General features: G+C 36.5%; 16 protein-coding genes across 128 annotated transcripts in view; 6 read left to right on the forward strand and 10 right to left on the reverse strand.

Annotated features, from left to right (window-relative positions):
* Nucleotides 1–3,276: 3,276 nt before the first annotated feature.
* LOC118261941 (ionotropic receptor 21a-like) lies at nt 3,277–8,156 on the forward strand. Its single transcript, XM_050701283.1, has 9 exons — nt 3,277–4,194; nt 4,270–4,397; nt 4,534–4,627; nt 4,718–4,880; nt 5,274–5,498; nt 5,573–5,681; nt 5,950–6,134; nt 6,528–6,632; nt 7,861–8,156. The coding sequence occupies exons 1-9, from the start codon at nt 3,494–3,496 to the stop codon at nt 7,969–7,971; spliced, it is 1,821 nt and encodes a 606-aa protein (XP_050557240.1). The 5' UTR covers nt 3,277–3,493; the 3' UTR covers nt 7,972–8,156.
* An 848-nt stretch (nt 8,157–9,004) lies between these two features.
* LOC118282329 (carboxypeptidase E) lies at nt 9,005–19,324 on the forward strand. The gene is made up of 8 exons (XM_035603363.2): nt 9,005–9,379; nt 9,463–9,659; nt 9,777–9,932; nt 10,049–10,215; nt 10,545–10,699; nt 13,232–13,492; nt 16,222–16,364; nt 18,179–19,324. Exons 1-8 carry the CDS (start codon nt 9,160–9,162, stop codon nt 18,323–18,325), a joined length of 1,446 nt encoding a protein of 481 aa, XP_035459256.1. The 5' UTR covers nt 9,005–9,159; the 3' UTR covers nt 18,326–19,324.
* Nucleotides 19,325–19,631: 307 nt separating this feature from the next.
* On the reverse strand, nt 19,632–42,513 carry LOC118282319 (uncharacterized). The gene is made up of 12 exons (XM_035603343.2): nt 42,279–42,513; nt 25,128–25,249; nt 24,511–24,619; nt 24,051–24,163; nt 23,435–23,547; nt 23,267–23,345; nt 23,057–23,187; nt 22,748–22,861; nt 21,649–21,794; nt 21,345–21,451; nt 20,945–21,036; nt 19,632–20,723 (listed from the first exon to the last, which is right to left on the reverse strand). The coding sequence occupies exons 1-11, from the start codon at nt 42,333–42,335 to the stop codon at nt 20,949–20,951; spliced, it is 1,179 nt and encodes a 392-aa protein (XP_035459236.1). The 5' UTR covers nt 42,336–42,513; the 3' UTR covers nt 19,632–20,723; nt 20,945–20,948.
* An 8,139-nt stretch (nt 42,514–50,652) lies between these two features.
* LOC118261729 (synapsin) lies at nt 50,653–114,445 on the forward strand. Its single transcript, XM_050701516.1, has 14 exons — nt 50,653–50,665; nt 51,145–51,271; nt 52,222–52,358; nt 52,545–52,763; nt 53,146–53,306; nt 54,305–54,390; nt 55,445–55,571; nt 55,775–55,879; nt 109,582–109,674; nt 109,871–109,983; nt 110,204–110,300; nt 110,979–111,146; nt 111,444–111,678; nt 111,863–114,445. The coding sequence occupies exons 1-14, from the start codon at nt 50,653–50,655 to the stop codon at nt 112,072–112,074; spliced, it is 1,893 nt and encodes a 630-aa protein (XP_050557473.1). The 3' UTR covers nt 112,075–114,445.
* Nucleotides 56,028–96,617, reverse strand: LOC118280679 (tissue inhibitor of metalloproteinase). 4 transcript variants are annotated; one of them, XM_035600992.2, is made up of 7 exons: nt 96,384–96,617; nt 59,602–59,728; nt 59,314–59,396; nt 59,022–59,130; nt 58,030–58,151; nt 57,160–57,278; nt 56,028–56,518 (listed from the first exon to the last, which is right to left on the reverse strand). In XM_035600992.2, exons 2-7 carry the CDS (start codon nt 59,711–59,713, stop codon nt 56,461–56,463), a joined length of 603 nt encoding a protein of 200 aa, XP_035456885.1. In that variant the 5' UTR covers nt 59,714–59,728; nt 96,384–96,617; the 3' UTR covers nt 56,028–56,460. The 4 variants fall into 4 exon arrangements, with proteins under 4 accessions (XP_035456885.1, XP_035456867.1, XP_035456875.2 ...); XM_035600974.2 differs by lacking the exon at nt 96,384–96,617 and adding an exon at nt 70,507–70,818; XM_035600982.2 differs by lacking the exon at nt 96,384–96,617 and adding an exon at nt 64,460–64,504.
* A 1,333-nt stretch (nt 114,446–115,778) lies between the features above and the next one.
* LOC118282443 (piercer of microtubule wall 1 protein) lies at nt 115,779–121,876 on the reverse strand. The gene is made up of 3 exons (XM_035603521.2): nt 121,525–121,876; nt 118,014–118,100; nt 115,779–116,234 (listed from the first exon to the last, which is right to left on the reverse strand). The coding sequence occupies exons 1-3, from the start codon at nt 121,727–121,729 to the stop codon at nt 116,110–116,112; spliced, it is 417 nt and encodes a 138-aa protein (XP_035459414.2). The 5' UTR covers nt 121,730–121,876; the 3' UTR covers nt 115,779–116,109.
* A 4,835-nt stretch (nt 121,877–126,711) lies between these two features.
* On the reverse strand, nt 126,712–128,178 carry LOC126911926 (uncharacterized). Its single transcript, XM_050701183.1, has one exon. The coding sequence runs from the start codon at nt 127,699–127,701 to the stop codon at nt 126,853–126,855; it is 849 nt and encodes a 282-aa protein (XP_050557140.1). The 5' UTR covers nt 127,702–128,178; the 3' UTR covers nt 126,712–126,852.
* A 641-nt stretch (nt 128,179–128,819) lies between these two features.
* LOC118281653 (uncharacterized) lies at nt 128,820–143,012 on the forward strand. Of its 2 annotated transcripts, XM_035602299.2 has the most exons (14): nt 128,820–129,257; nt 130,148–130,233; nt 130,684–130,769; nt 131,222–131,374; nt 133,686–133,825; nt 135,854–135,979; nt 136,389–136,480; nt 136,648–136,741; nt 137,232–137,388; nt 137,513–137,684; nt 138,769–138,985; nt 139,136–139,228; nt 139,304–139,451; nt 139,556–143,012. In XM_035602299.2, the coding sequence occupies exons 1-14, from the start codon at nt 129,069–129,071 to the stop codon at nt 142,306–142,308; spliced, it is 4,506 nt and encodes a 1,501-aa protein (XP_035458192.2). In that variant the 5' UTR covers nt 128,820–129,068; the 3' UTR covers nt 142,309–143,012. The 2 variants fall into 2 exon arrangements, with proteins under 2 accessions (XP_035458192.2, XP_035458200.1); XM_035602307.2 differs by lacking the exons at nt 128,820–129,257; nt 130,148–130,233; nt 130,684–130,769; nt 131,222–131,374 and adding an exon at nt 131,404–132,584.
* Nucleotides 143,004–148,776, reverse strand: LOC118281669 (glycine dehydrogenase (decarboxylating), mitochondrial). Its single transcript, XM_035602318.2, has 18 exons — nt 148,466–148,776; nt 148,293–148,371; nt 147,971–148,106; nt 147,648–147,812; nt 147,190–147,418; nt 146,768–146,991; nt 146,147–146,322; nt 145,817–146,046; nt 145,521–145,697; nt 145,135–145,319; nt 144,858–145,059; nt 144,619–144,768; nt 144,427–144,539; nt 144,112–144,259; nt 143,775–143,982; nt 143,525–143,697; nt 143,358–143,438; nt 143,004–143,216 (listed from the first exon to the last, which is right to left on the reverse strand). The coding sequence occupies exons 1-18, from the start codon at nt 148,682–148,684 to the stop codon at nt 143,106–143,108; spliced, it is 3,006 nt and encodes a 1,001-aa protein (XP_035458211.2). The 5' UTR covers nt 148,685–148,776; the 3' UTR covers nt 143,004–143,105.
* Nucleotides 148,777–151,269: 2,493 nt separating this feature from the next.
* LOC118281773 (fas-associated death domain protein) lies at nt 151,270–152,877 on the forward strand. Its single transcript, XM_035602495.2, has 2 exons — nt 151,270–151,865; nt 151,975–152,877. The coding sequence occupies exons 1-2, from the start codon at nt 151,553–151,555 to the stop codon at nt 152,325–152,327; spliced, it is 666 nt and encodes a 221-aa protein (XP_035458388.1). The 5' UTR covers nt 151,270–151,552; the 3' UTR covers nt 152,328–152,877.
* LOC118281765 (phosphoribosylformylglycinamidine synthase) lies at nt 152,627–162,236 on the reverse strand. 2 transcript variants are annotated; one of them, XM_050701191.1, is made up of 24 exons: nt 161,928–162,236; nt 160,870–161,291; nt 160,473–160,786; nt 160,251–160,387; nt 160,049–160,161; nt 159,709–159,962; nt 159,503–159,634; nt 159,294–159,422; nt 159,058–159,186; nt 158,875–158,949; nt 158,594–158,785; nt 158,342–158,515; nt 157,667–157,815; nt 157,173–157,376; nt 156,440–156,635; nt 156,039–156,168; nt 155,824–155,939; nt 155,431–155,699; nt 155,098–155,230; nt 154,763–154,864; nt 154,258–154,404; nt 153,846–154,062; nt 153,416–153,651; nt 152,627–153,289 (listed from the first exon to the last, which is right to left on the reverse strand). In XM_050701191.1, the coding sequence occupies exons 2-24, from the start codon at nt 161,145–161,147 to the stop codon at nt 153,099–153,101; spliced, it is 4,017 nt and encodes a 1,338-aa protein (XP_050557148.1). In that variant the 5' UTR covers nt 161,148–161,291; nt 161,928–162,236; the 3' UTR covers nt 152,627–153,098. The 2 variants fall into 2 exon arrangements, with proteins under 2 accessions (XP_050557148.1, XP_050557147.1); XM_050701190.1 differs by lacking the exon at nt 161,928–162,236 and adding an exon at nt 161,717–161,870.
* Nucleotides 162,237–163,325: 1,089 nt separating this feature from the next.
* On the forward strand, nt 163,326–171,156 carry LOC126911927 (peptidyl-prolyl cis-trans isomerase G). Of its 9 annotated transcripts, none has more exons than XM_050701193.1 (16): nt 163,326–163,478; nt 163,566–163,727; nt 164,179–164,268; nt 165,880–166,002; nt 166,964–167,134; nt 167,222–167,352; nt 167,442–167,548; nt 167,725–167,887; nt 167,995–168,086; nt 168,159–168,279; nt 168,384–168,428; nt 168,522–168,647; nt 168,865–168,942; nt 169,149–169,283; nt 169,370–169,491; nt 169,610–171,156. In XM_050701193.1, the coding sequence occupies exons 2-16, from the start codon at nt 163,713–163,715 to the stop codon at nt 170,977–170,979; spliced, it is 2,889 nt and encodes a 962-aa protein (XP_050557150.1). In that variant the 5' UTR covers nt 163,326–163,478; nt 163,566–163,712; the 3' UTR covers nt 170,980–171,156. The 9 variants fall into 9 exon arrangements, with proteins under 9 accessions (XP_050557150.1, XP_050557153.1, XP_050557155.1 ...); XM_050701200.1 differs by lacking the exons at nt 163,326–163,478; nt 163,566–163,727 and adding exons at nt 166,227–166,319; nt 166,537–166,700 and having other exon boundaries at nt 164,253–164,268; XM_050701196.1 differs by lacking the exon at nt 168,384–168,428 and having other exon boundaries at nt 163,327–163,478.
* A 178-nt stretch (nt 171,157–171,334) lies between these two features.
* Nucleotides 171,335–175,575, reverse strand: LOC126911928 (keratin-associated protein 19-2-like). The gene is made up of 3 exons (XM_050701202.1): nt 175,417–175,575; nt 172,134–172,284; nt 171,335–171,929 (listed from the first exon to the last, which is right to left on the reverse strand). Exons 2-3 carry the CDS (start codon nt 172,282–172,284, stop codon nt 171,490–171,492), a joined length of 591 nt encoding a protein of 196 aa, XP_050557159.1. The 5' UTR covers nt 175,417–175,575; the 3' UTR covers nt 171,335–171,489.
* A 3,418-nt stretch (nt 175,576–178,993) lies between these two features.
* LOC118262110 (collagen alpha-2(IV) chain) lies at nt 178,994–214,467 on the reverse strand. 50 transcript variants are annotated; one of them, XM_050701233.1, is made up of 26 exons: nt 214,253–214,467; nt 198,153–198,342; nt 194,264–194,480; nt 193,876–194,066; nt 193,753–193,782; nt 193,501–193,614; nt 192,796–193,377; nt 192,435–192,473; nt 192,206–192,244; nt 191,563–191,679; nt 190,593–191,174; nt 190,155–190,445; nt 189,863–189,946; nt 188,794–189,102; nt 188,071–188,601; nt 187,765–188,034; nt 186,658–186,990; nt 186,239–186,355; nt 185,380–185,640; nt 184,241–184,879; nt 183,359–183,448; nt 183,152–183,178; nt 182,621–182,962; nt 181,964–182,395; nt 180,588–181,103; nt 178,994–180,016 (listed from the first exon to the last, which is right to left on the reverse strand). In XM_050701233.1, the coding sequence occupies exons 1-26, from the start codon at nt 214,280–214,282 to the stop codon at nt 179,367–179,369; spliced, it is 7,023 nt and encodes a 2,340-aa protein (XP_050557190.1). In that variant the 5' UTR covers nt 214,283–214,467; the 3' UTR covers nt 178,994–179,366. The 50 variants fall into 50 exon arrangements, with proteins under 50 accessions (XP_050557190.1, XP_050557169.1, XP_050557185.1 ...); XM_050701212.1 differs by lacking the exon at nt 183,359–183,448 and adding exons at nt 183,449–183,475; nt 183,998–184,060 and having other exon boundaries at nt 182,621–183,259; nt 184,196–184,879; XM_050701228.1 differs by having other exon boundaries at nt 182,621–182,935; nt 183,359–183,412; nt 184,106–184,879.
* A 25,022-nt stretch (nt 214,468–239,489) lies between these two features.
* Nucleotides 239,490–276,274, reverse strand: LOC118280638 (uncharacterized). Of its 50 annotated transcripts, XM_050701610.1 has the most exons (50): nt 275,969–276,269; nt 274,476–274,568; nt 273,356–273,546; nt 272,419–272,733; nt 271,821–272,031; nt 271,534–271,713; nt 270,843–270,971; nt 270,458–270,757; nt 270,129–270,299; nt 268,982–269,110; nt 268,597–268,896; nt 268,268–268,438; nt 267,294–267,422; nt 266,909–267,208; nt 266,580–266,750; nt 265,985–266,113; nt 265,600–265,899; nt 264,801–264,971; nt 264,507–264,635; nt 264,122–264,421; nt 263,749–263,919; nt 260,978–261,109; nt 260,616–260,771; nt 260,094–260,225; nt 259,728–259,883; nt 259,206–259,337; nt 258,840–258,995; nt 258,318–258,449; nt 257,952–258,107; nt 257,430–257,561; nt 257,064–257,219; nt 256,542–256,673; nt 256,176–256,331; nt 255,654–255,785; nt 255,288–255,443; nt 254,766–254,897; nt 252,621–252,782; nt 252,099–252,230; nt 251,731–251,892; nt 251,209–251,340; nt 250,841–251,002; nt 250,319–250,450; nt 249,953–250,108; nt 247,327–247,467; nt 244,349–244,479; nt 243,691–244,236; nt 242,898–243,086; nt 240,487–240,743; nt 240,228–240,404; nt 239,490–240,130 (listed from the first exon to the last, which is right to left on the reverse strand). In XM_050701610.1, exons 1-50 carry the CDS (start codon nt 276,048–276,050, stop codon nt 239,617–239,619), a joined length of 9,213 nt encoding a protein of 3,070 aa, XP_050557567.1. In that variant the 5' UTR covers nt 276,051–276,269; the 3' UTR covers nt 239,490–239,616. The 50 variants fall into 50 exon arrangements, with proteins under 50 accessions (XP_050557567.1, XP_050557588.1, XP_050557584.1 ...); XM_050701631.1 differs by lacking the exons at nt 252,099–252,230; nt 252,621–252,782 and having other exon boundaries at nt 275,969–276,272; XM_050701627.1 differs by lacking the exons at nt 251,731–251,892; nt 252,099–252,230 and having other exon boundaries at nt 275,969–276,272.
* A 7,436-nt stretch (nt 276,275–283,710) lies between these two features.
* LOC118262084 (carboxypeptidase N subunit 2) overlaps nt 283,711–288,358 on the reverse strand; it is a 13,230-nt gene continuing 8,582 nt past the window's right edge. The window contains exons 4-8 of one of the 2 annotated variants that reach the window (XM_035573200.2): nt 287,090–287,233; nt 286,058–286,514; nt 285,516–285,775; nt 285,155–285,280; nt 283,711–284,103 (exon numbers count right to left, since the gene is read on the reverse strand). In XM_035573200.2, the coding sequence (XP_035429093.1) occupies nt 283,851–284,103; nt 285,155–285,280; nt 285,516–285,775; nt 286,058–286,514; nt 287,090–287,233 (1,240 nt within the window). In that variant the 3' untranslated portion in view covers nt 283,711–283,850. The remainder of the gene's footprint in view (nt 284,104–285,154; nt 285,281–285,515; nt 285,776–286,057; nt 286,515–287,089; nt 287,234–288,358) is intronic. The other variant, XM_035573201.2, reaches the window with a different exon arrangement.

The following is a 288,358-nucleotide window of genomic DNA, read 5'->3' on the forward strand; positions in this document are numbered from 1 at the left end:
GGTAAATTAACAAGAACTTTTTAACAAAAAAATACTATTTAAAATGGTGTTACATTTTCAGTATCGATTATTTTCTTCTGAGTTTTTTATATCTTTTTTTTTCTGTAGTATGGCAGTTTACATAACTTTTTTTTGTTACCTTAATTAACAATACATAATATGATATACGTAATTATAAAATAAAAAATCATAAAATATAAGAAATTATCATGCCATGAATTTCATGCTACGCGCTACGAAGCGTAGCAACGTCGTAGCATTTTTAAAATTTATTATTTTTGCGTAATAATCAAGTACGGATGGATCTATTTCGTAATTGCTACAAAAATATAATTAGAAGCATGATTATAATGTTAAAGTTTCTTATTAATTCTAGCTAGAAAATACAATGGTTTGAACATACGTACTTGTTTGCGGTGCGGGTGTGATTCATATTATTTGACGCCGAGTCGGTGCGTGTGAAGTAGTCAGTTTTTTCGGGAGTTCCTTAATTAGCCGACGGCGGCAAGGAAGCTCCCGACCACACACACTTTGTACACCGACTAAACAATCTTCATACTTCCCTAGTAAAAGAAGAATTACCTTGAAATAGAAATCAATAGCGAGCTATGTACATATTTTTATTTGTTTGTTTGATCGGGAAACAAAACTGCATGCATGGTATTTATTGAATTTTTAATGATTGTGAACTCGGTTTCTTGATATTAGCTATGTTGTGCCTACGAGTACACTTAGGTACAAGTATCCAATAATTTTTACATTGGACACGAAATTGTACCGTGTACCATAGGGAACTAAATTGAAAATAATGACGACATTCAAACATTTTTCTTCTACGTGATCAAGTATCAAGAAGTATAGTATGTTCTAAATAAAGGTGGCGCTAACCGCGTGTGTCTTGTCGCACAACAATAACAAAATATCCATTAGCTTTAGTGGTTTCTGTTCAGTGCAGCCGACTCATAACACAACCATCTACATATTTTATTTTGTTTAATGTGCATACCATTTATTAGCCCGCGTTATAGCTCAACAAATGTTGACACTGTATTATTAAAAGCTTCAGGTACTTATTTCGTAATGAAACCTCTTTGTTATGGACACGATTACCATAAATTTTCCTGGAAATTCTTTATGGTAGTAAATTATCTATACATATAATAAAATCGTAGAAAAGTGCTGTCTGTACATTGAAAATAAAAATAAAAAAAATAGCAGGGGTTATTGTTATGTCGATGTCGAACCCAAAAATGTAATTAACTTTTTTTTTGTCTGTTTGTCTGTTTGTCTGTTTGTCTGTTTGTCTGTTCGTCTGTGCGCGCTAATCTCAGAACGGCTGATCCGAGTTGGATGCGGTTTTCACGAATATATTGTGGGATGCTTAAATTTACATTTAGTGTTTGTTTCATGTCAATCGGTTCATAAATAAAAAAGTTATGTCAAATTAAAGAATCACGTCGAACATTCTATGCTTATACCATTAATCTCCGCAACTATTTGACGGATTTGGTTGAAATTTGGTACAGATATAGTTTAGAACCTTAGAAAGGACATAGATATATTTTTATTTCAAAAATCAAAAAATAAATCAAAAAATAAAAATAAGAAATAAATTATTTATAAATAATTCTATGTCGATCGTTACACGACTTTGGTTCATGTTATTGTTTTAATTCATCGAAAAAAAGTAAATAAATAGTAAAAAGGTATGAAAAAAATAATATCAATATAATAAAACATTTAGTACAAAGAAAATGCTCTAACGGAGTATAGATAATTCTATGTCGATCGTTACACGACTTCGGTTCATGTTATTGTTTTAATTCATCGAAAAAAGTAAATAAATAGTAAAAAGGTATGAAAAAAATAATATCAATATAATTAAACTTTTAGTACAAAGAAAATGCCCGAACGGAGTATAAATAAATAATCCAAGTTGTCTTTATCCTCGATAGATGGCGTTGGGATCGAAATAGATCGCGCTATGGTTTCGTTACATTCATTTGGTTGGGTATCGGCCGAGCGCTTCGGTACTATCGTAGAAAAAGTGTATTATCAGTCGTATGATTATTTGTCTGTAGTGGTCCTGCTGTTTCGTATATTCTAAATTGGTTTCGTTGTATTTGTCAATTAATAAGTTTATTTGTTGGGTTTTCCTGGTTTTTTGGTTAAACTATTTAACGTAGGTTTAGTTTGATATCGATTATTAGTAGTTACTGTAGTTAGTTTTTTTAATAAAATTGTAAGTCTAATTTATAAATTAATTAGATTAGATTTAAGTCGTTTCTTTTAAATTATTTAGTTTAAGCTTGGTTATTATAGCATAGAGGATAGGTTGTAATATAGTTTCTTTTTTAATTGTTATAAATTCGTAATTCGTAGCTTTCTTTAGTTTTAAGTTAGTTTAAGTCCGTTTTTAAACTATTTTTTCAATGCCCTAAGTGAGTATACATCTATTAAATTCAAACGCAGAGCTCATTATGTTTGTTTTTGAAGAGTTCCCTGGAATATCTTCCACATCTCATTTTTGAAGAGATCCCGCGAGATCGGGAACTATGTGGTTAAAACCAAAAATTTGCCGGAAGTCACTATTCCACGCGAACGAAGTCGCGGGCAAAAGCTAGTGGCAAATAAAACTGATGACTGTAAATAGTAGAGGTAAAACAAAACGCTCTTTTAGAATATTCAAGTGATCGATTTCAAAGATAAACAAGTTGTTTTTATGTACTTACAACAATTACGTAAACAGCGATGTGGGTTCTGCATTACAGATTTTCTTTGTAAATGTATTTATTACTAGCTGACCCGGCAAACGCTGTTTTGCCTTATACATTATTCCATCAGAAAATTAAAACAAAAAATTTAAGGGTGAACAACCCTGATTAGTTAGTGGTCCGGAAAATAGATAGTAGCTGATTCTCAGACCTGCTGATTACACATATACCTAAAATTTGTTAAAAATCGGTAAACCCTATTCGTAGGAGAACGGTAACTAACTTAGTGTCATGAAAATGTTTTATATTAGTTTTTACTATCCCAGTCCTAAGTATGATTTCGGAACATTAACCTGGTTGAATTCTGAGATCAAGTATAATATAAAAATACTTAATATTGTTGTACCTACAATGTAAATATTATTATAACCAAGTAAAACTAGTTAGTACTAGTTCTAAACACAGTTTATTATAATGGTTGAGAATTTTCCCAGGGTAGTTGGTACCTAACACATTGTGTTTTAGAAAAATAAATTACCTGTAGTATCTAATTCTGAAAAAGAAGGTGTAGGTAACTATACGAAATTAAATGGCGAAAATTCCTATTAAGAATAAACAATTCATACATTTCATATTCTGTTTTGCGAAGTATCGGAATCGATATCGAGTCTCTATCAAATATTCAAGGAATCCTAAAATATTAAACTAAGCTGGCAGGTTAGGTACACTGCGATTAACAATCAATTTTAGCTTCATTCTAACTTGGTTTGTTATCAAAGATGTTACTCCCAAATATTACCTTTCCCTTAGAACTTCTTCTAAACACAATCATCACTCAATATATGGAATCAGCATACTGCGTCACCGTACTCTCAGATAAACCTCTGTCATTACCTTTCACAAATAGTTTCATATATTTGGTACCCGATGAAGACAACTTAGTGGAACAGATATTTAACGTATCTGAAATGGGATGTTCCGATTACATAGTTTGTATGAGAGACCCTCAGAACTTTATGACTGCCTTTGAACGCGTCGTCCATATTGGAAACGTAAGAAGGAGTGACAGAAAAGTTATTATTCTACCTTATAATGAGGAATACAATGAAAACAGTGATGAAAATCCACCGTCGTTGATATTTTCCATGAAAGGAAGCGAATATCTTGCAAATATGTTAATGGTTGTCAACCATAACAGCAACAACTCAGACTGCAAAGCATTCGATTTGGTCACCCACCAGTTTGTAGGTCCTGATGATATGAGTAATCTCCCTATATACTTGGACCGTTGGGATTCTTGTACACAACAGTTTGAGAATGATGCGAACTTGTTTCCTCATGATATGACCAATTTATATGGGAAGACTGTGAAAGTGGCTTGCTTCACATACAAACCGTATGTGCTGTTAGACATTGATACTGCTATCGAACCTTTGGGCAGAGATGGCGTGGAAATAAGAATCGTCGATGAATTTTGCAGGTGAGATATCATGATACACATTTTACCTTTTGCTGGTCAGGGTTTAACTGCTGATTCTTGTTGTTATAAATACAGGTGGCTAAATTGCACTGTCGAATTAGTCAGAGAAGATGTGGATCAGTGGGGAGAGATATATAAAAACGAATCCGGTGGCGTTGGAGTTATTGGAAGCGTTGTAGAAGATCGTGCACATTTAGGAATTAGTGAGTATCAACCCAATGATTTAAAAGAGCTTGCATTCACAGGACAGAGTAGACACTAGATTCAGTAGAAAGTTTGTGCGGTATGCGATGATGTTGTATACAAAAGAATTCAATTAATTTTAATAAATTATTTCAGCTGCTCTTTATTCTTGGTATGAAGAATATCGAGTAATGGATTTTTCGGTAGCGGGAGTAAGGACTGCTATTACTTGTATAGCTCCAGCTCCTAGGTAAGGCCTTTATATTACTTAATCATCTTCAATCTTATCAACAATTTTATGTTGGGTAAGGTGTTCTACTAATTCGTGTATGATTTGCAGATTATTATCAAGTTGGGAAATGCCACTAATGCCATTTACTTGGTACATGTGGCTCGCTGTAGTTTTTACTTATTTCTATGCGTCAACAGGAATTTTGACGGCACAAGGATGTGATTCATCATCTTATCCATTTTTAAATGCTTTTGGTATGATGATTGGACAAGTAAGTTTTGAAATATTTCTATCTAATTGAAGAAACTATACCTAGTTTTTGAAAGTCATCTACATGCCGAGGAGCTAGCTTCAATCTGCCACCGAAGGGTGGGCAGTAGCAGTGGTGTTGCGGTCAAAAAGTGCAATCTAATAAGTATTAGAGGGAAGGGTCTCTCTATGGTGAAACCATTTTCAGCAGTGAATATCTTCTAGCTGATGATGTGGGTCAGGTATCTATTAAGACACGGGTAGGTAGCTGGTACATGCGTCTTTTCATAAGCAAATATATTTTACTTTGGTAACTATTTACCTACATTGTTTTTAGCTCATAGAGTCGTTAAAGATTCAAGTTACGACTTACAAAAAACATTTATAGATATAGGAAGGTTGCGAGTTCTTTCAGTCTCAATATGAAGGTAAACCTTCGTGGAAGATAAGAAGCGTCACTGGCTGGTTGTTGATAGCGGGGCTGATTCTGAGCAGTGCGTACGGGGCTGGTCTGGCGTCTACATTCACAGTTCCTAGATATGAGCCGTCTATTGATACGGTACAAGACATTGTCGACAGGAAAATGGAATGGGGAGCCACTCATGATGCCTGGATATTTTCTTTGACCCTGTCATCTGAGGTTGGTAATTAGGTAATCTAAAAAATAAATTGAAACAAAAATTGAACAAATAATAGTTTATTATTTATTTTCAGCCGTTAGTAAAAGAGTTAGTGAAACAGTTTCGAATTTATTCATTTGATGAATTGAAACGTAAAAGTTTTACACGAAGCATGGCGTATAGCATAGAAAAGTTACCGGCAGGTAAGTAGGTACCTATACTTAGAAGATACAAATCACACAAATATTCGTCATATCTATCCATATCTACTACATACTTGTTTATATAACTAAAACGTTCGTGTGTTACTATAAATTAATTATTATGTTCAGCTTACCCACGTAACTGTTTGACGAGGAACTCGACTGGTTTCAAGCCATGCTAGAGGCTCATATACATGCAGCATTCCGCGACACACGACGCGGCGACTGTCACGTTGTTACTATCTATATTAGGCACATTATATTTCAGGCAACTTCGCTATAGGCGAATACGTAACACAGGAAGCTATACTGGATATGATGTTGATGCTGGAAGACTTTTACTTCGAACAGTGCGTCGTGATGATGAGGAAGAGTTCTCCGTACACCGAGAAAGTGAGCCAGCTTGTCGGCCGATTACATCAGTCCGGACTTTTGCTAGCCTGGGAAACTCAGGTGAGATGAGATTGTGATTCAAAGAAATAGTTATTCATTGACTACCGAATCTATATCTCAAGTACCGTATAGGTAAATGTAATTTAGAATAGTTAAGGATCAACTCCTTTTAAATCAAATTGTTTATTTGATTTTGCATATATCTACTTGTGTATAAAAGTTGCTAAATAAATAAAGAATTAAAAAAAGAAATTATTCGTCTGCGAAAAGTAAATGTAGCAGTAAAACACAATATTGGGTACTCGGAAGTGGACCGATAAAATCTATTCAACATAAAACTGGCTAGTTGACTTTAAAAAGCTAATCTTTAGGAATACAATTACGATTCAATGTCTGTTAAGGAGTTACTAAGGAGTGGTTTAATTCCTTTTATTATAAGTACTTCTGTCGCAGGTCGCTCTGAAACATTTGAATTACAAAGTTCAGGTTGAGGTGAGATTGTCAAGGAGCAAAAATGATGTGGGCACCACGAAGGCTTTAAATCTTGGAAATGTTATGGTATGTCTACGCCTATACAATTGCTAGGTAGGGGAAAGTGGGGTAAACGCGAACGCGGGGTAAACCCGAACCCAATAGTTTTAATATGTTAGAAAGATATAGCCGTATATCACTCGCCGGTAACTCAAAGATCACGCCACCACCAGCGCCAGTCAACGAAACGGGAGACGCGGACGCACGTACTTTTCAAGGTATGTCAGTTTTATTATTTTCAATGTTTTCGATGTAAATTTTTGATAAACTGAACTTAGTGTAGCTTTATTTCTATTGAGAATAGTTATTTAACTTTTACATAGTGGGAAACTTACATACTAAACCATTCAAATGACAGTGACGCATTTGGTATAAGTTTTAGAACCTAATATATTTTTTCCATTTTATTTTTTTCGGCCGGGTGGGGTAAAGGCGAACGCTGCATGTCGGGTAATCTCGAACGTTCGGCATTACTCCTCTCTCCTTTTTTTGTTAGTTCCCTGTTCATATTTTTTTTCCAACTAGCCACTGGCAAATAGGGTATAGTGTTTTCCAGTCTATGTTGATTTCTTTGTGGCACTAAATTATGTTGTCGGGTGATTTTGATAATGCTAAACATCAAATAAATTGTTTCAGATGCCCCGTAATTATAAAAGAAAAACTGAAACTAAATACAGTTTAGAGGATCTCAAAAAGGCTATAGTCGATGTTCAAACCAAGAAACTCAGCATTTGCAGAGCAGTAAATACGTATAATGTTCAAAAACTACAATTTGCCTTAGTAATGTTAGTACGTGATTACCCCACTTGGTGTTCGGCTTTACCCGGCATCAGTTGGGTAAAACCGAACACTAAGGGTTTTGTTTTTCGGTCATTTTGTTATATTTTATTTAAAAAAATAATGATGTTGATTAGTAATACGTTAGCTAGATAAGTGAAGTTTATAATTTAATAATTAAAGAAACTCTGTGATTTGATTCCACTGTTTTATTTATATTTTCCCTTAAGTGTTCGTGTTTCCCCTCTTTCCCCTATGTACCTATTTGTTCTAGGTACAATTCCATTTTGGGTTAAAAACTACCTACTGTATATTGTTAGAAAATTTGCTCGACCTGAGAACCTTCGAAATAATCTTTAGTTAAGATTAATGAAATGTCGGTAGATAAATGTTGAAGGCAAATCTTCCGCTAAAGATACCCATATGCCATGTACTTGCATTAAAGATTTGAAAGGTTAAAAGCATTTTTTGTTTTCAGGGAATCTTTATTGTCTACGCAATTGGACTTGTGGTTTCAATCGCGACGTTTTTGGGAGAATTATATGTTCACTATCACAAACAAAAGAAAGAGCGCTTACATGTTGATTAAATTAATTAGATACTTAGAATTCGTTTTTTTTTTCAAATTTTTGTGAAGTAGAAATGTGCCTGTGAACATTTGGTAGGTATTGCTTAAAGAATAAAATAAATAAAAAAATCACGTTATTTTTATTTATTAACTACCTACTCACACTGACGCTTGAATACTAAATTTTAATACCTATTTTTAAATCATCTAACATGTAACAAGTTTAAAATGTCTGAATTTTGCTTAATTAATATTATAGTCATTATTTTAATCAGTATCTTAATGGATTTAATAGCGTGATTTTAACATTGAGTTTTAACTCAAATCTATCTCTGTTATTTCCTATGGAATTTATTAAATTGAAAGTCGTTGGACAGTACAAAGATAAAATACGAATTAAATAGGACCTTTTTTAAGTTAGGTATTATGGAAAATGACTGTCTGGTCATTCATCTGAAAAATCAAGAGATGCCATAAAAATTTATTTTTCTTAATTTTTTTTTTCGATACTTAAGCTTTCATTAATATTTTTTGATAAAATTGAACAGTATTTTTTATTTGCGTGATTGCAAACTTTTCAGAAATTAATGAAAACTTTTTATTGTTAAACTGATAAAAATAAATGCGAATATAACAAAAACTCCAGTTACTACTACTCTAGGTAACTACAGGGTTTTTATACTTATTTTGTCAGAAGATAGACTGTATAATCGATCTCAAACTACAAATATATTTCTTAAAATATTTTATTAAATTATCTATTTAATTTATTTCCTTCACCGCCTTTTCTTTGGCCTGGAAGACTATGTAGCAGTAATGTAAAAGCAAAGAATTTATATACGTTTTTTATATAAAATTATTGTGTAATAGTTTGTTCTCAAAAGCCTTTGTTCCAACTGACAGTAATAATGACCATAGACCATAGTTGCTAGTCGAATCGAAACGGTTCAAGTCTATATTCGATTGAACAGTGCTATACTATTTTGTTTAGTCGATTTCAATTCCCCTCCCTACAGAGGGCGATCAACGAGCATGTGCGTCATCAACGATGTGTGGGTGCTGGCGCTGGCGGGAAAATCGATCGATACAGCGATACTTGTTTTAGTTAGTTGTTGCGGCAGGTGGACGTGCAGTCGTGTGTCAATAATACATTTACGAAAATAATGTTAAGATAATATCAAGTGAATAAATTTTATTACAAAAGGAAATATGGCTGCATATTTGTTCGTGTGCCTCGCTTTCATAATATGTACATCAGCGGAGTTTGTGTGGAGACACCATAATAATGAGCAACTACCCATGGTGCTTGAAGAAGTTCATGCAAAATGTCCCAATATAACGAGAGTTTATGCTTTGTCTGAACCATCAGTTTGTGGTGTTCCTTTGTATGTGATAGAATTCGCTGACACTCCTGGATTCCATCAACCATGTAAGTAAAAAAATAAAAATTAAATAAACTTCCTGCTCGGACGTCAAATATTTTGCGATATACCTTCATTTGTTTGTTTTTAGATAAACCTGAGGTGAAATATGTTGGTAATATCCATGGAAACGAGGTATTGGGTCGTGAACTGCTTTTAGGACTCGCTCATTACCTCTGCGATCAGTACAATAGCCACGATCGCCGAATCCGTGCTCTTATACATTCCACACGGATCCACTTGTTACCATCCATGAATCCAGATGGCTGGCAATTATCCACCGCTACTGTAAGTCACCAAAAATATTAATATTAATACAATAAATTTTATACAACAATGTTTAAAAAATAATTAACAGTTTTTTTATCTTTAAAAAAATTATTAACAATGTCGTATTATTTACAGGGAACATTAGATTACCTCATTGGCCGCACCAATAATCATTCAGTGGATTTAAATAGAAACTTCCCAGATCTGGATGCCATTACATTTGAGTTTGAACGCCAAGGCATCAATCATAATAACCATCTGTTGAAGGACTTGACCCGCCTTGCTGCACCGGTAAGACTTTTATTTATATTTTCACTGTAACATATGCTTAGCAAATTGAGAAGGGCATATTTATAATTTTGGCAATGTTATTTAGAGTACTGAGTCATATTTTGTTTTCATTTTAGTTGGAACCGGAAACTCGGGCTGTTATGCGCTGGATCATGTCCATACCGTTTGTATTGAGCGCTGCAATGCATGGAGGTGACCTTGTAGCCAACTATCCCTATGATGAGAGCCGGAGTGGAGCTCCTGTTTCTGAATATTCGCCTAGCCCTGATGATGATACATTTAGGTAAAAAAGTATATAAAACTTTCCACATATGTGCTTTCCATTTTACTTATACAAATTATAGGGCAACACATTTATGATTACATACTTAGGTGCTACTCCTATTGAATTTTTTTTCGTAATATACAGTGGAAAATAATATACACTGTTTAACAACAAAATGAAATAAATAAACTAAACTTTTTTAAAATCATGACTTATCTTGAAACACATTACTAGTTAATAAAACGTCAAAAAGAAAATGAATTTTAAGGAGGAAGTAAACTTTCTTTTAATTAAAACTACATTATTTACAACTAGGAAATACCATTAAAGGTGATGTTATATTGTAGGGAGTTAGCTATAACATATGCGTCGGCCCACGCGGATATGGCTTCAGCTACACGTCGCGGCTGTCACACGACCAGCTCTGATGATTCCGCTACTTACAACTTCGGGAAACAAGGAGGTGTCACTAATGGAGCTGCTTGGTACAGTCTGAAAGGAGGTCAGTACTTAGTAGTTTATTGTTACTGTTAGCTAAAAAAACGTTAAATTTTACCTAGGTAAGCTATGCCTCGTCCTGCCATCTCTGGCCTGTGAAATCATTTAATCCTGCACTGATCTGTCGAAAGGGAAATGGATAGTACTTATTATTTTGATGGTTTAGAACTTTTCATCTGTTTCCTATTTAACTTATAAACTTTTTCGTCATTAGAGGTTTTATGAAGCTTTTTAAATACCACATTCCTGTCACTGATTGTGTATTTAATTCCATCTAATTACTAAAATAACGAGCAGTAGACTACTTATATACTTAGGTAAGCTTATCTACCCAATAAATCGCGCATCATTCTTGTATAAATATAAATAGAAGAACATAACTTGCCTATATTCGATTCTATCACACATAATAATAGATTAACGTCGCGTTTTCGATGGCCTTCATAAAACTGGAATTGATATACCTGGCTTAGTCTAGTTTAGGAAGCAAATGTCGTTCACTGACTGGACACTTCACCTATGTAAAAACAGATCCGTGTAACAATATTCCCAATATTATATTTTTTATAACTTTATAAATAAGAAGTATGTAAGTGTAACTAGTTCGAATGTAGGCTGTACTGTAGTTGTCCCAGCGTTATAATGAACGCGTAGTTTAAAATAAAAAGTATTTAAGATCTGGGGGCACGGCAGTGCCCCCGCCAAGTCGAGCAAAAAAAAAGCGGCACGGCCGTACCATCCTTTTCTCGAAGCAATTCGGGCCTTTTTCGACCCCCTATAATTCGGTTGTGGATAAAGCAAGAAACCTGAATCTTCAGTAACTAATCCGGCATTGTATAAACACGGAATATTTAAAATTTCAGTCAATTTGAACCAGTAGTTTAAGAATGACAACTTGTTAAAGTTTCTAAATTTTGTCACTCACTGACTCACCGATCATCAAAAGTCCAAGGCACTTCTAGCAGACTTAGAAGCTTCATATTTGGAATACATATAGAGTTTAGTGTCTTAATCATGGGAAAACTTAAATATTTTGTAATTTCGGTCCAGTTTTCCAAATACACCAACTGCATCAATAACTTTGTAATCCCATATAAATATATGGGCAAAGTTATTTATGCAGTTGGTGGTTGGTGGTGGTTATAAATTTAATAGGTGTAGATAGGTACCTACCATATGAGGCAAGGGAGGGGGTATAGGGTGGGTAAGGGTGTGTTTAGCCCATGAAACTGAACAACATTATTACTTGTAAAAGAGGAAGACTACATATAAAAATAAGAAAATATCATAAGACCTTTAACAAAATTCGTTAGAAGTAGATGGTATCAAAAAGAAAGGCTCTACAAAAGAAGTGAGATCCCATCAAAAACATCCTGTAAAAAATCCAAGTCTCGCAGCTCAGTCTTTCTACCGTCAAAAGTTGTGAGATCCATGTAATACCAAGTCGGTTAATCTATTTAGTGTCTACTTGAAGGACCTTCTGTCTTAAGTTATTACATAAGTTATTATCATGCCAATATTAAAAATATTTAACGTTTTAAACAAATAGATCGACTTGGACATCGCATGAAAACAAAATGAATATTACAATATTATATTAGATTCTTTAGTCTCTCGCGCCTCACGCGATTGAAACTCTCGTTCCTGTTGGTCGCTGGCCCGTCGTGCTGTGTAGTGTGATACATACTAATAATCAAATCAAGCGATGTCCAAGTCGATCTATTTGTTTAAAACGTTAAATATTTTTAATATTGGCATGATAATAACTTATGTAATAACTTAAGACAGAAGGTCCTTCAAGTAGACACTAAATAGATTAACCGACTTGGTATTACATGGATCTCACAACTTTTGACGGTAGAAAGACTGAGCTGCGAGACTTGGATTTTTTACAGGATGTTTTTGATGGGATTGGTTTCACAAGTTGCTCGTATAATTTCATATAACTGATGTAAGTAAGTGGTCGTCGCCTCTTTCCCTTTTCAAAAGTAACGTCTCATACGTAGGAAGTCGTAGAAGCAGGAAGCTTAAGCAATTGATCACTTGACTTTATACTGTAGGTACTTACAACCATTAACATTTAACTGAAGTTGACCATGAAACTCGGTTGGCTTAGCAATGCTAATTTTACCTGCATTGTTTAATGTTTTTTAATCATAACAATTGTATCGAGCACGCGACCGTAGACAATGTTTATAAGTATAAAGAGCGATTAGGAATGCATGTCACTAAGCTAAAGTTGGTTATCTAACAATAGATCCAAAGAAAGAGCGATTTGCTTGTTTTTAAATTACCTATTGTGTTGAGCAGTTCTAACACGTCTGTTTCGATGTCTAGAGATATTCTTTCTGTGCTGTCTACTACATTAAGGTATTTCGGCCTGTTTCGTATGAAGAAATATTGTATCTGTCTTTCTATAATCGTGATCAATTTCAAAATATATACCTAGAAAAATATGGTCACCCAACTCGAACAGAGTTTGAACTTTGAAGCAGTGTCCACTGCAAGTCCCGTAATAAAATGAGTGTATTTACAGGTATGCAAGATTTCAACTATCTCGCTACAAACGCGTTTGAAATCACCCTGGAACTTGGCTGCGACAAATATCCCCCTGCGAGTGCTCTGGCCAAGGAGTGGGAGAGGAACCGTGAAGCTTTGCTGGCGTACTTGTGGAAGGCACACGCTGGTATTAAAGGAATAGTGTCTGACGACTCTGGATTCATACAGAACGCCATCATATCTGTAGTCAACATCACTGGACCAATCCCAAGACCTATCCGCCATGACGTCACCACAGGTAAGATTTTGTTCCATTTATTTTACTGTGATGTAATGTTCCATTGCATCAACGTATTAACTTATTTTTTAAACAATCTGGTTATTATCTTGTGTTGTGTATCAGTCATAATTATATTGTGGTTATATTGTAAGTAGTATTTGTGAACTTTGATAATTATATTCTTAATACATATTACGGTACTCTAAGCCTCATTGTAAAACCTAGATGTTTGACTATCGCATAGTAAGAATTGTTGTTACAAATAGAACAATGAAACGTTTTCCTACGCCTAGAATGTAAACGAACTCTTTGTCCAGTGCAATGAAATTTATACATGTTTGCATTCACTTCGGTAAATTAATACTGATTGGTGTAATTAAGTGTTTCCTCGTGGGCTGACGTCGTGGCGTCTTCAATTAATTGATTGTGAGAATTTGTCCATTTGCTGCATTTGATTTATTTACGTATATACCGTTTATATTTTCTCCTTAGGTAAATACATTAGGTATGCGTTGTTGTTAGTTAACATTAGTGAAGGTAGTAATCACATATCAATACCCGAAGCCTGAATAAAAACTAAATAAATAAAATTTGTTATTGAATAAAATTATTGTTTTATATAAATAAAAATATAATAAAGTCGTTCATCACATGATTAGGTACTCTACAAGCTACGCCATTTAAATATAAATGGCTCGTTACTTTATCAGGATATTTGCATTGTGTGAATCGTCGCAACAATAATGACTAATAACTAATAAAAACCCACAAAAAGTTATGTTGTTACATTTCACTCGGCCGGACAGTTTAAAGGACAGTCCTTTTGATTATTATCGAAACATTTAGGTTATCACACAGTAGGCATTTACGCAAACCGTTGCTATTTTTATCCAAGTATGTACTTGGATATAGTTTGATTCTCATTAATTATTATATTTAAGTACTTTTTGCCACTGCCCTTTTTCAATATATTCAATATTCAGTATTGAATTATACGTACGTATAACGTAATTTGTTCCACGTTCTTCGTTAGATACGATGTTTGATTTTGTGTCGTGTGTCGTACCTACTTGTATTCAATTTGCACTTATGTAAAGATTTTTATGTATTTTAATGTGTCAAAGTCAAAGCATTTATTTCAATTAATCCTAAATTAGGCACTTTTGAAACGTGAAGTTGAATTGTCTGTTAGTCTGTGTCTAAAATGCTTTTTTACAAACTCTCTGATACATTATTTGATCTTGTGATCATTCTCGTACCTAGTTTTTCTAGGAAGTATTGACATAATATAAGAGAAGATAGATGTTATTGCATGATGTGATCAGCGATCATCCATTGATAGACCATGGTGATACTGACTAGGTAGTTAGTTACATTTTGTAGACTAGTTAGTCTTAAAAGAAGTCTAGTCTTTATATCCGCAATATGACTAACATTCCACATTTTATTTGTTTATTCACATGAGTTTAGAACTAAAGAACATTGTATGTAACACCAATCTACAGTGCATGGATTACAAATAACATCACATTAGTTTTATTTCGTAACTCTGTGAAAATGGGTTGACGATCCGATTGAATACAAAAGAGCGTCATTACTCTTCTTGAATAGGAATGCGCGTAAAGTTGGCACATTATTTTAGAAATATTTAAATGGACTTTTGGAGGTCGAAATTACCTATTTTAATGAGGCTATTATCGGTTTCATTTTGAGGATGAACGTCATAATACAAAAGAGCCTTCTATAATATAACAGAAGAGTCTTCTGTATTATCCTTCTAAGTACTAGTTAGTCGCAGTATCTAACTAATTGTTCTTTGTCCATTGATGTGGTTACGACCTAATAGTGTTACTTTATTAATCTTATTAAAACTACTCTAGTATAAAATTCCATTCTGTCCGTTTTAGCCATGAGTTTATAAATCCCTCAGTAGTTCATCGTAGTAATCTACTCGTTTAAATCTGATCTTTGTTATATTCTTGTTTTTGCTTCCGCGTTACCACGCGTAAAGGACAAACTGAATTGACAGTCGTACATTTTGGTATTTACACGCTTATTACAGAGAGCTTGTACATAAAGTTACTTTAGATAGGTAACTGATTATCAGAAAATAGAATGTCTCGTGGTATTTTATGAAGGTAAAACAATTAAGAGATTTGCAATCTTGTTCCCAAGTCATTGCTTGGCAACAGGAATACGTATGTGTGTACTGTATTAATTGAAAGACGTGTTAAATAACAGCAGACTCTTTAAATTGTACAATTGTGCATGTAATCAACATGCATTGTGTGGAGACTTCAATCGAGGGAGTTTCATTGTCAGTAGGTACTATAGGTAGCAATGTTTGGGTTCTTCTGCACTGTTACATATTTCAGTTTACAGCATTGTGCTAAAGATGAATTTTGTTATTAAACATACATATTCAATTACTGATGCATCGTAAAACCAAGTTGCGTTTTCGACCGTTTTAAACATATTTGACTAGCTCTTTTGGGAACCCTTGAATGACATGTCAAATGAAAAATCAATTCTTATGAAAATGAGAAATTAATTAAACTGGCTGTCGCTCAACGTGTAGCGAGTTCGATTTCCGCACGGAGCAACTCTTTGTATGATCCATAAATTGTTGTTTCGGGTCTGGGTGTGATGTGTATGTGAACTTGTATGTCTGTAAACGCACCCACGACACAGGAGAAAAAATATTAGAGTAAGAGTAATATTATAAAAAGCAACATATTTAATTGTAGGTGCCTACGGCGACTACTACCGCCTGCTGACTCCTGGCCACTACGAGGTGACGGCGAGTCACCCCGGCTACTTCCCCGTGTCGCGCGTCGCCACCGTGCCGCGCCACCAGAGCACCGCACATATCCTCAACTTTAAACTGGAGGTGAGATTATTATTACTAGTATTACTTACACAATATAAGGTACTAAAGATTAAGCCTCGTTTATGAAGGAACTTACGTCGTTACATGAAATGGTTATTTTCTTATCATATTTTGCCAGTTTTGTCAATACTTTTGCTAGAATGACATTTAGATAACGCTTGGATATCTCGTAGCAAAAGTTTTCACGTCCTTTGTATGGACTTAGTTTATTAATTTGAAACATGTCATGTGAGGTAGTGAAATTAGGTTCAGCACCAACTATAATGCCATCGTAAATTGGGGTTGGAAACAGTCAACCCCGAATGTAATTGTTTGCGACATGTGTGCCCACAATGTGTGCTATATGACGTCACACACCTGCGTCAGATGAAAGCTTCCAACTACGGCTTGACGTAAGCCCATCGTCCTACGCACGACTCAAAATAAATGAATGTCAGATTAATGTGACCTGTCGTAAAACTGTCGCGATGTAAGGTTGTACGTGGTAACAAGAGTTTGAAGGACAGGAAAAGATCACCAATTATTGCTAACATAATATCGCCCTTATGCGATCGAAATAAGCCTCTGAATATAGCTCTATGAACGTGTAATGGATTGCATAAACTGCATATTGAGGACTTTAGGACCATTATCCCAAATCAAGATATAAGGAAGACTGTTATGTTGTGATAGATGCTCGTACACATGCTCCACGTTTGTTATCAAACAGAAATTCACTGCACATTGACGCTATCGATTACAATTCGCAGTATATTTGCGCCCATAGCAATATTAGATAGTGTATACTTACTTATATTGATAAAACGGTCATTCGGAGTCGATAACACTATCACTTAATGTGCCATCCGTTGACCTTAAAACCTTTACCAATACGTGATATTATACCTAGTTAGAAAGGGGTGATTATACATAGTATGGTAGTACGCAGTTTTAATAGTATTTCTTCCGACAGCTGTTCATTCAAGTCTACCTTTATTTACATAGTCATTTATGTATGTATTTAGGGTAACAGTGCAGGTCCAACCTCAAGTAGGTTGTTGCTATTGTAATTTGGTAGGCGTTTATTTGAAATCGTCGATTTCTTTATATTCAAGTTGTTTTCAACCTACGATACTTTTAACACTCATCTTTATAAGCGCTAAAATAAAAATAAATTTCGGTCAAACTACGCCTGGCATAGCGTAGTTTGTTTTTTATACTAAAGAAGAATTTATCCATGTTTTTAATAGAAGGTCGAAAGGTATCAAATTCCTAATCCACGGATTTTCGTAGTCACATAAAACGCAAAAATTCCTTAGTAAATCTCATTAGGTAACGTAATTAGGGAATTAATCCACTTTGATTAAACTTGAAAGTTTTATTAGATTTGTTTTTCGTGGACTCCACAAAAGGTTTACTCAAGGAGGTCTATGCATAGTAATATCAAGGTGATTTATAAGTGATAGCGACACCCAAGGCTTTACCACAGTTACTCTGGAATGTATTAAGCGTTCGTATAGATTATAGGTAAACTTGATACTCACTATAGATAGGTAGGAAGCTGATCTTTCCTATCTGTAGTGAAATAATTGATTAGTTTGTTTATAAAACCTGGATAATTCCTGGTATCTGCACGTACGACGCATTGTCTTATCTTATTACTTAAAAGCTTTCTAAGATGTGACATTTAGCTAGACAACAGTTAGTCAAAGTGGACGTTTCAGTCATTTTGCACCTTGTATTAAAACATGTTCTAGGCTATTCATAGACCAAACGCCTATTTTATTTTTAGAATCATGATTCTAAATTTTAATAAATCAATGTCTGTTTTTCAGCCCACCACAAGCTGGTTCGATGACGATACCACTTTCGGCATGTACCCACATGGACTGCGCGATGGCCAGCCCAGGATATACAAACGATCTCTGTACGAACAAGTGGCCAAATCCATTCTGGAGAAGAAAGAACCAGAGAAACAATAATTATCCCACCGCAATATAAAACATGGCGAAAGGCAATTATGTAAAAATATTTATATCTATGTATGTATATAGCTTGTTTAGATTGAAAGGGTAGAAACACAGATATAGGAAATGTTTAAAGTACTTTTTGTTATACGCTCGATAATGTTTGTGCCTAGCATAATTTTAAACTACTCTTCAGTGAATATGTAATTTCGTGCCATAGACAGCTGGATCTGATTCTGTTGGGGTGCTCCCTGTGAAACTTAAATTAAGAAGGAACTTTTGAAAAGACGAAATAAGATTTTCACTATTTCAGAGATTTACGTCACACAATGCAATAAAAAGTGGCAAACAATGCAATAAGACGATGCAGAATTGGCATTTTATGTGAATTAAATCTATCTTCATGCACATTCCAAAGCATGCTGGTTGCAGGTACCCTTACAAATAATTAATTTTAGTAAAAATAATAATTTCATGTGTATTAGGACTTAGGACTACTACCAATGGATGTTTAGTTACTGTGAGTGATTTTTATTATAACATAAGAGTAAATAACATAATCAATTATTTGTGTACCTATATTTTTTGTTTTTGAATTTATATCTAGCGTCTTATTCTGTCTAAGATGGTACAGTTTGTTAGTTACCAATAAAACTTATATTTTTAGATCTGTGTAAACTTAATGTTTCGTAGTTATTGTTGTGCACATGACCAGGAACTTTCTAGTCCAATTTTATAGTCCTTTTCAAGTGTACGTAACTTAAGAACGTTTTTTGAAAATATAAAAATTACCAAATTGTGAAATAATTACTATGACGTTTATATGTTTGATAGTTTCCATTGTTTCTATAGTTTATATTGACAAATTTTGACAATTTGTATAAATTATGTACATCTTCATGTTCTATAGTTGATATTTTAATATTATATGATATAAAAAATATGCATAATCTTTAAATGAAATCACGAGAGTATATTAGACACAACAATAAAGTATGATCAGTGTGCAATGTCTGGCTTTTCTTTTATTTATTGGCTTCACTCGTAATACATACCACATTTGCACTACCACTTGATATTTAAATAGGTTAAGAGAGAAGATATATCTACGTTTATTTTTATTAGAGCGTTCATTTTAATAGCTTATCTCGATGGTACACAGACTGCTGTATCCTAGACGATAGTTCGGAAATAAATATCATGTACAATTATAAATAATAGTACCTAAGAGTGCACTCCTTAGATTTATGAATGTCGAAGAGTTGGGAAGTAAAAATTCTATGATATTATTAAATGCAACAGTTACAAGTAAAAGACAAACCAGTGTTAAAAGAATTTATTGGTTTCACACCCAAATACACACTTATTATAGCGTAAGTTCGGAACTTATAGTATATTCACACAGACACATTCCTTTTTTAATACTTCTTATTACTCAAAAATTCGTACTCGCAAAATACATGTCCATTTTCAAGTGCTAACTCATAGCCACATAATGGACGCACTCTCGCTTAAAACTAATAATTCACTTCATTAATATCCTAATTACGTTTAAGCAATTTACACTATTATTTAAATATTATTTCACAGTGATGATGTGGTATTTGTTTTTATTACTATCTAGGTACAACTAAGGTTTCAATAGAAATAACCGATTATTCTAAAACGAGTCAATTAAGTGCTATTTTAACCTCTATCTATCAAAAGGTTGAATTGTTTTACTTACTTTCATATAAGTATTTTTATGTATGTTCATAGCAAAAATATGAAACTTTCTAGATATTTTTAAGAGACAGTTCATCAATATTTTTTACATTATTTTACTGTCTACAACATTGCGGAATTTAAGTCAGTGCGTCATAAAATCACAATTATTAAATGCCTAACAATACTTTTACAAATAAATGTACAAACACAACCTTAAAAATAGATTAAATTTTACTTAGTTAGGACCTAATTTTCGTTATTTTATTCTATAATATCATTAATATGAATTTAAATAATTGACACATGAATTTGGACGGATTCGTTGTATCGATTCAGGTATTCAATTTGTTACAATTAACAATAATATCATAAAATATTGCCTATAATCTTACAAACCATATAAGGTACATGCATATAAAATGGCACAAGTTAAATTCATCTGAACGATTGAACGTATTTCTTTTATAAAGGTAACATCGCTTGTCTAGTAAATTGTTTATTATTTGAGATTCAAAGCACCATTACTATTACATTGTTATTGTAATTAAGTAGATAGGTATGTAGTTTAATTTAAGTTAGAATAATATATACTTAGATATCCAAAAAGATAATCGGTCAGTTTTGGTAAATCGACTAAGATGATATCTAAATAATGTACCAACGTTCGTAGGTTTCGTTAATGCCTCCGCTTGCATTTATTCATTATCTGCAATAACACAAAAAATATATTAGTTCATCATTATTATTAGGCAGTTTTTAAAGAAATTGTCAGTACCTGACTAGATAAAACTGATACACTTAAAATGACAGAATTAAAAGGATATTTCAACTTTTGATCTAAGACTTACTACAGTGTACTGTACTGATTCTTATAAGTTCGATACAGTTGTATTAAGTACAATAGTTGAATGACATTATATTATTTACCTGATTAATGTCTATTTCGGTGCATGCCGGAATGTCGACTGCCCGGCCTTGATTGCACTATCGCGTAGTGGTCACTGTTGTCCGATACGGACCTGAGAAATAGATCGGAAATTAATACCTATTTATACACTTTACTAAAATTTATTCAGATATCAGTTATGAATGTCTGATTGAGGTAACTTGCTGACTTTTAACCACGATTTCATACGCGCTTTCTTTTCGAGTTAGTAGTCTTATCCAGTGTGATTTTAAGTAAGGTCTTCCTCTATTCAATAGGTAGGTATTCCACAAGTACGATGGATTTGGTGATTTTCAATGGAATACAATACAATATCATCTACAGTTTCCTACATCTATGTATATTTTATTATTAACGTGACATATTATTGGCGTAACATACCTTGCTGAGTGAATAGTTGAGGACGGGTATCGGCTTCCATATTGACTGCCGTGCCAACTGCGGTACGGGTCGTAATCCTCCACCACTGATGGGTCCTTTTCAATCACCTGGAAATTATAAATACGTAATGTTATGTTTATTATAATTATGAGGACACATTATTTTAATTGTGAATATAATTATCGTAGTAGTTTGCCAATTTGATATTAGACGCATTGTACAATTTCTTCTATTGGTCGAAACATCGGAGAAACAACCACAATATTTGTCTTGGGTCTATTATCTGATAGAAGTGAATACTAACATCGGTTCTCGCGCATGAGCACGTCATGGCGGTGCAGAGGAAGCAGTTGACGAGCAGCATCACGATGAACATGACGCCGAGCGCGATGGCCAGGTACAGCAGCCAGAGAGGACGCACGCTGCCGTCCGAACACGCTAGTGCTGCCACTGGAAAATAAGTAAATGATTCCATTAGTTTTAATATAATATTCAAATCATACTTGGTCTCTATTCCATGTCCGTGTGAGGCCAAGTAGAAAATCTACACTAATATATCCTAAAGCTGAAGAGTTTGTTTGTTTGTTTGAACGCGCTAATCTCCGAAACTACTGATCCGATTTGAATAATTGTTGTTGTCCATTTATCGAGGAAGGCTATAAGCTATAAAATCACGCTACGATCAAAGGAGCCGAGCAGAGCGGGTGAAAACGCGCGGAAGTAGTTAAAAATAAAATTTGCGTAAGTTATTTAAAAACAAATAACTTACCACATCAATTTCTCTTTTCAAGGTGCATCAATGGTCATGTTTTTAAAGTAAGCGATTGTTGTCTAACGATTTGGTGGTTATCTAAGCGTGGGTGCACAAGGTCAACAAAATTTTGTTACCTTTATTTTCCTGCTGAGTTGCATAATATTACGTGACATTGACTTACTTACGGGCGGTACCTACTGTTGTGGCTACTGATAAGACACCAAATGTATATCCAGAACTAAGACAGGTACAAGATTGACCAAATATGGTTGTAATAGTTTAGTTCTGACGCGCTTTACTTCTGAAGGCACTTTTGGTGTTTTTTTACAACGATTTATTCCTGTGTCGTGGGTGCGTTTGCAAAATATACAAGTTTATATGTCACCTAGACCTGAAATAACAATTTGTGGATCACACAAAGAGTTGCTCCGTGCGGAAATCGAACCCGCTTTACGTTGCACGGCAGCCGGTTGCCTAGCCACCGCACCAACCTTGCAGTCATTTATTGTTATTATCAGGATAAAGCTTTTGTAAAAGAGAAAATCGGAAAATTTTCGAGGAAAATAGATCTAACATTCATCTTAGCGAAGATAGGATAGATGACGGATCATTAGTTACAATTTCTTCAATGTTGGACTTCTTTATTTACCTCCATTGTCGTTGGGGTCCAGCACGAAAATGCCAGCGGACGCGGTGACTGTGCTCTCCTCATCGCCTTTCTCGTAACGTGCCTCCGTACTGCAGTCGATTACAGAACACGTGCCTGGAATTACACAGATTTAAAATTAACACAATTATAGAGCCTTAGTCTGCTATTACAATTGTGTCAGAAATTGAGAATGGTCGATCATTGAGCAGTAGGGACGAAAATAAAACAATTATTATTCTATTATTAATAAAAAAACAGTATTCATACGTTAGATAGGTATTCTCTGCAAAAGGAATATATATTATTTACCTTTGCAAATAGCGATATCGCATTGAAAGTTGACTTGTGAGGAGTCCGGAAACCGGAACATGGACGCTATCGCGAGCTCGGCCGCACCCGTTTCGGACTTTACTACAAGGGACTGTTGCTTCATAGGACATCTGTAAACATAGCCCATTTTAATGACATTGTATTACAAAATATACGCTCCAAAATACACTACTTATTGTTTACACTTACCCTCTATTGTCTAGAAGATCAGCTGTATAGTTCCGCATGTTGAAAGCAAAACAATTCTTCAAACGTATTCCGTGTGCTCCTACAATAGTAAATATTACGTATTACGTTAATGTTGCAATACATTGTTAATGAAAATAAGAATTTACGAAATAATGATAGCGATCTAACCATCAGGCTTGCTGATTTCGGCTCGGAGCGTGTACGGAAGACCAAATCCCGCATTCAATACTTTTCGACCTTGCGAGTCCAACATTCGCAGCGATACGAGCGAAGTTTCGTTTCTGTAACATATAAAAGTCTTACATTACTCATTTGCACGTGTTACGAATGCTCAAAACTTTGACTCTTGTATTAACAATCAATATTTTTACAGTCGTATTGAAAAAGAAGTGGGTTAATAAGAAGCCATGCACAGTAAGACTTAATGAGTAATAAAAAAGTTTAATGCATTGATTGCATGTTGAATCATCTTAAAGTCATCAAGTTAAAGTGTTTGTAGTACAAAATAAAATAGTACTAGGTTTAAAAACAGCAGTGTAGTAGTAATAAACTAATTTTGATTCATAATTTGGTAAAACATACAATCACCTCATATGCTCTAAAATCATATGCATGCATTTTCTAAAAATAGTTACAAATCTACTAGATTTCGGACTTTAAAACCCATATTTTATTCAAATAAAGTTAAGATTTAGACAGAGCGACTTCTATCCGTGCTTGCCAAAATGTAGGTCAGAATAGTGATTTGTTAAAACGGATTTAAGTATAAAATATGTTCAAGTACCGAGCATTTCTGAATCCTGCCTTGCCGCAAGTGATTACGTAGAATTTGTCATCGGCCAGCTCTAAGGTTCGGTGCACACGAACTGCTAGCGGCAACGAGCGTTCATCTGTGCGCTGAAATGAGCATGTGTTATGTTAAGTACATTATACAGGGTGGAACGGGCTTTTCAACTGCTTGAATTAGTCATGCTATGATAAGAATGTCTGGCTTATGAGCTTCGTTTGCATGTACCTAAGTACCTATGTGTGCTAGTGAACGTAAATCGTTTTTTTACAGGTTGATTGTTAATATTTTTTTTAATTGTAGTTACTGCTTCGCATACTTTTCTTGACACTCACTGAAATCTTAGACCTTTAGGAAGATTTTGGAAGCGTACAATGTGGCTCAATGGAAAATTCCAATAAAAAAGTATTTTTGCACACAATGCAATAGGTAAATTGATCAAAGTCATATAACTCACGTTATTCCAAAACACGCCACAGTAATCGGGCGCTCCTTGAGGTGCCATCAGATTGATATCGAAACTCAGAGACTCGGTGCCATTTCCTAAAGCCATGCACGCTGGAGTCCTGGAAAGAGATATTGGATTTTATTACACAGAGAATAAAGGTGATACTTCTATAAACGCATTTCTCTTTACCGGTCTTTGGCACTGAGATCGATCGGGAAGTGTAAAGAGATTAGCCTACAAATCTAAATAAATGTTATTTACACTTATGGAACACCATAAATAGTTCATGTTGAAGCAATAAATATCATAATGATGTAGATGACATAGATTAATGAATCTCAATATCGAAGTCCAATTTTTCCTCGTCCTAGCTTAGGTACTACTGAACTAGGTATTTATGTAGTGAATCGTTCTGTTATACAGAGAATATTTGTAATGACCAACGGTGGTTTAACACATTGAACGCCGTGGTGGTCACCGGTGACTGACGTTAGCGGAGGATTTGTCTTCAACAGTTTTCTATTGGCAGTCAAAGACTTAAGTATTCTATGGTTAGTACTAGGTGCCTGGGCAAAACTGGAAAGATTTAACGATAGCTCTTAGTTACAGTTTGCGCATATGCTCACCTGAATTCTCTGGCATGTGTAACACCATTAAACGGCTGGTTGAACTGGATGTGGATCGCCATAACACCAGTCTTGCATGTCGCTGTAACCACTGGGGAGAACTCCCCCGTGCTCTCTGTAGTCTGTGGTCAAAGAAATTTCATTGTTAATTATGAAAGTAAAACAACATACTCATTTCTATGAATGGCATTTTAATGAAAGAAAAAGTAAAACACTAATGGTGAATATTTTTACCGACTTAGACGATTCACGATTACACCACACATGATTTATGGATTCATGAATGAAAATTACGCGCTTTCTTTAGTGATTTGTAAGGCAATGAGTGCATTTAATTTATCACTCACAACTTGTTCCATGTACCCATAAGGAGGTATATACAAGGACTTCCTGCAGCCATCGTTACCGTCAGAGTTGCCTTGTATGGTGCTGCACGCGATCGATCGGCATGTAGGTCCCACATTGTTTCTGTGATTTATACGTTCACAATGACTACCTACATGCTCCCAAGGATCGCCTGTATAGCTTGACTTATTGGTAGAAAAAAGCAATATGTACTACAGCTTCACCGTTAGACAATCATCTGTCTCTGTGTCGGTTGTAATTACACCAGGAAATTATTTTCACGATGTTATATGACGCTCATTTGCCAACTTAGTTTGCTCCCGGCAATCGATACTATGAATTCTAAAGATGCAGGCGTAGAAATGTAGCTCGAATTTTGACCTCAAATACGCTTACAGCGCGGCAACATTAGTCGACAAATAAACCAACAAACCGTTACGACACGGGCACCACAATGTAAAATCTCCGACAACAAATCACTGCTCTTTGTATCGTGGACGGTTCGCGGCCTTACTGGCTGTAGGGCTGCCGAGTCTGCCGAGCACCGCGACCAGACCGCCTGATCTTACGATACGGGAATGCCTTTCTGCTGTTGTCTTTTGTTCCACGTTGATAACCAACAACTATTCTAAACTTCTCGTCTAATCTCTAACAATTTTATGTCTCCTCACATATTTCTTTCATCATTCGAAGGAATTGAATTGTTGCCGACAGTGTGGCGAGCTATTTATCCATTGTAAATTATGTGATTTCTGATAGAAAATATTTCACAGAGCATTGATTATTATAGATGATCCGATTCCACTTCAATGTGATAAAACTATATATCGCTCATATTTTTCCACTTCAAATGTTTACTGGCTTTTTATTCCATCAGACAAGATTTATGGTTCAGATCGTACGTGCATTTTTATTATCGTTCTCATATTTCTGCACACGTATGAAGTGATATGAAAATAGCACAGGCGTGAAAAATATTAAGTTGTTATCCTGAGACGTTTAATGTCCTACTAAATGCGATAAAATAGTGATATATATCGTACTGTTAGTAGGCGTATGCTTATTGGAGTTATTATAATGAGATATTGTCAAGAGTATTATTATTAAACCCTCTTTGTTAAAGTTGCTGTGCTGGAAATAGCGTGTAGAGCCCGCAGGGAGATGTATAACAAAACATTATTTGCATACGCGAGATAATGATCAATCTTAAAGAATGGAGGAAGTTACAAGGAAAGTCGCTTGACGACTCGGCCACATAAACCGACAGGCCATAAAGGGTCGCGCCCTTAGGGCGACGGGCGCGCACGATCGTATCCACACGACCCGGCTTGATAGCTTCCTAGAATCTATGTTAGTGGAGATTTCTAGGTTTAGAATCGAAATAAATTATGTGTTATTTAACAATCATCTTGTGCTGCACAAACCTTGAAGGAAATATTGTCAGTTTTTACACTTGTCATGTTATAAATTATAGTGTGGTAGGTATGAAGCCATTACTGCGTGTGTCGTAGCGTGACCGAACAGTTTGATTTCCTTCTTGTTTGCTAAATACCGCAACATTAGATAATTCCTTCCATGTATGTGTCAGATGCTATCTGCAGATCTGCAGAGCCAAGAAAAGTTTTTCCTTCCAAACTCATTTTGCTTATTTTCCTGGAACTAGAAACTTTACGTTTCTAGTTTCCACGAACGGATGCTAGTTTTCCTATGCAGTTTCCGAGATTCTATTTATCATTCACAGGAAATACAAGGACTTTTAAGACCTAAGGGCTTCTAAGATTTAAGAGGATGATTGCATTGATTGCCGTGGTCTGTAGACCTCACGATACTCCTCGATGACTCTATATTATTTGTTATTATAGGACATAAACTTAGCCATGGGTCGTAAGATTAGCAAAAAACAAACCAGTGTAGGCATCAGTCAAGGTCAAAAACTGGTTGATAATGTAGATTGACAAGTTTGACGTTCCCAATACATCGGACGTAATAGCGAAATACCGTGAAATTGCGTCGTATAAGTAAGTAGTACTTGTGTTTTTTGTATTTTGTGTTCGACACGGTTAGGACAAGAGTGAGACAAATTTATTTAAGATACACTTGCTAAGAACACGATTGACTTAAACAAAGTTGTTTATATCCAATGACATTGAAATTATGTAGCCGGCTAGGTAACTAATATTTTTGATCATCGTCTAACGAGTTTCCTTTAAAAGTAGTTTTATGGTCTGTTGTGTTTCGTAAGTATTTTACGTATGAAAATAGCAAGTCTTTACGTAAAATATTTTCAGATACAATGATAATACATTTTCATAAGGCCAGTGCACTTTTTTAATACGTACCTGCGATACTTATTAAACGAATTTATCGTCTATAAGATACGTAGTGGGCACCGTTACCGAGTTATTGTATAAACCCTAAAATTAAAGCTTTAAATGTGAGTTAAAGACAATATAAACAAACAAGAACACGTAATTACAAACATTAGACGAAGTGCATTACGTTGAGCGCCTACATAACTGCAGCTAGAAATCTCTTGATTTCCTGTTCTAGTCCGCAGAACGTGGTCGGATTTATTTTGCATTTATATTATTACGTCTTCATGGACCGTGGTAAGTGTGTATGCAGATTTAATTGGAAATAAGACGGGCGAGTGCAGCGCAAGATGCCAATGGTACTTGTAAAATATTGTCGACAATATTGTCAATGTGGACGTTGGCTCGAGGTCAACGAACGACTGACCGCCGGGACTCGGGTCACTTCGCAACATCGGTTTCTTAAAAACCGTGGAACAATACGCACCGCCTAATATTAGCTAGAAATTCTCCCTGATGCAATCTTTTGTTCGCGTTATGAATTCCATTGACCGGTCGAACGGGTGTTCCGTCCGTACATGGAGTTTGCGACGAATGGGTTTACGTCATATACTTTTTCGAATTTTTGTTTTGACTTGCAGTGTTAGTAAACCAGCTAGGTATTTGTAACACCAAGACTGTATTTTGATTAAAATACATTGGGACTTAAAGTCACGAAGTAGTAAAACGAAACACATTATACAATTTAGTCAAATGTATGTTACTTTTACTTTATACCTCAAAGTAGTAAAGGACGATGGAATAGAGTTGACCACAAATAGCCAAAATCAATTACTTACCTCCATGAAAATAGGTGTGTCAGTCATCACATTAAAAAATCACGTTCCATAATGCAATTAATGTTATTCACGATGCTATAGGCACGTGATAAATGAGTTAGCCGCAAGCAGATTCAATTACTAAGCCAATATAGGTACATAGGCTACATATAACTAGGCACGCTTCTCATGCAGCCCATCATTAGGCCTATAAACTGGGAGATAGTCTAGGAATTCAAGATTTTAGACACGAAAGCATTTTAGAAATTCCGAATTATACTATAAAAGTTGAATTCCCTTATACGTGTTTATGAAGGAAGTTAAACCTAGCCATACTGAGTATTTATTAGATAGCTTACTGTGGCAGTCTACCGAAGATGGCTTTATTATAATAAGTAGCCAGTGCAACGGGTTTTCGAGCTATTCGGAAGATTTAAGAGAAGGGAATCAGGTATAAGCTGCATGGACGTTGGCTGAGATCAATGCGAAGATGACATTTCCAAGAACTCAAGAACGCAGACAGAAAGATTGACAATAATGAATCAACTGTAGATATTGTTTCGGAGGCTACAAAGGTAAAAAATATTCGCTCCACAAAAATAGTTATCATCTCTGCACATTTACCTAATTTAATATACTAGGCATATGCCAGAAATTATGAAAATTCTACGCATATTACTGAAAATAATGTTATCAAAAAGTTTAGCCAATGTTCAACGAGGCAACAAAAGGTTATGCGATAGAAGAAATGTACAAAATAAAGGGCAAATAATAATTTTATCTCAACGAAATTAGTATCAAAAGCTACAAAGCTTTGTATAGGGTCGTTATTCTACATTCTATACACAATAGCCGAAAGTCTGAAGGCTACTATCTTATACTTGTGATCAATGTTAAACAATTGCTACCCACATGATATTCTGTAGAACCTATAGCAGGATTGGAGAACCATTATATTTATTATCAATGTGCCATTTTATTATAACTTTCGTGACACATACTAAATTAATTATTATGTTATCGGCTTACTCACGTAACTGTTTGACGAGGAATGCTGATAAATGATAAATGATATCCGTCTCGACATTGGAGCCCATGAGCCTAGAGGCTCTAAGCATCCTAGAGCATGCTTGAAACTAGTCGAGTTTCTCATCAAACTTAATAATTAATATGCCATTTTTCTAAAAAATTGTTTTTATCAGTTATAGCTTTAGCCTCAGCTAGACTTTTCGATTTCTATGTCTAACTACACCCGCAACACCAACGATTTCACATGTAAATACATAATCCACCATTGTAACCAAAATATTGTGTTGTGCCAAATGTTTGTCATCTCTGCTCTGTTCTATAGTGTCTACTTCCAGTAATCTATCATCGTATATATTTATATATACTTATATATATCGTATTAATAAGCCTTTCGTCATCTGGTCATTAGGTCACTATTTTATGTTCCATTTGAGACTTTCACATGAATATCTGACCTCTAGTTCGATAGTATTGTAGCTGTAGGTAGTGATTTAGTTGGATCAGATATCGAAATATTTGTTCAATGTTTCGTAATTTTTATTGTTCAATCGTTTTGTTACTGCAGTTGTTCAAAGATATAAGATTGTGTTATTTTTGGATCTTTATAAGGAAACATTTGGAAATTAATTGGAATTCAAACATTGGAAATTCCAAACTTCATCTTTTAAGTATACATTTACCTTCTTACTGTTTTTTAATAACTCGTTTTGTATACCTTTAGGTACTAGAATACTTATAGATAGACTTAAGACTAAAACATCATTTGAAGGCTAGTTGCATAGATGTTAAACTGGAATCGCTTATTGTCTTGTTGGCACTGGATTGACAAGTATGTAGCTATAAGCATATTTCTGTAAAACATCCAATTATTTAGCAAATTATTTCTTCAAGTATTCCGGACCTTTTGTTTATTTCATCAGATATTTGCAGTGTTTACGTTAAACTACCTACTATTGATTCTATGTTTTCTCAGAATTGATAAGTTTATTAGTTTTACCTTACAAAACAGTACATTGTAATTTTTATTTAAACTAAGTTAAGTTAAGTACCATAGGACCTAAAATTGTTGGCACTAAGCGCATTAGTAAGCCAAGCGAGAGTTCTATGATCCGAGCTTGTAATTTGATGAACGTTAGGCGGCACGCGCACTGAGAATTAGATTCCCGAGGGATGCCGGCATGTTTCCAAATTGCATTTTGATGAATGTTAGTGGAGCCAAGTATTTCACTAGGTTTAGCACAACACTATGCGTCCCAGTCAGGCAAGACATACCTCATGAAATATTCCTTACTGAGGCCATTTACTCGATTTAATTTCAATTCTCTTCCAACCCTGATTTATCGAAGTAGCTCATAAAGAGCCTTTATTACACTACAAGACCGAAATGGAAGTAATTTGTTATGCGCAAATGAACGAGCTTCAAATATATGGGCCGGAAATAATGTGAGGTAATTAGTAGCTATTGGTATATTATATCTAATGACATAAGAATAGGTTTGTGCATAGAATAAGTCGTTAGAAAGAGACCGTTTATGTATCACCGTTTCTTTGCTTAGGTCACTACACTCGTTCAAAATTATAATTGCAATGACTTTGGAAAATATTGTGCTTAATTACATCGGAATTGTAATACTAATGGTGCGGAATTAAGCACAAAAGTCAAGCGTGTATAGAGTACTTCAATGTAGATGAGTCGTAAAATATTGATACAGAACCGTTTGTTTGAAATTGGTGGGTTCCGTTGAACGGTGTTATGTTATTGCATGACTGGACCATTTGTTCTAATACCGACTAAAGTCCCACTACATTTGCGTCGAGTGTCCGTCCCGTACTACTGAAGTACACCGCTACAATAATTGAACGTATCGGTAATGGAAATGAATTAGTTACGAGTTGTAAACGAAGAAGTGTTCTCCATTTTAAGGTAATGTAATTATGTACAGAATTATATACATCTTCGGACTGTAATTGGAAAGTACTGTTCTTGGCTAGTCATTAGGTACCGTCGTGTTTTGGATTAAAGCAACAACCTGTTAAGTACCTAACTAAGCCATTAATGTATTTTGAATTTTTTATTAGGTTTAGGTACTCTCATACGTTCGTAGTTGTACCTATCCTTGTACTATCTTACAAACATGTATTATGTATGATCTCAAGCAAATAAAGATATTTGTTAATGTGATAATTACGCATTGCATCGTTTGACATTGCAGTGTTTAACATAAACATTAACAGTTTTTAAAACCTCTTTATAAGGTCAAGAGTTTTGGCACAAGTGAACTTTAAATGAAAAAGTAGCGCATATAATTGGCACGTAAGTTATATAATAGGTATTGGTGTTTAAGTTCTCATTCCCATATGTATAGTATTTGATGCAACAGTGGGCCGACCGCGACCGGTTTCGTCGTCCCCAATATATCTGCCGGACTACGTCACCGCAGCCTCGCTGCACAGTGGGCGTGCCATACCGCTTAGGTAATTCACACACTATTTTTACATATTATGTCTGTGGTTTTTATTCAAGTTCTGCCCAAGTAATGTTTGAAGTGCAGTGTGGATGATAAGTTAATGTGCAAATGAGTTAATCCTGTTTGACTTTGCTTTACCATTAGCCTGTACTTACAGGTATCTTTTTATTTAATCAGGTGGAATACACCTGAGCATTTTTATGTTGAAAGCTGGAATAAGTCCCTTATTTAGTAGACACAAATGTTCCGTTCCCTAACGTTTAACTAGAAGGAAAATTGTCTTGGAACGTTTTGTGGATATCTTTCTGTGTCCATAAGTCTCACTTAAGTGTTGTTTATTTTTGAGACGCCATTTTGGATTTCTGTATGGCACGCAATTTACCTATATGTGTTCGGTCGTGACACTGGTGAACGTTGACGGATTAAGCACAAGCTGACCGCCAGATAAATAGCAATTTCTATCCCATTCTAGTTAAGCCTTATTTATACTTAGGACTATTCTACATTTGAGTACGGCTTTATTTCTACGTATTAGTCACTGTTGCTAAATGATTGCTAAATATGAATGCATAATTAATTTCTTAATACTACTAGAAGATTAAACTGTCAATTTAGTTATTATGAAATCCCAAAACAGATGTGATAAATCAATACTTAATTGAGTTTTGCATTCATTACTGTAAAACAAGCTGAAACAAATTATTACGAAGATTTAGTTGTTTTGTTAGTGACAAGTTAAGTTAATCACAGTCATCTTCCACTCACTCACTTACATTAAACCATAAGTCATCCGTATTAACGAAATGTGTCGGTAATGTGGTTTCTAATTCTAGATAATTACCAAAACTTACGGTTGGCCCATAAAACAATCATTAGCAGAATGGGGTCCTAAAACTAAAAGTAGGCAGTACTCGAACAATTTGCGACTTCCCACGGAAAGCGTATTGTCTGTCTACTTGGAGTGTAGGAAGTGGTCAATGATGATTGCTGTTGTGACAGGTAGCTACCGATCGGCGTAAATAATGACAAGTCATTTGTCAAGCGTCCGTCGCGCGAGTACTCCACGCCTTTACCACAAACACCGACTTATCGAAACATTACGGACTTTGCAAACCCCGTAATATTATCAAGTGATTGTTTCAGGATCTTTCAACATACGCATACGACCATGATTGATGGTAACGACTAGCTACGATTAATGATGTTGCCGCTTTATAGGTCAGCGTATAAAATATATGTTCTGTGCCGGCCAATGAGGCTTTGTTAATGGCTGAGTAATACAATTTTATCGAACAAGACTTAATACTTTATAAGATTAGATAGGTGATATTAATGACTATATTCAACGTTTTTGATTTCATCACAGAATATTTAGATAAAATCTATTACTAAACGATGTTTTGACTGTAAAGTAGAACTAACTAAGCAATAAAGTCAACATCGCGTCTAATTTTCGTTCGTTTGTTTTTTGTTTATTTTTTAGCTTGGCCTTCGTGGTAAATGTTATTGAAGAAGATATTAAATCCAACAATTCGCGCGACTCCTTCAGTGCGTTGTCCCTAAATTAGACAGGGCTTTTGTAACTCATTACTTTTCACAGATTTCTGATGAAAACAATGTGTCACAGACACGCTTGCAAATCATACCCATATGTTCGTTTGTCCGACAAAACAAGTTGGACGAGGCGTGACGTAAGATGCCAATCGTGACCAATCTCGTGGATATCTTGTGTTATTTACACGTTAACTAACATTGTGTTGTCATGTTTCCTGACAAACACTGATAACAATACAATACAAAACCCCAAGGTTTTGTTTCAAAAAACATATTTCTAAGTCTAACGCTCAGATATTACAGCGTAAGTTTTTCAAGCAAAATGAATAATAAAATACGCATAATAGCTTTCCTGGAAATTGCGAAACATGAATTTGATAGATAGAAAGGATGATGTTACGCTTTAATTTACCGAAGGCGGTGTGGCTGGGGCAATGGATACTTCCGCGAGCGTTGTTATCGAGCCTCGATCAGCCCACGGGGCAATCAGAGCGTTGCCTGCACTGCGCATGCGTGGCGAATGTCTTAGCACCCAATATATTCACCGAAAATAGTCTACAAGATTTAAAAATCTGATAAGTGCCGTAGAATAAGTAAGCTCGTGGGAAACCGGCTTGTTATTGTGTCAGCACTATGGTAGATATGAACATAAATATATTCACGTAACAGTTAAATGCTCTGTTAATCTTGAGCATTATATAATGTATTGTTACCCGGTTAATCTAAGAATTAATTATTAAGCGAAGCATAAATTAAACAAGGTAATGGGCAAAGGAAGATGCGGCCTCGGTTCGTGTCGTAGAGGCCGCGAGCTGACGCCTTCTGCTGAATCACTTAGCACGCAAACTGACGTACATAACTCATCTATTCGAAATAAATCTTTGATTTTGTTGAATGTTGATTATTATAATGGCTAATGAATTTATTGTACGTGTGTATATTGAAGCAATATTGAAATCAACAAATATGAATGATAATATAATTAATCTTGTACCAGTGATAACTGGTAGCAACATTTTACGTGACATTTACAAGTATCCTACAATACTATTTATACCTTTTCCTTTATACTGACCTTGAAAAGTACGTAAAACTGTCAGTTCCAGCTGTCTGATATAATGTATGATAATATTAATCGTTGCCATAGGAATGCAAAATGAAAATCGTTACGGGAACGCAAAAACTTCAGTCTGACAGCGGCCGAAACTAAGGATTGTGGAGAGTAAATGGCAGTCGTTTCTTGTTAAATACTGGTATTTAGTTGGGTCTCGTTAAGTTACTATATTTTAAAACTATTTAGGAAAAGGCAAGGAAAAGTATTTAATCATTAGTTCTACATATTTTCTAGAATACTTCTCAATGAATGCAGTCATGCAACGTTACCATTCCAAAGCATATGCAATGCCTTGTGTAATAATTGTAATAAGTAGTATTTGTAACAGTGATCGTGTATGCTCTACTTGCTTCTATTTATTAGTACCTGCGTTGTTATTTTAAAAATGTAATTGCATTGTCAACGAATGAGTTGATTCCTATTTTCAGATAAAAATGAACTATATTATATCCTGGTCAAAATGGTAAGTACCACCCCGCATGAACAAAAAAAGGTTTTGTTTAATTTTGAAATGATTGATGAATATAGGGTCTGGGTTTTGTAGATAACATAAATATGTTTAAGCAAGGGACAAGGCTAGTCTTTATTGGTCTATATCTATAAAATATGAAGTAGGTCGTCTGCCTAATGTCCATATGAACGTAAGCGTGTAGAACATAAATATACATGAGGGAAGTATCGACACACAAATTCCTTGAACTGTTTCCTTCATGGATCAAAGTCAAGTTTAGTTTACAAAACAAAGCATCACATTCAAGCCAATATTTCTTTACTGTTCAGACTTTAATTTCCTTAACATCTACAACGTAGTAATGTATTAACGCACAGACAATGGAACAGCTGATATAACAATACGAACTTTTAGTATGTAGAAAAAAACATGCTGTATAGGCCAGCTCATAAAACTACCCAAAACTGTAATTTTATTTAGTTAAATTATCAACTTTACAGTGTAGTAATAAAGATGAAAATTCACTGAAGGCATAAGTTAACTTGATGTGCTGTTGTATACATAAAACCAGTAAGGTATGTGTAAAAATGCGTGGTTAATTGTCAAATCGCCTTGAGTGCCACATAGATATGCGATGCGCGTTGCACCAGTATGGCGATCGTGTACCATTTGTTCGCGCCAACGTGATGTCATGTCGCTGTGTATAACTGGTGTAAACATAGATCTGTTGTTTATTGGTTACACAAACGATCTAATGTATGTTTTATTACTTTAAACTTGACATTGGTGTTTTTTATCAAAATAAATGACTGTTTTTTAAAAGTATGTTGTTGATTCACTATTCAAAACTGTCTTCAAACAAAACTATGTAGGTATTGATAGAATAATCATATGCATCAATTAACAATGTTGAAAAATATTTTGATTAAAAACGATGTGGTAAAAGATTACAGTTGAATCTATCCTGCAATTGAACTGGACATGAAGGTACCTAATGAAGTAATGATTCATTAACGGAACATTACTAAACATTAATTAATATTATTTAACTTGCTACTCGGTGGAACCTGCGAGTGGTGCAAGGACCTTGTATGAAATAACGATCTGATTTGTTCTTTGTACGATAAAGATGACTTTGTAGATAAATTAGTGTATGAAAACTAAAATAATAAAGTAAAACAATTATAAAATACTTCGCATTCGTTCCAGATGTTCTACAATCTACTTTGTTGTACATCTTTGTAGTATCTTTTTGCCGAACAATAACGTACAATTGAGCACTTTACTAATGTATCGTTGAAAATATTTGCTCTAATGACAATAATGTTGTTCACAGTTAGTCGGAACAATAGTTATTCACATTTTGTTGTAGTATAAACTGACCGAGCGTGAACTCTTACGAATAATTTCATGAATCGCTTGTTTATGTTACCCAAAGAAGAACGTAGCTGAAAGTTTTGCTTTGCAGACCTAACAGCAATTCAATATCATTATCGGCAGAGTGAATACCATTACTTCTAAGCAAAAGACACCTTTTAACAAGGGGTTTGCCATATTTGCATTGGGGTTTGTAGTTAGCTGCTTAAAGTTTAGAGCATGTCGCTGTATCTCGCCGGGTGGTTGCAGTTTTGAGGACATTGATTACACATGAAATGCTTTTATTATTACATATAAAGATATTAACACATGCAGTTTATAATAGTACTACAATATAGCCAAACGCATTTAGTAAGAGAAAAATAAAAAGAAAAATGTCCAAATGAACATTTGGCATTTATTGAGCTTTTAAAGAGTTTATAACAGTTTTTCCTCATCCCAACTCAGACTATTCTGTAAATTGCTGTGTTATTAATGTTATCATCATTATTTGGTTGTCTAAAATATATTAGAAATCCTATGAACTACTTCACGTTATTTTATTTGAGAAAACCGCAAACTGGAATGTGGGTAAGTAATGGCAGCTGATCTAAACAGTCCCATTACTTTGATTCGTGCTATTGTGATTGACATAGAAAAAATGGTGACGACGTAGAAACTATACTTAGAATTTATAAGAAGAAAGTCATTCCATCTATCGAAATGGTATTTTGTATGTTGGAAATAAGTATGCCTATTTTATAACTAGGAGCTCCCGCAGCTCCTAGTTATAAAATGCTTAGCGGATTATCTACGCTCCGGTTCGAAAAGCAGGAGAAGGAGAGGTGGTTTTAGTCAGTAAGAGCCTGACACTCCCTCTCGTCTCGCTCAAGGCTAGCATTCATTGGATAATAGCCCCCTCAAAAAAAAAACAGCCTAATGTATTAAGTTATCCTAGCTAGCTAATAAATTCGTCTGTAGGTCAGTCTACTACTTGACCTCGAAGAAGTGTTGTGTGGTCCTCGGATGGGCAAAAAGTCTACTTACGTTTTTATATCTAATTAGGAAAAATAATATAACTGGTGATAATAGGGCACTACTTTTGTTACCATACTAACCTATTGTAGCTAACAAGTGTAATGTTGTGTATTTAAACAACGGAATTTTATTCATTCCTTTAATTTAGCAGTACATGGTTAGTGAATGTTTGTTAAAATAAACATGTTTTTGTAAAAACTATAATGATTCAGTAGATATAAGAATTAATTTATGTAAGTATGTATTGTACATGTTACGTTTGCCGTATGAGTCAATATAAGTGAATTGAGTCACCGTTCGTTTTCCTTGAATGAATGAACAATCGTAGTTTTGGTATGCAGCGCCTACAACCAGTGTTGGTACCTCTAGGCGTTTAACTTAAGCTTTGTGTATCAATGCTCTATGAGGTACACTCTTCTTTTTATGGAGGAGAGAAACCTTCGAAAGGTGCCTAGCTTTTTAGGTACACATCTGGCGACTCAAAAATCAATTGAAAGACTGAAAATGAAAGACAATATGCTATCCTGATATTAGTATAATTTTTGGCACGTTAGAGAAACTGTAGATTTGAGTGTTTTTGTGTTAGACATTATGTTTGTAAACATGATATAATGTTCTAAATAAGTCCCCTCGAAAGGAGAAATATTTAAATTTATACAAAAAAATAAAAGCAAATTACAAGCATGTTCCAGTTAAATGGCACAGGAAAGGGCAGTAATTTGTGTTGTTTAAAAGTCAAAAGTTTTAAGGCGGGCTGCGAGAGCGAGGCGTGTGGGATGCGTAGGCCGTGTTGACCTTGCGCCCGCACCGCCAGACGCCTGGCATTGGCGTGCCAAGCAGAACCTAATATGGCCTAAATTGGTGGCAGGGTTTCTTCAATACACTCAATCTATACTATAATATAATATTATAAAGCTGAAGAGTTTGTTTGTTTGTTTGAACGCGCTAATCTCCGAAACTACTGGTCCGATTTGAATAATTCTTTTTGTGTTGGATAGTCCATTTATCGAGGAAGGCTATAGGCTATAAAACATCACGCTATGACCAATAGGAGCCGAGCAGAGCGGGTGAAACCGCGCGGAAGTAGCTAGTTACTTATAACATGTTTGCTTATGGACGAATGCATGTCTTAAGAAGTAGTTAGGTCCATATATTAAACTTAATTCACGTCAATTTAATCGGTATCAGCTCAAATGGTTTTTAGCTCCAATTATGCGTAAATCAAGGTTACATATAAGTTTAACAAATGTCGTTTACTGTAGAACAAGTTCTAAGCTTATTAACTTTTTGCTGTATTTATTAAGAAGGTAAACGTTTTTGCAAGTATTCTTAAACTAGATTAGGCTTGACGTGATACTGATGGGGCTTAGTAGGGCTGATCCAGAGCTGTGGACAACGTAACAGGTTACCGGGGCTCTGGCTCGAAGTAGAGGAAGGAACGGAGTGGTTTTTAGTCAGTAAGAGTCTGACACTCCCTCTTGCCTCGCCCAAGGTAGAAGAAGTCATTGGATGATATTCCCCCCTCAAAAAACAAAAGGCGTGACGTGATCTTCTACAGTAAAATATTAAGCCAAATACAGACAAAAAGATTTAAGATACATTATATTCGCTATCGTTTACAAACTACTAAGTAAAACATAGTTTAAAGTTACCAAAGGTATTGTGCTCAGCTAACTATAAGTTTAACTAGGTTATGAACAGTTGCTAATGCAAAACTCGTACTCTACTGTTGTGTAATGGTGTCCAGTGTACTACAAGTATGTACTATTATGATCTATTATTAAGAAAACCGATTGTTTGAGGTTGAAAACTGAGAGGACTTTGGAGAATGGGTAATTTGATACAATGGCCCAATATAGCTACTTAATATCGAATATAATTTGCTGGTTCTATTTCAAAAAGGATTGTTAGTATTCAATCCCTCGTTAAATTCGTTTAAGATCATGTTTCCGAGTCCGATCCGATTTCGATCTATTTATAGCGTAAAGAGGGTTTGAAATCAAAATGTACGGTGATGTCAACTTAATAGAGCTTTCAATAGGGATTACAAATAAATAAGATATTTGATCTTATGAATATTGTAGAACTATAGTTTATCAAACTTCGTTATCATCAGCTGGAATACGTCCACACCTGAATAAATAGCTCGTAAGAGGGGGTTTGCCATAATCTAACATTTATCAAAATTTATGAAATTATTCAGTTTTTCTATCAGGATGTGCTATGCTACATTGCTTATGTGGTGGCTATGGCCTCCCTATAATCGATACATTGCATACTCGAGCTGCGCATCTTCCTCGCACAGCTACATAGCTTAGTATAAGTGGCAACGGTCACATAGTTTCACAGCTAAGCTATTACATCTCCGTAGCATTGCTATATAGCACATCTCTGGTGAAAAAGCACGCTTCGGATGACGATTTCAATTTCATCATTAGGTAATTATCGATTTTGTTCAACAAAATACATAATTCATAATTAAGGTAGTTATTAAATATAATATGCATATAAACTTTACAGGAAACACGGATGTGTTAACATTTTCTGTTAATGTAGGACTTCATTTCCGTTAATTTCGCGCGGGAAGCTGATTACTTAGTAACTTTATGCAAAGCTGCGTATTTCGGTGACATTCGAATTGAATACATTATTCATTAATTTTCTAATTTGCGTATGTGAAACGTGAACAAGCTATTTAGGTGAACAAACCAACAATTATTCATTGAATGAATGACTTTTCATTTGGTAGCTGTCATTGGGAATTAAACTGTTTAAGTATCTTATAATTAAGTGACTATAATATCAACATGTTTTTCATTTCTGTTTTCTTTATTTTAATGTAAAATTTTCAGTCTTAGGTACTTCAGCAGTAGAACTTTTTTATACAACTGCCAAAAGTCATTGTGTTTTCGTAGAATTTTCTTGGTAATAGACATCTTTTTCCTTATTTTCGAAGCATTTAGTCACCTATACCATTCCTATTATAGTTTTTGACCGAATGTCATTGATTCGTCATTACATCGACCGCATTGTTTTAAGTACAAAGGTATTTCATCTGTACAGGTCCTTTTCGTTTTTAAACTGTACCCATTCAATTATCAGATTTGATTCTCAATTCTGAATAGAATAAAGTATTAGGTCATATATCTATGTCATAATTGTCCTATGTATTATTATTATCGCAAAATTACTGAATAAGAATGAGATTACTACGTATGATGACTAAAAAAATGATTGCATGTTAACGTTTTGTTTTGCTAACTTAATATCTAAACCGGATTAGTCTCTGGACTTTAGGCTAATATTATAAAGGTATATTTTTATGTAATAAGCCGGTAAACGAGCAGACGGATCACCTGATGGTATGCAATCACCGCCGCCCATGGACACTTGAAACACCCGGGGCGTTACAAGTGCGTTGCCGGCTTTTTGGGGGTTAGGATTTAAGGGTTGTTAGGGAATCGGGAATCGGGGATTAAGAATTTGTATACTCAGTCACGAACAAAAACAACGCAAGCCTTGTTTCACGTTGGTTTTCTGTGAGGCCGTGGTATCACTCCGTCGAGACGGCCCTCTCGTGCCGAAACATGGCTCTCCCACACTAATATATAGCAAAGAATGTGTCATGCTAATATTTGTATAAAACATATTCGTTAAACAATATTTAACCAAGAATTAATTAGGTTTTATTAATAAATATTCATTGAAATATAGTGAAGGACATTATAGTACTTAACTGACGACAATGATAATAAAAATAGTTTTAAAGCAGAGGCGTATACTGGGCAGGTATTTATACAGCCGGCAGCTGATCAACCTTCCTCCAACTCATTTACATAGCACACTCATCGTACGTACATATCCAGTGAGTACATACATTGTGCCCCATATTTGCTCGTGGCATTTGATTAAACACGTAGAGCCATGGTGTGAAGCTCTTTGATACGAGATGTGGGACACGATGAGTTACGTTCACGTACATAACAACTATTACAACAGTTACCTACGTAATGTAACGACACAACTAATTTATACCACACAAACGAATCTCTTTGATTTCTTGTTACACTGAATCATCTAACACTACTTCCAATTAAGTTACAGAGAACTAGGTAACTGAATAAATTACGTACGTTTATGCAATCGAACTTATGATTCTATGAGAGGCTCTTTAATGCTGTTACAAAATTAAAGATAAACAAAGTTGGTTTGTAGTAAAACTCTAGCTATTAATTTTGTCAAGGCTGTGCTAATGGGCCGGCATTTAAAGTACTTTCGTTAGTCGGTCAACGACAATTAGGTAACATTTATGTACAGTTCTAGTTTTGCGCCAATGATATAACGTGAGATAACGCGAGCTTTACCGACCAGGACTTTGCATTAGTACGGCAAACTTGATAACAACGATTTAAGTGCAACACGCGATTCATAAACCATTACTTCGAGTGACTTTGAAGTCATCGTAGAGGTCCGTTAATCATATTTTTTCTTGTTCTATTGTGTTGTGATGACGACATTTAGTTATTAGCGCGGAATAAGAGCCCATGGTCTTGTAAAGTTGCAGTACAAAGAGCTATGGGTCCATAATGGTGCATACAGTATTGATAATAATGTGCATGATGTATGATAATGCGTTGCGTTAAAGTTGTATGGGGCACTTTGTTACCTGTGCGTGCGCGGTCGCCAGGAAGGCGCCGGCGAGGAGGCTGAGCACTGGCCACATTGTTTCACTTGTCAGTCGATGGTTGTCAGTGAGATAGTTGTCAGTTTGACAGGAGGTGCGCGAGATGTCAGCGCGACATGGCGGACCGGTCTGCGCGCCGCACGGAGCAACACTGCGCCGCCACTGCCATACCAAGTTTACTTTCTGTGAGCGGCAGCGTTCACACCGACCACGACGATCGCAGTCGTCTCTCTACCATTATGTCTTTAACTGTAAATACTCAGAATTACAGGGTCTCTGGGAAAGAGAGAGTATTGAAAACTAGCGAATAATCGGTTTTTGATTGACTGTGTATATTCACATAAGAAATATGTCCTACATTTTGAAACTCAAAAAATAAACATAGTACCTACTTATGACTATAGTCTATAAAATTATTTGTTGACATCCGTACCTCAGTTCGACCGATTTTTTAAATTGAATTTGGGTTTTAGGTTAAGGCAGGCAGTACAAAATCAGTTACATAAAAATACTTAATAGATTTCATTCAACCAAAAAATAGTTTAACTCGTAGTAGTAGGGTGACTCCAGTGTGAACGCACAGCTGCTACGCAACGTTGCGTCGCGCGTCGGCGGCCGGCAGCGGCAGGCGTTACGACACACGCCCACACCTGCACCACACCATACGTAACACACACACACCACAAGCCCACAGGTATACCACACCGATCCCGCCGATAATACTCCAACCAACCTTTTATTTCTCCTTTTCGCATACGAACTCGAAGACAGAAAAAGCTGGGTTGGAGTTGAACTGAACCGCGTTTTATGTGTCCCATAAAAACTTAAACTGGCACGTTTCTGAGTGCTAAAAGAAAGAAATGTGGCATTGTTTTCGAGAATTATTTGTATACCGATATTATTGCTACGAAGTTAGGCGGCGTAGCGCACACATTAGAATTCAACGCGCTCGCCGCAGACGCTGCCATTTATTTATTTTTTATTTTTTGTTTTTCACAAATCTGTCGATGTTTTGTTATTTTAAAATGGTTTATTAACCATTATGGTTTATGCCACCTGTATTTTAATTAAATTATTTGAATTTATGTATTATTAATAACTCGGTACACAGAAATCTTGAGCTCATCAAAATTGCGTAAATTTTGAAAGAATATACCAACAAAAATTTTTTTTTTAGAATATTATTGTTTTTTATTTTAAATTTATTTATATATTTTCAAATGCCTGAGTATTAAAGGTAGACAAATATTTGAAAGTATTCTATTTGTAGTATTTGTAGATATATAGCCACTTCAAATATTTTTTTGACATTTTTCTTTTATCATAGGTACCTATATAATTACAAAAATAGAACCAATACTAAGCGCCTAATACTTTTCGCCCAAATAAATTTTACTTCAGTTTTATAGCTACATTAAGAACCGAAATATAGACAAGAAGTTAGGTGATAAAATTACGTTTTATGAACCTACGCAAGCTTTAGGGCTCCAAGTAAAGATCACGTTGGTACATAGGTAAAATCCATCCCCATATTACAAAGCAACGATGTTGAAATAGCTACAATAAAGATTTTATCACTTATATACATTTAAGGTCATCAATAAACTTCAATTAAACTAAAAATATAATTGTTGTAAATTAGGTGTGTGATCGCAGACAGGATATAAACAACAACAAAGGTTTAAACATTACGGTCAAGGTTGTAGCGCCATCTATTGGCAAGTGGGTGTACCTGCAGAAGGTTGTTGTTCACTGACCGCGAGCGGTGTAGATGTCACCACTGTGGCGGGGGCACGTTGCCGCCCAAAATCAATATCAGGGGAGTGTGGCGTGCGCCGTCCCGCCGATTTTCGCCAGTGTTTCAGGAGGCACCCCTACAGCCCACATTTCATACAGTTATACGCGCAACCAGTGCTTCATAAGCGGATTCCACGTACCATCGGAATTATTCCTATAATCTTGTAAGTAATCATTCAAAAACCATTTATGTCTATTAAAATATTTCATAATAAATTTAGATGCGTTACGAGACACAAATTCATTCATTAATCCACAGATATGTAGCGACTAGGCTGAAAGTATTACGACACAGTCAACTTAAAGTCGGTATATAGGACGGGTTGTGACCTCGAAGGGCGGAACTGTTGCCTTTACGAATTAAAACTGTAATTAACGATTTATTTATAAAAAAGGAAAAAGATTTATAGTTCCTATTACCGTTCTCCGGAACTTTTAACTACTTTTAATGTAGTAATTTACTTACAATAAAACTAAAGGATGTTTATATCGTGTAAAGTTTTATGATTATAAAGTAAATGCATCATTTTTTAATAGAAGTGTGGTTGATTGTTCAGTTTTATTACATTTGATAGTTGATCGTGAAATTACTGAAATAATTGGAAAACTATTTAGAGCGATACAAATTTATAAATCTATGTAGGTATTTATAATGTAGTTATTATAGATTGAGATTAAGATTAACAGATATGACTATGGTATAACTAGCTAACGAGCTTCTGTAAAATACATAGTGTCACACATTCACGGGGACATTTTTAGGGAGAATAAAATCGATGCTCGACAATACTTGAACACAGTCGAGACGGGAATTGCTGAATGAGCATTTCAATTTCCTGTGAGGCTCGTAACGAGATAGAAATCATTTTCGAATGTCTTTTACATTGTTCTCGAAAACAAGGAAGGTTTATTATTGCTTGCAATTTTGTCACAACTTCTATTTAAAGAAATAAAAATGTACGTACGAATGTAAATATTTTGTGAACCTACTCAGTACTATTTATTCCACGTAAACGTACAAATATAAAATTCATCTACATAAGCGAGTTAGTATTCATATAATATGCTTATAACCGATGGACCCGCGAATGCCCGGGGGTATTAACTATAGAGTGAGGGAAAGTTATTTTACGTAACCTCCAGGGAGGAAAGAAAAGCAATTTTTATGCATTACTTTTATATTCTGTTAGGAGACAATTCTGATGAGACCTTTTTATGCAGTAATTTATGAAAGGTAGGTAATACGAAGCCTACTGAATTCAGAAAGGTATGGTGGTCGTTCGACAGCGTTTAGTGGGCAATTACTCGGTGTTCCGAACTAGCTGTTACGTTTTATTAGTTTGAACATATCCCACAGGCCACATGAGACGCATTCTACATAGTTAATGACCATATTACGAGCATGGTTAACTATCGAACTTTATTACTTTATTGCCATATAAAATACTTTTGTACGTGTTTCCAATTATACTCCTATTGTAGCTGTTATGTACAGATTTGTACCGACACAGATTCTCGCAACTCCTGCCGTATAACGACTAGCAAAGAGTGGTACACGCGAAACTTACATTACTTACAACGCTGCTGTACAGTGATGTCAGCATGAAATATCGCTACCGAAGATCGTAACTCGGGTTGTTCACGAAGCTCATGTTTTTGGACTGTAAATGTAGTTGTAGAGGTAGGTAGTAGTAGGTATTGTTTGCGTGCCAACTTAATGCTGAATCACGTAGCCGGCTGTTTGTGAATGTGCCAGCATTAGGCACTCGGCTCCTAGGATCGATCCTTGCATAACACTACGACGTCACAGGATTGGCTGTCTGCCAGCTGGTGCCAGCCTCTGTTTATATACGCGATTATTATTTATTCGGCGGTGGACACTGGACACGTCCATATTTCATACTTATTTTTTGTTTATTTTAGCATCTTCACTTTAGTATTTTATAAAAATTGTTCACGAGATTATGCAAATTACCATATTAATCATAATAAATCAGGGAGTAATTTAGTAAGCAACGGCCTCTAAATATTTTTGGATACCTTTCCAGGCGTACCTTTTTAACATTTCTGACCCTTTCATGCTGGAGTGCCTTAATTTAAAAATCATTATTAATGGTCGCGTGAACTTTGTGAATGTTTAAGCTGATGGTTTTGTTTTTATTTCCTTCGAAAATATTATTTATATTACAAAAAGATGAGGAAGTAATTTTTCCTTTATGAATATTTAGATACTCATTGCTCTATTATAAAACATCGTTATATTAAGTAAATGTTTATTTAAAAGCTCTTTTAAAAACTAAAAGACTCCAAATAAAAATACCTTAGAAGGAGCCCATCCTAACATTGCATTCCATGAAACAGTTGGAAAGGGTTATAACGCGTCCCCTGAGGTCACGGCTGATGTACCGCCTCCAAAATCATTGGCCCAAACATTAGCAGCTGCAAACCCAACATTCTGAACCCTTGGGGACCCCTTACCCATTTTACCATTCATATTGTATAAGATAAGGAACATAGCTATTTAAGTCCGACTTCCGAATATTAGAGAAGTATGCGATAAAAAATTACGTTTTTCTTCTTTACCAGTACTAACTTAAGGTAAAAATTCATTTTGTTTAACGAAGGACGTATAAATTACGTTCGAGTATCGAAATTCATGGTTTATTAATCTAGAAATATCATTAGCTTTAACGGAAACCAATTTGCCGTACACATTAGCATAAATAAAACGATCGAAAAAGGTCTTTATTTTTGAAGTTACCAAAATAAATTTTCCGTATTGAAACCGTGGGGAAAGTAGAAACGTCCGAATCCGAATATAGGTAAGTGAATGGCCCAATAATAGGTTACAGGGTGGGTTTGGTTGCGTAACGGGCGACACGACGCGACGGTTCGAGGGATGAACGTTGGCTCCCGGCCAGAGAGCCACGGACGTGACTCGAACTGCCACAAAACTTAACAAACGAGAGTACCGCCACTGTGCCAAAAACTAGTGAAACGTTTACCCAAACCACCCAATTCATTAACCGTTCAACAAGCACCCTTTAATTAAAAACTACGAAATTGAGACTGGCTTTGGGCGACATTAAGCTGTTGCTAACATACTTACAGATTTGCATTTAAATTATATGAGAACGTAATACTAGCATTTTATTAGATTCATAGTTTTCTTTACTTAATAGGCTACCTTTAGGTTATAAGGTCGGGGTATTAAAGGATGGTTATTATGGTTTTGTTAGCGAAATTCTCATATATAATATGTTTAATATACCTGGATAGTGAACACGTCTACTTTTCGGGGTAAAGAAGGCGTGATGTAACGTTGAAATAATAATCACTTTAATCCATCTACTGCTATGCTTTAATAAATCACACAGTTTTAGTTGAAAAGGTCAAAGTATCGCAATATTTCGTGAGGCCAACACGCATGCCGCAAAGGGATGTTTTAATCCCCCACTGAATATACACAAAAACATTAACTACATAAACTTAGAGATAACGGTTGATGGTTGACATTTCGGCCAAACCAACCCAAGAGTAAATTATTCCAAGTGTAACTTTATTCGAGTTCATGACTAAAATACAAAAAGAAAATGCTAATACTAAGTATCCTCATAATACTCAGATATTTTACTTTTGGTATCTTAGTCTCCCTTATTATATTTTGAGTGTAGTGGTAGCCTAATGACATAAAATTAAAGTTTCTTTCATATGATCACTAAATGACGCCATTATGATTGTGTACTTCCAATCACTTTTACCAAATATCGACGAGTTAATGGTGTGACATACAGAAACTATTGACGTTTACTATTCTATTTGTTAGAAAATCTGTAGAAAGAGAAAACTATCTGCAGAAACTTACCCTTTTGCCAGTACTTACAAAAACGAAATATATTTTCTACGTTTCTTCTTCAAGTTGTGTCCTAAATAGTTAATAGCGTAGTCCATTGCAGTTGAGATTCCCAAACCAACTTGAAATGAAACTCTACACTAGAGCATTTTCCACTTCTTACTTTAGAAGTAGTGATGTAGAAGTTTGATTCGTCTCGGAGACGACTAAATGGGATAAAGAAAACAGAAACAAATAAGAAAATTCACAGATAAATGTGTACTTTATCACGTAAACAAAGAGAGTCACTTGATGACAAATCTGTTTTATTTAACGCTAGACATCCTAAATGTATATTTATGATCAACCTTATCGTACTGAGCTGGCGCCTGGTTGGCTGGTTTGTTTCAAATAGTTCTTTATAGTACCCATTTATCCTTTATATCTATGTGACAAATGTTATCAGAGAAGATGATTAAAAGCTGTTATGAAATCTAGATATCTGTTGAACCAAAATTATGTAATTTATAATATAAAAATAAGTCGGGTTTTCCTTCCTGTAACTCCAGAACGCACGAACCGATTTCCATTTTTGTATTCGTTGAAAGGTTTTGGGCTTCGTAAGCAAAGAAAATTTAGGAAAAAAGTTAAGAGAAAGGCAGGAAAACAGGGAAAATTATTGGTGGCGAAACGGAGTTCGCGGGGTTTGCTAATCTCTTCTAAAATCTGAACACGAATAGATCTTCATTAATCCAGTTAGTGCTAAGAATCCTTCATCAAATCCGATAAGGTCAGTCATGTATGCAATGTTAACACTTCACTGCCTAGCAAATATCTTCTCTACGTACGCTCCTCTCGCCAAAATTAACTAATTTCAGCAGAAGTACCTAATGGTCTTAGTACAATTGAAATGGTATTGTAAAACAGTCAAATTGAAATTGTTCCGAATATTTTGTTCGCAGGTAGATCCTCCCCCACCTCACGAGCTGTTCACCTAGCCCCGTTTATTCCATTAACATTGTTGACATCTGCGACACTTGCCGGTAGAAATCCCGAGGTAAGTTTATGTACATATTTATCTTGTATTTTACCTACGCAGAACGAAATCTTTGCTATATAAAAGAATACTCCAAGTAAATATCTATTGTAGGTAAGAAGTAATTTCACCTTTTTGCGAATGCCTTTAGGTTGTATTTTCTACTCACTCGGTACAGGAAATCAGCTTTACGCTTCGGTTTACATTTGCCCAAGCTTGTTCCTACCGCTATTCCGGATCCATGAAAATCGTGTTTTCGTAGATCAAGTATTCTGGGTTTATAGTAAATCTGTTTCGGGTATTTACGTGGAAGCTTTTATAGAATTGTTCGTTTTGAAGATGAATAGTAGAAAGGTCAATGAACTTTGATATACCTAATAAAAATACCTATATAAACAAAGGTTTGGTTCCAAAAGCTATTAAATGTGCCAGTGCCTAGTTATGAATTAAAATATGAGCACTAATCTAATTCACCTGAATCATAAAAAAGAAACGAGCGGTCATTTCATTGAGCATAAGAACTTGCGAACTCCGCCGCTGCATGCAAGGGTCGTGTATAAAAAGGGGTAGAGTAGCGCCTACTTAAGTCTCACTCGCCCCCTTTGTACCTCTTGTGTGTTTTTGTCATGCTACAGAGTTAAAGCTCTCGGAGCATTTACATGACACTTAGCTTCTTTTGAAACAAAAAAGAAAGTGCTTGAGAATGTTGAATCAGTTTAGAAGATATTTCTGCTGTTTCTCCTGTAATTTATGATATACAAGCCTACAAACTACCTCAATGTATCGTAATTTGTTTATAGCTTTCGTTAGACCTACTAAATTAAAGATTATGTTTTTCGGTTTACTCACGTAACTATTTGACGAGGAACTCGACTAGTTTCAAGTCATCCTAGAGGCCCATATTTTTGAGCAGCATTCTGCGACACACAACGCGGCTAAAATCGCCGTAGTACGCCGCAGTTAGTAGCTGGGATGAATAAAATATTATTATGAAACTTTTAACTTATGTTCTAGATCAGATGATTGCTATCGCTTCCACTCTAGAAACAGTAAAAAGCAATTATTGTGCTATCTCACAAAAAAGAACAGAATTCTTATTTCAACGGAAAAATTGAGGGAAAAATCTCTGTGCACATTTTAATACAATTTCGCACGACAAAGTTTATGCTAATTGTAGCTATTATGTGAAGCGGACACTAACAGTCTCTGCAGTTTAGTAATAAACTAGTGTAATGTGTTTTATTGCATTCACAAATATAAGCTGTATAGTCAGTCTGCTAGGATATTAGAATTCCTTTACTGAAACGCACTGCAATGCGTAGAGAACTTTAAGTAAGAAGTGTTACTGTGTTATTATGTTTATAGTAAAGTTGTAAATAAGTAAAGCCTAGGATACACTAGAGGACAAATGTCCTGCGACACGCGTCGCGAGACGTTGGGTGACGTTGCTGAACTTTGGTCGACATCGCGACATTGCTACGGACATTAATCGCGCGTTTTTCGCCATATATTTGGCCGATACATGTCGTGGGACATTTGGCCCCTATTGTATCCATGGCTTAAAATGATCAAAAGATAATATACACATAAGTCAAGACTATTTATGAACAAAAGGTGACAATTATGTTTGATTTGGATAAGGTTCCTAAACCATATCAAAGCTTCTGCCAGGCCTTGGCTTATGAGAAAAAATGTTACTGGATTGTATAGTTTTTCTCTATTTGCACATACAAGCGTATACAATATATTTCTTCCAGGCTTATTTCGTTGCCTTTATTAGCCCGTGGAACGAGCACATGTTGAGTTTTTTCTCGTTAACCGAATATCATTGTCACAGTATTCCATACGTAATATGATATGATGAAATTACGAAACGTACGTGGTTACCATTACGTAACAATAGGTTATATTTTTCGTCAATGCCTACTGGGTATCAGTATCTAATACATTTTAAATAATTCTAATAAAAAATCTACTAATATCATGATGAACACGTTTTTATGGCAAGTTTTACAATTAGGAACCTTCTTCCTTAGTTATCCAGTTTATTATAATGGTTAAGTAATTGTTACCTAAAGGGCACGTAAGGTTTATTACGAGGATAATTGATAATAATAACGAGTTAGTAGTTGTGCTAAAGTGGACCCAATGTACGTTGTTTCATAATTGTATTTTGATAAAAGGGGGCGGCAAAATAGAGCGTTCGGGGTGCCCTGGGATCTGTGGCCCGCAGGCCGCGACCACATCAACCCTGTCTTTCTCAAGCTTCCGAAACTCCTTCACCACCAATGTCAATTACCTGAAACGAAGGTAAGTCCCTAGTTCGCATGTTAACTGTCTCGTTACTAAACTACTTGTTTTGGCGTATCTGTATACTATAATGTGTAATGCATGACTTGAAGCCTTCTACAGTCTTTCCATGTATCTTGTGATGATTGTTTTATGTATTACCTCTACCTGTCTTCAACGGATGTCAGATTTAAAGGAATTTCTTTAGTAAAAATGTGTTAGTTTAGATACTATATAGAATTTGAAACTTGATGATTTATTATTGTCTTAATCTTTTCTAATCTTTTATTTAGAACATAAATAATAGTTCAGTTAATTTGTTGTTATTTACAAGTTGGATTTATAAATCTTGTTTTTATATGAAAATTCAGTTTATAATTTAAGGATAAAGCAAAATTTATGACACCGTAAAAAGCCCGAACCGCTTCACCGCGCTGCTTCCACCCCTGTCGGCACAAGCCCCCCTCGTTCCCCGCGCCCCCCCCACCCCCCGGCTCCTGACCCTCGCTCCACTTTACATACCGTGTAGCACCACTCATCAGCCTCGACTGTGATTGTATGTGACCATTTCACTGCTGCTACTTGTTGTCGTTATTATCTTACAACAAATAACAGTTCTGACTACCTGCATTCGGTGCATGGCGCTTTCCTCCGATGTCATTGTCGTGATTCGATGTTGCTGCTAAACAAGTCATTGTTACAGCTGGGATATCGTTATTTCTTTAAACTGTTATGTTCTCTCCGACAGACTAAGATTACCAAATAATATAGACTAAGCTTCTCAGTTGTCAGCACTGTAGGAGATCATCCTGATTTAGTGAGCTTAATGGCAATGATGGCAGTGTTCACGTTGATTGGCAAGTTGTTAAGGTTAGGTGACCATGAGTGGCTACATTGTGTGTGTCGATTTTGTCCCTCCTCTGCGTGTCCCTGTAACTTGGCGCGGCGTGGCGGTGGCGTGCGGCGTGTAGTTCAGTGGAGGCGTTGCGCAGATTCAGCTCGGGGGACCTGCAATCCGAGTGCGATGAAGGCGAGGTGGACCCCTACACCGGCCGGCCGGCCACCACCAGCCAGCCGAAACCGCAGACTCAAAGGCCGACCTCCCAGGGTAAGCTCTTAACTTACACATCTACAAATAATACCATTTGTGACAAAGTAATTTATTCATAACGTACAATAATGTAGTATCGTTAAGGAAGACTACAACTAATTAACGAAAATCCTTTCACTGTAGATACATTTATTTGAGATAAAAAATATACTTGTATACTGAGAACTGTTTATTTTAACATAGCCACCGGGGGCAGCATTGGCAGCGCGTCGGGTCCTCCCCCGGCGCCGTCCGCCACCGCGGCGGCTGCGGCGAACAGTGGAGGGGATCTCTCGCTCAACCTGCGGGGAGGATCGCGCGGGACATCCGCACCTTCCTCCCCGGCCAAGTCCCGCGAGTCTCTTCTCCAGCGAGTACAATCTCTCACTGGCGCCGCAAGAGATCAAGGCGCCAATTTATTAGGTAACGTATGTTTACAGCCTTTCCCGAGAGACCCACTTTTACAGTCGACTGCCCCTAAATTTGGGCTTTATCTTCACAAGATATGGCTTGGGAAATGGGGAACAGAATTATAAATGTGTGTCATTTTTTATATGTATAAAATAATATAGGTCTGTATATCTACTGATTAAATCAGCCTGTTGCAAATTTAAACACTCGAATTGTAATCATTGCTGCTCTTTTTTTTAATCGTTTTTAGGAAGAACTCTATCTGTGATGTAACCACTAAATTACGCTTCTTCCTTTCTATTCTGGCGCTTTTGTCAATATCATTACTGATTATCATATTAATCTTCGAGTGTGTACAAAAACGAGTTGTGCAGCTCAATAAATGGTTTCTTAGGGAGCGTAACGTCTGTGGCGTCTGTCGGCCGCGGGTACAACCGGGACCGATGCGTGACGCTGCTGGTGGTGGATGACCAGAACACCGACTGGTCTAAGTACTTCAGGGGTCGCCGTCTACCTGGCGAGTGGGACATCCGCGTCGAACAAGCTGAATTTAGGGTGAGTACCATTTCTATCAGTGGATTAAACTAGAGTTTATTATGACTTCCATAAAATTCCATAAATGTTATTTTTTTTAAACGTTGCCCCACATTATTTCTCCTGTGTCGTGGGTGCGTTTACAAACATACAATTTCACATGCACATGACACCCAGACCCGAAAAAACAATCTGTGGATCACACAAAGAGTTGTTCCGTGCGGGAATCGAACCCGCGACACGTTGCACGGCAGACAGTTGCCCAGCCACCGCGCCAACCGGGCAGTCAAATATTTATGAGCATGTTTGCAGTTACATTTAAAATTCGAGACTATAACACTCTAAAAATCGTGATAGTAACTGGCCATACATAACGTGCTGATCAATTATGTAGCCTCTTCACAAAATAGGTGTTGTAGAACAAACTTTTGCAATATTCAGGCACACTGCCCAGCGCCCGTGTCAACGTCACGTGTGTTACCCTCAACTTATTAATTATTACCAACATTTAACCTTCCCCTACAGCGGCCCTGAAATCTTTTTATAACATCTTTATGAGATGCTCATGATATGGGACCTTGTTTTAACAGATCCTGTTGCAAAATAATGGCGCGTTGTTGTTGAAAATAGGTACTTACTTAATATTATGACCTCATTATGACGTCTATGAATAGGTTTACTTTGCCTAAATAATTTGCTTGATTTTATAACAACTTTGTAAAACACGTTTTTGCGAAAATTGTACCCAGTCATGAGTCATTATATCTAATACTTCATTCTTTTTTCTTCAATAGTAAGCGTTAACTTATGTTAAAGCAATTTAAAACATCCAATTTCATTAAAAAAATCTTCCTTTATTTAAAAAGGTCTCACTACGTAATTCAGTAATTCCTAAAGGGCAAAGAGTATCAAAGTTGGGAGCTTAAGTTAGAAGGGATAATCAAATCGACCCGTTTGCGTTCCTTTATTAGGAGCTGCGAGGAATTTGTTATATAACTTTAATCATTTATTCGGTACAGGAATTGACTGTGACAGCCAATTCCGACGGAGCCAACGTATCTATGGCGGTTTACCGCAGCGGAACCAAAGTAACCAGATGCTTCAAGTAAGTAATTCAGTCATTAACGTATTTAACTAATATTCCTCGCTACATTTTCTCCAAGAACAGTACCCTTAGTATGAGTTTGAGAGTACGTTCGGCGCTCTGATTGGTTGGTTTAGTCAAGCCGGCCAATCAGAGCGCCGAACGCGCTCTCGTTTCTATTACTTTAAACGTACAGCAAACTCATATTAAGGGTACAGAACGAGTCTGTCTCGCCGCCAACTTACTTAATTAAGAAACACTCATTTAAAATTCCAACACAAATAAGTATTACTCAGGGAATTTGTAAGAGAAACGGTAATATAATTAAAGTTCTAATGGAGATTTAATAATGAGATTTATAATCTCGCGTAACAATCTAATTACTTAGTCAGTAAGTTGAACGATGAGATAATCTAAATGGAAAACAAACATATGAACACGTTCTATTTATAGATGAACCGTTTTGATGACTCAAGCGGGGTATGAAATGATAAATGTATATATGGAAGTTTGTAACAACTTTTGTTTGCGTTGTCTTTTCTGATTGAAGTGTGGGCGCTGTACAATTTACATAATAATAGAGAGCCAATAACTAAGTTTGTTCAAACTTGTGTAAACTACTTCCTCTCATGGTCGGTGCTTAGAAAAATATTTGTATACTGCCGTCACAGGATGACTACCATCGGCAAAGTTTATTTGAATGTATTCGGTAATTCAAAGTCAAAAAATTCGAAGAATTATTAATATTGAAATAGCTGGTCTGTCAAGAATTATTTCCTTTCATTACGGACTGTTTTCTTTTAATTCTGTGTAAATGAAATATTTTTTTGACATTTATATCTTCTTTGTACCTTTTAACATTTAACCTTTTGAGACTTAATTGAATTTTTTTAGTTGTACCGACTTGATTAAGTTATTGTTAATTACTTTATCTGCCGCACTGAGAGACATTTAATAATTACTTAAACTATTCCTTAGTAACGATTTTGTATCAAAAACCATCGCTGAGGATTGTGTTAAGTAACCATTAAATGACTATGAGTACAGCGGTATATCTATTTTACACTTGTACTAGGCCTGAGTTCGTGCTGGTGAGGCAGAATGTTCGAGATGCTGGGGCCGACCACCGAGCCTTGCTCCTCGGTCTCAAGTTCGGCGGCGTACCTTCCATCAACAGCCTAAACTCAATCTACCACTTCCAGGTACTTTAATAACTTTCAGCTTTGTACACTACACTTACTTACTTTATTTAGATTTAGACTTTATTTTTATACAAACAAAGTTCATAATAAAAGAGTCTATAGAAGTAATTCGGCAGATTAGAGTAGAGTATACACTGGTATGTACCAGAATTTTTAAGCAAAATTAAATTAGGTGGGTAATAATCCACGTTCTGTTTGTTTAGGACCGTCCCTGGGTATTCGGTCATCTCCTGCAGTTACAGCGGCGTCTCGGCAGAGAGAACTTCCCGCTCATCGAGCAGACCTACTACCACAACCACACCGATATGGTAAGTACCTGACTATACTATGTATCGTTGTATTTGTTTACTGTGTCTGTAGCAAACATGACGTAGGAGCACCAGGTCACAGCGGTGCAACTTTGCCATTAAAATTTTACAAGGCGCAGTATAAGTTGGGTAATTCAAAGACAACAGAAACTTTAAATTTCTTTATTTTAACCTATTTATCACTATAATTAGTTAATTTACAATCATTAACTTAAAAATAAATAATACAAAAATAACGTTACAACTATATTTGTCTCGAAAGACAAACAACAATTTAGAAGCGTCCAAAAGAAAAATCACAAATTAACAATTTTCGAAGACTTGCAACCAATAAATTCGTCACATTGCCAATAAAGCTAATTTAACTTCATAGTTCATACACACAACATTCAACTAAATAACTTAACGTCGAAAAATGAATCTAATGTTATTAAAAATAATGTTTGGTTTAGTATTAACAGCTGCTCTGTTGCGTACGATTAGTAATGGGTGTGAATGATTTTGTAATTTTTCACGAGGACGACGTAGTGAGTTGTTCAAAAGGTACATTTTAGAGTGAACTTGTGCATCGTAGTGGTGAATCAAGTCATAGTGCCATTGTGGCGCGTCGCTTGGAGGCACCTCGTGAGAGCGGGAGCCCTGCAACATAAACACACACGTGTTGAGTGACAATTAGCAGCACACGTAGCACCACCGATACTGACTGTACTGCAGGCGAACATCAAACGCGCGCCTGTTTACGACTGTAACGCGTTCCCCATATTACAAACGCACATTGACAACGTAGGTGTTTATTTGATTTTAATACTGTTTGAAATGTGAAACCTTCTGCTTTATATTAAGGAGTTCTTGAGTATGTATAAAATAGCTCTGAATGGGATCATAAAATTGTTCATTGTGTGAGTAATCCGGCTTGGCACACGGAGTGCGAATTAGTAGTATGCGTCAAGGTTGCTTATGAAATTTATTGTTTACGATTCGTTTAATGCAGTAATTAGAGAGTTTTAGGTACCATGGGTTATAATTTTGTTATTGTTTCCTTGTCTAACTTAGGTACCTACTGTTACTTACAGGAAAATCTGCCACACTTTTCTATATTTACAATTATTATTGCCACAATGACTACATTAGCGTTCGTAGAAGAATAAAATAGCTGAATTGTGGCATAAAACAGTACCTATTCCAAGCTCATTACTTTTCTAACCTCAGTTTTATTGACACATAAATCAGAAATATACAATAACGTCATAAATAGCTACATAAAAAGTGAATATATTTACCTAGTCCAGCGACACAGGCGCTCGCGGTCGTGTAGACAGATGCCGTGTCGCTCGTAGCACTCGTTGTAGCCTGTCGTGCAGGCGTTCGGCGACTTGGACCGCCGTCGATTCATGTGGACCTGTCATGATTACCATATTAATTACCTTCTAGTAACAAACCTATGTACTATACTACATAATTCCGTCGGCTATGAAAGAAGAAAGGTTTGCTACGCTACATCGTAGCTTTTCGTAGCGTAAATATCTAACTTACAAATAAATCAAATTTCGTATTTTTGCCCGGATCAACCGCTATCTGATCGGTCTAATCCTTAATAAAGGATATTGAATTTTGTAAATCGGTTTTACATAAGTAATCTTTGCTAGTCGGCATTTACAAGCAGTACGCATAGTTTGGTCGGCGTACCCGTTGAATATCAATAAGCTGTGACTTGGAAGCTGTAATGTATGCTTCACTCGGAAAAATATTCGTCTTACATGAGTGATACGATTCGGAAAACGAGAGAAGAAAATAAGGAAATTGGTTCGTATATCGAGAAGCGAATAGTTCTACATACATTTACTTTGGTTGCTGCTATTTATGTATATATGGTAACCGACTGCAAACTACTTGTTTACCGTTGCCACTAGTTTTAAATTTCAAATAACTTTTATACTACGGTTTACAAGCTAAGCCAACTGAAATTGTAAGGTATCTTATACCAAACTTATTGCATGTTTCGCGTTATCTTTGGAATTAAATGCATACTTTGTATGTATTCCTCGCTTGGTGTAGGAAAGTTTCAAACTTATGCAGCTGTTTGGTTGCAACTTACAAAATTCGATGTTTCACAATCTACCAGGTACGAGTACGATAAGTCGATAACTTACTTTGCAAGTACAACCCTGCTTGTAGAGTAGACGGAATCCTTTTCTTTGGCGTGGAGTGACATCACGCCATTTGCTGACGAAACCACATAAATGCACGTGAGCTTCCAAGTGTACTACTCGACCTGGAACATGGAAAGAGAGAATTATAATACATTTGTCACTTTGTTGAGGTGCACTAATAACCCGTCAAAGTCGTTACATCATAAATCTTCCACGTAGACGACTCGTAACAAAATAATAAATGAGTTTTCTTTATTCTACGTAGAAAGAACATCGTAACTCAAAGTTTACACGAACGTCCCTATTTTACATTTCTTTTATGGCAAATCCTTTTATGCCTTCCTATTCCACCCACCACGTCCATTCGGAATCAGAACAATTTTTCAATGAATAAATTATTCGGACAAATTGGACGACTGCAAAGATAGATGCCTGGCTCAATGACAGAAAGAAATTAAAACTTTTGGAATGAATTCAAATAAAAAAATCCTTTGAATTTTGTTGTTTAACGTCATATCCCCAGTACATGTTAACATACTTGTCGACGCAATTGCTTAGTTGCAGGACATGATGTTTATATCTCAGCCATACTAAGCAATGTTTATTGTGTTACAAAGTCAAATTCTAATGAGCCAAGCAAGTCTTAGGCATCGAACCTAATGTTTGCGTTGATGTGGTTGGGTCTAAGCGATTAATGTCAGCTTAAAATTCCTCAAAGCAGTTGGTCATAACATGCACTTGGAATTATATTTGTTCGACTTGTATTAGGATATTGTGTGCCGTGCGCAATAAATTATCTGAATGTTTCCTGGTTGGCGAGCTTGGCTCCGTCCCGAGCACTGTCAACATTTTACGTTGGAGCAATATCGATCCTGCGGGGCTTACTACAGGTAAGCCGGCAGCGGGAACGGTGTTTATCCCTTAAATTGACTCGAACATTCGTAATATTCGCGGCGACATCCTATTACATGTGTAGTAGAGAGGATATTCACCTGTAATAACATAGGTCTCCCTCGGCTGCAGACTCACGCCACACAAAGAGTCCTGAGACGGTGTTAATAGGCGGCCGGATTGTAGAGCCACCTTCGCTTTTGGCGTCGCCTGCAATACAATTACATTATCTTTAGCTTGCCAAGTAAATAGAACAAGTTTTCTAAACTTTCATTTAGAACAAACACGTTAGTCCAGAATGAAGCTATTGTATTCAAATAAGTATTGTAATTCAGACGTGTGTAAAAGTACTTATGTCGTTATTACGTCCAATGTAAATATTTCAGTACTTACTTTGTAAGTGTTTCGAATCTTCAATTTGTATGCGTCGTAAAAATCTTTGCCGCGAAATGTCTTTTGTACTCGACCAACGATCACTGAAAAAATCGATGAACCCAATTAATTCAGAAGCAAACGTTACAAAGGTTACCTAATATCTAACCGAAATTGTGTATAAATTTAGTCAAAATTAATTAAGTTTTCCAATATTCGCCAAGTCTTTGAAATATGTTATTTGATCGTACGTAGATTAATTATTCACAGAATAGCGATTTAGGGTAGTATTTAATTAATGTAACTTACCGAAATCGCTGTTACAAAAGTGTGTCTGTGGGTGTGCGGGCGGGCACGTGCAGGCGTCGGCGAGCCGACAGCACGCCACCACCAGCGCCAGCGCCAACCACCTCGTCAGCATGCTATATCTGATGCTCTGCAACAAAACAACACTGTTGTAGGCGGATTCATCATTACTGCAAAACAATCTTCGCATTCTAAGAATTTCATTGTTTTGTAGCACTCATTGATCAAATAAATTAAATGATAAATGCTATCAGATCGACAGTAACAACACAATACGACAGTTCCTGATTCCTACCGCTGATGTATATGTTGTTCTGCCATAATAACTAACGATCCGTTTCGAATTCCACAAAGTTTGGCGCGCGTACATTCGTACATGCATGTTGAGCAACCATCGCACCACACTCGTAAAACAACATGTAAAGAACTCTCGCGAACTTTAATGCGGATAATTTAATTTTTATTTGGTAAGTTGCCCGCAATGTTATTATACAATTTACGGATTTCCTTTCTTCTCAAAAATTTATATGTACATTATAAGATCTTTTATTTTTGTCCCGGATTATCGTGGCGCGCAACGTTTATTAATGAAACACATGCAACTGCGCGATGCACATTGGTTCGGAATTTAAAAAGTCGCAACAAATAACCTTAAATTGCAAATACCCATCATAATAAATGCTCATTCAATGTGTTCTAGATACATAGCTGAAATGCTTTTACCAATTACGTCTGTTCCACTTATATTACCTCAGAACTACTTCAGTACATTATCTACAATGAAACCTGAGCCTACTAATTTATTACAGCAAAGGTTCGAAGTCCAAGCAATAGAATTGCAATAAAGCATCTTGTGACATGTCATTACATTCTATTGATCGATATTCCAATAAATTAAATAGAAAGCTGTTTATGAAGGCATCCAATCTAATCTTATAAGTGATATAAGACTTCACACTTTAAATTAATTACGTTTGCTAAGGAACCCATCAATTTGTATCGCGGGCGAGGCGAGAGCATGTTACGGATAATTTATTAGCTTAACCACCTCTGGGCTACTGCGCGATGATGTTCGAGTACTGTGACCTACATCGCGACCGAGTCTTGTTTTTGTTCCATTCATACTTTGTTGTTCTATAACACGGCGATAAACTTTTATTACCGCACCTCTATTTTTTGCATTGACGAGAATAAACCTCTGAGCCGCCATGTCATAACCTCGTGTTCATTGTTACTTTGTACGGGGATTGTTAAAGCTTATCCGACGCTGAGTGACTAGAGCGACGTGTCTACAGCCACGGATATTGTTACACGAGAACTTCTTTTATAATTGTTGACGTTAATCCGTTTTGGTCACATTAACTCACGCCCTGTGATTCTTTTGTAAGAGGATTACACTAGTTTTACATTTAAACTCGATGGTTCCTCATGAGGCGTATCATATTCTTATTTAAAAAATCTAATGAATATTGGAGAACGATTTCTAAATAATATTTTTAAAGTTTCCGCAGGATGGCAATGTCGGGTGTTAATATTTTCTGTCATGAGAGATATGCAAAACTGGTTTGGTCAAATTAAACTTTTACTTTTATTTGTACCGTGCTCTAAAAATGATTCAAGCTGCCGCATACAAAGTATCTTGTCTACCAAAACAGACATATTCTTGCTTAGTTGTTATTTATTTGAGATTATTATGAATATGCCTTATAGTTAATGTGTTATTAGGCTTAGTCGGGAACAATAAGCCCTCTGTTACAAGCGTCGCGTGGGAGTTTAACTCGTCGTCTTAGTACGGAAGTGCGCCAGAGTTGATTGCCTTTTCATCACGCGATCTAACCTTTACTTCCACCTCAACGAAAAAATAATTACAAGCTTTTCGGCTATAAAACAATAAAATTAAAACACAAATTAAACTATAGCCATCAATTAACTATAAATGGTCAATAAAAATGACTGATTTAATTTATAGGAGACAGAAGATTGGTTTAAACGCTACAAGCAATAAAAAAGCTTGGAACCATGTGATTATGTTGTAAATTTATAGCTCTGAGCTAACAATCTGTGGTGATTATTTTAATGCAAATCAAACTTTCTTATTTGTTCTTTGAATTACTTGGAATACGATTAGATTTCTACTGAAAATAAGATCCATCCCATACTAACAATGAGGATAAAAAAGCGCCAATAATTTAAATGGAATAAGTTAAATTAATTGAAATATTCTTAGAAATGATTAATGTAATTTAAATCACCTTAGTTGATATTCAATTAATCATTAGCGATTCTACGACAGGTACTATAATATAATACTTGTTCAGAATATTAACGACTGGATTTTCTCAATATATGTATTTTCCTGCGCAGACTGTACCTGTCAATCAATGCGCTCATTAAAATCAGATGCACGGTCACTTAATCCCGAATTTATTAGGCATTTACGATCTAATATGAATTTAATGGAATGTAACTGATTAATTTAAGATTCATTTAAATTTGTTTCATGTGTTAAATCGTCTAGTGTAATCTACTCACATAGATGCGAGATGCACGTCACATGAGTCACTGCGCTCCGGTCGGCAGAAGCCTTACGATTGCGTTTTTATTCAGTGCTCATACCTTTTGTACCCTTACGATGAGTGCAGTATAATCCCGCTCTGTATACAGATTTCGGATACAAATCACAATGCGGAAATTTTATGGGTGCATTCCCATAGTCGCACCCGTGGTTCCGAGTGCGCACGCCGCTGCAACAATACCTCGTTTGTCAGGGTTCGTCGGGAAACCTGAGGTGAATGTTGACATTATGTGTTTATACTTGTTTACCGGCATCTAACATAAAGCGCTGAGCACGTTTGTAAAGCAGAAATAAAATTATATTGGTTCCCATCGTAATAGCTTCGATTGTATTACCGAACAATTGAACACCCTGTTCAATCATTTTTTTGCTTCGCTGACAGAACAATATAAACCACTTTAATATGTCGGACATTGTTTATAAATCATTATCAATTTATTTGATTATGTATTATAAAAACCATTTCCTACAAGATGAAAATGTTTCCGAGAATGCATATCTTGCGGCAACGTTTAAATACAGGTATTTATCACATATCGCAGCTGTTTATTGCATAGTAAAATGTCTGTTTTCTAATGTTGCTACGCGTATAATGTTTATGTCCATTGCTTTGTTAAGGCTTGGGTAACAAACGATTGACCCTATCCATTCTTTGCATGGATATAAACACTCGAACAATGGCCCACCTCGTAATATTCGTCGTGTTGCCAAAAGATTTTCAAAGATGCCTTATAATGTGCGACCTACATAAATATTGTTAGGTTGCATTGCTCATATATCATAATTCAGAACAACTATCAACACGTTTTTGTGGCGTTTTTTACTCGACTACCAGTAACTGGCATAAAAACTTGACTGACAGGTGTTTTTATCGATAGGTAGCTAATGTTACGGTAACTACAGCTATCTGTTGAAATAAATTGGAACACGTCCCTTCACGGAACCGGAGAGTGACTAAGTGGATAGCGCATGGATACAATACATTCCATTGTTTCCCTACAAACAGAAAAGATAAATCATCGTAACTTATATCGGTTGGGGAAAGAGTTTGTCTGTTATCAGTATTTCTTCGTATCCAGGTTTTTCCAAATAGTGACAAGTTTGAGTCTCTTTTATACTTTACGGTAGGGAAACTTACTCCCTAATAGCTTGGGACAAATTTAAATAATGTGACAGACGAAATGTCGGTACACTTATACCCTTCGCTTACCTAACGAAGAAAAACAGCAGGTACATAGACATTATACTCAGGTACTTATATGTATGTATAATTTGTTTCTATAGAAAATTGTTGGTTAGCATCAACACATTTAAAATTCAACGGGAAAACTACAGTACGTGTATTATGTCTTTAATATTCATATGAAACAAGTACCTATGTACTGAAAGTTATTCAACAGGTACCTATTATAATATTATATTCACATATTTACCTGTTATATTGTTTATTAAGGTGTATGAGTGAGTTACTAACATTCTGCGGTTTTTGGTCAAGGCGTGATCTGAATTGCGGTTTGCCCAAGTTAAATAGAGTATTAAATTAGTTACTTTTTGTATATTGAACTTGGTACGTGGAATTCTTATTGGTTGGAAGTTTTGCGTGTAATATACAAGCCTGAATATAGTTAATTATTACTCCAATATTACTTGGAAGTTTCAGTAAACTTGAATACGAAATTTTATTAATAATACTTGTAAGTATAATGTATTTTTACCACAATAGAGTAGGTAATTTTCTGTTTAAAATACACTTATTACTGGAATAGAACTCTGAACTCAATCACTTATTAGTGGTCAGGAAAATAAAAAAAAATATAATTCTAGTTAATTATACTGTTACATAGAATTCCCAATTCGAAAAACCCAAACTGAAACGTGCGACACATGAAGCACTAACTTTGCAATAATAAATTAATACTGCAGATTGCTTCCAACTGGCCGATCTGGGAATCTTTGGGAGAGACCCATATTCAGAACCAGACGTTGTTCTGGTTGACATACAAATGACGATGATTTAATTGCTAACTGACGAATGAAATATTTTTGTTTACTTTTAAATAAATTTAATATAAAATGGCAGACAGAGGCAAAAATGTATCTTACATCAACGTAAAGATTGTACACTTTTCGTATTTAATAGTCGAAAGCAAACCGAAATGAAACAGACAGAACATTTAGAAATCTCTTCAAAATTTTGTAATCCTGTCATAACATTTCAAAACACAGAAATGAAAAACAAATACACTAAAACATCATCTTAGAAGCAATCCAAACACAATTACTTACTGTGATCGATTCTCCATATGAAACTGACATGAAATTAAACAAACCTGCAAATGCTATTACGTTGGGAACAAACTACACTAGTTACGTAACGCGACGTCACTCAGTTTTGTTATCATCCTTAAAGTCTAAGCATGTCACAAGAACGCACAAACTACATAAATCCGTCGGTCAATTCTTAGTAGACTCGTGACACTTCAATTACACCAGTAAACATGTCAATCAATCTTCACCGGTTGATCTATTCATCTCTGCGCGCGATTTAATGTTCAAATGACGAGTTTTTCTATAATAACACATTTATATAATGTAACGGACTAATGAGGTCGACAGATATTTTAAAATGGAAATACCTGAAAGGTACCTACTCAATTGAATACGCCTATATGAATATGCCTTTATTCAATTGGTTTAATATAGTGTCAGTTTTGGATCATATTCTTCAGGATAAATTGTTTATATATTGGGTCTTATCAAACGGTTTGGTTCGGGAAAATTTGCTTGAAATTCCCAATTCTTATAAGGACAGTGTTTATCGTATACTGATAAAAAAATATCCTGTGGTATTTCTGTTTACAAAATGTACATATTTAGCACAGACCCGTTATAAGTTGAAAAACAATTAATTATATATGAAATTCACCTTCTCTACTTGCGCATATAACATTAAATCAAGTGGCCAAGCTATTAGTCATCATGGTCAACGCTTATCGTAAGTAGGTTTATCGGATGAATATAATTAGGATAAGAAATCTCAACGTAATAATTAGTTTGAACATACTTTATACAGCCGGCGTACTTGACAGCAAAATTGATGGAAAAAGCTTGCTCGACGTTTCTATGTCCGCCCATTAGTTACACTGGTGGAATGAAGGCTTTTTCTCTTCAACTTGTATGTCACTGTCGGCTACGGTATTGACAGCTTCATGAGTTTTCTTCCTACGAGTAAGTTCTGCCCATTGTAGGCAAAAACTATCCTAATTATAATTCTTGTTTGTAGTGTTCTGCGCCCATTCTCGCTGTATAAACGTTTACTTCACTAAGCTTCAAGATAATATTATATGTACTATGTGAGGGTAATATGTTCCAAACGAGCATAAAGCTAGCTCATCGCACTTTATTACTATACAATATAAATTGAGTCTATATTGCTTCAAAGTTCACAAAATGAATTTTGTCTGCACATGCAAGCGATGAAAATCTAGTTATACTATTTCAATGCAACGGTAAAACAACAATAGCACAGATGTAATGGCACTACAGAGATTATCATAACATGGTAATACAATCAAACCATGAACACACCACAATGCTGTTCTTTATCATTTTAATGATAAACCACGGATGAGATACGTGATCCTAACCGTTATTAAATAGACACGATAGATCATGTCCGTTGATATCTTAAAGGTTAGAAAAGAAAAAGGGTTTGGAACAGATCTGCCTTTGATAAAGTAGCAAAGAAAATTGGAATGCGTAAAATGTTGCTCGTCATATGGAACCGTACGATCTCCTATATGTATAATCTGAAATCAATGTACGTTTTAGTCTTGTTTCAATAAATTCTTTCGTAGTTATTGTTGGTGTATTGTTAAAGATCTCGAATATAAGAATGTTAAAGTTATCGCAAATCACGGTGACTATATTAGTAAATGATTCACCATGCACAGGATTATCATATGTATGTATTATGAAGTGAATGATGCTATCAGAAATACATGTTGCAACCGAGTATTTTTAGCATTGCGAGTATGTTTTTGTTTTGTTATACCAACATAGTTTAACAAAGAACTTAATGGAAATTTAAAACACTTTAGATATTAAAGCAACATTGCGACGTTACACTAAAAACTAAGATAAAAGAATCGAATTTTAAGTCAGTGGCAAATTCCTAAAAAAAATCGGCTATAAAAACCTCGCAACACAATAGAGCTTTTAAACATTAAAATGAAGTGAACACATAAAACTACACCTGACTCGAATCCATGAAACCATAGAGTGATGTAAGCCATAATTTACAATCTATTTTACTAAACCCAAGGTAAATATTTTCGTATAAAATTCTATGAACGTTTTTTCCAACCTTGAAAATCAATTTACAGACGATAGTGTTACAATGAAATGTAGGTAAACACGATTTCTCGTGTAAAGTGCCGGCCGGCACAGACAGCTCTTGCCGCGTGCAATATGCATATTCATTTCCACAAATGACCGACGATAAAAGATTCTTTTAAAAAGTTCATAAAATGAGGTGTTAAATGCCAAGTGTTGAACAAGGAGGCAAATATTTTTTCGCCCGATTGACGTTAATACGCATCTGGACGCGTTAACGAAAGATATTCGTATGGGTTACTCAGAAATATTTACATAATTTGTTTTAAAAAACGTGTTGAAAGTATTTTGTATTGTGATTATCGTGAGTTTATCCTTCCATAAGACCTTACGTTGAAGTTGTTGGGCATTCTAATTCAAAGATACTTATCTAAGCTGCGGCTTTAACCCCTTCGGTCGCTTTAACCGAAGTTTGGTGAAACAGAAATTGTTGAGACAAAACTTAAACCCGCATCTGGCCAAAGTTGTATCATTACGCAATTATATTGTTATTCTGAATGTCTCTCGGCATTGTGATCGTAATCGTGACTACTGAGTATATTTGATCCTTTCTTTGATTCTGTCTGCGATAAACAGAATTCATAGCACTATTAATAAAGCTTATAGCGTGCAGGTCACATATCGCACCGGTGGAAAACAGGACTAGTAGTTATTTAAAATAATAATTTTATAACTTCCGACTAACTCAAACTATTCTAAATTCTGTTTAATATGACCATCAAAGCTTAGATAATAAAGGTACATCAGAAACTCTAATTAACTGCGACCCCAGGTGTCCAGGTGTCCCTTTGCACAGCTATAAATAATGTATTAATGGAAAGCGTCATTAATTGCGAGTGTCCGTTTGTTTTACAGCTACACTTTGATATCGCCCAGAGTACTAATGAAACTAATCTGTATTATAATAATTGTAGCGAGTTATTCTAAGACATTTCATTACCCAAGTAAAATATTTGACTCTACTTGATATTGAAAGTGAATACATATATGCAATAGACACGACACTGTCATATAAAGGATAAAGGAATGTGAATCCATTCAGTCCTTCAATTTCATTGTGAACATTAAACTCGATTTAACACGTCTGAATAAAGTGTAAGAATAAGACATTCGAAGAGTAAAAGGGAGCCGAAAACGTTCGGTAACATATAGGCTATAAAACCGGACGACCGTCAGGAAAGGAGATAATAAAGTCATGAGACGGTTAATTCGTACGGTTTGCTGCGAATTCAAAGCTTTCACATTATTTGGTACGAAACTGACTTAATTATACGCCTGCATTGTGCATGCGCCGCCTACGGAACGGAATATTTACAACGTCAAAGAATTGTATAGCACATTATGATTAGGTATACAATATGCATAGATATGTGATCTGGGTTAAATAACACAGAGCCGGCATTGTCTGCATTATGAGACATTCACATCGATAGGACACAGGCACAAGCATGTTTGACATCGTTTGACACAAATCACCGTGACCGCGTTGCGCTCTGCACTTTTGTGTTTTTATTTGTTGGCCTTTTGACGGCGCCGCCTTTCAAAAGGGCATCACATAAAGGAAAATGTGAGTAATCACAATCGTGTCCTTTGATAGAGCCTGGAGTTGTTCACCTCAATTTTACACGGCACGTCGTCGAGGGCCACAAATGTGAAAACAGTTTTAGTCCGTGTCATAAAAGATGTATTCTCATCAAAATGTTGAAAGCGATCCTGTGCCAGCCCACACGAGCCCACATAAACTGGAATTACTTGACGAACAACTTCCCTTATTTATTCTTATACAAATGAAAGTATTGAGATGATCTGTCGGTGGTATTTGGTTGTTACTATGTAACGACGGAGCCATGAAGTCCGTATTCTTTCTCGAAGTTTGTGTATTGACATCAGCACAGTTAAACGTAAAAGTCAATACGTAACCAAACAGTCTTTTTTCTTTTATTAATGCTTTGTTTTATTGTGGCTAACATTTCTACATCGGTGTTGTTTCACGGCCATTTCTATTGTAGGCCGGGCAGATTACCAAGTGTCAGTGACACTTTAAACTGCACACTTGTAACAATTTAAATGTAAGATACAAAGCTAAAAATAAAGAACGTAGATATATTTTAAATAGATTGTACTATATTTGTTCACTGAATTATATATATTTATTAACTAGACTAGACATTGAAATAGACACGTTTACTCTCACATACCCGACAAACTGACCTCCGGTGCCATAGCACTTTACAAATTCGAAATCAGAAATTCTGTATTTATACTCCGCATAATCTGTAAATTAACTTCAGTGCTAATTCAGTAGCTACAATAGCAAACTACAAGGTTTGTTTGCCAATAAATTTACTTTACGAGAAAATGTTCAGTGGCATTATATTACCTTGTTAGTGACTAATTTCTTGATAGCTTACACACACATATATGAAAGTTAATTATTTATTAAATCAACACATCAACAACATGAGCGCAACGTAATTAATTACATTAATGGTTGGCTGTTTCACTATTAATACAATAAATACATTATGAATCGGGTAATTGCTACTACATAAAATTGACTAAAGATTGAAAAGTTTGCAATAAAATGCAGTACATATGAGGATTTATTTCGAAAGCGAGACTGTTAAGAGACCATAATTTTCCTAAAAAGGAGGATATTATCACTTAGGTACTCATTATCACCACATCTATAGACTAAAGGAAACATTTTGCTTCATGTACCTTCTGTTAACATGGCTTAAAGGTTCACTTAAATGAACCGTTCCTACGTAAGTGGCCAGTAATTGGTACGTAGGCGTATTTGGATGCTAAATTGTTACCTTTTATTCTTTTTTTGAATCAGATACCTTTTTATTTTAGGTAAATGGCTAAATGCATGCATCATTACGGTTTCCATTTATATCGAAAATAAAACTCTTTATCAACAAAGAAATTTAAAATAGACTTTACCTACACAGTACATAAAATGTCTGTATACATAAACAATTCGAAATGCGAATGTTTATACGTAATACACGTAAGTACAGACGTAATCTGCTCGAAATAATATTTTTGTTCTAATAAAAGAAACTGGCTAATTGTGTTCATAGATATATTTAGATGAATTTATAATAGAATGAGGAATCTTTCATTGATCTTTCTGGTCGGAAATGATGTCTCATTAGTTGAGGTTCTGGAATTGATCAAAGGTTGGACAAACGGTGATGGAAATTACATATGATGAAAATATGACTTAGGTATTGCAATAGACTTGTCATTTATTATGTGGGATTTAATGATAATTAATTATCCTTCAAGTCACAGCCATGTAGGAAAGCTTGATTGTTTATTAAGGTAGTCGAAGGGTCAGTAAGAGCGTATAAGTAAGTATTAAGTTGTCGAAGGATGGCGAGCATTGCGGCGCCTCTCAGACCGTTTACGTAACGAACAGTTGCGGCTTAATCAACGCTGCAGTTGAAATAAACATATTTTTCAGAACAACGAGCTAAATGAGTAAGAACAAATATTTCATCGTATCGAATTGTACATAACGTTAAAGGGAATTAGCTCTTATTTTAAAGCCCATACGTTTTTATACAGTTGCAATTATAGTTATTGGGTATAGTAGCAATAAAGTGCAATTGGCTCGCTCGGTAGTTTCTGACCTAATTTGTTATTAACACGATGCACGATACACCAACGGTCAGACCGTGTCGTGATTATTTATTAATTGAATTTCACTGTACGTACATCAGATTTCGATCGTAAATACAAATGACACGTGTAAACAAGTCCTAATAATGTATTTTATATACTTTCGAGGATATCGACGTAAACAGTATGAAGTTTGAATGCTAAATAGGTTTTGAATGTTAAAACATTGTAATTTCACAAAGTTCCACAGTGAGGCAATGTCACGTATAAGGGATATGAGTGTTTTTGGTGTGTGGCCAACTCACGTATAGCGGTGATGTGGACTTTCTGCAGCCGTCGATGTTGCCGGCGCCAGCTGCGCACACGCATGCACCCACTTCACACATTAATACTCTCGTATTGCCGGAAACACTAATACTTATAAATTCTGCAAGTTTATCAAACTGTGACGGCTGTGCTTTGATGAATTAGAGACATTAAATGCCTCGTTTGTCACTATTATTCCGTTCTATTGATGTTCGCTATTACGTCACTTCACCGTTTTTAAATAAATAAAAACATCCTACGTGATTCTACAATGTTTTAGTTTCCTCAAGCCGACCTCACTCCGTTACAGTTTACTCTCGTTTGAAGACGATTCATTTAACCGCATCATTTAAATACAACATTCACTATTTGTGTATCGGCATTTAAACCGCATACATTAACCAATACAGGCAATTACTGCGAAATGTGAGCAAACAACCTGTTGTTATAATAACAAAATTAGTTTCCGCGTGACTCAGTTCGGCGGCTCGTCTATTCTCTACGAGGCGGTGAATCGCTGACCCCGCGACGGTCTAACAACGTATTACAACAGAACTGGCGAACTTGACCGCCCACATACACAAACATCTCATACTCGAACACTTAGCCCTAGATACAGAACACTGCACGTACTCGTGCCTCGTACTACCAGAGCGCAGCATCTGGTACTGCTATCAATACAATCTACGACACCATATGTCCACCGTAGTTGCGTTTAACATTTCTATCAATGAAAATCAATCATTGTCACTCTTTTCACCGCAGCACACTTGATTTGGAGTTAGTTCGCTACCCAGCGACGCACCTTACGAGCTTTCACAACCATTATCCAACAAAGTACATCAATATCGATAGCGGTTCTCGATAACACCCTATCGGTTCGTCGATCGAACCATTACATCGATTTATGATACGAGATCTCGAGTTGGCGACACGTAATAAATCTTTTCGCCAATTTTCTCGGATCACAATACCGTCGCGTTACAACGGTGTGAGTAATTTTTTCTTTTGTTCCGATACTGTTATCTCGTAATCGATACGAGCGAGATGTATCAGATATCCACGCTACTTTGATCGCAATCTATCAATCTGGCCACACAGCTGCTTAAGGGGCGTATTCAATTTTATTTATTTTTTAATTGGATTTCATCAGAACTTGTTTGCGGTTTCGTTTCTAGGTTAAGGTAGTTAGTATGAATAAAAAGGATCTAATTTAAAATATAACTAATTGGTCGCTGAGTAGTTACCTACATAGTGAAGAGGTTACAAACATTCTAAAAATATTTATGACAATGTAGTGAGTCATTATAATAATGTGATGTTTGCATTATGTTAGAGGTTGTCGGTGGGTCGATGTGGTGAGTACGTACTCTTATAATAAACGCTATTTGCTAGCGAAAGCAGCGGCGCGGGCGCACCGTTAATCTCATGCTGCACTAAAGCTCCAAGGTTAACTTTCGCGGGCAGCCGGCAGCCGGCCGCCGGTACCTCGCACCACCACGGCCGTGGAGTGGATGCAGGACGTGTATTAAACCTCTATGCAAGAAAACAAGTTCAATGAATAACTTTTACCTGCGTACCTAGCACTAACCTACTCCATAATGATATAAATATTGAGAAAAGTCGTAAATGTATACTATTATATGTATCATATTTCAGGATCCTCAACGTACGTGAAATCTTCGTTTCGAAATATTATGTGAATTTTATTTCTCATATATAAACTAATATAATGAAACTTTCCAAACCCCGATAGTTGATGTTCTGCAACTATGTAGGCACGTCAGGGAAATTTGTTGTGAATAGGGTTGTAATAAAATTTCCATATGAGTAGCTAGTCTAGTTTTATTGTTATTGCGTAGTACAGAATGTAAATATAGGGATAATATAATAATTCGATCCTATTGCAAACTGTACCTATGTATGTAGGAATTAATTAATTCAATGTTACAGCAGCTGTAGATCAACAAGATAATAACCATTAGTAGAGTTTAAACCAATGGTGTAAGACATTACAATACTATAAATCTAAGTCTATAGTAATGTTTAATGCTGAATCATCGACTGCACCCAACACATAGGTTCACAACAATAGAGAAACATATGTATGTAGGCTTTGATTTTGCTGTTTTCCTTCCCTCTTGACTTCTACAGTTTTAAAGTTAAAATGCGTCCTAGCACTAGCACCTTGTAGGATAGTTAAAGTTTATTACGCAAAAAAATGTTACTCCGCTGACAAGCTGAAAGTATGTCCCCAATCACATTAGCATAATACCGCCCCGGGCAGCATATCGATACCGACATGCTAATTTAACATTATGCGGGAATTCGCCGAATATTCTTCACAAATGTTCATGTTTCATTGCCAACCTATTATAGGTCGAAGAGAATAACTTGCAAAGTCATTCTCCAGAGAGCCTCCTTTCATAGGTATATTTATTTACATGACTGCAAACTGATTTCAGGATTCCTTAGGTTACAAGTAGTAGTTCTAGAGTTTATATTGTCATTGAAAGGACATTAAGGAAAATATTCAATATTTGTATACTATGTTTCATAAGCTTATGTCTATTTACCAGTCTCTCAACAGTAAATACTACGCTATCAATGTTACCAAATTTCGTCAACATCAATTACAAACAATATAATAATTTCGCAGAAATTACTTTTATCACAACGATAAGAGTTATAAAGCTGCGTCACTCCGCAAACTGAATGGACCATGATTCACGCAAAATTATTTTTAGCCCATCGCTGTATTCGTGTTATTTACTACGAACTACGATGATTCTCACGCTCACTGATATTTTTAATTGAACGCACTACTATGACAATTTCATTGATAAACATAAACCGCTGTAAATATACTTAATTAAGGAACGAACTTTGTTGATGGTTCATAAAACCGATGATGAATGAACAAAAAGGCTCCACACTGGCTTTACGATGTTGTTCAGTATAATTATATCGTAAATGTGAAGCATAATTTAAGACAACATTTCGATCATATTTTTTGCTAGGTCCACAATCATACGCGCAGACGCATCGATCAATATCGATGTGAGACCTATAAATCAGCATCAGTCAGCTCAACAAGTGGACAACCTCGGTTAATTCCACGCCTCGGATGACTCATGTGCTGCATTAATACAGTGATCTGCCTAAAGGCTGTATGCATAAATTCAGTAATTGCAGCCGCGTAGACAATGCAGGAACAAGTGAGGCAGGACCCCATGAATAATACATCGAGGTGGTACAAAAAGCGAACGATACTAAATGACGAAGGTATGCGGCGATACGCCACCATTTTATTTTTATTTAATCGAAATATTTCAGCGAGCTTCGGTTCCCAGACGATATGAAATAAGTAAAAATATATTTTCTTTGTTCGCAGTCACCTGTTTATGGTAATGTTATCTATTTATGCAGACTGTGCTTCGACGAATTATTATTAGTCGCGAAATTCCCATACAGGAAAAATTTCATGAATTATTTAAAAGGCTGATTGGTATTCAAAAAATGACAATTTAATTGAAACCTATATTTTACATTTGTACGTTTCGAATTCTAATTTTCCTGGACACAAAATGTCTGAAACAATTACTATATTTTAATAAATATAATATAATTACGTGCGTGTAATCATGCACGTTCTTTTAGGTAAATAACTAAGTAAATAATAATATAATTAAATGTAGAAAATGGTAAATAACTACTTCATTAACAAAATTAATTATTTTACAATTATTGATATTATTATTAACAGCCCCTTTAGGTACTATATATTTGGTTCTGTGACGCAAAACAAATATTAATAACATTTCTAAGCAAAATGTAATGAGAATTATCATAGTAATTTAAACAAAACCGCATGAAATATATTTTGCTGCCAACAGAAAAGAGGCTGACTTTGAAGTACGAATGCAATAAAATATCAAAGTGACCTTAAACCTTCATTTGTCTACAAGAATAACTTTAGCCATACATGAAAAACAAAGTTAAAAGTTAGGTGCGCTATTAAGTACCTACGTATGGTATTAATTAATAGGTGCAACATTAATATACGCCATTTTTTTTTCCTGGTACCAGTAGGCGGAGACTTTTAGTTCAACCAGTACTCGAACTCAGGGTGGTCGGCTCTTTACCATTACTTTATTTTCTTTTGGTTTACTGTGAGCAATAAAACATTAATGCATCTGATAGCCAAAATAGTACAGAACCAAACATATCAACGTTTTTTACTTGTTCAACCAAATAATACGTTGTATGTTCACACACTAGGTAAAAATAAACTAAAAATCTTTTTTGTGATATGATATCTACAGATTTTTTTAATACGTATTGAAAATAGAACGAATGTTTCGTAAAGGAATTTAAGTTTACCCAGTCAAAAATAAAAGCAAAAGTTTGCTATATAATTAAGATTAAATAAAACTTTTGAATGATCACGACAACGATTGATTTCGTAGTAATCATTTGTTATTTTGGTAAGAATAGAATAGATAAGTCAGTTTTCAGAATTGAATCCATTTATAGTTTATATAAACAAACAATGGACTTTTGTTTATATCATTACGAAGTTGGAATTTATTGTGTTAATTTGTTTGGACAAGCACAACTTTGAGCTAACCTCACCGACCTTAGGTACTAGCCGCGATGCGGGTGAAGTTTTAAACTTACTTGTTTCTCAGAGTTTATACCAAATAAAGTCCTATAATATATTTCAAATAAAATAACGTGAATATTATATTTTATCACCAAGCTGTCAATTATGTTAGTGTCTATTTCGCGTACGTCTACAATAAATAAATAAACAACATAGACATAGATCACAAATTGTAATCATAATTCATTCACCCATTTAGATATCATCAATAATTCTAAGCTCGATAATTATAGTTTTAATCATGCTTCAATGAAGTCATGAATCATTCCATTAGATTTCATCCATCGATAGAAATAATGATATAGGATTTAATGGACACATGGTATATTATTTACCTATATTGTATATACAGCGTGTAACAAAATACCCATATACATCAAGAAGCACTGAAGAATACAGGTTGAATAGAATCTCTACACAAAGTTTCAGCTTAAAATACGGTTAAAAAAATTTGGCACCAAATACTTGGTGTCGCATGGTTCTTGATTTTAAATCATACAAACGTATCACAACACTAGGTACAGGGGTCACTCGCTAATTACGAAACATTTCTTCTGTAAATCTGATCGCCTAGTACCTGTTACTACCTAATTGATGTTCGGTTTATGGAATTTAATGTTTTGGAAAAATTCATAACTTCTTTCCATGAAAACATGAGTTTAAAAAACCCTTCCCGTATTGTTTGTTATGTTATCTAGAAGCCGTGCACTTGATATGTATACTCCCTTTTTGTTACACCGTGTATATAGGTACCGTGAAGTTAATAACGTGTTGTAAGGATAAGCAACGCTGTATATATTTATATCGGTCAGATCGGTGATCAATCACGCAGAGATATAATAGCTCTGGTGTCTGTTACCTTTGCCCTTACACTAAAAATAGATCAAAAAGTTAATCGTTACATGACTTTCAACTTTGTTACTATCGCTTAAGAAATAATTTTAATCGACTGCCACATTTTATCTGATTTCTAGAATACAGAGCCTTTTTATTTTAAAAGTGTTAAGTTGTGGCTTATCGTGTCGGGGTTTTGCTTTTAAGATTAAAGTAAGACGGGATAAGTCGCGACAGTTTTGCTAGAGGAAAATCCCGAAAGAATTGACGGGATTTTAATTAATGTTTGTTTAGTGGTAATTGGAAAGTAAGTACTTGTTGGAAGAATATTCGTATCCTGTTAAACTTGGATACTAAACTATTAAACTTACCTACTGAAATCATGAACTTGCAACATTGAAAAACCCAATGAATAATAAAGTGTTGAAGACCCCAATTGTATTAAGTTACCAATCATGTCGTGTCCACAATCACGAATAATTGCTTTAAATTAATTAATGCCCTCGTAATTTAATTCTCGTATTTTTTAACTGACAGACCTACTAAAAATATTGTACTGAAAATTTTCCCAGTTAGGTATTTGCTGAATATTAGAATAGGTAAAGTTACCTAATATAGTAAAACCTTATTCGTGACAAATGTTATGTAACAAGTTATTAGTTTTAAATCCACATGTACATAACTCACATAATACAAACAATGTCTGTAACTGTTGCACAGTTTGGACCACACATACATATGTTGCGTCGTTTGTCTTCGCCCGTAAATCAAACATTTAACAAACCGGCCGCTGTCAAACCAATAACATGTTAAGCTCAGTGCAGGGACAAGTGTTACAAATTATTACGCGTTTGTAGGTTACTGCCAAGGAGAGCATTATCATAATATATTATATTTATAGTTGAAATAAATAATGTTTCTTATAAATGTTGAACATAAATACTTGTATTACTGGTCTGTATGTTATTTATTTCACTATAGACGGATAACTTTTCCACGAGTTGTTTATTTAATATGTATGTACATATATTCGCAGACGATCAATGTGTGGATTCAAGATGGACTCGTTAGTTTGTCTGTATTCTTTAAAAATACAGATATGTTTTTAAGTTGTTTCAAGATAATACTACGGAAAAAATACAAAACAACCCTACAGATAATACCACCAAAATAATATGAACGTTAAACTGATTCGTGCATATTAAAGTACAATGCCAGACTCAATGATTCTACATTATCGAGTTTTAATTTACATTTTCATATTGTCGCGACGCGCCATGAAATACCAATAAGTACATGTAGTAGGTACAAGGCAAAAAAGATGACTTTACAAGTATTCAATTTATTGATCAAAATGAGAAAGGCGTGTCTGATTGACACCGTGCGGATCGTTAACGACCGCAGCGCCGCATACAAAAAGATGTCGTCGAACGAGAAACATCGAAAATTATCATGAGCCGACAAATTGAGTTAGAGGTGACAAAGTGTGCCTGCGTAGACACGGCTCTCCGTCGTAACGCTGCTAGCGAACACTAATTGCACTTCACAGTTTACAAGCAGTGTTTTAAATGATATTATGTTCTCTGAAAACTAGGGCAAGAAAATCGAACGGACACGTCAACGAAGTCTAAATATTGTAACAAAATGTCTACGCTACTCAGATTCCCAAAGTGTCTTGCAAAAAATAAAATATGACCCCATAAAGGTTTGATCCAGAGCATGATCGCATGACATTTATTCTGAGCATAATGGATATTGATACTTTTAGGGCCGTTCTTGTGACAGTCTGATAAAACTTTATGATCATCTACGCTAATTGTCATGGCACTTTATAAATCTTGGACCCTCGTAAATGCCAACATGTTATTAACCACTGTTTTTTTTTTTTGGTTCTTACGATAATGTACTCTAGTGACCATTGCGCTTATCCGTATCGCATTAAATTAATGCACCTGTATTTAAAGCGCGCATGTACATTACATACAATGTAATTATACACCATTAAAAGTAATTTTTGTTTTATTTGTAAAATAATATACATTTACGTGCTTACATTTTTCTTCAAACACTCAGATGTTTTAGTCATTTCCGCCTAACCCACACGAATTTTTACCGCTCTCATTCATTCACATGAATAGATTTATATTGATTTCAGTGTTTAGGAATTGGTTGCATAATTTTTATTATTAGAACCAAACTGTTTCCAAATGTGCTGACATAAACTGAGATTTACGAGCGCTCACGTCTTTAAATTGAAGTTTAGGTTATGAAGGAATGCTAAAAAACAATAGGAAAAATACATTCGCGCATAAAAGCAAGGTGGGCTTCGGATATAAAAACAGTGTTCGACCTTCGTCATTTATTTATGCTTGTGGCTGTTGCGAAGGAAAGTGAATGCTTTCGGCCAGGGATTGACGCGACCTCACCTGTTCTCAAAAAGTCAATTTCAAGACTTATTACCCTTTGTTCCCGGGACCCACCGTGAGGCACTTACTTCGCCTTTTATTGCTATTCCGTCTTAATGTGACGACTGCAAATGCGGTGGCAATTCGAACTCGTTTTGTTAGTGTTTTAAATTCTTAACAGCAGATAAAATTTAATGTGTTTTTATTATGACTGAAAGTAGCACTTAGCTATTAAAATGAGCTTCTGCGCAAGAGTTGGTAAATAATTATGGAGTTTCCCGGCTGCATTTCTTTTGTTTTTGTAAACACACTCAACACAGTTTCACCAATTTGCGACGGTTTAGGTACACATTAGAATGTTACAACACGCGCTTCGTTTAGTTGCGTGCTAAACAAACGAAGCGCGACTTTCGACACGGGTGCAGTTAGCGGCCCTTCATATGGAGATGTCAGGCGCCCGCGCCGTCGTCACCGCCGCCCGCCGCCCGCCGCCTAACACTAACGACATACTTCACACGATTTCCACTACATTCTTTACTGAACAAGACGCCAATACTCTCCACTTACACGGAATAATCGAAAGTACACACACGGAACAGCACTCACAACATAAACTCATTACCTGTGTGTTTACCGCAGAAACCTCTAACTCAGACGATAAATCAAAATGCTTTAAGGCTTTGTGGTGGAATCTAAAAACAGATAACATGGATCGTAAAATTGCTTACAATTACCAGTACTATAAATAAAGTGTATCCACGACGTAAACAATGAGTCAGTCTAGTCTAGACTAACGGTATCACTAGTAAAATCGATTCTGAACTTTCTCTTAGACCAAAACAGGGTATGGTATGGGGAGAGAATGTCCACCTAGCCTGATATGGTACGTGTGTAATGTAACACTAATTGCTAATGTGATCAACTGGAAATGTTAGTTGATTGACAACATGCGATATATGGAAGAGGAAAATTAATATGAGCTAGTCAATTTAGTCATTCGACGTGCTTAAAAAATAGTAGCATTACGTAATCATATACCAAACACTAGTTAGTTATCAACTTGGAAATTCATAGGATCCACGTAAATTATTAACTAAGTCAAATAGTCGGAGTGCCTAACGCAATTCGTGTCGGAGCAACATAATGTTGGATTTTCAGAATCGAAGCTGAATAGTAACTGCTCGTAATTATATTCCAGGAATAACTACTCTCCCGGTTCCTAACGTTGTACAACATGCGCTGTATATCGAGTGCTGTAATTTGCATAGACTGTTCGTCTAGGTCACTCAATAGACTCGGCCTCGACCTATTTAGTCTCATGACACCTAATTTAGTTATTGAGAACATTCAAACAATCATTGAGGTAACCGGGATCGAAGCACATTATCTAAATTTTATTAACACCTTCAATGAATGAATTGCCGTGATTCATGGGACACAATCCCTTGAAATAAGTAGGTACTGAGTAAAACTACTTAGCAGTAGCAATTCTAAATCACGCTACATTATATTAAATCAGACGGAGTCGATTTATGTGTAGATTATGAATTAATTACAACGCTTTTAACTAAATAGAATATTATAATATAAACAAGTCGTATGAACGAAATGAATTAGCATATCAAATGCCACGATCAATATCACTTTTGATTCCAACGATACTGCTGTGACTATTAGTGTGTTACAATGACGTATATTTTCCTGCAGCTGGACCGAAATTCAATATCGAAATAATAAATCACAAAGACTTTGCAAGGAGAGAGCAAAGTCGTAGAATTTACGAGGGAAATATACTACGAGCAATATAAAAAATTGAGCACTCTATATTCACTAGATCCCGCAGCCGTTAAGACTTGACAACGTAAAAATAAGTAAGAAAGTTTTGAAAGCTGAAGACTTCTTGACAGCCGAGCACGTCTCAATGTCTCGCAAAAAAGTTTTATCTTTCTGTCGCCCTCAAAAAATCAAGGTTATTTTGTAAGTAATTCACGAATATTATATTTTATAAGATTCAGAACGTTAATTTATTTTAATGGATGCCGCTTCATCGTCTTAATTAGAGATAAAACTAATTTTCTTGAAACTTCGTGGCTAACGGTGACATTGTTTATTGTTTTTGCTTTCATTAATTCTGTCATATATTTTATTTTCTCTTGTTTTAACTTTCCTCAAAATCTGCACCATGTGAATCACAGTGACATTACTAACGTTACCATACGTTACATGTAGGTAACCAAACAATTTGCAAGACAAGTTTTGTTCATACGATATTAGCTGTTCCTAGAAAACTAAAGTAACTGATTGCAATGTGAATCACGCGAAATTCTAACAATGGGTATCTGTGAACTAAATAAATAGAATCGCATGCCTTCATACGAAGGGAAATGTCAACAGTGCAAGAGTAAACAGACGGCAAAGATCTAGAAACTAGGTTTCACATACGTGTTATTGTGATAACAATAACAGCTACAATTTCTCAGTGAGACTATGGTTAAAATTTTCAATAATCGTTTAAAATGGTCCAGGGAGTGTTAAAGGAATACAGAACACTTTGACTCCGATACAGTTCTTGGGCTATCACTCAACGTAATGGATGATATCACTTAAAGATGGATAAATAGTATTAACTTGTATAGTAATGGATTAAATGTCCTCTATGTATACAGTCATGAACTTTACCAATAAACAACTAATTAAGGTATCGGTATAATGGAGGGTATTGATGTTTATATCTTTCAGTAATTAATAATATATACCAAAAATAAGGGATAGCCGCCAATCGTTGATGGATAAAATCCTTTCATCAATGTTAATTAGCATAATTAGAGATCAAATTTAATTAACATCAGCTTTTCATCTGGTGAGTGATGGCTGTTTTTATCACTCGACGTACAAATTCCCGTCCAGTTTATTCCACAATCCATTTATCTTACTTATAATAAAAACAAACAGCGCCTGTCCGTTCCAATTTTTGTTTTATTAATCTTCTGTTTTTGTGAATAATAATTGGTGCTGGCATTAAAAGTTGTACATCGAAGGACGACGTCTCTACATCTTGAAGACTGCTTGTTATTTATGTATGGACATACGGACGATGAGAGATGCAAGGAACATTATTGTGACAGCTCTTTGACTGGTCGTATCAGATACCATGTCGTGTCTGTGAGGAATTGTGCCAACATGTCTGAAAATAACTTTGTTGTACGATATTTGCATAAAACACTATTTGATGTTTTATATCTATTCATCACCGTTGTATATGTAGCGGTCTGCTTACCGAGCATTTAAAGCTTGAAAGGTAAAACGACCGAATATCCTTTATTGACAAAAGGTTCATTTATCACATAAATAGTTCTGGCAATGAGTCGATTGACCGGCTATAGTATAGCCGCTATACGATAGAGCTCATAGGAATCGTGTGCATCATTACTGAACATAATAAAGTCGTTTGTTATTTGTCGATTAGCGATTTGATAAAGCGTTTCAATTTATAGCATCATTGAGTCCAGCGTCCTCGAACGCTGGCCAATTACCCCAGTTTCTGTTGATCCTTATATAGTAACGTTTCGTAGACTTAATGGAAACTGCATCCATATCAATATATCTTGCGTGAATATATGTTTTCTGCATTATTTATATTGTACAAATCGTTTTATTTTTCTTGTTTAAACGAATGCTCGCAAAAAGTTAATTCGTACTTTATTTTCATTTACAGTAGAATTAATCCAATTATCCGAACTCCGACTATCCGAATCGCCGATTATCCAAATCACAAAAAATGTCAAAAAAAGTCTAAGTGCGCTATTATTCTCCCCCCCCTCGCGACGCCAGTGTTTGTCAAGTCTTGACTTGACTTGTCTTAACTTGCCGTTGTGCCTACGCTGACTTCCCCGCAATTTAATTCAATAAAAAAATAGTGCAATATCAAAACGTAGCTTTTATTCTCTTCAATGGCAATTTTTTTGAAAAAATCCGATTATCCGAATATTTGATTATCCGAATGGGTCCCGGTCCCCATTAATTCGGATAATTGGAGTTCTACTGTATGTGGATCTTGTACTTACACCATTTTAAAGGCATGATTATGAAGCTAATTAGGTGTCTCATGGATGTTTACGAAACTGATGAGCGATAGCATCATTGTATCATTATGAATATATTAACACAGATTAGCGTGTCATGCGTTCGTTATCATGTTAATCTTATGCACCGGTGACTCGGTGACACAATCATAGACTGCATGCCTCTGTTATCGCGAGTCACTATAGTGTCTGGCCAAGGTCGACTTCCTGAGAACAAAACGTTGTAAACATAAAGTTTTAACGGTTTTAAATGTTCTATGAAGAAATAAATCGTATTATTGATACTCACGATAATGTTCTTTTGTAAGGTACAGTGCTCACTATCACAATGTTTTGAAAGAGAGACATAGAAGTGAAGTAAGGTCTTTTCTAAAATCGAAAGAAGCAAAGTTTACACGATATCCATTGTAGTGTGTATTGTGGTTCTAGTTATTGATTAATATCTGTTTAATTTAATATCAACTACAATTATTACGCTTATTTAAAACCATGCGGTTTACTATGTAAAGGATAATTGCAGGATCATTGTTAACTTGTACTTCTTTTCCTCTTGAAAAAGAATGGAATTCGATATAAAAAATACAGGCTTTCACAGTTTTACCTGTTAAACTTTCCGAAGGGAATTTTTAATTGAAAGTTAGAGGGAGCGAGCAATTACTGTCGGCAGGCTGGCTAGCGGCTGTGTTGCCGGTATCGCCGACGGTGGCCCACATTGTAATCACGGTGATTAGCTCCGAACACCACCATTACTGCCTACCTTTCAGTTTGAACCAGAAACCGCCCAACAATAGGATACTTTATCGCTTGGCACATACTCTTTATTTCGTTTTCGCTCAATCGATTACGTTGGTTAAAAATCTAATGTAACTGGCTCGGGACCTGCCTCGAGGCTTGCTCGATTACCTTATCGTTTCGGCACCACTTTACAAAGAAATGTTAAATTACCCCATAAACCTCCCAAAGTTTATAGCATTTTGCATTTCAAGTTATATAACGAACATTTCACTTATACATTCTGATTATAGGTATTTGCGTTTACCAAAGAAATAATTGGAAATAGTTTCTCACTTCTTGCTCGAACTACCAATTGAATAAGTCATAAAACTTTGCCGTCAAATGTACATTTTCAATCGTTTTGTGTCGGCGCTTGGGTGGGACCGCCGCGCGATGGCGATGTGGCCACAACGTGTTCTTTATCTTCGTACCCACCGAGTAGTGCCGTGGGTGTTTGAAAAATGCCATAATATATCTTCTATTGGATAATAAAATCAGAATTTTATTTTACAACACAAACATTTCAATATTGTATTGGCAGGTGTCTTCACACAACTGCCGCGCAACAATGACGTATTAGGATGAGTTTAAAATACAATATTGATGTTCTATCAATTTTCAACTGACAAATATACGTAAATATACCAAAAATAGCTTTCGAAGAAACAACTAACCAGTGAGTAACCACGTCGAACGTCACCAATGTTATTGCAACTATTTATATTACAATTTCATAAAATTATCTTATTTTTGCAATTTATAAATAAACAAAATGACGCTAATGCGTAAAAAGACGTCAGTACAAGGATATTATGAAAAGAAGACTTTGTTTAATGCGATCGGTATGTTGGTGACGTGCATAAAATAATAATGATCTGTGTTCCACTTGTTCTACAAACGGGCCATAATAACCACGTGTATTGGTCGGAATAAATGGGCCAAGAATTTTGCATCGACGATGCGCATAAGCTATCTGACTCGCGGTCTAATTATAGCGCTCTCGATGTTGTCGCGTTACCTGACGCCTGATGCAAAATATACTCGACATTTATAACAACAAACATGAATAAACTAACACCATATTTACATACGTTTTAATTAGTAACCAATTAATTTATTGTGTGGGAAACCCTGGTGTACCTTCGTCTCCATTTTCTAATAAACAACGTCTGACATGTATTTATAATATATTATCCATTCACGAGCATGTCACATTAGAACGGTGATATTTTTAGTCTCTGCCCTTTGCTACAGTCATTAAGGCCTGATGATCATATTATGTGTTCTACACATACATAGCCCGGAGGATCAATTTATGTTTGGTATAAATGTCGAAAGTCATGTTGTGAATCCCAAAAAGGACGTAGGAGTTTATGTAGGTAGATACCTACATAATTATGTTTACATTGAAATGTGATATGTTTAGTATTAGGATGAATGAGAATTCCTTCACGTTGCGTGAATAATGTAGCGAACCCTCGAACGAACGTCAATCGATCTCGTGTACTCATTTTTGCTCCGAACACATATCGCATAACAAACGTATCATATTCCAACAACATTTCGTACCTACAAAATATATTTTGGGGAAAAATTATGAGTTCACATTTTTGGACAGCCAACATTTTCGGTGACAACCTGAGCCAGCAAGTGATGAAGAGCTCATTAAAACGAAATGCGCGTTTAAAAATATTTAGCACAATGTTCGCATAAACACATATTAGGTATAAAGTTTGTAAAATAATGTCGGAGGACAAATGCGTCGACAAATATATCTGTAGAAATTGCTACGCTCAGCGTAGGTCTCTACGCCACGACATGCTACGCAATGCTACGCGATGCTACACAACGCTACGCACGACTACGCGTTGTAACTAGACGCGATTAAATATTTCGTCACCCTTCGGTTAGTCATTGAAGTCTGTCTTGTTCAGGCTTCAAGCTTAAAATCCAATTACTTACAGTGCTACATTTATTTATTATTGCTCTACATTATCGGTCAATCTTTAGAATAAACTTCATATTAGAATTAATTCATACCTACGTCCTACGTATACTATGCGTCATTATGACGGAAGGCAATTTATTATATTAAATCATTTTTACATTATCTTCAACCATGTGATTGTCAAGATAATGATCACGGTTCACTGAATAACAATGGACACTTGAACAAGCAGTTACAAGAAAAACACTCAACGCCTAGATAATAATTATCTTCAGTAAAACTTCCCTGTATCGTGCAAAATTTAAATAATAAAATTATGCATATCTATCTGGTTATTGATACATTTAATGATATATTAATATAATATCTAGAACAGCCAGTCAGGCGCTAGGGTTTAATGAAATACGTATAAAGTTTAACTACCAGTGTAGCGTACATTCTCCAGACGACACGATACTTTCACAATGTCCCATGGTGTAAAAAGATTTCATTACTGCAGTTTATACAGTCGTAAAATGCGGGATATGATCGTCTTATGGATGGGAAGGCCCGAGCGTTTCCCGGTCTAAGGCGAGATAGTAAAGCTACGCGGCGCTAACTCTGGCCGTAATCCAACGGTTTATATTAATGGTTGATTAATAGCGTGCGTGTCGGAACGATACATCATGTCGGCTGTCTGTTCCTGCCGAACTACCGAAGCTCCCTGAACATGTTTCGTAATACGTTACGATTCCAATTGTGATTCAATCTCAACTTAGAGCAATGACCACCGGATGACGACATCTATAAAATTCTACAAGACCACGATGCGAATGCTTACTCCGTACCGAGCGGTATGCGAAGCGGCAGAGTAAATATTTTGTTCGCGTACAAAGAATTCTGCATACCAGGCATGTAATTCGAGTGAGCTGGATGTTTGCTCCCCTTATCTTTTCTTTAGTTAGGCAGGAATTAGGCGAAAACAAACTACTAAGCAGCATCGCAGATAAACAGTGTTAGTAAAACAGTACTCAACCTTGACCGACTACACTGCCTGGATCATAATAATTCGCAGACTGTAAATTTTCAGGATGTTTACTTTAAAAATATTATGAGTTCGCAAAAAACTATATTTAGTGCTCATAGTTATGGCATCCATTCATTTTTGTTTTGAGTGAATATAAACAAGTAAAAATATGCAGAGAAATATAATTTCGATAAGGTTGAATGGTCGACGTGTTTGATTAAATTAATAAACGTATAACATATGTACACGGTGATCCGTCATATAATGGCTACTTGTAAATAAAAAGAAGTCATCAAAGCCTTTACTGTAAAGTGCGAAGAACTATACACTCAATGTAAATGTAAATAATGGTTAATGACCAGTTGGCCTTGGCGATTACATGTAACGAATGCTTCTTGCTGTACAAAAGCCATAAAACAGCATAAAACATTGCCACTCTTGGGTTTATCGTCAATCTCCTTGTAGAGGTGACGTCACGACGCATCTCTGAAAGAACTCGCATCCTGCCTCCGGACTACATCTACAGTCGTCGTCTGTTTAACGTCTAGACGCACGTTGTAAGTTCTCAGTAGAATTACAAAAATGCGAACATCAAACAGAGCACACCCGCCCAGTTTTAAACACATTCCATTCACATGCATCTTTAATTATGAATATTTTTTTATTTTATAATATTTTGTTTATTTAATTACGCAACGTCACGCCTTTTATTTCCGAAGGAGTAGGCAGAGGTGCACATTACGGCACGTAATACCGCTATACAACGTACACCCACTTTTCACCATTTGTGTGATAAGTCCAATTGTATAGGGTGTGAGTCTATTGCCATGTACTGGGTACAGTTTCAGCCTCCGTGCCACGTGAGAAATCTTCGAAAAACCGAAAACAGTCCAGTAAGACTTTGAATCGAACCTAAGACTCCTTGTCCGGGAGTCGCACTTGCGACCACCCGACCAACAAGGCAGTCATAAAACTTCTCACTTTAAAGCGTCGAAGTACTCGCCACGTTGAATGGCAACGCTGCAATTTATATTACATCTTATTATTTATTTATCTTATCTTTAGATACCAGTTCATAATGTTATAATCGCTCAAATGTAAATAAGTAGGTACCTACCGAAGCGGTTCAAGAGACGCTTGAGAAAACGATGAGGAAAATTTACTCACATAAATATTATTCAATGTTTAACAAATCCTTGAAGGATAAGCATGAACAATCGTTCAAAAGTATTTATGTGACTCATGCGTTATACGCAAATATCGGCTTAAATTCAATTCATTCAGTTAATGAACCGTAGTAATCGTGGTCATCTGTGAAAGATGTCTGGCATTATTAATACTCATACGGCTACTGTTTATTTATGTGGCTGTAATCACATTATCGGCTGCTATGACGGCTTTTCCGAAATCGTCATCGGTCACGTTTATTTCGGGAGCCGCAAATACAGCCGAAGTTGGTTTCCACGTAGCGTACACACGCTGCATTCACGCGTGACCGATGCACCACGCAATCAAAACTATAATTGCTGCACACGGTTCCAACTACACACATAAAACCATTAAATACTTGATTGAGCATCTCCATGATATTAGTCAGACTACATAGAATTGTTAGTAGTTACGTAATCGTAATCATTTAAATAATTTCCGGAAGAGGCATAGAATATTTTATGACATATGATTTCATTTTCTCCAGACATGATTTCAAGTAATTAAATGCAGGCACTTTACGTGCAGGAGAGACTATTAAATTTACGGAATTTATATCCAAGACGTTCATTATAACGAATAGATATTATTAATCCATTTCCAATAATAAAACTTCGAACAAGTTTAATAATAATCCTATCGATGATACATATATTAAATTTATGTTTTTTATGGGTCAAATAACAATAACATCCAAAATTATTATCATAAAGCTAAGCTGTCAAACCGTACCCAAACAAAACGCCTTTAGTTAATGAAGTATTTATCGGTCATACATTATTCATAACAATACTCAAACTAAAAAGATGCCGAAAAAAAAACAAAAGTAAACATAACATGTTGACTCAAGGACTCAACATTCTTTTTTCAATCAAATATGGCGCGAAACTTATTTTTTAATTTTATTTCTGTATGGGCCACAGATTACACTTTACACGAAGTAATTACACGTATTTGAGGTTTTAAAATGAAATTTAAATTCAGAATCGTGTTCGTGACTTTATCAGTGATGTCGCAAGCACGCTAAGGTTTACTTCAGCGGAGTACCGGACCTTACATAAGGGTGACTGAGCTGAACGGGGTCACGTAATAATGTCACAATTTTAATATTATCATTCAAGTTATGATTAAAACCTTTTAATTTTAAGAACAAGGATCTTTTGTAGAAATTAATTACATAATTGAATCAACAAAACGATGTATCCAAAAAATAATTGAAAAAGAGTAACCTATGGATTTTCTTACTCGTTCTTCTCCATAGGAATCTACACCTTGGAACGAACAAATAGCTTCACTAGAGGACTGACCGACAGACAGACATTTTGTTTTTTTTAATATTGTAATATTTGCTTTAACGTTCAAAAGTGCCTTCTCGGTCTATTTGATATAAATAATTTTGACTTTGACTTTAAAATAATTATTTTGTTTCTACTCTACACTAACCCAAAACTAAAACGAACTACAATAAGATTAACTATGTAATTGCCTAAACGAGCTAATCCTTCGCAGAATAACAGACAAGATTCTATGTGATATAGAAGTAATTATGTGGGAAGATATGATGTACGTCGTCATGTATGCAAATGAAATAAGTAAACACTACCTATTTCTCTATTCAACGTATTGCGACGTTAGTCGTACTTGTTCGTATGCAGGTATCAAACACTCATGTCATATCAAATAATCTTGATGAGTACACTTATGTTCAAACGAAGAGTGAGGTAAGGATACCTATATTGCGAAATAATTTACATTATATTTTCGTCAGGTAGTTAAAACAGTTTTGTTATTTGAGTTTGGCTTGTAATGCGCTCTGTTCATACTCAAATACTCGAAGTGTTTGCAGATCGATTATTTGCTGCTAAAAGTTTCGAGGTCTCGTGTCTAGTTTGTATAATTTTTTGCAGTGGTCTATGGCGCCTAATAAGATATTCTTTAAAAAATCATTAGAATTTTAGTCACACTTAAATGTATCGAAAAATGGTTCTTCAATTTTGACTTTTAATTGACCGACAATATGATTCATAATTGTAATCTTTTGGTATTTCCCATTACCTAGTTATAATAGATTCTGTTATCGTCGTTGTTGGTTCGTAAAAGTAATATTCTTTATAATAACTTTTGTTTGGGAGCACCGAGTTTCATTGCTTTGAATTTGTTATGATTACGACACCCAAAACAAGCTGACGTTTTATTACAATACATTTTTTTAGCATAATTCCCTTGACGGTTTCATTTCAGTCTTTTTTCCTTTACAAGTTATCACCGTGTCCTTTTTGTTATTACGGTACGAAGATAACGAATATGTTTATGTATATCTGCTATTGTTTATTTTAAATTCTCTGTCGTCATCAGTTTGTAGAATGAAGTTAATATTGTTACATCGTTGTATTTCTCACGTAAATAAGACGTTTGTATTTACTTTAACTTGGGTAATACGTAAGTATCGAAACGAAAAAATCTAAAATCTCCTTCAACAATTACGCTTGTGCAACGACACCCTGAAATGCTTGTACACTGAAATGAGACCACCAGATGTCTATCTATCAGCTTCAAGAGATCAATTTCAAAATGTATTCGTGCAGTTTTGATCTAAGCTTGCGATTATAAAATCAATAGCACAAACACTAGAGAAAAGCATTTCTGTTTTATTACCGTATCCATTAGTTTTGTTGTAAATAACGGATAATATTGGGTCAGGTCGATAAAAGCAGATGTATATTATGAGTATGCACGTAGTCGTGCAACACGGATCGTGCACCTAACTCCGGCGCCGCTGTCGCCTAAATACCGCGCGTTTCCGATTGCGAAGCGAAACTAATTCAGTTTCACACTCCTTGTCAACACGGCTGGTGAAGATAGTTTTCATGAATAGTTTCTTGTCGACACGCACTTCCATATGTAATTTAGTTATAACCACTAAATACCCCCTATTCTGTATTTACTTTTGGGCCTTTAATTTTGGTTTCGGTTGTCTTAGTTTTAACATTTCAGCAAAGAAAATAAAATGTTTTTTCTAGGTTAAAATATTTAGAATGAAAAGTAAAATCTTTGATGTCATATAATTCCTAAAGCTTTTTACATTGGAATTAAACTAATACTATCTCACGCAACTCAACAGCATAAAGATTATAATCTATCTCGTCGACTTATTTGTCTATAATTCCTCATATCCTGCAGTTAAAGGTTTTTAATCTGTCCAGTGAGTAGACCACCCTGTAAATATGACTAGTATCGTTACTATCAGATGATCTGAATATAAGGGAAGTGTCAGAGACGGTCTGGAGTGAGCTTAAGCTAGGCATCTTGTATTACCGTTACCGCGACGAGGCGCCAACCACCGGCCGCGGCGGGCCTACACTTCGTACGGCCATATCACAATATTATAAATTGAATACTTATCACCATTCGAACAGCATACATGCTGCTTACCTCTGTTTATGATCAATACAATGTAACACGTCGCGCACTACCGGACTTTTAAGAAGCTGTTACAACTGAACTGAATTTCTTACTTTATAAAGCAAATCTGACAAAACGAAAGATCAAAGTGAAACTTCGAAGTATTGACAAACCAAATCTTACTGAGAGACTTATTGACTTTAGCCGGGCTTAAGGTTAATAAAGGAAGAAGAAATCGAGAAATATGAAGTGTCTAGCGTGCATTTACTGGCGCCTCACGTCCAGGACTTCATATAAATCGTCGGCTTACGTGGGCGGAGACAATTGTCGGTACCAACTGATAAACGCTAGAGATGACCCGCGCCCTCAAGGGAAACGCTATCGTGAGAAAGTGGCTCACATAACAGAAATCCGAAAGCTATAAAAATATTCATCTAACTACGAAAATGACACGCGATACGTGAGTCGTGCAGTTATACGAACATCGGTGAAATGTGACGGCATTTACTCGCATTCGCAATTATAATTTGCTGAAATGGCGCATGTCCCAGTTAGCATCACGTAATAGACTAATGGACACTCTTTAGTCGGTGTCTGCAAATTTTAAATTATGACGCAATCGCTTAATTTTTTAATCATTTTGCGTGATTGAAATGGATAACCGATGTTTTAGATATTATGATTATATTTTTACAAACTTTTCTTCATTTAAATCGGGATTAGCTCTGTCTGCGTGCAAACCTTCAATCATTTTCACATTCGCTTTGGCTTTCATTGAGTCGCAATCTTTCACATTACGTAACTCTTCCTGGGTTTCTTCTGTCATTAATCATATGCCGTCCTTACTAAGGCACTTGTGTTGTATATTGTTGTGGGTTGTAAGGTGCATGCATATTATTAGGTGTTTGTGTAGCTGGTATACTGTTGAGAAGCTAGCTCATAACCGCTTTTGTCACCTGCACTCAATAGATGGGCTCATTGTTTTCATTCCAACGCAGTGTAACGCGAGCTTACAGCTCACTTGCGGTCGCCGCGACCTACGCGTGCGCTCGCCGCACACTGTTCACATTCCCTATAGGTCTATACTAGCCAATGATTCCTAAAACAGGTCTAGTAAAATATTGACATTACAAACATTATCGTTTGACCTTTATAGTTTTAAGCACCAATTCTTATAGTGGGTTTATGTTCGTGAACTCGATCAGTAAGAGAAACGGCTGGCGGCGTTTTAAATTAAGATAACAATTTTATTAGCTTCTAATTCAATTCGTGGCGTATGTTTCTTATCTTTCCACTTAAGAGACTTAGTAGCTTTCACGTTAGTTGCAACATTGCATAGACAAGAATCGGGTGGTTCTCAATCACGAGTCGTGTTTGAACTTGGCCCGTGTGCTCCGCGACACTGGGTCAACGAGGCAGGGATATTGCGGCGCACACCCATACCTACCTACATGTTCGAGCCGACGCCAGCGGCAGCGTGACAATTAATATAGTGCACCGTGCAATAAACGCAGGCGCAACGGCGGCGTGGGTACAGCACGTAGGTACACATTATACGCATTTGACCTTGTCATATTGTCCATTACAAGATTATTTATAGACAGGAATTCATATAACTGCTACTTTTGATTAAAATTATTAAGTGCAATTGAAGAAAAACAATTTAGTTTACATTTGCTACTCAAGAGTCGCTACCGCTACGATTGGAGTTGATCGCGTTAACTACTTGAATCACTTAACCATGATCTTTGAGCCCATCTAATAAGATACCTTTTAGATTGTAAGTTAGTTGGTATATAAGTGCAAATCTATTTAATTCGCGTGAACGAAATTTAATATTAAATACGTATAGATAGAATTAGTCATGTCCATAAAAAGACTAAAATAAAAATGATAAATAGAATAATAATAGCGCTGTGAATAATTATTGTTTAATTAATTAACAATATGTCACTATGATTTAATCCCAATTAATCATATCTTGTGCGACCATGAATAATGTTAAACAAATGGCCAGTGAATTACTGGTTTCTTGACTAATTATGCGCAAAGCCATCCTTAAATAAATAACGCTATGAGAATAAAATATGATAGGTGCCATCATAGTACTAGTCGTAGAGAGTTTGTTGTATTACGTTACATCCTGAAGCGGGGCTCATGATTAACATCTTCCGCGAGCAGGGTCAATGCGCAGGGGTTACGGCCTGACGGGCCCTGTGACTAGACCTTCTGGAAATTTCTAATAAAACATGATTTGTGGCAATGGATTATAAACGCCGCTCCGTTGCGGTTACTCATAAAATGCGATATGAATTTATCGAAACTTACGTAACAGGGCAATAAGTATTATATTGTTTGCAGAGGCGTAGAAATATATGACCGGTCCTTACTTCAGAATAAGGGTCACGATAGGAGTCACAACACAAACAAAACAGTGAACACGTTGCTACACAACAAAACAAAGTGCGATGATCTGTACGCCTAGTCAACCAATTCACTCGAAATGGCCATCTATATATATAAAACTCTTCCGTTACTGAGTGACTGACTGACTGACAGACAACGCACAGTCGAAACTACTGGTCGTAGACAGCTGAAATTTGGAATGTAGGTTTCTTGGGATATGTAGGGGAGCACTAAGAAAGGATTTTTGGAAATTCAACTCCCAAGGGGGGAAAAGGGGTAAAAACGTTTCTATGAAAAATCTTATTGAAACTTGGCATGAACACGTACATAGGCAAGTAAATATGTTTGACATTATAAGTTTTTTCAAACTACCCTCCAATCGTGATTTAGGGGTGCGATTGGGTGACTGATTTATTAACGTACAGCCGAAACCGCTCGGTATAGGAGTCTGAGATTTTGAACAGAGGTTCCTTTAGTAACATAAGTGAGCACTAAGAAGGGATTTTTGAAATGTCAACCCCCAAGGGGGGGAAACGGGATAAACTGAGCCGGGGCTGCGGGAAAGTTCTAACGAGATACCGTGGCCCCGGAACGCAAAGGGCAACGAGGTAGGTTTTAGTCAGTAAAAGTCTGACACTCCCTTCCGTTCCACCCAGAGCGGGAGAGGTCATTTGATGATTTCCCATCCTTAAAAAAAAAGACTTTGTATGACAACTTTCAGTCGTCTCTTTAACATACATAATAACATACATAATTATGTACATACATGCATAACATTAATAACATCACGCCTTTAAATCCCTATTTTGTGTTAACACTACCCATACAAACAGCTAAAAGGAAACAAGTGAAGAGACGAAATTTGTCCGCATCCATTTTCACCTAAATTCTTAACGTTAATGAGATTTACTTTTTATTATCAGGTCAACCTAATAGCCTCACATGTACGTTTAACTTCGTAAGAATTTTCTTTCAACTCCTAACCGTTGAGGAGTTGTACCTTCCATCATCAGCTCATTCACATGGGATGATGACTATCAGACGCAAATACTTAAACAGATCTATGAAATTGTCAATAACGTAATTGCCTGTAAATTTGAAGTTTGCCCTTGATTTCACTGGAATACCATCATCATTCATCATTAAAAAACGCTATATATAACCGAATTACACGTGGGCGAAGCCGCGGGCGGAAAGCTAGTTATGCAATAAAATCATTTGAATTAATCAATAGAGCAGAGTGGGTCCTGCCACTACAATCGACTAACGACACACTTCCTTCAGTTCTGCGAGTACTACATCGCCCTGAGATCTGCACCCGACCCGCTTGTTGTTGCAATTGAGCGCTAAACTTAACAGCGATATAAATAGAACTCGGGTTTCTCACGACACGTTATAAATTATGCTAATATTGGAATCAATGTCAATATTACGTTTTTGGTGTTTACTGTACGCTCCATATGGGTCTTAACGACGTTCGTTCAGAAGACCACTGGCGCTGTTTAAAACGCCAATCTATAACAATAAGGTTAATGGCGATCTCATACACTTCCTTTTGATTACATCATGTTACAAAAATGAGATAAGACAACATTCTTGTGAATGAATTTTTGATAAGCCGCGATATTATACGAATACCTACGGTACGTCATAATATTTTTGCAAAACGGGATTTTTGGTATCATATTTTTTGTGGCGTAGATCGTTTATACATATTGTTATTAACAACATATGTTTCGGATGATGTTTTATTAACAATAATAAGACTATTATAATTATGATGTAGGTAAATATTAAGGCGAGTATTGATAATGTAGTGTGGCATTCAGATGTGTGCATAATAGTATGTAACACATATTCTAAGAATAGGTATCACCTGTTTGTATAAAGTAGTGTTTCTAAACATGTGTGTAGAGCTGTTAACCTGTGCTCTGTAGGTACTGGGTAGTCGAGGATCGAGGACGCTAACCAAACGCTAACGATGTTTACAAAATTGATCACGTACTTACTAACACTCAGAAACTCTGCGAACGCCTAGCAACGTTGATAAAGTTACTTTTTAATTAGATTGATTTATTATTGTTATGGGAGTTACCGCTCTATGTGACGTCGCATTTTTCTAAATATGTAAACAAACCTTGAAATATTTGACAGCGCACAGCTGATATAAATTATGTATCTCGTGATATTAACTTCTGTTTTATACTTTGACTCGTAAATGTAATTTATATTTTAACAATAATCGTGATTTTAGACTTGTAATATTGTGGCCAGGTACAGAGAGATACTAGCAGTATAATCTGAACTGCGATCCCCAAGCTGTCTGTCAATCCAAGGGATTATTGATTATGGCAAACTTTAAAGAAAGAGGTTCTAATTCAGCGTTGGGCATACTCAAGTTGATGATGATAATAATAATTTTATGACAGCTTGCAGACTTCAAATGGTGCCAACTGCCAACTCTCAAATGCACATACAAACTATTGTGTAATTAGGAATGGAATGTTTGTTGTGCCGCATATTTTAAAAGTAAACATAACTTTCAAATGTGCAACGACTTTATGAAATACGAAACATTGGCCAACTAATTAAAATAATTTGTGTGAACGTAATATAGTCTGTAGATCGATAGGGCAGAGTGCAATTTTCGTTACTAATTTAAGTACCTACAGAATGTTCAGTATTTTGCTAAGTACTTACACTTAAAAACGCCGAAAAGAGGACAAATTTTGCTGGGATATTATTTGTATCGGATTATTTATAAATCTGATTAAAAGTATGATATATGACAATAATAATGATAGAACTTCTATACAGATCTCGGTGTTGTTAACAATTTGTGAACACACGTAGTAACGAGCCACATACATATTTGATGTCACTCAATCTAAAGTTCATAATTGCATCATTACACATGCAACAATTATCTGCAGATATAATTAGAGCTTAAAGAGCATTTGATTTAAACAACACCATTATAAATGTTACTGCTATAATGAAACGTAAAATCAGCAAGACACGTTTGACCTAGTATTCTTGCATCTTGCACCTTGAGACGTACGTAGGCTGCAATACAATACAGCACATATTTCCTTGAAGAAAGCAAAAACAATTCAGCAATAGTAAATATGTAAACAAATGCACCTGCACTGTTGAGTTTTCTATTCAGCTGATCAGGTCAACTCATCCAATGAGGAAGCACATACACTGCGAAAGATGCACTGGTTCCTGTCAAATTGATCTCCAAACAAATCGAGAATGTCAATAAATATGTATGTGTCGTGTATGCTCTCGCGCACCGGCTTGGGATCGCAGGCGACACGCGCTCCCCGTAACGGACAATCAGTAACTGAACGTTTCGTTGAGTCGGACCAGTTATTATGCGCCCACTGATGCCATCAATAACTTCACAAACACGTGGGTCCGGCTACGTCGGGCACACGACGTGATATCACACATGCACGGTAACACGGCTCGGTTATCGGTGCATCGCCTGTAAAAAGCTCATGATTCATCAGAATTAGGTTTCGCTCGTGACATCACCATGCTATGCGAGTAATGTAAACAATATGAGCTCGAGTGCCGGCAGTCGATCTGGCTCAGCAGGTTCGTGTACCAGCACACCATGTATCATGTACATACATTATATGCGTTATAATAATATAGTGTACTCGTAAATATTTGTCTCTGTCAAGCTATATATGTGAAAATTTATTAAGATATAAATAGAGTGTTGTGATAATGGTGGTGTGATATAACACATCAACAGTAAATTTTAAATGACTTGTTTAAATTTAAAATGTAGACGATATTTTTCAAGTACAGAAAAATATATGCTTCGTTGGTTTAGCAACCACAATAGGTGACTAAGCATGAGATCAGACAAAAGTTATTGCTTTTTTAACCCGACTTTTGTATTATGGAAACTAGATTATGCGTTGTGTAAAAGTGAGATCACTATACTTCCAAAACAATGATCAACAATCGTATATCAGTATTTTTATTTTTCACGTGATTTTATTTGACGATAAATCTAAAGATCTGTATATCTTTGCCCATAAATACACCATCCAATATATTTTTTCTTACCAAGAACATTTTATAAAAATTTCTCCCGTCCCACAAATCTAATTTGTAATAGAGAGCGCCATGTACCCAGCTCTACATAAACAAACTAAATTATTGTACTAATAACTTTGGGCGGAGTAGGAAGGAAACTTAATTAAAAAGTTGTTTATAGAAAGTTGTTCTATTACTCTGCCCATATTTTCCTTATGTAGTCACTAACCCTCCCTTATACGCCGGTCTACTTGAAAAGCAAACGATAAGGCATTCTAACAAGCACCTAATATACACGTAATCAATTCAAAAATTAAGTTATTCTTTACTTCAAAACAAGGCCAGTGCTATAAATTTTGTATGGGCGTAATAATTATATCATTATTGAAATTATATAATTGTAGTACAAGGAATCAATAAATAAATTAAGACAGCCATTATTTTAACAGCTGTGTTAATGCGTTTACCCATAAAAGGAGGCCCAGGTAGCTTTAGTACGGGTTGAGTCAGCTCTAATAAAGATTTATTCTTGTGTCCCTTCTTGACAACACTTAATAAAATAATGTAACTGACGATTAAGGGCCTTATCACACGAGCGTGCGAGACGTAGGCGTTTTTGAAAGCTTTGGCTGACTACACACTTAGACACAGGTTATTTCCTTTCCCTTTAATTAATTTAAATGATAATAAATTTTGTGTATTATTGAATAGTGTTATGGCTAAAGTGTCGGGAAACATATTGTATTTACTAACTTTATGGGTACGATGTATTATAAAAGTTAACCACAATTAGTATGAAAAAAAAAGGTAGACGAAGTGTTGTTGATCTACCCAAAAATTTTAAGAGGAAAATAAACTCTGAAATTAAAATCCGGAATAAAAGCATAATCAAGTAACTAAGTAACACTGTTTTAGCTTACAAGCATGCAAAAATGTATGCGAACAAACAAATCCGTCTTTGCTAGAAACGCAAGTTTACCTAGATTTCTAAACTAATGTCAGACAATAAGTAAATAATATACAAAATGACTGGACTTTACCTATATAGAGGTAACACTAAGGTGCAATGTAACAGCACACACGATTTCACTATTCTTAGTTTCGTAAGCAAAACGCGCGGTATCCGCAAATCCGCATAACATCGTCCGTGTGGCACCGCTCTTACAAACGGTTACTTCTGCTCCGAAATTGAGAAAAACATTGACAATATCATGTGTTTCTGCTTCCTCTAGATACAAAAGACAAACATTTGAAGATGAAAGAGTAAGGGAACGTAGCAATTGTTTATTTTCCCGTGAAAAATGTCTGTAGGAAGTTCGTAATTGTGATAGAACACGGAGCCGGCGTGATCTTCGAACACAATGCTTCGACACACAGACAAACTCTGTTTACAATTCCCCAACGTAGAAATAGAAATAGAAATAGAAATCATTTATTTGCATAAAATGTAGGTACAGATATGATGTTATTTAGGTATGTATAGTCCCGATACATTTTGCCTTACGGCGTGCAAAATTATTAACTTATGAATACATTGCCAAGTTGCTACAAATCCAGTTAACATTTTTATAATTATATTAAATTACGTATGATACAACTCAACCTAACGTAATCATCACTATGATAGACAAAAAACAAAGTATATGTATTTAAAGGCACAAAAAACACCAAAAAAAAAAAAAAAAAAAAACCAATATAAATTACCATAGCATAATAATTTAGAGTTAGGCACACACATACAATTCGACATAGAGTTACATTATTTACAATCAGCATTTAATAATTATTATTATAATAGAAAAAAAAATATATATAGGTATTACTGGCACAAAACATTTAAGAGAAAAACTAATATCAATTACCATAATATAATAATTCAGTGTAAGGCACACACATACAAATCGACATAGAATTACAATTTACAATCAATCACCTATTGCATCTAATAATAATAATGTTTATTATATCAAATATATATACAGGTAATACTGGCACAAAAACACAAGTATTTAAAACTAATATTAATTATCATAGCATAATAATTCATAGTTAGGCACAATCCAAGTAACACAGAAATAATTTTAACATCAGAAATTAACAGAAACTTTCATCATCAAAAAACTCTTTAAGCGAGTAGTAATTCTTATCTAATAACCACTTTGTCAGCTGTTTTTTAAAAACTGTAAAAGGTAATTCTTTTAAATGTTTAGATAATCTGTTATATATGAGAGGACCCATAGAAAAAATACTATTTTTTAGTAAAGATGTTTTATAATCACCTGTATGTAGTTGACTTTTATATTGTGATCTCATTGGTCCTTTGCGCATTCTTACATCCTCCATTTTTGTAAACAATTGACTGTTCATCTTAACGAATAGGGCAACTTCAAGTATGTACAAAGAAGTTAATGTTAAAATGCCTAGTGATTTAAAAATAGGTTTACAACTTTCCATCGGTTTCAGTCCTGTCATTGATCGAAGACAACGTTTTTGGGCCCTAAATATTCTTTCTCTTTCACTACAGTTACCCCAAAAAATGACACCGAACCTCAGTAATGAAGCAACTAAACCGTGATATGCTGTCACTAACGTGTTCATATTTAACTTTTTTGAGAGGTTATGGAGAATATATGCGGTTTTGCTCAATTTTTGGCATAAAATTTCAGCATGACCTTTCCATGTCAATTTATCATCAATATATACTCCCAAAAATTTTGTAACTAAGGTGGTATCTACTGTTTCGTTCTTATATTTAGTTATAATATTATTAGGCATTAGTCGTTGATAAAAATGCATTACTTTTGTTTTTTGTAGATTCAAAATAAGATTATTTTTGTTAAGCCAATCTATTATTTCTTCAAGTGTATTATTTATATCTTTTTCGTATTGAGTTTTATTTTTACATTCAATTATAGCTGTGCTGTCGTCAGCGAATAAAGTCATTGGATGATGTACTTGACGAGGTAGGTCGTTGATATAGAGCAGAAACAACAATGGTCCAAGCACGCTTCCTTGCGGAACTCCAAATTTAGTTATTCTGCAGTCGGAGAGATATTTAATTTCGCGTTTAGTTTTAGGACATATTCTCGATATTTCTGTAAATTGTTTACGATCCGTAAGATAAGACTTTATTAGATTTAAGATATTGCCTCGTACACCGTAGTGACTTAGTTTATTTAATAAGATGTCATGTCTAACATAATCGAATGCCTTCGTCATGTCTGTGAATACTGCGCATACAGGATTCTTTTTATCCACATTATCCATGATCACCTTTAAGAGATCAAATATTGCCATGTTAATATTTTTGTTTTTTCGAAAGCCCTTCTGCTCTTCGCACAAAATATTATTTTTTGTTACAAATGTATAAATAGACTCATAAATAACCTTCTCGAAAATCTTAGAAAACACCGAAATTAAAGCCACTGGTCTATAATTCGTCATGTCTTCCTTATTGTTTTTCTTATGTAATGGTTTTATTATTGTCGTTTTCAATTTATCGGGGTATATGCCAGAACTTATACATGTATTTATGATATGTGTCAATGGTTTAGCTATGACTTCAGATACAAATTTAATCACCGAGGTGGAAACTTCATCGAATCCAAAGCTATTTTTATTTTTTAAGTGTTTTATAATTCGTAGGATATCTTGGGGTATTGCTGGAGACATAAATAAAGAGTTTCCGACTTGAGGACTACCACCATTATTTCCGGAATATTTACTATTGTTATTTTGTATCTGGTCAACGAAAAAATCATTAAAACAATCAGCAACTTGCTTAGGATCCGTAACTAATTTATCTATTTTATTTATTTGTAATATTGGTTCTTTCAGTCGACTGTTGTTATTAATTATCTGCCAGGACGTCTTAACTTTGTTTTGGGAACAGTTAATTAGGTGATTATTTTGCGCTTTTTGCGTGAGATTGATAATTTTTTCAGAATCCGTGAATAATTTTTAAATGTATTTTTACTTTCAAATGATGGTGCTATTCTATACTGCCAAAGTAGTTTTCTTTTTTTCCGGCAGCAAATTCTAATTCCCCGCGAAATCCACTTAACTTTTTTATTGGATTTAATATTGATTAATCGATGTGGAATGCATAAGTCATAGAATAAGCGAAACAGTTCAATAAACCTATCGTATGCCTCGTTAGGGTTATCCGTTTCGAATACTTCTGAAAAAGACAGACATTCAAGGTGCTTTTTAAATAAAGTTAAATTTTCAATGGACAAGTCCCGCCTCTGAATGCGCCAAGAATTCAGCATGCATGTCTTTTTTACTTGAATTTTTAGAATTTGAGCCGTGTGGTCTGACAATGCAAAGTCTATTACTTTACTCTCACATTTTTGTTTGGAATTGTGAGCAAAATTATTTCGTATTAGTGTCCGTCCCCTTTGTACGTACCTATGTCTTTTAGTAGATTAGGTAAGGTCAGTCTTTGGATAATAATTATATTTTATCATAGGTCAAGTAACTATATCACATTGATAAACACGATGTATATCAGAAAACATTACACGATCATTAATTAGTATCATAATTGTTGTTCAATAGCATGAAAATTAAATACACAAACATTAACCACAAAGATATGTAGTACCAATTACAAATTACAAGTAACAATTAAATATTTCAGAAACTGAGTCACCAATATAGCCATGTGAACACATCTGCCAACACTTAGTAATATGATTTATTCGAGTATGAAGAGCCGAGTAAATAAACTTCTCTGCGTTCTATAGACCTTTCACAGCAATTAAAATTCAAATCAGGTGGTAAGATGTTAGATAAGGTCAGGTTAAATCAGAATCATTGGCATCGTGTCTCAGTCGCCGCCACATGAAAGGGCCGACCACACTGACTTGAATATGAGTATCTAATTTTCTAAACCTGATCAATTCTTACGCTTTCAAAGAATTTACGCAGTCGTATGGATAAAGTGATTCCTGTATCGAATAAGCGATACTTCATGTTTGAGTTATTTTGGGTACCTAATGTGATTAGGGATTTTCTTCAAGAGCATCCATCTTGAGTCACAGTACTTCATATACTTGATTCGTATTCATATTGCGAACTCTTTCGCAATGATTGAAAGTGGACTATTCTAGATGAATCTTTCCAAGATGCGTGAGAAATTTCTAGAAAATTATACTCTTATACATACATATATTACATAAAAAGTAGTAGGTATCCCTGCGGTAAAAATTGATACTGATGAGGTCCCTAGAGAAACGTAATAGGTATTTTTAGAGCATGTTTATCAATTTTCTTTTTCTATTTTACGTATAAACCAATAAGCGACTTAACATATTCCGCTTAAAATTGACAATAGCCGCATACTGGGACATTGTAGTCAGTCTTCACTAAAACATGAAACATTAGTAGATCTCGTACCTTTACTATGAAGTGCAGCACATACCTTTAGATAACGTAATTCTTACTATAAATTAACGAAGACCTACTGAACGCCCTACTCTACTACTTCACTCAACTATGTAGAGCACTGCACATCAAGCTACCCCAACCTGTTCAATATCTGTAGTCGGTTTTCAATTCTACTACCAAGTTATAAGGTTGAAAATCTATTAATGTTATGCTGGCAGCCGTACATAGTTAATTACGTGCAATTTATCAAAGGGCTCAATAACTCTCGATGCGTGTAGTACGCGTTGTTTGTAGTCGCGAGCTATCTCTTATCAATTTGGGTCGAGACAAGTTGTTGCAATGTTTCCTCCTTCGTGAGTACCTTTATGGATCCTTGTGTTAATGCCAACAAAAGGATCCGAAGAAAGTGGGTCAGTTTTGAAGCTCTTGTCTTTAAAGAACAGATTTGAGAGTGTCTATGTGTTTCGGTACTTAAGTAGGTCACACGATCGTTAAAGTAGGAAGATCCTGCCCGAGTGGACCACAAAATTGTGATTCGGTTAGGTAACGTCTTAAAAATGTGTTTCTTACCTTTTAGTTAGGAGTTGTTTTATACCTTTTTTGGCGTTAAACTCTACTGGAATTTATAACTTTTATCTCTTGGGAAATAGTGTAAGCTATAAGCAACTACTTACTAAAATTTGTTTGTAAATCATAATTCAGAAATATATGTTAATCCTATATATGTATGTAGATTCTAGATACTACCAGAAAATCTCATTTAAGATCTGGTTGATTACTTGATGAGCTGTCGACGTAAATGCCTTACAATTTACATTGACATCACTTCGGTCTCATTAGGGAAGCATTGAGGATTGACAAATTGACTAAACCAAATCTTGATACAGCACTCACGAGCGTGAGTACTTTACCTAAATTTTCCTGGAATAATTTGGTACAACACTACTATAGATCGAATTTAAGACGGTTGCCCTACATAATAATTCTCCAATTTACTGAAGTGTTTGTTTTACTGCTGGCTCGGATATTATTCAACGTAATAATTTCAGTAGCGTTATATACGTAGGTACGTACAAAATATGCCGCCATTTTGAACCAACAACACAATTAAGTAAAGTTCGCGTTTATTGTTTGCGTTTTATTTCACCAACGTTACGGCACTTTTATGGCATCTATGACGCATCGTGGCAGGTGACGGGAGCCTATTAATCTCGGATATAAGTTGATTACCATCACCATTGGTACTTCAATCGTTCCATTCAGTTCGTTTCCGTTCCAATAGCTTTCACGTCAATACCAGAAAATGTTATGACTTGTCGATATTTAACGACTCCTGGCATGACAATTTTAGATCTTTGCTGCCAAAATACGGGGTTTCCAGGATATAGCTAAATATTCATTTCAAAGTCCCATGGTATGACTAAGTACTTCTTATTTCTAAGTATTTCTGGACTTGACATTCGCAAACAAACCAACCATTGTGATTACAGGGATTAATTCCACGAGAAGTCGTAACTGTTCACGGAATATTGGTTGGTTTATACATTTTGAGCATGTAGAGTTTGAATAACTTCGCAAATGTTCTATACCTACTATTATTTTTTTCAATGACAATTTTAATTAAAAATTGCATTTATAATTATTTCCTTTTTCTTACATCAGGTTCAATGCAAATCGATTCCTCAGTACATAGCTAAGCCTTATGAACCGTTATCGTTTTCCATTTAATAAAAATGCGTAATGCATAAATAATGCACGCACTAGCCAGGCCAGGAAAATGACACTTATTTTAATTGAACTATGTGCTATTAATTTATCTTTATTGCTGTTATAATTTCCTGTTGAATTAATACTAAGAGCGATTTCCATTCATTACCTTTGAGAATACAAACTTGTCGACTTATGAATGGGTGTTTGGGCACATACTATTGTATATCTACATATCACACGGAACGTATTAAATAAACATTGCAATTGTCAAATACTTTATGTTCAATTTTAACACTACTGTTTACAACATGGACATTATATTTGGACTTTAGTAGCCGAGTACGCGTGGTTTTATTAGCTGTAATGTTATTTAAACATAATTACATATCTTGAGCAATACTTCCTAGTCTATTGCCGTCACAAACGAGGCTTGGGTCATAAAGTTATACTGTTGTTTAATACATTCACACATTACTGAAAGTTGATAGACTGAATGTATGATTACGATGATGACTTTAGCAACATTGAAGCAGTTTCTTGCTGACTGGTTCCTGGTAAATGTGACATTTCTCCATTTAAATTGTAGTTTTACTTGTACAATAAAACTTGGTTTCTAGCCTGGTGGCCATTAACCCCCACAGGTATTTACCATCAATATGAATTGATGGTGAAGGACGTTATTGCATTCTAATTGATCTGCTTACCTTACTTGATCGTAAAACCAATGATCAAAACACATTCATGATCTCACTTTATGCAGTGCACGAATATGCTTTTTAACACCATATAGTTTGCATTAACATTGTGTCATGGAAGCCTAGAAAGCTTAGAACGCCCGTTTCTCATGCATGAGGGTGCAGGTTCGAAACCTACCAGCGGCAAGTACCAATGTGACTTTTTCCGAGTTATATGTACTTTCTAAGATTACTTGTGCTATCTGGACTTATAACTTCTAATTATAAGTTTGAAGTCACCAACCCGCAGTGAGCAAGTGTGGTGATTATTGTTCAAACCTTCTCCGTGTGAGAAGAGGCCTTTGGTCAGCAGTGGCCACTTACAGACTATTGATGATGATATAACATTGTAGGAATCATTTTAACACTTCCCTAAAAACATGATTTTATATTACTTTTATATTAGTTTTTCAATTGTCATCAGTCAGTATTGATTGATTAGTTAAATAGTGGTAACAATATTGACTACAACTGGTTTACCTAAATAATTTAACCAGTCAAAAAACGATAAGTAATCAAATACATATAATAGAAGCTGTTTAGGTATACAAAAACCTACTAATATACTTACTAAAAACGTTATTAAGCTTTCAGATCCTGATTCGTTCAATCGGTTGTTATAAAAAGCACGCGAATAAAGTAGGAGTCTGGCGCCGTACATTTTTTGTTTAATTACCACCTATTACATAGTATGTCAGTACATTAGAGAATGTAAGCTGCACTGAAGTGATAATGATCGCAGACGTAACAGTCGATGAACACATCTCTCACCTTGAGTGAGGTCAACAGAGCCAATAGAGATCAAAATCATGTAATTATTGCGTATTTCTGTAATGTATGAACCAGTCTGTATGCTAAATGATACATTATTTACCTTATGATCCGATAATTGTATTTACTCGCTGGGAAAGCCCAAGAAAGAAACAATTATTACATTACATTAATAATATTATTGTTAGGTAATTTATTGATATTAATTAACAAGTAGATAATGTGTCGAATGAAATATTTGTTAATTGTGATTAAGAAAACATTACGTTCATTTAATGATAAAGTTATAATCAATTGATATACCTACCTACAAAACTAAGTAAAGTGATAAAACAATTTAGATTGTCTCACACCAAGCTGTCTGATTGATCCCGATGATATCATTACCAGATTTACTACAGAAATACAGGTACAGATGACAGAGGTGGCCATTCAATTTCGTTGATGTAGCACCGATCACATAGTACTGATTTATGATCGCATTCATACAAGGCGGTAAGATAATATCAAACTTCAAAGGCGGCAATTACAGTGATAAATGACAATTATTATTGTCTTGTCCTTTGCGAACAATAAATACACCTTCGAGAAGCGTGCGATATTATTTCTCGGGTGTTTATGATCATTAAGAACTATTGTCAGCAGTCAGCACCTATACACCGATATTTGAATTGAATGCTCCCGCAATCGCCACGCCGCTATCAGCTAGATTGATCAACAGATAGTTCAGATAAAATGATGCCGCTTAAATGAACGTCATTCAACGGTAGCGCCAAGGAATTCAATTACTAGGATTCATAACACGGTCTACTGGAGTGGAAGATTTCTACTCAGATCGTCAAAGAGCAATATAATAGACGCATATTTACGTTATCACAAAACAAACACGACTTCAGCAATTACTCATCTGAAACAACAATTGATTTCTTCGCCATATTTGCGTTTTACCGCAATACTCGTGAAACAACGGATAGAACAATAGTTCATACGAAATAATGATAATAATACCTCTTTTAACTAGGAAAATTGCTCATAGACCTAATGACAGAATGGTAAACCATTCTAAAGCATTCATCAGCTACACTCATAAAACAAACACGTTCCCTTCATAAGTCCATACCTAATAATTAGTCATTTGGAACAACGCATGTTGCTTTAACCAAATATGGTGAAAGCCACAATACCCTGACTAAGGGTACGCAAATAAAACGAACGGATACGATCAAAATGCTAAATCCCTAAACTATGCGTGAATGTCACTATACTGGCGGAGACGGACCAAAAATAGTAGTGTATAAGAGAATTCTTTATGAAGAACGCGTGCGTCATCGATACAGAGAAGGAAGTGCGTGTTGTTGGAACAGCGAACAGTCAAACACTTGATGGTGAGCCGCCCACGGCGACGCCTCGGCCGCGCTCGCCATCCGCCCGCTGCACTAACTGTGATTGACACCACATTAATACTATCCCGAGACGAAATGCAGACCTTTCTTAACAGTTTAAAATAAGGATAAACACACCACATGAAACAATTACCGTCTACATAATAATTTACAAATACCTCAACGTTATATAATACAGCGCCAGCAATGATTGACGTAATAAAATAGATCTATTTACATATATGTTTCAAGAACTACGAAAAATGGACGACTTTATCAACTAATCGATAACAAATATTTGCCATCCACTTTTAATGAGTGGTGCGCGTCATTGTTTTCTTTCAATTAGTGGTGAACTATTGGACCAATCAAGTCGACACAAGCAAAAAGTGAAATGTAAATAAAAAATAATTACATCATGATTGTTCTTCCTTCAAGCGCAGAATTATTGGGTCCTATGTTCTACTTTCATACCACCAACAAGAATGCTAAATACATACAGCAAACGTTTCTCTACTGCCATTTCGGTGAATTATAGTTTGTGACCATTAATAATATTTCAAGAACGCAATGATGCTTCTTTTCTGAAATAGAAACAAGGTTCATACTCGTTCATGCTTATACCTTTTAAGTACCTCCGATGCAGTCAAATTCGTAATTTTCCATAACCCTATATGTATGTGGTTTGTCAATACTAAGTAACAAATACTATTTCCAGTTAAGTAAGTAACCACAAGCTGGAAGTCGGTCTCCAGTTATTACCACTATTGCCGAACCAATGTATTTGTGTATTGAATTACTTGTTCTCGTAATTACCAATGTTGTGAATGACTAAAATAATACATGAAATAATTGCTTATATTAAAATTGGAGACCAAGTTGGTGGTATGGTGAAACACTGTCAACTTATTTTAATTTACAGAATGTAGAATGTAGAAACATTTCATTCAAATAATGAATGCTTTCTGTACCTATGTAGTATGAGTTTACTTTAAATCGAACGAAAACGAAACGATGAACGCGATCCGCACTATGATTGGTTGGTTCATTTGCGTCGACCAATCAGCGTTCTCGTTTCGTTTTCGTTAAACGTAAAGCAAATTCGTACTAAGAGTACCTACTGTTATTTCCTTATTCGTACTAACGCTTGGAAATTGTTTGTTCGAAAATTGATCGGCGGGTCACTCCTGGGAGGCATCGTTATGTTGTCATTATGTCGGACACAAATCGTTTTGTATTTAGGTACCTAGTCTGTATCGATTGTACTGTTTTGGCCTGTGTTTTATGGTCTCTTGTACCTATGTTCATTATTTTATTTCTCAACAAACTTTTTTAATAACTGAAAGATAATCAGAAATAATCCAGACTTTCACTAAGCTTGTTGTATAAATCCGCGTATGCCTAAATTGAATCTAACCGTCAAATCATATTGGCAAGAAAAAGCCAAAATATTGTTTCGATAAAATAAACATCGCCTCAGGAAATGTAATAATAGTGTTTCGATGAAAAGGAAATTATTTTTCCTACACGACCGTCTTGGGATCCCAGATATATTTTTTCTATTTCGTTTTGTTTGACCGGCTTATTCTATAAAAGAGCTTTCACTGTAATAACTGCTGTGGATTAACAGACACGATATGATCTAACTGGTGACAATACATTGATGTTCATTCCGTGCTTCCAAGCTATTAAGATTATTATCGGTTCCATAAAATTAACTGAAGGTTATGAAACGCTAACAACACACGTTGCACTATGATTTGCTCATAACAAACCTATAATTACATTCATGGCTTACAATACGCCCTTATAAATAGAGCTTTGTTTTAGCAAACGTTCCGCGCGGAAATTTCCCAAAAACAGTTTTCGAGATTCGGGAAAATCGCCAAATAGTTGTTGCTTACCTACAAACTGTGTTAACGTCAGTAATGAAATTAGTTGTGCTACAAACAAATCAAATGATAGTTTACTGCATACGATAATCATGGCATAAATCAAATTAACGATGCCTGAACGATATGCGTAGTTAAGTAATCAGCAAGCAAGTACGGAATTGAAATAAATAATACTTCGTAACTTATTGATTGTCTGGATATTTCTGAGATTTGTATCGTGCCCCTTAATGGTACGACTGCATGAGAAAATGTACTTAGGTTAAATTGATGCGTGAATACTTACTGAATCAAAGAAATTATGTTCTGTAGTTTAATATTTTAGAACATTGAGGTCTTAGTCGTCATAAGAACATTCACGATAATGGTATAAGAGTATAACGGATGTATGTGATTGTCGCAGGTCACGGCGCCCAAGTTCCCGGTGGTGATCAAGATAGGGCACGCGCACAGCGGCGTCGCCAAAGTGAAAGTGGACACGGTGGCTGACTTCCAGGTAACGATGCACATCACTCTCCCAGCTAAATAATGCTATAATGAATTACCATGCGTCTCACGAACTTCGTCCCACTTTACTGAGAAAACAACAAGGTAAAATATTTAAGGGATGAGTAACATAGTTTAAGAGTAACATTACTATGATTCATTGTAGTAGGAATATAAAGCTATTGTTACTAATGCTGTTTTTCTAGGATATCGCCGGAGTGGTGGCCATGCTCGGCACCTACTGCACCGTGGAGCCCTACATCGATGCGAAGTACGACATCCACATACAAAAAATCGGCACTAACTACAAAGCATTCATGTGAGTATCGTTACACTATATATATCTGCAGTAGTCTGGCGCCTGCGAGAAAGATCAAAGTAGTCTGCAATCCTGATTACAAACAAAATGGTGCAGGCGTTCTCAATGTTCGCGAACGGATGTTCGATATTGCGTCGATTTAAGAATGGTATTACGTGTGAAGTGTGATATCACATTTGGTGTTACGGCCGTCTATAAATAATTCATAAATATTTTCCAGGCGCAAATCTATATCGGGAAATTGGAAAACCAATCAGGGATCAGCGATGCTCGAAGCTATCGGCATGAACGACAGATATAAGATGTGGATCGACGAGGTTTGTATCTAACTTATCTATGTTTTGATTGCAACTTACTGACGGACAGCTGAATTGGATTATTGGATCTGAAAATAATAAGTACGTGGAACAGGTGCCATTTAATTTCCTCTTACAAACATAATTCATACATATACCTGTACACAATTAATTAAACATTCATAATAAAAATCGTGTGCCTACGTTAGTTACGACTTTCAATATCCATTAATTCACACGCGGAAATGTTCGTATCATGTTCTACTATTTATGAAATACTTTAATTGATTGTTACTTACCATAAATCCCTAGCTATCAGACACCGCATAATATTAGCATAGTATTAGGTACAAACTATTTATTGTATTTTATCCAGACGTCAGTAAATATAATCCATGGCAATAGGCGAAGATATTTTTTGTATTGAACTGATAAAAAATATTATTTATTGCAAATATTTACCGCTTAATGTTATCACGTACAAATTACTTTGTGGCCTAGAAATTCCGGCTCAACACAAATCTAGTAAATGACTACTGTAATGATAAAAGTGGATGATAATAGTATAATACCTCCCCCTTGGTTGGACCCTCATATCCTAGATTAACGGCATGCGTTCAGTATCCAAAACAACAGGAAGCAGGAAGCTTGGGGACCTACTTTCAACGGCAGTCTTGTTATAATCATGATTTATTGTAGGTGAGCGAGATATTCGGCGGTTTGGAAGTGTGCGCTTTGGAGCTGGTGGTAGGAAAAGACGGTCGCGAGCATATTATCGAGCTCAATGACTCCGCCACCTCCTTCATGGGCGACTCGCAGGAAGAAGATCGCCGCCATCTTGCCGAATTAGTGCTGCAGCGTATGCAGGTATGAGATTAAATTATTATGAAATTATGATGAAAAGAAATGAGATTTTTATAATATAAGTTTTGAAGATGTCTCTCAAAATTACCCCTCTTAGGGACATTTTTATGACATAGTCATTAAAAATAGAAAGTAAGGAGTCAGTTTTTATGTAGATAACACTATTAAAGTGCAGTAATCATTGATTTTCTATGCACAAGTCCTATAAAGATTTAATATGTATGTATATTACCTATATGCTCATTTGTTATATGAGTATGTTATTTCAATTTACTTTATCTTTATGTTGTTGATTTCCAGGCTGTATGCCGACCCGGTATAACGAAGACAACGTCGCGAAGCTCAGTGTCGGGCAGCTCTGCAGCAGGATCTCCGACAGAAGAGCGGGCTCCACCAGTCGGGGCCCCTGGGCCCCCGAGCGTGCCACCACCAGCGCCCCTAGCGTCTGCCGCCAGCATTGACCGCCCGTTGCCACCAATACCCGCGGAACCGTCGCAGCCGCCACCACCGCCTCTCACTCGGCGCGACTCACAGGGTAAAAAATGTACTAATACCACATCATCATTTACTATTTACCGTGTTTCTATTCCTAGTTTTGTTCACACGTAGTATTTGAGATGCACTAGATGTTATGAAACGTCAGATGTTTTTGTTACCATTGAGAAACTTTGATGTAAAGACATGATGTGATTGCAGTAAGTAACATTTTCCGTTCACAGCGTCCCAAGCTTCGACCGTGTCTTCAGCATCGGCTGCGCCCAGCACCACCAGCAGCACAGCTCCCACCGCGGCCCCACCGAGCGCGGGCTCCACCCCGGCCCGCGGGGGATTTGCCCGGCAGGGCTCTCTCAGTGCAGCGCTCACGGAAGACGCTGAAGATACTATGAAAAATCTACGCAAAACATTCGCTGGAATATTTGGGGACATGTAGGGTGACCAATCAAATCGGACAATAGACGATGTACTGGAAACATAAACCAATGTTTACTGAATAAAATCCTGATCTCTGAAAATTCCAATCGATACAAACAAGTGGTGCATCCTAATGAATTAAAATTCACTACACGTCTGTTGCCCGCAGCAGTAACGCTAAGGAATAATCATGACATACGATCTATTCAACCGGTCCACAACTAACTATGGACTTGTATTCTGAAGGTGTAACCCAAATTTAAGAATGTGTTTATGCCAATTTTAATTATATTGAAAATGCCAGTCAACTGCATCTATTCGAAAGGCTTTTCTTTCAAATAGTGCTGAATTCATCCTTATAAGAAACAGAATATTAAGCATAGATTAATGTATGATAACGATAGAATTTTATAATAAGTTTATTATAAATATGAAAATACGAATCAACTGAGCTGCATTGTGATCGAACCCGTTCGGTATTCGCGAGGCGCGTTGCCTCGCGTGTTGTAGTGTTTCTCTCTGTCTCCGACTCCCTTCTACACTCGCTGCACCTTCGTACGAGACCAGTACAATATCGGCATTTTATAAACACTATTCTCTTTTACTACATAGTTGTTATGGAAGACAAATAATTCAAAGCAATATTAGGATGGAACGACGACTAAAGACGACTTGTAACGGTTCTTTGGGAAGCTATCGATACCATAAATCGAAAGAAAGTTTCAAGTAATTCGATTGAACGTTTAAAAAAATACGTATGTAGTAAAAATCTGGAAATTCCGCGTTTTGTAAACGTTGCGATGGAAAAAAGAGATTTTATCCTGTCGTCCTGTGTTAGATCTAATTGTTGGCAATTGGGATATGAGCAATGCTATTGAAGACAATATTGTTAAACGCAAGAATTGATCCACATTTTATATATTATATTATACCTTATTACTAGTTGTATTTCATAGTCTTAAGAATATATTGTTATACCTATGTACGTCTTCGTATGTGTGAATCACGCTTCGTTTATCACGTAGCTATCTCGAATCAATATTGTTTATGCTACTTCTTCATGAATTATTGTATTTAGCATGTGGTGTGGAGACTTGTATCCATTATGACTACATAATTGTTATGTAACTATCATGGTTTTGTGGGACGACGATGATGGTGTCAACGAAGTGTGATGATTCGTCATATCAGAGTGACTCGGTGTGCATCTCGGCTTGTGCATTGTGCTATCATAACTATTCAAAGTTTAAAACTTTAAACTATTATAAAGTAATGTTATACTATTCTTTAGCTAATGCGAATCAAGTAGACAATTTCAATGTGTAGTTAATATTTCATTTACTTAATCACACTTTCGTAGAACATTCATGAATTATATATTAGTAAGTTTTAAGCGTTTTTATATAACAAACAGATAATATTATAACCAAGCCCACTTGTTATCGTAGATTTTACAACGAAAATAGTTATATACGTATACAAATGTAAGTTACTCATTACGTTAAGGCAACGGTCAGGAGCAAGCGTTAAGTTTGAGCAAAACAATAGGTACCTGCGTTTAGTTCGTTGAGATTATTAATTGATAACTTTTTTATATGGAACTGTCCTTCGTTGTTGGCGCCCTGGTACTGTCGTACTACAGTACTCAGGTTACCTTTAGGTAAATATACTATAATTTACTCTAGGTATGCACCGGTAGTTAGATTTTGACACGAATCCTTAGTATCGATAGCCACGATGTAGGTACGTGTAACTAATTACGTGTCTATAATGCGCAATTATGTAATTATTACGATTATTTCGTACGTATGAATTAAATTATAAATTCAATTATATTTAGTGAATGTTATGAATTTTCTTTTAGTACCTAATAGTTTATTTGTAGGAATAATTTGTTTAATTTTTATATTGGTTAAAGACTTCGACGTTTGTTAACTGTTAAGAGTATAATATAACACTCAAATTAATATAAATGCTGTTGTTGTTGTTGCTAACAAGTTATACATTATGTACTCAATATGGAAGTGGAGGATAATCGTTAAAGTAGTCACATTGCGGGAGCATTCGACCTGTGTCACGGCACGGGATACCTAAATAACGATTTATCGTGATTTATCTTCTAGATAACGGGCATGGCATGTCACAGTAAAAGTGGATGAACTATCTACTTAATTTTAGTACAACCAAAGGGTACGAAGTGCAGTACCATTTTTAAGACCCTTACAACAACTTAATGTTAGGAAATTTCTATGAAAATTTGCAATAAATTGATGTTAATTAAGTGACATCCATGCCCTAGTTCGGATGGAATATGTTAATGGAATTTGAATGCATGTTAATCTATATAATATGAATAATAATAAATACCTCTTTTGGTAAGTCAATACCGATACTGGTTATTTTATTTCCAACTGTCCCTTGTGTTACCGAATAGCCTCGAGAAGCAGGAGCAGGAACGGGGTGGTTTTTGGTCAGTAGTCTGACACTCCCTCTCGCCTCGCCCAGGGCGGAAGAAGTCATTGGATGATTTTATAATATCCGTACCTAGCAGGTTATCGGGCCCCTGACCCGAGAAACAAGAGCAGGAATCACAAAAAATTCAAGGCCATTTGAAAGAGACTATTTTTAACTACACATAAACGTTTGTCCTCTTGTAGCAAGCAAAAAGTAGGTGAAACTCAAATCACAGGTAACTGGTTACACTTATAATAAAATAAAAGAAAATTACATAACAATTAAACGATTTATTAAATATTTAAGCGTGGATTAATTTAAAAATTATTAATATCTTGAATAATATCTAAAACACTGAATAAAAACCACATCTACGTGTGAAAAATGCGTGATTAGTTAATTAAAATACAACTACTATATTTCTTTACATAATATGATGTTTCTTAAACCTCTCAGGAATTTTGATTCGAGAAGAAACCACATAGAGCAAAAACAATACGATTATCATAAACGTTTTCAATAAAATAATTACAACATTATTATGTTACGTAAATTACGAACTATAGATAAATTTATTTTAACAAAATCATTAAACTATTAGCTTTCTATATTCGAGAAGGTTTCGAAGATGTAATAAAAAATGCTCTACCTTCTATTACGATTTTTGATCAAAGCTAACATTAGTTCTTCAACATTTTAACTCGTCATTTTAACGATAAAATTACCATAAAATATTTTAAGTGAAGAGTTTAAAACATCATCAAAATTCTATCAAAACTATATGGCTGGAACGAAAAGATAAATAATCTACAAAAACCAATAAATATTAAAATGTGTTGAGCGCGAAACTCTTTGGTTAACATACACATTATAATTATATGATAGTGTGTGCGAGCTCATAAGTGATACCTAAGTAAGTGTCTTCATATTTATTTTGCAAGTTTCATAATGTATGAAGAACACAAAATAACAATAATTAACTTTGTCACTTGTATAGAGATTAGGGACGTTACCTATTCAAAAACGAGGTTAAAACAAACTGTCACAGTGCGTGTATGTTTACAACATCGTAATGACCATTCATGTATTAATGGAGATGGTTATTGGCCCTGAAAGAACATACATAATGTGAGGATAACATTTAACGATCGCCGACGAAATGGTCCTGGTTCTCAAAATGGTACTCGATCTTAGGTCCAGTTTGGAATTAAAATCCAGGTCCTCTTACCCTAATCCGTCCCGGTAAGTATCTACTAATATGTCAGTATATGATGTACTTGAAAACGCGTATGTGCACGTATGTATGTGTGACCTAACTACAGATTGCCTCATATTATAAACGTCATACCTCTGCCCTCTTTCTCGGTGTTACAAATCTGATACTATCAGGCCCAAATGCATAAACGATAACTTCCACATGATTTTCAGTTAACAATCTTTAAAAAAACGCCATCTATCCGCAGAGACTATAAACAAAAAATGGTTACAAAATCATTTGGCAGTATTTGATGTAGTTTTGAATACAATGTCATTGTGGAAAAATACTATGAATTTGGTAATTTCTAGCCTTATGAATTAGTTAATGATATTGACAGTATTTCTACGGGTAGCCAATTTGGTCCATGCCGGTGTTCAAGCTGTAGTTTCGATACATTCCCGCTGCCGACAGTCTGTTCGTGAACGTCTGTCCCGCGGGGAAGAACACAGATGGCACTGAATAGTATCCTGTAAGAAAATAAAAATATTACATAAGAATTTTCACATTATACAGCTACAATTTTTAACTAGGGTATAAATACGCGATAGATACGACTGGGTAGTCCGCGTATTTATACCCTAGTCCATACCAATCACAGGTGCCAAATATTGTATGCATAATCAAAGTTTATCCCATATCATACAGTAGCGGATAACACAATAAATTAAGAAAAAAATTGTTTGTCGGTATATGACATATAGCAGAATACACATTGTGTCTTGCGTAGATTTGCGTTCCGACATACAATGGGTTAAGTAAATATTATTTTAGGTAGATTGTGCATAATATATAGTATATATTATTATATGTATAGATCATGCACAATCTACATATTAATATAATAATAGAGTATATATTATATACTCTTCAAAAATACGCTATGTGAAACAAACTACAACAACTCGTGGCTATTTCTTGTAGGCTGAAAATCGTCAAGCCCTATCCTCCTACCAGTGTTCGGCATGCAAGAGGCGGTGATGGTAATCAGCGATCATCATAGCGAATTTAACCAAAAACATAAACACAACCACACAAAACCAGGAACAACAACTGTGGAATCTACAATAGAACAAAACAGATCCATTGACGAAATTATATTCTGCTAAACATTTTACTTAATCCTATGAAACAAAAAAAAATAATTAAAGAAACTTAAACGAATGCAAGCTTGCCTAACAGTAATACTATAAATAGGTTTAACTTTAAAAAAAATCGAATTAGATATAAATGCTAATATTTCTCAAGATGTGCATACAATGCATGCAAAAGTGTTAAAAGCCTAATAATTTGATCAGGTACATTGTCACCAATTTTTAAACATTTGAGCGATCGGCCGCCGTGTTCAAAGAATAATTCCGAAACATTCCAGATCTTTGCAATCCCTCAGAGAATGATTGCCTTAGAGGGAAATAGTCAGAGGTAACTGAATGCCAACCTAAAAAAAATAGAAAAAAAGAAAAACAAGATAAAAAGAGAAAGATAAAATCCTTTAAAAAATATCCAAATATTCCATTTGTTTACCACCTATGATCGCTGTAAATACATGTATTAAAAAAAATGCTACCTCGGAATAGTTGTAGCTTAAAGTACTTGTAGCTCTTATTTTCATAAAACATAGCTAAGAGTCACTATGATGTATAAAGCTTTGGATTAAAATGAGCAGCACTCAAATCCGTTAAGTCATTCAGGCTGGAGCTCTATGGCGCCACAGATCGAAAAAGAAATAGGTTAAAATTATAACACTTCGGAGGTAAGAAGGACGTACATAATGCATTATTTTCCCCAATCTATCAACGTAACGAATAGACTAACCTTTTATACCTTCGTCGGACATCAGTTCAATTTATTACGTAGAAACTTATAGAAAGTCAAAGCATTTATTTCAATTAATCCCAAATTAGGCACTTTTGAAACGTCAAATTGAATTATCCGCCAGTCTGTCTGTCAGTGAAGCTAGGTGCTCGTTCCAAAGTGTAGCTTCGAATGAAGAAGAACGAGCAAGAAACTTCGTACCTACATATTTTTATCAACTAGATACATATTTTTCAAATATTTTAACGTTTATCTTGATTCCAATCAAAGTAACACACGAAATACATTTAATCTATTCATAAATACTCAGTGGTTAAATTTTATTATGTATATACTTTTTAATGAAATTGAACCGATTAACAAAATGGTGTTTCTGATATTTCTTTAATTTTTTTAAAGATAATCAAATAAGCTTAAGCTACAAGTTTGTTTACCTGGGGGATACCATCCGTATTCATTGGAACTGGTTCTATAAAATGGATGTTGCTTACTCACTTGACACCCATAGCCGTTAAACCAATCTGTAACAAATAACCGAACAATAATTAAGTAAATTATCACAGAAAATAACTACCGATAAAAGAATAAGTACTAACTAAACCCGCGCTGTTTCTCCTGATGGGTACATGTGTAACTATGTAAGTACCTGGATTTATTTTTTATAACCTGATTGTTAGGACTAGCATGTTCTTATTCATTAATATTATTTGATAGCTATCCCAAAAATCCTTTGGTTACCACTGCCTACCCTTTCGGAGATAAAAAACCGTGACGTTGCATCGTTAGATCAATATTTTTTTTCTTTCCTAGGCAGTTTTCCAAATAACGAGAGGTTAATGGTGCCCCTAATTATGCAACACAAATCATTTCTAAATCATTCGGTAAGACTTTCATATAAGTATTTCTGTAAAATACAAAATGCAGCATACAATATCAGAACAAAGTCTTGAAAACGAAGGAACTATTGAAAGTGTTCACTCATGTATAAAATACGGGATTCAAGAAGCATTTCGCTTCTATTATGTAAGTTAGCACGTGCTAGGGTTTACAATCTCCGGATAGATGTGAAGATATATATTTTCATTGTAGCAAAATGAGAGTTGAAAGTAGAGAATGTTAATAAATTATTCCACGGCTGTAATCCCGGATAAGAAGTACTGCTGAAGCTACATTCGTTTATTCATTATTGATTAGGAAGGTACCCGCATTGTTTTTAACGAGTTTCGCCTAAAGGATCAATGACACTATTACTAAGTCTTTTTTCATCGCAAATAACAAGATACTTAAAATAATTTTATTGCGAAATCTTAAGGTATTATGAGTGGTACTTCTCTCGCCTTAGGCGAGGTGCGGGGGAGTGTTAGACTCTTGCTGACTAAAAACAATCCCATTGCTACTCCTGCTTTTTAAGCCGGAGCCCCTGTAAACCCGCTAGGTAGTCCGCAGCTCCGGATCAAGAAGTACTTTTACGTATAAGTAAACATTTACTTTTACATTCATATAGTACCGTATTTACAAATTCGATGTAGTTACAGATAAATCATGACCTAGATTAGTGCATAGAATACCTAGATTTTCCCTAAACAAAACGCGAGTGATGCAATAGAAACAAAAAAGGTTGTTTATCCGCCAATAGCAGAAACAGAACTGTACAAAATTCGTATATACGAGTACCTATTATAATTTACTAGCTACTTCCGCGCGGTGTCACCCGCTCTGCTTGGTTTCTATTGGTCATAGCGTGATGTTTTATAGCCTATAGCCTTCCTCGATAAATGCACTCCAACACAAAAATAATTTCAAATCGGACCAGTAGTTCCGGAGATTAACGCGTTTAAACAAACAAACAAACAAACAAACTCTTCAGCTTTATAATATTAGTATAGATTGTTCCTAACGCGAACCTTATTTTTTTAACTTTTATATCCAATAAATATTATTTTTGCAGTTTACAAACTCAACGATTCTACTTTTGCCAACGGTCTAGTCCCTAGTCCTTATGTTTAGTGTTACCACTTCACCAATTACCGATAATTGTTTTAAATAAGAAGTTGTTCAACAAAATATACATAAAATATATTTGTATGTAAATGTAGGGTCTGCGTTTGAATGAGTAGTGCGTAACGCTTGCGACAGAGTGACGACAAAACGTCCGCATCATCACGTATCATACGCCGGCGCCTCACTGTCGGGACCGTCCTTGTGAAAACAATTGTTCTTCTGTAGTAGCGAATGGCAAATATCACGATGATTGTGCAATTGTTCACAATATTAATATATTACTGTTCAATAATATACTTAAATAACTCTGCACCTATGTCATTTACCTGAAAAGACTCAAAACACTAAGGACCTAATTATACTTATACGTTTGATTATGTTCTTAGAATTATGTAAATTCAAAATTCCAGTTAAACAAGTTAGTTAGAGTTGCAATCAGGTAGAAAAATTTAGTTTCCCCGATGAAGCTAATTAATATTAAAGTTCTATTTCACGGTGTTACATCAATAATAAATAAAATCGAAATAAAATCAGGCTCTAAGTCGCCGCGTCTGCGCACGCTGCTCATAATGAAGAGTCCCTCTGTGATTCGAAACTAGTAGAGCTTTTCTTCATTAATTTACGTGAGTAAACCGTAATTTTTAGTTAATTTACTATGTCTCACGATTGTTATTACAAAAATATACATCTACATTGTAATTTTCTCAAACTTCGCTAAGTCTATTTAGTCCATACGACCGGATGGCGTTATGGGCATAGTTAGTTCTCTCATACATAACTTGGTTATATGAACCATATACCATATTCCGTCCGGCCCCTCACTTGGTACGACAAGCATTTATGTTGTTATTGTACACTAAGTGCGCGTTTGTCCCTGGCCTAGTCCAGAAATCCGGACCCAAGGTTAGTTAGAGGCCAACTGACTAAAGATTTTTCTGACGAACAATTTGCTCGTTCAAAAAAAGACGTCGTAGTTACATAAGTTCAATAAACATGGCTTATCATTAAGTTTAGTCTCAATGTTGTGAATTTTTATATTTTGTTGCATGGGATTGTTTTGTAGAAAAAATTAAATATTTAGTTATTTTGTTTATGTTTTGGATCTCTATCTACCAAACTTTATGTTACTGGTAGTTGATAAAGCGACATGAAAGATGTCTTTAAAATAGGTTTATGCTTTTCTATTGGATGATAATATAATAAATAATTATAATTCTTTCAGAAATTCACAAGACCAACATTTACACGAGTCTTAAATAAACTTGACATTTTTCTATTTTCATCATGCTCATTTGAATATTTAGATGAAAAGTTTTTCCCTTATTATTTATATTTATACCTATCAGTGGCCACGAAACTGAAATTACTTGGTAAACTTGGATCGAGTGCTGAATGAAATTTTATTTGATAAACCCTGTTTTCGAAAACTTTTTGATGAATTTAATTATAAGTAATTCAAAGAAATAGGACGCTTCACCGCGCCGCCGTCCAAATTATTTTTCGATAGGTCATATTTTGACAAGTTCTAGGAAAAAAATATTGAAAATAGAAGTTTAATATGTTCACAGATGGAAAATAAACTATGAAAGTCAATATAGAAGTCATCTCCGAATTCCCAATTAACGGCTACCATCTAGACTCAGATGGATAAGCATTCATAACGAGCAGCAATCAACTGGAAAATCGCATAATTGGTCAAATCAAAATTTCCCACTCATCTTAGCTACCTTTAATATGTTATCCCAGTTGATTATTTAGGATCGTAAATATTAGAAGAACCAATTAAAGAAAATAATAGAAATTTTTAAATAGGCTATAATCTCAAAGGATGGTGGGCCTACAATTCCTACAAACAAATTTCGACGTACAAATGTAAGCTACATACATATAATAATCTGGACCTGGATAATTATAATAATAAATTACATAGGCTGATAAACTTACGAGGATGTTCAAATCTTTTTGGGAGATTGCAGGTGGTAAACAGGTCAGAAGTCTTTACATTTCGCTTAGCGATTTCTTCCTTGGCGGATTGTTTGTCAGTGCACGTTGCAGAACAGAATCCGGGCTGAGAGCCTGGTTGAGCAGGAACAGGAAGGCTTGGATCTTGCGGCTGGTCTGGCTGGCCTCCCTGCTGTCCTTCAGCCATTTTCCCCTCAAACTTTCCAAGTGTAAAGAACTCGTCTCAATATCACTCAATCTCAAAGCAAGTATCGTATTTAATTTCGCAAGAATCGGACGATTGATCCACAAACAATGGCGTTGTCGTGACAACTTGACTGATTTGTTTACCCTGGCAACGTTATTACATTGTTATTCGAAAAGTATCGAATATTGAGAATTGAGAAAAATGTTTTTGCCATTAAAATATTTACCAATGGTTTAGGGTGTTTTTCTACCAGAGATATGCTATGCTATGTTGCTATGGATACGTTTTGCTTCCACCAAACTTATTCATTGGTACACATAGTTTAGCACTAGTTTATAAGATGCGTGCTATGGATGGCTTCTCTGCTATCGTTACATCGCATACTCGAGCTGCGCATCTTCCTCGCACAGCTACTTTGCGGCCGCGCATCTTCACACCACATATTATTCGCACAGCTTTTTAGTATCTGTCACATACTTAGTGGAAACAATCACATAATTTCACAGCTTAGCTATTACATCTTCGTAGCATAGCCACATAGCACATTTCTGGTGGAAAAGCACCCTTAAGCTAATATTTGGGTTAATTTTAAAATAATACTAGTTAGTTAGTAGTAAAAGAAGTATTTTGCGTGGTTATGATGATTGCACAATGCTTATGGTAATATTAAAATTCAAGGATCGCCGTGCAATAATTAAGTTGGGCTTCAAAAAACAAGTAGCCTTATCAGTACTCCATACTTAAAATATAAAGATCATCGTATACAAGAAGGAATAGTTTATTATTTTTTTTTAGCAGTAAACTGCATTTCACTGATAGCAAAGAGCTTTTATAATAAAAAGGATTAACTTCGTAAGTTTTCCTTAGAGTTTAGAGAGTAGAGAGAGATGCAAAACCACATTAAAGAAGTAATTGTTTCTTTACCTGACTATTTGCTTTATTGAAATTTTAGGAGCTAGGTAGGAGAGCCTAGTGTCCTAATAGTTAGGGTTTCTTCTTAGATAGTTGTTAATAAAACTCCGGCGAGAGATGAGTCAAGAATGTTCGATTTATTCCAGAACAACGCTTTTTATACTAATATTTACATATGTACAACAATATGTATATTTTGACCAATGGCGACGCGCCGGGGATCGCGAGACGCGCGGGGCGCGCAGCGCGCCTTTTGCACACGGCACTCTCGCTGGCGTGCCTATAAATATTGTGTCGACCGCGTCCCGCGCCCTTTTGCCGCGCGCCGTCGTCGAGTGAAGATCGAAGATGAAGAACACACGTCGCGCGTCGGGTGCAGGTGCGCCGCCTCCGTCCTCGGGCTCCGCTGCCGCTTCGTGCTTGCATGCGCGCCGCCTCCGTCGCCGGGCTCCGCTGGCGCTTCATGCTTGCGTGCGCGCCGCTTCCTTCGAAGCGACCACGCACGGCACGGTGTTGTGATAACAGTGCTAGTGCCGCTGCGATGTTTTGTAAAACTGTCTTTTTCAAGACAATGCTTTTCCCCGTTTCTTGCTAACAGAGAGTCAAACGTCGCTTGGTAATTGGTATTGCTTGAGGTATGTGGTAACTGGTTAAGGTATGTGGTTGGTAACTGAGGTAAGTATATGATTGGTAATTGGTAAGGTAAGTATATAAGGTTTGGTATTAAGGTATGTAAGGTTTGGTATTAAGGTATATGAGGTTTGGTATTAAGGTATATAAGGTTTGTAAGGTAATGGGTATGAAGTAGGTATGTAGCCGTGCGGTGCGGCTACAGTACTCCCCCCCGAGCGAAGCGTACTGGGGTCTTGACGACTCTGCCTGTCCGCGTTCTTCTTACGTCGCTGGTAGGTAGACAGGGTTGATCTTGAGTAGCAACTGGGGGTGTCGCACAGTGGTCTGAGTGATCGTAGTTCGTGATGTAGGCTGGCTTCAGACGCTCGATTGACACGTTAGTAGTACCTTTAGGTGTACTGAGTGTGAAGTACTTCTCAGTTCTTCTCGTGACTAGGTATGGACCTTTGTACGGACGTTGCAGTGGTTTACGTACTGCGTCTTCACGTACAAATACGTGGCTGCAAGTTTGTAGATCTTGATGCACGAAGATGTTCTGCCGATTAGCGTGCGACTGATAAGTGGGCGTTAGACTTGTGATAACTCGATGTAGGTCTGTCACATAGTCGTTATCCATCTTCGTGTTAGGCGACGGTGAGATGAAATCGCCGGGTAGCCTTAGAGCTTGTCCGTAGGTGAGCTGCGCGGCACTAGTGTTAGTGTCAGTGCGCGTGGCGGCTCGTAGTCCCAGTAGCACAGTAGGTAACTCGACTAGCCACTTATTGTTGTCAGCGAGTCGAGTCATGAGCGCAGCTTTGAGCGTACGATGCCAGCGTTCCACGATCCCGTTACTCTGCGGGTGGTAGGCAGTAGTCCGGGTTCGTTCCACTCCCAGTAGCTGAGCGAGATTTTTAAACAGACCGCTCTCGAACTGTCGTCCTTGGTCGGTAGTGACTTTGATAGGACAACCAAAGCGTACAATCCAGGTCTCGTACAGTTTCCTTGCGACGACTTCGGCTGATATCTCACGCAGGGGAACGGCTTCTGCCCAGCGTGTGCAGCGATCGATCATCGTAAGTAGGTATCGATGGCCGCTCGAAGAAGTAGGCAAAGGTCCGACGATGTCGATGTGTACGTGTTCGAATCGCTCGCTGGGCGGGAATGGTGTGACGTCGCTGTGCGTATGTCGATGTATCTTTGATTGTTGACAGTCGACACACGACTTTGCCCATTCACCAATGTCGATGTTCATAGACGGCCAGAAGTATCGTTGTTGCATTAGTTTGCGTGTAGTACGGATACCAGGATGACTTGTATTGTGCACGGCGTTGAATGCGATGCGACGAAAGTCAACTGGTAGGTATGGACGAATATGAGGCGTCGATACTTCGCAGTAAATAAGTTTGTTTGAAGTAGGTATAGCGATTTTCTTCAGTTGAATATTTGTTGGTTTTGATAAGTTGAGAATATTGCTGTCCTTTTCTTGCGCTTGAGACAGTAGATCGTAGTCTATCGGCGATGGCAAGTCGATCGTTTCGACGCGAGACAGTGCGTCGGCGACCACGTTGCTCGCGCCGCTCACGTGACGTAGGTCGGTCGTGAACTCGCTTATGAACAACAGCTGACGCGTGCGTCGTTGCGTGTCGTTGTCCGACCGTGGCTTGCGTATAGCGTAGGTAAGCGGCTTGTGATTAGGGTTCCCAACTATACTGTTAAAAACAGTATTATACTGTTTTTCACTAAATTATACTTTTTACTGTTGAACAATAATAAAGTATACAAAATACTGTTTTCAAAATGCTTAACACTACACAGTGTTAAATGTTAGACGCTCACACATATTTAAAAAAAAAAAAAAATACTGTTAATTTTTCTAAAATACTGTTTACTTTCCTTCTCAGACCTAAATATACTTTATTTCTTGTAAAAAAGTTGGCAACCCTACTTGTGATCGGTGTAAACAATGAGTTCTCTTCCTTCGAACATTTTTCTAAAATGTTTGATTGCCATGTAGATCGATAATAATTCTCGGTCGAACGTACTATAACGTTGTTGTGTTTCTGAGAATTTCTTCGAGAAGTAGCCGAGAGGTACCCATTTGTTGTTTACAAGTTGTTGTAGGACAGCTCCCGCGCAGGTGTTTGATGCGTCACACATTAGCGATATTGGTTGAGTGGGTGACGGTGATGGGTGAGCGAGTAAGGCCGCGTTTTGTATGCTAGCTTTACACAACTCGAATGCTTGAAGTGCTTCGTTATTCCACTCGATTTTTGTCTTGTCGCGTTTCTTGGAATTATGTAGGAACGCGTTCAGCGGCGCTTGTATGCGGGCCGCGTTAGGTACGCTATCGCGGTAAAAGTTTACCATGCCGAGGAATCGACGTAGATCGGCGATTGTTTCGGGCTTGGGGTAGCTAGTGATGGCGTTGACCTTTTCGAGTGGCGGTTCGATTCCTTCGCTCGACACTTGGTATCCCAGGAACTTTACTTTTTCTTTACCGAAGACGCATTTTGACGGGTTTACGGTAATACCGTAGTCGTTAAATCGCCGTAGTACCTCATGTAGATCTTCGATGTGTCGTGCGTTGTTCTCGGACGCGATGATGACGTCATCGATAAACGGGAATGCGTAGTCTAATCCGTTGAGTACTTGATGTATGAACCGCTGGAATGTTTGTCCCGCGTTTTTTAGGCCTGGACACATTCGGGGAAATTCGAACAAGCCAAACGGAGTTGTAATGGCTGTTTTCTCGATGTCCGGTTCGTACACGGGTAGTTGTTGGTACGCACGATTAAGATCGAGAGTGGTGAATATTTTCTTGCCGTGTAGTAGGTACGTGAAATCTTTGAGGCGAGGTACTGGGTAGCGGTCGGGTTTAGTTACGTCGTTGAGTCTTCGGTAATCGCCGCATACTCGTATGTCGCCGTTCTTCTTCGGGACGACGTGTAGTGGGCTGGACCAGGGACTTTTGCTTGGACGGCATAATCCCTGCTGCATCATTATTTCGAATTCCCGTTTCACGGCCAGGTATCGGTGTGGGGGTAGTGGCCGGGTTTTACAATGTACGGGTGGGCCGGTGGTTTCGATGTGATGTTCCACACGGTGCTTTGGGATATCCTTCATGCACGACGGTCTAAGGATGTCGGGGTATTTACTGAGTATTTCGTGATACGGTTCCTCGACGTCTATGCTTCTTACAGTAGGCTCGGCGGAATATGAGATCGGCGCTTTGACGGAGAGGTTAGTGACCTTGTCGACAAGACATCGACCGGCTATGTCGACGAGTAGTTGATGGTGGCGTAGGAAGTCGGCGCCGATGATTGGCTTGCTGACTTCTGCGACGATGAATTTCCAGCTGTAAGGTCTCCGTAGGTTTAGGTCCAACTGAAGTGTCTTTTCGCCGTAGGTAGGGATGACTGTGTTGTTCGCGGCGTATAAACAAAAGTCAGTTGGAGATATCTTCACGCCTTTTCTTTTGGGGATGACAGAGACGTTAGCTCCGGTATCAATTAAAAATGACAGACGTGAGTTTCTGTCTGTTATAAATAGGCGGTATGACGTAGTAGTTGCGCCGGTTCCCGCCGCATCCAACGCAGCTTTTAGTTTTCCGGACGGGCGTTTTCTTGGAAATTACATGGGCGCGTGCATCGCTGCGCCTCTTTCCCGAACCTACGATGGTAGTAACACACTCCATGTGATTGTTCCGTGCGGCGTGGAGTGTTACTACGCTGTCGGGGGTGGGGGCGATGTCGGCTTGACGATCGCGATCTGTTCTGAGACCGCCTCGGCGATCTCTGGTTGCAGCGATGGTTTGATTGGGCTGCCTTGAGTTCTGCGATTTCCCTCGTTAGCATGTCGATTTTGTCTTCAAGACATGCAGGTGTGCGGGGGAATGTGGGGTTCTCGGTGACTGCAGCGACCGTGCCGTGAGGTTGTGTTTGTTCTAGAATTTTGTCCGCCATCATCGCTAGTTCGTGGATGTCGGAATGTTTCGCGATGTTATCGCTGACAGCGAGGACTGCGCGCACGGACTGGGGGAGGTGGTTGGTCCACATGATACGAAGCGCAGCGTCTGAGATGTTTTCAGCTGCGAGGTTCTTCATGCGGCGAAGTAACTGTGAAGGTTTTAAGTCGCCTAATTCCATCTCCGAGAGCAGCCTCTGTACTTGACGTTGCTCTGATTCCTCGTAGACCTGGAGTAACCTATTCTTCAGGGCTTCGTAGCGGTCTCTGTCGGGCGGGTGAAGAATTATATCGGAGATTTCGTCGAGGTCTTGTCGTTCCAGATGGCCGACGACAAGCTCGAACATAGCTTGGTCACCCTTCTTCTGTGGCGACATGATGGCTTCAAACTGGGCGAACCACAGCCGTATCCTGTCGCGCCATATGGGTGGGATGCGCAGCGACGTCGACACGCTCGAGAGTTCCGGCGCTTTCTCGTTGGACATTACGACGAGCTTGATTCTTGATTTTATTAGGAGGCGATTCTTGAAGATCCGTCGACCGGCAGTATCACGTCGGGGTCACCACTTTAGGAGCTAGGTAGGAGAGCCTAGTGTCCTAATAGTTAGGGTTTCTTCTTAGATAGTTGTTAATAAAACTCCGGCGAGAGATGAGTCAAGAATGTTCGATTTATTCCAGAACAACGCTTTTTATACTAATATTTACATATGTACAACAATATGTATATTTTGACCAATGGCGACGCGCCGGGGATCGCGAGACGCGCGGGGCGCGCAGCGCGCCTTTTGCACACGGCACTCTCGCTGGCGTGCCTATAAATATTGTGTCGACCGCGTCCCGCGCCCTTTTGCCGCGCGCCGTCGTCGAGTGAAGATCGAAGATGAAGAACACACGTCGCGCGTCGGGTGCAGGTGCGCCGCCTCCGTCCTCGGGCTCCGCTGCCGCTTCGTGCTTGCATGCGCACCGCCTCCGTCGCCGGGCTCCGCTGGCGCTTCATGCTTGCGTGCGCGCCGCCTCCTTCGAAGCGACCACGCACGGCACGGTGTTGTGATAACAATGCTAGTGCCGCTGCGATGTTTCGTAAAACTGTCTTTTTCAAGACAATGCTTTTCCCCGTTTCTTGCTAACAGAGAGTCAAACGTCGCTTGGTAATTGGTATTGCTTGAGGTATGTGGTAACTGGTTAAGGTATATGGTTGGTAACTGAGGTAAGTATATGAATGGTAATTGGTAAGGTAAGTATATAAGGTTTGGTATTAAGGTATATAAGGTTTGGTATTAAGGTATATAAGGTTTGGTATTAAGGTATATAAGGTTTGTAAGGTAATGGGTATGAAGTAGGTATGTAGCCGTGCGGTGCGGCTACAAAATAAACTATGTACCTATGTATATAAAATTTGCCAACTTCTCCCACATAATATTCAGTGATCCTGCATGTATTATTGTAGAAAATACCAATGTTTGAACACAAATACCAATGCCCGCAGACCTTAAGCTCATTGGGCATGCATTCAAATGAATATATTAGTCGTTATCAACACTATCAGGAGCCAACCGACACAAACGAGTGGGTGACTATCGTACCTCCTCCCCCTACTGTGTCACTCACTACGCGACTGTTAATAACTGCTCACATTTTAAACTTAATTATTAAACAATCCAGTGGCATAAAGCACGATACAGTGTAACGTAACCAAAAAGTCTAATAACATCAAAGATTAATATTCTTTTCTAAAGTCATATAGACAAGTCTAATCAATCAAAACATCAACAACTGTGGAATCAAAATAAATAAATAACAAAATATCACAACAATATAGTATGTCAATCAATAAGTAAAAACAAATCACACAATGCAAACGATAAGCGTTCAGCAACCAATTAATTTGAAAGTCGTGAGGTTCGAGTTGGATTTTTCTGACTTAGTGAATGAAAACCCGAGCCCTGTGAGGAGGAAATCTAAGAAAATTAAGGTTCCGAAGATCAACAACAAGAAGCAATCTGCCATCCCGCCCCCGCCACTGTTAAAGATTACTTCTCAGGTACGCAATTGCTATTCAAAGGTAATGGAAAAATAATATATCGAAAGCTTCGAAGGGACGAGGAAATTGTATAAGATTTATTTGCTTATGTACGGTACCTACATTGTTTGGCAAAAATAATTTGTGATTCATGTTCGCTCTCCGATACATTATATTAATTTATGCGCAGTAGACATATCAAATTGTTTTGTACGCTGCTCATCTCCTTAGTTCCAAGAAGCTTCATTTTTCTATTATTTTTTTTTTTCATCTATTTTCCTCTATTATTCATTATCTTGGTTTCCTTCCTTCTTTTTCCAATACTATAACTCGTCCATTTATTAGTCATGTAAACATTTACATAAATTAAATAGAATATTTTCAATAACAGATTCAATACCTCGTTTAATATACAGCGTATCTTCCTGTGTTTTGAATTAATCCTTTAAGCCGATTGCCGATTGTATTAAGACTCTGCAAATAGGTCATACGTGGAATAAATCTAAACCACTTTCATTCAGAGCTCTTTTATGAAAATAATTTTCTTATGGAAGCCGATGGTAGGTACCTATTGTTAAAAATCTGTTACATATATACGCACTGGATTTAACCATTATACTCTATTGTTACTAGGTTTTTCTCCTGTTGTGGGTGCATTTAGAATCAGACAAGTTCACATACACATGACATCCAGACCCAAAACAACAATTTATGGATCATACTTAATAATATTGCCCCATGCGGGAATCGAACCCGATACACGTTTCGTGGAAAGCAAAAATTACTGATTCTCTTTTTTATTCCGTTTATTAACTTCTTGTTCATACCTATTTGAGTAAATTTATCTAAATATAAACAAATCATTTTATGTAGCTCTCTAATTTAATCACATTGTATTTTTACAAACACAGAAACGAGCTGTTAAGGATTTAGTAGAGGATTTACTCGACGAATTGTATTCAAAACAAAGAGACTGGAGTGGAATCGACTGTAGTCAGTAAGTACTAAGTATTAAGGTATTTTTTTCTATACAAATATAAATGAGATGTCCATTTGCAAAATTGTCTGTTGATTAAAAAATCAACCTGTGTTTGACTGCGCAAATTCTCTGCTAATTTCGTTGGTTACCGGTGACCCTTATGGCATTTACTATGTTAAACATACAATTGAATTAAAGACCTCTTTGTAACAGCGAGATTTTCAATTATCTCCAAGCTTTGGTGTGAATATCAAATTAATATTTGCGATATAGTTTTCGCAATTTAGCTGATAAGTAAGTACAGATGATACCATTTTTTGGGCACAAAAGGTGGCATCGAAATAAATCAGTTATGCCTTTTCAACACAATGTTTAGCGATGAAGACTGATGTCAATAAGACTATTAGAAATTAATACAGTTTACAATCCAACAAATTATCTACTATTATTATTTATCTCCATACTTAGGTCCACATCAGCATCGTTTACTTCTTGCCAATCGAATTGTGGAGAGAAAACTGAAGCGATTGAACGAAGCTATTTGGAAGCTTTGGGTAAGTCCTTTTCTTATTAAAAGCACATAATATAGTGGTCATACTCATATGGCAAGCTTACAAGTTAAAAAAAACATTTAAGTAAGATTTTGGCGAATCCAATATTGCCAATTTGTTACTAAACATCTAATTCTATATTTCTAAGTACCTTCCTAACCTTTGGCTCTCATTTCGCAAATAATGCCTTCAGGGTTTGACCTTTTGAATTACTTACTAAAGTGCCTGTTTACCTAAAGATAAATAAAAGCATTTTTGTATTTTCTCAATGAATCTATATGCTTTACTAGAATCTATTATACCATTTAGATAAAACATAATGCATTATTAGCTCCCATTATATTTTATTTCAAAGATACGGTACTCACATTGTCATACATTTTACTTCTTAAAAGTCTACAGTAAAGATTATTACCACGTATATTTGTTACTACTTAATTAGAACATTGTTATAGATACCAAAGAACTTTGGGAGCAAAAAGTCGAATGGGAAGAAAGACTTCAAGCAACAGGAGAGAGACTTGCAAAGTACGTCCGAATTAGAGACCGCCTGCGAAGGCAACAGAACAGAATATGCGCGGCTTTCACCGTTCTTTTACGACACATTAGTAAGTTTACCCATTAACTTAAAAACTTGTACTAAAATCTTCTCGACATTAACACAAGTTTCATAGTCTTGTTGCCCATCCACCTTAATGCTAAACTTTCCAACAAACTGTCAAACAATCCCAGTCATTTCAAAACAAAGCTAGAAATACTTAGCACAGATTGTAATCATTGGTTTAAGTGATCAAGTTGCAGTGCTTCCAACAAACTTCTTAGACAGTTTTGTCTGTAAACTTTGTTATTCGCAACGTTCACTGATCGATACATTTATTATATCGTCGTGTCAATAACTTAACGACCAAAGTGATAAACGACGAGCAAAACAACATTTTCTCAAAATTAATCACAGTTTAATGTCCGTGAAGGGCTTCCATAACTCGCAGAATCAAATTTCTATATTACTGCTAATGGATCGCGCATCTTCGTTAACCAATTTTACTATAATAACCTTGTACATTGGTACTACATTAAAAGCTCTTCATACAAGTACATCAGGTAAACAATGAATTGTTCCCTGAATTACATTTCCAATGAAACATTCATAGATAGTCGATATCACAACAGTTTCATTCATGGGAGCTTAAAATAGGTTTACGCATATCAAAGCGAAGTTTGCTTAGTATGGGGTGCTTTTCCCGTCTATCTGTTTCCGAAACTGACGTACACAGCGGCGCTCAATCGATACGTAACGCACACAGGCACAAGTCCGGGGTTCCAGTGCGCATGCTTACAACCTCGTACCACGGAACCCTGTCACAAAACAACTCGACAAGAGTCTATTTTCCGTCGGAGCGTGCAGGCATTTGATTCCCGGTGTAAACTGAGGTCCTGATGTCCTATCCAGTATTGTGGTACGCGGTTGGAAGCCCCGCCGCTTCGTATCACGACTTTCCCAGTAAACATCACATCAGCTGGTCGACTACGCAGTCTCAAATGCTCTCGAGATATGGCTCATAATTTTTCGCATTTTCATTACAAATCATTGATACCTTACTGTGAAGTTTGTGGTAAAGTTAGTTGTTAGCGCTAGGATGTCGTGTACGTATCCGCCTGCAGTGCCACTGCATAGACTTAAGCCGTCAGGTCGTTAACTTAGTGCTTAGTGGTTATAAAGATATGCGTTTATTGTCAAATGCGTGCCACTTACAAGACAGATGAGTGCACTCCTAAACTCCCTGAGGAGCTTGGCAGGTGCATCGAAGGCCAGCTCAGGTATGTTGTTTCATTTATTGCAAAATGTTCGCAGTGCTCAAGAAATTACTCAAGAAACCTTTGAAGTACCGCGTTTGTGATCTTTGTTGTGCCTATCATAGACGATTCGTTTTAATGCTAAATACCTACTCGAACGACTTCTGTATCGATTCATAATTTTATTACTTTAATATATTAATCACAAGCCTAATAGGCGCTCCTTCTTTATGCTCTGTACTAAATTGCTTTATTATGTAAATGAGTAGGCTCGAATCCGTCATTAGATGCTATTATGAAATTGTCGATTCCTAACTGATTGTTCTGAGTGTACGTTTCTGTGAAAACAATTGTGCGTACCAGGACTTAATTAATGTTATGTTATGCAAGTACGTTCACAAAACTGTCCATTATAATGAGTTACGTATTAGGGGCTATTAACCAAATATTTTTATTATATTAAGTTCTCGTTATAGCGAGCATTACGTATAAGTTCTTATGACGTCATTTCAAAACATAAATAACATAGGTTATATTGCGTTCGAATGCTACCAATAGGTATAACCTATATGAGTTTTTAGGTTATGAAAACTTATGCCTTGAATCTAAAGTGCTATAATGCTGATTATGCCTTGAGTATATGAAGTAACGTATTTGCGGATAGTAGAACATATTTTTGATATTACATAAATAAAATCTTATCAATATATGTAACTTTATTTAAATTTAGGATTAATATTTGGGCGATAATTGCCTATTGCTATTTGTTTTTCTAAATGTTCTGTTATGTGTGTTGAAATCCATATCATTAGTTCCAAAATACAATTTTATTAAGTTTATTAATAAAGCTAAGCCAAGTAGGCTCGTAGCAGGGATCGTATAAAGATCATATTCTTTATTCGTATGTCTCATAAAAGCAGGAAGCGTCGTAAGAAGTATGTAGGCAACTATTTTAGTACTTCCATGTTCGATTGGTAGGCATTTGCGCTTTGTGGTAGACATTCAATTTTGAATAGTAAACCGTGTCCGTCCGTGAGACTCCTATATTTTTTTGTATTTACGTAAACCTTGTCTAAAATGCTAGGTTTTGAAAGAGGGAATAATTTGATAATGTTTGCTACATAGCAGGCGAAAGTGGTGCTCGTTTCGGAGTGACGCCGGGCGGAGGCGAAGGCCCGGGCGAGGGCGGCTACGCAGAGTGGCTGCATGCGATGCGCCTGGTCGCGCGCCTCCCCGCCGGCGTACCTCAACATTTCCGCAGAAAGGTACCACTATACTTACCTTAACTTAATCTATACTATCTATACTAATATTATAAAGCTGAAGACTTTGTTTGTTTGTTTAAACGCGCTAATCTCCGGAACTACTGGTCCGATTTGAATAATTCTTTTTGTGGCTTTAAAACATCACGCTATGACCAATAGGAGCCAAGCAGAGCGGGTGAAACCGCGCGGAAGTAGCTAGTTCATAAATAAACCCACATCTTCCTTTTATTGCTCTTATCCTTATTACTCGAGTGTTGGCACAATACCTCCTCTTTTCTCCTATTCTCCTAAATCAAATGTCAAGCAATTTTTTTCATGTCATTCTATTGTTTATACCTATCTTTTCGTCGGCCGTCCGCTCCTTTTCCATCTATCGATCTTTAAATTCAGCACTGTATTTGATGACGCGCACGTCACTCCTTCTCATAATATACCATGAGACACAACCAGTTACAAATCTTTCAAAATCAATCCTCATTTGGTTAACACTTCTTCCAAATGATTTCCTCACCGTATCATTCCCGTCGATTAAGCTATTTAATAAAAGTAGGAATAGGTAACTAGTATCTAGTAGCGTTTGATATGTAGTGGTAATAAAATAAAAATAGCTTAGGTCACCGTCCATCGATTCCACTGACCCACCGAAAATAATATTTGAAATAACAGAGGCTTGTTCTCTTTGTGAAAAACTCGAGTATGTACCGTACTTAGATAACTATTCATAGAAATATTGGTAGCTCTGAAGTGAAAATATAAAGCAATAAAGCTTTTCCTATATGTAGAAACGATGTATGTAAAATAGTTTCTACGTATTTCGTAAATAAACTTACTTGTGTGAAACTAAGTTATCATAATAAACTGAATATAGAGCTATACTGAACACATTACAGTTTATTTACTTTTAGTTTAACGAAGATATTCTCTGAACCTTCCTAAAGATCACTCGAGCGAACCTTTTGTAAATAAGTTACTATTGACGTCATTGCTATTTACATCTCTCCTGTAAGATCATGTATTGTTTGTTGACTTTCAGTTATACTTGATAGAAGCACCTTTGTAGTTTCGGCTTACACAATCTCACATACAAAATTGATCTAAAATTTGAGTTAATTTTTGACATTTCGAAAAAAAATGCGTTGTATTTCGTTGTGTGAGCAAGTTTACCGGAACCCAATTACCCAACAACCCTTTAAATTCTTAACCTCAAAAGGCCGGCAACGGACTTGTTACGCCTCTGGTGTTTCGGGTGTCCGTGGGCGGCGGCGATTGCTTACCGTCAGGTGATCCATCCGCTCGTTTACCGGTTTATAGCAAAAAAAAAACTATTGAATATTGTGAGTTTGAAAGCACCTTAATGAGGTAAGATTTCCTCATGTTTTTGTCAAACTCAATAGGTATGAGTTACCTACTTTGTAGAGGGTGGATTGACTTGGGCTTTATTGTGACTTCGAGTCCATTGTTTACCATTTCTCATCGCGGAATAGATGTGGCCGAACAAAGAGAATACTGCGGTCATTTCCACATCACGATGTAATCGGTACTAGATACATAAAATGTAATTTATCTTAAATTGTGTGCAATGGCGTAGATACATATTTACTTGTATTATTTCTTGCTTTTCTGTTTAACAAGTGATTTGATGTGAACTTGGAATTAATAATTTATGACCATTATTGTTAAGTAGTAAGTACGGAAAATAATGCCACAAATCAAACAAATGTATAAAGTAGTGTAAATCAAAAACAAATTAAATTATTTTTTCCATTTCAATTACTTCTTCGACTTTTGTAAAAAATGTTAGTATTAGTAGAATTTCGAATTAGATTTTAAGCGTGGCCTTTTTTGTTAACCCATTTAAAAAATGAGGAGAATCACAATTTAGGTGGTTATTTCTTTATGTATGTATTGTACATTGATTACTTCGGGGTTCCTAACTTTCCGTCGGGTTCCAGACCAATATTAGGTAACTTTATGTCAGTTCCGTACATATTTTTTAATTCAGGAGTATTTTTGTTTTTGTGGTCTCAGTTATGGCTGACGTTGGCGGAGCGTCATTTGACGGCGAGGGGTATAGACTGGCCGTCTGCGGAGCGCGGCTGCTTCCGCGGCACTGCACAGCCCGATGACACCGAGCTTGGCGCGCAAATACTCAAAGTAAGCAATCACTAACCAAACCATTCAATAAATCTCATGCGTATAATTGTACCTTATAGACGAAAATCTTAAATAAGTGTATTTTTTTACGTAATTCATAAACATTACAAACCCAATGTTAATAATCTAAGAATCTTTAAGAGTAGTTTATTTATTTAGGTAATCTTATTCATGTAAATAAAGGCATAGGTACATTTTGTCTTATTATCAAATAAATTGGATGTCTGTCTAGTCTAAGTCTAGTCTAGTCTGTGAAAAAAATAAGAATGCAGACGATCTATGGAGGTTGTCGGAGGGCAAGTAACTCGTTAGAATTTAATACAGTAGGTACTTAGTAACAAGATATTCTTGGTCAGATTAAAAGAGATTGTTGATTTATTTTTCTCAGTGAAACATGATATTTTACTAGGATTTACATCGCACTGGATGCTCTCTATTCTGCGGCGCAGAGGGTCGAGAGAATCAGGCGATGCTACGAAGAGTGCTATTGGCGTATGCGAGGTAATTCTTTCAATGATACAATAATTTTAATTGTGTTTTGGAGAAGACATTTGCAAACAAAGTGATTAGGTACCATTTTATACATTATTTACTAAGAAACGGATAGCAGAATACTAGACCTTAACATTTAAAAGATTCAGTAATTTAATAGATATACGTATTTCTAGGTGGAATAAGGATGTCGGATACTGCCAAGGTTTCAATATGTTAGCTGCCATCATACTAGAAGTCATGGACAAATCAGAATCGGACTCGCTAAAGGTAAATACATTTTAAACTACACATATTTAATGTTTCTTCTTACTATCTTGAAATCTCTAGTCTCCAGAACTTATGTATCATTGTGTAGATTGCCCAACTCTCCGTGATACTTAGTTTTATTATATCATGCTACAGAACATAAAGACGGAGTAAGTAACACCGCAGCAAAAAGCTAATATAATAAAATTTTGTTTACGACCAACTAGAGGGGTTAACTAACAAAATAGACATCAAAGTAACTAACTAACTTCAAGAAACTCCGAAACTATTACGACTTTGTACAAAGGTTACCAAAAGCTGTTTTAACTTAACATTTACTTATTTAGGAAAATTTAAGATTTAGGATCCGCCGCTAGGCGTTCCGTGCACTCCTCAAACCACCACAGATGGGGCCCAGTAGATTTAAGCAACTGCTTCTCTCAAAAAAGACGCTTTTCTGCTGCAGTTGACGTTCTATTCTAATTGATGTTCATTTTATTTTATTTTGTAGGTAATGATATACTTAGTGGAAGCTGTGCTACCTGAGGGGTACTTCGCAGACGACCTTCGAGGCTTGTCCGCAGACATGGCGGCGTTCAGGGATCTCCTTCGACTGCGCCTGCCTCGGTTAGCGCAACACATGGACCATTTGCAGAGGATATCTGATGGTAAGTTGTGTATCTAATAAGTAATGGAAGTATTATACGAGTAGTCAGGTCTTCACTGGTCATCAGTTCATCGTAAGACTAATAGATAAGTTGTTATCAATGGAATTGCTCTCTCTTCTTCTAGGTGGTGGTGTTGAACCGCCTCTACCTGATGTGTTTACCATGCAATGGTTCCTTACATTGTACGCCACCTGGCTGCCCAGGGAGTTTCTCTTGAGGATATGGGATTTGGTACTGTTGGATGGCAATGAAGTGCTGCTTCTAACCGCGCTGGCTATATGGGATATGCTCCAAGAGTAAGTTTGGTGTCATAATTTTCGTTATTTAGAAGAAATTCAACCTTACTATTTTGTAATAAATTTGAAAATCCAGCACAGATTTTTTTACAGTTTAGAAAAGTTTGATGTGCAAAGTTAAGCTATTTTCGATGTAGAAAAGGGACATACCATATAAATGAAATGACTCGTTTCAAAGGAAATGCTTCATTTTGTTCAATCATTCTTTAACTTGGCCGATTTTATTGTCGAATGAAACCAATATGCGCTCTTTATTATTGAAATAAATTGCTAGCATAAAAGTTTACAGTTAATGTTATAGGCTAACGCGTAATTTTATCCTTAAAATACCCATTAGATTTATATACAGCGTCCATGTATACATGTCATAAAAAGCAGACTTAAATGTTTTTCTTTCCTAGTTTTTGTTGAAGAAATAAATGTATTAATTACGAGGAAAATTCAGTTATTCGAATAAATGACATCATTCTACTGGGATTCCCATACGGATATGCGTTCTATACAATTGAAATGTGTCCTTTAACACAGGATTCCTTTGTGTGTACTTTTTATTAAACTCACTTTTGTTTGTAGGACATAATCAAATAAAACATCAATATTTTTTTTATTATTTAATCAATAGGGAGAGAAGATGTGGATAAAATTAAATGATTTTAGCCAATTTTAATATGCAATAATTAAATGAGTGATACTGATATAAAGCGCATAATCGCTGAGACACCCCCGCTTTCCTCTTATCTCTGTTATCGTATCCGAGTTATGACTGATAAGCGATAATAGCACTTAATGCCTATATGGCTTATTCCTGTTTAGGTTACAAGCTAGATATTGAGATACAGATACTCGAAAATTCGATACTATCACTGTAGTCGAGTGCCAAATAATGCAACTGACAACCTATGGATCTTGTCAAGTCTTCTACAATATTGTAGTATTCATTTAATTTATTTCCTTATTTTAAAGTTATAACAACAGTATACATATTTCATGCTTTCTACGTTATAATTTCAACAGAATTATTGACAAAAATTTTCAAAGAAACTGTTTGAAATATGAAACAGCAAAAAAGTTTATTATATTTCAGCCGTATTCTGTCAGCCCGGTCTGCGGATGAGTTCTACAGCTGCATGGGTGGTGGCGCCGGCGCCGTATGGGAGGCTGGTGACTCTTTGGTGGCGAGGGTCGTGGCTTTCGGTTCTGCACCGGAGCTGCCCCGGCTCCGCAGCCTGCATAGATACCGTGTGGCCCCACCAGCTCCGCCCACTTCAGCTCCCATATACCATCCACCGTTACATTCTGCAGTACGTTCAACTTTAATTTATTATTACCAAACTTTCATACTACCACTATACACAACTGGATGAGATCATTTAACAAGGCAAACATCGTGAAAATTTGAGCTTTCATTAATATAAGCATTAGACGTATAACTTGTGAATTTAACATTTTAGATGCAGTCAATGACAAAACGTGGTCTACGCCTGTTTTATTCAGAAGATGAAGGAGACTCCAGTGATGATGGAAACAAAATGGCTTTGGCCACGGTAAGAATTCTAGACACGAAACTTTTTTAAGTGAATTTAACTGTTCAATGGATGATAGACATTTTATTTTCACAGTTCGTACCTCGACGTGAAGACCGGTTAGCAGCAGGAGACAGACTGTCTTTGGATATTGGTGCATTGAAACGTCAGTACGCTCGCCTAAGAGAACGACAAAGACAAGCACATGTTATACTAGCCGCAGCTTGTGCCCGACATGCTGCAGGTAAAGCATTACAACATAAATACTTTGAATGATACTTATACTGATACAAGATAGCTAAAATACTTTATATATTATTATTAAATGATTATTTTTTTTCTTTTCAGTGGGTGTACCTACCTCCCCAACGTCACTCACAGTTAATAACCTTCTTCTGGGCAAAAGTGCATTAGTCAGCTCTAGAGGAAGAAGACTTGGTCCGCCTCCAGGAGCGATACCACCATCGCGGCAAACATCGACACATGACAAATCAGAGCAACGTTCACGACAATCGAGTGACACTATCAGTTGGAATGAAGAAAAAAGCCGTAAGACCCTTAGCAGACGAAATTCTGTTAAATGGAAAGATATAAAGAAAGATAAAGTGAAACAAAAAGAAAGGAAAGCTTCCATTGACTTAGATGAAGCTGGTGATGGAATTATTGTTTCTGAAATTGAAGCTAATCGAATGATAGCTAATGTAAGATCTCGTAGCTCGAGTGAAACATCTTCTTATTCGTCACACAGTGCTTCAAGTACAGACACAAGTTTGTGTGACGAAAATGAAAGAGGTAGTGATTCCGAACCAGATATCCCGGATGATGAAAAAGATAAGAATAACTTGAATACTAAGTATAAAAATATTTCTTCTCCACCAACTGCTAAACCAAGCAAAAGTAGTCATTCTCTAACTAAAAAAGAACCTGTTGTATTACGTACTCCTGATAGGGAAACAACAATGCTATTGGATGATAAACCTATTAAAAATATATCGGAATATTTAGATTCTGCAGCAGGTGAACCTTTGCGCACTTACATTGATGGATTTGAAAGCAAGTTAAACGACAGTTTGAAAATTACAAATGATGTCCCTGTTTTCAATCCAACCAGTATATCTCCGTGTTCTCCACGTATGACTTCTGAAAGAAATGAAGTTTTACAAAGACTTAATAGAACAAAATATGAAGAAAATTCCACAAGTAGAGAAATCACAAGGCCTACAAGTTTTACAAAGTCACCAAATGTCTTTACTGAACTCAGTCCTATTGATTTATCACCGTGTAATTGTGGCGTCGGCCCCAAATCTCCTTACGAATATGATTTCGAAAAAAACTTCAAGCGACCACCGTTAACCGAGCCTGTATCCAGACCACCCGATATCATCGATAGTTTCACGATGTATCCAAATTTTGTGCCTGACATAGATTTATCTGATAAGAATGTATCTGACTTTGAAAGTCCGCCAGGAAGTCCCGGCAGTGAAAGCATCATAGTGAGTGAAGATGAACCGCCAATACCTTTAAAAATTGATAAATACTTTGAACATAGTCCAGAATTTTTTGGTGCGCGAGTTACAGATCCTAATAGTTCAGACATTCCGAATCGGCGTTCTACTAAAAGGTTATCACGCCTACCAAAGAAGCCAGACTCATTAACGTTACAAAGTAACCACAATGATAAACTTATTAAAGAAGAAGCTGAGAGAGCATCATCACTACCACAAAGTCATAGTTTTGCAAAGAAAATTAGCGAAGAGTATAAAGAACCAGACTTTATTGCTGCTCAGAAACGAGAAACTCCTGAAACAAGCAAAGAAGAAAGAGATATATTTTCCCCTAAAGATTACATTTTACAAACAGGACGAAAAAATAGTGAAAGAGCCTTACAAATAATTCAAGAAAACTCCAAAATCCTAAGTCGAATCTTAACAAAGCAAAACATGGCCGAAGTAAAGAGTCCTACGAAGTACCAAGTCACAAAAAGTGATGAAAATGTTCTCGAAAAACAACGAAATAGTTATTCTAAGACAGTTCCAGAAAAAACTGTTGAAAGTCAGCTCATTGAATCACCTTTACTAAAAGAATCTACCTCTGATTCGCTAATAGGTTATAGAAAAAGAAGTGTCAATGTAGGATCAACTGAAAATAACGATTTTGTGCGAATTCGACCTATTTCCATTGATGACCCCTTTTCTTTAGAAATTCGAAATTCGACAACAAGAGAAGAGGAATTTTCAATAAAACACACAAAAAGTCCAAGTAGTGAATGTTTAGGTAATAAGACCGATTTATATGGATGGGAAAATAAAGGGTTTCTAGCAAAATGTGATCATAAAAGTTTTTTAGAGAAAACTGAAAATTTTGATTTCGATTATCAAAGGAAAGCCAGTGATTTGTCAAGTTACGGTGACTTATCAAATAAAGACCTCAAGCCTGCAACTACATCTGACTGGACTCGTCATTCTTTTTCGGGTGAGTCCAAGGCGTCAGTAACTTTACCGTCTTCGGAACCAAAAGATACGTCAACATACGAGAAGCGTTTTACTTCCGATGACTATAACTATCCATTTTCAAGCAAATATAATGACTTTGTGTTGTCTAAAGCTAGTGATATTTGTAGCAAAACGGTTAACCAAGGACCGAAAGTTTGCGAAAATGTATCTAAGACTGATAACAGCCAAGTTAGTGACTTTGCTCATGTTGTGACCTCTTCTATTAGTTTCACGTATGAACCATCAGCAGAGGACGACTCGCCGACTGGAGCCAAGAGCAACTCTAGTGATACTTTATGTCAAATCACGTCGCTAGATCAAGTATCCACTCCGATATCACCTAAGATATTCCCAAACAGAGAAACTCCCACTATTCCTAAAGACTATACAGAAAAGAGTGATAGAACAAAAGTGGAGTCAGACGATACTTGCAGTGCTATCACGTCGCTCATTGAAACAGACACGTTGTCCTCTTTGTCTTACCCACGCAGTCCTTCAACAGGCTCCTACCACCCCTTCCCCACACGTCCTGTGCTTCGCATGCCCAAAGAGTTAGGAGTGAGACTGGGCATGTACCCTAAAGATGTGATCAATTCTCCACCAAAGTAAGAGTAATAAATCAAGTTATGTATTAAAGACACTATTTCTAAGGTTGTTTTGTCTTGAATTAACCAAGATCAATTTTAATATGTACGTGAAAATATTTTTATTGATATTTTCTGCTTTATTGATAATATACCTAGATTACTTGAACACAGATTTTTAGAACTTTATTATTTTAAACTAGTTTTTCGGTTTTAAATCATGTTATGTTATTACAACATTTTTGAATATGAATCTTACCTGCTGCTAGTTTTCGTATTTAAGTATTTGTTTTGTGTTATATTGTAGCTTGAGGGCTGGAAATGTTTTCTCTATTAATATTACAGTTTAGAAATATTATACGTACATTTGAAATGCAAAATGTTTCACTAAATATATTTAAAGGCACGAGGAAGTTTATAAATTAAAATTGTTATGAAATGTGAAACCTTTGGTATTTCAGATAGTAATTTGAGCTAGTAACAAAACAAACACGTTGCCTTGAATCCAACTTAAATGTTATGCGTAATAATAATAATCATTCGCAATATTAAATATATGTACAATAATAAGGTAGATAGATTACTGTTTGAAGTCAATATTATTTACGGCAATTACTTATTTGTACTGCTATAGAATAATGTGCAAAAAGAAGAAGATTATGTTGTTAGAGACAATATTTTATTCTACGACAGTATTGAGAAAATATACATAATGCGACAGATGGTCAATTTGTTTATTATTCATTGTTACATTCCTATATTATACATTAATAATACAAAGTATTCGAGATGTTTATTCTGTCATCTCAAGCCCGTTTTATCTTAGAAATCATCAAGGACCGGTGGACAGGTGCAGACGAGATGTTTATCTCCATACATGTCATCAATGCGACCGACTGTTGGCCAGATTTTCGTCTCTCCTTTAACAAAAGGCTGAAACAAAAATTATATCACACATTTCATTAAATATATCTTTGCTTAGAATACATTCAAATTCTTATAATCTATCAAAACTGAAAACCTAATCTATTTTATTCTTATCTTTCTTAACTTAAATAACTGAATTCCACTCACCGCTGGGAAAGCAGCTTGTTCCCGACTGTACGGCCGGTTCCAATCCTCTGTGATAACTTCAGCCTGTGTATGTGGTGCCATCTGAAATATACCACATCGTTATCATTTATCAACATGTTTTTAAGACTATTCTACCAAATCTTGATACATTGCTTTGTTATTTTTACCTTCAGTGGGTTAAGTCTCTTGTCCATAGTTCCATCTTCAATATCCTTGATTTCCTTTCTGATAGCGATAAGAGCTTCACAGAAGCGATCCATCTCTTGAAGATCTTCTGACTCCGTGGGTTCTATCATTAAAGTACCGGCTACTGGCCATGACATCGTGGGAGCATGGAAACCTTAAAAAAAGAAAAACAATATGAAATTTCTGAATTTTTAGTCATATTACTATTTTTATATCTGAAAGTAAACTTACCGAAGTCCATTAGTCGTTTGGCAATATCTCCAGGTTCTATATTAGCAGTCTTCTTTAAATCTCTCACATCTATAATAAATTCATGGGCAACTAAACCTCTCTCGCCTCTGTACAAAGTTTTGTAATGACCCTCCAGTCTCTTAGCCATGTAGTTTGCGTTGAGAATCGCTACTTGAGTTGCACGTCTCAATCCTTTGGGGCCCATCATCTAGAAGAATGGATTATAGTGATTAGATGAAAGTGTCCAAATAGTCACATCAGTTGACATGAATAATAGAGAATCTGTTGTAGTAATAAGACACAATTTCTAACTAAAGCTATTGTCCCTTGTACTCACTTTGATGTATGCCCAAGAGATAGGCAATATAGCTGATGATCCAAAAGGTGCAGCACTGACTGAACCGAAACTATGTGCTGCGTCACCCAAATCGGCTAATGGGTCGACTACTGGATGTGACGGTAAGAAAGGTGCTAGGTGAGCTTTCCTGGAGGAAATATAATATTATTAAAAGCATTATAATAGTTCAGGTAGTTAAGATAAAAATGAAGTAGCAATAAGACTGTCTGTAGTGTTAGTAGGGTTCAAAATTAAACAACTTTTGAAATTAAGTATAGTTAGATAGATGGGTGAGGGACAACAAAATATTCTTACACTCCAATAGGTCCCATTCCAGGTCCACCTCCTCCATGAGGAATGCAGAAGGTTTTGTGTAAATTCAAATGTGAGACATCGCTGCCGTAGTCTCCAGGTCGACAAAGTCCCACCTGAAAGTTTTATTACATTTATTACTTACTTATATGTTACAATTAATTTAAATCTCATCAATTGTAATTTCTAACGTACCTGTGCGTTCATATTAGCACCATCCAAGTACACTTGTCCACCATGTTTGTGCACTAACTCACACACGTCTGCAGCTTGCTCCTCGAATACACCGAAGGTACTCGGGTACGTCAACATCAAACAAGATATGTTTTTGCTGTGTTCTTCTACCTGAAATACATAATCTCCGTCATAGCTAACTATATAGCCACCAAAAATATAGATGTTGGCAGTACCCTTCCCACATCAAGAACCCTTACCATATCTTTAAGATGTGCCATGTCTATATCACCAGAAGGTGTCACGCGTATAGCACAGACGCGCATACCAGCCATATGTGCAGATGCAGGATTAGTACCGTGTGCGCTCACCGGGATCAGACAAATGTTACGCTTTGTATCACCACGGAACTCATGGTATCGCTTTATTGTACGTAACCCAGCATATTCACCTTGGGCACCACTGTGAAATTGAAAAGGAAATATTGTGAGACCTCGTAAACTTCTATCAAAAGTTTATTCAGTTTACAAAACTTACCTGTTAGGTTGGAAAGAGACACGATCGTAACCAGTAATCGCACACAAATCATTTGCCAGCTCTTCAAACAACTGATGGTATCCCTGACACTGATCCAGTGGAGCAAACGGATGGATATCAGTAAAGTGCTTGAAGGAACATGGCATCATTTCTGTCGTAGAGTTCAACTTCATAGTACAGGATCCCTGCAATAAAGGTCCATATTAAGTTATATGACAAGAAAAGGAATAATTAACAATCATGTGCAAATAATGATAAAGACCCCCCGGTCATTTCACGTTCTACAACAATGCTTTGATAAACTTTTGCGATAACTTAAATGAAAAGTCAGCTGATAAAGATGCTTGAACTTGACCTGAAAACAGCAAAACATATTGAAATCTTACCAAAGGTATCATTGAATGTACAAGTGACACATCTTTGTTCTCCAGCCGCTTCATGTAACGCACTATTCTGGTTTCGGAGTGATGCATGTTGAATACAGGATGCGTGAGGTATGGAGATGTTCTTCTGAAGGGACCTTGCTGTATGCTGCGAGCTCTTACATCGTCACTTTTTGTAACCTGGAAATTAACAACAATTTCCTTCATAATTTGTTTTGCTAATTTTAATTTTAACGTCACTTAAAATTATGTCATTATGCTGAGAAAATAACACTGGTTCATTTATAAAATGTAAGTACCTCTTCAACAGGCTTGCAATCGAAGATCCATAATAAGTCATTAACATCCTCCATGGTAGTCGTCTCATCGAGAGCTACTCCCACTGCACCATCATCGAAGTATCTCAAGTTGATCTTCTTTTCCTGCGCCCGAGCTTTGATTGCAGCAGCGTCGTGATCCGAGAGAGGTACAACATGAAGAGTATCGAAATATACATCGTTTGATTGTTTGTGACCACGTTGTCTGATTCCTGTAATAATAAAATATCAGTAAGCTTAGTACCAGAAATCGTAACCTAAGTACCGTCATAAAGTTACTGAATGTATCGTATGTATGTATTTGGTGCTTACCATGATCGAGCACGAGTGTAGCGTTGTGAACCCTAGTCGCAATGTCCCTCAAACCTTGAGGGCCATGGTAGACTGCATACATGGCGGACATATTAGCCAAGAGCGCTTGTGCTGTACAAATGTTTGAAGTAGCTTTATCTCTTCGTATGTGTTGTTCTCTTGTCTGAAGTGCTAACCTGTACAGGAAAACATTATTGGTCTTAAAATCGAAGTATTCTCCAGTGTAGTATACATTACTATATGAAAGGTTGTGTAATAGACTTCGTGGTGTAGTTGTGGGTTGTGTATAGTATTCGATTTTATTTGTCATGGGTAAAAGTGTAAATATAATTTTTACAGAAATTATTTTCGGGAAATTGTTATTTTAAAACGTTAAAAGAACTTTCGGCAATTTTCAAAAATCGGAAAAAAACCGTAACCGTAAAACAGTAACTCATATCGATAAATAATATCGTCAAAGTTCAGTAAAAATTAACACATAAAGCACTTTTATATCAACAATTGAACCAATACATCGTAAACTACACCTTAACACAAAGAAGTATAAACAAAAAATCGGAAAACATGATATAAATATAAAACATACTACACTGCAAGTTGTAACTTGGAATATTCACATACCTGTAAGCGTCCCTTCCGGTTGCATCTCTAGTAACACCGACCATACGACCAGGCATTAGACGCACTAACTGATGTTCAGCTGCGAAGAAACCAGCGTGGGGTCCTCCATATCCTAGAGGTACACCCAAACGTTGGGAAGTACCAACAGCGAGGGCTGCTCCACATTCTGCAGGTGGACGCAGTAGAGCGAGTGCTAATAAATCTGTAGCAACTACCACTAACGTCTGTGAACAAAAATGTAATCATATAGAATATATTCCACTAAAACTAAAAAATCTTGGATCGTAAAATAGATTAACTATATAGCTTTTCTTTTGCCTTAGGCCTATCTGAGACTCTGATCAGAAGATTGGACTCAGTAGCAGTAGTGACTAAATCAATAGGACATTATTTCACAATTGAATAAAAAGATGAATACGTACGCCATGTTCATGTGCAGCAGATGCCAGTCCAGAGTAATCGTACACCAAGCCCCTGGTGTCAGGACATTGCAATAGAACTGCTGATATATCCCTCTGTGCGAAATCCACTTGTCTAACATCTGGCACCACATTTACTTCTAACCCCAAAGCATCTAAACGCGTTAGGACAACAGCTAAAGTTTGAGGGTGCAGTCTTTCTGATACTACAAATTTCATTCGTTTGTTGAGTCTGTAGAAGAAAATAATAATTACTTAAATGCAGCATTTACATAATAGATGATACAAATCATGTCACACGAGAAAATCTTAGTAAGGCAATATTTAAAAAATATAAATCATTTTACATCACCTAGTATAGAAACAGTATAACTTTGTAATCTGTGTTATTAAAAACCTTGGCCTCTCAGACCAATAAACTTTATCAACAAATGGGTAGGTACTTGATTGTGTCTACATACCTATGGCACAACGATAGCGCTTCAGCAGCAGCTGTTCCTTCGTCCAGCAATGATGCGTTAGCTACATCCAAACCAGTGAGGTCACTAACCATAGTCTGGTAATTTAGGAGACTTTCCAATCTCCCCTGCGCTATTTCTGGTTGATATGGCGTGTATTGGGTCGTCCTGGAAGAATAATATAGGTACAAATAAATAATTTAGATTATTAATTAAGTTGTTCATTTGCTCATTTTCTAATTACACAAACAACTTAATGATTTCATGACCATTTATGATGAAACAGATAAGTAAGTTTGAACTTTTGAAGTTAGAATGATAATCACCATCCTGGGTTTTCGAATAAGTTGCGCATGATACTATGCGGGACACAGCAGTTGTGGTATCCCATACCAATATAGGATCTCCATATTTGATTCTTCTCCGATATTTTTCGTACTGTTTCAATGAGATCATGTTCACCTGAAATTAACGTAATTAGGTAAATTGACATTACATTTACGCATATGTATATAAGAAAGCCCCGCGTATTTTTTTTATATAATTTAGTAACAATAACTTTGATATTTTTTCAGAATGATCAGACGTAACTGTACTAAATCTAATTAAAACTTCCCTTAGATTGTTAAACTACAGGTTTTTACTTACTCATAGGATCACTGATGTTCATAAGACCTTGTAGTTGAATTTTCTTAGGCACCGCATCATCGGTTAATTGATCTAAGCTCTATAAAACAATAAACAACACAGATATAACTTGACAGATATTTAACAAAGAAAAGTATCATAAAAAAACCATATCCACGTAGATTTTATCTTACCTTATAACCGAGCAAATCTAACATAGTCACTACATCTTGATCTCGAGGTCCGATATGTCTGCTTGGAAAGTCTACACGTTCAGGGAACAAATTGTCCGATTTTGAACTCTGAGTTATACAACGTACACCATTCTTCCACAACTTCCCCCCCTGAAAGTCTTTTTGGAGACAGTCAAAAGCATTTCTAGGAACTAAACCACGTTTAATAAATCTATACATTTTTAATTGTTAGCAATGTGCAACAACTAAAATGTTTTAACCATTTTATTGTCCGACTTACGAAAGCGACAGTGATGTACTGATAGAAGGGTCAAAGCGTCTCCCAAGTACAAGAGATAACGAGAAATAAATAATAATTATAATGATTATTTGTAGTAAGTACACAGTAGTAGCAATTATCGCTATTAATACTATTGACTTTAAGTAATGACGACATACAAAAACAGTTTCAGAAAATAATATTTTCCACTTGATCAAAACAATTCAGTTATTCACAGTAGCTATTTATTAATAAAGTATACGATAACATGAATGTCTCGTGCAATCTAAATGCGTATTAAACAGTCTTAATACCATCAACAATTAATAATGTTATAAAAAAATATACCAACCTATACATATTAGTGACTGTCTTAAGCTTTCGTATGCCCGTATATAAGACAACAATAGAAAACACATTGTGTCTCGCGTGGATCCACGTTCCAAACATACGAAGGGTTAAAGCAAATTGTAAATAGCCTAAACAACTTCGAATTCGATTTCACTTTTGGTACATAAATTAGCCAGTTTATCTTTGGATAAACTAGTGATTCCAAGAATACAGGTAAAAAAATAACTTGCCTTTGTTGCCTATGACTTTAACAGTACACACAACTGTGCCTGTCTGTGAACGTACTTACCCTAAAAATATAACGTTCTATGATGTATGTTCCATAATGTCCCTGTTGTTACGTACACCTTTTTTTAAATTCAGAAAGTACCTAAGTAAGTTTGCTTTATGTTGAACGAAAACGAAACGAGAGCGCGTTCGGAGTGCTGATTGGTTGGTTTATTCAAGCTGGCCAATCAGAGCGCCGAACGCGCTTTCGTTTCGATAGCAAACTTGTACTAAGGGTACTGATCTTGTTGGTTGTTTATACTCAGGGCTTTTTTAATTTCTTTCTTAGCTGCATTTCCCATAATGCTTATCCGTGTGACTGTTATAAATTCGTATCAGGAAGTCAGATAATAAAGTGATTGGTTAACCTTACTATGTGTTGTTATGGTGAACGAATTAGGTAAGTACATGGGTCTATAACTATATCTACATCACATAAATAATATCGCGCCTTATACCTCATTCCTCAAGTGATAGGTAAAGAATTAGTACATCGACATTGTTATAGTTTGCACCAATTACATTTACAATTAGTTCTAAGAGGGGATGAGTTAATGAGAATAGTTACTGTACTCTCTAGAAATCCAAACTCCGTGTCATTATTGAACAATTTTAGAAAAACCAAAAAATCCTTAATGTGTATATAGTAACCCTTGCTTCGCTACAAAAAGTCGTTGTGAGCGAGCGGGGCCTTAGAGGGACTCTGCGAACAGAGATTACATCTACTTATCTATACTTATAATAAATCTATAGAGAGGTCAATTCTGTACATGAAATATATTTCCAAAATAACTATCAGCGGGTGATTAGTGATAGATACTGACGCCAAAAATGCAATAAGATTTTTTTTGTTAAACGACAGCAAATGTCTGTCTTGTATGGTTGACTCACAATAACACGTATAACTCCCGATAGCTTAGCAGTTCGGAGCTTTCTGATTATATTTTGTCTACTCTTACGTTTATCTGTCTGTCTGTCTAAAAAACTTCCACGCGAAGACCGACATACGCGACACGAAGTCGCGGGCGGAAGCTAGTAAATGAATAAAAACCTAGCATGTAGGTAAATACTACATTCTCGCGAGTCGCGAATTGCGGACGGCGAGCAACGGGCTGACGCAGCCTAACCAGAACCGAGCGTACGGCATGTCAGACCACATTGTGGTGTTTAGTTAGTAAGAGTCTGACGCGCCCTGACGGGAGAGAGAATCATCAATTGATTTTTACCCTCACTGAATTCTAATAACGGACTGCCTACAATGTTACTGGGGCTCCAACGCGAAAAGCAGGAGTAGGAACGAGGTTGGTTTTAGTCGGTGAGAGTCTGACACTCCCTCTCGCCTCGCCGAAAGTGGGAGAAGAAATTTGATGAGGTATCCCTTTTTAAAAATCGTTTTTTCAGTGTTTATCTCATGTCAGTAAATCTTAGTTTACAGTAACAAATACGTTGGTAGCCATTGAGTTAAAACTATCTATTAATAGTAGAAGTTTTATCCTCTTTTATTGGTAGCTCCATAATTAAAATTAGATCTACCTACATAATTATTTTGTTAGGTTCTACCTATATCAAGTTACGTACGGCAGGTAGGTACAATGTTTCCAAGAATGAAAGTTGCAAGCTTGTGTTTACATTGCATAGGGAGTTCCGAGTTATTTTGGAGTTATAGCAAAAAAGGGAATCCCCTTCCGTAAATTACAGTACGTTTCTTTTCACGTAAGTATAAAAAGTAAAAACACCTCAACAAAATTCCAAAGAATTTCATTGATAACAAAATGTTACAATGTAATAATACTTTAAAACTATTCTATCACAAAAGTTAAAAACAGAAAAAACTTTTTACGATTATTATTCACATTTATTTTTATTCTTTAACGTGACTGTTTAAATTAGTCATTCGTAAATTGGAAAAACAATGTCATTGTGACAATGTTTCCTGTGTGTGATTTGTGTGAATCAGTCAAATTGAGTTGACGTTTGTCTCGACTATAGATTATTTTACAAAAGTTTTTGATAAAGTAAAATTAAATAACAAGAGTTTACAAAGTGCCAACTCCAACTTGTTGCCAAGTTCATTTTATTCTGCAACAAGAACGTAATATTTGCTTACAAAGAAAAGTATATTACTGTACTGAGTGATCTTAGTTTCAAGGTGTTAAATTAATCATCAATTTATTAAGTTCCTAGCAGTGCGTTGTGAAAAAGTATAAAAAATGACACTATCAGAATATGCTCAATTAAAACAATACATAATCTTCTCAGTGGGAACAAATGAAAGACACAGTGAAATAATAAGTTCAATGAAAGAATTTTTTAGGGATTCTATTAATTCTGTGAGGAAGTTTGAACAAATTAACAACATAAATCAGCTATTGAAAATTTTAGAAATACGAGACGTATTGTCTGAAGATAATGTAGAATGTCTGAAGAATATTGCAATGAAACTTCCAAACTCTAACGATGTGCTAAAGAAAATAGCAGACTATGAAAAAGAACATGTTCCCAGGGAATATGTAAACTATTATGGTGAGTGTCCCTTATGGACACTTATTCACTTATATAATGACTAACACTATTTTCCTTATTTACACAGTACATCTCACAAATATTTCTAATAAGTATTTATTATTTACAGTTGCGAAACCACAAGATCTCAAGAAAAAAGAATCTGAAGACAGCTATATTAGTACCAGTCCATTATCAAATATGAGTGAAAGAAAGAAACAGAGAATTTTTGATACAATTACTCAAGAAATTGGTAGTTTCTGGCGTGATCTTGCCAGGAATTTGCAAATACGAGAATGGGTGATTGACGAAATTGATTTTCAAAACCAAACTCTTCATGTGAAGGCTACAAAACTACTGAAAGAATATGATTCTAAAGCTGATCCACAAAGATGGTTTTTCATTCTATGTGAGGCATTAGAAAAAAGCCGTAGAAAGGATCTAGTGAGATCTATTCAGAATATCATGGCAATGAATATTTGACAAACAATTTAATTGTTTCTGTCTCTCTTTATGGCATAAATGTAAGTTAAATAATAATAAAATAGAAAAGTCAATGTTAAGGGTCTTGGATATTTGAATTATTAGTCATATAAGATCCCCATGAATGACCTACTACAACATCTTTACATTGCTTGTACACTTAACTTGTTTCATTCCCATATAACTATGTATACAGTTTATGCCATTTAGCTACTAGCACAGTTGAGAACTATATAAAGTGACAAATACATAATTATCAAATAATAAGTTATCATCATTTTGTGAAATAAAAGATTATATTTTGAAAATAAGTTTATTCAGTGTAACAAAGCACTTTATGAACTCCTAACAAAAACATTGTATAGGTAGGTACATAATAATGAAATAGCATATTGAATATAAAAATATTTGTACTTAAAAATAAGGTTTAGAAATTTGATTTCAACCATAATTTTAAATATTTAGTAAAATTGTATAAAAATAGTACTTTAACATCCATAGCAACATATATACTTAGTTGATTAATACATGGAATGTAATTTGGAAGACATTTATTGGGTTTTATTTCAGCAAATATATTGCAATATAAACACTTACATAACTAGTTTCTCTTAACAAACTTAACAATATTCGAGGAAAATAGGAATGCTATAAAAATACTCTTAATAAAGAAGATGTATGACAAAATCAATTGTATCAACACTGCAGCAGCAGCTGCATAATATTTATTTAATCACACTATAAATAAGCAAGATGAGGTTTGTATAAGTTCTATTGGTGTGATGCCCATGAATAGGCGTTTTGGAAGAGTCGCGCCCAGGGCGAGGCTTGGCTCGTCGAGTCAGCGGCCCCGGCCGGCGCCGCGGCCGACACGCTGCACTGCCAGCGCAGCACGCAGCGCTCGGGGTGCGGCATCATGGCCACGTGGCGCCCGTCGCGGGACCTCACTCCAGCAATACCCACTGTCAACCAAAAATATTTAAGTAAAAAAATTCAAAATTCCTTGAAAAAAAAAATGGTATCTTAATATTGCTGTACGTAGATGCGGTAACACGCTTTGGGCAGCAAAATAAATAAACAATAATAACCTGGGCTGCCATTAGGATTCATGGGGTATACTTCAGTAGGCTCGCCGTCGTCATCTACGTATTGCATGGCGATTTGTCCGTTGTCCTGTAGCTTGTCTAGCAGTCGTGGTTCGGAAACGGTGAACCGACCCTCGCCGTGAGCCACCCACACTCCTAGCACACTGCCGCCCATTCCACGGAACCAGACGTCAGACTTATCTTCAGTAATCTTGACTGCACTCCAGCGACATTCGAATCTGGAATAAAAGAACAATGCTTAACAATTTGAAACCTATTGAGGAATAGCAAATTAATAAATAGGTCGTAAAAGTTGACAGCCTTAACCCTGAACCAGAGTATTGGAACATCTGTTAGTAAGGGACTATTTAAAGTTATTTCTGCATAAAAATACAAATATGATAGGTAATACAGCTAAATTAATGTACCATACCTTTCTGAAGTGTTGTGGTCAAGGAAGACTTGTGTTTTGCTAGCACTCTTTTCTGTGGACTCTGGGTCTACCCAACCAAGTAGTCCCATTAGCTGGCATCCATTGCACACTCCCAATGAGAATGTGTCGTTTCTGTTCTTGAAGTGAGAGAACTGAGAGCTCAGGGATTCTGAGAACAGAATACCTGCTGCCCATCCCTTTGCAGATCCCAGTGTGTCTGTAAAACAAGCAGAAACAATTTTCCCAATCTACACTTCTTCAACAAAGTTCTAAATCATTGTGAGGAAGAAAAATCACCAGTAAGTACTCTTTTTAAAACATTATCAGGTCTCAAGATTATTAGGTCTACTTTTGATATTTACAAAATATTGTATACAATAAAATTAATGTGCAATGAGTAGGTAAATGTTACCTGCATAACTGAAACCACCAGGGAACACCAAGCCTTGGAATGCGTCCAAAGTGATCTTCTTGTTCTGAAGGTCGCTCATTGTGACGTCGAAAACATCGAAGTTCGCCATCATTAGGGAAGCTATCATCTCCCTGTCACCGTTTGTTCCTAAAATACATTACAAGAAAATTAAATATTTGTTGTTTCATCATCTTCGTCATTATAATCAGCCACAAGACGTGCATTGCTGCCCATAAGACTACACCAATAACTTCTAAGAATTCCAATAAATAAGACCATTTTACTTCTTTTTCTTTTTTTATATGTCATGTTTCCAACAAAATATTTGTTTCGATGTTAAAATACCTACTGAAGAATTTGTTCAAGAATCCCGATTAAAATATGTTTTCTACGTTCGTTTTGGTTTTTAACACCTTAGACGCCATGTCGAACAACGTTGACGACACTAGTGGAGGAATAGCCTTTAACAATTTTTTGTTGGCAATGAAGGTGTTAAGTACTGTACCTTCCTCACGCAGCACAGCTACTTTAACAGATTTCGTCTTCACAACAGCTGCAGAAGGATCGAATGTAACGTTGTATGTCACACCCTTCCTCTTCTCAAGGCCTGTAAAACAAAACACATTTTTCTTAATATTATTTTCTGTATCGCGGTAAAGACACTAGCTCACAAACACAACAAAAAACAACATTCGTGGAACACGCTGATTTGAATTGAAGTTACCTTCAATCCTTGCTGCAATCCAACCAAGCCCAATAAGGGTGTCGTGCGCCATCATGAATTCAAAATTAAAATTAAACCCGCAAATAATTTAAATAGTTCTACTGTGAAATTATTACCTTGCCATTCCTGACGGACGCACTCAGTGTTCGCTTGCAAACATTCCAGTTGATAACTAGTTTCTTCCCACATCCTGTACACATCTATCAACTTTGTTGCGAGGACCGTTTTACCGTTCACCTTGATAGAGACCTGGAAACAAGGAACATCTTATAATACTTATTTTGATATATCAAAAAACGAAGCATTATATTATCCAATACGAGGACAATAAGTATATAATTAAACATTACAAACGGCCGTCAAGTTTGTTTACTCAGTAATGGCTCATTTGTTTGAATAAACATTGCCCAAAGCCTACTATGCACTACTTAAAGTTTTTTATAAATTACCTCAGAATTCATTCCGTATTTTCCAGTAGTACCGACTTGTTTAGCGAACACATAACTCTTCTTATATTCGTTAAGTACATAGGCTACGTTTGCACTTCTAACTTCCAAAATGATTCCTAGCTCTTCATTGAAGAGTGCTTCAATTTCCGATACATTGGCCGGCACTTGGATATCCAAGTTCATGCCGCGAATGCCACCAATGCCCATTTCTATAGCTGTGGTAATAAAACCTCCTTCGCTGACATCGTGACCAGACAACAGCTTGCCCTCTGCAAAAAGAAAATTTAAATCATTCTATATCTGAAATTGGAAAGTGGCATTATAGTTCAAGCCATTCATTTAGTTCACGCCTTATTTTTTTAACATATAAAGATTGTTTTGTAGTAACCTTACCTTTCAATAAGCGCTGTGTTACTTTGAACATAGATTTGAGCACAGTAGGCTCATCAAGGTCCGGTGGGTTGTCACCAAGTTGCTTGTAACATTGCGCCAGCGCTGATCCACCGAGTCTACAAATATATTTTTATATTTTATTAGTAAAATCAACAAAACGATTTACATATTAAGATACAAATTAGATTGGCTTTATGTGCTTGGTGTTAACAAACCTGTATTTTCCAGGGTTGACTGGCACATAGATAAGTGCTGAACCTTCTTCCAACAGAGCAGGCTCGATCTTCACAGTGATATCTGGGCACGGCGCATACGTTGACACTACCAGGGTACCGGGCGATTTCACTGTAAAATACACGTAGTGGTTCATTTCATATTACGCCGAACACAACATAAGTGGCTAAGTAGGTATGTGAGGTCACAAATTTACAAATAAAGCCATTGAGGTTTGGTACGATTACCGCTTATGGCAATAAATTTTGTTTGAGAATCGTAGCGAAAATGAGTGTATAAAATAGTTACCTACACCGTTGCTACTCCTTCATGAATAGTAGACGTATTGTGGGACACATGAGTAGAATGTTGTCTATTGGAAAAATTACAAAGTGTTACTCACCTTTCTCTCCAGCAACTTGTGCGCACATAGAGAGGGAATCCTTTCCTCCGTCGACCGCGACCCCGACACTGGCCATGGCGTCGCAGACGGCGCGACACGCCCGCACGAGGGCGCCACCCTCCGCGCCCGTCTTACCCGCCCACATCCAGTTACCCGAACACTTCACATCTTCCAACTCACTTATACCCGCAAACACCTATAACGTTATTCATATTACTTTTGTTGCCCCTATACAGGGTGTAAGCGGAACGCTCCCAAACGTCGCAAACAGGTGATGGTAAAAAACGTGTATTATTTAAAAAAATAAAGAATTCAATGTTTATTTTAAGTAATAATAGTTGTAATCTAATGCTGAATGTTAATATAGCATGAATAATACAAACACAAAAACGATTAAAATTATAAAAACATAAACAATTTGTGGCGTTTTTCGGGAGCGTTCCGCTTACACCCTGTATGTTATTCCAGACAACAACCTATCTGTATAGAAAATTACATTCAAATGTATTCGGTAGTTTTAGCGTGAAAGCGCAATAAACATAATTATGTATAATACATCCCCACAAACTTTCACATTTATAATATTAGTGGAATAGGATAAATCCCTTTAAAAATAATACTATGTATTCTATTTGTAGTTTTTTCTTCCTTTACAAGTAACTGTACTTGAGTTATATTATGTAGAGTAACACCTTAACATGCTATAATCTACAGCAATAAAAGTTAAACTTACCAAGTTAGTAAGAGCTTCACCAAGCGACATGCGAGCTCCAGCGGCAGGATCCAAGAGTCCCTTGATATTCTGAGTACCAATGGAAGTGGCCGACCCAACGAGGTCGTAGTAAGACAAGGCGATAATCGCACAGTCGGCCAAGGGAGTATGTAATGGACCAACGCATTGCTGTTGAGCTATCAGTCCGGTGACGCAACGATCGACCTGGCAATGAAACATCAATTTATAATCAATAGGAAAGGTCACCGACCTTATGATTATTTTAGTTAGGGATATTTTCGCTAAATAAAACTTTCTGTGAAGATTTCTCTCTTGGCATTCTTATTATGTAGATACAAAAGACTAATTATATGTGTCATTTTGTTTGGCTATTTATTGAATGCAGATTCACAAAGATACAACCCATTAAAAGAAGAGTTCAGACAAGATTGTGATTTTTTATGGAAATAGTGGAGAAACAATATTATGATTGGAAAGATATTTCAATAACTCACCTTATTGGTCAAGTATCTCTTACTAGCAACATTAACTAGTCTCAGCACCCGGTTCAGGGCATCATGGACAGTTACATTTTCTGGCAAAGTCAGGGGCAGCTTTGTTCTCTTCTCAGTCACCAGATCGAAGGTCTTTCTTGGCATGTTACCTGGTTAGATAAACATTAGACATCATTTATTAATTACTACCTTGTTGATGAAGTGTGTAGTTGAAAGAACGATTGCCAAGCAAACGCTAACAAAGAAAAAAGAAGTGACGTCATAACAAATTCCATATCCATACAACAGAGTATTTAAAGTAATTTAAAAAAATAAACATTTATCGGTGACCGTTCGTGCGTAAAAATTGTTAATTATGTATTTACTCCTTTGACGTAAATATGCTTAATTTGACGCTCTTATCGGTATTGATACCGGTCAGTAAACGCGATCTATATGTTGTATGTTGCTATACTATAATAGAGAGATTTAAATATAATAATGATGTATGACGCAAAAGTGAAACACACGCAAACATTAAATGACTTAACGCGTCTTATTTAGCAGAACAATCTATGAAAAAACAAATAGAGCTTATGATGACATACCTACATACTTCAAGTGGATGATAAACATGTTCTTAGATCCAATTTATTATTATAAAATTATACTTAAATAGATTCTATTATAACATACCTAACACAGCTTCTAAGTGCAGATCATATGGCATCTTTGACTTGATGTCAGGCTTCAGCCTTTCATTTCTGTCCAAGTATTTATCTGTGTATGAATCCTCTACAAGGCTCATATAACCGTCTCCCGTGACTTCTCCCACAAAGGATACCGGACATCTTTCACGGCGACAGATATCTAGAAAAGAAACATTATGAGATTTAATGATTATTTAAGTCAAAAAGCAAAATTTGTTACTAAGCAACCCATATTTACCTTCAAGAATCTCTCTGTTTTCTTTAGAACAAAGCAAAGCGTCATTTTCTTGGTACTCAGCGCCCCATAGCTCAAGTGTAGTTATAGTAGGATCTCCCAACTGGAACTCTTTAGTGTAAACCACTGCACCTTCTGGTTCTACCAATTCTTTGAGCACATTACCATTACCACCGGCTCCTTGGTCATGAATGGCTGTAAAGCACATAAAATTAGTGAGTATTATAAATCTATAAGGTTCGTAATTGTGTAAATTTGTATTTAAATCAGTTTGTAATACTAACACTCAACAGGGTTTATTTCAGCCTCTAAGCATCCACGGACTACTCTATTGAGACGGTTTCCCATTTCGGCATCACCTGCAAAAAAGATTCCAGTCAGAATATATTGGAAAAGCTAGAAATACCATTGTTATTGTATGAATTCTTTTAGGAAAGAGGTTAAGGCTTAATTAAATAGTTTCTCACCTCTCTGCACTGCTCCGAAGTCGAGAGCGTGATCACGTGAGTCTCCACCCTGGACAGCGACAGAGGATGCAGCGCCACCGCCGACGCCGATGCGGTAAACTGGGCCGCCGACCTTTACCAACATCATACCTGCAAGGTAATCATCATAAATAAATGTTGCACTGCATCCTCAGAAGAAAACAACTGTTCTAAGGGACATAATATTATGAATGGGAGAGTTAGAAAAAGTATCAAACCTTTTCCTGGTTTATTCTTCTTGATCATATTGTGTGGCATGTATCCAATACCACCGCTGAACATAATTGGCTTCACAAATTCTTCTCTCACATTGTCTCCATTTTTCAAACCATATGATTGTACAAATCCTGCAATGTAAATAATAATATACTATGTAAGCACATCAAACTTAGAAGGACCTATATTATTCACATGATTTAATTCTTACCTGAAATCAATGGCTCTCCAAACTTGTTACCATAGTCAGATGCACCATTACTAGCATCAATGATTATCTGTAGGGGACTTGCAAAGTTGTTAGGGTACTCCCAACCTTTCTCTTCCCAAGGTAGGTCATAGCCTGCAAAAAAAGAAACAGTAGTAAGTTCTTTATAAAAATTATTAAGCTAAATTAACTATTATCTGTACACTTACCAGGTACATGTAGGTTGCCTACACTGTATCCCGCAGTGCCAGCCACAGTATGACCTCCCCGTCCCACGCCCTGTACATCCCTGATGCGTCCACCAGTGCCAGTAGTGGCTCCACTAAACGGTGCCACAGCTGTTGGCATGTTATGAGTCTCAGCCGTAAATATAATATCCGACTCTGTCACCTCCTTCATCACTTGGGATGGATTTCTCACATTTGTTGGCCTTAGTTTTGAGTGTTTGAAACCTTTGATGGCACTGTAATAATTTTACACAATAAGTAATATTTTAAGATAAACAAGCTTAATAGAAAATAGGAAAATAATAATGAAATCAAAACAAACCTGCTATTGTCTCCAAATTTAATAACATTGTTGTTGTTTGATGTTTTCTGAGTTGAAGCCACCATGTCTATAAGAGACTCATTTATTTCATGACCATCTAATAATAACTTCCCCTGTAAAAAATTTGATTAAATTTGATGAAATGCTATTCTACATTTCATTTAGAATCAATAATGTGATACGGAACTTCAATAAAATTTACCTTGAAAAACCAATGACGAGAATGTTCACTATTACTCTGAGCAAGGTCAAATAACTCAACGCTTGTTGGATCACGCTTCAACTTGTTAACAAACATGTCCATATAGAAGTCCATGTCCCAAGAATCAAATGCCAAACCTATAGCAAAAAAGAACCTTATTTATAAAGCAATTTGTCATACATTTAGTAATTAAAAACATGACAAGCACTTTGTGACACTCACCTAACTTCTGATTGACTTTTTCCATAGCTGATCTTCCTTCTTTCTGGAGTGGTACCACAAACCAAGGTTCTAAATCTTTTGGTAAACCTTCATTGAAGCTAGTTCTTGGGAGATTGTCTTTTGTGTAAATGCATTGTGTCATTCTATCATGCAGGGGAGCTGCCAATGCCTCATGTAATTTCTCAGACACAGATTTAGCCTTTCCAAAAGAAATCAAGTATCTAGTTGAAACCTCCAGGCGAATGACATCACGCAAACCAACACTTTCACATATTTGTACAGAGTTACTTGAATCAGCTGTTGAGAAATTAAACCTGGAAAATTACATTTACTTTACACTAAGAAATTCTATATTTTGAAGCTTTTTCCTCTGTGTAATACAATTTGAAAGACTTACCTTGGTCCAATCTCGATGACAATTTGATTGCCCTGAAGATTTTTGTATACCGTTTCATTTCTCAAAGCCTGAGGCTGTAGTGGTGAGCTGAGCAGCCACTTCAACACTTTAATCTGATTAATGTTGAGATAGTCACAGCCTTCACGCAGTTCCACATGGTAACAGAGTTCTGTGGACAACTGTGTTATGTCCGCATCAACTTGTTGTAACTTCTCAAGGATCTCCTTAGTTTTATGAGCACTAAAGGCTTCTGATGAAAAGAACCTTAATATACACATGTTGAATTCAATTTACAGTACACACAGAACAATATCCAAATTAAGAATGATTGTAGAATGAAGTTCACAGACGTTGCCACTTGTTGGTGGTAAATATCTTACATCAATGTCAGAGTTCAATTGTTATCAATTATTCAATGTTATCTGTAACAAATAAAGACAAACAACTTTAGCTTATGCAATTCCACTATTGAGCGTTCCATTATAATGAACGGAATAGTTTTGGGGGTCAATACCAGTGTTTATTTACCTATTTATTTCAAATAAAATAAAATAAAATAGTGTAAATAAATTAACCTTTTATGTGAAAACAGCACAGGACCTAGTTATGTTTATTTTTTAAATTACCATGTACATAATTATCTTAATACCTATTATTAAAGTGAGGTATTTAATGAAAATCTTATAAGAATAATGCAGTAAATGATTGATCATGTGAACGATTGATGCATTTACATTTTGTGGACCTTATAAGAAATTATTGGTTAAGAACTTTTGAAGAATAAAAATTAATATAATTTGATAACTAATAAATGCAAAAAGAGTTCACAAATTAGATAATTAGATACCTTAATATCACAATTTACATTTCAGTATGCGTATAAAACACCCGGCTTACTGCACGTGCTTCAAAGTGTACTTAAAAACAAGTTATAAAGAACCAATTCAACCAATTACGAATAAGAAGCAAGCATTCACTCATTCGCATTCAGTGAAGCGATTTTATTGACTCGAAGTTTGGCTTGGAAAATGTTCTCAAGAAATAATTTACTGTCTTACCTAGTCATTAAAGTGTTCTTTTAAACATAAATATTCTATTGTCATTTAATTTACATGTTCATTGAATATTCTTTCATGTTCTAAGTAATTACGATACGATTAACTTTCATGTTCTTGTCCTCATTTTGGTCAAATTAACTTTATCATAATAATATTATTTACTACCATTCAACAAGATTATAGTAACATTTTAAGACCTTGCAGTTGCAGTGATTGTATTGTAGTATTGTACAAAAAAACAAAATCCCAAAAGTAAAAAAATAAATGCCTCCAAAACAAAAGTCAAAAACATGTGGGCGAGAGTACATACATACAAGAGTAGTAGGGCTGCCATACGGGCGGAATTTTACGGACATGTTCGAAATTTTAGAGTTTTTTCAGGAATGTGGGAGGAATCTTTAGCTGTCTGAATTTTTTATTACTGTATCATGTAAACGTAGATAGACCAGACTCTAACAGAGAACAATTCGGGAATTTTTCGGACATTAATACGAAATGACCAAAATGTTCGGAATTTTCTCCAGGATTTAAAAGTCCAAAATTTTCTTTGGCATAAGTCAGGAAGGTATGATAATATTTTAATGTTGAATGAAACTCTAGGGGAGAGTAAGAGCTTGATTAATATAAACACGCACGTAGGCAAAATTGTAACAGTTTTCCAATATTTTCGAGCCTCGAAAATCTAAAATATAGCTTCGATAGCTATATTTTATAAGAGCTTCGATTCGAGTAACATTAGGTACATTTTCGAAGAACTTTGAAACTCCTTATACTTACCAAACAATATTCTTCAGAAAATAATGTTTTTCTAAATTACGAACCATTTTCTACTCGAAACATTATGAATATAAAAAATAAAGTTATTGATCTCAAAGCGATCTTCTTTTATAGCGACTCTGTTTAACTATTTCGACTGGAATCGGTATGAATGATATTAATTTCGATCGCAAAAAGGTGAGATATCGCAAGATTGATGAAATTGGTTAAGATTTTTGCTTCATAATAGAAGAGAATACTGGTTGTTTCTTTCATTTATTTGATAGTTACGCACCCGCGTTAACGTGGTGGAAGTTAAACATACTTAAAATTCATTTAAAAAAAACTTCTGTCGCCTAGTTAATTCGTCCATTTAACTTTAGTCAAAATTAATTTGTTTCAATTTCCTAAAGATAAAAAGATTCGCATTCTCTCGATCTTGTGCGCCAATCTCCGAGAAACGCATTACCTAAAATTGCATTGTAAAGCAAATCGACTCATTTGCTCTTTTGTCCCTCCAATTAATTAAAATCAACTAACTATTTGTGACATACAGACGCACAGCGAAGTCTTAAATAATGGTTTTATTAACTTTGACTCTAACAATGAGATATTCTACATAATATTCTGAGATCGTGCTCAATGCAGATGCAGCACAATGGTTCTATTTTGGAGATTTCTAATTTCCATAGAGTTTTAAGTTTGCGTACTCTGCTTTCTCTATTCCATTCCAGTCTACTACTGTGTACTATAGATAGTCTATGCTTTATTCCTTAATTTTAATTCAATATGGCGGTTAGTCACATTTTCGTGTTCCGAAATTTATTTTAATTTTCTGATATTTGTGTGGTTTTGTTAGTAAAGACTTTCTGTTATTTTCAGAAAACAATGTTTTGGAACTGCCGGCAGTTATAGTTTGGTGTTTAAAGAGAATTGAGAGTGGGGACGACTTCGGCGTCCTCACGCCTGTGGTATCTTGGCCGTAGGCTCCATCGTGTGAAATATTGATTTTATTCTTTAGATTCGAAAATGATGATGTATACGGTAAGAATCCAGAATATTTTGTTATTTATTAATATGTGTTATTTAAATCGAGTACGTGTTTATATTGTGATTGCTTGTGATCTATATTTGTTAAAATTGCTTCTAATTATCTTACAAGTCGATGGCAAAACAAGCAATTCTCAAATTAACCTAGAATGAATTAGCGGACATGATCGATATTGTTGAAACAATACCCATTCATTGTAAACCTCTACGCAGGAAACATTGTTTGGATTAGTAATTTATAATAAAATTTATATTCTCTATGAAGTTTATGTTTTGAGGTTGTGGTATTTACCAACCTATTTGCAAGTTTTGGAAAAACTTTAGATATGGTATTTTTTTTTATTAAGTAATGTATTGATTAGATTCATAGTCCATTTTATAAACAGGCACTGTGATTTATGTTATCTGGCCTTGGATGTTAACATATTTAGTTTCAATTTATTAGGGGACTAGTACGGAGCAGGACACCCGCTTCAGTGACAAGGAGAAGAAGTTGATGAAGCAAATGAAGTTTGGCGATTGTTTAACTCAGCAGGTAATTGTAATGCATGTTATTTTCTTTAATCTGTTAGAGCACTGTCAATTAAAAAGATGATCATTACAATACAAGGATTAACTATATTGCTCTCTCATGTGAACTTTAATATAATAGTTCTCATAACAAATGTAAACTATACCTACTTAAGTGGATCAAGTACAAGGAACAATACTAATGATTAATGTTCAGTAATAATGCTTAAATGTTTCCTACACATTTCCAATAATTGCAATTGTTAGTTGAAATTTTACTAATATTGTGAATGTGTAAGTTTACGTGTTTGTGTGTATGATTGTTACTCAATCAAGTCAAAACGCTGTGGGGTTTGGGATGAAATTTAATGAAACAGGGATAGGTTATGATTGAAAATAAGGCATAGGCTCCATTTTTATCCAATGGGACCATAAGCGAAGCTTTTGGCAGTACAGTAGAACTCCAATTATCCGAATTAATGGGGACTGGGACCCATTCGGATAATCAAATATTCGGATAATCGGATTTTTTAAAAAACTTGCCATTGAAGAGAATAAAAGCTACGTTTTGATATTGCACTATTTTTTTATTGAATTAAATTGAGGGGGGAAGTCAGTGTAGGCACAACGGCAAGTTAAGACAAGTCAACTCAAGACTTGACGCGCAAACACTGGCTTCGCGGGGAGAGAATAATAGCGCACTTAGACTTTTTTTGGACAATTTTTGTGATTCGGATAATCGGCGATTCGGATAGTCGGAGTTCGGATAATTGGAGTTCTACTGTACCTTGTAAGAAGTAATTTTATTAATGTTTGTTGTTAATTTATTGTATTACATTGACACTGAATATTTGTTTAAAGGAGGATGCCAGAGTTTCTATGAAATCTGGTCCCACTTTAAATAGCTATGTGAGTTATGTCATGGAATAAGTAATTTTGAGCTGAAGAAAAGTTACTGTGGCGCCAAGTTTCAAATCTTAGTCTGTTCAGAGTTATTCTTCATTAAACATGGTAGTTTTATGAGTAGCCAAGTAATGTTATTTTTGCATTATAACTGCATTTGTGCTATTAAGTGTCAATTCTAGGAAACTTAGGAATCGAAAAACACTTCAATAATTCTTATTACAAGCCGAATGGTAATTATAAGCAGATACCAAAAAAAAAAGTGTCCAAGTGATATCTGGGGTCAAGGAAATCTTTTTTTTCATAATACGTTACTTTGTTACTTTATGACAAAAAGTTTCCTAGTATCCACACTATGTGTATAAGGCATAAATGTAATTATAATGCAAAAATACCATTACTCAGCTACTGATAAAACTATGAAAACTGCCATGTTTAAAGAAGAATAACTCTGAATGGACTAAGATTTGGAACTTGGCACCATAGTAACTTTTATTCAGCTCAAAATTACCTATCCAATGATGTAACACACATACTATTGGAAGTGGGACCAGGATTTGCATCCTCCTTTTTAGTATTAAATAGATATCACTTGACCATCAGTGCTACTTTTCAAACATCTGAATTTCTCAATATTATTTACTTGATCTATAACTATCAAACAAAAAATCATTAAAACTTAAGACTCAAATTGTGATTTGTAGACATGCATTATAATTAATATTATCTATAGGTGGACATGTCCAAGGTGAAGCTGGATGTGCTGAAGCCATGGATCACACAGAAGATCACGGAAATCTTGAAGATGGAAGATGATGTAGTAATTGACTATGTCAACAACCAGCTTGAGGAGAAGGTGAGTCTCTATCCTTCTCGCCTTTTATGTGTATTTCTATTAATAAGCAAATGTAATCATTGCAGTTTCTTTACAGTTGGATTTAAGATTATATTATTTAGATTTAAAATAGTTTTTAGGATTTTGTTTATAATCTAAGACTGTTGAAAAGAAACTGCAATTGAAGGATGATGTCAAATGTATATTGATTGCGTATGGATATTTTTATGGTCCACACCGGTTAGTGCGCCGTCGAAGCCGCCTCAGCCCGCTGCCGCCAGCACCCCGCCGCCGGCCGCCGGCTCCGCTCTTTCGGAGGCCCTTAGCATTCTCAATCGGTATTTACGGGGAAATTAAATACTATAACCATGCTAACTGTAAAGCATCAAACGCAGTGGAGTTCCCTAGTTTGCGACTTTTAAATAAATGGTCAATGTACTGAAGACAAATTTGTTAAAGCCGTTAAGAGAAATTCGATTTGACTCGAGGTATGGAAGTCCCGTTTCTAGGCCTTGCGTTCAGCATAATGTGGTTGTGTTCGCAAAACCCTTACAGGTATGAAGACAGAAGAAAGAAGACCGCGCTGCATCTCCTTCCGGCGGCGCCGCGTACGCAGAGCTTCGTAGCAGTCCGCGTGCGACGCTGCGTCTTCTCGCTGTCGGCGCTTCGCTGTCGCTGAGCCGGTTCCAGCACTAATGAAATGAAACTTAATATCACATGTACATACCACACGCTTCCTTACCCGAGTCATTTCTGTGCTGGAAATTGTTTTGCTTTTATATATAGAATATGCGGCGCTCTTGACGGCTTTTCAATTATTTTTATTTTCCTTAAACCTGTTTATTTTGTAAAAGTGATAACAATTAGTGGAACAAAAATAGTTAAACAAGCGGGCTAAATGATAGGGTGTAAAATATCAAAATTGATGACGATTAATAATATATGAACTTTTCTTTCCCGATCCTGTTTCCTCGACTCCTAGTTCCCTTGTCCCAAGAAAATGCAGATCAACCTTACTGGGTTCTTGAATGGAAAGAACGCGCGGCTCTTCATGGGTGAGCTGTGGGAACTGCTGCTGAGCGCCCAAGCCAGCGAAAATGGTATACCAGAGTCTTTCACACAACAGAAGAAAGAAGAAATTAAGAAAAGAATGGTAAATATCAACCAATTTCATTTACGTGAATTCATTGTACAATAAAAAAAAATGTTTACTAATAATTTGAAAATTTTGTAACTACAGGAAGAACAACAGAAGGATAAAGATAAAGACAAGGACCGGCGCAGGTCGCGAACACGGTCGCGGTCTCGTCGCAGATCCCGGGAGCGGCGGCGCTCGCGGTCCAGATCACGAGACCGTTCTTCTGATAGGAAGTGAGTATTGTTTGTTAAATATTGCTTGTCAAGAACACTCGTAAAACGTCTTCTTCAAATATTTGCTAATTTTATAATGTTTTATTTAGACATCGCAATGGTGGCAGCCCGCGACGGTCGAGGCGCCGCAGTCGCGACAGGAGTAGCCAGTCCAAGTCTTCACATGTAGAAGACATCAAAGCAGCTGAACCGAAAGGTAATATACATTACATTATTGAATATTTTTAATGCACATTATTTCGAATTACTTAATCAAATAAGAAACAAACTACAGGCTACAAAGGCAACTTTATAACTAAATTTGATATCTGTCAAGTAAACTTATTTCAAACTTTAGTGATTAAAGATAATAATGATGTGGTTTGTTATCAGAAAATGGAAAATCTCCAGAGAAGAAAGAAGAGCCGGAGGTAAAGGAGGAGATCAACCACAACACTTCGGTTGACTCAGCCAAGGAAGAAGTGAAGGAAACTGTTGCTAAGGAAGATAAAAATGAAGATGAAGGCAATAAGTCTCGATCAGTGTCACCTGCCAAGTAAGTAATAATATTGACTGATATTATCTCTTAGGTTTTATAGATATGATATTTGTATTTATGGTGTGCTGCTCTTAATGCTTATTTTAACGATTAAACGTTTGCAGGTCTACTGGGGAGAAACCATCAGAAGAAAAACCTGCTGACAAGTCTGCCAGGCGATCATCTAGCGAAAGACGATCCACATCTGTATCATCACGTTAGTATAATGAAAGCTTTAAGTTGATCTTGAATATTTTTTATTACTTTATCCACTTATCCATCAATAAAGATAAAACGATTGTTGTAGGGGGCAGTGCTAAGAAGAGGTCTTCACACAAGAAACGGCAATATCGGTCCAACCGCGATTCATCGACTAGCGTCAGTCCTAGACGCAGTTCCCGCAGAGAAAGGTAAATTTTTGAATCATTGTATACTTCGTCCGTAATGTTTTTCGGGGAAACCCGTTTAGTATATTCATTGAGAGCATTTACTCATTAGCTCTTAACGCGGCTAGGTCGCGAGCCCGAGAGAGTTCGGCTCGTCCGGCGAGTCCGAAACCGTGAGTATAGCCGCACTCAATGTTATTTAGGAAAAAATATAAGATACATGCTTTGAGTAGATATTCACTAATGTGTTATTACTGATGCTATAGGAGTAAGTCTCGTCGCCGCAGCAGTCGCCGCCGGTCATTGGAGCGCCGCGACAGGGAGCGCGAGCGGGAGCGGGAGAGGGAGCGCGAGAGGGAACGTCGCCGCCGCGAGAGAGAGCGCCGGGAAAGGTACGCACCACATTCATTTATTTACAGCATATCAATATGTGTTTGTTATTGTTCCATAACTTTAAACACGATAAAATACGTTTAGTCTAAAAGTTACATGGTAGTCTTCCTGTGGTCTACAAGGATCAGTTTCTCTTGTCACTGGAATGCTTTCTAGAAATGTGGGAGTTAATGTAAATTTATTGTATTTGTGTCTAAGTTTTACTTCTTTTTTAAGGTCACGTGAACGTCGTCGTTCACTGGAAAGACGCAGGCGATCGCGTTCTCGTTCACGTAGGCGCGCAACTAGAGAGAGGTAACAATTATCCACTTAATAACAATTCATTAATTGAACACTAGATCCAGATACTTTAATGCTTAATAATAATAACATCTGTAATATTGGTGTTTTTTTAAATATTGAATGTATTCCAATGAATTGGGGACCTTGTTTGATTTTTTTTATTTGTAGTAGTCTTATGATAATCAATTGAATATATTTTTTTGTGAATATTCAATAAGGTCTCGTGATCGTCGGCGATCCCGATCTCGAAGGCGGTCTGCGTCTCGTTCACGGCGTCGTTCTGGCCGTCGCTCTCGTGATCGACGCTCGAGGGACAGGAGATCCAGAGACAGGCGTTCGAGAGATAGGTCCAGGTAACAACAAAATCCAGTATTATTCTATTTACTATTCTTAAAATTGCAACTGTATAAGAATGAGTCTAATAATGTTATTATTGTAGGGATAGGAGATCCAAGGACCGCACCAAGGACAGGAGGTCGAGAGACAGGAAGTCGCGAGATCGCAGATCCAGCGACCTAATCAAAGAAAGATTAGAAAAGTCTGTTTCCATCCCTCGTAAAGGTTGGTATCAAAGTACTTTTTAAATAAATTGGTTTCTTAATCTATTATAATTAGTTAAGTACTTTGTAGTGATAAGATGAATTATAAAATTTAAAATTCTTTTTTCTTTTTTTTGTAGAAAACTTGGACAAACTACATAAAAAGTCCTCTGAGCGAAAATCATTGCCTCGGGAGCAGTCTAAAGAGCGAGTTGCATCTAGTACGAGTAGGGAATCTTCTGTTGCTAACGAAAAACCTATTCCACAAAACGATGACCAAGTCAAACCAGCTCATTCATCTGATGACGAAGACAGAGAAGATATTATTGCTATTCCACCATTGCGTGAATTTTCGAAGAGCTTATCTCGTACACCCTCTCCATTCTTAAGAAAACACGAAATTGAACACAAGAAGTCTGACAGATCTGGAGACGAAGCATCAGCAAAGGAACAAAATGAAGAGGAGTCTAAACCTAGAGAAGTGAAGAAAGCAAAACGCAAGACACAACAATCTGAATCAGAAAGTGAGAGCAGTGAAGAAGTTTTAAAATCCAAGGCAAAGTCAAAAGTTAAACGCAAGGATAAAGCTGCTTCAAAGAAAACGAAGAAACCCAAGAAAGAAAGCTCGTCAAGTGAAAGTGATTCAGAAGATAGTTCTTCTAGCGATTCTGAAGATGATAGGAAGAAGAAGAGCAAAAAGAGTGCTAAAAAGAAATTAGCAAAGAAATCACGCAAGAAAAGAGCACGTTCATCTAGTTCAGAATCGAGTTCGGAAGAAGAAGTGAAACATAAGAGCTCGAAATCTAAGCAAAAGAACATTCCAGAAGAATCTGATGTCGATAAAAAGTCGAAAAAGCGTAACAAAGACAATACCATTGAACATTCAAGGTCAGAAAAGGGAGAAGGCAAGCAAAGCAAGTCAAAGAAAATAGAGAACACTGATGATTCTCGCGATGACAGCTCTGACAGTGATGAAAAGTCCAGCAAGAAAAAGCCCGTTAAGCGAGATACGAGTTCTGAAAAAGAAACTAGACGGTCGAAGAAGTTAGATACGACTAAGGAACGTGCAGCTTCACCAGATGGTGTTAAAAGTAGAAAGACAGAAGAAAAAGTTACTAAATCCAAGCATTCGGAGGAAGTTAAATCTAAGTCACGCGAAGATACTGAAAAGAAAGCCAAAAAACGTGAGAAAGAGGAATCGTCGTCAGACAGCGATCAGGTGTCTAAAAAGAAGGCTAGGAAGAAGGTGTCTGAATCGGATTCGGAATCTGATAGTGATGAGCCTAAGAAGTCAAAGAAGGCCAAGAAACATAAGAAACACTCTAAGAAGCATAAGAAACACAAAAAGCATAAGAAGGCTTCAAAAAAGAAGGATGACTCTTCTGACAGTGATGAAGCCGAGGAAGAGGAGGAGGAGGGTAAAGTTAATAACGAAGATTTAGAAAAGAAACTTCGTGAAAGAGCATTGAAATCAATGAAAAAGCAAACTAGTGTTTCAGGGTCTGACTAGCCCTTATTTCTTCATCCACCGCCCTTACAAAGCTGACTTTAAACGAGTTTCAGTGGCTTAGAATAAATGTCTTTATTTTACTGTACGTTACAATTTTAAAAATGAAATACCTAGCATGTATGGTTTTAAGATAACGTGTATGTCACATTGTTAGAAATAAAGATTTCAATTGTGTAACCTTGTTTTACTTCGCAACATTGTCAACACGAAACTTATTTTATTGCAACCGTGGGTTGTATTTTGTTCCAAATATTTCGAAACATGAATTTCATAATTCATCATACTTTTGGTTTTAACAAAACATACAAAACAGTGTAAAATCGTTGAACTCATAAGTCTAAAAGAAACTTCAATGCATGTTAAAGTACACAATTTATTAGGGGATGTTGATTTTAGGTACACTTCGTAATGAGACTGATGATTTGCTTAACATAACTTTGGATGTACTTTGGTAACTTATACTGAGAATAAATAGTTGCTTGTCTTATACATAAGTACTTAAGGTGCTATTTATTTTCTCGAATAACCCCTATACCCGGTCACTAAACTAGGGGTGATTCCACTGTTGTAGATGTTGCCATAACCGGGTCGTCGGTAGTACCCATAGCCCAAGTGATTAGCTCCTTGGTAGGACGGGTTGTTGTAGCCGTAGTATGAGTTCAATCCACCGTTGCCGGAATAACCACCGTAGCCGCCATATCCTGCGCCGTATCCTCCCTTATAGCCGCCGTAGCCGGCAGCCCCATAACCGCCGTAACCTGAGTTCCCATAGTAATTGCCTCCATAGCCGCCACCATATCTTGGGTACTCTGAGTCATAACCATTGTATCCATAAGGACTATCGTATCCGCCGAATCCACCATAATTGTATCTACTGTCAACAGTACCATATCCCGTGACTCCTTGAGCACTAGGATAGCGACCCCAATCTGCATAACGGTCTCCTGCGTCTGAAACAAAGGTAAGACGATTTATAGGTTGGTTGCTAATTTTTAAACATCTGTAACTACTCAATAATAATTTTCATCTAAATCTGTAAAATAAAATCAACACTAACATTTTGAAGAGACTATTCTTCATAATTGGGAATAGCAGGCACTAACTAGGTACCTACCATTATTTTTAACTTAAATGACGTGTAATTGTATACTTACAACCACTGCTAGCAGCTGTTTTCAGATCATCGTTAAGACCTTGTGAGTCCGAAGCTGACTTTACTGAACCTGATACATCGTTGGCAGGTGCTGCACACGTATGCTCAAATAACACCAGCCCAGCTAACAGGAGAATCACCGGTGGTATCATCTGAAGTAAGAAAACGAAAACAGGTAAGTACTTAGGTAAGTATCTAACATAATCTATACCTATACCTAATCTATACCTAATTTAAACATACTATGATATTAGAGTGAGTGTATTGCCAAATGAGCCGTTCGCAATTCGAGTCTCTGGTAGTTTACTTAATATTGTATTTATGTCTGGTACTTAATACAGGCTACACGCCTGTATTAATCGTGGTACCTACCTATGTTCGATCAAATACAAAGTAAGTATCAACTTTAAACAAATGAACCGTTTCGGTCCTATACTTTGTAACAATACTATGCTAAGTTTCGGTTTATCCGTTTACTTAATTTTTTTTTTCAAAGGTTCTTGTCAGTTTAAGAAGCGCGATGAATTTTGGAATTAGCTTGTCATTTGTTTTACGAACCCGGAACCTCGTGTTCGAGCAGCGTGTCACTCAACTTCCTGTCGCTACAGTCACACAGTAATACATTTAATGTGATATTTTTTAAGGAACTCGCCTAAAATCTCTGTTATTAAGTTACCTATATGAAACCTTCAAAACTGCGATAATTAGACACCTTTAACGTAGAACCTATTATCTAATGTCGGTAATAGTTCCGTTTTTCCTTAGTTCCGTTGTTTTTTAATTAGCTGCATGTGAAGTTATTATTTATATGCAAACACCTTTGACCCTCGAAACAATAATGACCACGTTGTTAGACCTATAGGTAACTACTTAGATGTTATTCCCACACAACGTTTAAAAGGTAGGTTCAAGATATTCAGATAACCTACTCAGTTATTCATTGACAAGGTTCAAGTTCGGTTACGAAGTATTACGTACCTACAACAGCACTAAATGATTTAAGTAGATGTTATTTCTATGATTGTCCTGTCTAACCGTTTTATACAAATAAATAAGAATAACAGCCGTAGCGCAATGGCCGGCTAATGAATCGTCGGTTATTCGAACTAAAACAGCTAATACGACACTAGATAATGGCCAAGAAATTAAGGCGGTGAAGAAATTAAGGCGGTGTCGCCTTAATTTATCATCCATCGACATCTTACACTAGGTTGGTACAAATTAGACATATTTCTTCTTATAGGTACTATAAATCTCACTATAACCTATTACTATAAAAACAATTCAAATTGTAACACTTCCTTGACGATAGGGATGATGACGGGGTATGAAAATTAAAAATCTATTTAGTCTGTCAGTTAGGTAATAAAAATATTAGACACGTATTTTTTTATTTATCATGTAAGAAAAAAATATTAAATATCAAAGTTTAGGAGTGTCTAATATGTTAAACTAATCTACAAGACGGGCATTAAAATAAAAATTAGTCATCTATCCTATTCTAGATTAGAATAGGTATTACTCTTCCTAAAGTTAAAATAGCGACAAAAAATCCGTAACAATGCGGTTACATTAAAATTTGCAATCGATAATGATTGAATTCATATTATGTTATAGGTATGACTAGATATCTAATTCCTAAGATATAAATTGCATAATGAATCGAAGTAAAAGTGAACTGATCAACAACAAAAAAAAGACTACACTGCAAACTTTCACTGGATTGAAAATGAAATTGTAATCAGCAGAGATAGGTGCTTAGATTTCTACTCTTCATAAATTGATAGACAAATCCTTTCGATAAATCTGATGTAACCTATAATTAACTGCCATTCATAAATTCTTCGGATCTTTACCTGTCGCGTTGGCCAGAGCCGAGAGCTCATAAGCCCGAGGCGACACTAGGATTTTCGCCTATCATGGGTGCGTTTACAAACATAAAAACACACATATACATGAAACTTAGACCCGGGACAACAATTTGTAGATCACACTGAGAGTTGTTCCGTGCGGGAATTTAACCCGCACACGGCACGGCAGCCACCGCACCACACCAACTGAGCAGTCTAGAATTTAGAAAATTCCAAATCCTTAGCACTTTGTCATAAATAGGTTGTGCGGCAATAGGCTGGACCTTTATTACGTGGGAATCATAAAACACTTATCTGACAGAAAAGTACTTATATACTGGTTACCCATTCCAGGAATAAAAAGCGTGATGTTTGCAATAAACTACTAACTACTGCCGCGCGGTTTCATACGCTCTGCTCGGCGCCTATTGATTGTAGCGTGATTTTATATAATCCTTCCTCAATAAATGGACTACCCAACACAAAAAGATATCCAAATCGGTACAGTCGTTTAGGCCTAAAGAAGAGACAGAGACGTGAGTTACTTTCGTATTTATATTTTTCACCCACTGCTCGGCTCCTATTGGTCGTAGCGTGGTGTTTTATAGCCTAGAGTCTTCCTCGATAAATGCCTCTTTACTACTAGACTACTACCAACACACAAAAATAATTATTCAAATCGGACCAGTAGTTCCGAAGATTCTAGATGAACTACGTCTGATGTCGTTAACTTTTGCTTTTAAATATGTTAATCGTAAAGCATGTGCTATGGTACTACTAATGGTATTAGTAGAAGGTACCTAGAGCGACTACAAGCCCAAACATAGTAAAGTTATTAACTATTCTATTACACAGTCTACATTTATGATTAGTTACATACCACTAAATAACCACTTCACCGAATTGAATTTAGACTTGGAACAATAGTAATTGTAAAAATGTAACAAATTTTGGAGATTAAAGAAAATAACGTTACTTCTCGGTAGGTTTTGAGTTTGTACTCGATAAAAATTTAAGGGTACAAAATTTCCTAACTACAATTTCATACTGAACATTATTTAGGTTTTAAATAATCAATGGGTCAAGCAAGACACAAGAAAGAGGGTAGGGACTCAAGACATAGGCGTTGTGTTAAATATTAATATCGTTTACTATACGTTAAAAAAATTAGCTATACAACATCACGCTATGACCAATAGGATCCACCAGAGTTGCTAATAGTTTTAGATATTTGATTTGTAAAGAAGTACCAACTAGGAACTTTTCAGTTAGTAATTAAATTGGTTATTATTTAATTTAGATATACTAAAGAAATAATTTACTAACAAATCGTCTTTGTTGTTCACCGAAATAGTAGCTCTAGTTGCACTTACAGTACCCACTTAATACTAGACCCACGGTTATATTTAAAAATAATAAAAAAAGTCTACTTACCGTTAAAATATTTTTCAAAAACAAACAGTACCAATTAGAATTTCACGAGCAGTGTATAGTAAATCACGACACAGGTACTCCTCGTAAGTAGAGATGCGCTCTGCGTACGTGTTCGTACGTAGGGTTGCCAACTTTTTTACAAGAAATAAAGTATATTTAGGTCTTCAGTATTTTAGAAAAATTAACACATACTTTTTAGTGTCGCACAACTTATCAATTTAGAATCATTTTTAACAATACTACACAACAAAATCACGTAATCACTTTAATTAAACTTGAATATTTGACATTGACAGATTCGTTCTGAAACTCCATTATTGAGATTTGCGCTGCACTGAGCGCCCCCTGACTAAATTAAAAAAAATATGTGTGAGCGTCTAACATTTTTAACACTGTGTAGTGTTAAGCATTTTGAAAACAGTATTTTGTATACTTTATTATTGTTCAACAGTAAAAAGTATAATTTAGTGAAAAACAGTATAATACTGTTTTTAACAGTATAGTTGGGAACCGTATTCGTTCCAACCTTTATAAACCGTGGGAGTTTTTGTCTTGTAATTGATAATGGTCACCGGGGAGGTAATGAGTCCGTTTGTAGGCAGCTCGTCCTTCTGTCAAGACTCAACACTATGACGCATACGCACGTATACGTAATACAATCATTATCACTATACATAATGGTAGCTCTATTCTCCCAAGAGGTGTGTTATGGTCCCAAAGTGCATACACTACAATATACGGAAGCAACGACTAACCCTGAAGGCATTCGCATCATATTTTTAAATGGACAATGGTGCTTTATTAATATTTACATTGTCAAGTTTGTGGATATTTTTTTTTGTCTTTCTGTTTGGAATTAACAGTATTTCTTTTTGGATTTTCAGGAAATAATTAAACGGTATTTAGTAATTTGTTAGTATGGTAATATCGGTCTACCGCAAACTCTGGGCAGTAGTGTCTCATTGAATAGCAATGGCTTGGTTGACCACAGTATGAATTAGACCCTCATTTTACTACCTAAGTTAACCATTCTAAATGGGAGCTGTAAAATATGAAAGAGATTTTCTGAATGACTTGAAATTATACCCAAAATAGGATCAATGTATTCCACAAGAGTGGTTATACTATATTGATTATTTTTGTGTATATGTAAGGCATTGCACCATTATCGATAAAAAAATGAATCCAGTGCCCACAACCTCAGCGTACATGAATGTATTTATAATCTCATTCAATACATACTGAATAATGGATAAATCCGTTACAAAAAGAGCCACTAAATGTTATTCTAACTTGCAACTTGAATGAATGACCAAATGCCATACTATAGACACATTCATTCAGTTTTTTCATAACGTTAAAGTACATTTCGGGAGTACTTGATTAAATAACTATTTTCAATAGGTACTCTATTCATAAAACTTGATGAGCTGCTTAAACATAATATCTTGAATGTTCTGCTATAATTTTTATTCTTGTCTACACGAAAATGAACCTGAAATCTCAGGTCTTGACGGGCAGTCTTAAGTCAACACCAAGATTCATTTCATGTAAAAGTAACAATAACAGTTATAGATATAGTTGAAATGGTGAAATGTGTAGGTAGGAATGAGATGTAGCACTCTCACGCTTGACTGGTTTGGTTGGAGGTCGTCAGCCAAGGTTACACTCATCCCTGTCCCCTCCGTTGATCACACAACTTTTTTTACCACTTGTCATGATCTAAGTACAATTGTCATGTGTCTATTGTTTACACCTCCCTGGTTACACAGCCAGAACACGAAACTCTACCTTAATGCCAACGGCACAAAGTCGATTTGTTAATGTACAAGTGTATTTACTTTAGACGCCGTGAAACATTAAAATGTTCAATGTTGAAATTACAAAGTCGGGCGTACCCGCACTTCCCTAATAGGATTACCCAATGATTTACTTAAATACCATTGTGCTTAAAGCGGAAAAACCGTTTTCTTGTGCGACATTAAGTTTAAGTCTTCTATGGCGAAACGGTAGATTAGTCATACGTCTTTAGTTCTTAGTCAGATTAGGTACCTAAGTATATAAATAGAGGAGACTAGAATCTAGTAGGTGAATGATTTAATGAGTAGATCGGACACTATAATTATTGTTGTTATAAGTTGTGTGTCAACACTAGAATTTTAATAACACAGTTGATACAGTGGTCGCGCGACCAGATGCGGTACGAGGCGTTGCAGTTTAGTTTTTGGTATGGGCCTTCGCGGATTTGTGTGATTCTCATACCCGGGTTTGCAAAGCACCATTTAACAAACAAAAAAGTTAAATAAAAATATTGACTCAGTAATTTATATGTCTTTATAAGACAGCGGTAGACACTTTCATATTACAAAAATATTATTTTATTTGGGGTTATTTTGCGTTACGTTGTTGTCAAATCCACATATCTACTTCTCGGACGTCCCGTGGGAGACATTATTAAAGAATATTGAGCTGTTTTAATAATCTAGTATGCTACCTTTAAGACGAAGACTTTTACCTATAAGACAACAATAGAAAACAAATCGTGTCTCGCGTGGATCTGCGTACCGGCACACGAAGGGTTAATAGATATTCATTTAGGTACTTTTATATTACTAAGTAATAAATTCACATTAACAAATTAATATTTGACACCGGTTATAAAAGTTAGGTCACTACTAAAAGGCTATTGTACGGACATCGGTATGTTCGTAGGTACAGTGTAACAATTTGTTTTTAGAAGTATGTAGTTATACTGGACTTTAATGTCGGTTAAAAGTCTAATGACTATTATTTCAGTAATACTTCCGTCTAATATGCTTGTGTAACTCAAAAATGTTAATATTAAACTACCTACAAAAGCCATTATAATCTTGTTGTGAATTCCTCAAAATTGTTGTTTTTTGTACAATTTGTGTGACAATTATGGCAGCTATGTGAATATAAAGTCGAAAACAGTATGACCGACGATTTATGGTGGTCTTTGACAAGGCCATGACTCACATAATATTGTAATGACAATGCCTTAAAAAATAAGATAATTTTATGTCAACAAAACGTCTTCCAAGGGAAGTTTTAAGTAACCAAAATATCAAAAACTTAGTGGTAAAAATTAGGAAGGTACTTCAGGTAGGTCGGTCAGTTTAGTACTCAATTTTGCATCAGTTGATAACTATGACAGAATAGCAAGTGAAATGAGAATCTTCCATTGAAATATAATTATGTTTTAATTTACCAAGTTGTCCATATTAGTGATTTATGATTATCCGTGTTGTATGGGAGCCCTGTGAGCTGTGGGATAATGTTTAGAGCCTCGCAGTGACCCGTGACGATGCATTGGAGTCACGGCTGTTGTGGTATACAATGCAAGATACGTTGGTTACTACTTATCATACGTATTTGCACATGCGATAAGCGAGTTTTGCATCCAACTAAATGGTTTTATTCGGCAATATATTCTAAAGCTATTATAATCCATCGACATTGTTCATTGAACTGTAATGTACGAGTATAACAAATCTGAGAACGGGGATTTTATTAAATAATGTTTTTGGGATTTTGAAAACAAAACAACATGTACTTAATTATTTGAAAATATAATTTATTATTTCTTGACAAAATTAAATGATGACGCTTTCTTATTACGAAATTCAGATAACAATATAAATGGCAACATCGAACTGAATATTTTTATTTGTAAATATTACATACAGAAGCGTATCATGAAATAATAAAAAAAACATTGAATACTTATATATTTATAGTACAATTTTCTTTAACCTATGAATGACGTATTTATTTGCGGGTAATAAATATTGTGCTTTACGTCATTTTATACAATTTTGAGATCGTCCAAGAATTTAAAAAATCGGACAGTCTCAAAATTATCTTTTATCGTATACCAAAAAGAGGTTATGAAGATTCTTGGTATACATAATTATACATATACCTATTTAGTTCTTAGACACCCTAGTTCTGCCGGTTCTAGTTCTTCTTCTAGGAGTCTTTGTTTCAATTTTCTCTTTCTTTTCATTTTTGTCGTTCGTTTCGGCGAGAACCCTCGGATTAGCGGCGATAGTGTGCATACTCTTCTCTAATGGTTTGATTTGATTTTTTAGGAGGTCATCTAATTCAGTTAGAGATTTAATTTCTTTGAGATCTTTAAGATCCTTGAGATCCTTGAAACCAGTGCTGCGTCCTCCATTAAGTCTGCCTAAGTATCGATAGATATCACTGCTAGCTTGACATTGATTGCAGCTGTATTGAACAGGGACAGCGTTAGGGAAATTCTGCTGAGCGCTATTCATGTTGGAAGCGTTTCCTGGGCAGTATGGTACGAATACTACGGGGACGAATCCAATGATGCCGTATGGTGGGTACTGCGGCTGGTTCTGATAGTGGGGCGGAGCCGTTGCTTGAGGTCCTTGTGCTTGTACGTTCGTTTCATTCTGTCCTGGTTTAAGTAAATAGCACGGGCAAGACGCTGGACTAGGGACGATAGGCAGCGGGTACGGAATGACGTAGATAGGGAATGGTGGCATTTGATGTGATGGTACAGTGGCAGGTGGTTGTACTCCGGTGCCAGACGGTGCCGTTTCAGAATCTGGAAAACATACAATACATTAGCCATTTATTCTTTAAGGTAGCTCTAGTCATTCTTTTTCCCTGTCCCTACTGTTTGGCATCGTACATCCAAAATTAAACATGATATTATTCTCATCATTAACTTTGTCGGTTTTATTGTTAAAATAATAAAGCACTAATAAGTTATAAACCGTCGAAGTTTTAGTTTTTTTGATAATTTTAGCGCAACTATGGGTGCAAATTAATAACAAAACAACCACAAAATCTCCAAAACTAAAAAGATCGATTAGATTAGTAATGAGTTTAATTACTTTATTTGTAGTGAATTGAAGCGCGGCCGTTTTACTATCGCGGTCATATTATTATATTCTGTTGTTGTCGAAAAAGATCTTACTGTTATTTAATGAGTATGTCTCACTTGAACACTTGTAGGGCGGAACAGCATTCATATTTGCCACATCGATAAGCAAGTTCGAACCGACTACTAGACCACTCTTAAGTACTTATGATATTTGTTATGAATCACGAATTAAACCCCTAATCTTTGGAGTTTATGTATCTAATATTGTCATTGAATAACTCAAATGTACCTGGGTATTGTCCTGGTTGACCTGGGTATCCCGGCTGTCCTGGTTGTCCTGGCTGTCCGGGGTAGCCTGGTTGTCCTGGCTGTCCTGGGTATCCCGGCTGTCCTGGTTGTCCTGGTTGTCCTGGCTGACCTGGGTATCCCGGCTGTCCTGGTTGTCCTGGTTGTCCTGGCTGACCTGGGTATCCCGGCTGTCCTGGTTGTCCTGGGTATCCCGGCTGTCCTGGTTGTCCTGGTTGTCCTGGGTATCCCGGCTGTCCTGGTTGTCCTGGTTGTCCTGGCTGACCTGGGTATCCGGGCTGTCCTGGTTGTCCTGGGTATCCGGGCTGTCCTGGTTGTCCTGGTTGTCCTGGGTATCCCGGCTGCCCTGGGTGTCCAGGTTGACCTGGCTGACCTGGCTGTCCTGGGTATCCCGGCTGTCCGGGCTGTCCTGGGTAACCCGGTTGTCCAGGTTGTCCAGGCCCTCCAGGCTGTCCTGGTTGTCCTGGATATCCAGGTTGTCCTGGTTGTCCGGGGCCACCTAGAAATATTATTAATATTAATAAGATTTTCAACACTCCGGTAGCTATATAGGGAGGGGTTAGGGTTGTTGGTAACTCTACCTTTACGTTTATAATCACTTAAATGTTATTAGTATCACTAGCTACGATATAGGAGATGGCCAAAATCTTATCATTGCACCTTCAACCTATGTATTCCTGTAGGTAGGTATCTACAACCTCAAAGAAGGTTCTTTGATGTATGGACTATTCAACACAAGGAATTCTTCAAATCAGTACTTTGGTTAAGGCATAAAGAAGAGTCAGAGACGCAAGTTCCTTTCGTATTTATAAATTTATCACCCCACTGCTCGGGTCCCATGGTTCATGGCGTGATATTTTATAGAGTTCCTCGAATAAATTCACTATCAAACCCAAAAATAATTATTCAAATCGGACCAGTACTTCCGACGATTAGCTAGATTAGGTTTTTAGAAAAGTGTTTATTAGACTTTGGAGCAGGTATGTTAACCGACTTCAAAAAGAGGAGGTGGACGTCCGATTTTTAAACGTGTGAGTGAGGCCCAATTTTCGTCCTTCTCTATCCCCGATTCCCCAAAAACCCTTAAATTCCTAACCCCCAAAAGGCCAGCAACCACTGGTAACACCTCTTTGTGTTTCGGGTGTCTATGGGCAGCGGTGTTCGCTTACCATCAAGTGTGTCAATCTGTCAGTCCGTATACCAGCTCATACCACAAAAAAATTTTGACTATTGAATTGAATACATGCTTAATTGGCTACTATTGTAAGACGACTTTGTGGAGAGTACGGTAATTGCGGTTTCATGAAACTACAACCACGTGAGATAGTTTAGTTATAAGAAAGTTGTGTTAATTCTTACCTGATTGCCCTGGTTGTCCTGGTTGTCCGGGCTGTCCTGGGTATCCTGGTTGTCCTGGCTGGCCAGGCTGTCCTGGTTTGCCAGGTTCTCCTGGTTGACCTGGTTGGCCTGGGTATCCTGGTTGCCCTGGCTGTCCTGGACCACCGGGTTGTCCTTGCTGTCCTGGGTATCCTGGTTGTCCGGGTTGTCCTGGGTATCCTGGTTGTCCTGGTTGGCCAGGCTGTCCTGGTTTACCAGGTTCTCCTGGTTGACCTGGCTGCCCTGGGTATCCTGGTTGGCCGGGCTGGCCTGGTGTACCTGGTTGCCCTGGCTGTCCTGGACCACCGGGTTGTCCTTGCTGTCCTGGGTATCCCGGTTGTCCGGGTTGTCCTGGGTATCCTGGTTGTCCTGGTTGGCCAGGCTGTCCTGGTTTGCCAGGCTCTCCTGGTTGACCTGGCTGCCCTGGGTGTCCAGGTTGGCCGGGCTGGCCTGGTGTACCTGGTTGCCCTGGCTGTCCTGGGCCACCAGGTTGTCCTTGCTGTCCTGGGTATCCCGGTTGTCCGGGTTGTCCTGGGTATCCTGGTTGTCCTGGTTGGCCAGGCTGTCCTGGTTTGCCAGGCTCTCCTGGTTGACCTGGCTGCCCTGGGTGTCCAGGTTGGCCGGGCTGGCCTGGTGTACCTGGTTGCCCTGGCTGTCCTGGACCACCAGGTTGTCCTTGCTGTCCTGGGTATCCTGGTTGTCCGGGTTGTCCTGGGTATCCTGGTTGTCCTGGTTGGCCAGGCTGTCCTGGTTTGCCAGGCTCTCCTGGTTGACCTGGCTGCCCTGGGTGTCCAGGTTGGCCGGGCTGGCCTGGTGTACCTGGTTGCCCTGGCTGTCCTGGGCCACCAGGTTGTCCTTGCTGTCCTGGGTATCCTGGCTGTCCGGGCTGTCCTGGTTTACCTGGTTGTCCGGGTTGTCCTGGACCACCGGGTTGTCCTTGCTGCCCTGGGTATCCTGGCTGTCCGGGCTGTCCTGGGTATCCTGGTTGTCCTGGCTGGCCAGGCTGTCCTGGTTTGCCAGGTTCCCCTGGTTGACCTGGTTGGCCTGGGTATCCTGGTTGACCTGGTTGGCCTGGTTTACCTGGTTGTCCTGGCTGTCCTGGACCACCGGGCTGTCCTTGCTGTCCTGGGTATCCTGGCTGTCCGGGCTGTCCGGGGTATCCTGGTTGACCTGGTTGTCCGGGTTGTCCTGGTTTACCTGGTTGTCCGGGTTGTCCTGGACCACCGGGTTGTCCTTGCTGTCCTGGGTATCCTGGCTGTCCGGGCTGTCCTGGGTATCCTGGTTGTCCTGGCTGTCCAGGCTGTCCTGGTTTGCCAGGTTCCCCTGGTTGACCTGGTTGGCCTGGGTATCCTGGTTGACCTGGTTGGCCTGGTTTACCTGGTTGCCCTGGCTGTCCTGGACCACCGGGTTGTCCTTGCTGTCCTGGGTATCCTGGCTGTCCGGGCTGTCCGGGGTATCCTGGTTGACCTGGTTGTCCGGGCTGGCCTGGTGTACCTGGTTGTCCGGGTTGTCCTGGACCACCGGGTTGTCCTTGTTGCCCTGGGTAACCTGGTTGACCTGGTTGGCCTGGGTATCCTGGTTGGCCGGGCTGGCCTGGACCACCGGGTTGTCCTTGCTGTCCTGGGTATCCTGGCTGTCCAGGTTGTCCTGGGTATCCTGGTTGGCCGGGCTGGCCTGGTTTGCCAGGTTCTCCTGGTTGACCTGGTTGGCCTGGTTTTCCTGGTTGCCCTGGCTGTCCTGGACCACCGGGTTGTCCTTGCTGTCCTGGGTATCCTGGCTGTCCGGGCTGTCCGGGGTATCCTGGTTGACCTGGTTGTCCGGGTTGTCCTGGTTTACCTGGTTGTCCGGGTTGTCCTGGACCACCGGGTTGTCCTTGCTGTCCTGGGTATCCTGGCTGTCCGGGCTGTCCGGGGTATCCTGGTTGACCTGGTTGTCCGGGTTGTCCTGGTTTACCAGGTTCTCCTGGTTGACCTGGCTGCCCTGGGTATCCTGGTTGGCCGGGCTGGCCTGGTGTACCTGGTTGTCCGGGTTGTCCTGGACCACCGGGTTGTCCTTGTTGCCCTGGGTATCCTGGTTGACCTGGTTGGCCTGGGTATCCTGGTTGGCCGGGCTGGCCTGGTTGACCTGGTTGTCCGGGTTGTCCTGGGTATCCTGGTTGTCCTGGCTGTCCTGGACCACCGGGTTGTCCTTGTTGCCCTGGGTATCCTGGTTGACCTGGTTGGCCTGGGTATCCTGGTTGGCCGGGCTGGCCTGGTTGACCTGGTTGTCCGGGTTGTCCTGGGTATCCTGGTTGTCCTGGCTGTCCTGGACCACCAGGTTGTCCTTGCTGTCCAGGGTAACCTGGCTGTCCGGGCTGTCCTGGGTATCCTGGTTGTCCTGGCTGGCCAGGTTGTCCTGGTTTGCCAGGTTCTCCTGGTTGTCCTGGTTGGCCTGGGTATCCTGGTTGGCCGGGCTGGCCTGGTTGACCTGGTTGTCCGGGTTGTCCTGGGTATCCTGGTTGTCCTGGCTGTCCTGGACCACCAGGTTGTCCTTGCTGTCCAGGGTAACCTGGCTGTCCGGGCTGTCCTGGGTATCCTGGTTGTCCTGGCTGGCCAGGTTGTCCTGGTTTGCCAGGTTCTCCTGGTTGACCTGGTTGGCCTGGGTATCCTGGTTGGCCGGGCTGGCCTGGTGTACCTGGTTGCCCTGGCTGTCCTGGGCCACCAGGTTGTCCTTGCTGTCCTGGGTATCCTGGCTGTCCGGGCTGTCCGGGGTATCCTGGTTGACCTGGTTGTCCTGCTTGACCTGGCTGTCCTGGGTATCCTGGTTGGCCTGGCTGACCTGGACCACCGGGTTGTCCTGGCTGTCCTGGGTATCCTGGTTGTCCTGGCTGTCCGGGTTGACCAGGTTGGCCTGGTTCACCTAGTATGAAAAATATATCTGTTGTTTATTTTTCTTACCGATGGTAAAATTTCTTATTTACAACTTATTTGCCTGCTATAATGTATTTAATTGCCACGTTGTAAAAGGTAGCAGATGGCCCATAGATTGAAAAAAAATCTACACGACTGAGAGATATTGCAAGGTTTACCCTATTCATAAGACATCATAGAACATCAGCTTCTTATAAACCCATGAGGAGATATTAACCTGATGTTCATTTTTATTTATATGCTATAGTGAAAACTTTCAGTGCCATAGATTATAGTATCTCTATCGTATGTAAAAGAATCACAACACACAGGCTTAACAAACAATTTGACACCCCGGTTAGTACAGGGGCTGGGCAATCCGTACGAGATTATTCTTTAGGTGATCCACATATTGTTCTTTGAGTCTGGTGATATATTTATGTGAATTTTTGTTTGCAAAAGCACCCACGAATGTTAAATGTATTACAAAGAAGGAACATATTTTTTTACCTGGTTGTCCTGGGTATCCTGGCTGGCCAGGTTGACCCGGTTTGCCAGGTTGTCCTGGTTGTCCTGGGTATCCTGGTTGGCCTGGTTCGCCTGGTTTGCCAGGTTGTCCTGGATATCCTGGCTGGCCTGGCTGACCTGGTTTACCAGGCTGTCCTGGTTGTCCTTGTTGACCTGGCTGTCCTGGTTGACCAGGTTGTCCCGGGTATCCGGGCTGTCCTGGCTGTCCTGGATATCCTGGTTGACCAGGTTGTCCTGGTTTACCTAATTAAGTTATGGTCAGTAATTAATAATATACTTTTACATTTTCCAAAGTGTTGGTAGTATTTCTCCTACGTTATGCAAACCTCTTTTAAATCTGTGTTATTAGAACGATTTGTCGTTGCATGAATTAGCATTAGCACCACTCTAGGATAACCTAGTTGAAGAAAACACAGACATAAAGCAATTACGAATATTTTCTGCTTTTTTGAACTTTCAGGGAAGAAAGCGTGATTAGTATTAAACGATGTTTCACTTAGATGCATCTTTAACAAAATTGGTCAAAGTAAGAGAGCTTTTAGGTATTCTTTACTCTATTCAGAAAGGTTAATTATAAATCTGGGGCAGACCATTTTTGTTTACCGGATGGCGCTAGTGTGGATCTCTGCATTTTCGTCATGGCCAATTATCTAATGTCACATTATTGGACGCTAAATTTTTGACAGCTTCAATCATTGGCCTAATGTCAGCCACACGATACAGTATACTTGCGCAAGTCTGGCCTTGCGCAAGTATACTGTATCGTGTGTGGCAGCCATAACAGATTTTTGGAGGCGACTCTTGGGTATCAATAATCAGCAGCATTTATAATAGTTCTTACCTGGTTGTCCTGGGTATCCAGGTTGTCCTGGCTGTCCTGGACCACCGGGTTGTCCTTGCTGTCCTGGGTATCCTGGCTGACCTGGTTTAGTTAGGTCTTCAGGACGTCCTGGTCCTCCTTATAAATATAAAAATATGTAATTAATAAAAGTGTTTTTGAATCGTTAATTTTCAGCTATGAAGAGAAAAAACGTGTCAAAGAAAACAAAATCTTTGCAAGTGTTGGTACAAAGTACAAATCCGACATCACAGAAGTGAGTGCTCTGTTCTGTTGTCTGACACAGGTATAATAGTGCGTGTATACACTTGACTAGCACGTATAAAGAGATGGTATGTAAATGTGCGTCCTAGATGTATATGTATAACCCTAAGGCAAGTTTTGCTTAGAATGTTCATAATATTCTTATAATTTCAATTTACCTGGCTGTCCTGGTTGTTCTGGATATCCGGGCTGCCCTGGTTGTCCTGGCTGTCCTGGCTGACCGGGTTGCCCTGGGTATCCTGGCTGCCCGGGTTGTCCCGGTTTTCCGGGTTGACCTGGTTGTCCTGGTTGACCTGGGTATCCTGGCTGCCCTGGCTGACCGGGTTGCCCTGGGTATCCTGGCTGTCCTGGCTGACCGGGCTGCCCTGGGTAACCTGGCTGCCCAGGTTGTCCCGGTTTTCCGGGCTGACCTGGTTGTCCTGGGTATCCTGGCTGTCCTGGGCCACCTGGCTGTCCAGGTTGACCAGGTTGTCCTCCTTGCCCTGGTTGTCCTTGTAAAGTTAAGAAAACGTAATTAACTTATGTTTTTAGGAAAGTGGCAGAAAAGGATATATTAATTTTTAGTATTCATGAGTCAATAAGACATTAAGTATATTTTTTACACACACACACACTCACACACAACGTCATGCCTTTTATCCCCGAAGGGGTAGGCAGAGGTGCACATTACGGCATGTAATGCTGCTTTACAATTCAACACGAATGGTGAAAAGTGGGTGTACATAAGTCCCATGTAATTGGGGGTGAGCCTATTGCCATATCCTGGACACCATTCCAGACTCCGTGCTACTACCGAGAAATTTTCGAAAATCCGAAAAAAGCCCAGAAATACTTTGCCCGACCCGGGATTCGAACCCGAGACCCCTTGTTCGGCAGTCGCACTTGCGACCACTCGACCAACGAGGCAGTCATATTTTTTATATAATTATATTATTCGATTTCTTATATATATGTATCATATTTATTTCTTCTATGTTTGTTTATGAAAGTGCATCAGGTGTTTTTTTTAATCTGTAAAGTTTTAAGTCTGTCTGTCTTGATTACTTTTCCTGCCTCAGTTCTACAGGAAGGAATTCCAATAGGTATATGTGGTACCTCTGTAATTCAACTATATTATCTGTTGTCCTTTATCTTATATAAGTGTGTACATAAAATGATAAATTATGTTACTTTCTTGCAGGTGGGCCTTAGTTTTTACCTTGAAGTTGAGCCGGGAGGCATTTTATACTTTTGTTATATATTCTGTATTCATAATTTGTATTTACCTGGTTGTCCTGGATAACCCGGTTGTCCTTGCTGTCCTGGGCCACCTGGCTGTCCTGGTTGTCCTGGGTAGCCTGGCTGTCCTGGTTGACCTGGGTATCCTGGCTGTCCTGGTTTACCAGGTTGGCCACCTTGTCCTGGCTGTCCGGGTTGTCCTGGTTGTCCTGGGTATCCTGGCTGTCCTGGTTGTCCTGGGTATCCTGGCTGTCCTGGTTTACCAGGTTGGCCACCTTGTCCTGGCTGTCCGGGTTGTCCTGGTTGTCCTGGGTATCCTGGCTGTCCTGGTTGTCCTGGGTATCCTGGCTGACCTGGTTGTCCTGGGTATCCTGGCTGTCCTGGTTTACCAGGTTGGCCACCTTGTCCTGGCTGTCCGGGTTGTCCTGGTTGTCCTGGGTATCCTGGCTGTCCTGGTTGGCCTGGGTATCCTGGCTGTCCTGGTTTACCAGGTTGGCCACCTTGTCCTGGCTGTCCGGGTTGTCCTGGTTGTCCTGGGTATCCTGGCTGTCCTGGTTGGCCTGGGTATCCTGGCTGTCCTGGTTTACCAGGTTGGCCACCTTGTCCTGGCTGTCCGGGTTGTCCTGGTTGTCCTGGGTATCCTGGCTGTCCTGGTTGGCCTGGGTATCCTGGCTGTCCTGGTTTACCAGGTTGGCCACCTTGTCCTGGCTGTCCGGGTTGTCCTGGTTGTCCTGGGTATCCTGGCTGACCTGGTTGTCCTGGGTATCCTGGCTGTCCTGGTTTACCAGGTTGGCCACCTTGTCCTGGCTGTCCTGGTTGTCCTGGGTATCCTGGCTGTCCTGGGCCACCTGGCTGTCCAGGTTGACCAGGTTGTCCTCCTTGTCCTTTTAAAGTTAATAAAACGTAATTAATAGAAGTTTTCTGGATAGTGTCAGTTAAAGTTAAATTAATTTACAATATTAATAAGTCAATAAAATGTTAAATTACTTTCTTGCAGGTGCACCTTTACCATGAAGTTGAGCCGAGAGGGATTTTATACTTTTGCAATATACTTTGGATTCATAATTTGTATTTACCTGGTTGTCCTGGTTGTCCTGGGTAGCCAGGCTGTCCTGGTTGGCCTGGGTATCCTGGCTGTCCTGGTTTACCAGGTTGACCACCTTGTCCTGGCTGTCCTGGTTGTCCTGGTTGGCCTGGTTGTCCTGGGTATCCTGGCTGTCCTGGTTGGCCTGGGTATCCTGGCTGTCCTGGTTTACCAGGTTGGCCACCTTGTCCTGGCTGTCCGGGTTGTCCTGGTTGCCCTGGTTGTCCTGGTTGTCCTGGGTAGCCAGGCTGTCCTGGTTTGCCTGGGTATCCCGGCTGTCCTGGTTGACTAGGTTGGCCACCTGTTAGTCATTTAATTTAAGTTATAGCGTACGGCAACATAGCATGTTTGTAACTTGTAAATGTCGTTATTCTACTGCATTACTGTATTATTTGTTTGTCTATAGTAATATTAAAACATAAGAAATAACATTTGTTTGTAGTGTGTATGTAGGAGGTAAATTTCGCAAAGTAATGAACAAATTTTAAATGTAGTTTCACTGATAGGAAGCTACAATATTCGTGATTGCTTGTCTATAAATTATAAAGATATCATGGATACTAGGCGAAGTATCTCAATTTTTGACTAAAATAGTTTCTAAACTCATTGAAATAAGATTCAAAATAACTGGTGTGTCATGGCAAAGGATTTTAATACTATAATTAGTGCGTGCGACGCCGTCAGTGAGAGCCGGCCCTAAGTAACCACTGATGACTAAAGACCTTATTCTGCAGGGAGAAGGTTTCAGCATTAATCACCATTTTTGCTAAATTCGGGTTTGCATTTGTTTAGCATATTTTTATTATGATATTGCCCATATACAAATGAACTGGCGTGTACCGCTAAACGGGAGCAGCGTCTCAGTGATTTAAGGCGGCATGTCTCTGCAACAAAGGATAGGAAGGATAGGGAGGCTAGCGCTGAGCGCTCACAAATTTGAGAAACCTAGCGCTGAACTAGCGCAGCGCAACGTCTCAGTGATTTAAGGCACCATGACTCAGCAACAAGGGATAGGGAGCTAGAGAACCGGATTTGACAGTTCAGTTAAATAAATGTCTTACTTGATTGTCCTGGATAAGTTGTTGTGTCGGTGGGACCACCGGGTCCTCCAGGTCCACCGGGACCACCTGGACCTCCGGGACCACCTAAAATAAAAATAACATCAATGTCTTTATTAAAATGTAATGCTATGTCTATATTGAAACATGAGACACATTTTATGCAAATAAATACTGAATTTGAAAATAAATCAGTGACCATTCGTTTAAAACATTCTTTATAAGTGTAGGAAACATCTAACTATTAAAGTCTACGACGGATTAACGAATTCTTTGGTGGAATAAATCAATTTACCGGGTGTTCCTGGTGATCCTGGGCTTCCTGGTGAACCGGGGCTGCCGGGTTGTCCTGGGTAGTATCCGCCGTTCGAAGGGCCATTGGGTCCGTTTGGCCCTCCCGGGCCACCTGGTCCACCTGGCCCACCTGGTCCTCCTGGACCTCCTGGAGTGCCTGGTGATCCTGGGCTGCCTGGAGTGCCAGGGCTGCCGGGTTGTCCTGGGTAGTATCCGCCGCTTGAAGGGCCATTGGGTCCATTAGGCCCTCCGGGACCTCCAGGTCCACCTGGCCCGCCCGGACCTCCTGGTCCTCCAGGAGTGCCTGGTGATCCTGGGCTTCCTGGAGTGCCAGGGCTGCCGGGTTGTCCTGGATAGTAGCCACCGCTTGAAGGGCCATTGGGTCCATTAGGCCCTCCCGGGCCTCCTGGTCCACCTGGCCCATCTGGTCCGCCTGGACCTCCTGGAGTGCCTGGTGATCCTGGGCTGCCTGGAGTGCCAGGGCTGCCGGGTTGTCCTGGGTAGTAGCCACCGCTTGAAGGGCCATTGGGTCCATTAGGCCCTCCGGGACCTCCTGGGCCACCTGGTCCGCCCGGACCTCCTGGTCCTCCTGGAGTGCCTGGTGATCCTGGGCTGCCTGGAGTGCCAGGGCTGCCGGGTTGTCCTGGGTAGTAGCCGCCGCTTGAAGGGCCATTGGGTCCATTAGGTCCACCAGGTCCTCCTGGACCTCCTGGTCCACCTGGTCCACCTGGTCCTCCTGGAGTGCCTGGTGATCCTGGGCTTCCTGGAGTGCCAGGGCTGCCGGGTTGTCCTGGGTAGTATCCGCCGCTTGAAGGGCCATTGGGTCCGTTTGGTCCTCCTGGTCCTCCAGGACCTCCTGGTCCACCTGGACCTCCTGGTCCTCCTGGAGTACCTGGTGATCCTGGACTGCCTGGAGTGCCAGGTCTGCCGGGTTGTCCTGGGTAGTAGCCGCCGTTTGATGGGCCATTGGGTCCATTAGGTCCTCCGGGGCCTCCAGGACCGCCGGGCCCTCCGGGACCTCCTGTAAACAAAATTGAACTAGTTATTTATTGAAATTTAATGCATGCGTAAGTTAAAACAGTAAAGAATTATATTTTACTAGCTGACCTGGCAAACTTCGTGCCGTCTCAAACAGCTTTTTCTCACCTTTTAAACCTTACCTGGACTAACACAAATAATTCGAAACCAAAATTTGCCAAATCGGTCCAGCCGTTCTTGAGTTTTGGCGAGATTGACTAACAGCAATTGATTTTTATTAGTATAGATATTTAAAAACTGCTAAATAGTTTTAAACCTTAATTATATGTATAGGAAATATCTTACCAGCTAGGTACGTTTTTGGAGATCTGATTGGCGACAACGAGAACTCGTTCCATCATGAAGAAATATTATGATAAATAACTATTTACCTGGGCCGCCAGGGCCGCCGGGGCTGCCTGGTGTGCCTGGTGTGCCTGGTGTTCCTGGAGTGCCCGGGTAGTAGGTACCATCGGGACCATAAGTACCATCAGGACCTAATGGTCCTCCTAAAGCGACACATAGGTTAGTTAAAAATTAGTGGTTATTTAAGCATTTGGATTTAGGAACTCTTAATGTTACGAGTATGTACGAAAAAAGTTAGTTACATTACGATCGAGTATGGCACGTAAAGCGTTGATTGATCATGTAGCAGCATCAAATTAATCAAAGATAAGTTTGATATTTCTTTAAGTTAGGACTTATGTATCTTATGTATGCATACCTATACATGGTATGTTTTTGCATAAATGAATTTAAATGTTTAATAATTTGTGGTCAGCCACGAAACCACAAACACAAAAAGACACTCCTGTATCAGTACAGGGGTGTCTAAATCAATAAATATTTCTGTTATATTTCACGTTCAACTAACTTAAAAAAGTTAAAATATATTTAACTCAATTATTAAAATCGAAGAACATGATAACTGGCAGTATCGTCGTAACGGAGCGGCTACTATTTTGATTAATTAATTGGTTCATACTACGGAACTTTCATGCTGTACGACAAAATATTAATTTGTAGATTCCTTACCTGGTCCACTACCTTGTCCTGGATAATAGCCGTCTGTGCCTGTAAGAGTTAGCACACATAGACAGGTTAGTCACAAAGCAAGCTGCGTTTCGTTAAAATTGCTAATAAGTTATATCAGGCGCTTGATTCCAGTCAAATTTTAAAATGTATGTATTTGCTTTAATCGTGATGTTCTAAAATAGTTATTAATATCAATTGATCTGTTAAATATTAGTTGTGGTTATCTCACCTGGTGCAGTTGGTTGTCCTGGGTAATATCCACCTGAGCCTGCAAGTGGTTAGACACACGTAGTCGTTAGTAGGTGCACATGATGTCGATTGTGAACATGATTTTTTTTCTGTTAGGCAGCATGGCAAAATGTATTATTGCATAACACGCAAAAAGCAAGTCATTCATTAAACGAAACACGATTTAGTTATCATTTAAAGTATCATGAACTACAGCAGCAAAGCAGTTATGTTTTATTTCTCATGTTTCGTTCAAAGAAATAACTAGTGGATCATTTCATTTAAATTTTGATCACAGTTATTACATTAGCAATTTGAAACTACGATAAACTTTAGTGTTAGAAATGTTAGTCATAACTTACCGCCGGGATAGTATCCTGGGTAACCAGGTGTGCCTGCTGTGCCTGGATATCCAGGTGTGCCTGGTGTGCCTGGGGTTCCTTCTGTGCCTGGGTAACCAGGTGTGCCTGGTGTTCCTGGGGTTCCTTCTGTGCCTGGGTAACCAGGTGTGCCTGGGGTACCAGCTGTGCCTGGGTAACCAGCTGTGCCTGGGTAACCAGGTGTACCTGGAGTGCCAGGAGTTCCTTCTGTGCCTGGGTAACCAGGTGTACCTGGGGTACCTGCCGTACCTGGGTAACCAGGTGTTCCTGGGGTGCCTTCTGTACCTGGATATCCAGGTGTACCTGGTGTGCCTGGGGTACCAGCTGTGCCTGGGTAACCAGGTGTACCTGGGGTTCCTTCTGTGCCTGGGTATCCAGGTGTACCTGGGGTACCAGCTGTGCCAGGGTAACCTGAGGTCCCAGGAGTACCTGGGCCGCCGGGGGTACCGGGACTACCGGGTGTACCTGGGGTTCCTGGAGATCCAGCGGTGCCTGGGGTTCCACTAGAGCCGGGGTAGTAGCCGCCTGATGGACCACCGGGGCCGCCGGGACCACCTGGACCTCCTATAGTTAGGACCATACAATCAGTCTATTACACTTACAAAACGCTCAACTGGTGACTCAGCTTTGATAGCGCAGCACTAACGAAATCTGAATTAAAAAGGGTAGCTGAAATATTGTGGTTACCTGGTCCACCTGGTGTGCCGGGAGAACCGGGAGAGCCTGGGGTTCCTGGGGTGCCTGGAGTACCTGGAGTACCGGGCCTGCCGGGAGTTCCTGGCTTGCCTGGTTGACCTTGCCCTAGAAAACAAATAGCACAATTTCTATTTAACACGTCAACATTAAATCGAGGGTAATAAAAACGTTGCAACAGTTTTGAACGCGCCTGTTTCCGAACTGTTTACAAAAGTTATAATGCGAGAAATTTAAATTACTTACATGATCCAGGGCCGTAAGGTCCATTGGGTCCTGTTAATATTAAAAATAAAAACATTAATTGTCACATTTAGGAAATTAATCAACGTACAAAATCATTGATAGACTTAATCCTTTAATTTATACCTTGTCCAGATTGTACAGGTTTGACATTCGTGGTCTCGCTACTGCTGTCTATGGGACGAGGTGGTTTGGGCGTAGGTTTCGGTAAAGGCTTGGCTGGAACTCCACCGGGAGTACGACCGCATCCCTTGGGGAAGAAGAGTTTCTCCCAGGGGATGATTTGTCCGGGCCGAGTGTTTAACGCCTGTCCAGTGCTGGAATTGAAATAAATAACTTTGTAACCCATTTGTCTCAGTTAAACTTTACTAAGTATAAGTAGAGGATAAGTAGTTTAATAGTACTGGTTTATTTGTGACCTCACTATTAAAGCACTCTTTAATAAGTGGAAAAGACAATAAGTAAAGTTGTACAAAACATTGTTAACAGTGGTTTGTATGCTGAATAAACTTACGATTCATCGTATTCATATTTCTCGTCAGGGAATACTTCGACTGGTTTCTCTGGTTCCACTACTCTGTATCCGTGGCTGTCAGCAACGTAGTGAGTAGCACGAAGGAAGTTATCTGGGTCCAAGTAACCATAGCAACCATAGGTGACGCCATCCGGACCGCGGTTCTCATGATGGAACTGCCCATTTGGACCGACGTCATAACCGAAGCCGTATGCACCTGGAACAAGTATCAAAACCCGTTTAGACAAAATGATATAACATGATAAAATTAGCCACAGCCATTATGCTGGCTCTAAAACCTGTCCTTCTAAACTGAGCAAGAAACATTCCAACGTGTTTTATTTCGCGGATTCTGTTAAAATATTGAGACCATTATTTTTTGTTGCTTTTTTACTAGATAGCAGATGTAGGGAGGTGACAAATTTAGAACATTTGTCTCAACAGGCGGCACCACTATGATAAACGACAAAGTTTATTACTGAAAAAGGAAAACTAGCCTGTTGTTGAATTGGGCAAGATAAGGCTGTTGTTAGAAATATTCTTTGTATACGTTGTAAAATCTGTTAAAAATATTTTGTTTCTAAAATAATTTCTTTCTGTTCTTTTGGTTAAGGTTCAATTTAAGGTCAATTTCGGAAGCTAATTTAATACACCATCATTATTTTCATGCATAAGTGCAAAAGTTAAATTCAATAATTATTACCAAAATATCGACATCCAGTCAAAATCTACAACTAATTTTTATACTTATATTAGATATATCACATCAAAAATATTTTAGTTCTGGTTTTACAGGTTTTAGGATACAAGTATGTAACTATATAGAAAAATATACCCGCCATCACATATTGGTGAGCTACTAACAATCTCAACTATACTTGGACATGTTCTAAGACGTGTAACATTTTTAAATGCAACCTTTTTTTTTCAATAAAGTCCTATGTATTTGAAAAAGCACGACTTCAGGCCTCCATCAAGGAACTAAAGCATCATCTCTTGACCTACTCTAAAATAACATGACTCTCCTACGTATTCAAGTATTTAATTAATAAAACGTGCTTGAAAATACACATGAAAGTTTCAAGCGTGTCTCACGAGAAATGATTACAAAAGCAGCTGTTGCTTCAGTACACGGTAATGTGACTAATGAGTGTAATTTGTAATTATGTTTACTTCGTCGTGATAATGTTATAATCCGGAACCGTCTTTTTTAAACCGGAACTGTTTGTAAATAAAGCAAGGATCGTTTAATATCTGTAGTTAGTGTTACTTGATATTAAGAAGTCTAATTTTTAAATTCAAATAATACACTTTTATCCTACACTGTTTTCATAATTTCATAGGCCATCTTTCTTTTATTTTAGTTTCATCTTAAAGCATCTCTTTACTAATCCCAGTCTTTTATCGTTTTGCATTCTAACCAGTCTCAACCTCTCATTTTCGGTTGTCGCTGTCTGGTATATTATTAACAATTTCTTCCAGTGTTTTTATCGAACCATCAGTCATGATGAGAGACCACCCATTAATATAAAGGCACCTCTATTTTGGCTTGAATGCCGACCATCATTGATAATCATATGGTGGTAGACGTTAAATGAAATTTGAAACTAATAGGTAGGTTTCCAAACAAAAATATGATATACTATCAAAAGAAATTGTGCAGTTAAAGTGTTGAGAAACAGGTTCGAAACGTAATTTCATTTTAAGCACAAATTATTTAACATGTAGTCTGAAAATATTTAAGCATGGTATTATTAAGGAACAGATATTCTTAGCGGATTAGTGAGTTATAAGTAGTATTAACGTTTTTTGTTTTTGGTTTTTCGACAGTTACTTTATTCCATAAGCAGTAAGGGTCATTTTCGTTAATGCCTTGCAGTTGTACCGAAGTTGTGTGGGAATTCATGTTCATTTGAAGCCATCTCATTAAAATTCACAATACGAATCCTGACCACAATTAAGTCCTGAGTGAGCTGACCACCTGGGACAATCCATTAAATTAAAATGTGTAGGTGGTATCTAACATGTCGTACCTTTACGGAGGAATTTGTTTGGGGCCCTCAATGATAAGGCAACCAATTCATTCATGTTATTTCTTATCGTCGTAAATCAACTCGTCCTAAAATATGTAATAATGTAATATAAGACCTAACTTATTAGGCATTGTAATTTGTAATGTGATTATCACTTTTTGTTAATGAATTTACGTATTGATTATAAAATTATAAAAGTTTTTTTTTATATAGTTTTGTATAGGGATTGTTTCAGTATACTCGTTTTATATTATAGTAGTATCTAGATAACCTGTTCGTTCTGAAAAAACTAATTCAAAAAGAAACTTTTTAGACCCAGAAGTCTGTTTATTTTTAGATCATTGTCATAACACGTTGTAAATTTCAAAGTTACTTGTGAGAATACGCACTTTAGCAACTATTAGCAACGTAGCAACTAAATATGTACTTAAGACCTAACATGTTTTTCTTATTTTTAGCGCCCTAATTCTAAAAAGGTGCCGCATTTTTTGTATCTTGAAATGCAATCCTCGTCAACATTTCTAAAGCTTCTTATTTTCTTAATTTTAATTAAAATTCTTTCAAACAAAATGCGAGAAGAGATCCATCATTCCCTTTCAAAGTGGGATATATGACGGTATAGCTATTTTTAGATTGATTAGAACATTTGTGGCGGATGATCGATAGAGAGATGAAAGTTGACATCAATGTTGAGCGCCCCACATGAATGGAAAGATTGCTGATCTTTACCTACAATGACATAATACCAAAACATGACCATCCACTAGATGTCCGTGAGGTACTGGTGCCATAAAATAATACCGGTTTTGAAATATGATTCGGCAAAATTGTTACATGGATGCGTCAATCGGAAAAGGGCTAAAACAATAAGTGAATTTGTCTAATATAATTGCAGCTTTTTATTTTCGAAATGATATTTAACGTGTAAAGACCTTGTCATGTAATTGGGACTAGCAATGTTTATTGCAATAAAGGATATCTGGAGCATCCGAAAAAGTTTACTCGATAATTTATTCGATATTGTTTTTAATTTAGTAGCTATTTATTTTTTATTTATACATTTTATTGTAGATACACCATAAAACAAGAAGAACAATTTTGAAAGGCAATATGTGTACAATGGGCGGTCTTATTACAGAATGCTATTTCTTACAGACAACCTGTTTTACGTAAAAAATATAAAACTGAAGATCTGTTATTCGGTCTGATCTGTCAGGTGTGAATTTTGAGTTGCCTTTAGTGACTGACAACTCTATCGCTATTCACCGATCTTAGTTTTTGTATTATGTTTACGGTATGAGGTCAGTGTGTGTTGTATTAATTTACTACAACACGTGGTAGGGTCGTGCTTTAGAAATGAGTAGCGCCACAAATATTCACATAATGTTACAAAAAATATATCGAACCAAGTATTCGGTCTTGTAACTAACTAAATTTTCTAGTAGTGGAATGTCGAAATAGAGATTGGGTTGGATTCTAGGTTTGGTTAAAGTTATTGGATTTTTCAGTCTTTAAATTTATCATTGTAGGTGAGTCGCTCTCTGATATTATATTAGTCACGTTACAAAGTGGTTCTCACATAATTATAATAGTTGCATCTTTGCATACTCTGCATATCTGCAGAAAAAATGATTATGTTTTTTTTTGTATGGAATAAGCCGATAAATGAGCTGATGGATCACCTGATGTAAGCAATCGTTGCCGCTTATGGACGCTTGAAACACCAGAAGCGTTACAAGTGCGTAGCCGGCCTTTTGAGGGTTAGGAATTTAAGGGTTGTTGGGGATTCGAGGATTGGGAAGGGGGTTAATTACTATAATATATGTAATCATTAGAAATCTTTAAATAAAACTTACTTGTGTCGTAATTGGTTTCATAATACTGTTTCTTTTCATCGTCCTCTATGTCCACGACCACTTCGTTATCTGGTTGTCCCTGGTACGAGTCATATTGGCGAGCTTCTCGCGCTTCGGATAATGCTTTGAATTCATCTTTTGGCTTTGTCTTTGGCGTATCCTCGCTGGCATGTATTATAGCCAGCGCGGCCTGTGAACAAAAGAAAATAAACCATAAGTTAAATATAATTAAAGTCCAATTTTATTCTTATGTAGAAATTAACTTTTAACCTTTAAATTGGCAGTTTAAAAAGCAAAGATGTGTCCTTAGCAACGAACTAAGAATTCATCCTTAAATAGTTTTTTAGAATTTGTATAAGTTTTAGCTATCTTTTGTAAATATAGACGAAATATAATTAAATAATTCCATTCTATTATTATAAATAAGAATCAGTTAAGGAATGCCTAATCTAATGGTTATAAAAGTATATCTTTTTTAATTACTTTTCAGATTGTTTGCATCAGAAAAGCTGTCAAATTGAATTTGTGTACTGAATAAGATTGAATAAACTCCGCTGTATTTAATTATCTTGCGTTAAACAGATTTATGAGTAAACATACGAGGGTTAAAATATACCTGTGTCAAATAAAAGACGACCTTATGGAGTTTATTAAAGTACCAGTAACTGTACAATTAAATGAGTATAATAGATATTTGTAATAAGGTACTAAATTGTATAATGCGTGTAGGTTCAACTCTGTCTATTTTAGCAACTAATTGGCTAAATTAGGGTAATGATGTTCGACCAATTAGCTAGCTTAGTGCTAATTTGAACTACTGAAATATAATATTTAGTGCTTTAATGAAAGTTTATTCTTGAAATTCATGACTTTCATTAGCTCGTCAGAAGTCAATTAATATTCATTTTAAAATAATTAGGAAAATGACTAGCTTAAAAATATAAGTACGAATTATTAAATAAGGGCACAGACACGAAAGCATGCTGAGATTTTAGTTAGTTGAAACAATAACTAGTAGTAATTTTAATTTCCATTAAGATACATTTTTACTTCCCATAATGTGCAAGTATTTGCATAACATACAGAATTGTTTGTGCCCTAGTGTGTGAGATAATTTCATAAGTAGCGTATTTAACAGAAGAAAATTGGTAGGCTTAAATGACATGTCAAAGGATAACGATAATCTGGGTGATATTTGTCTTAAAGTATGTCTACTAACCGCGAGGTTAAAGTGAGGCTTACACAATAAAACTATTGGGTGAGGCACAGTGTGCAATCACTAACAAATATTACTCTCTGCAGACATTACTATGTCATCTCTACGCCTTCTAGCCTATTTATAAACATTACGCAATTTAAAAAAATAATGCTCATTGTTCAGCTTTCAAAAATATATTGATTTCTCAACTTTTCATCTGTACTGTATACATAATAAATATTCACATCAACACTGTTGTCCTTAAAATTTTAGGTCATGTAATCAAGGATACATAAATAAAGGCTTTTTAACACTTTAATGTACTTTAAGGTGTGAAAAACGATTGGAAAGATATCTCCCTATATCAAAAAACATGATTGTTTGCTCCTTGATTTAACATGAGCCGCGAGGTAAGATGCGTTGCAAAACTGTCAAGGAGCCACTCAACGCGTACCTACGTCGTAAATACCAAATGTTCAACAAGTTTTATTGATAATAGGTACACATGATGCTAAATTGAGCATTACTTGATGCGTTTAGCTCATTGTACATACCTATTGTATAAATCTAACCGTTTAAGTAAAGGTTACTCATTCAGATTCCAATTGCAGTCGTTATGGTCATCGTTTTATGAATATCTTTTATTGATCGGGTTACGAAACACATTCGGCATTGCATGTTTTACCTATTGCATACATATTTGCAGTATAGTGCATATTCACATTAATTACGCGTAGGGAATATTAAAAGCGACAATAAGGAAGCAAATATTGAAGCAAGGACGAATGCAGATGATGTACCTATTATTATGATTCATTGACTCAACTTCGACTACCCAGGCGAATAGTTAATGGTTTTGTTTTTGTGTCAATTCTATTTTGGTAAAAAAATCTGATCAAAGATTACGATCAAGTCGGTCAAAGTAAAAGAAATATTCAGTTAACGTTTGGCTTTTGTATTAATTTCGTCGCATTGTGACGCTGAACACGTTTGGTACCAACTTTTGCAGTGTCCGTCAATGTCCGTGACCGTAACCCCCAAAACTGTCGCCTTACGGTTCAATCTCACGTACAACCGAGACAAGCATCAGAAATAAATAGTTTTTTGATCTGGGACATAAACGTGTAAGCATTTAAAAAAAGGATTCGCAAGCCACGTCGAATTTTTAAACAGAAATATCGCTAAACAATGGATTTGACACAGAAACCTAAAGTTACATTTTGATCCTTTAAATGGCCGGCGCACTGTGTACAGTGAAGCGATTCAATTTACGAGTTGATAGTCATTTGTCAAGTTACTGAACTTTATACAGTTTATCATTATTAGAATTAGATGTTTGAGGAAGTTTAAGTGGAACTCTTTGGATTAGTCAATGTAACGGTTTGTTACTTGTGTTCAACTGCCTCAAGTGCCGCCCACCGTGGGATAAATGTTGTTTTCATTAACTTAAACAACTTTGAGATTAATTTACTTTCGCCGTGGATTATCCAGAAACGATTAAATCTTTTAGATTTTGACACTTCGTAGGGTAGATCTAGTGTATAATGTAGTTTTCTGAATTGCCATTCTAACATTACGCGTGAGCTTTACTGGATGTGACTTCATCTGTACCTTGGCTCACATGTTTTACTGCCTGTTCGTGTAATTTACCCACTACCACACATAAGTACGCACGTAAAACATTTCATATGTATGCAAGTAAGAAATGTTTCACTGTAAACACGCCGCATTATCCCAACATCTTTATGGCTTAGCGGTAACTCAGGTTTTATTTCCAAGCGGATCTTCGCGACACGCGTGTCCTTGCTCATTGCCGTTAAATATTTATATAATTGCAACTTTAAGCCCCATAATAAAAATACATATTACGATTTTCTACTTAAACGTGACATTTAGTACTATACGTCATTATTCTAAGCGTCATTAAGCGTCTAAGGTACGCCTTGAGCATTGTGCAAGTCGAATAGCTCATTACTGTACCTACTTTAGCATTGCTAAGGTTACATTGTTAGGCACTTGGCAATATCGCATGGTCATATTTAGAAATGTTATGCACGGTACATTATTGTTAAGAGAATATGCCGTGGTATATTATAAAATGTTTAGTAAAGAATATGATATGTTCATTAAATCGGACGTTTGTTATTATTTCTTCAAGAAACTAATGTTCCTGGCTGGAGAATGAGATTTTAAAATAAACTTCGTTGTTAACAATACCGCCTCCAACCACCAAATAATCGCAGCAGAATTTATTAGTTACTTTTGTATTTTGTTCGAAACGTGCAAATGTTAGCGATGTAATTTTTGGTGAGTTTTTATTGTTTTATGTCGGCAATTCCACCATACTCCAGGGTCCCTTGGTGACTGTCATGGATTTCCATACTTTATTGCGAAATACGGCTCTCGATCCCCGAAATAATTGGTTTTTGAAAAATCTTGTGGAGGTTATGGAACACAATACATTACCGTTTTAAGGATTCTTTTACATATTATTATAACACTAGCTTCCGCCCGCGACTCCGTCCGCGCGGATGTCGGTCTTCGCGTGGAAATTTTATTTCTCCACTTTGAGTAACTCTGACCATGACATCTTATAAATATCTATTAAACCCAAATACGGCGAGGCCCATAATAATTAAGGAGATTCCCTCTATTGAGCTACTGCTGTTGAGCACGCGTTCTGTAGGATAAAACTGAAAAATAAGGTTTTTTTTTACGTATTTTTCCATGATAAAAATCCTATTTTATGCCCAGGATAATAAACCCTATAATTATACCAAGTTCCATCGAAATCGAACCGTTACTTTTCACGTGATGCCTGAACATACAGACAGACAAAAATATTTTTAATCACATATTTGGGTTTGGTATCGATCCAGTAACTCCCCCTGCTATTTATTCTTTCAATATTTTCAATGTACAGAATTGACCCTTCTACAGATTTATTATAATATAGCTTTTGCCCGCGACTTCGTTCGCGTGGAATAGTGACTTCCGGCTAATTTTTGGTTTTAACCACATAGTTCCCGATCTCGCGGGATCTCTTCAAAAATGAGATGTGGAAGATATTCCAGGGAACTCTTCAAAAATCAACATAATGAGCTCTGCGTTTCAATTTAATAGATGTATACTCACTTAGGGCATTGAAAAAATAGTTTAAAAACGGACTTAAACTAACTTAAAACTAAAGAAAGCTACGAATTACGAATTTATAACAATTAAAAAAGAAACTATATTACAACCTATCCTCTATGCTATAATAACCATTAAAAGAAACGACTTAAATCTAATCTAATTAAAAAAAAATTAGACTTACAATTTTATTAAAAAAACTAACTACAGTAACTACTAATAATCGATATCAAACTAAACCTACGTTAAATAGTTTAACCAAAAAAACCAGGAAAACCCAACAAATAAACTTATTAATTGACAAATACAACGAAACCAATTTAGAATATACGAAACAGCAGGACCACTACAGACAAATAATCATACGACTGATAATACACTTTTTCTACGATAGTACCGAAGCGCTCGGCCGATACCCAACCAAATGAATGTAACGAAACCATAGCGCGATCTATTTCGATCCCAACGCCATCTATCGAGGATAAAGACAACTTGGATTATTTATTTATACTCCGTTCGGGCATTTTCTTTGTACTAAAAGTTTAATTATATTGATATTATTTTTTTCATACCTTTTTACTATTTATTTACTTTTTTTTCGATGAATTAAAACAATAACATGAACCGAAGTCGTGTAACGATCGACATAGAATTATCTATACTCCGTTAGAGCATTTTCTTTGTACTAAATGTTTTATTATATTGATATTATTTTTTTCATACCTTTTTACTATTTATTTACTTTTTTCGATAAATTAAAACAATAACATGAACCGAAGTCGTGTAACGATCGACATAGAATTATTTATAAATAATTTATTTCTTATTTTTATTTTTTGATTTTTGAAATAAAAATATATCTATGTCCTTTCTAAGGTTCTAAACTATATCTGTACCAAATTTCAACCAAATCCGTCAAATAGTTGCGGAGATTAATGGTATAAGCATAGAATGTTCGACGTGATTCTTTAATTTGACATAACTTTTTTATTTATGAACCGATTGACATGAAACAAACACTAAATGTAAATTTAAGCATCTCACAATATATTCGTGAAAACCGCATCCAACTCGGATCAGCCGTTTCTGAGATTAGCGCGCACAGACGAACAGACAAACAGACAAACAGACAAACAGACAAACAGACAAAAAAAAGTTAATTACATTTTTGGGTTCGACATCGACATAACAATAACCCCTGCTATTTTTTTTATTTTTATTTTCAATGTACAGACAGCACTTTTCTACGATTTTATTATATGTATAGATATCTTACCTTTTGTATTAATAAACTGGTTTATGATAAAACATTATTTAATATAACATTGAATTAAAATGAGTGCTATAAATCAATGAATAGTTTTCGTAATTCGTAATGATTTTTTTAATGTTATAGTGGGAGTGTTTAAGGCTAGAGTTCAAATGTCAACACTTGAGAGTATCGTTTTCTATGTAATTTTATGCAAGGACATTGCAATGCCATATCAGGAAGGAATATCATCATATAGGGTTATTTCATTCTTTAGATGATGTCACTTTTCTCGTAAAGGTAAGCGTCCACAGGCCCGCATCATACGCATCGCATGTAGGATTGCTGATGATGCGGTCCGTACGATGCGGAGCAGTGGTCGCAGTTGTATGAGTTTCTATATAAGACAAACTAAATTCCGTTGCTTTATTGCAATAAGCCGCTAAAACCATCGTTATTTTATGGACACATGTAGTTTTATACATGTAGCTAACTACCACACTCAGAGACATTTAATGATTACTTAAAATATTCCTTAGTAGCGATTTTGTATCGAAAACAGTTACTAAGGACTGGGTTAAGTAACCATTAAATGACTTTGAGTACGGCGGTTAGTCTTTTAATATTTTGCTTTTATTATTATTAGCTTCTAGTATTTTTATTTGAACTCGGAAATGAAGATCACTCTCTGCTTTGCAAGTGCATTGCAGTAACTATGTCAATTATTCCTAAGATGGAGTCAATAAGATTTCCAAATTGGTTAAGAAATTCGTATCATTATTCTACTACGAAACTTTTGACAGTTTCATAATAGAATAAATTCTATATTTACGTCGAAATATGATTTTTGAACTTAATCGTATTATTTAAAAATCAAGGTGAGAATATTTTAATTTTAAATTAGAACAAACGAGGTGCAGTCTGACCCCAAATGCATTTAATAAGTTTAATACCATTAGGAAAACTACCACAATTTTTAAATAGTTTTTCGATCAGAATACGTTAAGTAGACATACACACACAACGTTACGCCTTTTATCCCCGAAGGGGTAGGCAGTGATACACATTACGGCACGTAATGCCGCTATGCAATGTACACCCACATTTCACCACTTGTGTTATAAGTCCCATATAATAGGGGGTGAGTCTATTGCCATATACCGAGCACGTTTCCAGACTACGTCATACTACCGGGACATTTTCGAAAATCCGAAAAACGCAGTAATACTTAGTCCGACCCGGGAATCGAACCCGAGACCCCTTGTTCGGTAGTCGCACATGCGAGCACTCGACCAACGAGGCAGTCAATACGTTAAGTAGTATGTATATTATGTCAAGGTGCGGTTGGGTGACGCCACCGGGTTATGTCACACACTCTCCGGCGCTCGACTCTAATCTAAGCGCTAAGTAAGACTGCAAACTGGCGAAGGTCGCTTGCATCCGGCACCCGCAGTGCTCCATGCTTATTTACTTACTCCGTGACTAACAGTGAAAGTGTTGTACTCTTTTAACCTCTCCTATTGATCACTTTTGATATCAATAGGTCAAAACTTTAACAAAATATGCAACCTACATTTCCCATGTCACAGGTTTGCATCACAGGTCGAATCAAACTTTTTATCGTCAATCAAATCAGTGTCGATGTCGTCATTGTTCCGAGAGGTCATTTCTTATGTTGTTTTTATTCATTGAACTTTAGCTCAGAAGTCATCACCGAAAGAGATTTTTAATCTGACATTTCACGACGTGGTAGTCATTTGTATTTATCGTCTACTTAAAAATAAAATGATGAAGAGCATTTTTTACCATCAGCATTCTAAGATTAGTTTTTCGCAATGTTTGTTATACGATAATATTATTGATAATTAGGTGTGTTAGTCAATTAATATGTAGGCATGTTGTTCGATGTTTACCGTGTTTGCCTGCCTTACTCATTAGACTTGATTTCTTAATTAAGAGGACAATTAAGAATTTCATAACGGTCAAATAGAGTTTTGCCGGAGTGTCGTGAGAATTGTACGTGATTGCTTCATCTGTGGGATCACGATAACGCTTGCGACGTTAGACGGATCGATGGCGAATACACTTCGGGTCAGATTAGTCCAATTTTCCTAACATTGTTGTCTAGTCTAGCACAATCCGACAGAGAAACTCTCAGTGAATGGGCAGAAGAAAACGACCTAGTGATCGGCTGACATGGTAGTACGAGGCGTGAGAACTAGAAAGAATTGCCCAACTATACTTATTTACTGAATCTAAATAAATCTCCTATCTATGATTACTTAATCAAACCGTTATATTCTTGTTCGTCAAGCATCGTATAAAAGAATCAAAGAATTCGTCTGCAAACTTTAATCGACTTTGTTGATACTTTTTTCATTTTCATTGACGTTCTAATTTGCTGATATTTTGAAGTAAATAAAAGATGACCTATTGCGTTGTTTGTATTACAAAATGCTGTACATATTTAAAATTAATCTTTTATTTTATTTTGTAGTCAGCCTCGGAATTTGTAATTAACTTTCATTTGTTTTTATAAAGAGATTCACTTTCGTTTAAGCTTCGGTCATTAAAATTTTGAGTCTGTTGACGGCCTGTTTTCAGAAGTTCGGTATGAGAGCTTTGTTTGGGACATTAAAAAGACTTTAAGTTGGTTACTAAGATTGTTTAGAACCAGGAACTGATTAAAAATATTCTAACAACGGTTTCATTGAATTGTTTTCTAAGTGCTGTTCAAGTATCGTTCATGCAAAGTTCACGAAATGTTTTGAGAAGGATTAGTCAATACGAGTTTTATGAAGACCTAGGATTAGAATAGCTTCTATGAAATATTCTAATGAATAGCTTCCGTGTACATTATTTATTTGTCGACTTTTGGACATATATGAACGTGGTTTATGAATACATTATCACATTGTATGAATCTATATGTGTGGTATTTTCTTACCTAAATTATTTGAATGTGTTATTCCATTCAAACTGTTTATAGCTTGTGAATATTTTAAACGTGGTATGAAAGGGTAGAGTTATTTCTAAACTTAGAACTTACTTAAGCATCATACATTTAGGCATTAAATTTGATAGGAGGTATTTTAATTTAAAATCCATTTGAACCTATGAAGGTATGCACTAAGCGACCAAGGCATTATATAAAGGAACTTATTACCTAGTTGTTGACATAGGTTGGTTTTGTCATCATGGCTATTCCTATTTAATAATGCTTCATGATTGATGACAGAAAAACGAAGTTTAGAATTTTGATGGTGGATTTTGTGTATAAATTATTAGCCATCAAATTGTATTATGTGCTAACGAAAATCGTGGTGCACACTTGTCTAGCCTAAACCTTCAAAGATTGATATTTTCGAAAGGCCGCAGCATCAGCTAGGCTGACGTCATGCCATGACCTGCCGTGTGAGCTAGACTAGCAAATATCCTCAACCTTTAAACTATGTGTATCCTCTTGTACATACGACACTATTTAATCCTGATCATAACAACCGGTATTTATGTATCCGATGTGTTTAAAAGTAGAGATGACTCACATTACGCATTCTTAATTTGGTTTTTTAATACCAGTGACGGATTTTTTAGTTGTTTTATTAGGATACGTTGAAAAAAAGTCATCAAAATCATGACCTCATTTGGCTAACATTTCGATTATTGTTTTAATAGTCGTTAAGAATTATTATTAATCTATCTATCAATAATAAATAATAGATTTCATAACACTTTCGTTATTATAAAAGGCAACAGTCTCAAGGCCGCGACCTCCCATAATTTAAACATCTTCACTTTGATGACCTTTTAGTCAATAATAATATGTTAAATGACATCATACGTCGAATAGTCGGCTAGTAGACAAATCACCGGTCATCTAAACACGGACCTGGTATCTTATATCAGAGTTTTAATTATAAATTGAAATTAGTATTCTTCCGTAAAAAATATGAGAAGGGAACTATAATAAGGTTAATGTTAATTATAACGTATGACTAAGATTTGACAATATATCATTTGAAATCGAAAACCCGTTGAGGGCAAATCCTCCGCTAACGTATGTCACCGGTGACCTACGACGAGGCAGATGACGTGGAACGCATCAGTTAACAATCAATCGAGGAAGGATATTATGCGGAACCTTGTGTTCAGCATTAACTGTACTTTATCATTAAATATAATGAGATATTTATTTAATACCAACATAAGCTTGTTTGCTTTACTTTAAGTAAGTATCTACCTATAAATATCTGATATTAATATTATCTCTCCTCCCCATTATAATCTGACAATAATGAAGGAATTTCATGAGCTTGCGCTTTTGTAGTCCTGCATAATATTTACGCTGGCGGTAAAAAATAACGAGTTTGTTTGTTATGGATATGATAAACATATCCGGCGGTGTACCTTTACAACATATAAAGCCATTCAAAGGTTTTTTGACGAAATGATTGACGGGACAATGGAGGAGACAGATCTCCATCGGCCGATATCGAACGCCCATCCGTAGTTCCTCACGGTAAAACAATGTCAATGTCCTGTTATACGATCCTGTGTCGTTACCCTCCGTAAGCAACCATGTAGCCGACTTAACGCGGTCATTCCATTACCGAATTTGTAAGCTTTCTTACATTATCAAGAATCTTAATGTATAAAAAAGTGTATACTGGTTTTACAAAAACGTCGATCGTCGCGACATGTCCACGTGTAGTGGGCGACTGGTCCTACCTAGATTTAGTATCAACGTCATTAACATATTTCGCGTATTCAATTTTGGTATTCTTATTATATGTAAGTACCTATGTGACACCCACTTTTAACCATTTATGTTATTAATCCCATGTATTACGAGTTTAGTCTGTTGTTCATAACTGTGCTCATATCTATACGTAGAAGGTACTTTCCTACTATTAGGTATCCAATCTGAACTTTTATCTACATACATATTTGAACGAAATAACTAAGGTACACAATTTGATATCTAACTGACCTTGCTGGCTATTGGCATTTGAAATTGTTTTATTTTTTGATGTTATGTGTTGAACGATAACAAATGACCAATTTCGAATATTTCAGAAGCCAAAAATTCAAATGTCAAGTCGATTTATGGGTATCAATGTATATTTGGTGGTCAAGCGTTTCCGGATCATGATGGGTCAGGGTCGCTGAGGCATCGGAAATGAAGAACGTTTAGTGAGAGGCTGAGTAGTGGCTCTAGAGACGAGACAAGTGTAGACTGAGTGAATCAGTGTGGCTGTACAATGCTCGTCAACACGTCACTGAGCACGACGTCGACACTCATAGATCTCTTAACGGACGGCCATTGTCGCGGCGTTCCCGAGACGCTACGCTCCACTATCCAACCATTTGTAATGTAAACCCAACAATACGCTGTAACGCTTAACTTAATGATGTCTGCCAGTATATTCCACGGCAAAAACCAACCTAGTTCTTTCTACTTTTGTCTCTTAATCTATACAAATCTCGTTTCAATGCCACTGAATGGTCTGCCTATACCCGCAGACAATGCAAAATTAATATTGCTTGGGGTTTACCAGTTCAAATATTGATCTCTATTTTATTTTTAAATCTTACACTAATTAGGGTGAGTAAACCAAGCCAGGAAACCAAACGAGTTTAGTATAAATGGTATAATTACAACAAGAGTTCATTTACATCACACTGTTTCCGATGCAAATGAAGCTTCATTTGTTTATTTTGAACTAATTGGCTACTACAAAGGAAAATGTTACCTATAACAACTAAATCTTTCGCATGGCATAAATTTGTATTGTTATTCTTGCACGTTTAAATATCGCTATTAAAATAATGTTGTGAAATTTTATAGTTCCACCTCTAATACCTAGAGTTTTATTTTTGCATATATTATTAAATCGACGTTTTTTGTTTTCTACATTTTCGTTAATAGAATAAAAACCAAATGCAATCCACTTAGTTTTAAATGAACACGTTTTTATAAAAGTGCCAATATTTATTACGAGTTTTACGCGCTGTAATTGATTTGGAACGCACGAACAATATACAGTAAAGTTTATAGTTCAACAATCACGTGAAAAAAGCTGGCGTGGGTCGAAACATCCCCAATTTGTGTTGAATGACATCATCGGTCTTTTATTGATCTCATTTAGACAACGGAGAGCGTTCAACTTTACTCGTTGTTATATCATAATGTCACTGATCGATGGTGTCTCTGCTGCGGTTGCGGACTTAGAGAATATGACAATGCAGATGACAGATACAATTCAATCCAATTAGATGAATGATTGTATTTCCAGAATAAATCTTCTGTCATACCATTTAAGTACAAGTAACATTATGTTCGTAATAAATACAATTTAGATTCAATCTCTTTAATGAGAATTCCTGTGATCATGTACCTACTACTGAAAGAAAATTGTTTCGTAAATATTTTCCTTGAATTAAGGTAAACTGAATCATCCCTAAACCAAAGATCTACGGAAACGTAATCTGATTCTGAAATCTTGCGGTAACGAACTTACTAGAAATAGTTTTTATGTATCAAATATTTTGGTGAAATGTTGAGACTGTTTTGCCGTTGTTTACATGACAATAGTTTATTAGTTCGATAAAGTTCGATTCTCGGGTCAAGTTAAACGTCGACAGAGCTTTTATGACATAACAAAGAGAGGTGTTGACACCAAATAGTATTGAATATGACTATTCAACCTGCCTTTTGCGGGTCTCTATCAATAAATGATTGCATACTATTGCAATAAAGTTGTGTTTATGAAATCACATATGTATGAGAAATTCTTGTTTTAGATTTTATGGTTCTTTTATAGTTTAATTATACGTGAACTAAACTAAGAGAAACAAGGTGAATCCATTTGAACTTTAACGTACAACGGTGGGTGAAATAATACATACATAGCGAAGAATAAGTTAATACATTGTACTTAGGTACATACTTAAAATGGGGTGTAAAGGTCATATGTATTATTCTCGTTTAAAATAAAGTTTAGTAACTCAGCGTTTGGTGTTAATATTGCTTTAAACAGCCAGTACCCTTAGTACGAGTTTAGTTTACGTTTAAAGTAATTGAAACGAGAGCGCGTTTGGCGCTCTTATTGGTTGGTTAGTTCAAGCCGGCCAATCAGAGCGCCGAACGCGCTCTTGTTTCTAAACGTAAAGTAAACTCATACTAAGTGTACAGATCAAGATTAAAATTACGGGTGACTTTTGAAATTTACTTAATTAAGAGTCGTGAGTGGGACATTTAGAGTATACGTATGTTTATGCATGCATATGACGAACACGGATGCGCGATGTTACATGTTACAAGAGCATAATTGAACTTGCATGGCCCCTGTAACTGACAACTTTCCATAATCACTTATAGTATTACGTTGTTTGTGGATTTTTTTTAGAATTTCTTTTGAAGTATTTTTTTATTTTATTTTATTCAGATTCTATTTACGTCACCTCTATTGGCAAGTTAAATGTTAGAATTTAGGTATGTCTATCTCAATTCTAAATTATACACGTAGATACAGATTATATAGACAGATTATATAGACGTATTCCCAATATATATATAAACGTAAGTGGTAGATTAAATGGGGATTTCACTGTCATTAATTTGCTCTACAAATACGTGCGTTCTTAACAGAACGCAAAATCAAAATAAAGAACGCAAAATCAATCAAAGGTATTCTGGGGTAAGCCCCAGAATACCATTTGATTGATTTTTGTAACGACTATTTTCTGACACCTTAGTAACATTTTAGTTTCATTCATAACATAACATTCTACTAGATATATCCTTTCATATTGCGGTGTAGCTTGACCGAGAGATTTCATTTCGTCAGCCAATTAATGAATCACTGATTTGAAGAATTCTATTAGATAAATAAGGTGTAGAACACGGTGCCGTATCGTTTTCGATTTTCTTAGAAAAGCGAACTTACATAATTTTAATTTAATCGTTACCTAAGTCAACCATATTACAAAGTTAATGTGGAAAGGGTCACCGAGTTCTTCGTTTTGCAACGATTTTGATGTTTCTTTATCAAGTGATTTGAATATTTTCGTCGTAGAAACTCAACTTGTACAAATAATGTGTAATTTATTAGCAATAACCGTCGTATTATATGCACACAGCTTTAAAATGTGCGCGCGAAAAGTTCAAGGACAGAATTAACGTATCTTTAATAGTTGGAAGATTTAAGAGCAATCTATCAATTAAACAAGATGTTGTAAAAGTAAATAGATATATTATTGTTTTGAATTACGCACTTGACTTTAGTGTGTAAGCTGCTTAACAAAATTGACGGTTTGAAAGAAAATCGTTATAGTTTTTTTTTTAAAACGTAGGTACTTCTGATTTTTATTTGAATAGGTAGTCATATGAATAATAATTTATTAATTTCAAATTAGTCAAACGATAAATTTATTATTTTTGACTGCAGATGTGTTTTTTACATGCATAATTTTGTGTCAATTTATTCTAATCGGGTCAATAAAAATGTTTAATCAGGAATGTTTTTTTTTTGTATGATGAAGATGTCAATGTTTCTTTTTCGCATCAAGCTTCAGCAATGAGATCATACCCTAAAAAACTAAAGAAAATAGAAGAAATGAGAGATTTTTTTAACTACCGGCAATAATACTATCAAACTAATATTATTAATGTGAAAGTTTGTTTGTTTGGATGTTTGTCCGTCAATCATGCTTAAACGATGAAATTTGCTAAATAACTAGGGTATGAGCTGACTTGGGTGATAGTATACTTTTTATCCCACGGGAATGAGGAGAAAGCCGCTGGCAGAAGCTAATATTCTATATTTAAAATAGCGTTTTTAAGAGAAAATGTAGTGTCATGGAAATGTACAAAGACTATAATGACCTATTAACAAAACGTGTTTGTATTTGGGCTAGTCTAGTTGCCTATTTCAATAAACCAGTTGAGAACTTGAGATTCACAGTAGGCTGTGTTCTATAGGCCGCGATTACTTACAAAATCTGTATACATATTTATTAGTACGTCGGTCACGTGTCGCGAACTCGTAAACGTCCAAATTGTCATCCAACGTTGAGATAAAGTGTGACCATTATTTTAACTTGTACACCGTTGCCGATTTTACTTGACAAATGTTAAACGTTTTACTGCTTTTCTTTTTTTTTCAATCAATTTTGTCAGTGTTAGAAAACGTTTAGTATTTAATAATAAAATTGCTGCTTTCTTTGACTGTTTTTTTCTGTATAAGGTATATTTTTTTGTAAGCATTTTAAAATAAATGAATAAAGGGCTAGTAAAATTATTTAATTAGATTAATCGCGAATAAGGGCAGGTCAGAAATGAACAAAAGACTAACTCTATGGTAAATAGTCAGGTGTCGGAAAAACCATTAAATCCTAGACATCGATAAAGTGATAACAATAATGAATATTGACAGACAGTACCGGTTATAATTAATTATATGTCACAATAAACACACTTAAATTATGTAAAACATTTCCATATGTGCATAAAATGCATAATTCATTACTTATGTATGTCTATATTTATCCAATCAAAAATAGTCAATAAAAGCTGTACATGATGTTATTTTACGACATTTATATATTACTAGCTATTTCCTCGCGGTTTCACTCGCTCTGCTCAGCTCCTTTTGATCGTAGTGTGATCTTATATATAACCTATTCCAACATATTTTATTACCTAACCTAAACCTTTCTTAACAAATGGACTATCCAACATAAAAATAATTATTCAAATCGGTACAGTGGTACTTTTTTCAAAGATGTATTAAAATACATTACTTGTATAAACATAACATTGGCGCTACAGAAGTTCAAATAAATAATTGAATAAACAATACTGAACAATAAACTTACATGTTCATGAATTAATTTAATTAAATAGGTGTTAACACGGTAATTTTCATTAATTGAAATTCAGTCGGTTAAGTTCTGCCCGCGTGGGAAATGTTCGCGGTTGTATCAAAGGGTGTTTAATACTTGAAACAAGCTAATTAACAGGCAACATTAGCATTTTCAGAACACAGTTCATTCATGAAATTGGAGTAACAGAGGTAATGGAATTACAGTCTTATACTGAAGACTTTAAGATTGTTAAAAGCTTGGCAGCTGAAACTTGGGTACAAAAATAATAAAAGAAAAAAATGTAAATTGCAAAATATGCTTAAGTAAGTACATTATATTTAAAAAAATATTGCGAAGTAATTTGATACACAGCTCAAGAATAAAACACAATTTACATTTTGTTTCTTATTACTAGTTTCTTTTAAAACTTATGAAATCCGTGAACATAGGTATCAATATTTCGTCTATAAACGACGTCTATTAACATTCGAAAATAAAAAAAAATACTTTGACACATTAATAAAAATATTCCATAAAATAAATGTTTACCGTTTCCAAATAAATATTCATTAAACTTCAAAAAATTATCAATGGTCAAGCATAAAAAATTATTGAATATTTTTATTTAGTATGTGAAATAAAAAAAAAACTTACCAAGAAATAGAAGAGTGTTCCCGGCCCCATGGCCCGGGATATGGCCTCGTAGGCCTGGTTATGACCTTGAGACGCAGGCTTCCCCACACAACCTCAATCCCGACAACACAAAGTAAAGGCTACCCGGTGCCAATTAACTTAATATTTTGCTAAAATTCGCTAACATGACCCGCTCTCCGACGGCCGGCTTTTAAAACTAAAATGTGCAAACTCGAAGATGCGCCTCTTATATTACCTCTTACGTTAACGTCGGATACCGCAACGTATTTGGCATATAGGTGTAGCTTTGTAAACATGTGTGGGTGTATTTCGGCGATGAAGCCTCTGATTGTTCATCTGTGTGCGTGCTTTTGGCGACACGCGTGATAAGAACGCGCGTGTGTGCGCTAGGGAATGTGTCCTTTTACCATAATTTAAACTAAGTAGTAACGTAAATCTTTGATCACCCTAATTAATTTATTATTAATCCCTTTTGTAACTTTCCATCACAAGGATTTATTGCATAGATTAAATATTTTTGGTAGTATACAGGCCTGTTTTAATCTTATGGTGTTCTTCAAGTGTCTCGGGACTATGGTTGTCTCGTAGTCGGTTAAATCCGGTGTTTAAGATTCTGATAGCGTCGTTCCCTATTATTTGAGACGTTAACATATAAAAACTTAGCATTTGTTATTCGTGTTATGGCATAGTAAGATGTAAATTAAGTTTATAGAATGTCATCAGGTGATGAAGGTCCCATTCATTTGGACGGTTTGTATTGAGTACATGGTAACTGACAAATAGATTTCCCACGAATAATATTTTACTTAGACTTTACTTTTCGGAGGTACATAACAATATTTCCGAGAAAGCTTTTAGATAGGCTTTCAGTCAGGTTATGGTATTGATGATAAATAACTTACTGTTAACCTAATGTGTGTGAAATGTACAACATTTTCGTACCAAAGATTGTGTTTTCTTTGTCGTAAGTAAAGTTTGACATCGGTATCAATATTTTTATTCACAATATTTATATTAGAACTTTCGTGAGTAAACTAATTATTATGTTTTTCGACTTACTCACGTAATTGTTGCTCATGAACATGAGCCTCTAGCAGGGCTTCCTCGTAAAATAATTGCGTGAGTTCGCCGAAAAACATAATTTTTATTCACAATTTTGTTAAAAAGAAATCTTATTTCTGTGAATGTAGTAAACAAATTCGTAGCGAAATTTTGTTTATTTGGCATCGTTATAATGAATCGGTCTATTGAACTTGGACCAGAGACCGGCGCACATAACCATCGTGCCGCCCGCCGGCGCCGACGCATAAATTAATACATAGGTACTTTTGACAACCGTTTATCTACCTCTACCTGTATACTCCACATATACAATTAGAACATACTATGACATTTTAATAATATCCTGTTGGCAATCATCAGATGATTATCAAAAAGTAATTGCATCTTCGTCTATTAAGACTTAAAAAAACTATACAGAATTATCCGGTAGTTTGTTAATATTAGATATTATTATTTAGTACCCCATAAAATGTTATTTTATCTTAACAAGTTCTGAATTTCCGGTTGAACTCAGGTAACATGTGTTCACTCGAGTTAAAATATTACGTGAGGTTTTATATCACACTCAGGCGACATTAACTTGTGGTTAACATTTGACTTTGCCGGAATTTCTAAGAAACTTTGCAAAATAAATGGCATAATTTCTAACCAACTTAGGTGCTTCACTTGTATGGGGGTTTTTCTTTTTCCCGTTTATCTTTTGTTCGTGATAGTAGCAATTTGTATACACATGAGACACTATTAATTTAAATGCAGAATAAAATGCAATTTTTAGCCAAGTAGGTAATGTTTCTGTTCGAGATTTAAATATAAAGTGTTTAAAGTTTCTGAATAGAAAAGTTAACGTATTAAAAAGTTCTGACGAAAAAGTATGGTAATACTGTTATTTCCATAAATGAGATTTAGACGGTAAATTGGATCATTTTTACATGTAGATAATGTATCTACTTCTCTTGGTGATCAACTATTGTTAAAGTAGTCTTAAAGAGGACAAATAAAATGCAACTCTAGCTACTACTTTTGTAAGACGAATCTCAAACGCAGAATAAACCTGAATTTGATTTTTTAGGATCTGTAAATAATTTATTGTTGCACAAAGAATGCCTTTTTGGATGGTATGGTATGGTCGGCCGTAAGTGCGACATAGATTTAACATTTCAGTGGTATATCAGTTGAAGTATTGGATTTCCAAATCCTTATTAATAGCAGATTTTAATAATACGTTGAGTAACTTTATATCACGGATTTAGAAATTTTTCCTCCTGAGACATAGTTAAATATAGTCGTGATATTTAGGTGCAATAGGTTACTAAATGATATTATTTAAAAAGTACCTATAATAATAAAAGTTTGGCGAAATATCAAACTTAATTGTTGAAACAAACAAATTCCTAGTTGATAACGTAATATAAGCGTTCACCTTATTATTATTGTACATCTTTCGATTTAGGTATTAGATCTCAAGTTGCATGCCCGACAGGATCCTTAATTGTTACCCATATATTATTTAAGAACTTATACCACATTAAGGAAAGCAAATAAAGATTTTGAATTTGAATTGACTTCTGCAAGAGTTAATTGCATAAACTGATTTTATTTGGTACCAATTGATATCAATTCCTTGGAACTGAGTCAGTGCCGACGCTTTGGTTCAAGGATGGTCAATTTAAGGGATACATAAATTAAGTTTGGACGTATCTTTAAAACAAACTGATTAAATGTCTCCCACATTCAGTATCAGTATCAAAATTCACTATTAATGAAGTAGGATTTTGTTTAAATTGAGACTAAGAGAGTACTAAACGTGAATTGAGCCAATGTAGATAGAAAAGTTTTAGGTATGGGAAGCTTGATTTTCATAATTCTCAATAATATCTGTGGAGATTGTATAAATTTTGTTAGAAGTCCTATTTATTACAGTTACTAGTGACCACAAATAATACCTACCTACATAGAACTAGAACCATTATTAGCTAAAAGTGGATAAGTACCTATAGAACAACTGGTAAATACCCGAAGGTCCGGAGCTGCGGACAGACTAGCGGGTTACCGGGGCTCCGGCTTAAAAAGCAGGAATAGGACCGGGATGGTTTTTAGTCAGTTAGAGTCTAATACTCCTTCTCGCCTCGCACAAGGTGGGAGAAGGCATTGGAAGAAGACAGGTGTGAAATTAAATCTAGAGATGGTTATCGCCGTGACATATAAACCTTTTCAAGACAGCAGCTGAGTCAGTTCATTGTTTAAACAATTAAGGACATCGCCCCTTAGCGTTTTTGGTTTTTGTGGGTAATAACCATAAAAATTAACATCATAAAACGTGCTTGTAGCACTTTATTTTGTTTTGGGTGAATTAGAATGGCTTCTACGTGTTTAGATGACTGAATGATGTTATTTGAGATACGGGCGCATCCTAGTTTGTCAACATTGTTGTCCATCATTTGTTCTGTCTATTTTTTACTGCTATCTTCTATCCTAGTACAGATCAGAGTCCTTACTGAGTCGTTATTGAGTGTAACCGTCATTTATTTTTCTTGTCGAAATGTTGAATGAGGTTAAGAGTAATTTACTTACATATTGTATTTAGATTTCAATTCGAGATTATTTAAGTGAATAATGTAAACTAGTTACACATTTTTAGGTCTTCTTTATTTTCTTTCAGTTATTATCTTTTTCCATTAATTTTTAGTGGAAAATGACCAGGATAAAATAATTTAACCCTTACATTTCCGCGTTAGTTACCGGCTTGGGTTAGTTTAAGTTTTTAAAATATTTAACTCAGATGTCAGTGTTAATGAGTTATTCTATGTAGGTCAGGTTATATTCATATTGTACTGCGGGAAAGTCCGAGAGTCCGCCGCTCAATGCGCACCTGCAAGGTTTGATATCGCGGTTTTGAGTTCGTCCCTTTCATCTTTCTCGGGTCAGGCATTTTCCACAAAAGTTAAGAAAAAATGTATATTTATGTTATGTCAACATTTACCTATATACAAACATATAAATATATCTCACCAATATTTTTTGCTGTTTAAGAATGCGTCATATTCATAAATATAGAAGAAAAAAAAAATATTGGAAAAATTCCGTTTCCCACACATTTTGTATTAATTACCAAAACAGTTATTATGACGACACGAAGTTCATTGAATCAGTTACGAGGTAATTCATTAAAATAAGAATATTAATTAGTTATTTATATTATACACACATAACGTATTTGTATAAACGTAATATTATATTTTTCATCAGTTATGTTATGTTAAAAGTCCCATGTAAAAGAGGGTGAGCCTCCACCGGGTTGAACCAGTAGGAGTCGTTGCTATTACTAAATAAAATTAAAAAATATATTAATTTTCCGCGTCGTGTGTCGCGGAATATCGCTCATACTTTCTCTGGCGTGATTTGAAACTAGTCGAGTTCCTCATCAAACGATTACATGAGTAAGCCTAATTCCGACCAGAGAATCCTTGCTCGGCACCTCGTTAGATACGACAACTCTATTAACGAGGCAGTTAAAAAAATTAACATAAAGATATTTGCAAAGCGACTTGATTCCGTCACCATATGTATTAAATAACTTGTGGTCAAGCAATTATTACAGGTAATTATTGAAGAATGCGTAATACTTATTACTTATTCACAATTATGTAGTGATTCGTTTGCCTATACTCGTTGACATGTCCTTGGTCATTATTTGCCTATACATTGCATCCGTGTGTTTACGCACTTCGTGAGTCAGCTATTGCAGGAGCTAATTTGTATTTATATAGAAGACTTATGTGATATTTTTGTTGTTTTTCTGCTTCTTCATCAGACGGAACTGTTGCAATTTGTTGGAATATCAATAAAGTCTTTAATTAAAATGTCTTGTTTTATTCATTTAATGTTCGCCTAATATTAACATGCTTTTATTAGGTCGACTTGTAACGAACTCTTATGAGATACTATAAGAAAATATAAGAGTCAGAATTACACATATTATTTTAATTACATGGCAATATGGTTCTTACAATATTTCATTAGAAAATTGTGAATTACTAATATTGTTAACATATTTCTTTGTGATTCGTTTCATTGTTAGTGTAGTAAAAGGGATACTTTTTGTTTCTTTGTGATTCGTTTCATTGTTAGTGTAGTATCCCTCTTGAACCATACGTTGACTTTATATTATGTCGAATTATATCTATGGAATAAAACCACACCTCAGCAAAGATACCTTAATAAAATTCAATAAAGTACTTACTCGATAAAATTTCAAAATAAGCCGGCTTGTTTACTAAAGTGATTACGTACATACGTGAGTAGGTAATATTTATGGCATTATTGGTACAAAGCATTAATAATCTTTGTAAGGAATGTGTTAGAAAATATATCAATGTCAACACCGACTAGCTACTGTATTTGATGCGCAAACTATTAATGATTTTACAATCTGCGAATTGAATCTTTAGTCTGTATAATCATAACATACGTTTTATGTTTATTCATTTGTCGTTTGTTATGCAAAATCTTATTGCATTACTCATCCTTTAAAAAGATCCACTTGTAAAATAGAGATTAAATAATTAGTAATCCCTTTTATTACATAGGAATTATCAGAACATAAGTGAGAAGTGGGTGTTACAATTTACATGTGAATATCTACCCAGCCTTTCGGGGAATAAAAGGCGTGATATTATAATGTGTTTGATATGAGTATGTAATAAATACCAAGTCTATTGATATTCACGGAAAAGAGTTCAAGTTAATTCAGACGAAGATATAATAGCTATGCTGTGAAACTATGTGACCATTTCGACTGATACTAAGCTGTGCGAGGAAGATGCACAGCTCAAGTATGCGATGTATCAATAGTAGAGAAACTATCCATAGTACACATCCATAGCACGCATCTTTTCATATAAAAAACATAACTTAGGTGTGTCCATTTTCACCAGTGCTCAGCTATGTGTACCAATGAATATGAATGGTGGAAGCCTAACGCATCCACAACAACGTATCATAGCACATTTCTGCTGGTAAAGCACCCTAACGAAGGTTTGACCTTTACGAGTTTATTGTGGTCATCCACCTTTCAAAAATCCCTAAGGTTCTATAAAAAGCGAAGTCAATTAGAGGGGAATATACGTGAAGCCAGAAATTACGAAGCACTTTTTTCTATTTCGTAGGTGTGTAGCAGGTAGCTACGAGGCTACGAGCGTCTACGCTCCCGTAGTTCCCGTGTAGGCGATGTAGTACCTACATATTTTTGTCCCGGCCTAAACAATGGTGGGTGAGTTACTGCTTGCTTCAGGGCACGTGGGCGTTACCTTCCTGATTCCTAATAACTTGGTGGGAAGGATTACAATAAATCGTACATAGCGTGTAAGGTACCGCAATTTATGTACCAACGACACGCCCGGCTTCGCACAGGTTTTGAAACTCCGATTTTTCTGACAAATTCTCCACAAATGTGGATGATCCACATAAATCTTGTCATTACAATCACAAACACAACAAAAAAATAAATCAGCAAAATCAGTCGAGGCGTCCTCGTGTGCTCTCATTGTAGCAGTTGATTTTTATTCATAGAAAATATGTATGTAGATTGTATATGTATAGGCATAAATAAACATTCCCCGAAAATATATAAATAATCGAAAGTTCTGACTTCGCTTCTACAAAAGAAGACCTCCAACTTTGTATGTATTTCGAATTATGTACGGAGCCAATCTTTTTTTAATTGACAGTTTGTTTGTACATATTTTGACAGCTCACGTAATACTTCTATTGTGAGTTGACAATCAAGGAAATAAGCGAAGACACACAAAAACGCTTTAAGAGGCAGATTCGATAACAATATTGACATTCCTCTGCAATACAAACCAGTCGTGCCATCCTAAAAAATAATGTCCTTATAAAACGCGCGTAATGTAGCGTAACATTTATTTTGGGAGCAACAGCGAGGTAGCGGTATATTCGCGAAAAACACGCGGCAAATGTGGGTCCTCGTCCATTCTTCGAAGGCAGCCGGAGGACAAGAAATTCAAGACTCGATAAATTGAAGATATTTTTTCCTCTTGATTTTTAGGTACATTGACCTCGCCTCGAAACCGCCCCTCGAAAGTAGTTCCCGGCGATAAAGAGCGCGTATTTGGCCTTCAATAATAAAAACAAAAACGAATCGTCTTGCTTACTTCCCCTTATTTCTGTTATTTAACGGAGAAACTGTTTCGTGAAATGCGCCGTCCCCTCATTAACATTATCAAGCTGAATGATCGAAATCAAAATTAGGGTCTTATTTACTTATCAAAATATTGTTGGTGATTCACAATCTCGACTTTATGTTGCCAAGTTTGTTTTGATTACGCAATTAGTAGCGTTATTGTGAGATATTAAAGTGTTTGTTTATTTTGGTAAAGCTGGTAGCACGGCAATCACATGCATGTCTCAAGAATGTATGCATATCATTATTTAAAAGCACTAATTGGACTTAGATTTAAGTATTGGTTGGATTTAAGTATGGTAAGCATAATTTGGATTGCATTGTACCTAATTATTTATTTTTTAATGTAATAAAATATTGTCATGAGCGACTCTTGCCATCAAACGTAACAGTTTAGCGAATTAAGATATAAGGCCACATTCATTTAACTTTTATAAAACAAGGAGTTAATCCTATAACAGGATCCAATATAACTTTTTCTCATGGCTTTATGCCAGCTAATGTTAGGGTCAACACTTAATCGTATTCGGCTGTCAACACGGTGCACATATTCGCAAGTTCTACCCAATAAAATAACAATAACGACTATCGTAGACAAGTGCATTGACACTGTTGTAAAAACACAGCAATTAAGAACAACGTTATTAAGATATTTATCATTTAGAATAAATTAAAAAGTAAAATGAAGCTTGTAACTTAGATTTAGCATGCGAACAAACAAAAATTTTTGACCAAATATGGTATAGGAGGGCGATAGAGCTTAATTTACACATTCTAGATGTATTTACAAGAATGCGCCAGTTTTTTTTACCAAGTCTTTGAACTGCAACATTTATAAACAAACAGCGTTTTAAGGACACGCGGACAAACAGTAATGAGCAAAGTAGGTAAGCAGTAGTTGTTTGTGGACAGTACTGTGTATTCTTACTTTTAAGGTAAAGAATGAATAACGTTTTAATACCGTTACTTACATAAATTGTAATGTCTGTTTGTTTGGGACACCTGTATCACATTGTACGCGAACTCGGATTTGTTTTGTCTCCATGACATCATGGTACGTGTTGCAGTTAGTTATGTATGTGCTTGTAATTACTAGCTGTACCCGCGACTTCGTTCGTGTTATGTATCAACACAGATAGTATATAGACAAACATTCAAAAATATGTTATTATACCAAATTATACCTAAAGTTTGCGAATAGACATCACATGATACAGTCGTTAAAACTATCAACTTTTATACATATAAAAAAACTAAAACGATAAAAGAAAAATAAAATGCAGTAAATAATGTTGTAACAAATGTAGGAATATTTATAATATTTTAAACATGAGTTAAACAGAATGTCCGGAGAAATAATAATAGTAAGTACTAAGGAAGTCTCCGTTTCTTTTCTCTGTTCTTTGTTCAAAGTTTAGGCTAATAAGCACTATCTATTCCTATCACTGATTATTACGGTGTAAAAAGTAACCTAAGTGTTTCGAACAAATAATAATTAATAGTGTGTGATTCCGTCCGTTCAGAAGTTTTCATATGATTACCCAGACACAGAAACTTAGACTAGACACAGGATTCTATGTTTATTACGATTTATTAAGACAGAACAACATAATTTCGACAATGTAAAGTTATCTGAAAGTCTTCTTAATGTTTTCTTTATTTCCCTGGTGCGGTTGTGAAATTACAAGCCAAGAAGAAATTTGGAAGAGTGAATGATAACAGAAATATAACTTCGGAAAACAGAATAAACAGTCAATTTATGTTATTTACGTCCAATTAAAGAACGAAAAGTTTATATTATTGCAAAAGAAGAAAAGATTTGTTGATATTATATAATTATACAATAAGTTTTGATAAATTCAAAAAGTTTTACGTTCAGGTAAACAATCTGCTGACTCGCCGAACCCATTAAAAAGTTTATGCATTTAAAGTTTGAAATATATGCGACTTCTATAGGATATAAATCGTCCTGGGAATTTATTTGATATAAGATAATACGATAAATATATTTTACATAATAATTAATATTTTAAAATGAATTACATAATTTTCATAGTTTTTCAACGTTTCGGTTAATAAACCGAAATGGAATGTTAGAACTTACACTTACTATGCTACGTTGCTGTAGATACGTTTAGCTTCTATCAATCATATTCAATAGTACACATAGTTTAGCTGTTTTCTAGTCGGTCACATAGTTTCAACTTATCTATTACATTTTCGTAGCATAGCTACATGGCACATCTCTGGTAGAAAAGTAGCCTTATGAGTATGTCTCTTTTGGTCTGTGAACCGAAACCGATTTTTTTTTCAGTCGCAAGTTTATTTATTTTGTCCTGTTGGGTCAGGTTTATAACGAATTTCGAAGTTTAATGTAGGGCGTCAGAGCATATCGGCACGCATTGACGCATTGGCACGCATCGCGCTCTCGAATTTCGAGCTAATTCGCGAGATACACATTAATGAACACTGATGTTCGTTATTCATGCGATCATTCAGGTTATCCCGTCATTCAAGTAAGCTTAGAGATTTGTTTAAATTCTACATTTACAGCTTAGATAAATTTAAGTGGCAGTTAGTCGTTCATTTAGTTAGTCTACTTACAAGCAAGCAGGGAAGGTATTGAAAGGAATTGTCTTCGTTTTAATTTTAATATCCATTAATTATTTTTTAAATGCTTTAATTTAAACGTAAAAAATTACACGGTTGGCGCGGTGGCAGATTTCCGCACGGAGCAACACTTTGTGGGATCCACAAATAATTGTTTGGCGTCTGGGTATGATGTGTATGTGAAATGTGTTTGTAAACGCACACACGATACAGGGGAAAATTCAGAGTGGGACAACGTTTTTTAAAATAAATAAATAAATGAGTAATAAAATAATTTAGATGGTGTTCTCATTTGTACTTTTAGTAATGGGACAAAAGTATGAATGAATGTATGAAGTTACACATGTATGTGCTTAAATAGAAGGATAAAATGTGAAAGGACTACGAACCAAACGGCGAACCCAAAATAGATTGCCAAAAAGGTAAAAGTACCTACTTAATCCACCTGAGAGATAAGTCGTATTCAGAATCTTATATCCGGGAATTTTAACCGTTATTTGGCATTATCGGTGATATAAATAAACGGATCTATGTGGGTGGCATTTGGTTGTAATCATACCATTCAAAAAATATTGCTCGAGTGAATTTAAGGGTCGGTTCACTGACGTATCATTGGTTGAGTGTGAACGGTTCATTGTTTTTCTATACATTTGTCTGTTCCTTTAGATATGAACTGACCCTAAGTTATACTAATACTATCATGCATTAAATTCCCCGAAGCATTTGGTAGAATGTGGTTGTGTAACATACAATTTTCTCTAGTAATATTTACTTACTATGACTTTAATGTAATAGTGGGTGGTTCTATTGCAATATTCCTTTTTTACAGTTTTGATCAGATCAGTACCGTCCGGGTCGATTTCTTTTCAGTTAAAAATCGTTAAACTAGTTATACTTTTTTTTTAATTCGGGGATTAATCCACATATCTTTTGATACGGAGTTTCGATATGACACCACTTGGATTTGAATGCACGGTTGTAGCGGTGGCTGGGCAACCAGCTGCTCCGCAACGTGTAGCGGGTTCGATTCCTGTACGGAGCAACTCTGTGTGATTCACAAATTATTGTTTCGGGTCTAGGTGTGATTTGTGTATGTGAACTTGTATATTTATAAACGCACCCACGATATAGGAGAAAATCCACGTGTGGGACAACATTACATAAAAAATATACGCATATTAAACGTAATAAAATTGAATTAAGTATAAGATTTAGCGAGTCATAACCTTTGCAGTAACCCTTAACCAAGTACATGCTTCAATCAGGAATGCACTTAGCGCTCTAGCAAATTTAATTTAGACCGGGAGCCCCCACGGGTTTATTGCCATTTATTGCTCAGTTAAGCAGTGGCTATTACAATTCACTTGGGAGAAGAAAATAAGTAACGATATAATTTTGTGTTTCATTGATAGTGAAAGGCTAGTGCATAAGTAGGTAATTGACATCTCACCTTTTAAGTTCTAGGTATAAATACAAAGAATCATACACCTTGAATCTGTTATTTCATAAGTCTCTCCGTCTTAATTATTTCTTTTGTGGCAAACTTTTAAATGTGCGAAGGCCCGTTCACCTTACCCTCTGTCTATATTATGTACACATGGCACATTAAACAAGACCACAACAAAAAACCAGTTTGTTGTGGTCTTGCTTTGTAAGATCTTTCCACACATTCAACGGTCAACTTATACTGGTTTTGCATAGCTCGACATGTAGCTCTTCGTACCTGGCCCTTGGGAAAAAATTAGTATGATGGTATACGCGAAATATTATCCTTTGTTCGCAAATCCTTCGAAGGATGCATGACGTAACCTCAGATAATGCTTTTGTAGCCCCATCTCAAGTGTGCGTCAATGCAATAAATATCTGAGCTTTTATTGAACCAGACTTTATATGTCGTGATTAATATTTTTTTTCAATTATTTCATTAATATAGGAAGTAAAAATCTATTTTGTTGTGACTAATTTTATTACAGCAGTTTTTATAAGTAATTTGTGTTAGATATACGATGATTCGATTTTTTCGTCGAAATGAATCAGGAGGCTTTTAGATGCCGATGTGATTAGTTTTCTATTGACCACAACATCGAATGTTGCGAAGTAGGGATACTACGAGTATGTCATAGCTTCATACCTATTTCTAGAAGGGTGATGTGACTATTTTACAATCTCTACTGTATCATTGTAATTATCTTACACTCTGGTGATATTACCGATAATTTCGAAATTGAAATAATTAACAACTAGATCCACCAATCTCGGAGCCAATAGTGTTTAATACTTAACACGTTAACCGCCACTTAGCGGAGGATTTGCCTTTTACAGTTTTCTTTCAGTAGTTGATGCTTTAACCTTCTTAATAATATTCGTATCGTATTCAAATGTCCAGATTACTTTCTTCTCATAAAATGCATGCTTAACCCAGCAGGAGGGCCACGATTTTGTAAACTTCATGTTAATATTTTTATATATGTTTTGCCAAAGAAGGTGTTACATTGTTTGCCAGCACATTATTTAGAATGAAAGCAGCTTAAACGACCGAACATTCTAAACATATTTCCAATAAATTCTTGATTTTAAATATAAATGTTTAGCTGGCTATTTGGTTTTGTTAGCAAATGATTGCAAAGATTTAAGCAAAGGGTGTTGGGTTCACTTTTAATTACTGACAAAAACACTTAGTAGGTATACTAGGCTCGCTTCTGCCATCAGCCTATCTCTTCGAAGACTCACAGGTGTGATTTTAGCTACTCTAACTGCTACTGTTTTTTTTTTAATTTATTGATATAGATAGGTTGTGTGTACACGTAGGTATGCAGTGCAAGTTAATGTTTGTGTGATAATATGCATGATGACGGGGTATGGAATTTTAAAATCTATTTAGGTAATGAAAAAATATTAGAGACTCGTATTTTTTATTATAGATAACAATAATTACATAAAACTAATCAAAGTTTAGGAGTGACAGGAGTTAGAGCTTCATCCTTTAAACTATCATAACTTAAAAATTTACGTTAAATGCCAATGCTTCGCTCCGTTTTACAGTGACGGACAAATAAACAGACAAACTCACACTTTCGCATTTATAATATTAGTACCTACGGATATTAATTTCCATTTCACTCGTACTGTCAAAGACCCTTTAACAGTTGTTCTTCTTAATCTTCCTTTATTATTATTTATTTGAATTTACAGTAGATAAGGACTTGACATATTACTTATCTGAAATTTCAATTGAAATGAACTGTCCATTTCATTTAATTAATGGCCACGGAGTCGATCTCGGTCTGTGGTTTGCGTGCACCAAGTTAAAATAAAATCAATTCGCGACCGTCTCTTTTTGTGGCTTTATTCGTTACATTTGATGCTTTATTCATAAATTAGATACGTATTTAATATTTATTTGGACCACAGAAAATAATTTATGCAAAATCTTGGTCATAAAATACACAAATACACTTAGATGCCTTAAATTATGAGTGTAATGTGTTAAGTGTTATATTTAAAAAATACTAATGGATCAATATTGATACAGATTATTTGTGATGGGATCAAAATGTATCCCTAAATTCATCGAATAAAATAATATATTCAAGCAATAAATTTCTTACTACCAAACTTTGTCTTACGAAAATGACTAAAAACAATTAAAGTTTTGTAATGTATGGTAAAACCTCATTGTGTAGGCAGTACCGTGATTAAATTACTACCTATAGCTATTTAAAAAAATTACGTTGCGACATGACTCAACATTGCGTGGATTAAAAAAACAATTAAATAAAATTTGTAAGGGTCATCAACACCAGATGTCGCTGCGTAAACTTAATCCTGAAGTCAATGTGATAAATGAGGATGGCGATTGGCGATATAAACTCTCGTTCACAAAGCTGTTTTATTTTACAACAAATCAAAATAATATTGTCTCCAAAATGATTTGATTCAGTAATAAATGATGTGCGTATATAAAATCTAAGTGCACTTTTATCTCCAATACAAATGATTCCGTATTTGGGTTTAATACATCTTCTTTATTAGGCCAATTTGGTACCATGTCAAGGGGAAGTAATTCTGAAACGAATGGCACTTAATATTTAACGGTCGATGCCTAAGCTGGAAACAGAGCTACTTCTATTATTATTTCTATTCGAATTGTTATTCGATCATTAAGCCGATCTTAATTCACGTTTCAGTTCCGTTGTGAGCGGCTCTTTAATAGTTTGGCGATCGATTTATAGTGATAGAATCAAATGTTCTCCGAATATTCACCGCTTGATTATAGGGGTGAATGACCTAACATGTGACAAAGAGGGTATCCACCTACATTCGACTATTTTGCATAGTAAATAAAATTCATGATGGAATTTTTTGTTATGATTCCCTTATTTATGACTTTAAATTCTCATAAACGTATTTTTGACATTAAATTTCATCAAAACCGCAATCTCTTGGCTGTACACCGTTAACGATTTTAACTGTGGTAAGATTTTTATCTAACAGGTAAAAACATAGCTTAGGCACTCACAAGAATTCCTGTAGGTACGAAGTTTCAAATTACATACAGTCCCACGCATTGTTTTGGTAAAAAAGGCATGTAGACAAAGTATACATAATTCAAATTGAGTTCGTGATGTGCATAGGTAGATCAGAAGCTCTTTAATTAAAAAAGAAAATTCTAATTTGACAAATTATGATTCGGATTGGACTAATTGCCCCAGCTGTTCTTACAAAACTGTTAATTGAGACGAAACTTGGTGACATTTCAAAAGATAAAATCCTTAGTTACAATCGGTTATTTTCGGAAAGTGAAATTTATAACTTGGAAAGTATTTATTTGAAGGGAATTCGTAAAGTTTAGAGTCCTTATGATTTTCCAGTTTACTGTTTCTATAAATAGCTGTGAAGATTGCTTTGGTTCTTCGAATAGTTTTAAGAGTAAAGGTGCTTTTCCACCACAGATATGCTATGTAGCTAAGAATATGTAATAGCTAGGCTGTGAAACTATGTGACCGTTTCCACTGATACTAAGTTGTGCGAGGAGTATGCGCAGCTCGAGTATGCAATGTTTCGATAAGAAAGCCATCCATAGCACGCATCTTTCCATATAAAAACATTGCTTAGCTGAGTCCGTTTCCACCAATGCTAAGCTATGTGTACCAATAAATATGATTGGAGGAAGTCAAACGCATCCACAGCAACGTAGCATAGCACATTTCTGGTGGAAAAGCATCCTTAAACTTAATCTTCTTAGAGTTATTTTGAGAAATAACATTTGAATGGTACTTGTTTTTCTCAGTTCATTGGGCAGTTGAAATTTATTTCATTACTGACTGCTTTTGACTGTGGCCTTTCTTCATATTTTTATTTATATTACAGACAATTGTTTGTTTCTTTAGTCGAGAGGTTGCAAGAGGCTTAGTCAAGAAAGAAGTATCAGATTCGATGCTGTATTTGATTTTGTTATAAGGTATTGTAAAAATCATATTTCATTTTAAATTTTTAATTAATATATGTTGTTTCTCGTCCTAATCAAAATAATGAGTGCTGAATGCTTTACAACTTCATCCGTCTGCCGTCAATGGTCCTCCTTCTAACCTATTAGTTTTTTTTGTTGCCAAATCGGTTTTATATTAAGACATCGCCCCAATCAACCTGTTACGGTCCATTTAACGGTGCCTATAGAAATTAAATTTATTCACAAACTGTTGAAAAGCTATTATTTTAAGACATAGCATATGAATTCTTTTGACCTTGGTACCGTAGTAATGTTTGTTAAATTAATTTACCTACTTTAATATGTTTAGTTAATTAATTACCTATCGTATATTTTGTGTCTGATTTTGTATTTAATCATATTTTTTTAACCTTGTAGTGCACATACTTATTATGTTTTGGACACTTAATATGATGATGATGTTGACATTATGATGATGACGCGTTGTTGTTATATAGACTTAGCTATGTTGATGGGTCGATTTAAAGTATTAGGTATATGTATGTAAGGTAGTAAAATGATTAATTGTTTTAGAAGCATATTTTTGTATTAAGTGTTTCGAAGCATAAAATATTATATATTTTATTACAGAAAAAAAATAGGAAAATAAAAACTATAAAAACTTCAAACGTCTTCGAAGAAATTAAATTGTCCTCATCGGAGTCGTGAGGTGGCGTGCCCAAAAGACTAGCAGCATTGCCACGTTGCATGAAGCCCTGCGCCTGAAGTGTCAACCATCCTCATTACAATATCTTTGTAAAAGAGATGTGCATTTGGACCCGCCCTAAAGTTCAAACAAAAGTCAACCCCAAACGATTTGAAAGTATAATTGCTAATTAGACAATTAAACTTACGCCGTTAGAAAAAAAAATATAGTATTGAAAATCTAATTTATCTATTTCCTTCCATATATTTTAGAATTAAGCTGATTATTACTTAATTTACTTGTAAGTTTAAAAAACATGTCTATAAAAATAGAAAGATAGATGTTTGTTCCAGCTTAATAAGACAAAACATGGGTTTAATAACTTAGAAAATACCTGATTGTGTCTCTTAAAGATACCTATGCAATAAATATTTGGATACTAACGGTAATTCGAGAAACTTGCAGCCAGTCTACCTAATAAACTGGTAGATATTTTGATTTTGCGTAGGTGCAAACTCCAGCAAGATAACGTATCCTATCTTCAAAATTTCTTTAAAAGATTTTTGACTTTATCATAACACGTTAAAGTTGAAAATGTATTAAAGAAATTTGACTTCTTAGAGTAGGTTGATAAACTGGTGTTTATTAGACATAAAAATCTAAATGACAGGTAAATTAAGTGGACAATATTTTAAACGCAAAAGCGACAAGGTACGACGTGTAAATGTAGCTAATTTTGTCCATTGATGTCAGTTTATCAACAACCGCACCGAACGAGAGACTAATGGCGTCTATTAAATTTCTATTAAAAGCTGAAACAACTTTGATCTTCAAAAACGTACCTACAATACTTATATTCGGTGGTTACATCATTCTAATAATAATAAGATAAGACAAATGCACCTTTTAAGTATCAGTTTGCATTTGGCATTTTAATAATTAACAATTCTTCCTTTCTTATGCATATTTTAAGACATAATCACATTTTTATTCGAATTTTTATTAGTATTTTTCTAAATTATTGATATTGTTCAATTATTTAAATGAAATATCTGCAGAAGCTGTCATTCCAATTCTTGTTAAGTGTTTAATAACATAATTGGGATATAAATATTTCCTTAATTTTTCATTGATGAATTATTATTTCTTCAAAGAAACTATTGTTTAAGTCTTTGACTGCCAATAGAAAACTGTTGAAGACATTCTTCGCTAACGTCTGTCACTGGTGACCACCACGGCGTTCAATGTGTTAAACAGTATGTCTGTGTCTTATACTTTAATAACATTTTTGAGTTATAAAAAAATAAAAATGATAAAAAATAAAATGCTTTAGGTAGATTTACACAGATAAGTCTATTAGGTACCTATAGATCTAACAAAATAAATAAAATAAACTTTGTTTTTTAGTTAAATTAACGAATAATAATGAATACCTAACCCACAAGATATAATTTAATTTGCATTTTGATCCTTCTAGAGAGAACTCGTATAAATTCCTTACGGTTCTCTTTCGTCCATAAGTACATCGACTGTGTTTTAGCAACTCAATAACAACTTTAGTTTAGTATTATTACAATCTAAATGTTAAGGAATTATTATAATTTAATTATCACATACCTACACATTAAAGGAAGCAATAAAAGTGAGTCTCCATTCCTTCAAGGTTTGCTGAATCATTTCAGGCCAAAATTTATTGTAGATCTTATGCAACGCACGAACTATTGATTGTTACTTACGCAATAATTATTTGCTTTTGGAAAAAAATATATTATTAGCATCGTAGTGACAATACAAGGCCGTGTAAAAATGTTTTTATAAATTCAATTATCGTATCACAATCTTCGCAAAAGGAAGACAGCCTAGGACTTACTAATTTGCGAATACATAAAAAGATGATAACTAATACAGATTCCAATTAGGGTCACCAAAATACTGGGATTTTACTCAATAGTAACTAAACGGAACTACTGATACATATTTACTTTTCGTAACCTTGAATGTGCATGATTTGGTACTGAATACAATTATCGTATAGGCGGTGATTCTTTGGCAAAATTTCGAATTGTTTACAGTCTGATGTCCATTTGGAATTGGACCTAGATCCGTCTCTGACAACCTATATTTAGTATTTGTATGTATTACGTAACTAAATGCAAGACTTGCCTTTTATTGTGGATTACGACTACATAGAGAAAAATTAACATGCATCTACTAATTTAAGGAAATATGCTTCAGTAATACATGTTTTTTTTTTCATAGTATAAGCCGGTAAACGAGTAGACGGATCACCTGATAGTAAGCAATCGTCGCCGCTCATGAACTCTCGAAATACCAGAGGCGTTACAAGCGCGTTGCTGGCCTATTGGGGGATTTGAGGGTTGTTGGGTGATCAGGGATTGGGAAAATTGGGAAGGGTAATTAAGCCTCTGGTAACTTCACTCACATAACGCAAGCGTTGCTTCACGTCGGTTTTCTATGAGGCCGTAGTATAACTCCGACCGAGCCGGTCCATTCGTGCTGAAGCGTGGCTCTCCCACAAGTTTTTAACGTTAATAAAAGTAAGTATAGGTAATAGATAAAACTGCTTCTGTGACATTTGCTTTTAACGTTTATTTAAAAATGAAAACACCAGCAACCTGTTTTTGTTTTGTATTTGCAAGATTCTTGAACTCTTTAGCTCTAGTTTAGTTGCAAAATTATTTTTCTCCATCATTTATAATACCTATCTATCTAGAAAATAATTAATTGAAATCACTATTTCACTTAATTGGATTATAAAACTGTTATTCTACTGCAAAACTGGTTAAATAATGTTAATTTATTGCGGCGACAGGAGTTCGAAGATCTAATATAAAATAAATCATAAATTCTCCAGCCTGCTATCTTTGGAAGTACCGTTTTTATTGGGTTTTGGTTGGACATGGAAAAATACGTAAAATATGTATAGTAACTACGTGGGCACTAAGAATGGTGAACCAGTTTGTAAGCGAAAAATATTATGACGTCACGGTTGGGTCAGAAGCTGGACAAACGGTTGCCGTGTTATGGAATCCCACACTGCTATATTTGCATGATTTACAAGCAGTTGTTTCGAGTCTGGGTTTTACGAGTCTGTATCACATAAGTAAACTAGTAAGGTCAATGTTTTCTACCTTATATTAAATTATCGATCCATTTAAAACTCTCCTACTGATAAATAACATAGCTGACGAAGAGCAATTCTTACGATACTGACAATATAAAGAAAAGGAAATTTTAACCAGGAAACAGTCGACAATCACACTGTGTAATTGTGTGGGTAGATTTTGGCCATTCGACAAGTATGTCACAAAGATTGGTTGTATAAGATACATACGGACCACGACGATAAATTACCACTTTTTATTTAGTCTTTGCTAAAGGAAAAAAAGGTGGTAACAAGTATGTAGGTAATACGACATGCTTGGTAAAGCCCGTTGTAAGATTTTTGGACTTTTAACTGTAAGAAATGACTGTCATTGATGTTTGCATGATAGTTGGAATGAATAATTTTATCCTCTTTTTTTGTAGGTTAAAGAAAATGGAAGGAAATTCTTATGGAATACTAAATTCGAAACTTTCAGTAATTGAACTGAGTTTTGTGGCTAATGGTATATAGGGAAAAATGAAATGATCTGCAAATGGGCAGGGCAATGGTTGGAGAACAAAGTGCTTAATGCTATATTGTAGTAGACGTATAAAGAAATTTTAAGTGGCTCAAATAGCTCTAAGTATGGTTTTTTTCCCGCCTTGGGCGAGACGGGAGGGAGTGTCAGACTCTTACTGACTAAAAACCACCCCGTTCCTACTCCTGCTTTTCGAGCCGTAGCCCCGGTAAACCCGCTAGGTAGTCCGCAGCTCTGGAGCTCTAAGTATGGTTGATGTGTTCCATTATAAGTAAAAACTGCAATAAGTTATAACTATTTCTTCACAATAATCTACACTAATAAATAAAATTGGAGTGTCTATTGAATTGGAGTGTCTGGAGAATCTGTAAAATCTGTTTGTTCCGGCTAATTTCTGAAATGGTTGGACCGATTTTGACGGGAATTTTACTGGCAGGTAGCTGACGTACTAAGCGGTAACATAGGCTACTTTTATTTAAATAATAGTATTTTATTTTGTAGTTTAGTCCCGTAAGTACGCGAGGGAAGCCGCGCATATCAGCTAGTATGTAATAAGAAAATGCAAAACATTACACTTCCATTACCATGAAACTATTGCTTACTACAACTGAAACAATTTTCTCTAGTTATACTTTTCATTTTCTTAAATTGATGTCTATTATAGTTGATTTACATTTCTAGACGTACTTAAAAAAAGACGTACTTATATCGCTATTATTTGAAGTGTGCTATTTGTTTGAAATAAAATTAATGGGAGTAAAATGCCTGGTAAATAGAAAGCTTCGAAAATGTATGCGTTCATGTGGAAAATATGAAAATTAGATTTTCAAATTGTAGTAGTCATACAAAATTATGAAATTCTGCTTATTGTTTTTATAAAACTTTTTACTTAGAAACTACAAATCATCTACTTACTACGATTCTTACATACTTCCTTAGCTTCTATTACATTCATACACCTCGTTTTACAAGCACGCTGTTTATTGATTTTACAATATGTCTACTACACCATACTCAGAGTCAATGGTTACTTAATCCAGTTCTTAGCAATTACAAAATTCTATGTAAGGAATAGCTTAAGTAACTATTAATGTTTCTGAGTGCGGTAGTTAGTTTTTTTTTTAATATTTATGAATTAAGTATAATATTCTAGTTTGCGATTGATGAATTTTATGATGTACCTATCTGTTGACACAGTGGTGGGGTAAACGGCTACTGTGCAATGTTTGGTTTCTGTAACTGTCTCCTTGGGATTGGTCAAAGGGAGACGGTCGAGCAGGGACCCTCGAGTGGATCAGGCAAAGTATTATGGGAGTTTATCATAATATCCCTAATTAATAGCCCTGAACTATGCCTGGTGAATGGCAAGTAAGACTCATAGTAGGTATATCCATCGAGGATTAAATGGCGGGTGGTATGTCATTGTTATAGTTTCTATGTAAAGTACGATAAACCTACGGGAACATAAATGCAGCTGTGTTTTATTTAAACTACAAATATATGATGCAAGGAAAACGCAAATTATGGACGATTTCTGACTACTGCTTTTCGGTATAAGACATGTTGTTAATCGAAATTCTCGACATTCTTACAAAAGTATCAAAAATATATTTATGCGTTCGTGTGGAAGAAGTCAAATCCAAGTCGGATTTTACAATGGCAGAGTGCATCCAATGTCGGCATGTCGCCTTGGTACCCGAGGCACGTCCTTCAACGAGCCGGGATCTGATTGTGATTTGCTTGTTATCACAGAAGCTGTGCATGAACGCGCTATATCAGCTGCCGAATGAGAGTTGAATCATAAACACTCAAGAGAGTGTACAATTTACAAAGATTTTAATATACTAAAGTTAGATCATCTAAAACTTATCTTCAAACAAAAATACCTTAAAATTTTGGTGAATAATAAAACATAGCTACACGTGTAGCTATTTTTTAGCATAGCTAGTTTTAGAGATATCTACTGACTTATGTTTTAATATTAACCGGTAACAACATTCTGTATCTAAGTTTAGCAATGATTCAGATGGGATCCAATAGGGCTGACGCCTGATCTGGAGCTGCGGACTACCTAGCGGATTTACCGGGGCTCCAGTTCGAAAAGCAGGAGTAGGAACTAGGTGGTTTTTAGTCAGTATGAGTCTGATACTCCCTCTCGCCTCGCCCATAGCGGGAGAAGAAATTGGATGATTTTCTCCACTTAAAAAAAAGGTACAGACAGGTGTGAAATTAGATCTAGAGATGGGTATCGCCGTGACATATAAGACAACAGCTGAGCAGCCCCCTTAAAAAAAAGTCTAGAAATGATATACAGCTTTCAGAGAACTAAGAAACGTTATCAATTTCACAAATGGAACCTTCTAATCTCTTGATCGAGTGAGTATTCTGAGTACCTACGTAAGTATAAGTTAAAGTTAAAAAAAATATACATAGGTACTTACATATTATTTAGGTACTTGAAAATACCGAAACAAGACGTGTTTGTCATTATAAATGTGGAATTCCCATTTCTTTAGGCGATTGAAATAACAGCACTCTGTTTTTAACCCAGTAAGTATTTTGTACGAATTCTTTTACAACTATAGGAAAAATAAAATCAGGCGTATTGTAGGTATTCAGTTAACTGAATGTTAATCGAATAAATTCGGCGTAAACGAGAAGATCTGTATTTCCTTTACCAAAATAAATGAATTTGATTCACAAATATCTGCTTTATTTTAAGCATGCCTAAGGAAAGACTGATTAGGTGATTTCTTTTAAAGCTATGGTTTGCTCCTAAACTAATCCATATTTTTTATTTATTTTTTGTAAATTTAATTTTCTCTGATTATTTACATATTAGACTATATTATTATGATTAGACTGCCTCGTTGGTCGAGTGGTCGCAAGTGCTACTGCCGAACAAGGGGTCTCGGATTCGATTCCCGGGTCGAATAAAGTATTACTGGGCTTTTTTCGGTTTTCCGAAAATTTCTCAGTAGTAGCACGGAGTCTGGAATTGTGCCCAGTGTATGGCAATAGGCTCATCACCTTATAACACAAATGGTGAAAAGTGGGTGTACATTGTATAGCGGCATTACGTGCCGTAATGTGCACCACAGCCTACCCCTTCGGGGATAAAAGGCGTGACGTTGTGTTGCATATTTACATATTATTGCGCCCTTCGAAAAGTATGTTAGGTACGTATATAAAGTTTCTTTGCGATAGCAAACAGTCTGACAAAAGAATATTTAGTAAAGAATTCAGGCAATTAAGTATACTCACAACAGTAGCTAGTGTTTTTTATTTTTATTCTCTTCGCTTTGAAGTCCTTATATTGCCTGTTATAAACTTTTCATTATTCGGCGGATCTAGACTAGCCTTGTAGGTATACAAGAATATGTAGGCACTAAGATGTACACATATATCCAATATCATTTTAGTTAGGCAAAATTTGTTTCAGATAAATTACTAATTTTCCGAAACTTTTCCAAGAAGTTATTTTCCGTTTGTTTTTTAATTTTGTTGTTAAGTGAGAAGGTAAAGAAAATCATAAAGCTTTGCGTTTTAAGTAGGTAATGTTTAATTGCTTTCTCATTTTTATATTTGTGTGGGAACTGCGGAGGCAGCAAAGTACCCATAATATATCGAATCCAGAATCCTTAGTAGCAGCAAGGAAATCTTGTACATGGAAAAAAACATTGGAAGAATATGTTGTGAGTAGGGACGTAGGTACCTACATACTTACCAATACACTTGTAAGTGGGTTCTTTGCCCTTTCCCATATCTTCTAGGAAAACAGGTTTGATGTTATGTAATACCAAAAAAGGTCATAAAATATTGTTGATTCTACGAAATGTACATGTACGAAATGTTCATTAAGCTTTGTTCCCCACTAATAACACAAATAGTTACAAGTAACAGTCATTGTTCCTAATGTACTATTTAAATACGAACGAGACATTTTCCTTTTAAGGATTCCTTTTAAAATAGGAATGTTTGTACTGTACGTAGTGCTAAACGGACTGTGGGTACCTACATACATACTAAATGTTCGTTGTATCCATGATGTGATAGGCATAATTGTCGATGTACTATTATTTTGTGTCTTAAAGAAAATACAGAGACAATGGAATGCGAATTGCTACGATTCTTACATACCTCATTTGCTTCATCAACAGTCATTAGTCTTTTCATGTATGCTCGTCGGTTAAGACGAATTTAAGTTCGTTAACCTCACGTCCGCCTACCCCCATGGACAGGCGTGAGGTTATGTATGTATGTAAGAAAATACAAAAAGCATTTAAAAGCAATGTGTCAATATCCCAATAAAATTACCTAATTCAAGAAATATAGTAAGCAATATTTTTCTTAGAACGAATACTTACCATCAATTTCATCATATAAATGCGTCTTCAGACAAGTAGATATGTCAGAATAAAGAAATACAGTCGGGTATTGACATTTAAATCTTAAGCATTTTTTGTTTCAGTAATTTATAAATGATAGTACCAATGTCTTGGTCTTACAGCGAGCGAGTGAGTGATGACATCAATTACTTTCCGTTTTGGGGTCGTGTACAATGATAGAGCACTGCTTAATGTGAGAGGTGTCTGGAGCGTAGGCTTCATGAACTGAGCTTGCTTTGTTTTATACGGTCAACGGCCATGTTCGAAAATGTCACATAGATCCTATCTCAAATCCGCGGCTTGAATATTAAGATCCTATAGGTAGCTAAACAACCGGCTAACCGGACAATAACTGTAAAACGAGATTAGTCATAATATTACTATGTTACACGTTTGGCACTAAACAGTCGAAAGTTGTTACAAGACAACCCTAGAACATTCGAGAGGCGACGAAAATACAAACATTTCTTTAATATGCTGGTACATTGGCAAATTTATAACAAACGAGCACCATATAAACTGGACTATGGCCTATAAGGTCACACCAACAATAAATTATACATGACAGAATAACAATCTACCTACGAATAGAATGTGAACGAATTTTGAACCGTTAAAAGAAACGCCCAACACAATTTATTTGCGCTAGTGTTTCGCTACGAACAATGTTTTAGTAAGTGTCCACAAAATGTTAAAATAGTTTTAATGTTGACAAAATGACTCCGGTCACTGTTCTCATAGAGCTTTCACAAGTGCATTACCGAGTACGGGGTTGCGATCTTCGGGTCGAACAAACTATTGTACAATATTTCCAAGTTCTCTAAGAATTTATATATTGTTCTATATCTAGTACATTAATAGACACACTCTATTATTATTATAGTAAGACATAATTGACGAAAAATCGTTACTCAGAGATGCTTCTATAAAAAAAGTAATGAAATCTTTATTTTTTAAACTTTTACCTACCTTTTTGGGGAATAACAAGCGTGATATTGGTATAAATTAGTAAGAATCTATTTATGTATATCATATTACTATTTCTGTATCTAATTTGACTACGGAATTTGTTTACGAGTTCACATTACTACTTTTTTCCGAACCGGTCTGAGTTGGATACCCGAAAAGCACGTTAACATTAAATAAATATGCTTAATCTAGGAGATTAGTTAAGGTAACTAAAAATAAAAAGCTTGATAATAAAATAATAACATTTATTTATAAAAAGTCGAGTATCACTTGGATGAAGTATTTACCTACCTAGAGATTAGTCATATTAATAGAGTAGATTTTTAACATTTTTCTTTGAATACTCATATTTTTATTATAATCTGTAAACTGCAACATCATCAGTACTAGTACTACTGGTACCATCGTTATCAATAGTAATAATGCCACCCACTTCACTTTCATCACCATCGTCTTGTACATGAATTATCTTTTCAACATTTTCATTGAATGTCACTACGGATTTTCTACGTGCTTTACTGCTTTCTCCAAATTCATCGGTATCACTTTCATCGTCAGCATCTTTTAATTTATCAATTAATTGAATTGCTATTGGTGCACTATGATCAGGCACCGGTACACTTTGCTGAGGCACTGGTAATTCTAATCTAGCTTCCACAGGAGACTCTAGCCTTCTTGGCATTGGTTCTACTGTAACCTCTTCCATAGGGGCTGCTAATAGTTCTTGTAATCTTTTTTCGCTTTTCTTTAGATCCTCAAGATTCATTCGTGGTTTGACTTCTTCTGGTTTGGGTTCTTCTCCAAGCGATGCATTTCTTGATGCAACACTGCTGTCATCGCGGAATTCATCGTAATCTCGGTTCTTTCTCCTAAAATTAAATTTTGAATCAGTTTTTTTTTCATGTTGGACGATTACATTAAATTATATTGAACGATATTACTGAATCTAGTTTTCTGGCTACTTACCATCTAAGGAAGAACCAAACGCCTATCACACAGAGAGCCGCAAACAGAAGAACGCTCAGGATTATTGTAGCTACCAACAAACCAACTGCAGATTGTATCTCTGTGTATCCAATATCTAAATGAGCTTCCAGTGGGATGGTTGCTACATTCTGGATGACAGCTTGGCTATTTAGATCGCTGTAAAGAGAGTAGTGTAATATTTTAATATCAGTTTATGATACAGCTAATAGTTAACAATAAAATCTGTAGATATTCGTACCTTGTCAGTTTAGTTACTACAACAGGTTCTTGTTCAACTAGTCCATATACATAAAGTTGTAGTGAAGTTCTGGCGTTAGTTTCCCGTTTGTGCCTAGTGACACCTTCATTTATGTCATCAGATACGACAACTGACCTCAAAGCCTTGACTTCATATCCGACGGCATCACTTAACTGACTTAAGACTGTTTTTTCATCGTCTAGGAAGACATCTCTGACAGTCACTACGGCTATATGGCTTACATCCAATAGTTTTACCTGGAAACAGAAACATTATCATGAATTCAAGTTTTAAGACAAAAAATCTGAATTTGCTTTTGTTAAAAAAGATGTAGAATAGTGAACTTTAATGTAATAAATTTAGAAAAAGTTTAAGGTCAACTTGAAGTAAATAATATTTTGTTATTGTGTGGTTGATTAAGTTGATTGAATTATTATCATATTGCTTCGTTAGATGTGACCGATCTTGTGAGGTCAGTCATCGATCATTGAATCTTCGGTTTAGGCCAAGCGTTTTTGTAATATTTTAAATTCCTTATCATAATCATAAGACGTTAAATATAACTGAGCGAAAAGCAAAGTGTAAATTAAGATATCTTTTTGAAATTAAAATATAAGATGTTATTAAATTATCATAATTTTAATGAATTAGGTATAGGTACTTTAATTAAAAGTTTATTTCTTGTGTGCATTGGGGTTATTTCAACATCATAAGGATGTTGTCCCATCCGGTATATGCTATTGCCCCCAGACAAGTTATTTTTTGCTATAATAAAACCAGAAATGATTTGTTATAGCTACAGAGTTATCAAGAGCAATAAATTATAAAACAAAATGGACTAGTTTCTAATTACTTACGATTGTTGAAATAAATTAAAGAAATGAATCATACACATAATGTATGAAATCATTAAAAGAGGTGGAGGAGGCTTGTAGTACGTTTGCTCATATTTTGTCTGTTTTGTTTCGAAATGTAAGGTAACGAGCCTATTGCCATACACTGCTCATAATTTGAGAGTCCATGCAATTAAGTTATGTAAATATGATTATTATACGATTTACAGTTTTATTTTTCTATGTGAACCTAACATTAAGGACTTGTTTCGCAATGCCTGGATAGTCGTTATGTATCAGATAACTTTCAATTAAGAACGTAGTTTTTATGCGCTATCTGTCACATAAGTTTATCGGGCACTTTATAAAGGTGGTGAAAGAGGTACAAGTGTGTGTATAACTATTTTTCATTTGTTTATCATACATACGTTTTGGTTTAAACTTATCATGTCCTCATGAACGTATATAGCCAATTAACGGTTGTAGCTAATAAAAGTATAAACGAATCTAAAATTAAGTAACATTACATAACTATCAGATTATATGAAGATTAGTTTGGTCCTTGTCAACCACGTATGTCGAGTGATCGCAAGTGCGATTGCCGGACAAGAGATCTCGGATTCAATTTCCGGGTCGGGCAATTAAAAAATTACAGCGGAGCTTTTTCGGTTTTCCGAAAATTTCTCAGTAGTAGCACGGAGTCTGGAATTGGGCCCAGTATATGGAAATAGACTCACCCCCTATTACATGGGACTTATAACGCAAATAGTGAAAAGTGGGTGTACATTGTATAGCGGCATTACGTGACATAATGTGCTCCTCTGCTTACCCCTTCGGGGATAAAAGGCTTGACGTTGCATAGTTTGGTCCTTGAACTTAAACGTACTCAAACATTTCACATTGCTTGGGGACTTTATTCTTCAAACTCTCTTACATTTTGAAGAATTATGCCTTTTGAAATATGTATTGGAAGTTTCGGCGTAAGCTAGTATGCTAGTCACTAAGTAACAGTGTTTTTTATAGTACCTATTTGATAGAAATGATTGATAGATAGATTGATCAAATTGAGTGGCAGATAGGAAAAGTGTTACCGTATATTTTTTATATAGTTAGGTATATTTATGTAAAGAATCATTTAACCGGTTTGTATCTATCATAAATCGTTTTGTACAAACATCTTATTATATTTTATAACGTCAATAAATTAAATGATTTCATAAATAACTCAATGTAATCTGACGGAAAGGTACCGTATTGATATGATTTTTTCTGTTATGAATATTGTAGGCTTTTATTAAATTAAATATTGAAGTGATGCTTGCTTATTTTTGTGTTGCATGTTCATAAAATAATTGAGTTAATGTAATTTAATTTTAATAATATAAATTAGAATACATGCTTAAAGCATTTGTCGGAAAACCAAGGCGCGCGAAGATATAATATTTATGCTACGTAATTTATGCATGTCTTTACCTTCCCATTATGTCAGAGGCGACATCTATCGACACATACCAAATATAGTTTAGGTATTGACCAACAGATGGCGGTGACTAAAATAATATTAGGTATAATACTTACAGCTAGTTGGATAGTTCCAGACAGTCCTTCTCCATTCTGATCAGTGGCTGTTACAGTGAGGATCTGGTCTTGCTGGAGACTGGCACCACTTCGCACGTGGACGAAGCCTGTACTTGGTGCGACAGCTAGCACACTCTCTGAACTGGAGTACCTTAATGCTGCATTTATTCCTATATCTGCATCCGTCGCCTGTTAAAAGAAATAAGAAAGGAATATTACAGAGGCTATCGTTTTTGCGCTCAGTAGATGGCGTTCATGTGGTATTTGGTACTGTTGGTCTAGTTAACTGATGAAAATTGAATTCTTTGAATATATTTGACGTTAGTTTAATAATAAAATCATATACTAAAAGACTAATTTTAATATTATTATGTTGTTTTAGATATTTCGTAAACGTGTATCGTACATTATTACGTTACTTGGTTATTTACCTAGTGATTTAGAACTAAAAGTTAAAATGATTTTGCTATTACAGCTTTGAAAAGATGGATCAGATAAATATCTTTTGCCAATTTAATTATACTGTTATTAACTGTTAACTTGTCGCCACGAATTAAATTACCATCGAACATTCTTGATATAAAAAACCCTTGTCATTAATAAAGTCAAGTTTGGCGGCAATGACTCACTCAGGTACGACATCTGGTTTTATATTCAAATATAAAACTTTTTCCAGACGTGAATCATGTTACAACGTGAGAACTTAAAATAAAATATAAATGCAACACACACAGTTTACGACTCTCAACGTTCTTGTCTCAGATATACAAAACATTTGCATAATACAACATACCTGTAACTCCACTAAAGAGCGGGGTAATATTCTTTCTTCGAGCTCACTATTTGGATATCCGACAACAATTGGTTCGTTTTCTTTACCGATGAATATAGGAGCGTTATCATTGATGTCGTTCACTATCAGATTCACTAAGGTACGTCTGGAGTTGTAGGGGATCGAGTCTGTAAGGACCCATTTATTGCTACCGTATTCGTAGGGGTCAAGCCAATCGTATGACCGTTTCGAGCGTTTTGTTCGTACAGGGTCGTCGTCGCATTCTAATATGAGCTCTACTTGAACTTGTGAAACGGTCATGAAGGCTATAGATTCGTGTTCTCTGTCTATTGCATTTGTGTGTAATCCAGTTTCGTCGACGTATAGCCATGATTGCTGTGTGGGCCATCGATTTGTCATGGTGTATCGGCAGCCAGCATGTTGCGTAGGATCAAGTACCACTAGATTCCTGTGTTCTTCTTCCTCGTCACGGTCTATTACGATCAACGGTGGTACCACAATACCACGATCGTCACACACCGTCGCTTCATGCGATGTAAGATGTACCTATAGAAAAATTTAAACTGTTAACTCAGATTTCCAATAAATATCCAAGTTTTGGTTACATTCAATAGGTAGAATATTTGCTAGAACATAGAGTATACAAAGAAGTTCGTACCGGAGCCGTGGCCCTTGCTTGTGAAATAACAGTAACAGCAATAACTTGGAAAGTGTAAACACCACTATCAACCGGAGCAGACAAGTGCAGTTCGCCCTCATTGTTTATAGAAAGACGCGATAGTAGATGAGCTGAAACAAAATGAGAATTTTGTATTAAATTTCGAGACTAAAAGGCATCTCGTTGGTTGAATCACAAGTCCGATTTTCTTCGTTATTATTCTTATTTTAGGTGGGGTTCTGGACATAGTAGGTACTTTGTTTTTGTCAAATCCTTCTGGGAACGCGCGATATAATTGTATAGTTCGGAATATTCATGTACCTATAGCTTACTTATTTGTATTTGTGTTAAAAATTTTTGAGTAAATTCTTACAAATAAAAATTATAGGTGACAAGAGAGTACCTATTTGAAAACTTATATTTTAACTTTAGAGACACATAGGCGTAGCTATTATTCATTTCGTTGTATATAGTGAAAGGAAGAATTAACTACACCTTGACGCCTAACAGCGCACAACAATTACTTCGGGGAGTAAAATTGCTTTTGAAGAATTTTAGGCGCGCACTAAATTCACGTTTGGGCACAATGAACAAACTTAGAGAACTTAGTTTCAGACCTAAACCTAATATTTAAAACCCTAGATGAATTTTAGGTTTGTTTTATTAAGTGACTTTCTAAATAAATATCTGACCGACTGGTCAAGGGTCTATCTAGAGATTAAAACCTGCAACCTGCATAACATAATAGGTACTTCATTAGTTTTAATATCCATACAATCATACAAATAAATCATTGTGTAAATAGTTACTTTTAATGTTTTTTTGTCTCGAAAGTCGATACCTAAATAGTTGTCTGGACCGGAGACGAAGACTAAATGAAGATCTCGCGGCATCCCCATTTATGTTCCTTCATATTTTAATCAATCGGTCCTTTTATTTAATTCATGTGTTTGTAGATCCAACCCTCTTGTCCATGACATTATAAGAAAAAGGCACGAATATATCATAACTACGTACGTTAACGAAAGAGTATTCACATCATGTCAGCTTTTCTTCGTCGAAGAGGGAAATTCAATGCTTTGTGTAAATGATCTGCTAATGTTGTGGGGAGCATGGATGCCATAATAGTAAAATAATGTAATTGTAATGTGATAGCGAATATTGTTTAGAAGATATCTACTTGTGACACACAAATATTTGTGAAAGTTATCCTTAGATATATGTATATAAAGACCAATTTACTGGTGAAAACATATACTGTTGTCTGCTTATGTCGGCAAAGTCTAATCAATATGTCTACCGAATTTCTCTGTTCTGGTAGGTAACTACTACTTAATCTATATCTATACAATTATAATTATATAAAAGGGTAAATTCTGCACATTGAAAATATAAAAAAGTAATAGGTGGTGTTACTATTTAGGTAGACACCGAACCCAAAAATGTACCTATGTACGTTCAAGCATCCCGCAATAACTAGCCTAGTCCAATTGCGATAAAACTTGTTATAATTGTATAATAATATCTTGGGAATCACACTGGGTACTTTTTTATCCCGATTAAAGTAATATGTACTTAAAAACAAACTTTACTGTTCGGCTCGATCCCTAGACGCGACTACTATACCAAATAATAGGTATGTTGTCGAATGTTAGGTTACCCGAAGTGGATCTTAAGCTGACCGGTAACTATAGTCCGAAATTAACTTGCACCGCTATTATAAATACGAAAGATTGTTAGTTTATGTATATGTAGGTACGTTTCTTACTTGAATAGGGGTAGATTATGGTCTGGATTAACATAGGCTACTTTTGTATCTGAGGCGAAGCCTACTAGCTTCGGCTAAAATAAGGAAGATGAAATATAAAGCTCGTATAATTTATATTCACAATAATGTAAGTACTCTTGTTAGCACAATCTTGCAGCACTCAGACTAAGATCCACACCTGAATGTTGGCAGGTAGGTACTTTAAACTGGATAATTAATGCGGTCGGGATGTTTTACCCGAGTAAATCTAGAAGAAAAATATTTTACACTCGGTATAATAAATTTCCTAAGGGCGCCTCTCTTGAATAATAAAGTAGAAATATTACAAACAACTTTTGTCTTTTACCATTGAGGCCGCAAGTTTATTCAAATGCTAAACAGATTTTGTGAAGTTTGATTTTGCCTGAAATACAACAACAAAGCATTCTACTTTATGTAAACTTTCGTACTTATTCAGTATATTTTTTTAACGGGAAGTGTTTAATAACGTACTCTTAGATTCTCATACATTTGGTAATCGTTTGTGTTAATACCTGATACCAACCAGAATGTAAACAGGCCTTCCTATCTACCACAAAAGTTAGTTTCGTCTTTTGGTAGGGAGAATCATAAAATATTTCACATTTAATTAAGCCTGTTTTAGAAATCCATTTTATATTAACGGCTGAACCCCAAAGCAGGTGAAGGAACGGGGTCGTTTTTAGTCAGTAAGAGTCTTACACTCCTTCTCGCCTCACTCAAGGCGCGGCCGTTGTCAAGATCAAGTCATTGGATGATTTTCCTCCCTCAAACAAAAACCAAGTTTATATTGAAAGGAAGGAACCTTTTTGCCTTTGTATGTGGTATATAGATTTAAATGGATGACTTCTGAAATGAATCATCCGATTTTTATATTTATTTTTCTTAGACATTCAATATGGCAGGTATTATCAGGCTATAGCTATAACGAAACGTGATAGATAGTTACCAGATTTTAAAATTCGTCTTTGGTTTCGGTTTCGATTAGTTGCTATTAACGTTTTTCTTAGATGTAAAATATATCATCTCACTCAGGTCACGGTATTAGCTGAGTACTGGCCTTTTTGCGCGGTGTGTACTTTTATTTTATTTTTTTTGATCAATTATTTATGTTAATTATTTTTGTAAGCGGTGCAAATAAACTGTTTTTCTTTCTTTCTTCTTCTAACATTATTTAGTAAGAAAGGCTTACCGTTGTCCGTGTCAAAAGAGTACGTGATTGCTTCATTGTTGTTAGCTGTAGCTGATACTCGACCCACGATGCCAGTCTGTGTTGTGAACACTGATAGTGCGTAGGACTCCGAAGAAAACTCCACTAAGGGTTCAGGAACACCTAAAGAAAGACAGAAAAATAAACACGTGTCTAAATAAAATGTGTTTAATTTCATAGGCAATTAAATAAGCGTGTATTTATGTAGGCAATTAATAACTAGACACTGCAAAAATAAGACATTTTGCAAACACTGCAAAAATAAGACATTTGGCAAGCGGGTTGGAGGTCAGTGAACTATGTATAACTCAAATTGGGGTCTAAATAGGCACTAGGTAAAGTATGTGGAAGACTGAGTATTGCGCTAATATTTAAACTAGAGTTTTGTTTCTTGTAAACTATTGTGTCAGGGGTATTTTTAGACGTTAGCTCGTAGTCGTACTTGATGCTTTATGCTCGCCCAAAGTCTCAATACCGAGCCTAGTGGAACATGTCTCCGATAAGCGACATATCTACCATTCGGGTAAACCCCAACTGTGCAACGGATGAACGGAGGGAGGAAGATAGTCGGTAATACTAACTGGGGCCTTAGTACGAGATACGTATAACGAGATTGGTTAGTTCATTGGAGTCAGCCAATCACAGCGATTTCGTTTCGATCTCAAGCAAACTCGTAATAAGTCCTCAAATGGATAAACAATTACCAGATGCTATATAGGTAAAGATGATAAGTCGTATAAGAATTCATTGAATTCATAACTTGACAAATATTAAATATTTAACTAATATTGTGTCCGTATCACAATTTCTGTAAGTGTACGACTTTACAGATTAAAATGGTTGAGTAGTGATTTTCACACAAAACAAAGATTTATTCACACTAAGAAGATAGGTATCATTACCGCATGAGGTAATAGGGGAAACACTGATTTAGTTGGTGTTTTGTAAAATATAAAACGGTACGTTTGACCCTATTTAATACGGAACTATTTACTCTTGCTTATACATACAGATGTAAATGGAATGCTTCCAAACGCCGCGCATGACGGTAAAAAAAGAATTTTATTAAAAAAATCAAATCAATATTTATTATATGTAATACTAGCAAACCCGGCTAAGTCCGTTTCGCCACCAATGATTTTCCCTGATACATTTTCTTTGCTACAAACTTCACGGAGCCCGAGACCTTTGAAGTTACAGATTAGTTGTAATTTACTGATTCATGATTAAAACACGACGATAAAAATAAAAAAAATATTTTTGTATTTTTCGGTAGCATTCCGTATACAAGTGTGTATACTGTATACAGGATACAGTATACAAATTTACTGAATAATTCTTTGTGTAATTAATATGTATAAATAGGTACTGATGACCTGATGTAATGTTATATGTATCCTCTACTAACAAACCAATATTATCTGTAGGTATCTGTGTAGATAAATATAGTAAGTACTTAATGACTTGTATAACTTAGATGTAATCAGACAAGAAATAGTCAATTGAATAGGTATTATATAACAGAATCATGTTCTTATTATCTACAGGCAAGTTAAATTTTTATAGCTTTAACCATATAAAGCTCGAATAGTCAGCAGCAGCAATTTGAGCATTTTACTGATTTCCATCCCGATTGTAACGGAACTAACATTGAGTTTTTCAAAATGTCGCGAATTTTGGTGACACTGATACTATAGGGTTTGAAAAGTAGTTAAAGTTCTAAGTAGTCATCAAATTACGTGTTACCTGATCCCAAGACATTAAGAAGCAGCACAGCTCTTGCACTTCGCGCGTGAAGCTCAAGGGTTACGGGTCTCTGATTGAATCCTGTCACCGACACCAAGCCGTTCGTCACTGTCGCCTCGAACGCGTATGAGTAATCTGGAAATACAATATTCGTCACAACTTATTCAAACGTGCATATTTTGCGTTATTATCACGATGAAATAGACCGAAGCCCTTCTGATTCCAAGTTACATTAGTTATTATTGTAGCAGAGTCTGAATGAAGGTCCATTCGCGTCGCAGCACGGTTCACGCAAGTTTATGGTTGATAAATAAAGTCATAATAATATTTCCCTACGTACCTCCACGTAAGTCAACAGTTGTTCCGTCGAATTCAAATATTCTGATATTATCGTGTTGGACGACATTATCCTGAAGCGTGCCCTCGTAGATGAGATTATCGAATGATACGTCATTATCTACCGGTGGGTCACCTGTATGAAATATAAAAATCTTGTTGAGATTATCTTTTACGAATAATTTCTTAGTGCGCAGCGCAATACGGAGCGTTTCACTACCAAAAAGGATTCATTTAATAGATTAAAACGAAAACCACAGCATTTATGACAACTGATAGGAACAATAATATTTCGATAGCGAAACGGACTCATTGCCAACCGTCCGCTTAGTACCGATATAGGGTATTATTTCAAAGTTTTTCCCGAATACGTATTGCTTAGGCCTGTTTATCTCATCACGCAAACTGATGAAATATACAGCGACAGCTCTATGCGGAGTCGGGCAAGTGGTCAGTAGTCTTCGATGTCAGTGGTAGATTCGGTCTACCGTATTTACAAGTTTTAAATCCATGAAACCGTAGTTACCGGATCCCAAGACATTAAGAAGCAGCACAGCTCTTGCACTTCGCGCGTGAAGCTCAAGGGTTACGCGTGTCACGGTATCGGACAGGGTCTCTGATTCCAACCTGCTCACCGACACCGAACCGTCCGTCACTGTCGCCCTGAACGCGTGTGCGTGTTCTGGAAATACAATATTCGTCACAAGTTATTCGAACGTGCATATTTTGCGTCATTATTATAACGAAATAGACCGAAGCCCTTTCTGATTCCAGGTCACATTATCTAGTTATTATTGTAGCAGAGATGGAACGAAGGCCCATTCGTGTCGAAGCACGGTTCACGCAAGTTTATGGTTGATAAATAAAGTCATAATAATATTTCCCTACGTACCTCCACGTAAGTCAACAGTTGTTCCGTCGAATTCAAATATTCTGATATTCTCGTGTTGGACGACATTATCCTGAAGCGTGCCCTCGTAGATGAGATTATCGAATGATACATTACTATCTACCGGTGGGTCACCTGTATGAAATATAAAAATCTTGTTGAGATTATGTTTTACGAATAATTTCTTAGTGCGCAGCGCAATACGGAGCGTTTCACTACCAAAAAGGATTCATTTAATAGATTAAAACGAAAACCACAGCATTTATGACAACTGATAGGAACAATAATATTTCGATAGCGAAACGGACTCATTGCCAACCGTCCGCTTAGTACCGATATAGGGTATTATTTCAAAGTTTTTCCCGAATACGTATTGCTTAGGCCTGTTTATCTCATCACGCAAACTGATGAAATATACAGCGACAGCTCTATGCGGAGTCGGGCAAGTGGTCAGTAGTCTTCGATGTCAGTGGTAGATTCGGTCTACCGTATTTACAAGTTTTAAATCCATGAAACCGTAGTTACCGGATCCCAAGACATTAAGAAGCAGCACAGCTCTTGCACTTCGCGCGTGAAGCTCAAGGGTTACGCGTGGCACGGCCGCGGCACCGGGGAGGGTCTCTGATTGAATCCTTGTCACCGACACCAAGCCGTTCGTCACTGTCGCCTCGAACGCGTATGAGTAATCTGGAAATACAATATTCGTCACAACTTATTCAAACGTGCATATTTTGCGTTATTATCACGATGAAATAGGCCGAAGCCCTCTCTGATTCCAAGTTACATTAGTTATTATTGTAGCAGAGTCTGAATGAAGGTCCATTCGCGTCGCAGCACGGTTCACGCAAGTTTATGGTTGATAAATAAAGTCATAATAATATTTCCCTACGTACCTCCACGTAAGTCAACAGTTGTTCCGTCGAATTCAAATATTCTGATAATATCGTGTTGGACGACATTATCCTGAAGCGTGCCCTCGTAGATGAGATTATCGAATGATACGTCATTATCTACCGGTGGGTCACCTGTATGAAATATAAAAATCTTGTTGAGATTATCTTTTACGAATAATTTCCTAGTGCGCAGCGCAATACGGAGCGTTTCACTACCAAAAAGGATTCATTTAATAGATTAAAACGAAAACCACAGCATTTATGACAACTGATAGGAACAATAATATTTCGATAGCGAAACGGACTCATTGCCAACCGTCCGCTTAGTACCGATATAGGGTATTATTTCAAAGTTTTTCCCGAATACGTATTGCTTAGGCCTGTTTATCTCATCACGCAAACTGATGAAATATACAGCGACAGCTCTATGCGGAGTCGGGCAAGTGGTCAGTAGTCTTCGATGTCAGTGGTAGATTCGGTCTACCGTATTTACAAGTTTTAAATCCATGAAACCGTAGTTACCGGGTCCCAAGACATTAAGAAGCAGCACAGCTCTTGCACTTCGCGCGTGAAGCTCAAGGGTTACGCGTGGCACGGCCGCGGCACCGGGGAGGGTCTCTGATTGAATCCTTGTCACCGACACCAAGCCGTTCGTCACTGTCGCCTCGAACGCGTATGAGTAATCTGGAAATACAATATTCGTCACAACTTATTCAAACGTGCATATTTTGCGTTATTATCACGATGAAATAGGCCGAAGCCCTCTCTGATTCCAAGTTACATTAGTTATTATTGTAGCAGAGTCTGAATGAAGGTCCATTCGCGTCGCAGCACGGTTCACGCAAGTTTATGGTTGATAAATAAAGTCATAATAATATTTCCCTACGTACCTCCACGTAAGTCAACAGTTGTTCCGTCGAATTCAAATATTCTGATAATATCGTGTTGGACGACATTATCCTGAAGCGTGCCCTCGTAGATGAGATTATCGAATGATACGTCATTATCTACCGGTGGGTCACCTGTATGAAATATAAAAATCTTGTTGAGATTATCTTTTACGAATAATTTCCTAGTGCGCAGCGCAATACGGAGCGTTTCACTACCAAAAAGGATTCATTTAATAGATTAAAACGAAAACCACAGCATTTATGACAACTGATAGGAACAATAATATTTCGATAGCGAAACGGACTCATTGCCAACCGTCCGCTTAGTACCGATATAGGGTATTATTTCAAAGTTTTTCCCGAATACGTATTGCTTAGGCCTGTTTATCTCATCACGCAAACTGATGAAATATACAGCGACAGCTCTATGCGGAGTCGGGCAAGTGGTCAGTAGTCTTCGATGTCAGTGGTAGATTCGGTCTACCGTATTTACAAGTTTTAAATCCATGAAACCGTAGTTACCGGGTCCCAAGACATTAAGAAGCAGCACAGCTCTTGCACTTCGCGCGTGAAGCTCAAGGGTTACGCGTGGCACGGCCGCGGCACCGGGGAGGGTCTCTGATTGAATCCTTGTCACCGACACCAAGCCGTTCGTCACTGTCGCCTCGAACGCGTATGAGTAATCTGGAAATACAATATTCGTCACAACTTATTCAAACGTGCATATTTTGCGTTATTATCACGATGAAATAGGCCGAAGCCCTCTCTGATTCCAAGTTACATTAGTTATTATTGTAGCAGAGTCTGAATGAAGGTCCATTCGCGTCGCAGCACGGTTCACGCAAGTTTATGGTTGATAAATAAAGTCATAATAATATTTCCCTACGTACCTCCACGTAAGTCAACAGTTGTTCCGTCGAATTCAAATATTCTGATAATATCGTGTTGGACGACATTATCCTGAAGCGTGCCCTCGTAGATGAGATTATCGAATGATACGTCATTATCTACCGGTGGGTCACCTGTATGAAATATAAAAATCTTGTTGAGATTATCTTTTACGAATAATTTCCTAGTGCGCAGCGCAATACGGAGCGTTTCACTACCAAAAAGGATTCATTTAATAGATTAAAACGAAAACCACAGCATTTATGACAACTGATAGGAACAATAATATTTCGATAGCGAAACGGACTCATTGCCAACCGTCCGCTTAGTACCGATATAGGGTATTATTTCAAAGTTTTTCCCGAATACGTATTGCTTAGGCCTGTTTATCTCATCACGCAAACTGATGAAATATACAGCGACAGCTCTATGCGGAGTCGGGCAAGTGGTCAGTAGTCTTCGATGTCAGTGGTAGATTCGGTCTACCGTATTTACAAGTTTTAAATCCATGAAACCGTAGTTACCGGGTCCCAAGACATTAAGAAGCAGCACAGCTCTTGCACTTCGCGCGTGAAGCTCAAGGGTTACGCGTGGCACGGCCGCGGCACGGGGAGGGTCTCTGATTGAATCCTTGTCACCGACACCAAGCCGTTCGTCACTGTCGCCTCGAACGCGTATGAGTAATCTGGAAATACAATATTCGTCACAACTTATTCAAACGTGCATATTTTGCGTTATTATCACGATGAAATAGGCCGAAGCCCTCTCTGATTCCAAGTTACATTAGTTATTATTGTAGCAGAGTCTGAATGAAGGTCCATTCGCGTCGCAGCACGGTTCACGCAAGTTTATGGTTGATAAATAAAGTCATAATAATATTTCCCTACGTACCTCCACGTAAGTCAACAGTTGTTCCGTCGAATTCAAATATTCTGATATTCTCGTGTTGGACGACATTATCCTGAAGCGTGCCCTCGTAGATGAGATTATCGAATGATACATCACTATCTACCGGTGGGTCACCTGTATGAAATATAAAAATCTTGTTGAGATTATGTTTTACGAATAATTTCTTAGTGCGCAGCGCAATACGGAGCGGTTCACTACCAAAAAGGATTCATTTAATAGATTAAAACGAAAACCACAGCATTTATGACAACTGATAGGAACAATAATATTTCGATAGCGAAACGGACTCATTGCCAACCGTCCGCTTAGTACCGATATAGGGTATTATTTCAAAGTTTTTCCCGAATACGTATTGCTTAGGCCTGTTTATCTCATCACGCAAACTGATGAAATATACAGCGACAGCTCTATGCGGAGTCGGGCAAGTGGTCAGTAGTCTTCGATGTCAGTGGTAGATTCGGTCTACCGTATTTACAAGTTTTAAATCCATGAAACCGTAGTTACCGGATCCCAAGACATTAAGAAGCAGCACAGCTCTTGCACTTCGCGCGTGAAGCTCAAGGGTTACGCGTGTCACGGTATCGGACAGGGTCTCTGATTCCAACCTGCTCACCGACACCGAACCGTCCGTCACTGTCGCCCTGAACGCGTGTGCGTGTTCTGGAAATACAATATTCGTCACAAGTTATTCGAACGTGCATATTTTGCGTCATTATTATAACGAAATAGACCGAAGCCCTTTCTGATTCCAGGTCACATTATCTAGTTATTATTGTAGCAGAGATGGAACGAAGGCCCATTCGTGTCGAAGCACGGTTCACGCAAGTTTATGGTTGATAAATAAAGTCATAATAATATTTCCCTACGTACCTCCACGTAAGTCAACAGTTGTTCCGTCGAATTCAAATATTCTGATATTCTCGTGTTGGACGACATTATCCTGAAGCGTGCCCTCGTAGATGAGATTATCGAATGATACATTACTATCTACCGGTGGGTCACCTGTATGAAATATAAAAATCTTGTTGAGATTATGTTTTACGAATAATTTCTTAGTGCGCAGCGCAATACGGAGCGGTTCACTACCAAAAAGGATTCATTTAATAGATTAAAACGAAAACCACAGCATTTATGACAACTGATAGGAACAATAATATTTCGATAGCGAAACGGACTCATTGCCAACCGTCCGCTTAGTACCGATATAGGGTATTATTTCAAAGTTTTTCCCGAATACGTATTGCTTAGGCCTGTTTATCTCATCACGCAAACTGATGAAATATACAGCGACAGCTCTATGCGGAGTCGGGCAAGTGGTCAGTAGTCTTCGATGTCAGTGGTAGATTCGGTCTACCGTATTTACAAGTTTTAAATCCATGAAACCGTAGTTACCGGATCCCAAGACATTAAGAAGCAGCACAGCTCTTGCACTTCGCGCGTGAAGCTCAAGGGTTACGCGTGTCACGGTATCGGACAGGGTCTCTGATTCCAACCTGCTCACCGACACCGAACCGTCCGTCACTGTCGCCCTGAACGCGTGTGCGTGTTCTGGAAATACAATATTCGTCACAAGTTATTCGAACGTGCATATTTTGCGTCATTATTATAACGAAATAGACCGAAGCCCTTTCTGATTCCAGGTCACATTATCTAGTTATTATTGTAGCAGAGATGGAACGAAGGCCCATTCGTGTCGAAGCACGGTTCACGCAAGTTTATGGTTGATAAATAAAGTCATAATAATATTTCCCTACGTACCTCCACGTAAGTCAACAGTTGTTCCGTCGAATTCAAATATTCTGATATTCTCGTGTTGGACGACATTATCCTGAAGCGTGCCCTCGTAGATGAGATTATCGAATGATACATTACTATCTACCGGTGGGTCACCTGTATGAAATATAAAAATCTTGTTGAGATTATGTTTTACGAATAATTTCTTAGTGCGCAGCGCAATACGGAGCGGTTCACTACCAAAAAGGATTCATTTAATAGATTAAAACGAAAACCACAGCATTTATGACAACTGATAGGAACAATAATATTTCGATAGCGAAACGGACTCATTGCCAACCGTCCGCTTAGTACCGATATAGGGTATTATTTCAAAGTTTTTCCCGAATACGTATTGCTTAGGCCTGTTTATCTCATCACGCAAACTGATGAAATATACAGCGACAGCTCTATGCGGAGTCGGGCAAGTGGTCAGTAGTCTTCGATGTCAGTGGTAGATTCGGTCTACCGTATTTACAAGTTTTAAATCCATGAAACCGTAGTTACCGGATCCCAAGACATTAAGAAGCAGCACAGCTCTTGCACTTCGCGCGTGAAGCTCAAGGGTTACGCGTGTCACGGTATCGGACAGGGTCTCTGATTCCAACCTGCTCACCGACACCGAACCGTCCGTCACTGTCGCCCTGAACGCGTGTGCGTGTTCTGGAAATACAATATTCGTCACAAGTTATTCGAACGTGCATATTTTGCGTCATTATTATAACGAAATAGACCGAAGCCCTTTCTGATTCCAGGTCACATTATCTAGTTATTATTGTAGCAGAGATGGAACGAAGGCCCATTCGTGTCGAAGCACGGTTCACGCAAGTTTATGGTTGATAAATAAAGTCATAATAATATTTCCCTACGTACCTCCACGTAAGTCAACAGTTGTTCCGTCGAATTCAAATATTCTGATATTCTCGTGTTGGACGACATTATCCTGAAGCGTGCCCTCGTAGATGAGATTATCGAATGATACATTACTATCTACCGGTGGGTCACCTGTATGAAATATAAAAATCTTGTTGAGATTATGTTTTACGAATAATTTCTTAGTGCGCAGCGCAATACGGAGCGGTTCACTACCAAAAAGGATTCATTTAATAGATTAAAACGAAAACCACAGCATTTATGACAACTGATAGGAACAATAATATTTCGATAGCGAAACGGACTCATTGCCAACCGTCCGCTTAGTACCGATATAGGGTATTATTTCAAAGTTTTTCCCGAATACGTATTGCTTAGGCCTGTTTATCTCATCACGCAAACTGATGAAATATACAGCGACAGCTCTATGCGGAGTCGGGCAAGTGGTCAGTAGTCTTCGATGTCAGTGGTAGATTCGGTCTACCGTATTTACAAGTTTTAAATCCATGAAACCGTAGTTACCGGATCCCAAGACATTAAGAAGCAGCACAGCTCTTGCACTTCGCGCGTGAAGCTCAAGGGTTACGCGTGTCACGGTATCGGACAGGGTCTCTGATTCCAACCTGCTCACCGACACCGAACCGTCCGTCACTGTCGCCCTGAACGCGTGTGCGTGTTCTGGAAATACAATATTCGTCACAAGTTATTCGAACGTGCATATTTTGCGTCATTATTATAACGAAATAGACCGAAGCCCTTTCTGATTCCAGGTCACATTATCTAGTTATTATTGTAGCAGAGATGGAACGAAGGCCCATTCGTGTCGAAGCACGGTTCACGCAAGTTTATGGTTGATAAATAAAGTCATAATAATATTTCCCTACGTACCTCCACGTAAGTCAACAGTTGTTCCGTCGAATTCAAATATTCTGATATTCTCGTGTTGGACGACATTATCCTGAAGCGTGCCCTCGTAGATGAGATTATCGAATGATACATTACTATCTACCGGTGGGTCACCTGTATGAAATATAAAAATCTTGTTGAGATTATGTTTTACGAATAATTTCTTAGTGCGCAGCGCAATACGGAGCGGTTCACTACCAAAAAGGATTCATTTAATAGATTAAAACGAAAACCACAGCATTTATGACAACTGATAGGAACAATAATATTTCGATAGCGAAACGGACTCATTGCCAACCGTCCGCTTAGTACCGATATAGGGTATTATTTCAAAGTTTTTCCCGAATACGTATTGCTTAGGCCTGTTTATCTCATCACGCAAACTGATGAAATATACAGCGACAGCTCTATGCGGAGTCGGGCAAGTGGTCAGTAGTCTTCGATGTCAGTGGTAGATTCGGTCTACCGTATTTACAAGTTTTAAATCCATGAAACCGTAGTTACCGGATCCCAAGACATTAAGAAGCAGCACAGCTCTTGCACTTCGCGCGTGAAGCTCAAGGGTTACGCGTGTCACGGTATCGGACAGGGTCTCTGATTCCAACCTGCTCACCGACACCGAACCGTCCGTCACTGTCGCCCTGAACGCGTGTGCGTGTTCTGGAAATACAATATTCGTCACAAGTTATTCGAACGTGCATATTTTGCGTCATTATTATAACGAAATAGACCGAAGCCCTTTCTGATTCCAGGTCACATTATCTAGTTATTATTGTAGCAGAGATGGAACGAAGGCCCATTCGTGTCGAAGCACGGTTCACGCAAGTTTATGGTTGATAAATAAAGTCATAATAATATTTCCCTACGTACCTCCACGTAAGTCAACAGTTGTTCCGTCGAATTCAAATATTCTGATATTCTCGTGTTGGACGACATTATCCTGAAGCGTGCCCTCGTAGATGAGATTATCGAATGATACATTACTATCTACCGGTGGGTCACCTGTATGAAATATAAAAATCTTGTTGAGATTATGTTTTACGAATAATTTCTTAGTGCGCAGCGCAATACGGAGCGGTTCACTACCAAAAAGGATTCATTTAATAGATTAAAACGAAAACCACAGCATTTATGACAACTGATAGGAACAATAATATTTCGATAGCGAAACGGACTCATTGCCAACCGTCCGCTTAGTACCGATATAGGGTATTATTTCAAAGTTTTTCCCGAATACGTATTGCTTAGGCCTGTTTATCTCATCACGCAAACTGATGAAATATACAGCGACAGCTCTATGCGGAGTCGGGCAAGTGGTCAGTAGTCTTCGATGTCAGTGGTAGATTCGGTCTACCGTATTTACAAGTTTTAAATCCATGAAACCGTAGTTACCGGATCCCAAGACATTAAGAAGCAGCACAGCTCTTGCACTTCGCGCGTGAAGCTCAAGGGTTACGCGTGTCACGGTATCGGACAGGGTCTCTGATTCCAACCTGCTCACCGACACCGAACCGTCCGTCACTGTCGCCCTGAACGCGTGTGCGTGTTCTGGAAATACAATATTCGTCACAAGTTATTCGAACGTGCATATTTTGCGTCATTATTATAACGAAATAGACCGAAGCCCTTTCTGATTCCAGGTCACATTATCTAGTTATTATTGTAGCAGAGATGGAACGAAGGCCCATTCGTGTCGAAGCACGGTTCACGCAAGTTTATGGTTGATAAATAAAGTCATAATAATATTTCCCTACGTACCTCCACGTAAGTCAACAGTTGTTCCGTCGAATTCAAATATTCTGATATTCTCGTGTTGGACGACATTATCCTGAAGCGTGCCCTCGTAGATGAGATTATCGAATGATACATTACTATCTACCGGTGGGTCACCTGTATGAAATATAAAAATCTTGTTGAGATTATGTTTTACGAATAATTTCTTAGTGCGCAGCGCAATACGGAGCGGTTCACTACCAAAAAGGATTCATTTAATAGATTAAAACGAAAACCACAGCATTTATGACAACTGATAGGAACAATAATATTTCGATAGCGAAACGGACTCATTGCCAACCGTCCGCTTAGTACCGATATAGGGTATTATTTCAAAGTTTTTCCCGAATACGTATTGCTTAGGCCTGTTTATCTCATCACGCAAACTGATGAAATATACAGCGACAGCTCTATGCGGAGTCGGGCAAGTGGTCAGTAGTCTTCGATGTCAGTGGTAGATTCGGTCTACCGTATTTACAAGTTTTAAATCCATGAAACCGTAGTTACCGGATCCCAAGACATTAAGAAGCAGCACAGCTCTTGCACTTCGCGCGTGAAGCTCAAGGGTTACGCGTGTCACGGTATCGGACAGGGTCTCTGATTCCAACCTGCTCACCGACACCGAACCGTCCGTCACTGTCGCCCTGAACGCGTGTGCGTGTTCTGGAAATACAATATTCGTCACAAGTTATTCGAACGTGCATATTTTGCGTCATTATTATAACGAAATAGACCGAAGCCCTTTCTGATTCCAGGTCACATTATCTAGTTATTATTGTAGCAGAGATGGAACGAAGGCCCATTCGTGTCGAAGCACGGTTCACGCAAGTTTATGGTTGATAAATAAAGTCATAATAATATTTCCCTACGTACCTCCACGTAAGTCAACAGTTGTTCCGTCGAATTCAAATATTCTGATATTCTCGTGTTGGACGACATTATCCTGAAGCGTGCCCTCGTAGATGAGATTATCGAATGATACATTACTATCTACCGGTGGGTCACCTGTATGAAATATAAAAATCTTGTTGAGATTATGTTTTACGAATAATTTCTTAGTGCGCAGCGCAATACGGAGCGGTTCACTACCAAAAAGGATTCATTTAATAGATTAAAACGAAAACCACAGCATTTATGACAACTGATAGGAACAATAATATTTCGATAGCGAAACGGACTCATTGCCAACCGTCCGCTTAGTACCGATATAGGGTATTATTTCAAAGTTTTTCCCGAATACGTATTGCTTAGGCCTGTTTATCTCATCACGCAAACTGATGAAATATACAGCGACAGCTCTATGCGGAGTCGGGCAAGTGGTCAGTAGTCTTCGATGTCAGTGGTAGATTCGGTCTACCGTATTTACAAGTTTTAAATCCATGAAACCGTAGTTACCGGATCCCAAGACATTAAGAAGCAGCACAGCTCTTGCACTTCGCGCGTGAAGCTCAAGGGTTACGCGTGGCACGGCAGCGGGCAGGGTCTCTGATTGAATCCTTGTCACCGACACCAAGCCGTTCGTCACTGTCGCCTCGAACGCGTATGAGTAATCTGGAAATACAATATTCGTCACAACTTATTCAAACGTGCATATTTTGCGTTATTATCACGATGAAATAGGCCGAAGCCCTCTCTGATTCCAAGTTACATTAGTTATTATTGTAGCAGAGTCTGAATGAAGGTCCATTCGCGTCGCAGCACGGTTCACGCAAGTTTATGGTTGATAAATAAAGTCATAATAATATTTCCCTACGTACCTCCACGTAAGTCAACAGTTGTTCCGTCGAATTCAAATATTCTGATATTCTCGTGTTGGACGACATTATCCTGAAGCGTGCCCTCGTAGATGAGATTATCGAATGATACATTACTATCTACCGGTGGGTCACCTGTATGAAATATAAAAATCTTGTTGAGATTATCTTTTACGAATAATTTCCTAGTGCGCAGCGCAATACGGAGCGGTTCCCTCCCGAAAAAGATTCCATTTAACAGATTAAAATGAAAACCACAGTATTTATGACAACTGAAAAAAAAAACAATAATAATTCGATAGCGAAATGGACTCATTGTCAACCATCCAGGGTTAAGTCGTCCGTAAGTATTTTACTATGAGGAAGAGGAGGAAAACTATGAAACTACTAGAAGGAGGAGGAAAACTATGAAATAATACCCGATATAGGTATATTGGGCATTGTTTTATAGTTTTCCTCCAAACAGAAATCAATTTTCTTTATCTTCAATAAAATACTTAGGATTACTTCTATACGAAGTGGTTTTATTAAAATTTAACATTAAGTTGTCGATGTTCACATTAACAAGCGGTTATCTAAATAAAACAAACGCAACTCTAACAAATATACACTATTTAAGTGTGGGAGAGCCATGCTTCGGCACGAATGGGCCTGCTCGACCGGCCATGTGATACCACGGCCTTACAGAAAACCGACGTGAAACAACGCTTGCGTTTTGTTTCGTTGTGTGAGTGAGGTTACCGGAGGCCCAATTGCCCCTTCCCAATCTTCCTCATCCCCGATTCCCGAACAACAACCTTTAAATTCCTAACTCCCAAAAAGCCGGCAACGCACTTGCAACGCCTCTGGTGTTTCAAGTGTCAATGGGCGGCGGCGATTGCTTACCATCAGGTAAGACGTCTGATCGATTACCCGCGTGTTTCATAAAAAAAAACTCGCGCTGACCTTCAATTTTTAATAAGTATAGATTTTACACTAACTCTTTTGATACTGGTTGTTTCTTTGTCAATTTGAAAGTATCGTGGGACGAGTTGCAGAATGAAAATAATATTTATTTTTATTTTCTGCAAGTCGTCTCAAATGGGCCGTGGCACGATTAGAAAATGTACCAGAATTTTACAAGGCTCGGTGTCGTGCAAAGTTCCTTTATCATCGCTTGCATTTTGACGTTATATCAACGTTTTACACGTCACATCAATACATTACTGCACCGTACTACAGTGACGACCTTGTGTTGTTGAGAAGTGGATAGGCTGGTTTAACCTCTCGTGTGTTTTCTATTGTTGTTTTACGAAAACAACAATAGAAAACACATGTGTCTCGCGTAGATCTGCGTTTCGGCATACGAAGGGTTAAGTCTGTATCTCTCGCCTTTAAAATTAATGTAATATGTATTTTCAATTTCAATGTCACGCGTATCATGTATTTATGTTCCATAAGAAATAAGACGAAGGTCCATCTCTACAACAGTAGCATCAACATTCATAGTGATGAGTAGTATTACATAGGGTGACTGGTAATTAGTGAACGATATTTAAACACGTAATTGTACTCATGATTGTAAACAACTTTTCCAACGACAATGTTTTGTATACTCATTAGTTTTATTTTTATCACAATAACAAAACGACAAAATTTCCTCAGTACGCGCGTAATGTTCCAAAATACTTACTAATCTTCCGATAACGCGGTCGTGCCTCGTTGCTAACAGCTGATCATACGAAAGAACATGCGCGCGAAATATTGTTGTTTTGGTATTATGATAAAACTAAAACTAATGAATATACAAAAAAAAAAATCCTTGGAAAAGTTGTTTGTAATTATGACAATTACGTGTTTAAATATCGGACACTAATTACCAATCACCCTATGCAATATTACTCATCACTATGAATGTTGATGCTATTGTTATAGAGATGGACCTTCGCATTATTTCTTATGGAACATACATACATGATACGCGTGACTGGGATTGGTGTCTTAAAACTAATTGGAGCGATTTGCTTCTTTATTAACTCAAAGTAATTTCCATATGCTAAAGTAGTTAACTACACGTATAGCTTTAAATCAGAGTATTCAGAGTAGAGATTCGTCGAGTGGAAAAAATAAGAGTTTAATTTTAAAACCTTAATAATGTTTTATCATTATCAGATGACGCTATTCAGTGACAACTGCTTCGCAACACCAAATCAGAGGTTTATATATAATGATTTTTGTTAGGTCACAGTATGATAATTAATACATACATACTTCAGTATCTAGTAATGAACTATTGCGTAAAGTTGCATGCTGATTTGTTTTCAAATTTAAAATAAAAAAAGTGTGCTATTAAGTTAAATACAAATCCACTTACCTTTATCTAATAGCAAATCCGTGGTATCATTAGTTTTCGGTATCCAATGGTTATTCAATAGTTAACGGTACCTATGGGATCGAGGTTTAGGATATTATACTGTAAATAATGTCTTATTAAAGTTCCTCTGTGAATAGATTCTGCAAATTCCAATGTTCTATCTGTATAAATTATTAAGAAATATGAATAAAGATTAAGAAGAAAAGTTTTATGGTATAAGAGGAAAAAACCGTCTTATTCCATAAAAAGATAATAGTAACGTCGTTGGCTGCACACTGTAAGACTGAAATTTAACACATTAAAGTTAGAGTTTTACAATAATATCATGAACATACTGTCGCATTTAAGAATAATTACTGTGGTTTTCGTTTTAGTAAATGTCTTAAAATATTTTTACTGGGACCTATTTTAACCTTCTCACCTGCAGGCAGAGTGATGATCACTGCTGTATTAGCACCCACAGTCCTTGGCTTTGTGGCTTGCAAAGACAATACTATGTGCCCCAAGTTAAATAACTCAGGTGGTATAGATTCCAAAAGCTCTATTGCAACGTCAGCTCCATTTCGCGTCGCTGTGAAGTATCTCGCGTGTTCTAAGGAACAAGAAAGTAATACAAGTTTATTGATAAAGATCTTAATATTGATTCAAGTGATTTTACAGCAAGTATGAGCAGGGGCACATTTTCTTTTATTCTCTTTTGTATTTATACGTTTTATCCTTTGTATTTCTCCTATATTATCGGATACATAATATAAGACATACTGGGAACAAACCTACTTAAATTAATAATTTACCTCCATGAAAGACTATTGAGTCAACTCCCTCGTAGCCCTGACTAAACGAAACTTGCTCAATTATTAATTTCCTGTCAGGATCATAAGAACCGGTGTATATAGGTTTGTCGAATACTGGAGTAACATTGTCGTCTTTTATAATCTCCAGGGTGATGACGGCAGTCGCGGTGCTGCTTCTAGCAGTGGCTACTATCTGAAGGTAAATGAAGCTGTTCTGGTCTATGGTAGTCTGATCTAAGTCTTCCATTGACACTGTGACTGTGTTGCCATCAACGCGGGCACTGAAGAATTCAGAATAATCTGGAACGTAATGCAATTATTCGGTGTTATGTTTTTGAAAACGCATTTTAAGTGTCAGAATTAGTGAAATACTTCGTAAACTTACCATTCTCTACGAAGGTGGCGGATACAACGGAATCTTCGTAACCCTGACTGAGCAACAACGGCTGGAGACGGAGGATGTTGTCCTCAATCTTACCTTCATAGTGGGCACTTTGGAACTGTATGGGAACCACTGAAAGTAAATAATAATATACATGAGTATTTCCAATGTGGAGCAGCAGTTTTCATTCGATATTATAGGATCTTGTTGGTTTGTAAACTGTTTATAGAATTATGGCAATTTGTGTTCCTACGATTCCGTAACAGCTCCATCTAACTTGTAAAGTATTATAGCTACCTGTGGGCAAGGTGACGATCAGTGTAGCTTTGGCTCCCACAGTCCTTGGTTTCGTGGCTTCCATGGATAGCACAATACGGCCCAAGTCAAACAATTCAACCGGGATATTATTGGACACCTCTATTGTCACGACACTTCCGTCGCGCGCGGCTTTGAAGTGCTCCTTGTGATCTGTGAAAACGTAAGACATGTTAATGAAATGTTTTATAAGTTTTCAGTGTCAAAAAGCGCGTCTATGTTTACATTGAGCTACTAGTGCTAGTTGTATTTTTATTTAAAGCACTAGCTTCCGCCCGCGACTCCGTCCGCGCGAATGTCGGTCTCGCGTGGAAGTTTTATTTCTCCATTTTGAGTAACTCTGACAATGACATCTTATAAATATCTATTGATTGGACCCAAATACGGCGAGGCCCATAATAATTAAGGAGATCCCTCTATTGAGCTACTGCTGTTGAGCTCGCGTTCTGTAGAATAAAATTGAAAAATAAAGTTTTTTTTCTACGTATTTTTTAAGGATAACAAGTATCCTATTTTATGCCCCGGATAATAAGGTATAATTATACCAAGTTTCATCGAAATCGAACCGTTAGTTTTCACATGATGCCTGAACATACAGACAGACAGACAGACAAAAAATTTTTTAATCACATATTTGGGTTTGGTATCGATCCAGTAACACCCCCTGCTATTTATTTTTTCAATGTTTTCAATGTACAGAATTGACCCTTCTACAGATTTATTATATGTATAGATTGCTTGGTGAAGCAGTAGATAAGCATTAACTATACGGCTAATTTACCTCCATGAAAGACTATTGAGTCAACTCCCTCGTAGCCCTGACTAAACGAAACTTGCTCAATTATTAATTTCCTGTCAGGATCATAAGAACCGGTGTATATAGGTTTGTCGAATACTGGAGTAACATTGTCGTCTTTTATAATCTCCAGGGTGATGACGGCAGTCGCGGTGCTGCTTCTAGCAGTGGCTACTATCTGAAGGTAAATGAAGCTGTTCTGGTCTATGGTAGTCTGATCTAAGTCTTCCATTGACACTGTGACTGTGTTGCCATCAACGCGGGCACTGAAGAATTCAGAATAATCTGGAACGTAATGGAATTATTCGGTGTTATGTTTTTGAAAACGCATTTTAAGTGACAGAATTAGTGAAATACTTCGTAAACTTACCATTCTCTACGAAGGTGGCGGATACAACGGAATCTTCGTAACCCTGACTGAGCAACAACGGCTGGAGACGGAGGATGTTGTCCTCAATCTTACCTTCATAGTGGGCACTTTGGAACTGTATGGGAACCACTGAAAGTAAATAATAATATTATACATGAGTATTTCCAATGTGGAGCAGCAGTTTACATTCAATATTATAGGATCTTGTTGGTTTGTAAACTGTTCCTGCAATGGGGAATGTTAATATTACGTAAATTAAAAAATACCTACACATTCTTATAGCTTTAAAACATTATTAAGTGATAACCTAATACTTAGTTATAAGTATTAAAAAATAAAATATATGAGAAGTTGTACTATGACGTCACAGTACAACGTTAATTTTGTATAAGAAATTCAAATCATCAAAACTTTAGATGCATATGATTTGGTCAGTTTTGATTGTACGACAAAACTAAGTATACAGATCAAATCGTTACACCGAGGGCTTCATAGTGACACACATGTCTAAAAACGTTAACATACTCCATTATGACAACTTGTGTTCCTACAATTCCGTAACAGCTCCATCTAACTTGTAAAGTATTATAGCTACCTGTGGGCAAAGTGACGATCAGTGTAGCTTTGGCTCCCACAGTCCTTGGTTTCGTGGCTTCCATGGATAGCACAATACGGCCCAAGTCAAACAATTCAACCGGGATATTATTGGACACCTCTATTGTCACGACACTTCCCTCGCGCGCGGCTTTGAAGTGCTCCTTGTGATCTGTGAAAACGTAAGACATGTTAATGAAATGTTTTATAAGTTTTCAGTGTCAAAAAGCGCGTCTATGTTTACATTGAGCTGCTAGTGCTAGTTGTATTTTTATTTAAAGCATTGCTTGGTGAAGCAGTAGATAATCGTTAACTATACGGCTAATTTACCTCCTTGCAGTTCTACAGACTCAACTCCATCGTAACCCTGTGTGAATCGTATTGGCTGAACAGTCAAGCCGCCGTTCAGATCATAGGTGCCGGTGTATATAGGTTTGTCGAATACTGGAGTAACATTGTCGTCTTTTATAATCTCCAGGGTGATGACGGCAGTCGCGGTGCTGCTTCTAGCAGTGGCTACTATCTGAAGGTAAATGAAGCTGTTCTGGTCTATGGTAGTCTGATCTAAGTCTTCCATTGACACTGTGACTGTGTTGCCATCAACGCGGGCACTGAAGAATTCAGAATAATCTGGAACGTAATGCAATTATTCGGTGTTATGTTTTTGAAAACGCATTTTAAGTGACAGAATTAGTGAAATACTTCGTAAACTTACCATTCTCTACGAAGGTGGCGGATACAACGGAATCTTCGTAACCCTGACTGAGCAACAACGGCTGGAGACGGAGGATGTTGTCCTCAATCTTACCTTCATAGTGGGCACTTTGGAACTGCACGGGAACCACTGAAAGTAAATAATAATATACATGAGTATTTCCAATGTGGAGCAGCAGTTTACATTCAATATTATAGGATCTTGTTGGTTTGTAAACTGTTTCTGCAAGGGGGAATGTTAATATTACGTAAATTAAAAAATACCTACACATTCTTATAGCTTTAAAACATTATTAAGTGATAACCTAATGCTTAGTTATAAGTACTAGTGGTCGCCTAGTGGTCGAAATTCGACCATATACGATTTAATTTACAATACCACTTAACATACGTTCAAGGTTAATTTTTATTTAACTCAAACTCAAACAAACTCTTTTATAAAACTCTTTTCATATGAGACGTGAGAATATCATCGCAATGTCTATCGATTTTGACGTTTTGTCAAATACGATCAGATACTATGCATGTGTGTGTAATGTTTTATTTATTGATTTAATGTACTTTATAAGCATTATTTTTGAAAAATATTAGCGTTCTGTACTTCTCCTACACATAAACTATAAGTGTACCAAATTTTATGCTCCTACGTCCGCGCAATTTTCGTAAAAAGCGGTCCAAAGTTTTTGCATCACGTATTAATATATAGATTAAAAAATAAAATATATCAGTAATTGTACTATGACGTCACAGTACAACGTTAATTTTGTATGAGAAATTCAAATCATCAAAACTTTTGATGCAAATGATTTGGTCAGTTTTGATTGTACGACAAAACTAAGTATACAGATCAAATCGTTACACCGAGGGCTTCATAGTGACACACATGTCTAAAAACGTTAACATACTCCATTATGACAACTTGTGTTCCTACAATTCCGTAACAGCTCCATCTAACTTGTAAAGTATTATAGCTACCTGTGGGCAAGGTGACGATCAGTGTAGCTTTGGCTCCCACAGTCCTTGGTTTCGTGGCTCCCATGGATAGCACAATACGGCCCAAGTCAAACAATTCAACCGGGATATTATTGGACACCTCTATTGTCACGAAACTTCCCTCGCGCGTGGCTTTGAAGTGCTCCTTGTGATCTGTGAAAACGTAAGACATGTTAATGAAATATTTTATAAGTTTTCAGTGTCAAAAAGCGCGTCTATGTCTACATTGAGCTACGAGTGCTAGTTGTATTTTTATTTAAAGCATTGCTTGGTGAAGCAGTAGATAAGCGTTAACTATACGGCTAATTTACCTCCTTGCAGTTCTACAGACTCAACTCCATCGTAACCCTGTGTGAATCGTATTGGCTGAACAGTCAAGCCGCTGTTCAGATCATAGGTGCCGGTGTATATAGGTTTGTCGAATACTGGAGTAACATTGTCGTCTTTTATAATCTCCAGGGTGATGACGGCAGTCGCGGTGCTGCTTCTAGCAGTGGCTACTATCTGAAGGTAAATGAAGCTGTTCTGGTCTATGGTAGTCTGATCTAAGTCTTCCATTGACACTGAGACTGTGTTGCCATCAACGCGGGCACTGAAGAATTCAGAATAATCTGGAACGTAATGCAATTATTCGGTGTTATGTTTTTGAAAACGCATTTTAAGTGACATAATTAGTGAAATACTTCGTAAACTTACCATTCTCTACGAAGGTGGCGGATACAACGGAATCTTCGTAACCCTGACTGAGCAACAACGGCTGGAGACGAAGGATGTTGTCCTCAATCTTACCTTCATAGTGGGCACTTTGGAACTGCACGGGAACCACTGAAAGTAAATAATAATATACATGAGTATTTCCAATGTGGAGCAGCAGTTTTCATTCGATATTATAGGATCTTGTTGGTTTGTAAACTGTTTATAGAATTATGGCAATTTGTGTTCCTTTTTTTTTGAGGGGGAAAATCATCCAATGGCTTCTCCCGCCTTGGGCGAGGCGAGAGGGAGTGTCAGACTCTTACTGACTAAAACCCATCCCGTTCCTTCTCCTGTTTTTCAAGCCGGAGCCCCAGTAAACCCGCTAGGTAGTCCGCAGCTCCGGAATAGGCATCAGCCCTACTGGGCCCCATCTGTGGTGGTCTGATGGCTCTTTGAGGCGCGCGCGGAACGCGCGCGGAACGCGACGCGCCGCACGCACGGGTCTGGTTCTGTTCGGGCGGTGAGCTACCCGTTGCTCGCCGTCCGCAGGCCCGTACTTACGGTGGCCGGAGATCGTCCCGCGATCCCCGACGCCCGGAGTGTCTCTCGCGACAGCTGGGGCGTGAGGAGATTTGTTCTCTTTGAGCCCAGCCCTCGGTTGCGACAGTCGTTGCTGCCATTCCACCATGAGATCGCGCCGGAGCTCGTCCCGCCACACACTAATCTGGCGCGGCAGTGGAGTTTCACCCCGGCGACGCGCGTCGGCGCGCAAAGAGAAGACGCGCGCAAGCACCTTCGCCTCCAAATCCTACGGCGGGAGTCCGGCAAGGAGGTTGGCCGCCTCTCCGGAGATCGTGCGATATCCGCGGATCAATCAGATGGCCATGACCCTCTTCGACGTGAGCAGCGCCCGAGCTGGCCGCTGCATCAGGTTCGGCGCCTGGACATGGGCGCCGTAGAGGGCCATGGACCGCACGATCCCCGCGTACAACCTCCAGCAGGAGGCATTTGGCCCCCCGAGGTTGGGCAGGAGCCGCTTAAGCGCAGCCCCCGTCCGTTCCAACTTAGGAGCCAAACGTCGGAAGTGCAACTTGTGTTCCTACGATTCTGTAACAGCTCCATCTAATTTGTAAAGTGTTATAGCTACCTGTGGGCAAGGTGACGATCAGTGTAGCTTTGGCTCCCACAGTCCTTGGTTTCGTGGCTTCCATGGATAGCACAATACGGCCCAAGTCAAACAATTCAACCGGGATATTATTGGACACCTCTATTGTCACGACACTTCCGTCGCGCGTGGCTTTGAAGTGCTCCTTGTGATCTGTGAAAACGTAAGACATGTTAATGAAATGTTTTATAAGTTTTCAGTGTCAAAAAGTGCGTCTATGTTTACATTGAGCTGCTAGTGCTAGTTGTATTTTTATTTAAAGCATTGCTTGGTGAAGCAGTAGATAAGCGTTAACTATACGGCTAATTTACCTCCTTGCAGTTCTACAGACTCAACTCCATCGTAACCCTGTGTGAATCGTATTGGCTGAACAGTCAAGTCGCCGTTCAGATCATAGGTGCCGGTGTATATAGGTTTGTCGAATACTGGAGTAACATTGTCGTCTTTTATAATTTCCAGGGTGATGACGGCAGTCGCGGTGCTGCTTCTAGCAGTGGCTACTATCTGAAGGTAAATGAAGCTGTTCTGGTCTATGGTAGTCTGATCTAAGTCTTCCATTGACACTGAGACTGTGTTGCCGTCAACGCGGGCACTGAAGAATTCAGAATAATCTGGAACGTAATGCAATTATTCGGTGTTATGTTTTTGAAAACGCATTTTAAGTGACAGAATTAGTGAAATACTTCGTAAACTTACCATTCTCTACGAAGGTGGCGGATACAACGGAATCTTCGTAACCCTGACTGAGCAACAACGGCTGGAGACGAAGGATGTTGTCCTCAATCTTACCTTCATAGTGGGCACTTTCGAATTGCACGGGAACCACTGAAAGCAAAAGTACAAATAGGTGTTAAAAATCGATAATGTATATGCATATATAAATTACAATAGTAATAGAAAAGCTTTTTGTTGTAATTAATTGTATGCTTTTGCTTGAATAATGTATACTTCTTCGCTGCGTTCGTACGTATGTATAGTATGTTTGAGTATTTCAACCTCTATAATAGGGGACTCGTAACATGCGACAGTCAAATAGATGTTGCTGCATCATTACGTGCATTTTACGTTGCGTCAACATTGCACATCAAGGTAACGTTCCACGTCGACGATGCTATGACGTGGGTATATCCCCATGTGGACATGCCCTTATTCATTCTATGAAAGTTATTTATTATTTTTGGCCTTAACTTTGATTGTTCATAATTTAATATAAAAAGTATATCGATATTCCGGCCAAAAGAGATTAGTGACATTTTTTACGCTAGTGAGTTCTATACATATTCGGAATGAACGAAATATATCGCAAAAAATGTTACTTACTCTCCTTTGGCTGGAAAGTATAGATATGTTCCTTTGAAAAATTAAGCTTTTAAAGCAATTATTGTACCTTGAGGTAACTGTAAGATGACTGTTGCTGTAGCTCCGCTGGTAGATTCTCTTTCAGCTATTATTTCTAGGGCGATACTACTTTGTAAGAGAATATCTTCTTTGAGTGGTTCCAGTACTTCTATCTTAATCTGATTAACTTGATCTGGTAGTTCTACAAGCCTAAAATTGGTATTGTAAGCTGTAAATACATAAAAATAAATTATTGCCATGGTATTTTTTTAAACGATTCTCATTAACATTTAATCGGTATAATAGTTCAGTAGCACGTTTCATAATAATACTTACTTTCTCCAACGGAAAAATGTACGAGGTTATCATAACCATTTTGTAGAGATATAAATTCTTCTAGCTCCACTTTGCCATCCGTTGTGTAAATTCCATTGTATATAGTTTTAGAAAATACTGGTTCATCGGGAAGCAGATACTCTGGATTGCCTTTGATTGTAATTTTACCGCTTGTTGTATGTGTTTCTTGGCCCTCTGTACCATGGACATCCTAGCAAAAGAAAGTTAAGCGTAATGAACTATTTTGAAAAATAGAACACCTATGCGTGTTTTCTAAATCCATACTAGCTTTTTATCTCGTGTATATTATAATATTATATTATATTATATTAATCGTCTATATTTATTGATTCGGTTACATATGATACATAAAAATCCCGTTCCATTTGTAGTGACGTTAGTAAGTTTACGCATGAATATTTTTCGATAATAATTCTCACTTTAACTTGTTTGACGTGTAAAATTGTATGCAGAGATATGCGTTATTATACGCTTTAATATGTAATCTTTGCATACCATACCTTTGGGCTTTAGAAAGTAAAAACGTGTTGAATCACTATAGAAAACCGGAACCTATAGAAAATATAATAAAACTTACCGTAGCATAAATGGTTAATGTGATATCTTCCCGCAAATGTCTGATGAATGTTTTAGTAGTAACTATAGCTACGAATTCTTTAGTTCGATCTTTTGATAATTCAGCACTGTAAGTAATTTCGAAAAATTCATTTTCTTCAATTTCGAATATAATTTCTTTGTTTGTAAGGTCGACATCTCGGGCTATTAGTTCGGACAAGCAGCCAGTTACTTGATACCCTGGTGGTGTTGGTGCATCGAGGACGTAAGTGTAGTGATCCGTTTGTATAAACCTTGGAACGTGATTGTTCGTATCGAACAAATGTACCCTGAATTGCTGCAATTATACATTAACAATATCTAAGTAGGTAAGTAATAATAAGTCTTAACACTAATGTTGATATTATTGTGAACATTATTAAGTAAAGACATGTTATTCTAGTAACTTGTAGTAAATGTACCTATCATTATCTCAATTAATTTTTTTTCTAGTATTTTTGGGTTAAATCAGATCTAAGAGTATTTTTAGTGCTTTTACTAATTTAATCTAGGAATATTTTTAAAACTGGAACGCAATCGTTACATTTTGTTTCGATAACAAAATAAGGAATAGTTTAAGTAATCATTAAATATCCCTGAGTACGCTAGTTAATATTGATGACCATACAATATACCTAGTCCATTTTTCCAAAACTACTTCCATTCATACCTCATTAAAACCTTTTAACATCAAAATATTTTTATGAATTACTTACTTATTTTTTATGTTGTAATCATATTTATTTTTATATATTTTTTATATAAACCTTTGTCTTTGCTTGCAATGTCTACAAGATTTTGAAGATCCCACATACATTTTTTTTATATGTAATTTCAATGTAAAGAATTAACAGTTCTACAGTTTTATTACATGTATAGAAAAGTACGTGTACATTAATAAAAACCAACAATCAACTTACCTGAGTTTGTTCATTGCCATTAATGCACATGAAATTGACAGTGAAATATATTGATAATTCGACTTCGTGTTCCTCATATAGTGGGAACCTTTCATTGGTCTCCACCAGAAACCGAGAGTTCTCGAGTTCGAAGGTTACGGTAAAATACGGAGCCCAGTTAAGAAGGTTATCGAAAATGGGCTGTTTTATACCTAAAATAATAAAAAAAAAAACATATTTGGCAGGTGGTCCAAATCCATGGCATGCACGGTGTTCATAATCTAACGACGGTTGATTTTTATCTGAAGTCCTTTGTTTATATACAACGTGTAACAAAATACCCATATACATCAAGAAGCCCTGATGAATACAGGTTGAATAGAATCTCTACACAAAGTTTCAGCTCAAAATACGTTTAAAAAAAAATTAGTACCAAATACTTGGTGTCGCATAGTTCTTGATTTCAAATCATAAAAACGTGTCACAACACTACAGGGATCACTCGCTAATATTATGAAACATTTCTTCTGTCAAACTGATCGCCTAGTACCTGTCTACGTAATTTTGATTCACGCGCCGGCGCAATTTGAAAAATTCATAACTTGGTACCATGAAAACATGTGTTTAAAAAACCCTTCCCGTATCGTTTGTTATGTTATCTAGAAACCGTGCAATTGATATGTATACCCCCTTTGTGTTACACGTTGTATATGTAGTTTTTTGTAAAAATATTTAATTTGCATTCGATTTTTAGTGACTTATTATATGTATCGATAGTAAAATATTGTGTGTAAATATATTGTGTAATTCAATAACAAATTAGTCAAATGCAACACTTTTTCAAAATATTAAAAATCGATAATTTACTGCCAATTTCCCATGAATATTGTGTCATTACACTACCATAACATGAAAATTTAGTTAGTGTAGTTGTTATATCAATTTATGGAAGTGTGATCATACATTCGTATATTTCATGGAACTGAAGGCTGTCAATTAAAAAAAAACACTGTGTTTATTTTATATTAATGTTTATGCTATTTTGGGAACCATCAACGCTACGATCGACTCACCCTTACCTGTCCTACTATTATAATACTATCTATGGTCTCGGTAAGTGATTGACTGATGTAGAACTTACTAGTAACGCCTGTAGTTGTCAGATCGAAAACAATGCCTTCATGTACATCTTTGATATTTGTGGTTAATGTTTCTGCTTGGGATATTGAACATGCTGTAAAAGAAAAAAAAATCTATACTTACTAATATATAAAGCTGAAAAGTTTGTTTGTTTGAACGCGCTATTCTTTGACAAGTACTGGTTCGAACTTATCTAAAATTATTGTTTTAGATAGTCCATTAATAGAGGAAGGCTATGAAACATAACATAGTGGACTGATTTACAAAACTTCTTTTTTGTTCAAAAAATTTAAACTCGCCTGTTGGTCCTCTTTTCACCAGATTAAGATTGAATGACTGGATCCTAGGGAAACCGAGGGGAACTTTTAAAAATTACAGGGACTAACAGTTCGTTTTTTAATTTATTTTGTGAGTATTTTAAACCAGTCAATTTTATAAATAGTTTTGGAGTCGATCTAATGTTCTAACCAAAAGACGGTACAGAAAACTCTTGAAAATTATTTGTATTGATAAGAACTTTACACCTGGATGCGGTATATCGTTAGGGGTCCGTTGATGAAGTGGCATTATAGCTAAGGGAACTCCTCAATGGTGATCAGTACAGTAACGGTTAACAGTAGGTACCTTGTGTTTGGGCTTAACCTATAAAGATGATAATAACACTAAGGTGGGGTGTGGTTGTCACAAGGGATCTGATAATGAAGTAGTATGCCAGCTAAGGTAACTCCTCAATGGTTAATAATAGCTAATTCATGTTTGGGCTTGACAATTTTTTATTGATAAGAACTTTGCACCTGTATGTGAGCTATGAGTATTTTAGTCTGGAGGACCTATTATGGTCTGAAATAGCCTTGTACTGAACAAGAAAGAAAAATATTAAAACTGCGTTTAAAAAATCGACTTCAAAAGACTAAAAACAAACTAAAGCAAAAAAGGTAACTATTATTTGTATGAACTGAAAGTTTATCTACCTACTGATCCCGTTGGCGAGACACTCGTCACTGCCGAACAAAGGATCGAATTCCTTCCCAGGTAGGAAAAAATGTTATTGGACGTTTTCAGGTTTTTTTAATTACTAAGTATGGAGTTTGGAATTGCGCCTAGTATATGGCACTCGTATTAGATGGGACTTATAACAAAGCTGATAAAAAATGGGAGTAACATTAAGAAGGGGGATTCAGGGATCGGGGTTAAAGTGCGTAGTATCTACAAGTACACAATTATGTAGTATACAAAATTGTTCTATATTTTCAATGAAATCAGTTTTATCTAAAGTACTAACTTCAGCCCGCGCTTTGTCCGCGGTACCAAAGTGTAAAGTAGTCCACATAAGATTTAATCCGCCCCTAAAACGACCCACTGACCGATTTTTCTACAGTAGATATAGGCAATCTATATATCTCTGCCGAATTCTATCCAGGTTGGTTTTATGATGAAAGAGGAACAAACACATTTGTAATTTTGTGATATTAGTAGCCATTCAAATTGTCTTACCTTGTGCATCAACATATGGTTTAGTTCCGAAATATTCCATAAAAATAAGTAAAAATATTATAGTCCACCTGCGAAACCCCATTTTGCTACCTTTCTATACACATGTAGGTAACACTTAGATGACACGATACTTGAGAGAGAATATCATTCACAGAGTTATACTATATCATAATAGTTAGACCACACTCGCACAGGCCACTACCACATACGCAGACACAAGATTTTAATTTCTACAAAAAAAAAAAAAAAACAAATTCACCACCACCGATATCCGGCTTCTATATTTTTTATCAAAACGTCAGTTATGACAAAATCCTCACAAAGAACTGAATTTTGTGTTGATATTTATCAATGTATTGATGATGATTACAATATCAAACGATTCGTATCAGCACGGAAATAATGCGTGATAAGAACATAATTATACATGCCCTAAAATTTTTACCAAATTGTTCTATTATTCATAGATAGGTTCTTAATATATCGAATTCTTCTTACTAAGACTCGTCACCTCTTCTTTGAGTCTTAGAACCGAATTGGTGATCATAAATTGTGACGAATGTTTTAGTGTAGAACTTCGAAGATTAAAATATAAATGTTGATTACTCCTGACATACACATTTTATTCTCCACTATCTTTTGTTCGCAACTTCGCTCGCGTTTAGAAGTATTATTATTAATGGAATTTATAAAAATCCTTTAGGGGATGCCTACGTCGTAGTATCATTTATGCATTTAAAGTCTCAGCCTGATCGATTTGAAATTGACAAAGTTTCATACAAACTTTCATTTCCTATGATAGAATTGATCAACATCCTTTCTTAGCGGATGGCAACGTTATAACATCTACCTGCATGCCAAATTTCCGCCCGGTCTTATATTTATATATTAATATAGATATAAAATACCTATTGTTCTTTTTCTCAGCCGTATCACTCTTAAAAGAATGTTCGTGGTTAATAATATGATGAGTCCGAATCAGCTGCTGTAGCCCGTCACACGATGTTTCGCCATCGCTCCCGACTAGACGATATTTTAGTGCACTCATGCAAAGGCATGCCCGAAGTGGTCGTAACTTGATCCCATTGCATTATACACATATTATATTTCTGTAGTATTATTATTTATTGCTTAGGAGTCCGTGTTCTGTTGTTTTTAAATCAAAACAAAGTTTAAAATATTGTTTTCATTGTAAGCATTTATTTTTCTTGGCACTTGGATTTATAAACGAGAAAAGTTTTAGAAAAATATTCTATAACTGGTGTTGAAGTAGACTTTATGTCTAAGACATATTGTCGAACATAATTATTACCTTTGCATTACTTATCTTAAAAAAAATGTTGCTATCATTGAAATAAATGTTGTTGTCGGTAAGGATAAAGATTTCCATTTCTTATTAAGCTATGACGTGCCGAAATAATCGGATATTTTATCAGTTTTATCATATATGTATTAGGTATATTCTGATATGAGTATGCATGCTAAGGCAATAATAAACAAATAATTCATATATTGTCACATACTTATTAATAGATAGTAGAAAACGTTTTCGGGGAATTCCTGGAAAGAAAATGTCTGTGTTTCATAACTATAGTCACGCGGGTATTGGTGATAGTTACTCTTAATTATAATGCCATCCAGCATTAAGCTTGCCATTGTATGATTGTACATAAAGTGTTGAATAATTGAAGTTGCGGACAACGTAACAGGTTACCGCGGGTCCGGCACAAATCAGGAGAAGGAACGGGATGGTTTTTAGTCAGTAAGAGTCTGACACTCCCTTTCCCCTCACCCAAGGCGGGAGAAGTGATTGTAAGTATATATATTTCAGAATATAAGGATAGCCACTATGTACATGTCATATAAATGTGAATAAGAATGAGATTTTTATGACCTATCAGTCACATAAGTTTATCGCCTACTTAAATAGAGGTACTGAAACAGATGCTAACGCATATAAAATACTACTTTTTAATATGAGACGAGTCTGTTGTCAGGTTTGTCATACACCATGCATGCAATGAATAATCATGAACTATTGTAATTCGAACTCTGGAGTATCTAGTATTTTGGTAATTTCTAATAGAATAGGCCAATATCCTGAATATCCGCCAGAAAAATAATATTAACGCCGCGACAGACTTAGTTATAAAATATAGGTATACATCATAATAAAAATATTCACTTTTAAATCTCTAGTCGTCTTGACCTAGCCCCCTCGTCCGTGTAAAAATTGCCTCCCGGCGATGCTCGGTTGGCTATACGATAATATGTGTTATAGCTAGATCTGTGGCTGCCTTTATTATTGTTATGTAGAAAGCTTCGAAATTTATGTGACGAGTTCAGCGAACTCATAATAAATGTGTCAACAACCGGAACTGTTTTTGAAACGTTACACAATAGGGTGTTATGTAGCGAAATTCCTTTTTTCCGTGGAACCAGAGAAATGGCACCAAGACCTTCATTTGTATTTATTGTTGTGCGTTTGTATTTTCAAGTTTCCGTCTTTGTGAAGAATTTAATTGTAAAGCTGAAGCAGTTATTATATGACGTTATTTTGTAGGTACTTCGCCAGTTTGATAGTGACGAGAGCAATAGCACAATGTCTAATGCTTAAAAAACGAGTTGATTGAAAAAGTAGGATAAATAACTCTGTAGGTATAATTATGAATGTATAATTAATATTGTCTGTATACAGAAAATTATCGACTATTTAGTTCAGTCTAATTCTTCATTAGGCCTCATTGTAATAATATTGACTTGATCAAAGGTCACGACTTCGAAATCAGTAACTTTGAACTTTTAATGACATGCCGTGAGGCAATTTTGTATGGTTTCCTGAATTGCCTTCCTTACCTTCAATATGATATCTAATTGATGAAAAGAGACGAAAAATACTTTTAATAGCTCTGTTATTTTCCTGGAATCCTTCAGGAACACTTTCTTAACGTATCTTCTTACAAAAACAGTAGATAGTAGGTATCTAATAAAAACAAATGTAAATAGGGACAGATTTATTTTAATTTTTCGTTTTATTGGCCAAGCCCCTTGAGGTTTTAGGGGAGTAAGAGGAAATGAGAGTATTTAGAAAGTTAAGCTTACTGTTACGGCTATTGTTAAAGTGATTTGTACAACAGAGGATCAACGGATTTTAGACTGTTCAGCAATAGAGATGTTGTGATTTATCATCATTAAACATGATTTAGTTATGTTTTTGACAAGAAAATTATTGCCTTTGTACTATCGAAACGTTTCAGAACTCGAGTTTGATACTACCTGGTAAAATTATATAAACCGTTCATTCGTGAAGATGTTTATTAGAATCGATTTTCATAAACATAACGGATCGCTGAAAACGGTAGTAATCAGCACCACTTTGTGTGTCATTTACAATATTGTATTCACAATGATAACAGTCAATAACATGTTGTCAGCTTATTATAAAATATGGTAATATTACACTAGTTTGACGATTAGAATTGTGTTAAGAGATGAGTGTGTCCCACAAAGGTATCTCCATCTAAGCCTGGGCCTATAGCGTCCCTAGAAAATCCCGCTTTCTTTTTGCAGCGTCGCATCGCATCCCTTAACTGATTTCGTCAACAAGACAACGCCCTCTACAATAACTATAGATTATAATTTAGCTACTATACAGTCGATTACACCATTAGTGAGAACTTATACTAAACTTTATTTGGCGTTGTGACTTATGGTAAAGAGACTTGCAGCAATCGTCGTAAGTATAGTCACGAACGGATCTACGCCAACATATATCTAAAACGTTAGGTAAAGACAGAGAGAGAAGAATAATTTGACTTGTCGTCATTATTTGGCATCAAAAGGGGCCTTTGGTGTCTACTTCGTATTCGGTTGTCAAATAAACTGAGTACCTAACTTGGGCTCCTGTTGACTCTGGCGCCGAGATTGTGAAAACAAAATCATTAGACAAAATGAGCTGTGGCGGTTTATTGTTTGTGTGTGTTACACAAATACAGTTGTTCATTCATGACGTCATGTCTTTTATCCTCGAAGGGATAGGTGCACATTACGGTACTTAATGCCACTATACAATAAGTCCCATGTAATAGGAAGTGAGCTTATTGCCATATACTGGACACAATTCTAGATTACTGAGAAATTTTCGAAAAACCGAAAACAGCCCCGTAATTCTTTGCCCGTCCCGGGAATCGAACTCGAGACCCGCGAGAGTCGCATTTGCTACCACTCGACCAATGAGGCAGGCAACCAAATACTATATGCACTGTAAAACTAGGCATTATAAAACAACATAATATCGTGCATTTTAATCTCTGAAGAATTGTGCTAGTTGAATAGTGGTAGTTATGTTATCACCATCAATAAAGGCTACTGTAAGTTGCTTGCTGAAATGCGGACCTGCAAAAGTACAAATCCGTCCAAACTCATGAATTTGTGTTTATTAACGTCTGTTATTATGTTAGATAAAGTAGGAGATAACGCATATCGCTTATTCATAGCCTTTATAAAATGCGAGGAAAGTACCTAAGGTGACTGTGGAAGGATTATTGTCGAGCAATGTTCTACATCTAGTCACAATGTAGGTCCTGTAGAAAATAGAGGCCCATAGGGACATAGAAGAACCAGTCTGCGCGATACTTAATGTCAGAGTCTGAGATTTATGGTGGCAAACGTTTTACCACGACGAAAAGAAGGAAAACCTTTGTATCTTCTTACATACGAGTACAAGCCTGAATACTAGCATTTAGCTTTGGGAAATTGGTAGAGCTGAACTTTTATAACATCAACCTTTTTCTTTTTATCTAATCAGTCACCGTTCATTGGCTTAAGCTTGTTCTCTGAACGAACACATAATAATTATGTGTTGTTCGAAGTTAAAGAACTATACTATATTATCACAAAAATCGCACCTCTTTAAAGTTCCTTTCATTTTTCTTTTTATCTAATGAGTCACCTTTCATTGTCTTAAGCTTGTTCTCTGAACGAACATATAATATGTGTTGTTCGAAGTTAAAGAACTATATCATAGTTCTATAATAAATGATATAGTTCTTTAACTTTGAACAACATGAATAAGGATGTGATTTGAGCATCTGCAGAAAAAATTAAATAGTAAGTAAATCACAAGGGTTTTGACGTCATATTAACACCAGTGGCACTCTTTATCTGGTAGAACTAGATTGTTTTCCTCCTCAATTCCTGTTCATACATGGCCATGTTTCTTACATTGTTTAACTGCTATATTGACTGGTAATGTTTGCAATGTCACAGCGTAGAAGCCTTATATTATAGGTAACATAGAATAAAGTTTTCTAAAATACTAGGTAATAGAATGTACAATGTGACAGTGATTAGTATTGATTGCGATGTTTCATTGTTTTCAAACTACGCGTAGGCGTTCGAACGAGCTATTGGAACCTAGTAATTGTTCGTAAAATCCACGGAATTTAGCGCTTCGTTGTGTTAAAACAAAGTTGGTATCTAGGTTTAAAACTATTGTGAAAGCAATTTATACCCAAAATATCAGGTTGTACATAATTTCATTATAATTTGAATAAGAGATCAACATAACTGATAAAATGTTCAGATTATTTTTTACAGTGAAGCGAGACTATCGTTATCCCTTAGTTAAACCAAGTTCAATAAACTTGGTTTTAAACGATATCGTTCATCCGTTGATGTATAATCCATAATTTAATTATATAAAATGAATTTCTGTTCCTTAGTCTCGTTAAAACTCGAAAATGGCTGAACTAATTTGGCAAATTATGGTCCTCAATTATTTGCTTAGAAGCCCAGGGAAGGTTTAAATTAAAGGTGAGAAATCAAATATTGAGGCGGGTCAGCTAGTTTAAATATATTTTTGATCATGTTCATCATGTATATACCCAATGAAAAAGCATTGTAAAATTTACTATGAAGTGATAAATAAATGATTAAAAATGTGCTTAGAAACGATCCCAAAAATATTGATCCTTTTCAGTTTAACGTTTCTCAGAGAATCTAAAAATATTATTCACAGAAAATAAATTGTCAAGTTTGTTAGTATTATGTTTGTTTACTTGTACACATTTTATTAAAAGATACGAACATCAAAACGCCTACAAATAGTTGATTTGACAACACCAAAGATAAGTTTTCAAAGAAATTATTCTTTCAATAAGTTTTCATTCCAAGCCGCCAGGCTGCTTTCTTCGTCCTCAGACTCCTCGTACCGAGATCAATTAGACCAAGCCATGCCAACGTTAATGCGTTGAATTGATATGAAATGAAATTATTTTATTAAAGATACATTTCGATATATTGTTGAACATGAGATGGTTGACTTAAGTATACGTAAGTAGACTTATGATTAGTGCAATCTGCCCAAGACGTCGAGCCATGATTTAAAATTTTGAATTGAACTCGTGGTAATTCCCGTGCATCGACACTGTTAAAAATGTAGATAAACACTAGATTTATATAATACATATTTCGTTATGTCATCACCAGTTATCAGGGTAATTGATATAAGGTCATACTTTTGGTATACAAATTTTTTATTTCCAAGAAATCTAAAGTATTAATGTTATCTAGGTTTGTACCTAGGTAATTTCCGATGCTTAGTCTAGAATTGTTTTAATGTCAAAGTCGAAATCAAAGCATTTATTTCAATTAATCCTTAATTAGGCACTTTTGAAACGTCAAATTGAATTCTCCGCCAGTCTGTCTATCAGTGAAGCTAGGTACTCTTTCCAGAGTGTAGCTTCGAATTGAGAATAAAAACCAGCCAAGTGCGAGTCGGACTCGCTCATGAAGGGTTCCGTAACAGCAAGTAGATGATATAATATAAAAGTTGTAAAATAACTTGGTTTTACATAGTGTTTGTATGAACGACAAAGTTATATTTGCGGTTTTTGAAAATGTTTTATTTGTTAAAAACTAATAATGATATCTCGTTCAAACCAATTTTCGTTGTTAGTTTCCATTGAAATCTACAGCATATATTTTTTTCAGTTTTCTCACTCTCTTATTTTAAAACTTAGAGGGGGGGGGGGGACACATTTTTCCACTTTGGAAACGTCTAACTTTCACACGGTTGATTTTGACGAAAAGTGGTTTTAAAAACCTTCATGTCTTTTTTAAAGACCTATCCATAGACACCCATCACAGATATGTAAGCTGAAAAATTTTTTTTTTGAGTCAGTTCCATGTATGGAGTTCCCCCTTTAATTTTAAAATTTATTAATTTTTATTCAAAATTCTAATAGCGGTTACCGAAATACACCATCTTACAAAGTTTCAACTATGTAGGCCCAACAGTTTCGGAAATAAATGGCTGTGACATACGGACGGACGGACGGACGGACGGACGAACGGACGGACGGACAGACAGACATGACGAATCTATAAGGGTTCCGTTTTTTGCCATTTGGCTACGGAACCCTAAAAACGACCAAGAAATTCTATCGTTACAAAAAAAAATATGTTTTTTATATCTATACATTTTGTTCTTAGTGAGTTTCGCTTGTTATATTTAATTATTACATTCGACAAACAGGCTTCCGTTCAAGAAAGTTCACTATAGCCCCAGAATACAAACAAAAGAAAATTATATCAATACAGAGCACACAGTATTTTCTAAAAAAAAGGCACACGTGTTTATACAGGTATAAAGAAATCTGACGTATGCGGATCAAAAACCGAATATAATCAATGCTATCTATGTACATATATGTATCTAGATATGAATTGAAAGCCGTAGATTAAATATAAATGTTTTATTGCCACATATTTAAAAATACAATACTTTCTTGTAGAATACTAGTGAATCCTTAAAAGTCAATTCAGAGAAATGAGGGTACGTATAATAGAAGGTTCACGAGTAAAATATGATGTAGTGAGTTCAGTGCCAGGTATCAATCGTGGTGACGTCATGGTTCTGTTCCATGCTGTCTTGAGGTTTCCTATTTACTGATACATTCAATGCTAGCAGATGTTGTATCGGCAGTCGGGGTGACAGATTCACCATACTCGCCCACTGTCCAGCGCAAAGTTCAGGGAATTTTAGCTTTTTAAGAAAATGCCCCTCAAGGTACCAGGGCGAGACGCACGTCGGAGAGTAGTCCCATATTTTCATCTCATTTAGACGTACCCAGCTGGAAATAAATATAAAGTTTGGTTTATTGTAGTTGTAATTTAATTATAGGGCATTGAATTATAAAAATAAATAAACGCATGGGTTGTTTCGTTTCTTTGTTATCACTTTCAAACTAATGTCTTTAACAATGACACATTAAATATTTTGATATTAATTCTATGTAATTTTAGATACTAAATATCTCGTGACGAAGTATCAAAAAGATAATAATTCTAATCGAAGTACTTATTGTAAAAATATCCTATCTGATCATCACGATTAGATAGATTTGATTTGATCGTTATTTTATTTGATAAATATATTTGAAATATGACTAGCTTCTTGTCTTTGACTCTGGTCGTGACTCAGTTAGAAAAAAATACTAAGGTACAGATGGATAATAAAACAATGACATCAATGTTCTAAAATTTTTTGTAAATTTTGTCTAAATGTCATGTGAGCGGTATTTAATTTCGATTTAGTTATAAAATGGTAACAAACAGAATTCCATTACATTTATAACATTATTGAATTAAATGATTTATTTATTGATAAAATCATAGCCATTGAATCAATTAAACGGCAATTGCTATAATATCATTAGAATTATGATTAGAAAACAGGAGAGTTGTTTTAGAAATTAATTAGTCTATCTGGCGTGATCTATTGATATAGAATTTATTAGGTAAACTTGATTAGTAGGAAATCATTTATCACTTAATTTACTAAGCATTAGTTTAGTTGTATGTTATCAATATTAGAATAAAATGAATAGAAAGCCGAAGTCGTTTAAAATTCTAGTACAAAACGCCAGATATTTACTTGGAAACGTTATCCGTTTTTCGCTTTACGCCACATGTATTAGTACCTATTCCTTTCCATTCCACGCTCCATATTGCTTATTATTTCACAGGCGGTTTTGCTTAAGGCGTACTGAAGTGCACTGCACACATGTGCAGACTTGTGTACGATCTATAGATATGTTCCTAGTCTAGTTATGCAGCGGAAATGGACTTTGCGACCTGCATCTGGAGATAATGTCATTTGCATTTAAAATGCGAGTTACTTACGCTGAAATATACAATGCATGGCAGTCGCAGTGCCACGGGTTACCGGATAGCTTTACGATCGCAAGTTTGGGCATATAATCCAACGTACGCGACGGCAGTGAAGGAAACATGTTGTTATCTAAATGCCTGGAACAGAATTTTGTTTATTTAAGAGGAAATATTGAGAATTAAAGAAGATACTAAGTCTGTTTTCTACCTAACTCAAAGGGAGACAGGTATAGAATGATTTCATAGAAACATCATAAATCAAAATTTAAACACCTAGTGCTCGTTCTTACGATGTACTGTTTGTATTTTATCATATATTGAACATTATAGTAAAGATTAGGTATACCTCTACTTCCGTAAATTAGATACTCACAGGGTAGTGAGATTTTTCAGTGTCGAGAACGTTTTGAAGTGAACTTCGAACAACTTATTTTCAGACAACAACAGCGAGGTGAGATTTTCCAACCCGAGGAAAGTGGTGACGTTTAAAAATCTCAGTTTATTCTTCGACAAGTCCAATTTTTCCAGGTTAGTGTTATTGGAAAATGTGTAATCTGGAAGTTCCGTTAAAGCGTTGTCCTTCAAATCCAGTGTTCGTAAGAGCTTGAGATTTTCAAATTCCACACCCGTTAGCTGGAAATTTTCCACGAATTATAGAGCTACATCATTTTCTGCAATATTTAATGGATTTTGTCTGTTTGGTTAGTGGAAATGTTGCACAATTTTGGGAAATTGTTAATTAAAGCAAGTGATTGTTCATGATTGGAACTGTTTGTTTATCGTCGGTGAATGACAATAGGCCCACCCCTATTGCACGGGACTCATAACATAAGTACTGAAAAGTGAGTATCATATGTAAAATATGTACCTTGGGCTATAGGTATTATATTTTAATCTAATAGATCATAAACTTACACTCATTAAGTTATTGCTGGATAAATCCAAGAAGGTTAAACAATCCACGTTTTGAAACAGACGAGTGGGAATGCTTTGTAACTTATTTCGTTCCAAGAGTAAAGTTTCCAAGGCTTGGAGGCTCTCAAAAGCATTTTCACTTATATTACATATTTTATTGTCGGACAGTTTTAATATCTGAAGTGTTTTCAATGAAAAAGTTCCGTTTTCGATTCGCTGAATTTTATTTTTAGACAGATCTAATATTTGCAGAGAATCGAGACCCACAAAACTGTCTGAAGGCATATACACGATGTGATTGTTAGAAATATCGATGGTTTCTAAAAATGAATTATTCGCAAACATTTTCTCCGACAAAGAGTATAAAAAGTTATTTGAGAGGTCCACGTGGAACAGTTTCTTTGTTGATCTGAATGCTTGACTATCAATTTCTTCCAGGTAATTCCTTTGAAGCCTCCTGTAAACAGATTTCTTTAAACATCCGCCTTATAAAAATTTCAAAAACTGTGTGTTTAGGCTGGTACAGATAAGAACATCAACCTAAAAATATATTTTCGACTTTAATATAAAACAATAAAGTCAAAATCGATTTTGTCAGTTGCCCAGTGTAGAACTGTTGGGTTAAACATGTATGTACCAAAGTGACAAAAAATAATGATTACGACTATCTACTTCGTTCCGCCTTGAATTATATTAGATATGCAATATTACGTGTATGTATAGGAACTACTTATCTAAGATAACACGTAATTTCTTTGATAACAATAGGATGTTATTTATTTTACTTAACTCATTATTTTTTCTTTATTTTAGTTTTAATTTGGCTTTTATTCCTTTTTATAGATACTGAACATCGTGAACTTAAAAATACCTATTTTTAAGTTCATCGTTTAAAACATCGTGAACTTAAAAATACCTATTTTTAAGTTCACGATGGTAAGCAAGCACGGTTAACGGTGAGGCCGTGGCCGATCACTCCGGTCGAGCCGGCCCATTCGTCTATGTCTGATTACTTATATTATAATTACTCACAAGATCCTCAGATTGACAAGTGAATCGAAAATCCCAGCTGGCAGGTATTCAACACGGTTGTCGAACATGTCTAGTTCAGCTAGCGACCGCATTCCTTTAAACGTCGTCTTGTGCAGAGTCCGCAGTTTATTAGTGCCCAAGTCACTGGAAATGATTAACGTGGATTCATGATGATCTTGCTGTAATTCAGTGAACCATGAAGTACTAGACCAAGGGTGGCCCTACAAGGGCCATGTTGTCTCTCTTGACATTCAAAAACTGCTGATTCTGTATAAAATCTCATTTGAATTAATGGTTTTTCATTGGTTATTTAATGGAAGACTTTTGTGTAGGTAGAGGTAAGTAAGCACATTTTTAATGAGATATATTTTTAAATGCCAATTAAAAACCTTATAGTAACATTATGTAAGTAATATATGATGAAGTGCATCATGTAAATAAATTCAACTAATTATAATTTGTTGGACATTTGACGATTGTATTATTGTGATAAAGTATAAATTGCTTGAAAACTGGAAAGTATTTACCTAGATAAAAAAAAATACTTGGGTATCAAAATTGTGATAGGACTTGATAATGTATAAATGTACATTATCAAGAAAATTTGATTTCGATATTTTTTTTTTGTTAGTTAGAAATTAAAATTGAACTATAAATCCTTTCACAAGTTCTAAACAATCGTTGACGGTAACACTTTAAAATTGATAAAATTGCAACAACAAAAATCTGGTTTAAACAGGCATAAAGATAAAAAAAATATTATCATCAATGATATCTAAAAACACACCACCTATCCTAATTTAATATCTATTGTTTTGAAAATAGAGCTCTCATTCCAATAAAATGATAAGTAGGCTACCGAAAATAATCAAAATTCTAAAGGATCGAATTAAATAAAACCATTTGTAGAACGCGGTTTTCAGTTAACCGTATTAACCTATTATTAGATTTCACTTGGAAACTTTTAATGGGTGGCAGACATAAAAGTACAAACTAGGCGTCAGGTTGAGAATCAAATATTGAGTTATTAATAGACACAAGGATTATCAATAACTTTTAAATTAATAAATACGATAGGTTTTCTCTATCTCTTATGACTTCTCCCGGCTTAAGGGAAAGGGGGTGTCAGTTTCTTATTAACAAAAACCACCCTGTTTCTACTCCTACTTTTCGAGCCGGAGCTCCAATAAACCTGCTAGGTAGTCCGCAGATCCGGGTCAGGCATCAGCCCTACTGGGTTTCATCTGTGGTGGTCTGATGGGTTGTCGA

Source organism: Spodoptera frugiperda, chromosome 20, assembly GCF_023101765.2.
Source record: "Spodoptera frugiperda isolate SF20-4 chromosome 20, AGI-APGP_CSIRO_Sfru_2.0, whole genome shotgun sequence".
Lineage (NCBI taxonomy): Eukaryota > Metazoa > Arthropoda > Insecta > Lepidoptera > Noctuidae > Spodoptera > Spodoptera frugiperda.

Coding starts and splice junctions, on each gene's coding strand:
- LOC118280638 (XM_050701610.1), bottom strand. CDS start 276,050: ATGGGGTTTCGCAGGTGGACTATAATATTTTTACTTATTTTTATGGAA. Junction 270,758..270,842: donor CGCCACCTTCGTAGAGAATG/GTAAGTTTACGA, acceptor ATTACGTTCCAG/ATTATTCTGAATTCTTCAGT. Junction 254,898..255,287: donor TCTTAATGTCTTGGGATCCG/GTAACTACGGTT, acceptor TATTTCATACAG/GTGACCCACCGGTAGATAGT.
- LOC126911927 (XM_050701193.1), top strand. Junction 164,269..165,879: donor GCGATTGTTTAACTCAGCAG/GTAATTGTAATG, acceptor TATTATCTATAG/GTGGACATGTCCAAGGTGAA. Junction 167,888..167,994: donor CGATCAGTGTCACCTGCCAA/GTAAGTAATAAT, acceptor AAACGTTTGCAG/GTCTACTGGGGAGAAACCAT.
- LOC118282319 (XM_035603343.2), bottom strand. CDS start 42,335: ATGTGGCCAGTGCTCAGCCTCCTCGCCGGCGCCTTCCTGGCGACCGCG. Junction 25,250..42,278: donor TGGCGACCGCGCACGCACAG/GTAACAAAGTGC, acceptor CTTTGACCACAG/ACTACAGAGAGCACGGGGGA. Junction 23,548..24,050: donor GCAGGATTCAGAAATGCTCG/GTACTTGAACAT, acceptor TATATGTTACAG/AAACGAAACTTCGCTCGTAT.
- LOC118262110 (XM_050701204.1), bottom strand. CDS start 214,282: ATGGGGCCGGGAACACTCTTCTATTTCTTG. Junction 190,446..190,592: donor ATCACCAGGCACTCCAGGAG/GTCCAGGCGGAC, acceptor GCACTCCTGGAG/GACCAGGAGGTCCGGGCGGG. Junction 182,396..182,620: donor AGGACAGCCAGGGCAACCAG/GTACACCAGGCC, acceptor CAGGGCAGCCAG/GTCAACCAGGAGAGCCTGGC.
- LOC126911926 (XM_050701183.1), bottom strand. CDS start 127,701: ATGTCCAACGAGAAAGCGCCGGAACTCTCGAGCGTGTCGACGTCGCTG.
- LOC118261729 (XM_050701516.1), top strand. Junction 52,764..53,145: donor TCAAGGCGCCAATTTATTAG/GTAACGTATGTT, acceptor ATGGTTTCTTAG/GGAGCGTAACGTCTGTGGCG. Junction 55,880..109,581: donor ACCACAACCACACCGATATG/GTAAGTACCTGA, acceptor TGATTGTCGCAG/GTCACGGCGCCCAAGTTCCC.
- LOC118281653 (XM_035602299.2), top strand. CDS start 129,069: ATGCAAACGATAAGCGTTCAGCAACCAATTAATTTGAAAGTCGTGAGG. Junction 136,742..137,231: donor CAGAATCGGACTCGCTAAAG/GTAAATACATTT, acceptor TTTATTTTGTAG/GTAATGATATACTTAGTGGA. Junction 138,986..139,135: donor ATCCACCGTTACATTCTGCA/GTACGTTCAACT, acceptor TTAACATTTTAG/ATGCAGTCAATGACAAAACG.
- LOC118261941 (XM_050701283.1), top strand. CDS start 3,494: ATGTTACTCCCAAATATTACCTTTCCCTTAGAACTTCTTCTAAACACA. Junction 4,881..5,273: donor TTGGTATGATGATTGGACAA/GTAAGTTTTGAA, acceptor GAGTTCTTTCAG/TCTCAATATGAAGGTAAACC. Junction 5,499..5,572: donor CTTTGACCCTGTCATCTGAG/GTTGGTAATTAG, acceptor ATTTATTTTCAG/CCGTTAGTAAAAGAGTTAGT.
- LOC118281773 (XM_035602495.2), top strand. CDS start 151,553: ATGACACTATCAGAATATGCTCAATTAAAACAATACATAATCTTCTCA. Junction 151,866..151,974: donor GGAATATGTAAACTATTATG/GTGAGTGTCCCT, acceptor TATTATTTACAG/TTGCGAAACCACAAGATCTC.
- LOC118281669 (XM_035602318.2), bottom strand. CDS start 148,684: ATGTATAGATTTATTAAACGTGGTTTAGTTCCTAGAAATGCTTTTGAC. Junction 147,813..147,970: donor TTATTCGAAAACCCAGGATG/GTGATTATCATT, acceptor TTATTCTTCCAG/GACGACCCAATACACGCCAT. Junction 144,540..144,618: donor GTGCTAATATGAACGCACAG/GTACGTTAGAAA, acceptor TAAAACTTTCAG/GTGGGACTTTGTCGACCTGG.
- LOC118282329 (XM_035603363.2), top strand. CDS start 9,160: ATGGCTGCATATTTGTTCGTGTGCCTCGCTTTCATAATATGTACATCA. Junction 10,216..10,544: donor CCTGATGATGATACATTTAG/GTAAAAAAGTAT, acceptor GTTATATTGTAG/GGAGTTAGCTATAACATATG. Junction 13,493..16,221: donor CCGCCATGACGTCACCACAG/GTAAGATTTTGT, acceptor ATTTAATTGTAG/GTGCCTACGGCGACTACTAC.
- LOC126911928 (XM_050701202.1), bottom strand. CDS start 172,284: ATGATACCACCGGTGATTCTCCTGTTAGCTGGGCTGGTGTTATTTGAG. Junction 171,930..172,133: donor AACAGCTGCTAGCAGTGGTT/GTAAGTATACAA, acceptor CCTTTGTTTCAG/ACGCAGGAGACCGTTATGCA.
- LOC118282443 (XM_035603521.2), bottom strand. CDS start 121,729: ATGGCTGAAGGACAGCAGGGAGGCCAGCCAGACCAGCCGCAAGATCCA. Junction 118,101..121,524: donor AAAAAGATTTGAACATCCTC/GTAAGTTTATCA, acceptor TATTTGTTACAG/ATTGGTTTAACGGCTATGGG. Junction 116,235..118,013: donor ATACGGATGGTATCCCCCAG/GTAAACAAACTT, acceptor ATTTTCTTACAG/GATACTATTCAGTGCCATCT.
- LOC118280679 (XM_035600974.2), bottom strand. CDS start 70,587: ATGTGTGAAGTGGGTGCATGCGTGTGCGCAGCTGGCGCCGGCAACATC. Junction 59,729..70,506: donor AGTCCACATCACCGCTATAC/GTGAGTTGGCCA, acceptor GTTTTGTTGCAG/AGCATCAGATATAGCATGCT. Junction 56,519..57,159: donor CGCCTGTGTCGCTGGACTAG/GTAAATATATTC, acceptor TTTATGTTGCAG/GGCTCCCGCTCTCACGAGGT.
- LOC118281765 (XM_050701191.1), bottom strand. CDS start 161,147: ATGTGTATATTAAGGTTCTTTTCATCAGAAGCCTTTAGTGCTCATAAA. Junction 160,787..160,869: donor GTCATCGAGATTGGACCAAG/GTAAGTCTTTCA, acceptor GTAATTTTCCAG/GTTTAATTTCTCAACAGCTG. Junction 154,405..154,762: donor AGCTGTGCTGCGTGAGGAAG/GTACAGTACTTA, acceptor AATGTATTTTAG/GAACAAACGGTGACAGGGAG.